We start from the raw sequence: 261,910 nt of genomic DNA on the forward strand, positions 1-261,910 counted from the left end.
AGAAATCAAAATAGAGCTTAATGTTTTGCATAGAAATGTGTGTGTTTCTTCTTCCATAACTGGGATTAATTTAGGGAGCGACGGAACAATTTATAGTTCGAGAAATTAGGGTTTCGTAATTAGTTGTTTCCTGGAACCTAATAATTCAAACAATAATTAAACAGCCTATAAAAACGAGAAAGAGAGAGTCTTAACAAACAACTTACAGTTACAATCGTCTGATTTCACTGACTATCGCCCGATTTGGTTTAGGGATGTTTGCAGGGCTCAAAGTGAATAACAATGATAAGAAACGATTTTGATAAAAAAAAAAAAAAAAAAAAAAAACCTTTTTTGTTTTTGTTTTCTTTTTTCCTTTTTTCAGTTTTATTATATTAAAAAAGATAACAAGTTGTGGGTATTCAACGGAGCCACAAACGGAAGAATACCTCGCCTGCACACACCACAACAGTCACGCTTTAGCGTTCGTCCCAAACGGATGAATTCAACCGGCCAGCCCAAGCGAATAGAGAAAAAAATGAGGGTTTGGCTTGCGCAAATGGATAGCGGACCACAACTGTGTGAAGCGAACGACAAGGGGTGAAGAGTTAGGTCCAGTCAACGCCATGTGGCGCAATACGATACGATGAAACAATTTGTTCATGGCTCTTTTGAATGCCCACAACACACAGCCTTAGTGTATCACCCTCAGGCTATATGTCGTGGCATAATTAGTTATCGTGTCACGTCACTGACACATAGGATGAAGAGTTTTAGCTTAACTAGTGTGATGTGTGCTAACTTGGTTTGAACTAATATTTAAAATAAAGTAAAACAAGTAAAACATAAATAAATGTTTGTGTGTTTGAATATGATTGGTGTGTTTAATAACAAGACAAGGTTACGAATTGCGGTGAATGGCCAAACACGTCTTCGTGGACCTGTTCTGGAACTTGATAGGGGACTGGACGACTTAGTCTCGTGCAATTGAGTTGGGGTTCTACTTCATCATGATGAGAGGAATGTGCAGATGAGTTTAATTGAATTTACACTAATCCTAAATGGTATAATACCAAATTAGTAAAGACGGTTCGTTAATAATGTAAACCCGTATCAATTTGATTATGTTTTCCAAAATAATTGTGTCGGCGTAGGTCGTTATATGATAATCCGACGATTTGCATAGATCAGTTGTAATTATAATACGAATATTATGGTCCAAGAAATCAACTGGGTTACGGAATACGGGTAGTGGACATGGGTAAGGGTTTGGGTTAATGATTATAATATAATCTTTAGACATATTTGCAATATGGTCCATGAATTTCATGAGTGGATACAAAAGAGGTTAAAACTTAAGTGTAGGGTGGAAGTTGAATAAAATTCAAAGATATAATAATAAATAATAAAAAGAAAAATATAATGTATATAATTTTTATATTATTTGTTTCTAATGTTTATTTATTTTTTGAATTTTTATGTTTTTATTGTATAAAAGTTAATAATATACTTATGGTTTGATGATAAATTGTTTCACAAATAAATGAGATGCTATAAACCGGTTTAAAAGCTATATGGGTTTGATGAGACTCAAGACTCATTTAATTTTTTTACTATAAAATTGGTTTTTTAATTATAAATTATATATATCTTTTTTTAAATAAATCATATATTAATTTTCATCATATACCTACTTTATAGGATTTTTATATCAAATCTTTGATGAGATTAATTTTTAATTTAATGAGATGTTATAACCCATTTAAGAAATATATAGGTTTGATAAGACCCATACCCGTGAATTCGGGTCAAATGCATGAGAAGCCTCCATTTAAAAATTAAGCAAATCTGGTGACTCCAAAAAAAGGGGGAGCGACTATATCGTGACACGTAGGATTTTTATGTTTTCGTTTATATATATTATAGATTACCCGAAAAAGAAAACATGTCGGTAAGGGATATTAATATAATATGTAACATCCTAAATTTTATAATATTAAATAAAGAAAATTTATGTTTGTTAATCGTGTGTTCATATTTAATTAAGATTAAATATAATAAGGACTATGGACTTGGAATAAAAGATGGACTAAAGGGATGGGTATGGGCCTTAGGTCCATGGGCTTAAGAGAGTACAAATACTCCCTAAAACCCTAATTTCTCTCCATCTTATTCTCTGCACACTCAAAAGACACACACCAACACCATCATATACGACCGTGAGTGGGAAGAAGATCAAAGACTAAAATCCGATCCTAGATTCTTGTAAAGCTTGGATAAACAGGTAAGATACAAGATTGTAGTTCATAACCAAGCTAAACCGTAACCTAAAAACGAGTAAAGGTACGTTCTTTATCTTTAAAGGTTATGTTTTTATGAACGGTTTTCTATGAAACTTAACCCTAGAGAGATCGGGTCTAGATAAGTCATAAAGTTGCAAACCATATGATTAAAATGGACTTAACGAACTTATGGTTATGAACGGTTCATAAAAGAAACCCTAGATCTAGCCTTGAACGTTTTTAGCCATAAAGGTCCAAGATTTATGGTTACCCGGGTTACGTTTTGGCCGAAAACGGTTAAGGAAACATTTATGGGTCAATACCGATCCATAATAAGGTGTTAAGGTTAAAACGAGTAAAGATAATGATAATAAAGGAACAAACTGTGACCAATTATTTGAATAAGCTTCAGCTCGTTCGATTACAATGCTTATGTTCGAATACATGAACATGACTCGATTACAAAGCTTATGGTCAATTACAATGTGAGACTCGATTACAAAGCTTATGGTCAATTACAATGTGAGACTCGATTACAAAGCTTAGGGTCGATTACAATGTGAGACTCGATTACAAAGCTTAGGGTCGATTACAATGTGAGACTCGATTACAAAGAGAGACTTGATTACAATGTGAGACTCGATTACAATGTGAGACTTGATTACCATATGTGACTCGATTACAAGTATCATTCGCTTACAATGCTAAGCTCGAACACAACAGTATGTTCGATTACGATGATAACTCGCATACAAAGGCCTTATTCGATTACTATGGAAATTTCGATTACACTATCTAGATTCGCATACATAGTGGCATTCGATTGCAAGGGCCTCAATTGAATAAATATGCCTAAGCCTAATACAAACATACACCCGAATACATACATGAAATTCAATTACTTATGGAGCATTCGAATACAATATATGGCTTGCATGCAAAGGTGGTAATCGATTCATAGGCATACTCGCATACAATATACTTATCTGGATACATAAGTATAACCCGATCGATTACCTTGATGAACTTGAATGCACTATAAGCTAGATTTCCTATGCCTATTCGAATGCAACAAGAATCGAATACATGTATGCACACTCGAATACACCAATGTATTCGAGTGTAGAGTATGTTGGGTGCTATGAATTGTATACAGATTCTAGATAAAATGTAATCTAATACAACCATGCTTGTAAATACAAAAGGAAAGAACACTAAAGTAATTGTATACCCAGCATTTGAATAAATTAGTGTCTAAGGATAGAATAATACTCTAAGTGAATTGTATCCTACAATAAGACCATTAGATTAGACCAGACTTAGCCATTTTGGCTTAAATATGAATAAAATGAATAGGACATATATTGATACGTATAATTAATGTACAGTCAGCCGAGCTCAGTTAAGGAAGAGAATAACAATAAAAGGAGAACGTAACAGGATCAGGTGAGTTTCTAGCCCCATTTCTTGTTATGTTTTCGGGGCTGTGTGCATATTCGATGTGATTAGTTAATACACTTACCTTCACTTACCTTAAGTGGTAAGTGCATGTCTTATATGATTTATGTATGAATGAATGTTTGACGATGCATGAACGATCTTGGATATTGCATGTACCATCAAAAGATAGTTAAAGATATGATTGATATATACATGATGTATAAATGATGTATGTACGTATGGAAGTTATAATTATGAATGTATAGAAAGGTAAGGAAGGTATGGTTAGATAGGGAACGGACGCTAATAATATCCGCGAATGTAGGGAGCGAACCCTAATAATATCTGCGAATGTAGGGAATGGACCATATTAATATCCGTGAATGTTGGGAACGGACCCTATTAATATCCGCGAATGTAGGGAACATACCCTAATAATATCCACGAATGTAGGGAACGGACCCTAATAATATCCGCGAATGTAGGGAACAGACCCTAATAATATCTGCGAAGGTTATAGGACGAGATGTAAGTAGAACTCACTCAGGGTATAGGAAGAGATGTATCTGCGAACGGACCCTATTATATGTATGTATTAAAAGAAAGAGTGAAAATATGATTGTATGAATTTATGAAAGAAGGTAAAAATCTATGTATGGATATGTACCTTCGGGTGCATGTATAAGTATGTGTATGGATATATTGTACGTTATATGATTAACTAGAACTCACTCAGCGTAGCTGACTTTTAGTATGCACGAAGGTGAGTAGGATGAGGCAGCTCGCTTGATAAGGACACATGGCATGGAATTGAAGATATTGGCATCTCAAGGAAATGTTATGATGTTTTAAAGACTACGTTTTATGTTTAAATGACTATGAATGTCTGTTAAGACAAGATTTGAAAGTTATGTAATATATTATGGCTGAAGTTTTATATTCCGCGTAAAATTTTAATTAACTCTGATATTTAGAACTGTGTTTATGAGTAAATCCAACGTCCAACGTGAAGCACTGGTAACGGGTTCTTACAGGTTGGTATCAGAGCAGAGTTTGAGAGAATTAAGCATCCTACATGCTTAGACTCGAACAAACAATGGGATTAAAGTAAGAAAAGAAAGAAGATGCCAGTCCAAGATAGCCATGTGTCAATCTAGTAAGCTCAGTAAAGGTAAGGTGTATGGTTAAAGTATAATGATGATGAATGCTAGCTTAATTGCTAGGGATATGAGTATATGGTGATATGAATTGTTTGTTTGACTAACTGTTAAAAGTAGAACTTAGCACAAATGGACTCATAAAGGGAAGTGTATAGGACACAAAAAGTAACGTGATCAGCTAATCACAGCTGGACACTGTTATTACCTGTTAGCCTTACTATCCTTGTCCTAAATAGTTCCTTGAGTGATGATGTTTGTGTTCCATTATAGAATACGAATGGCTGGAGCAAGGATGACCGTTGAGCGAGGAGGTCGTACGGGACGTCGTGGCAGGCCACACATTGTCCGAGAACCTTATGTGAGAACAACCACTAACACGAAGGAAGAAGGAAGTGCAGCTGGTCGAAACCCGAGTAACAATGAAGGGTATCAACTTGACCCTGTTGTTCAAGCTGCCATTGCTCAAGCTGTAGCAGCTGCTGTGAAGAACTTAAATCCTGAAAAGTCTGCTGAAAGTCATGTAAGAACTGCCGAGAAGTCTGGGGAAAAGAGTAAGAAAGATGATGAAGGAGAAAAGGGTGACTCGAGCGAAGTTCGATATGTGAAGGTGGATGGCAGAAAGAGAGGCCGAGTTGGGTGTAACTACAAGTCATTCAAAGGTTGCGACCCACCGAAGCTTACTGATTTAGGAGACGCAATCGCTACTCTTCAATGGATAACCGTGATGGACAAGGTTATCCGAATTAGCAAGTTCTGTCCCGACCAAGCAGTGGGTTATTCCACTCAGTCATTTGGTGAGGAAGCTATGTATTGGTGGGAAAGTGTGGAGCAGAGGAAGAGTCGGGATGAGATTAAGGCGATGCTGTGGGATGACTTGAAAGAATTGGTAATGAAGAGGTCCTGTGCTGATGCCGAAGTTGAAAGGGCAGAGATGAAATTCCTAAACTTGAAGGCGGGAAAGATTACACACCATGAGTATACCACTGAGTTCAACCGAATGTCTAGGTTGGTGCCTGATATGGTTAACACTGAAGCCAAGAGGATCAAGTGCTATGTGAGAGGACTGCCACCAAACGTCCGCATACTAGTCAGGGCGAATAAACCTGCTACGTTTGATTCAACAGTAGACCTCGCTGAAATGGTTTAAGAGGACCTGACTGTAGATGATGTTGTGGTGGGAGAGGAGAGAAAGAATAAGAAGTGGGTCAATCATGCTAAACGGCTTGGTTTCAGTTATGGAACTCCAAGGATAAGAAACAGAAGGTGTGGGAAAAGAAGTCATGCAAGACTTGCGGTAAGATGCACGGTGGCGAGTGCAAGTGGGGCACTGGTTCAGATGTGTGCCATAAGTGTGGAAAATCCCATGGGGGGAATGCAGGTTAGGGTCAAATGCATGTTACAAATGTGGGAAGGTGAGACATTTTACAAATGTGAGGACTGCCACAGAACGTCCGCACACTAGTCAGGGCGAATAAACCTGCTACGTTTGATTCAGCAGTAGACCTCGCTGAAATGGTTTATGAGGACCTGACTGTAGATGATGTTGTGGTGGTGGAGGAGAGAAAGGATAAGAAGTGGGCCAATCATGCTAAACGGACTGGTACTCAGTTATGGAACTCCAAGGATAAGAAACAGAAGGTATGGGAAAAGAAGTCATTCAAGACTTGCGATAAGATGCACGGTGGCGAGTGCAAGTGGGGCACTGGTTCTGATGTGTTCCATAAGTGTGGAAAATTCCATGGTGGGGAATGTAGGTTAGGGTTAAATGCATGTTACAAATGTGGGAAGGTGGGACATTTTTCTCAGGATTGCCATGCAAAGCCCGCATGTTACAAGTGCGGTAAGACGGGTCATTTTGCTAGGGAATGCACTGAAGGAGGAGCTAGAGGAAGTGGAAAGAAAGATGCTGAGCAAGCAAGGCCAAAGACCAGAGCCTACATGCTGACCCAAGAACAAGCCAAGCAGATTCCAGACGTTGTCACAGGTACGTTTATAGTAAACGGTGTTTCCGCTTCTGTGTTGTTTGATTCAGGTGCGAACAAGAGTTTTGTAGCTACAACATTTAGTGAATTAGCTGAAATGAAATGTTGCTGAGTGTCTGAAACCTTTATAGTAGAGACCACTAGGGACACTTCGGTTAAAATAATGAAAATGGTTAAGAACTGTAAGATAGAGTTAGAGGGACATGAGTTCCCTGTTACTTTGTATGTTATGACCTTAGGAGGATTCGATGTGGTTATGGGGATGGATTGGTTATCTGATTTTGAAGCTCAAATGTAAGAGTAGGATAATAAGGTTAAAGTCCTTGGATGGTAGCACGATGACGGTTTATGGTGATAAGGAAAGTTCTGGGCTTAATGTCATTTCGATGATAAAAGCCGAAGGTTTGTTATAACGAGGGTGCGGTGCCTACTTGGCGTATGATGTCAATGCTACGGCCGAGACGAAAGAAATGAAAGATTCTCCTATCGTGTGCAACTACCCATAAGTATTCCTTGAGGATCTTTCGGGGTTGCCACTGGAGCGAGAGATAAAATTCCAGATAGATTTAGTACCAGGAGCCCAACTCGTCGCGAAAGCATCTTACCATCTAGCGCGGTCCGAGATGAAAGAATTGATGTCCCAACTAAAAGAACTCCTCAACAAAGGTTTTATAAAACCAAGTGTCCCCCCCTTGTGACGCACCAGTGTTATTTGTTAAGAAGAAGGATGGAAGTATGAGAATGTTCATTGACTATCATGAGTTGAACAAGCTTACGGTAAAGAATAGATATCCGTTGCCACGGATTGATGATTTGTTTGACCAACTACAAGGTTCGAGTTGGTTCTTCCGAATAGATCTCAGATTAGGCTATCATCAGCTAAAAGTGAAGGAGGCAGACATCCCTAAGACAGCGTCTCGGACGCGGTATGGACACTACAAGTTCCTCGTGATGTCATTCGGTCTAACAAATGCTCCTGCAGCATTTATGGACATGATGAATAGGGTGTGTCGGCCGATGTTGGATAAGTCAGTTATCGTTTTCATTGATGATATACTAATTTATTCAAAGAGTGAGTCCGATCATGCCGAGCATCTGAGAGAAGTGTTGGAGGTTCTGAAGGAAGAAAAGTTGTATGCTAATTTTTTGAAATGCGCATTCTGGTTGTGAGAAGTGCAGTTTCTATGTCACGTGATCAATCCTGAAGGGATTTGATGTGTAGTGAAACACACTTACTTTTCGTATCATTTTTATCATGTTTTAATTACTTTTTAGTTTAATTATTAAGTTTTATGGTTTGTTTATGCTTGATATTAAAAAGATGATTGTTTTCTTGTAGGTGATGAAGTTTGGTGGAAAAAAGAGTTAAATTGAAGAGTTTAGGGGCTTAATTGTGCAACTTTCAAACTTACAAGTCAAGGCCCGACCCAAGCCCACATCTTAAAGGCCTTATATAATATTATATTAAGTTGATTAAAGAGTAACCAGCCATTATTCCATCATAATCCCGAAAATACAACAAACCCTAAACCCTAACTAAGGGTTGCGATCGGAAGTCAGCTGGCAGAAAAAGAAGAAGAAAAAAAAGAAGAAAGAGGCGGCTGTTGAGGCTGTTGGCGGCTGGAAATCAAAGAGAGACATTGGGGCAGCTGCTAGGAGCTTCAAACAAGCATAAATCTCAGCCATAATACTTAGTAAAACATTCATAAACTTTACTTTTTGTTCAAGAACCCTAACTTTGTTGATTTGATCTTTTGTTTTGAATTGTTTTGCAATTGTTTGATAGTTTGTCTTGTTATTGATTGAGTTTGGATCTTGAATGAGTTTTATAATGTTTATGATGATGTTTATGGTATTTTTCTTGAGTATGCATGGCTGTCCAAAATTAATGAGTAGCTAAACTTGTTTGTTCTACCTAGGATAGATGATTGTTGAGTAGTTTTGACTTGTTTAATGGATTGTTAATATTCAAGACTTAAATTATTGATGTAAAGTTTAACTAAACCATGAATTAGATTGTGTATGATGGCTGTGTTTTATTTGTTATTACTTATAATCCTCTTGCATTAGTTAATTGAATTGGTTTTGATTAATTGATTGCTTGTTAAACTCTTTACTTGGTGTTTGGGGTTTATTTGCGGGAAGTACAACCGTAGGGATAAGTGGGTAATATATCATCCAAAATCAGTTAAAATACACCTTCTTTGAGACCGAGAGGTGATAAGAAGTAATATTGTCTCGTTGCTTTTACTTGTTAGAATTAAGACCGCGCGAGAGCGGGTTTTTGTCTTATCAAGTTTGAGTGTTTATGTGCAATTAGTTGGTTTAATTTGGGTTAAGTTAAATTGTTCCTCTATCCTTGGGTGCGTAGTATTCGTTTTCATTAGGATAGTGTGTCGATGAGACCGAGAGGTAATTCAACATTTGAACACGTTAATAATTGTTTTTCCGGTTTATTCTTTAACGTCAACTAAAATAAGTTAGAGATTGTTAGAGAGACTGAGAGGTAATTTGACTTTCTTAAAACAAGTTTTGGTTGTGTCATCTTTTATAACCGGTGTCGTGAATATTTTCAATCCATTGTCTTGTTATTTCTGTCAACATGATTCATTCCTAGGTAGACGTTTTTACATATTGAATTTAAGTCAAAGTTTTCTAAAAGTATTTTGTCATAACGTTTTCGTTTAGTTAAATTAATTCAAGTAGTTAAATAAAATCTTAAAAATTAAATAAATATTATTTTGGTAAGTCTTGGTTAGAGTTTTCTTAATCATAAACGTTTTCACGTGTCTTTGAGTTCGACATCCGGACTTCCTTGATGCTATACTATTTATGATCGGTACACTTGCCGGTTTTGTGTGGTTTCTATAGGATTTTCGTTTTTATAAATTTAAAGCTTAATTGCGACTTGTGTTTTATATATATATAAATATATTTTCGCACATCAAGTTTTTGGCGCCGCTGCCGGGGACACGGTTTGAGGCGTATTAAGAACGACTCGAGTTAAGACTTGCCTTGTTTACTACTTGTCTTTCTTATTTGTTTTGTTTGTTAGTTTAAAATAGTTTAGCTAATTATAATTTCTTTTATTTACTACTTGTCATACAAAACCGTCTTCCAGTTCATCTACATCCGTCGGTAATACGTTCTCTTCTCCTACTTTTTCTGAACCCGTCATTAGGGATAGGATTATGGGCGACGCGAATCCACTACCGAGGAGGACAGTTGCAGACCGGGCCCGTCCGGTCGATGCTGGCGCGAGATCCAGCATTGCTTCACCAGCTATAGGAGTTCAAACGACTTGGCAGATTCCATCTAACGTTCTGAACACGATTGCTCATTCTTCTCAGTTTCACGGGTTGCTTCACGAGAACCCGCACTCTCATCTCACTCGTATTGCACGTATCTGCGACACGTTTCATCTTGCCGGCGTATCCGAAGACGCCATAAAACTCCGCATCTTTCTGTTCTCACTCGTTGATCAGGCGAGTCTGTGGCTTGAGTCCCTCCCACAGGGATCCATTTCTACTTGGGCCGCCATGCAAACCCAGTTCCTGGAAAAATACGATCCTCCGGCTAAGGCCGCTCGTTTGCGTAACCAGATTCATTCTTTCCAGATGGAGGACACTGAGAGTTTCTACGAGGCGTGGGAGAGATTCAAAAACCTACTTGCTTTATGTCCGAACCACGGCTTGCAGGACTGGGCGGTTGTTGAAAAGTTCTATAACGGAGTGACGTACGCGACTCAGAATATGCTTGACACTGCAGCAGGAGGCAACTTATTGACGACAAAGGATACCGATGAGTGCATTGCCTTATTTAACGGTTTAGCCATGAGTGGATACCAGCGACCACCTTCTAAGAGCACCAAAACCGTCAACGCTTTATCACGCGGTATACATTCAGTCGACACGAGCACCGCCCTCGCAGCACAGGTTGAGGCGTTAACGAAGATTGTGAAGGACCTGCAGGTGAAGAGTAAGTTGTGCGAGATCTGTAGAGGAGGGCATGAAACCATTCAGTGCCCTGTAGGTTTCCAAGAGGAGGTTGTAGACTATGTTAACAATCCGAACCAAAATCCTAATTCTTATAATTCGGGTTGGAGAGGTAACCAAAATCCTAACTGGAGGAACGGAAATCATTCCGGCTTCCAGCCGCGTCAGAGTCTTTTCCAGGATTCCGGTGAAGGAGCGAGTGGTGGGGAGAAAAAGCCCACGCTGAAGGAGATGATGGCACAGCAGACTCAGATGCTGTCGCAGCTTATGACTCGAGAGGATTCCCGTCACAAAGAGACTCAAGAGAAATTTCGGGAACATGAGTCATTCATGAGAAATCAGGGGGCGTCAATTCAAAATCTTGAGAGGCAGATGGGAGAGATAGCGAATCGTCTGAATGAGAGGCCGCCAGGTACACTTCCGAGTAACACTGAGCAGAATCCGAAGGCCTTCGCGAAGACGGTGACGACGAGGAGCGGTGCAGGGGCACGTAGCAAGCCAGTGAATCAAGGGCCTGCGGTAGATGTAGAGGAGCAAGTAGACGAGGAGATTCAGTTGTAGTCTCCACCGGCCGAGGTGCATCAAAGGGACAGACCCGGAAGTTCAGCACAGGCCGAGAACCAACCATCACCCAGCACACCACCGAGAGTCTACAAACCTAGACTCCCATTTCCCGGGAGAGTCCGTAGGGATAGAGACGAGGAGCATAACTCCAAATTTCTTGACCTTCTGAAGCAACTTCATCTTAATATTCCTTTCCTTGAGGCACTTACGCAAATGCCCAAATACGAAAAGTTTCTTAAGGATATTCTTTCGAATAAAGAGAAGTTAGCCGAAGTCTCTTCCATTCCTCTGAGTGCTGGTTGCTCTGCAGTCTTGCAGAGAAAGTTACCGAAAAAGATGTCCGATCCTGGGAGTTTCACAATTCCCTGCATCTTGAGTGATAATACGGTCGTCCATGCGCTGGCAGATCTTGGTGCCAGTATTAATCTCATGCCGTATTCCGTGTATCGCAAGTTGGGTCTAGGCGATCCGAGGCCTACCCGTATGAGTATCCAGCTTGCTGATCGTTCTGTGAAATACCCCCGAGGGGTGGTCGAGAACATGCTTGTTCGTGTCGACAAGTTCATCTTCCCGATGGACTTTGTCATCCTGGACATGAACGATGACGATAGTGTCCCACTCATCTTAGGCCGACCATTCCTTGCCACTGCACAGGCATTGATCGATGTCTGCGAGGGTAAATTAATCTTAAGAGTTGGGGATGAGAACGTCACCTTTGACGTTCGACAGTCACTGAAACACCTCAAGGCTGCTGATGACTCCTTATACTTCATTGATACCATCATGGAGCATGTTGGGGAGTTTCTCAGCGAAATCTGTGGAGGATCTGCCTCCGACACCCAGATTCTCGACAGGGAGATTCCAGAGATTGAGATGGTTGCCGTAACCAATCAGTCCTTAAATAACGACACCGAGTCGCATACCCCTGAATCTGGCGTGTCTGCTGAGATCGTACGAGACGATCCGATGGACCAACCTTCGGTCGAGAGTCCTCCTCTTTCCTTAGAGCTTAAGGATTTACCTTCCCACCTTGAGTATGCTTTTCTAGATGAAGAGAGGAAGCTTCCGGTTATCATTGCATCTGCGTTGACCGAGGTCGAGAAGGAGAAGTTGTTGAGGGTGCTACGAGAGCACAAGGAGGCTATTGCTTGGAAGATTATCGACATCAAGGGTATCAACCCTTCGTTCTGCACTCATAAAATCCTCATGGAGGAAAATTTCAAAACTGTCGTCCAGCCGCAACGGCGGCTTAATCCGAAAATGCAAGAGGTCGTAAAGAAGGAGATCATTAAACTCCTTGATGCGGGGATCATTTTCCCCATTTCCGATAGTTCTTGGGTGAGTCCAGTCCAAGTGGTTCCTAAAAAGGGTGGCATGACTGTCGTCACCAACGAGAGGAACGAGCTTATTCCCACGAGGACTGTGACGGGATGGCGAGTCTGCATTGACTATCGCCGATTAAATGATGCCACCAGGAAAGGCCACTTTCTCTCCCATTCATTGATCAGATGTTAGAGCGTTTAGCAGGTCAGCAGTACTACTGCTTCCTAGATGGTTTCTCCGGGTACTTCCAGGTTCCGATAGCTCCCGACGACCAGGAGAAAACCACTTTCACCTGCCCTTACGGAACGTTTGCTTACAAACGTATGCCGTTCGGACTTTGTAACGCTCCGGACACATTTCCGAGGTGTATGGTGGCCATTTTCCATGATATGATCGAGGACTCCATGGAGGTGTTCATGGACGATTTTTCCGTATTTGGGAGTTCCTTCGATCATTGTTTATCAAATCTCGAGAAGATGATGTCCCGCTGCGTTGACACCAACCTAGTCCTTAGCTGGGAAAATTGTCATTTCATGGTTCGCGAGGGCATTGTTCTGGGTCATCGAATCTCAAGTGCGGGGATAGAGGTTGACCGGGCAAAGGTCGAGACCATTTCTAATCTTCCCCCGCCTACGTCCGTGAGATCAATTCGTAGCTTTTTAGGTCATGCTGGGTTTTACCGCCGGTTCATCAAAGATTTTTCTAAAATCGCGAGACCCATGACCAAACTTTTGGAGAAGGATGCTCCATTTATTTTTTCTGAGCAGTGTATCGAGGCGTTTGATCTTCTAAAAGACAAACTAGTTAACGCCCCGATCATGGTTGCTCCCGACTGGTCGTTACCATTCGAGTTGATGTGTGATGCGAGCGACTTCGCATTCGGAGCGGTTCTTGGACAACGGAAGGATAAACATTTCCATCCGATCTATTATGCGAGCCGGACTTTAAATAGCGCACAGGAAAGCTATACCACCACCGAAAAAGAGCTTTTAGCTGTGGTGTTCGCTTTCGACAAATTTATGTCCTATCTGGTTTTGTCCAAAACGATTGTTTATACGGATCATGCCGCTATTAGATATCTTTTCAGCAAGCAGGATGCTAAGCCTCGTCTTATCCGATGGATCCTGTTGCTGCAAGAGTTCGATATAGAGATCCGTGATAAAAAGGGGGCCGAGAATGTGGCGGCTGATCATCTTTCACGACTAGAGGGAGTTGATTCAGGGGATTCAGGAGTTAGGATCGATGATCGTTTTCCAACGGAGAGTCTGATGTTCGTTACTGCACAAGAGGAAGGTTTTCCATGGTTTGCTGATTTCGCGAACTATCTCGCTGACGGATACCTCCCAAAGATGCCTTACCAGCAAAAGAAGAAATTCTTTGTTGACATCAAATTTTACCTTTGGGACGTCAATATCTTTTCCGCATTGTTGCTGATCAGCTTATTAGAAGGTGTGTGGATGTCAAGGAAGGATGGCAAATTTTAAGCCATTGTCATGTGGGACCGACTGGAGGTCACCACGGTGTGAATTCTACGACAAAGAAAGTCTTTGATTCTGGTTTTTACTGCCCGTCTATCTTTAAGGATGCTCACCTGTTCATTAAGAGTTGCGATCATTGCCAGCGTGTCGGCAACATTTCTTCACGAAACGAAATGCCCCAGAATGCCATTCAAGTTTGTGAGGTTTTTGATATCTGGGGTATTGATTTCATGGGACCGTTTCCATCTTCCCGTGGAAACAAATACATACTCGTGGCCGTCGATTACGTGTCTAACTGGGTTGAGGCCAAAGCTCTACCCACCAATGATGCCCGAGTGGTAGTCCGTTTTCTGAAAAGTCTATTTGCTCGTTTTGGAGTCCCGAAAACCTTGATCAGTGATCGAGGTACTCACTTTTGCAACTCGCAGATGGATAAGGCGTTGAAGCGTTATGGGGTTACCCATCGGCTTGCGACCGCCTACCACCCACAGACTAGTGGGCAAGTAGAAGTGAGTAATCGGGGAATCAAACGTATTCTCGAGAAAACGATTGGTTCAAATCGTCGGGATTGGTCCGACAAATTAGATGACGCTCTGTGGGCCTTCCGTACAGCCTACAACACTCCGACTGGTTCCACACCATTTCGGATGATTTATGGGAAGGCCTGTCATCTTCCTGTTGAATTGGAACACCGCGCTTCGGGGGCCCTTCAAAGGGTTAATCTTGATTTACCCGCCGCAGAGGGTAATCGTTTCCATCAATTACATGAATTAGAGGAGCTCCGGGATCACGCTTATGCACAATCATTTCGGTATAAGGAGCATACGAAGGAACTGCATGACAGGAAATTAAAGGGTAATAAGCAGTTCAAGTGTGGGGATAAGGTTTTACTGTATAACTCACGATTGAGGTTATTCCCGGGAAAGTTGAAATCCCGATGGTCGGGACCGTTCACGGTTACTGAGGTTTTCCCGTATGGCACGATTGAGATACAAGACCAAAGCGGGAAGTTTAAGGTGAACGGCCATAGATTGAAGCACTATATTGGAGAGCCGATAACTGATCAGACAGTCGAGGTGTTCTACCTTGACTCATTCACCGAGGAATAGTCGTGATGGATGCACCACTCGGGAGACAGCCCCAGTTGTAGAGTTTGTATTATGATTCTCTTTATTATTTGTTTTTATTTGTTTTATTTTTATTTATATTTATAAAAACATAAAAATACAAAAAAAATAAATATTTAATAAAAATCAAAAAAATTAAAAAAATCAAAAACACAAAAATATGTTTATTTTTTATGTTTCTATTTTCTGTTTTGTACGCCGCTACATGCGAGCGAGTTTGAGTTGTTACAGGTATTATTATGCGCATGGTAGCTCTGATGGCGTTTTGGAACTGGTTCACCCGTGGTTGCGGCCGCGAATGAAATGCTATAGGTCGTTCAAGTCATACACAGCCGATGAAGAATCTGCATCTAAACCAGGGGAGTAACCCGTTCTCTATTTTAATTTCTGTTCTTTCAAGTTTTAACTTTATGCTTTACGTTTTATTTTTATTTTATTTCTTTTCCTTATTCTCATCGAGGACGATTTCGTTCTAAGTATGGGGATGGGAATTTATTTTACTTAGTTGTAAAAAAAAAAACAAAAAAAAAAATTCTTAAAAAAATAAAAATTTCTCACTCGTTTTTCGTTTTCGTACGTTGTTTTTAAATGAAAAGAAAAAAAAATGTCCATTGTTTTTAGTTTCTTTTGCGTTAAAGTCGGAGATGATGATTTTATTCGGAAATCGGTTTTTCAAACTACTAATAATATGAGATAAATAAAAGAAAACGCACTTAACTTGGGATGTGTCGGTAGGCTCAGCCTTGAAAATGAAAGGGCAAATTTGATAAAACGGTTAAACGGAAATCTTTTGTGGGTAAAGCGTTTTGTCCGTGGAAAATAAGCAATGAAAGGTCGGGCCATACTCAACCCTCAAATTTTGGTATGAAAAAGTGGAAATATCATGAGTTTTTAAAAATCTGAATACCTTATCATATGATGCTTGGGTAGGTTTAACGTTAGAGTATGCCGTGTAGCCTGTGATATAAATCTTAGAATGTTAGTTAGTGTTTTACACCTCATCGGCGTATGGTTTTATAACCTTAAATCCTGTATTGATGGGATGCTTCGGGTCCGGAGACCATGGGTCTGTATGCAATCCATTTAGCTGGGTATTCACAATTCCTAAGTGGAGTTGTGGATATTTAAAATAAAGCCAAAGATCAAACCCCTATAAGTTTACAAACATGATCACAAAAAGTGCGAAAGTACAAATACACTACAGACTTGATCATCCACGCTGTTAGTCATGTGGGGTCCCCTTGCTCGCGTCTCATTACCATTAAGAAACGGACCACAAGGGACACGCTACATGTAAGCCCTACAGATAAAATTTTGCATACTCACCTATGGTTATGGATTTGGGGTATTGCTTGATAACGGGGGTATGTCATGTTGTGGGGAGCACTAGCTATAAATAATTGAACCTTAATCATATCTAATGGCTGCTTGGTAGACTTTGATGCTTAAGCTTAGGTGGATAAAAAATACCCTTGATCGTCTTAACTATTCATAAATATTGAGCAACAAAGTTTTAATTCTGCTAACTTTGAGGTTTAAGTCAAGTTGGGGTGGTCTGGTCCGGTAAAAGCAGAAAATAAGCGGGTCTTAATTTTGTAAACCACTAAGTAATATTATTGTCGGATCTTATTTGTCCAGGTAAAGATTAAGGCATGGGTTTAGGTGGACAACAATATCGATGATCGCGGTTTTTGCGTTTTTCTGAGCTTTAAAATATAACCTATATGTTTGATTTAACTTTGATTTTCCGATTTTGATCCAACTGCATTAGACTTTTTCAGGGACGAAAAAGGTTTAAGTGTGGGGATGTTTGATGTGTAGTGAAACACACTTACTTTCCGTATCATTTTTATCATGTTTTAATTACTTTTTAGTTTAATTATTAAGTTTTATGGTTTGTTTATGCTTGATATTACAAAGATGATTGTTTTCTTGTAGGTGATGAAGTTTGGTGGAAAAAAGAGTTAAATTGAAGAGTTTAGGGGCTTAATTGTGCAACTTTCAAACTTACAAGTCAAGGCCCGACCCAAGTCCACATCTTAAAGGCCTTATATAATATTATATTAAGTTGATTAAAGAGTAACCAACCATTATTCCATCATAATCCCGAAAATGCAACAAACCCTAAACCCTAACTAAGGGTTGCGATCGGAAGTCAGCCGGCAGAAAAAGAAGAAGAAAAAAAAGAAGAAAGAGGCAGCTGTTGAGGCTGTTGGCGGCTGGAAATCAAAGAGGGACATTGGGGCAGCTGCTAGGGGCTTCAAACAAGCATAAATCTCAGCCATAATACTTAGTAAAACATTCATAAACTTTACTTTTTGTTCAAGAACCCTAACTTTGTTGATTTGATCTTTTGTTTTGAATTGTTTTGCAATTGTTTGATAGTTTGTCTTGTTATTGATTGAGTTTGGATCTTGAATGAGTTTTATAATGTTTATGATGATGTTTATGGTATTTTTCTTGAGTATGCATGGCTGTCCAAAATTAATGAGTAGCTAAACTTGTTTGTTCTACCTAGGATAGATGATTGTTGAGTAGTTTTGACTTGTTTAATGGATTGTTAATGTTCAAGACTTAAATTATTGATGTAAAGTTTAACTAAACCATGAATTAGATTGTGTATGATGGCTGTGTTTTATTTGTTATTACTTATAATCCTCTTGCATTAGTTAATTGAATTGGTTTTGATTAATTGATTGCTTGTTAAACTCTTTACTTGGTGTTTGGGGTTTATTTGTGGGAAGTACAACCGTAGGGATAAGTGGGTAATATATCATCCAAAATCAGTTAAAATACACCTTCTTTGAGACCGAGAGGTGATAAGAAGTAATATTGTCTCGTTGCTTTTACTTGTTAGAATTAAGACCGCGCGAGAGCGGGTTTTTGTCTTGTCAAGTTTGAGTGTTTATGTGCAATTAGTTGGTTTAATTTGGGTTAAGTTAAATTGTTCCTCTATCCTTGGGTACGTAGTATTCGTTTTCATTAGGATAGCGTGTCGATGAGACCGAGAGGTAATTCAACATTTGAACACGTTAATAATTGTTTTTCCGGTTTATTCTTTAACGTCAACTAAAATAAGTTAGAGATTGTTAGAGAGACTGAGAGGTAATTTGACTTTCTTAAAACAAGTTTTGGTTGTGTCATCTTTTATAACCGGTGTCGTGAATATTTTCAATCCATTGTCTTGTTATTTCTGTCAACATGATTCATTCCTAGGTAGACGTTTTTACATATTGAATTTAAGTCAAAGTTTTCTAAAAGTATTTTGTCAAAACGTTTTCGTTTAGTTAAATTAATTTAAGTAGTTAAATAAAATCTTAAAAATTAAATAAATATTATTTTGGTAAGTCTTGTTTAGAGTTTTCTTAATCATAAACGTTTTCACGTGTCTTTGAGTTCGACATCCGGACTTCCTTGATGCTATACTATTTATGATCGGTACACTTGCCGGTTTTGTGTGGTTTTTATAGGATTTTCGTTTTTATAAATTTAAAGCTTAATTGTGATTCGTTCTTTATTTATATTATACATTTTCACACATCAGGATTACCGTGGACCCAGCTAAGATTGAGGCGATAATGAATTGGAAGACTCTGCAGAACCCGACTGACATATGAAGCTTCTTAGGGTGAGCTAGCTACTATAGGAGATTCATCGAAGGCTTCTCCAAGATAGCCGCACTGTTGACCTGTATGACCCGAAAGTCGGTAGTATTCAGTTGGGGAAACTTTCAAGAAGAAGTTTTTGAGGAATTAAAGAAAATACTCACGCAAGCTCCATTCCTTGCTCTACTCGATGGTGACGAGGATTTGGTTGTGTGTACTGATGCTTCGCATCGTGGGTTAGGTTTCGTGTTGATTCAACGAGGAAAGGTTATAGCTTATGCGTCTAGACAGTTGAAAGTCCATGAGAGTACTTATCCGACACATGATTTAGAGCTAGCAGCAACAGTGCATGCCTTAAAGATATGGAGACATTACATGTATGGTACTAAGTATAGTGTTTACACAGATCATAATAGTTTAAAGTACTTCTTCGAGTAGAAAGAGTTAAACATGAGGCAAAGAAGGTGGTTAGAATTGATAAAAGATTACGACTGCGATATCAAGTACTATACTGGAAAGGCTAATGTGGTCGCTGACGCGCTAAGCCATAAAAATGAGGAAGTCATTGCAACAGTTGACTCATATAAGTTGATTGTTAGCTCGGATCTCTTTGAAGAAATCATCAAAGTACAGTCTGAGGTGCTCGCAAATGATAAACTAATGAAGAAGGAAAGAATTGTAGGCTAACAAGACGAACTGATGGAAAACCTTCATGGTGTTAAGATTAGGTTTGACCGTATGTGGATTCCACGCCATGGGAATCTCAGAGGTCAAATCTTAGACGAAGCTCACAAGTCAAGATACTCGATTCATCCAGGATCCACCAAGATGTACCAGGATTTGAAAAGTGACTACTGGTGGCCAGGAATGAAGAATGATGTAGTAGATTATGTCAGTAAGTGCTTAACTTGTTTACAAGTCAAAGCTGAGCATCAGAAGCCTTATGGGAAGATGCAGCCTCTGGAGATACCAGAATGGAAATGAGAATACATCACCATGGATTTCATAACTAAGCTACCTCGTACAGCTAAGCATCATGATACCATCTGGGTGATTGTGGACCGTTTGACCAAAAGTGCTCACTTTCTGCCTATACGAGAGGCTATCTCGTCAGAAACGTTAGCAAGCTTGTTCATAAAAGAGGTTGTGACTAAGCACGGAGTGCCATTGTCGATTGTGTCTGATAGAGATACTCGTTTAACTTCGAGATTCTGGAAGAAGTTCCATGAAGCTATGGGAACAAGATTGAACATCGGTACGGTGTATCATCCTCAAACAGATGGACAGTCTGAAAGAACGATCAAAACCCTTGAGGATATGCTACGTGTTTGTGTTTTAGACTCTGGAGGAAGTTGGGATGATCACCTGCATCTGGCAGAGTTCTCTTAAAAAAACAGCTACCATTCGAGTATTGGTATGCCACCATTTGAGATGCTTTACGGTAGGCGATGTAGAACCCCGGTATGTTGGGGAGACATTGGTCAGAAAGAGATGGGAAGTTTAGAAGTTGTTTAAGAAACCTCGACAAGGTTTGATCAGATCAAGGCGAGAATGAAAGCTGCTCAAGACAGACATAAGTCATATGCTGATAAGCGGTGACAACCAATCGAATATAACGTTGGTGACAATGTGATGCTCAAGGTCTCGCCTTGGAAAGGAATTATTCATTTTAGGAAGAGAGGGAAGTTGCGTCCAAGGTATATTGGACCGTTTAATATTATGGATCGTGTGGGTGAAGTGGCTTACAAGCTAGATCTACCCGAGGAGTTAGAAGGAATTCATTCAACCTTCCATGTTTCTCATATGAGAAAATGTCTAGCTGATGACACGTCTCACGTGCCATTAGTAGATATTGAGATTGATGAACGATTGAACTACATTGAAAAACCTGTAGAGATTGTTGATCGTAAGGAAAAGCAACTTCGTCATAAGGTTATACCCCTAGTGAAAGTGATATGGAAGCATCGCAAAGGATCAGACGCCACATGGGAAGTTGAGGAAGAGATGCGTAAGTTCTACCCGAATTTGTTTTAGTAACAGTTAGGTTTCGGGGATGAAACCTCTTTAAGGAGGGAATACTTGTAACATCCTAAATTTTATAATAATAAATAAAGAAAATTATGTTTGTTAAGCGTGTGTTCATATTTAATTAAGATTAAAATATAATAAGGAGTATGGACTTGGAATAAAAGATGGATTAAAGGAATGGGTATGAGACTTAGGTCAAGAGAGTATAAATACTCCCTTAAACCTCCCTAACACCCTAAAACCCTTATTTCTCTCCATCTTATTCTCTACTGACGTGTGTCTAATGATGCTCTTTCTAAATAACTCACAACTAAGCTTTAAATTTATAAAACGATAATCCTAACGAATCCACACACAACCGGCAAGTGTACCGATCACTAATAGTATAGACCTAAGGAAGTCCGAGTATCGAACACAAGGACACGTGAAAACGTACTTAATACTTAACCCTAACCAAGACTCACCTAAGAATAATATTTTTTAAATGATTTTTAATTATTAACTACTTAACCTAACTTACTTTAATTAACTTAAAAGACTTAACTTAAGAAAACTAGACGAAACTTTGAGAATAAGATTTTTCAATGGAGAAAATGTATACCTAGGTAAGAATTCTATTGAAGGTATAATAAGCTAATGGGTTGTAGAATCTCACGACACCGATATCTAAGGATAACACAACTAAGATTCAATCAAGAAAGCTAGATCACCTCTCGGTCTCACTAACAACCCCTAATCTACAATTAGTTGATTTTAAGAACTAACCGGGTGACAAATTGCTAAAGTGCTCTAATGTCGACTCTCCTCTCGGTCTCACCGACACACTACCCTAATGGAGACGAATACTACGCAACCAAGGATAGAGGAACAATTTAGTTTAACTTAAACTAGGTCAACTAATTGCTCACAAACCCAAACCCGACAAGAACCAACCCGCTCTCGCGCGATCCTAATCCTAACAAGTAAAAGCTATGAGACGACCCTACTTCCTATCACCTCTCGGTCTCTAAGAATGTGCCTACCCGCTGAATCTAATCAATTAACTTACCCACTTAAACCCTACGGTTGTACACCCACAATCAATCTCTAAACACAAAGTAAAGAGTTCAAACAAGCTAAAATCAACCAAAACTAATTCAATCAATCAAAGCAAGAGGTATATGAGTATAACTAATAAAAACACAGCCACTAAACACAACCTAATTCAATATTAACCAAACTTTTCATTAACAAATCAAGTCATGATGATCAACAATCCATATTACTCACTAAAACCTAACAATAAACATCTAACCTAGGTAGAACTAACGAGTTTAGCCTAACATGATTTTTGGACAGCAGCAAACAATTGATTTAAACATCATAAAGCTCAACATAAACATAAGTAAACTCATTCAAGAATCAATCTCAATCAAACACAAGTCAATCTTCAAGTTACTTGCAAAACAATCTAACATAAAAGATCAAATCAACTAGTTAGGGTTCTTGAACAAAAACACAAAGTTTATGGATGTATTACTCAATATTATGTAAGGCCCTGTTACCGGTGCCTCACATTTGGACGTTGGATTTTCTCATTCGAATAGTTCTAGTCATCAGAGTTATTGAAAACATTCACGGAATATAAAAACTTCCATAAAGTATTACATAGTGATCCATAACATGTCTTAAACACCCATCTTATCTTTATAAAACTAAGTAATTAAACATAAACTGATAAACGTCTTGAGTCTTCCGATGCCAGCCTCTTATTCAGTGCCACGTGTTCCCCTGAAGCGAGCTGCCTCATCCTACTCACTTGCGTTCATACTAAAAGTCAGCTACGCTAAGTGAGTTCTAGTTAACCATACAACATACAATCGGTTTACATACTTACACACATGCCCGAAGGAGTGTACATTATTCATACTTACTTTTCATACATGACTATCCATCCTATTTAAAGAGCCTTCCGCCCTATAACCTCACAGATATTATAAGGGTCTGGTCTTTAACATCACATATATTATGAGGGTCTGGTCCCTAACATCACATATATTATAAAGGGTCTGGTCCCCACCATCACATAAATTATGAGGGTCAGGTCCCTATCCTCACATATATTATTAGGGTCTGGTCCCTTTGTTTCGTGCAACTGCACCATACCTGTCTTTACATACTTTCCATGACAACACGTGCAATATCTGAAGATCGTTCATGTGCCATCAACATATCATACATACATCAAATATATTCATACATTCATCATTCATACATCATATATGTTCATACATACATCACCTATACATCTTATATATTTATCATATCTTTAACTTCCACCTGACGGTACGTGCAATATCCGAAGATCGTTCACGCACCATCAAGAAATCATCATACATAAATCATGCAAGGCATACACTTACCACTTAAGGTAAGTGTATTAACTATCACATCGAGTATGCACACAGCCCAAAAACATAACAAGGAAGTGGGGCTAGAAACTCACCTGAATGCGGTTACGTTCACCGTTTATGGTTATCCCTTTCTTGAGCTGTGCGTGACTAACTGTATAACAATTACACGTATCAATTTAACCATCACTGTCCGTATCGCGTTTCTAGTTTAATTATTGCCCTCAACGAACGGGGGTCCGGGGGCAGCGCCCCTGGCAGCGGGGTTCTAGGGGCGGCAGCCCCTACTAGGGTCCAAGGGGCAGAGCCCCTGGCTGGGGTCGAGCTGCCAGGTTAACTTGGAAAAATTTTATTTTCATTAACTGTCTTAACACATTTTTCATTAGAGTTTTAAATTATTATCTTATTCTCTAAGTTTGGCTTAGCATCTTATGGGCTTAATTAAGTCAGTCCAACTGTTTATCTGGGCCCAACTGGGTCCAGGCCCAAACCAAATAGAACTCTGGGCAGAGAACCCAAGTTCTCACCGAGAACCCATGTTTGACCGAGAACGCTTGCGTTGACCGAAAACCCTTGTCACCGAGAACTCAGTGGCCGAAGACTAAGTGGCCGAGAACTCTCGTTGACCGAGATCTCCTGTTGACCGGGTTCTCGTGTTGACCGAGAACCCTTGTCTGATGCTTTTAGCTCAGATTTTCTTAACCATACACCCAGTCCAGGCTCAAGTAACGGTTAATCAGTTTAAAAATCACATTTTTAACTTCCTATTTCCAGTTTCCTTAACCATTTTACATCCGTTAACATTCCATTATCAAGATCTAGTCCATTTATAGCATAAAGCTTGGATCTTTAACTATAGATCGTTATTTAAGCTAGATCTAGGGTTTTCTTGATGAACCGTATATATCCATCAGTCCATTATGCCCATCTAAGCATCAAGTTTGCTACTTTTTGAAACATCTAGACCCGATCTACTCTATGTTTAAGTTTCATGATTAAGGGTCCATAAAAAAAAGTAACCTTTAAGATTAAAGCACGTACATTTAAGCGTTTTTAGGTCACGGTTTCACTTGGTTATGAACTTGCAGCTTGTATATAGCTTGAACACCAAAGATCTATCTATAAAAGGCTTGATTTGATTTCGGTTCTTCTTCCTCTTCTCAATAAAAGGAAACATTTATGGGTTAATACCGATCCATAATAAGGTGTTAAGGTTAAAACGAGTAAAGATAATGATAATAAAGGAACAAACTGTGACCAATTATTTAAATAAGCTTCAGCTCGTTCGATTACAATGCTTATGTTCGAATACATGAACATGACTCGATTACAAAGCTTATGGTCGATTACTATGTGAGACTCGATTACAAAGCTTATGGTCGATTAGAATGTGAGACTCGATTACAAAGCTTAGGGCCGATTACAATGCGAGACTCGATTACAATGTGAAATTAGATTACAATGTGAGACTCGATTACAATGTGAGACTTGATTACCATATGAGACTCGATTACAAGTATCATTCGCTTACAATGCTAAGCGCGAACACAACAGTATGTTCGATTACGATGATCACTCGCATACAAAGGCCTTATTCGATTACTATGGGAATTTCGATTACACTATGTAGATTCGCATACTTAGTGGCATTCGATTACAAGGTCCTCAATCGAATACATATGCCTAAGCCGAATACAAACATACACCCGAATACATACATGAAATTCAATTACTTATGGAGCGTTCGAATACAATATATGGCTTGCATGCAAAGGTGGTAATCAATTACATAGGCATACTTGCATACAATATACTTATCCGGATACGTAAGTATAACCCGATTACCTTGATGAACTTGAATGCACTATAAGCTAGATTTCCTATGCCTATTTGAATGCAACAAGAATCGAATACATGTATGCACACTCGAATACACCAATGTATTCGAGTGTAGAGTATGTTGGGTCTATGAATTGAATACAGATTCTAGATAAAATGTAATCTAATACAACCATGCTTGTAAATACAAAAGGAAAGAACACTAAAGTAATTGTATACCCAGCATTTGAATACATTAGTGTCTAAGGATAGAATAATATTCTAAGTGAATTGTATCCTACAATAAGACCATTAGATTAGACTAGACTTAGCCATTTTGGCTTAAATATGAATAAAATGAATAGGACATATATTGATACGTATAATTAATGTACAGTCATCCGAGCTCAGTTAAGGAAAAGAATAACAATAAACGGAGAACGTAACAGGATCCAGGTGCGTTTCTAGCCCCATTCCTTGTTATGTTTTCGGGGCTGTGTGCATACTCGATGTGATTAGTTAATACACTTACCTTAAGTGGTAAGTGCATGTCTTATATGATTTATGTATGAATGAATGTTTGACGATGCATGAACGATCTTCGGATATTGCATGTACCGTCAAGTGATAGTTAAAGATATGATTGATATATACATGATGTATAAATGATGTATGTACGTATGGAAGTTATAATTATGAATGTGTAGAAAGGTATGGAAGGTAAAGTTATATTGGGAACGGACCCTAATAATATCCGCGAATGCAGGGAACAAACGCTAATAATATCCGCGAATGTAGGGAACGAACCCTAATAATATCCGCGAATGTAGGGAACAGACCCTAATAATATCTATGAAGGTTATAGGACGAGATGTAAGTATATATATGTATGTATTAAAAGAAAGATTGAAAGTATGATTGTTTAAATGTAAGAAGGAAGGTAAAAATCTATGTATGTATATGTACCTTCGGGTGCGTGTATAAGTATGTGTATGGATATATTGTACGTTATATGATTAACTAGAACTCACTCAGCGTAGTTGACTTTTAGTATGCACGCATGTGAGTAGGATGAGGCAGCTCGCTTGATGAGGACACATGACATGGAATTGAAGATACTGGCATCTCAAGGAATTGTTATGATGTTTTAAAGACTATGTTTTATGTTTAAATGAATATGAATGTCTGTTAAGACAATATTTGAAAGTTATGTAATATATTATGGCTGAAGTTTTATATTCCGCGTAAAGTTTTTATTAACTATGATATTTAGAACTGTGTTTATGAGTAAATCCAACGTCCAACGTGAAGCACCAGTAACGGGGCCTTACATAATAAACGAAAAATACGAGTTGTTACAGTATCCCCTACTTTTGAGAATTTTGTCCCGAAATTAGAGAAAACTAAAACAAATTTAATATTAAATAATTTTTTTATTTTTTTTATTTTTCTTTTGAGGATGGAAAAATTTCAAATAGAATTTTTAATTTATTATAACATGGAACTTTGAGTAGTCGGCACAACGCTACACATGATAATCCGATAAAGGAACTTATATATAGGTTGTATCAGCGGCGTATCCACCATGTCCTTAACATCTTAAATTTCTAACGTTATTTCAAAACTACTTTTGACTCTAGATTATGACACATGATTGTTCGTACTATGATTTTCATGCGAGGATTTGGATAATTATGTATGAATCCATAATTACTTATGTCGTCGGATGGTTTACATAATTCGTCCCATCGTGTGGGTTACAAAATATTTGAAAGATATAACATTGTGAAAGAAAGTTTTAATATAATTTGATTGTAAACTAGTAGATCATAGTTATATAAAATATTACTAAAAATTAATTGAACTCTCGAGTTGTTTTAATATAATATTAAAGTTTCTTAATCATCTGTTGATAAATGGAATATAAATCTTGAATATTGAGAAGGAAAGGATTTCTTATAGTTGAGATTGAAACAGATTGTGACGAATAAAAATAAACAAATGAAACGAGAAGTACGGTATCGTAAACGATTGTCTTTGGAAAAGTAAGATTAAATTTATTGTATGAGATAAAAACACTTAATATTGATAGATTATTCAATATGTAACTGTTCCAAAATCAAAATCAAAATCAAAAAAGGTTGTAACATCCCGAAATTTCTAAGAATATTATAATTAAATAAATTAATATCAGTGGGAAAGTTTACTCGGGTTAGTCGGAAAAAAATTAATAGAGTAGAAGCTAGTATGGGTCGGGCTAGTATTGGGTAATGGATATGGGTTATGGAGTTGGGAAGGAAGGAAGAGGCCATGAGCTTAAGCCCATGATCCATAATTATATAAACCTTAATCCCCATTTTCCATTCATTTCACACATAATCCATACACCACCAAAACACACACTTAGCTCTCTCTCATCCTACTCTCTCTCTCTCTAGCCAAAATCAAGAGGAAGAAGAAGGATAATCGATTTCCGACCCGAGATAATGATAGTTTAATATTGTACGAGCCTAAAACGTTAGTTATAGTCGCGTAACGACGAGCCGACACCGTTAAACCGTTTAAACACAAGATCCGGGTGGAATCGGGTATAAACCGGACCTAAGATGAGTTTAGGGATCACCCTAGCTCAAATCTGGATCAAACGGGACGAAAAACGATGAAAACTGTGGAAGAACGAGCGAGATCTCGTTTTTAAGGCGATGACGGCGCCGGAAAGGCAGCGCCGGAAAAGATAAAGGTGTCAGGGAATGTTCCCTGACCTAACCCTAGTTCGCTAAGGAAACTTAGCGAATCAGAGGGTGATTCTTTAGCTAGTTCGCTAAGAAAACTTAGAGAACCAGAGGGTGATTCGCTAGCTAGTTCGCTAAGGAAACTTAGAGAACTAGAGGGTGATTCGCAAGCTAGTTCGCTAGGGAAACTTAGAGAACTAGAGGGTGATTCGTTAGCTAGTTCGCTAAGGAAACTTAGAGAACTAGAGGGTGATTCTTTAGCTAGTTCGCTAAGGAAACTTAGAGAACTAGAGGGTGATTCGTTAGCTAGTTCGTTATGGGAGCTTAGCGAATCAGAGGGTGATTCGTTAGCTAGTTCGTTATGGGAGCTTAGCGAATCAGAGGGTGATTCGTTAGCTAGTTCGTTATGGGAGCTTAGCGAATCAGAGGATGATTCTTTACCCAATTCGTTAAGGGCAAAGTAAAGAACTAGGAGTTTAATATAAAGATAGAATGGTCCCTGGACTTAGAAAGGAATGAGATAATTACATAGTAGCCCTTGGACTTTGATAAGTTATGAAAGATGCCCTTAAAGGATTAACGAGTAACGATTAACTAACCGGGTAATGATTCAATGAAGTAAAATCGGCTTAGACACGTAAGACTAATTAAGTAGTAATGAGGATGGCTAGAGTAGTATTTGATATTCAATTATTAAACAGTTAGACGTGCACAGCTCGAGATGGAATAATCAGTAGCCGAAGAAGTAACCAAGTTAAGGTGAGTTTCTAGCCCCATTCCTTGTGATGTTTTCGGGGCTGTGTGCATACTCGATGTGTTGTTAATACATTTATCCTAAGTGATATGTGTATGCCATTTTTGATATATGTGATAGATATGAATGATTGCTTGTCGGTACACGAACGATCTTCGGATATTGCGCGTACTGTCAGGTTATAAATAAAGGTACGAATATTATATATGGAAGATGTATGAACATTACAAATGAACACTTGTCGGGGCGTGAACGATCTTCGGATATTGCACGTATCGACAAGGGGTATGGTTGTTAAATGAATGATGTAAAGAACGCCTAGAGTGTTCTTATGCTGTAATGTAATTATTGTATATGTGAAGTATGTGTATACAGGTACACTAATGGTATGTGAGTCCTACGTTCGACATAGTAAGTTAGGATGGCGAATCCCTCTAACTTCTGTTGGACGTAGACTTGGCAGGTGATGGCGTAGTTAAGGATTGCGGGCCTTATACGTGATGTAGATGATAGATGTAAACGTAGATAGGGACGGTGGGCCTTATACGTGTTATAGGAGATAGACGCCAACGTAGATAAGGACTGCGGACCTTATGCGTATTGTAGATAGGCGTCAGCACAGGAAAGGATTGTGGACCTTATACGTGCTATATTTGTGTTGTGGTAGCATAGGGGAGGACTGCGGACTTCGTACGTGCTATGGTTTAGGTTGCAACATAGGGAAGGACTGAGGACCTTGTACATGTTGTCAATATAGGATGGTATAGGGAAGGACTGCGGACCTTGCACGTACCATAACTGGTGAACATAGGTAAGGACTGCGGACCTTTTACGTGTTCACGATCTTGAGTACAGGTATAGACAGCGGACTATGAACGTACTCTCGGTAGACTGAGGTTAGTGATTGTAGATATGTATGTATGTATGGTAGTAGGGTAACGGATTAAGTATGGATATGTATCTTCGGATATGTATGTATGTGTATGTATTGTATGGCGTCTGATTAACTAGAACTCACTCAGCGTAGCTGACTTTTAGTATGCACGCAGGTGAGCTGATTATAGAGTTATCATGAGGACGGCACATGGCATGGATTGAACGGCTGGCATCTGAAGATGGAAGAAACGATGTTTTAAATATGATATTTTATGTTATGGTTTTAAAGAAAAGATTAATTGTTTTGTAATAAACGGTTAAAGTTTTATATTCCGCGAAAGTTTAATAAACTCTGATTTGTAGAACTGTGTTTATGAGTAAATCCGACGCTAAAGTAGGGCTACCGGGTTCGGGGCCTTACAAGTTGGTATCAGAGTATAAGTTCGAGAGATTTAAGCATCCTAAATTCTTGTACTCGAACAGAGAATGGGATTTAAAGTAAGAAAGGAAAGAAGATGCCAGTTCAAGATAGCCATGTGTCACTCAAGCAAGCTCAGTAACGGTAAAGTATTTTAAATATTGTATAAGGATGTTAACTTAATTATTAAAGAAAGGATATATGCAGGTTAGGGATAGGATTTCTCGAGTGTTTGATTGATTAACTGATTATCAGTAGAAACTAGCACAAGTGAAATCATAAAGGGAAGCATGTAGAACCTGAGGAGTAATGCAAATAGTTAATTACACTTGATCAATGTCATTAGCTACTTACCTTACAAATCATGTGCTAAATAATTCCTAGAGTAATGACGTTTGTGTTTTCCCTTTTAGAATACTAATGGCTGAAGCTGGAGAAATTGCTGGAACTGGAGGACGCACTGGACGTCGTGGCAGGCCTCGTCTTGTCCGGCAACCTTCAGTAGAGGCAGCTTCCAACACCGGAGACGAAGGAAGCGCTGGAGGAAACCCGAGCAACAACGAAGGGGTTCAACTTGACCCTGCGGTTCATGCAGCCATTGTTCAAGCTGTAGTAGCTGCTGTGAAGAACATGACTCTGGGAGGGTCTGCTGGATGTCGTGAAAGAACTGCTGAAGGATCAGGAGAGAATGGTGGGAAAGGTGGCGAGGGAGTGAAGGGTGACTCGAGTGAAGCTGGATCTGTCAAGGTTGGTGATGGAAGGGTAGGTCGAGGTGGGTGTAACTACAAGTCCTTCAAAGGATGCGACCCGCCGAAGCTGACTGGTTTGGGAGACGCAATCGCTACTCTCCAATGGATAACCACTATGGACAAGAATATCCGAATTAGCGAGTGCCGTCCCGACCAAGCAGTGGGTTATGCCACTCAATCATTTGAAGATGAGGCTATGTACTGGTGGGAAACGGTGGAACAAAGGAAGACCCGAGAGGAGATTGAGGCAGTGAGGTGGAAGGACCTGAAAGAGTTGGTGATGAAAAGGTTCTGTGCTGATGCTGAGGTTGAGAGGACCGAGATGAAATTTCTGAATCTAAAGGCGGGAAAGATGACACACCGCGAGTATACTACTGAATTCAACTGACTTTCTAGGTTGGTGCCTGACATGGTCGACACTGAGGCTAAGAGAATCAAATGTTATGTGAGGGGATTGCCACAAAAAGTCCGCATGTTAGTCAGGGCAAATAAACCTGCTACTTTTGACTCTACTGTTGAGCTTGTAGAAGTGGTTTATGCTGACCTGGCTGAGGACGATGTGGTGGTGGAGGAAAAGAAGGAGAAGAAATGGGCTACCTCTGCTAAGCGGTCTGGCGAGATGGTGACAACAACTGATGAGAGGAAGGCCAAGGTTGGGAACAAGGATGCATGTAAGACGTGTGGGCAAGTGCACCAGGGAGAATGCAAGACTGGGACAGACAGGTGCTATCGGTGTGGAAAGAGTGGGCATTACTCTCGAGAATGCCCTGATCGTCTAAAGTGCTTCAAATGCGGAAAAACTGACCACATGGCTAGGGATTGCAAGGAAGCAGGGGCGGGAGGTGCGAAAGGATAAAGACTTGGGGATCAGTGACGTGTAATATATTGAGTTTGGTTATGAATGATTATTATGTTATGATAAAATGTCGTTTTAGACAATAGTGTTAAAAGTACTAAACGAAGCCCTTGGAAGGATGAGATGAGTCTTGGTACATCGAGGGTCTCATGGACAAGCTACCTTAACAGCTAAAACACATGATCACCGCTCGATGACTGCAAGTCGGGAGTAAGAAGGATAACCCATAAAGCGGGGGGCGAATCAATAAAGTGTGCGAATATAAGAAGTGTTCCTTTCACGAGGAATAAGTTAGGTTTCGGGGACGAAACCTCTTTAAGGGGGGAAGACTTGTAACATCCCGAAATTTCTAAGAATATTATAATTAAATAAATTAATATCAGTGGGAAAGTTTACTCGGGTTAGTCGGAAAAAAATTAATAGAGTAGAAGCTAGTATGGTTCGGGCTAGTGTTGGGTAATGGATATGGGTTATGGAGTTGGGAAGGAAGGAAGAGGCCATGGGCTTAAGCCCATGTCCATAATTATATAAACCTTAATCCCCATTTTCCATTCATTTCACACATAATCCATACACCACCAAAACACACACTTAGCTCTCTCTCATCCTACTCTCTCTCTCTCTCTAGCCGAAATCAAGAGGAAGAAGAAGGATAATCGATTTCCGACCCGAGATAATGATAGTTTAATATTGTACGAGCCTAAAACGTTAGTTATAGTCGCGTAACGACGAGCCGACACCGTTAAACCGTTTAAACACAAGATCCGGGTGGAATCGGGTATAAACCGGACCTAAGATGAATTTAGGGATCACCCTAGCTCAAATCTGGATCAAACGGGACGAAAAACGATGAAAATTGTGGAAGAACGAGTGAGATCTCGTTTTTCCGGCGATGACGGCGCCGGAAAGGCAGCGCCGGAAAAGATAAAGGTGTCAGGGAATGTTCCCTGACCTAACCCTAGTTCGCTAAGGAAACTTAGCGAATCAGAGGGTGATTCTTTAGCTAGTTCGCAAAGAAAACTTAGAGAACCAGAGGGTGATTCGCTAGCTAGTTCGCTAAGGAAACTTAGAGAACTAGAGGGTGATTCGCTAGCTAGTTCGCTAAGGAAACTTAGAGAACTAGAGGGTGATTCGTTAGCTAGTTCGCTAAGGAAACTTAGAGAACTAGAGGGTGATTCTTTAGCTAGTTCGCTAAGGAAACTTAGAGGATTCGTTAGCTAGTTCGTTATGGGAGCTTAGCGAATCAGATGGTGATTCGTTAGCTAGTTCGTTATGGGAGCTTAGCGAATCAGAGGGTGATTCGTTAGCTAGTTCGTTATGGGAGCTTAGCGAATCAGAAGGTGATTCGCTAGCTAGTTCGTTATGGGAGCTTAGCGAATCAGAGGATGATTCTTTACCCAATTCGTTAAGGGCAAAGTAAAGAACTAGGAGTTTAATATAAAGACAGAATGGTCCCTGGACTTAGAAAGGAATGAGATAATTACATAGTAGCCCTTGGACTTTGATAAGTTATGAAAGATGCCCTTAAAGGATTAACGAGTAACGATTAACTAACCGGGTAATGATTCAATGAAGTAAAATCGGCTTAGACACGTAAGACTAATTAAGTAGTAATGAGGATGGCTAGAGTAGTATTTGATATTCAATTATTAAACAGTTAGACGCGCACAGCTCGAGAAGGAATAATCAGTAGCCGAAGAAGTAACCAAGTTCAGGTGAGTTTCTAGCCCCATTCCTTGTGATGTTTTCGGGGCTGTGTACATACTCGATGTGTTGTTAATACATTTATCCTAAGTGATAAGTGTATGCCATATGTGATATATGTGATAGATATGAATGATTGCTTGTCGGTACACGAACGATCTTCGGATATTGCGCGTACTGTCAGGTTATAAATAAAGGTACGAATATTATATATGGAAGATGTATGAACATTACAAATGAACACTTGTCGGGGCGTGAACGATCTTCGGATATTGCACGTATCGACAAGGGGTATGGTTGTTAAACGAATGATGTAAAGAACGCCTAGAGTGTTCTTATGCTGTAATGTAATTATTGTATATGTGAAGTATGTGTATACATGTACACTAATGGTATGTGAGTCCTACGTTCGACATAGTAAGTTAGGATGGCGAATCCCTCTAACTTCTGTTGGACGTAGACTTGGCAGGTGACGGCGTAGTTAAGGACTGCGGGCCTTATACGTGATGTAGATGATAGATGTAAACGTAGATAGGGACGGTGGGCCTTATACGTGTTATAGGAGATAGACGCCAACGTAAATAAGGACTGCGGACCTTATACGTAATGTAGATAGGCGTCAGCACAGGAAAGGACTGTGGACCTTATACGTGCTATATTTGTGTTGTGGTAGCATAGGGGAGGACTGCGGACTTCGTACGTGCTATGGTTTAGGTTGCAACATAGGGAAGGACTGAGGACCTTGTACATGTTGTCAATATAGGATGGTATAGGGAAGGACTGCGGACCTTGCACGTACCATAACTGGTGAACATAGGTAAGGACTGCGGACCTTTTACGTGTTCACGATCTTGAGTACAGGTATAGACAGCGGACTATGAACGTACTCTCGGTAGACTGAGGTTAGTGATTGTAGATATGTATGTATGTATGGTAGTAGGGTAACGGATTAAGTATGGATATGTATCTTCGGATATGTATGTATGTGTATGTATTGTATGGCGCCTGATTAACTAGAACTCACTCAGCGTAGCTGACTTTTAGTATGCACGCAGGTGAGCTGATTATAGAGTTATCATGAGGACGGCACATGGCATGGATTGAACGGCTGGCATCTGAAGATGGAAGAAACGATGTTTTAAATATGATATTTTATGTTATGGTTTTAAAGAAAAGATTAATTGTTTTGTAATAAACGGTTAAAGTTTTATATTCCGCGAAAGTTTAATAAACTTTGATTTGTAGAACTGTGTTTATGAGTAAATCCGACGCTAAAGTAGGGCTACCGGGTTCGGGGCCTTACAAAAGTGTTGGTATAATGTATGATTGAAAAGACAAAATATGTTTAGATAAAAATGACGAAAACAATAAAAATATTCTTTGAGAAACTTAATTACATTTGACTTGGTTCATCTTATTTAAAGCACCTTTACTAACCGAATTTATAAAAACCTAATTAATTGAGGTTAATTGATTTGAGATTGCTTGACTAGGTTGAACTTGAACGGGTTGCAAAAAAAAGTCTAGTTGGGGGTAGGTTTGGTAAACTTGAACTTGTTGTTTTTATGAGGATCAATAGGGGTAAATGGATTGAAATAACCATCAAAGAGGTTACTGAACAAGATTTAATTGATTGCATTAATGTTTTGGAATTGAGTTTATATTCCAGAGATTGCATGAGTTATCTCTTTGACTATACGAGTGGTCATACGACGGTTAAAGAAAAACTGATGTTAATTTTTTATTACGACGATGATGTCTTAAGAAAACATTCTATGACTAAATAAGTTGAGATTTCATGAGAGGATTGATAAGTTGTGTGAATTTCATATGAGTTATTGAGGAAAAAGTGAAATATAGATAAGTTATGATAGTGTTTGTTCATAACTTAAGGATACGTTAGAATTTAAATGATATAATCAATGAGATAATTCGATATGTGCAAGGGTTTTATCAAATCATGACAAATTAAGATGTTAACAATCAAAATTTTGAGGATGATAACTTGAAATATGTTTGATAGTTATGAAGGTGATGAGTTATTTGAGATATGTTTGATAGTTGAAAATGTGATACCATGAGCATGAGAATACTATTTGAATAGTAAAACGTATAATAATGATTTTTTAATTTATTTGATAGATTCATAAAATGATGAGATGTGTATGAGAAAACCAAAATAAAATATTAGTTGTTCTTGTTAACTTGTGAATGTAATGAGGTGAATACGAGAAAACCAATTCAATAACTAATCTAGAAAATAAAAGTAAAACTATTCTGGACCGTAATAAACCATGTAAACCATAGAGCTTTTATATACAATTATATGTCAAGCAGCTGAAGAGTTACATGAGCAGCATCCAGAACATTTTTAACAATTCTCAATCTGACGAGGATAAGGTAATTTTTAAAATATATATTTGTTGAAACATATACATCTGTTTAAATAAATTCAAATATTGTAGGCTCAACATATAACATATCATCATCTTTATATCATCTTTACGTGTGGAAGACTCACCAATGATTTCGGGTGGTGGCGTCGCGGTGATTGTTGTTCTATCGTCTTGGAAAGCGAATAAATTTGAACTTGCAAACAAAATGTTTGAAAAATTATGAAAAATAAATAATTAAAGTGTTGTCACAATATAAGCACATTAAAGGATTAAAATACGACTCAAATGAACCGTTGAAACTTACTAGCCCGTGTCATCACTCAACCTCAGAGAGGATATGAAATGATAAATTAACATCCTAAACCATCAATAATATAAAAAAACTAAAAGTAAAAAACGATAAAAAATTAAAAACCCAGATAAACCCCCGTAGCACCGGGGGGGGGGGGGGGGGGCTTTAAACTAGTATGTATATGTGTGTGTGCGCGCGGGCGCTTAAGTTTCGGCGAGAAATGATATTAACGCAAAAGATGCGAGAAATGAATAAGGGACACTAATTTTATTTTAGGTTTTAAATATTTAAAAATAGATGAAAAAGATGTAAATGGAACATTAAATGCGCTCTCTTTTCAATTAATACAACTAACATAGCCATAATAAATCTCTCTCTAATTAATATACCTAATTAATTTAACTATAATAATTAAAAAATTAAAAACACTAATTTAGTTTTATAAACCCGGTTTTACCGGCTCCTCGCTGTCGTGCCATTTGCGGGCGTAGGGGTCGGGTTTTATCCGGTGAATCCCTCAATAAGTGGACCTCTAGGGGCTCCGTCCGTCCGGACTAGTGGCCGGCTCGGGCTACCTTTAGCCAATGGGCGCCGCGTACGGAGTACCCGACGTTACTTAGTTGGCCGTTTAAAAAAAAAGTTTTATAATTTATTTACCCCCTCTTCATTTTATCCAACAAAAATACAATTTATTCATATAATATTATTTCTTTTTATTAAAAAAATTATTTCCACTCAATTTATTAGCATACATCAACCCGTAATTTTTAACAATAAATGTCAAAACATAATATTTTTTATCAATTGAGATACCTAGAAAAATTACTATGATAAATAATATTAAAAAACAATCTCAGACAAATGTGTCCATTGAATATAATCAATAAATATACAACATACACAAAATTATATAACCTACACATGTTTTGAGCAATAAAAACGTATAACATACAAAAAAACATAAACTTACATATGTAATTCGACATCAACAATTAATTAAACTACATAAAAATACACATATCCTATACGTGTGTAGGTTATATGTTTTCTTATTCTTAGAACAACTGTAGGTTATATGTTTTTGTGTAGGTTGTATAATTTTTATTGACATTTAACGCAAACATGTGTAAGATAGTTTTTTTTTATATTATTCATCACAACGTAACTACTTATTGATGGATATTGATATATTGAGTTGTAAGATATTGGTTTTAGATAGAAAAAAATTTAATGTATGAATAAATTGTATTTGTATAGGATAAAATTTTCGTGTATAGGTTATACGTTTTTTTGTGCGTGTGCATGGTATTGATGCTAAATTTCGTGTGTAGGTTTTATATTATTCGTGTGTACGTTATATATTTTCTTATTCTTAGAACAAATGTAGGTTATATGTTTTTGTGTAGGTTGTATAATTTTTATTGACATTTAACGCAAACATGTGTAAGATAGTTTTTTTATATTATTCATCACAACGTAACTACTTATTGATGGATATTGATATATTGAGTTGGAAGATATTGGTTTTAGATAGAAAAATTTTAATGTATGAATAAATTGTATTTGTGTAGGATAAAATTTTCGTGTGTAGGTTATACGTTTTTTTGTGCGTGTGCATGGTATTGATCAATGTTGTAAAAGTAGGATTACAAGGCCGAGTACTCGCTACAAGGTATGTCGCCGATGCGAGTTTCTGTAAATCCGCCTAGTTACTAAGAATCGGTAAAATGTGGTCAACCTCAGCCAGAACCACATCTTATCGGTGAACTTGGACCGATTTTCACTCAAAAAATAAAACAAAATTCGTATTTCAATAATATTAACGAACAAATATCATTTTTAATTAATGATTAGTAATTTTAAATTATTTTATTATTTAAAAATGTATTTATGTTATTTATATTGATATTCACCTATTTTGTTATAAATATTAGTAAACTTATTATATTTGACATACATAATATCCAAAAATTAATTTTCTCTAGATTTACCATGTCCGAGTACTCCCCGAGTACTCCGAGTACACCCAACTCCCCAGTCGGCCACCTAGGGTCCACCTAGCGACTTTTGCAACCTTGGTATTGATGCTAAATTTTGTGTGTAGGTTTTATATTATTCGTGTGTACGTTATATGTTTTCTTATTCTTAGAACAAGTTTAGGTTATATGTTTTTGTGTAGGTTGTATATTTTTTTGTTAATATTTAATGCAAACACGTGTAAGATAGTTTTATACTATTCATCACAATGTAACTAAGTATTGATGGATATTAGTATATTTAGTTGAAAGAAATTGGTTTTAGATAGAAAGAAATTTTAATTTATGAATAAATTGTAATTGTGTATGATAAAAGTTCAAGAGAGAAAAAATAATTACAAAAATAAATGAGTTCTTATTTTTTTTCCAGTTATAATAATTTGGTAGTTATATTAATTGAATAGATAACTATTATGATTTAGAGCCGGTGTGGTTAGAAAACCGGACCAACCGCCACGTAAAGCAGTAAACGTGGCGTATACGGGCCAATATTGGTCAACGACAACCTGCGACAATCAAATCATCGACGACGTAGACGTCGTCGGTCAAATCAGTCACGTAAAGAACTAAACCGTCACGGTAAGAGCTTTAAGTGGCGGTTTGGTGTTTTTCTTTAAATATTTTTGTCTTTTAATTGTATCTTTTACTTTTAATTTGTTATGTCTTTTAATTAAAAATTTTACTTATAGGATTTTTGATTTTTATGTTTGTCTTAATTATTATAAGATTTTTTTTATTTTTAGCTAAAAAACATATGTCTTTTAATTATTTAATTTTTTAAGAAATAATGTAATTTTCACTTTGGTAGAGGTCCTAAGGTGGTTTGGTGTAGAATACCAGGTATTGGCTATTCGTTTAAAAAAATATAAAATGAAATCTACATCTACATTTTGGTTTGATTTTTTGTGTTTTAGTTACACGCAAAACCGAATCCAAGCTTGCGGCTTTTATTTTGGTTTGGAATATACATCTTCTTTGAACTCAATTTTCATAATCGGTGAAAATTTTTATTCCATTAGTTAATTATATTGTTAAAACTAATGATATGATCATGTTTATCTTTATTTGTTAGTTAGATTTTAATCATTATCACCTTACAATATTAAAAACATAATACCATGTTACAAAATACCAAAGTTCTTAGCATATAAAATAGTAATGTTTCATAGAAAATAACAAAGTAATGTAAATAAATATTTATACTACTGTGTCGCCCTCTTCGTCCCCGTCGGTGGCTGCGCCGGCGCCGGCCCTTGATGTGCTAGCCTCGTGGTCAAAACGTGGGGGAGGTAATGTTTAATCCTCACCACGCTGTCGACTGGCCTCCCACTCCATCATCCAATCGATATGACGTTGCATCCGTAGCACCGCGTCCTCTACTCTCCGTAAGCGGCCATCAGTGGCGTGGCTTAAACGCACAGCGCGATAGGTGCGCGGGACGTGTTGCGGCACCCGTGGCAGACATTAAAATAGTAATTAAACGTTAATATTTAGACGAAACAAATAAATGTAAACGAGTTATAAAAGTTACCCGAACCTGCTTTGCTGCATCCGCCGCCTCATCCTACCCTCCGTCATGCTCCCCCGCTGGCTCTACGTGGTTTTCCTCGACGTGCACCCCCGGTGTACCCAATGGCGGGGTCTCGACTAGTGGCACCGATATGTAAAGTTGAGAGTTCAAATCCGTAACGAGACAATATATATCCCTCCCGTCGGCGTCCTTAAACCGCCGAACAATATGCATACCCTGGGCACTAGAACAGTTGAGCTCGCGGGGGGGTGGGGGTGGGGGGGGGACTGTCGGGATTATAAGAGTAGCTAGCTGCGCTTGCAGTCCCAAACTGATCGCGATGTGCGTCACGTATGGGCCACCAAGCAACGATCCTGGTGATTGCCAGTGAGGGTATGTGGAGATGTAGTCGACGAAGGCGCGGGCGAGGTTGCATTGGATCCCCGTTAGAAGGAACTGCAAATAAGGCAAGTATCGGAGGCTGCATGGTCAGCACCCTGAATCCGACCCTGTACTAACGAGGCTATCAGCCTGTGTAGGTATCTGCACATCGAAATATAATATAACGTAATATAATATAATGTAACGTAATATAATACCATGTAACGTTATGTAATATAAAATAATGTAATATAATTGTAACGTGACATAATATAATGTAACGTAATGTAAAGTAACGTAGCTTAACCTACCTGTACAACGGGTCAATGATGCCGGAGGCTTTTTCTTGGGTACCGGGACCGAAAGCCTCACTCCTAATCGCGCGCCACCAAATGCGCAAATAATCATCTGGGCCCTTGTGGATGCTCGCGGTGTAGATCGGCTGCCAGACCTCCTGCTCGGTGTAAAAGCCGATCGCCACGACGAACTCCTTCAATGAAAAGTACTGGTCGATCCCAAACATCTTGAAGGTAACCTCCCACCTACGACCCTCTGGGCCCGGAACTCTCATCCGCACTCTGGCCTCCCCGCCTCCCGTGGCCTGAAATAAAATAAACAATTTATTAATATATTAAAGTAATCTGTAGTCGGTAAACAAAAAAATAGGTAAAAAGTAAACACCTGAAACGGAATGTAGAGTAAACCTCTAGCGTAAGCTCCCGGTGTGCGGAGTGGTTCATTGTAAACATCCTCATCCACGGCGTGTCCTCCCCGACATACTATAACATCCTATCGGTCTCTCCAACTTTGTCAAGAAAAGTGTGGCTTAAGATGATATTCGCCCAAGGCGTCATCATCCCGAACCGCTGGTACTGGTCTTGCTCGAGTTCCCCGACAACAAACTGCGTGTGTTGGAAACCCACCAACACTTCATCCCCGACAATAGGTTTTGGCGGCCGTTGTGTCTGCCTCCTCCGTCGTGGCCGCTGCTCCTCCTGGTGTTCAATCTCTTCCTCTAGGATGTCCAGCTGTTTATATTAATTAAATGTCATTTTATTTAATTGACTAAGAAAAAAAATTAATCAATCCACCATGTATAGATGTCAACGTGGCGTATTGAGTCTTCTCCTACACATCGCCGGAACCTTGCCGGAATTTGGCTGGCCAAGTACCGGCGTTCTTTCCAATCTCCTACCACTGTAACTAAACATTAAAATAACCCAACTATATAACCGATTGACGTTTACGTTTTCCCAAACCCTAACCCGATTAACTAAACCTAAAATAACCTGATTAACTAACTAAACGACTACGTACATGATGAGACTGTGTCGGGGTCTGGTCGTTGTTTATTGCGGTGGTCGTTGATGCCCGGGATCGTTCTATCGTATCGATCTCGATTGTAGGTGTGGTGGTTTATGTTTTTGGAAATGAATAATGTAAAGAACGTAACGACATAAATAAGGGGTGGCCAATACGCCACTGTATGGCCTTACCATCGCGGTGGTGTTTACTTATTTATGAGGATTTTTTATATGCAATATTGTTATATTTTCACGTGAAGGTTCTTATGTGACGGTAAATGATGTTATACGTCATGGTAAGGTCTAAACGCCGTGTTTTTTTAACAATTTTATGAGCCTTTATTTAATATATGATATTATTGTATTACACGGTAAGGTCCCTACTATTATTATATACGACACTGTTTGTTAATAATGTCACAATAAGCATGTAATAAGTATGGTACAAAATTGTTAACACAAATGACAATAGTTTCATTTTGAGTATATATAATAGAGAAATAGTATATCACGTGTAGACGACAAAGCCTACAAAGGAAGATAGAATGCGGAAAGTTAATGAACTAGGTCGAATACGAAAGGTCGATAACTTTAATTATTATTAAGTTAATATTAATAATTTTATATAAACATATAATATGACAAATTATTAGTTGTTAAATTATATATGAAGTATATTATAATATGTTATTATTTAAAAGTAAAGTATATCCTTTAAAAAATTATTGTTAGTTTGTTAAATTATAATTATATTTATAAAGTTTACTTGTTACACACACATATATAAATATATATATATATATATATATATATATATTAAATCATAAATATTAGTTTTTGTGACATTATATAAACATATGTGTACATATAGTACATACACAGACGAAGATGCGAAAAACACAAGTGTTAGGGGGGACGGGTGGTCTGTGATTGGGCTCGCCTCACGAGTGATGGAGGGTGGAATACCGCCGCCACCCCTTTCATCACGAGTGATGGATGATTCACCTTGATGGTGATCACGGAATATATCAAAAACGTGATGGGGGCTCATCACTCTTTCACTATCTCTCTCTCTCTCTCTCTATATATATATATATATATATATACTCTAAATATAATTATTTCATTCACACAAAAACCTATTTATATATATATATAAATATATGTGTGTGTGTATGTGTATGTGTATATAAAAACCCATCACACTACCACCACCCCCACCACATTCCATCACTAGTGATGGAATGTGGTGGGGTGAGGTGGCACACCACCATTGGGTGTGGTGAGTGATGGAAATTGGAACAAAGACGCCCCCTTATAGTCGGTTTTTAATAAAATAATTTAATTTAATCAGTATTATAATAAATGATTTTTAGAAACAAAATATCAAAATAATTTAATTTAATCAGTACTATTAATAAATGATTTTTAGAAACAAAATATCCAAAATATCTAAAAGAAATCGGGGTGGCAGGGGTCGAACCCGCGACCTGCCCCCATAAACTAGTGACTTAACCAGCTGGACTAACTAGCGATGTGCAACAGATACCAGAACCCATCTTTTATAAATAGAAACATATTTCCACCCAGATTGATTTGAAGCCTAACAAATTAAATTAACTAAATCTGTTATTGTTAATCAATCAAGCCTTATGTCTTTTGATTATTAGCTGATCATGATCAATATACACTAAACAATGATCTCAGTTGATGACTGGATTTTGGTTAATTGGATGCTACATCCGACGGGTAAGAGACATCACGGATGATCAAGTAAACGTTGATTAAAACGCAATTATATATAGGGGTTATGACAGTTAGGTTTAGGAGATGGTATCTTGGTAATTAATTGAAATATTAACAACGATTTCATGTTCTACAAGATCAACAAGTGTCTGTCACGTATTTAGGGTTAAATCACATAATTTTTAATTTTATTAACAAGTTTATATCGTCTATTAGACCGAATTTACTCTAACTATGAGATACAAAAAATCAATTAGAACAAGTAAACGAACACTATGGTCCAAGAAATCAATTATTGAATCAGGTATTAAAAAACGAAATGTTGATTCGGGGTTGGTAAATGGATATCCAATTGTATAATATGGGTTATAACGTAATTTACATATGTGAACCCAATCGTTGTTAATCCTAATTTTTTAATAGGTTCGTCGCTATAAGACGTTTTTCGCATAGGTGAAAGAAAAACAAACAGGTTAAGGGTTTGGGTCAAAGACGGGTTATGGATATTTAAGCAGATTTTCAAGATGGTCTATGAAGTTTATTGCACAATGGGTTAAAAGTTAAGTTTAGGTGGTGTAATATGAATATAATTCAAAGATATAACAAATTGCAAAGATATAATAATAAATAAACACAACGGAAATATGAAGTTAGAGTTCAATGTGTGGTTCGTCCCTCAATTAAGAGTTGTTACATTTTTTAACGTGCTAGTTAATAGATATTAATATAATAAATGTAAAATAGTAGTTGCTACATTTTTATTTCATCAAAGCTAGTTAGTTACTCAATTAGTAATCTGCACAAAATGTATCCTCTGATGGTAGCATTCCTTGTGAAATCACTTCATACTTGTATTTTTTAGGTGGCACCAAATTCATTAAGAGCCTCAGTCCATCTTCTTTAAGTACTAGGTATTTTGAGTTGGTCCGTGCGTGGTGTTCCCCGCTCCAGGGTTGAATGGAGTTTACTATGCTTGTAATCGACATTGATGGGATTTATGATGGTGGACTAATTAAGAGTTCCACCTAGCCACGGCTACCCCTACAACTGCATGTCACCACAAAATAGCGTCTACACAACCAACATATGGTTTTAATAATAATGGCTTACATGATTTAAACAGTATTGTGGTTTTTTGAATAATTTGTAGATCGAGGGGGAAATGTCGTTGATAGGAAACATGTTTGAGGGGGATATGATAGACTAATATGTTTGTGTAAATGGTTATTGGTTTTAGGATGTCAAAGCCACGTTTATTGATTAACGTGGCGGTTAGAGTAACTGACGTTATCCGTAAACGTCACGTATAATACTTATTACTTAACGAGGCATTTAATAACGAAAATTAAACTTTTCTTGTGCGGTTTAACCATTTACAACATGAACATTATCAACACCATCATCATCAAACGTCATCAAACATCATCAACACCACCACCACCACCACCATCATCATCATTTTGACCATTATCATCATCATCATGACCATTATCATCCAACAACTATCGGTGTCATCATCATCATCATCATCATCATCCTCGTTACCATTATCATCCAACAACTATCGTTGTCATCATCATCATCATCATCGTCGTCGTTACCATTATCATCCAAAAACTATCGGTGTCGTCATTATCATCATTATCATCCAACAACTATCGATTATCTATATATTAAGTTAATACATATTACAAGTTGATTTGTTTGTTTTTTCGTTGCGTTATCGTGCAAAATTTTAACCAATACCCTAATAAAGTTGTGTTGACTTGCTACATAGACATCCAACATTTTTAATTAGGTTAATTTTTTTAAAATAGGTTAGGTAGCGTGACGTAACTACCGTTTGGGTTTAGTTTTGGTATTATAACGAGCGTAGTCAATAACCATGGTATTATAATAAACGTAGAGTTCTTATAGACAAAATTTTATTATGAGAAAAAAAAACTCCAGACTATCCGCCACTTAGAAGTCTCAAGGTTGCGGTTTTAGACGTTCTTCCATTCAGGTTTTATTGAATTACAAGTTACCAATATATGCCACAAAAGCGCTTGCCATGGCGGTTAACACGCTCCTTCTGCAGGCTTTATCAGACTTTCTAGATCTTCGCGTTACCCTTATACGCCACTTCAAGAGCTTACCGTGGCGGTTAGGATATATAAGCCATGTTAAGGTCTCAACGTGGCAGTTAACACGCTCCTGCTGCAGGCTTTTACAGGCTTTTTGTATTTTCGAGTTACCCTTATACGCCACTTTAAAGCCTTTCTGTGGCCGATAGGGGACCCAAAAAACCAACTATATAACAAGCGATAATCTATAGGCTCCATACAACAACAAACTCGTTAATCCCCCACACCACTCCACCCATACAACACGATTTAAGTCATTCTCTTCAACATAATACCCTGCAAAATAATAACGATGGAGCTCGAAAATAGCATCTACACAGCCACAAAAAAGTCGGTCAGAAATAAAAAAGATAATTATGGCTGTGTAAATGCTATTTTGGAGTCCATTATTATTAATATAGAATACGGTTTCGTCGGTCAATCTAACGCGGTTGGTCCAGCGGATATTGGTGGCTGTGTAGATGCTATTTTGAAGTTTTTATTAGAAGAAATATAAAACGAGGGGGATGAACTTGTCTCCCCCCCCCCCTTTCATATATGACAACAGTGAATTAAAAGGGGATGATTAACATGCTTGTTGGGCACTAATAGTTCCCAAGAGTGAACTAAAAGGCATGTTGATAACATCCTCGGTCAGCAAGGAGTAATAACTGGTGTGTGCTATTACTATTAATGATGGAACAAAAGGTGGCAGACGGATTTCGAAATTGAAGCAATGGCCGTTGTCTCCGTCCTATGTTGATGCTATTTTGGAATTGTTACTGCAATGTCTATGTCATGTTAAATTTGTTTTAAACATGTTAGGACTATTTTTTTGTGTGAGTTTAGTTTGTTAGTACTCGTTCATTCTCATGTAATCTTATATTATAACACTATTATTATATTTCATATTTTAAAGATTACATTATCATTATATATTACGTAAAGGACGTAACTTGAACCAAGGTCATATTCATCGTCATTTTATATTACTTTTATTTCTATTACTATGATATAATTTAATATTAGTATACAATGTATATATGTATTTTATTGACATTGAACGATATCGAAAATGAGAGATATTATAGAAGATTAACTTTGGAATTTATTAATATAAATATTACATTGCAAAATAGCATATACACAACAACTATTTGGCACATTAATTTTATCTCATAAAATACAATTAGGCCATAACATTGTAATCCGTCGCTGATAGCATTTCTGTACGGTCACGACTCCGCACCCAAATGATTGAACATCTCAACAATGGGTGTTTTATAATTATAATCACCCAACATATATCCCACTTGTAACATCCTATTTTCTGATTTCAGTTAATAAACGAAATATGAGTTGTTATGAGTCGGGCTAGTGTTGGGTAAATGGATATGGGTGATGGATTTGGGTTATGGAAGAAATAAGGAAAGACCATGGGCTTAAGCCCATGATCAATAATTATATAAACCATTAATTACCCATTTAATCCTTCATTTACACATATCCCTTACACCACCAAAACACACACTTAAGTTCTCTCTCTAGTTTCTCCCTCACTCTAGCCGAAATATAGAAGAAGAAACGGATCCCGACCGAAGGTATGATAGTATTTTGTTGTATGAGCTTAAATCCGTTAGTTATGGTCAAGAAACGACGAGCCGACACCGTTAAACTGTTTAAGTCAAGAGATCTGGGTGGAATCGGGTATAAACCGAACCTATGATGAGCTTAGGGGTCACCCTAGCTCAGATCTGGATCGAACGGGACGAAAAATGGTGAAAAACGAGTTAAAACTCGTTTTTCCGACGTGTTCGCAGTATTCCGGCGGCTTTCCGGCAAAGGCGGCGCCGGAATAGTAGTACGATGATAAGGAATGTCAGGGATTGTTCTGACATTCCCTGACCTAACCCTAGTTCGCTATGGGGACTTAACGAACTGAAGGTGATTCGTTAGTTGATTCGCATAAGGGGGCACAGTGAACTAGCTCTAGTTCGCCTATGATTCGTTAAGGGAAAAGGGTAACGAATTACCCTTGATTCGTTATGATTAGTTCGTTAAAAGAAATAACGAATTAGAAGGTCCGATTCGCTACTTGGACTGGTTCGCTATATGGACTGATTCGTTAAGGAGTCCAGTTCGTTAAGGGTTCAATTCGTTATAGGAACCGGTTCGCTAGGATAATCCAATTCGCTATGAACCAGTAACGAATTAGAAGTTTATCAGAATGACAGAATGGTCCCCAGACTTAGAAAAGAATTATTTAATTACAAATAAGCCCTTGAACTTTTAAGTAGCAAATTATTCTATGATTCAAAATGCTAATGGAAAATGTGTTAAGACAGTTAATGAAAATAAAATTTTCCCAAGCTGACCGGTTCGTTATGAGGTCCAATTCATTATAAAGTAACGAATGGCTCATTCGTTAAGAACCCAATTCGTTAAGAACCATGTAACGAACTAGGAGTTTAATAAAATGACAGAACAGTCCCTGGACTTAGAGAAGAATGAGATAATTAAAAAACATCCTTGAACCTTATTAATTTATAGAAGATACCTTAAAGGATTCAGCGGTTAACAATAAAATATTATCATGAAATCCTAATGGAAAATCTGTTAAGACAGTTAATGAAAATAAAAATTTTCCAAGCTGACCTGACAACTTAACCCCAACCAGGGGCTCTGCCCCTTGGACCCCTCTAGGGGATGCCGCCCCTAGAACCCCGCTGCCAGGGGCGCTGCCCCCCGAACCCCCGTTCTTTTGGGTTATATAAATATAGATTTACGATATGAGTAGCAATAGTTAATTGATGCACGTAAATTATTATACAGTTAGCCGTGCCCAACTGAAGAAAGGAATAACTATTAACGGTGAACGTAACCGACTTCAGGTGAGTTTCTAGCCCTACTTCCTTGTTATGTTTTCGGGGTTGTGTGCATACTCGATGTGATAGTTAATACACTTACCTTAAGTGGTAAGTGTATGCCTTGTATGATTTATGTATGATGATTGCTTGACGGTGCGTGAACGATCTTCGGATATTTCATGTACCATCAGGTGGATGCTAAAGATGTGATTGCCATGTATGATGTAAGATAAGATGTATGTATGACTATATATGATGTATGCATATGTACGTTTGATATGTTAATGGTACGTGAACGCTCTTCGGAGATTGCACGTATTGTCAGGAAAAGTATTTAAGAACAGGTATAGTATGAAGCTATGGAAGAAAGGGTACCAGACCTTAATAATATCCGAGGATGTAGGGTACCGGACCCTAATAATATCCGAGGATGAAGGGTACCGGACCCTAATAATATCCGAGGGTTAAGGGTGACCGGACCCTATTAATATTCGAGGATGAAGGGTGACCGGACCCTAATAATATCCGAGTTTGAAGGGTACCGGACCCTACTAATATTCGAGCATGAAGGGTGACCGGACCCTAATAATATCCGAGGATGAAGGGTGACCGGACCCTAATAATATCCGAGGTATGTAGGGTGAAACGCCCTTTATAATGTATGGTTAGATATGAATGTGTATGGACGAATGCTAGTCATGATATGTATGTAATGCATACCTTCGGGCACGTATATGTGTATGAAAAGTAAGTTATGTGATTAACTAGAACTCACTCAGCGTAGCTGACTTTTAGTATGCACGCAGGCAAATAGGTTGAGGCAGCTCGCGTGACTGAAGACACATGGCGTGGAATCGAAGATACTGGCATCTCGAAGAAATGTTGTGATGTTTGAAAGACTATGTTTTGTTTTAATTGTCTACGAATGTTTTATAAGACATGATTTGATGGTTATATAAAACGTTATGGTTGAAGTTTTATTATTCCGCGAAAGTTTTTATTAACTCTGATATTTAGAACTGCGTTTATGAGTAAATCAAACACCAAAGTAGGGCCACCGGTAACGGGGCCTTACAAGTTGGTATCAGAGCAAAGTTCGAGAGACTTAAGCATTCTACATGCTTAGACTCGAACAGAGAATGGGATTAAAGTAAGAAAAGAAAGAAGATGCCAGTACGAGAATGTCATGTGTCACTCAAGCAAGCTAAGTAAAGGTAAAGTACGTGATTAAATTCACATGTAAAGTAGAATAATGAATGAATGTATGTGTAATTTCTAAATAAAGAATGTGTGAATGCTAGCTTAATTGCTAGGGATAGGGGTATAAGATGATATGAACTGCTTGATTGTCTAACTGTTAGAAGTAGAACCAGCACAAATAGACTCATAAAGGGAAGTGTATAGGACACGGAAAGTAACGTGATCAGCTAATCACAGCTGACCACTGTTATTACCTGTTAGCCTTACTATCCTTGTACTAAATGGTGCCTTAAATGATGACGTTTGTGTTTCCTTATAGAATACGAATGGCTAGAGCTAAGAAAGCTGCTGGAAAAGGAGGGCGTACAGGACGTCGTGGTAGGCCACGTGTTGCCCGAGAGCCGTCAGTAGAGGCCGCTACTAACAATGAAGGCGAAGGAAGTGCAGCTGGTGGAAATCCGAGTAACAACGAAGGGTATCAACTTGACCCTGTTGTTCAAGCTGCCATTGCTCAAGCGGTAGCAGCTACTGCGAAGAACTGGAATGCTGAAGGGTCTGCTGGAGGCCGCAAAAGAATCGCTGGGAGGGCGGAAGGAGATGGTAAGAAGAATGATGAAGGGGAGGGGGAAGAATCAAGCGTGGTTAAGTCAGTGAAGGTTGATGACAAGAAAAGGGGCCGAGGTGGGTGCAACTATAAGTCTTTCAAAGGCTGTGATCCACCGGAGCTAACCGGCTTGGGAGACGCAATCGCTACTCTCCAATGGATAACCGCGATGGACAAAATTATCCGAATTAGCGAATGTCGTCCCAACCAAGCTGTGGGGTATGCTACCCAATCATTCGGTGAGGAGGCGATAACTGGTGGGAGACAGTTGAGCAAAGGAAGAGTCGAGAAGAGATCAAGGCCTTGAGATGGGACGATCTGAAGGAGTTAGTGATGAAACGATTCCGTGCTGATGCAGAGATAGAAAAGGTTGAGATGAAGTTCTTGAGTCTTAAAGCGGGTAAGATGACGCACCGAGAATACCTCACTGAATTCAACTGTCTGTCAAGGTTGGTGCCAGACATTGTGAACACAGAGGCCAAGCGAATCAAATGCTACCTCAGGGGACTTCCATAGAATGTCCGTGTCTTGGTTAAGGCTGGTAGAGCAGGAACTTTTAATTCTGCTGTGGGGCTCGTGGAAACGGTTTATGAGGATGTGACAGATGAGATGGCTGTGGATGAGAAAAAGGAGAAGAAGTGGGTCGCGCCTGCCAAACGACCTGTTACTCAGATGTGGAATCCCAAGAACAAGCAACCGAGAGTGTGGGAGAAAAGGTCATGTAGGACGTGCGGAAAGATGCACGCTGGAGAGTGCAAGTGGGTCACTGGGTCTGAGGTGTGCCGCAAGTGTGGGAAGTCCCATGGTGGGAAGTGTAGATCAAGGTCAATTCCTGCTACAAATGTGGTAAGATGGGGCACTTTGCCGAAGATTACTATGCAAAGCCTGCGTGTTATAAGGGCGGACAGACATGTCACTTGGCGAGGGCTTGTACGAGTGGTGAAGTAGGAGGGAGTGAGAAGAAAGATGCTGATCAAGCAAGGCCGAGAACAAGAGCCTACATGCTGACCCAGGAACAAGCTAGGCAGATTCCTGATATTGTGACGGGTACGTTCTTAGTAAACGGTATTTCGGCTTCAGTATTATTTGATTCGGGTGCGAATAGAAGTTTTGTAGCTACGACATTTAGTAAGCTAGCTAAAAAGAAATGTTGCCGAGTGTCTGAAACCTTCATAGTAGAGACCGCTAGTGACACCTCGGTGAAAATAATGAAAATGGTTAAAAATGGTAAGATAGAATTAGAAGGACATGAGTTCCCTGTTACTTTGATGTTATGACCTTAGGAGGGTTCGATGTAGTTTTGGGGATGGATTGGTTGTCTTAATACGAAGCTCAGATAGTATGTAAGAGTAGGATAATAAAGTTAAAGTCTTTAGATGGTAGCGCGGTGACGGTTTATGGCGATAAGGAAAGTTCAGGGTTTAACGTCATTTCAATGATACAAGCCGAAGGGTTACTAAGGCGAGGGTGCGGTGCCTACCTGGCGTATGTTATCAACGCTATGGCCGAGACGAAAGAAATGAAAAATGTTCCTATCGTGTGCGACTACCCAGAAGTATTCCCTGAGGATCTCCGGGGTTGCCACTGGAACGTGAGATAGAATTCCAGATAGACTTAGTACCAGGAGCCCAGCCCGTCGCGAAAGCGCCTTACCGTCTAGCGCCGTCTGAGATGAAAGAGTTGATGTCCCAACTGCAGGAACTCCTCGATAAAGGTTTCATAAGGCCAAGAGTTTCCCCGTGGGGCGCGCCAGTGTTGTTCGTGAAGAAGAAGGATGGAAGTATGAGAATGTGCATAGACTATCGCGAGTTGAACAAGCTTACGGTAAAGAATAGATATCCTTTGCCAAGGATTGATGATCTATTTGACCAACTGCAAGGTTCAAGTTGGTTCTCACGAATAGATCTCAGATCAGGCTATCATCAGTTGAAAGTGAAGGAGGCAGACATCCCTAAAACAGCGTTTCGGACGCGGTATGGACACTACGAGTTCCTCGTATTGTCATTCAGTCTAACGAATGCTCCCGCAGCATTTATGGACATGATGAATAGGGTGTGTCGGCCAATGTTGGATAATTCGGTTAATGTCTTCATCGACGATATATTGATTTACTCCAAAAGCGAGTCTGATCATGCTGAGCATCTGCGAGAAGTATTGGAGACTCTGAAGAAAGAGAAGTTGTATGCTAAGTTTTCGAAATGCGCGTTCTGGTTGCGAGAAGTGCAATTTCTAGGTCACGTGATCAATCCTGAAGGGATTACCGTGGACCCAGCTAAGATTGAGGCGATAACCAATTGGAAGACTCCGCAGAACCCGACTGATATACGGAGCTTCTTAGGGTTAGCTGGCTACTATAGGAGATTCATCGAAGGTTTCTTCAAGATAGCCGCACCGTTGACCGGTATGACCCAAAAGTCGATAGTATTCAGTTGGGGTAAGTTTCAGGAAGAGGCTTTCCAGGAGTTAAAGAAGAGACTCACACAAGCTCCAATCCTTGCTTTACCCGATGGTGACGAGGATTTGGTTGTTTGTACTGATGCTTCGCATCGTTCGTTAGTTTGTGTATTGATGCAACGAGGAAAGGTGGTAGCTTACGCGTCTAGACAGTTGAAAGTCCATGAGAGTACTTATCCGACGCATGATTTGGAGCTAGCAGCAGTAGTGCATGCTCTAAAGATATGGAGATACTATCTGTACGGTACTAAGTGTACCATTTACACAGATCGTAAGAGTTTAAAGTACTTCTTCGAGTAGAAGGAATTGAACATAAGGCAGAGAAGATGGTTAGAATTGATAAATGATTACGACTACGATATTAAGTACTACCCTGGTAAAGCTAACGTGGTCACTGATGCGCTAAGACGTAAGAATGAGGAAGTCATTGCAACAGTAAAGTCATATCAGCTAATTATGAACTCAAGCTTATTTGAAGAAATCATCAAGGTGCAGACTGAAGTGCTGGTAGATGAAGGGCTATAAAGAAAGAAAGGATTTTTGGTCAGCAAGGCAAGTTGATGGAAAACATGCATGGTGTTAAGACTAGGTTTGACCGTATGTGGATTCCACGCCACGGAGGTCTCAGAGGTCGAATCTTAGATGAAGATCATAAGTCAAGATATTCGATTCATCCAGGAGCTACGAAGATGTACCAAGATTTGAAAAGAGACTACTGGTGGCCAAGAATGAAGAATAATGTGGTAGATTATGTCAGTAGGTGCTTAACTTGTTTACAAGTCAAGGCAGAGCATCAGAAGCCTTATGGGAAGATGCAACCTTTAGAGATACCAGAATGGAAATGGGAACACATCACCATGGATTTCATAACTAAGCTACCTCGTACAGCTAAGCATCATGATACCATCTGGGTGGTTGTGGACCGTTTGACCAAGAGTGCTCACTTTCTGCCTATACGAGAGGCCATCTCGTCAGAGACATTAGCAAGCTTGTTCATTAAAGAGGTTGTATCTAAGCATGGATTGCCGTTATCGATCGTGTCTGATAGAGATACTCATTTTACTTCGAGGTTTTGGAAGAAGTTCCATGAAGCTATGGGAACGAGGTTGAACATCAGTACGGCGTATCATCCTCAAACAGTTGGACAGTCTGAAAGGACGATCCAAACCATTGAGGATATGCTACGTGCTTGTGTTCTAGACTTTGGAGGAAGTTGGGATGATCATCTGCATCTTGCAGAGTTCTCTTACAACAACAGCTTCCATTCAAGTATTGGGATGTCACCATTCAAGATGTTGTATGGAAGACGCTGTAGAACCACAGTATGCTGGGGAGAGATTGGTCAGAAGGAGATGGGAAGCCTAGAAGTTGTGCAAGAAACCTCCTCAAGGTTCGATCAGATCAAATCAAGAATGAAAGCTGCTCAAGACAGACAGAAGTCGTATGCCGATAAGCGGCGACGACCGATTGAGTTTAAAGTTGGTGACAATGTGATGCTCAAGGTCTCGCCTTGGAAGGGAATTATACGTTTTAGGAAGAGGGGAAAGTTGATTCCGAGGTACATTGGTCCGTTTAAGGTTTTAGATCGTGTGGGTGAAGTAGCTTATAAGCTGGATTTACCTGGTGAGTTAGAGGGAATTCATTCAACCTTCCATGTTTCTCATCTAAGGAAGTGTCTAGCTGATGACATGTCTCACGTGCCATTGATGGACATTGAGGTTGATGAACAATTGAATTACATTGAGCAACCAATCAAGATAGTTGATCGCAAGGAAAAGAAACTCCGACACAAGGTTATACCCCTAGTGAAAGTGATATGGAAGCATCGCAAGGGATCGGACGCTACATGGGAAGCTGAGGAAGAGATGCGCAAGTTTTATCCAGAATTGTTTATGTAATAGTTAGGTTTCGGGGACGAAACCTCTTTAAGGAGGGAAGACTTGTAACATCCTGTTTTCTGATTTCAGTTAATAAACGAAATATGAGTTGTTATGAGTCGGGCTAGTGTTGGGTAAATGGATATGGGTGATGGATTTGGGTTATGGAAGAAATAAGGAAAGACCATGGGCTTAAGCCCATGATCAATAATTATATAAACCATTAATTACCCATTTAATCCTTCATTTACACATATCCCTTACACCACCAAAAAACACACTTAAGCTATCTCTCTCTAGTTTCTCCCTCACTCTAGCCGAAATATAGAAGAAGAAACGGATCCCGACCCAAGGTATGATAGTATTTTGTTGTATGAGCTTAAATCCGTTAGTTATGGTCACGAAACGACGAGCTGACACTGTTAAACTGTTTAAGTCACGAGATCCGGGTGGAATCGGGTATAAACCGATCCTATGATGAGCTTAGGGGTCACCCTAGCTCAGATCTGGATCGAACGGGACGAAAAACGGTGAAAAATGAGTTAAAAATCGTTTTTCCGACGTGTTCGCAGTATTCCGGCGGCTTTCCGGCAAAGGCGGCGCCGGAATAGTAGTACGAAGATAAGGAATGTCAGGGATTGTTCTGTCATTCCCTGACCTAACCCTAGTTCGCTTTGGGGACTTAACGAACTGAAGGTGATTCGTTAGTTGATTCGCATAAGGGGGCACAGCGAACTAGCTCTAGTTCGCCTATGATTCGTTAAGGGAAAAGGGTAACGAATTACCCTTGATTCGTTATGATTAGTTCGTTAAAAGAAATAACGAATTAGAAGGTCCGATTCGCTACTTGGACTGGTTCGCTATATGGACTGATTCGTTAAGGAGTCCAGTTCGTTAAGGGTTCAACTCGTTATAGGAACCGGTTCGCTAGGATAATACAATTCGCTATGAACCAGTAACGAATTAGAAGTTTAACAGAATGACAGAATGGTCCCTGGATTTAGAAAAGAATTATTTAATTACAAATAAGCCCTTGAACTTTTAAGTAGCAAATTATTCTATGATTCAAAATGCTAATGGAAAATGTGTTAAGACAGTTAATGAAAATAAGATTTTCCCAAGCTGACCGGTTCGTTATAAGGTCTAATTCATTATAAAGTAACGAATGGGTCATTCGTTAAGAACCCAATTCTTTAAGAACCAAGTAACGAACTAGGAGTTTAATAAAATGACAGAACAGTCCCTGGACTTAGAGAAGAATGAGATAATTAAAAAACATCCTTGAACCTTATTAATTTCTAGAAGATACCTTAAAGGATTCAGCGGTTAACAATAAAATATTATCATGAAATCCTAATGGAAAATGTGTTAAAACAGTTAATGAAAATAAAAATTTTCCAAGATGACCTGGCAACTTAACCCCAGCCAGGGGCTCTGCCCCTTGGACCCCGCTAGGGGATGCCGCCCCTAGAACCCCGCTGCCAGGGGCGCTGCCCCCCGGACCCCCGTTCTTTGTGGGTTATATAAATATAGATGTACGATATGAGTAGCAATAGTTAATTGATGCACGTAAATTATTATACAGTTAGCCGTGCCCAACTTAAGAAAGGAATAACTATTAACGGTGAACGTAACCGACTTCAGGTGAGTTTCTAGCCCCACTTCCTTGTTATGTTTTCGGGGTTGTGTGCATACTCGATGTGATAGTTAATACACTTACCTTAAGTGGTTAGTGTATGCCTTGTATGATTTATGTATGATGATTGCTTGACGGTACGTGAACGATGTTTGGATATTTCATGTACCATCAGGTGGCAGCTAAAGATGTGATTGCCATGTATGATGTAAGATAAGATGTATGTATGACTATATATGATGTATGCATATGTACGTATGATATGTTAATGGTACGTGAAAGCTCTTCGGAGATTGCACGTATTGTCAGGAAAAGTATTTAAGAACAGGTATAGTATGAAGCTATGGAAGAAAGGGTATCAGACCCTAATAATATCCGAGGATGTAGGGTACCGGACCCTAATAATATCCGAGGATGAAGGGTACCGGACCCTAATAATATCCGAGGATGAAGGGTGACCGGACCCTAATAATATTCGAGGATGAAGGGTGACCGGACCCTAATAATATCCGAGGATGAAGGGTATCGGACCCTACTAATATCCGAGGATGAAGGGTGACCGGACCCTAATAATATCCGAGGTATGTAGGGTGAAACGCCCTTTATAATGTATGGTTAGATATGAATGTGTATGGACGAATGCTGGTCATGATATGTATGTAATGCATACCTTCGGGCATGTATATGTGTATGAAAAGTAAGTTATGTGATTAACTAGAACTCACTCAGCGTAGCTGACTTTTAGTATGCACGCAGGCAAATAGGTTGAGGCAGCTCGCGTGACTGAAGACACATGGCGTGGAATCGAAGATACTGACATCTCGAAGAAATGTTGTGATGTTTGAAAGACTATGTTTTGTTTTAATTGTCTACGAATGTTTTATAAGACATGATTTGATGGTTATGTAAAACGTTATGGTTGAAGTTTTATTATTCCGCGAAAGTTTTTATTAACTCTGATATTTAGAACTGCGTTTATGAGTAAATCAAACACCAAAGTAGGGCCACCGGTAACGGGGCCTTACACCACTTGAAATAGGATGTTTGATGTACATAAATTTATACATCTTTTTAGCATCAAATAATCTCTAAAAACTGTAATTTCTATCAAATAAAATAGCACAGAAGACTACTTATCATAATAAAATACAGTATTAGGTGAAACCAAGTCCCAAACGAAGAAACAAGCGAAAAGACGAAGAAAAACGGAAGAAAACACAAGAAAAGCAAGAAACATGCCCCCATGCCTTAAGAAACACGCCCCGGTGCTAATGAAAACCAGAAAAGACAAAATTCTACAATAAAAGAAAAAAAACTGGGAACAAAAGCACGAGGCCGGGCCCCTTGCCCACGGGGCCGTCGTCATACATAAGAAACGACAAAACAAATCTGGCACATGTCATAATAAAACATGGGGGCGTGCCTACGTAAGCACGAGGCCGTGCTTCTCACTCCAGATTGCTTATAAATAGTGGCTCATGTTGCACTCATTTGGTGTGCCTTGAAGAGAGTTCTATCCGGTTTTCCCCTTTAAGAACACCCACTAACACTCATATTGAAGATCTAGTGAAGAGTTTGAAGGCTTGGAGGTCATCACCATCAATCATTGATGTGCAAAACGGTCTATTAAAAATATAACCTAGCCTAGACACTCTAGTTTTAAATTTATAAACCTAGACTCTCCTAATGATAGACCACTAGACAGGCAAGTGTACCTATCGACTATAGTAAAGCCTAATGAAGTTCGGATATCGAACCCAAAGGATACTACCGACACCTAAACTAGACTTTGACTAATAACTTAAATAAATAGATTTAATTGATTTTTGTCTTTTTTAATTATTAACTATAAATTAAATAATATTTAAACTAAAACTGACACGAACAAATCGAACTAGAATTCAAATAGGGGAAACAACTACCTAGGCAAGGAATCCTACTAGTCAACTCGTAAACTCTCGGAATTGGATATATGATTGGTAACCGTATTCGAAAAATATGAAATTTAAGGAAAAACTAAACTATGCTAGATCTCCTCCCAGTCTCACCAACAATACCTAAGAACCCTAAATATCATGTAAGCTCACGGTTTAATGGTTCGGATCACCTCCCGGTCTCACCTTACCTAACTATGCTAAGGTACCCAGAGATTAAATTACATCCCGGTCTCTCTAATCACAAAACACCCTAAGGCGTAATGAGGTATTCTTATTTAATTCGGTTATAATTCAGATCTGTAAGAATCTAAGGGAATCTAGGGTAACTCACTCCCGTGCAATCATTACCTAAACCCGCAAAAGACCAAAACAGGCGACACTTAATTACCTCCCAGTCTCTCAAGTGACAGAATAAAAGGTATCTCTAAACTCTCAATTACCGTTCCTATGGAATACGTTAACTATAAACCATAAACTAGTTGTAAACACACAGTAAACAACCTAATATGCATTCATACATGAAAGACATTCACAAAGACGCATATGGAACAAAAATTGATAATAAATTAATATCAAATACGCATATGCATCACAACCAAACAAAATAAAAACTTTACCAAAGCATAAACCAATCAATAAATAATCCAAAACTGAAAATAATACGAGTCTAAAAAGTATTCATCCAAACCCAGGCAGTATAAAAGTTTAGTCAATCATAGTTACGAACGAAACAAATATAAAATATATATTATGGTTTATCGTAAAAAGAAATAAAATTAATTGAGCTACTAGCCTGTGAGCTTAAATTATTGAGCTGTGTGCCTGGTAGCTTAAATTAATTCACCTGCCAGCTTGGTTGCTTCTTTAATATTCTGATTTTTTTAAACTGCCGTGGACTTTTGACGTGCTAGGGTGCGAGCTTGCTTTTCATTTTTATCTCTGTCCGTGAATTATTTTGACGTATGTGGTTGGCTGTGTGCTTCCAAATAGTAGCCTTAACAAAGGGGTGGACCCCCTTTGGTGAACAGGGGCGCCCCCACCGGTGACTTGCCTCCTCTTTTTGCAGCAGTGTTCTTCGTTTCTTCTAACTCCATATATATATATATATATATATATATATATATATATATATATATATCTTTAAATTGTCGACATCCCATGCTTTCTTCCCAAGATTTAATAATAATCCTTTAACGAGCCCTCCAATTTTTAGTTGTTAACTTGTGGGCCTGCACCAAATAATATTAGTGGTCACGATTACATTTAGTTTTTTTGTGGGCCTAAAAAACTAATGTGTATGCTAAATATGAATGAATGAGTTATGTAATTCTTCATACAATTATTTATAATCACATGGAACTATTACTTATTAATACTATTGTTTTTAAAAACATGTGTCATATCAATGTTAACCAAAGAAAATACCATGAACGTTAATATATAACCCAATTTGGTAAAACGCTTTATGTAAACTCGTTAATTCATAAAACCTTAAAAACCCACGTATGAACCACTTTAGAATAAAATTCAATAAAACCTGGCTCAAAATTACTTAAAAGTGTAAGAAACATTTATATAATAATATGTATATATTAGACCATATCAATCATCATCATCAACCATCATCATCATCATTAAGAAGGAAGATTTATCCACATTTGGTTAGATTGTTCTAAGTTTAATCATGTGTTTGTTTTCATAATTATGCTCATTATGAGCTAAACTCCATTTACCATCTAAAATCAATGAAGAAGCTTTGTTTTACTTGATAAGTATATAAAACATGTGGTTTAGTCTAGTAAAGTACATGGTTATCTTGCAATTATCTTTTGATGAAAATGTTTCACCATCTTAAATCAACAATTCAAAGTTGGTGATTGTCAATTCTATTGACAATCATTCATGATCGATTCATGGTCTTGAAAGATAGAAATACTTTGATAATTATCGAAACATGGATCCTTATATTGTATTTAGAAATGATGAGATATAAGTTATGATCTATTTCAATAAATTTTGGTAATCCGAAAATGGCATTGCTTAGGATATCATGCTAGTTAAAGAAATCATATGTTAACGGAATGTGTAATTATAACCTACTTAAATCAACCAAGGGGAGGTTGTGTGACTAAACTACAACCACTCTAAGTTGTTAGAATTGGTATTTGAGAAATCGAAGTCAATCCTAATCTTTCTACTTTACGAAACTACTTGCCAGCTTAAATTGACATTCTCGAGGTAGCATGACATTAGGAAAGGGCCAACTTTAAAATGAGCATGCTACTCCTTTTTTTTCATAGATGCTCGCTTAGAAATGAGGAGCTATCTATCATATATTATTACGGCAAGTTTTACCACATGTTTTTATATTAATTATCAATGATAAAATGGAGTGGATTCTTGATCTTAGATGGTAACCTTCGTATAATTGAACTACTCGTTTAGAATCTCTCGTCTTGGTCACCTATATATTATATATAAGTATTTATATTTTATAAAAGTTCAAAAATTAACCCCAAAATGATTAAAACCTCCTATTAAAGTAAAACAACGATTCATTATTAGAAACATTTGTGTCCACGGATCGATACTTGGTTCTTATCAATATTATTCTATATATACGATAGGTACACTTGCCTATTTTTTGTGTGTTTAGTCTTCGTAGAAATCACGTTTATAAATTTAAAACACGATCTTGTGCAAAAGCTAAATATCCAATCTATTATATTTTACAGGCCACACTCGCACACGCATCAAGTTTTTGGTTCCGTTGCCGGTGATAGGGTACGTTTCTAAGAACGATCCAAGTTTTAATTTAATCATTGTTTATAATTGTACAAATTTTTAACTTTCATTTATTTTATTATTAGTAATTACTAACTATATAATTTTACGGCTAGCCTAATTCACCTAACCTCTAATTTAGCTTAACTAATTTAGACCTTAGTTTTGTTTAAAATAGCTTAGCCTAACTCGTAGTTTAACTTAGACTAAACTTTAGCGTAACTTTGACTAACTTTTACTCTAGTTTTAATTTTGATTTAGTCCCATGTATGTCCTCTACTTTTGAGCCTGAGCTTGTTTCTCCAATTTCTGAACCGGAACGACTCTTTCGTCGACGAGCGCGTAAACGGATTGCAGAAACAGCCGTAACAATCAAAGACGAATCAGTAGACGCTACCATATCAGGAGAAAATCAAACAGGATAAATGATGGCGGCCCAGAACAATGAGCCGAACATAAGCCAGTATGCCAAGCCAACTCTCGAAGGCTATGGCAACGGAGTGGCTCCATTCGAAATCACCGAAAATTCAAAATCAAATCAAGCACCATCATATGGTGGAAAATTCAGTTTAATTTCATGGTCTCCTCGACGAAGACCCTCTTTCTCATATATTTCGATTCTTACGAATCTGCAGAACATTTAAAATTCAAAATTGTTCAGACGATCAAATCAAACTCAAACTCTTTCATTTCTCTCTAAGGGGTCAAGCCCTGGAATTGATAGAATCTATTACCTCTGGTTCAATCACCACTTGGGATCAGATGGTTGAACAGTTTCTCCTCAAATACTTCCCGCCAGATAAAACTGCCAAATACTGAGCCAGCATTACCGGATTCCGGACCGATGGTGGTGAATCGTTACACGCAGCATGGGAGAGATACAAAAGTCTTCTGAGAAGATGCCCACATCATGGACTGAGCATATGGTTACAAGTACAAACTTTCTTTGACTCACAATCCAGTCAAAACAAACAGGCCATCGACCAAATCGCCGGTGGAGACCTGGGATCCAAATCACCTAACGAAGCATTTGAAGTCCTTGAGAAAGCTGAAAAGAAGAGTTTCGCCTATAACCCACCAAGATCTACACCAAATTATAAAGTAATACACCACGTTGATTCCAACACTCTTGTCACAGCACAGCTTGAAGCCCTTTCTAAAAAATTCGAACAACTTCAAGCCGAGTTATCAAAAACCAGACTCACCTGTGACACTTGTGGAGGAAGACATAAAGCAAGTGACTGTAAACAAGTCATTATGGCCATGGAAGAAGTCAATTTCATCGCTCATCAGAACAACGCTTTCAGCAACAACTACAATCCAGAATGGAGAAACCACCCGAATTTCAGTTGGAAAGACGGAGGTAACACTCAACCTTTACCCGGATTCGAGAAAAGACCAATGAATCAAACCTTCCAACCAAAACCCCAATTTCAAGATCAAAGTTCCAGTAGCCATGAAAATCCGAGCTACTCATAAGTCGAAGAAATGTTGATCCAAATTATGACCAAGACAAATGAAGTAGAAAAGAAGGCCGACTCAAGAGCTGTTGATATCAGCGGAGTATTATTAAAACACGAAGCCGACCTCAAAAGTCAAGAAGCATCATTACAGAATCTAGAATCTCAAATCGGACAAATTGCCAGACAATTATCCAAAAGACCTCCCGGCGCTCTTCCAAGCAACACAATCACCAACCCGAATGCGAAAGCTAACGTTGTTACACTCAGAAGCGGTACAACCACTGTTGCCTCACCCACTTCAGAACCAGTTACGAAAAAGGAATCCCATGATAAAACGCAGGAAAGACTGATCCCAACGGGCACCGTACAACCCAAGGAGCCAGTCCGAACTTATATTCCATCTATTCCATACAATGGACGGCTGAAACAGGAGAGATTGGAAGCTCAGTACGGGAAATCTATAGAACTCTTCAAGCAACTCCATATCAACATCCCTTTTATCGAAGCCATCGCTCAAATGCCAAAATATAACAAGTTTCTCAAAGAAGTACTGACAAACAAGAGGAAGCTGGAGGAACTCTCGCATGTCACTCTGTGTGAAGAATGTTCAGCAGTCCTCCAAAGCAAGCTACCAACAAAAATGACCGATCAAGGGAGTTTTACTATCCCTTGTCTTATAGGTAATTTATCTTTAAGCAATGCCCTAGCTGACTTAGGAGCTAGTATTAATTTAATGCTTTATGAAGTCTTTGCAAAACTAGGGATAGGAGAACCAAAGCCCACCCGAATGAGCATTCAGTTAGCTGCCGAACTGTTAAATATCCTCGGGGCATTGTTGAAACCATGCTTGTCAAGATTGACAAGTTTGTTTTCCCAATAGATTTAGTAATTCTAGACATGGAGGAAGACAAAAGTGTAACTCTGATTTTGAGAAGACCCTTCTTAGCCACTGCAAAGGCTATTATTGACATTTGCACCGGCAAACTCACTCTCAGGGTCAATGATGAGGCAATAACTTTTGACATAGGAAAATCTATGTTATATCCGCAACATCATGATGACACATTATATTTTGTCGACATCATAGATTCCATCGTGAGTTGCTATATGCGAGATTTCTCCATCGATAAACCGCTAGAAACACAAGTCTTAGACAAAACACTCAATATACCAATTTTAGAAAACGAAAATATCAATGATGACTGTCAGGAAGCATCAGAAGTAATATATGAAATCACTAAATGTAATGAAAAATCAAAACCATCAATCGAAGAACCACCAGCCATAGATTTAAAAGAACTTCCAAGCCATCTCGAATACGCCTTTCTAGAAAAGGACTCTCAACTCCCAGTAATTATTTCATCTCACCTTTCTAAAAAAGAGAAAGACGAACTTCTTAAGGTTCTTAAGAGCCATAGGAAGGCCATCGCATGGAAGATCATGGATATCAAGGGCATCAGTCCTTCATTTTGTACTCACAAAATTCTCATGGAAGAAGAATACAAACCCATGGTCCAACATCAAAGACGTCTCAATCCGAACATGCAAGATTTGGTGAAAAAAGAAGTAATCAAACTCCTTGATGCCAGATTAATCTACCTAATTTCATATTCACCTTGGGTTAGTCCCGTTCAAGTAGTACCCAAGAAGGGAGGAATGACGGTCGCAATGAACGAAAGGATGAGCTAATACCAATGAGAACCATCACAGGCTGGAAAGTTTGCATTGACTACCGGAAACATAATGACGCCACAAGAAAAGATCATTTTCCACGCCCTTTCATCGATCAAATGCTTGATGATTATCTGGAAAAATGTTCTACTGTTTTCTTGACGGATTTTCTGGATATTTCCAAATTCCCATTTCTCGTGAAGATCAGGAGAAAACCACTTTTACTTGTCCTTACGGAACCTTCGCCTACCGAAGAATACCATTTGAACTATGTAATGCTCCAGCCACCTTCCAGCGATGCATGGTGGCCATCTTTTACGAAATGATCGAACACTCTATGGAAGTTTTCATGGACGACTTCTCAGTCTTTGGAGACTCTTTCGATCACTGTTTGAAAAACCTCGACAAAATGTTAGCCAGTTGTGAGGAAGTAAATCTAGTGCTCAACTGGGAGAAATTCCATATGGTCAAAGAAGGCATCGTTCTCGGCCACAAGATTTCTCAAAAGGGATTTGAGGTCGATAAAGCAAAAATAGAAACTATCTCTAAACTTTCGCACCCAAGCTCAGTAAAAGCTATTAGAAGTTTTCTAGGTCACGCAAGATTCTACCGACGTTTCATAAAAGACTTTTCCAAAAACGCTAGACCTATGACCAAACTTCTGGAGAAAGACGCACCCTTCGTCTTTTCTGAAGAATGTGTTGAATCATTCAACATATTGAAAGAAAAACTTGTCAACACACCAATCATGACTACACCCGATTAGACCCTTCCATTCGAAATCATGTGCGATACAGGTGACTTTGTAGTTGGAGCCGTACTCGTACAATGCAAAGAAAAACATTTTCACCCAATTTACTATGCTAGTAAAACTCTTAACGATGCACAAGAAAATTACACCACAACAGAAAAAGAGTTACAAGCAGTAGTTTTTGCCTTTGAAAACTTTAGATCATACCTCGTTCTTTCCAAAACCATAGTTTACACTGACCATGCCGCCATACGTTACCTCTTCAAAAAGCAAGATGCCAAACCCCGACCTATTCGATGGATTCTACTACTCCAAGAATTTGACATTAAAGTTAAAGACAAGAGAGGAGCAGAGAATGTAGCCGCATACCATCTCTCACGCTTAGAATGCCCAGCTTCAGAGAAACATCAAGAGGAAATCATCAATGATAATTTTCCACATGAAGTTCTCATGCATATCCAAGCAGTCATACAGGAGAAAGACTAAAGTCCTTGGTTTGCCGACTTCGCAAACTATCTAGCTTGTAGAATCCTAAGAAAAGGACCTACTCATCAATAACGGAAGAAATTCTTTTCCGACCTTAAGTTCTACTTCTGGGAAGATCCGTACTTGTTTAGAATAGGTGCCGATCAGGTTATTCGTAGGTGTATAGCAGGAAAGGAAACCTTAGATATTCTAAAACACTGCCATGAAGGACCTACTGGGGGACACCACAGTACCGCCACTACGGTCAGAAAAGTGTTTGATGCAGGATTTTTCAGGCCCACCATATACAAATATACACATTCTTTGATCCAAGCATGCGATGCATCTCAGCCAAGAATGATATGGCTCAGAAAGACATTCAAATTTGCGAAGTCTTTGATGTATGGGGAATAGATTTCATGGGCCCATTTCCTAACTCGTTCGGAAATAAATACATCCTTGTAGCAGTCGACTACGTACCTAAAAGGGTAGAAGCACAAGCTCTTCCCACTAACGATGCTCGAGTAGTTGTACGATTTCTGAAAAAGTTATTTTCACGATTCGGTACTCCAAAAGCCCTAATCAGTGACACAGGTACCCACTACTGTAATGCTTTAACGGACAAAGTCTTAGCGCGATATGGAGTTCACCACCGACTAGCAACACCATACCACCCTCATACCAGTGGGCAGGTAGAGGTCTCAAATCGAGGAATTAATAGGATCTTAGAAAGAACCATAGGGATGAATCGCAAAAAATTGGGCAGAAAAGTTAGATGACGCTTTATGGGCCCTTAGGACAGCCTACAAAACCCCATAGGAACAACACCCTTCAAAGTAGTTTATGGGAAAACATGTCATCTCACAAAGCCTACTGGGCTCTCAGAGAAATGAACTTCGATCTAATGTCCTCCGGCATAAACCGGGAAGATCAAATTCACGAACTGGAAGAACTAAGAACATTGGCCTATGAAAATTCCTGGTCTTACAAAGAAAAGACTAAAAGTCTGCACGGCGCCCCTTTAAAAGGAAACAAGAAATTCCAAGTTGGAGATCATGTGCTGTTATACAACACACGTTTACGTCTTTTCCCAGGAAAATTGAAATCACGATGGACAGGCCCATACTTTGTTGAGTCAGTCTTTGACTATGGGACGGTCGAGATTTCAAATTCAAATGGCCAAAAGTTTAAAGTCAATGGACATCGATTAAAACCATATATCGATGGACCATTTGAAGAAGTCTCGGATGTAGTAACCCTCCAACTCCCTAAATAGAAAATTAAGAAAACAAGGTCTGGCCAAGACCTTCGCAAATTAGTCCTTGTAAATATTTAGTCTAAAAAAAACTAAAACACGGGGGCGTGCTTTAGAAAGCACGGTGCCGTGCCAAAAATTGCGGACCGGAATCTTTGCTGCAAAAATCTCAGTTAGATTGGTTTGTAACAGAATTGTTAGAGTAAAAACACGGGCCGTGCTTCCAAAAGCATGGGGCCGTGCATAGGTATCTGGTTGGCTATAAAAGGCACCTCTTTCCAATGCATTCCTTGCACCAACCAAAACCAAAACACTCCTCTATGAAATTCAACATGCCTACTGAAATGAGTGAAACAATTCCTATTCCTCGATAACGAGAAACGATGCCCGCCATGTTTCCAAAACCGAGCTTCTCTTGAAACTTCAAGAACTCGTCAAGAAACTCACCGAAATGAATCTTCTTGCTGAGATGCGTCTCGTTCAACTCACCGAATCAGTGGAGATCATGAAAATGGACTTCGAGACATTAAGGAACAACTCCAGTTTCAACTTCTCGGTTTCACGTACTTTCCGCCACCCGGGGCATTCGGCGGAGGAGAGCATTTTGGGGAAATCTAGGAAACTTAACTTTCTGTTTTCATGTGTAAACAAGTGCATTACGCACATTGTGTTAGAAATTTCGGGCTTAACCCGAATATTCTCGTATCTTTAGGAAAACCGAGCTTATCACGTATTTGTTTTAGGACCTTTAACTTTAATGAAAAGTAATTTTAGAATGACCAAACTCTTAAAATTACATGCTAAACATCATATTAAAAATTCCGACTCTCGCGTTTTGCTGAAAAATAAAAGAAAATCTCAATAACAAAAAGCACGGGCCGTGCTTCTAAAAGCACAAGGCCGTGGTCACTCCGGAATCTTCAGCATGATACGCGCTGACTCCGTACAATTCTCTGACTCATAAACATTTATTCTCCTAGCAGCACGGGGCCGTGCTTTCAAGAGCACGGGGCCATGTTCGACTTTCCAATCTCTATATAATGCATGCAAAAACTCACTATTCCATTCACACCAAACACAAATTTACTGAAATGGAAAGCAAGAAAGTTGAATGGAGGCCAGTGAGAAAATCTAAGCAACATGAATCTCCCTTAAATCTTGAGGAAGAGGTCATGAGGCTACAATGCATCATACGAGACCAAGTCGAGAGCAACATCCAAACTGAAGCTCGCGTAATTGAGCTGATCTACAAAGTCAAACTACTTCGGTTTGAAAACTTCCATGTTGTGGATGGCCACCACAAAGATGTGGCCTCCAAGCTCAACTTTCTCAACTGGTAAATCGAAAAGCTCGACAAAAAGCTTTCCGAGCTCTTGGAAGTTAAACGAGCCCCACCACACATTCAAGACCTGTTCGGGAATGGTGGTCGTTAAAGTCTCGACTTTGTTTTGTGTAGTTGCTCCCGCTAGTGTTATGTGCTAAGGTCTAGGATTGTTGTTGTACTTTTCATTTTACTATGTTTAACCATGTTTTATGTTTTAATGATATTTAGGACTTTTAATTACTGTCTTAATATAACCCACAAAGAAAATCAGTTAAAAAAACGAACCAGCTCGGAAAAAAAAACAACATAAAATAAAAATCTGTCTACAATATGTAGCACGTTACCGTGCCTCTGAGCAGCACGGGCCGTGCTTTTATGTTCAGTACACTTTCAAAATTTTAATTATTAAAACAACTTTTCTAACCATTCTACCCTAATACCAACTTCGTCCCTAAACAAGAACCGCTGACCACTCACCTATTTCACTAATTTCTGCATCGATTCTCCAATTTCAAATCAAAGGTATGTTATTTTAACGATTATATCATTCAAATTCATCTTTCTAGGTTTAGTTTAACCCTAAAATCTATCAAATTGATTAAATCGGGTCTAAACCCAAGCATTATATGGGTTATTCTATTAGTTTAGGATGATGGATTGTTGAATAGTTGTTTGTTAAAGATTAATAAAAAAGAACCATTCGGGTTTGGATCTTGATTTGAATATCCAACACACTAATAAACCCAAATGTTATAACCGGATAGAAACAAGGGTTCGAATCTAGATAAAGTCGAAATTAGAATTAAAAACACGAACCGTGCTTTGGACAACACGACTCGTGGTCACCCTTTGGTCACAAAAAGTAAAAATTGGTATAAACTGACGAACAGTAACAGCACGGGTTGTGCTTCTAAAAGCACGGTACCGTGCCCTGCTCTCTATTCCATTAACTAAATATTTTTTTACAAATTTTGACTAACTCGAATACAAATTACAGATGGCCGAGTATGATGATGATGTTCATGCATTTTTGGTTTTTCCCGGACGTGATTCAAGGAATAGATGAGCTAACACAATATTAACATACCTCAACCGTCGATATCCAGATGCAAACTTCTATGCATACAAAGCCACATTGAAACAAGTCAACCAATGGAACCGGTACAAGGCCATTTTAAAAGGACCGTGGAGACGGGTCCTTGGTCAAACAGGAGAGGCTATAACTGAACTTACAAAAGAGTTTTTGGCTTCTTTCCAAATAAAGACCAAGAACCCGGATACGTGGGATGAAGACGCCATTGATTTCAGATGCGGGGGTATATGGCACACAACTTCTTTTACTCAGCTCGGTATCGATCTGGGAATATACACGGAAGAGGAAACAGACCAAGAAATCTGGTTCAGGGCAGGAGCAACATTCCCAGACGAAGACGGTGGTGATGATGCTGAAGCTGGAAACACACGTTTAGAGGCATGGGAACAACTGAGTTACGAAACTGAGAATGATTTAATGCAAGCGTTTCAAAGAGCACTGCACTACATGACCAACTTATGAGATACATCCACCACCTGCTTAGTCACACTGTCACTGCTAGAGGTCAAAGTTAAGGGGTCGTTAATCTAAAGGATCTTTGGGCACTTTATTGCATGAAGAACAACGTCCCATGCAACATCACATATTTATTCTGCAAGCTGTTCACGACGAATGCAAATGCCAGAGGAAACACACCAATCTTTGGCGGGCCACGGATTTATAACATCTATGATGCCTATGGTGTAGACATGGAAGGTACCAGAAGCCCAGATTCAATTGCTCTAACCATTGATTATTGTATTAGCATGCAGATGGTTTAGCGAATCGGTTAGAACCTGGATGTGTGGAGGTTTTGTGATAAGTATAACCAGGTTTGGGACCCCGAAGACCCTGCAGAGATGATGCTTCAGGATGTGCCCGAGAGGAGAGGATCACCGCCCAGACAGTACCGACGCCGCACCTACCATCAAATAGGAGGCCCATATTCATCAGGGGTCGGCCCCAGTTCGTCACATGATAGCCGATACTCATTCGAGGGCCTGTACGGCCTAATTGATCAGTTATCAGAAAGAACTACCGCCTCATTTGAAAGAATCACAGAACACATGGCTACCTCAGATGCACAACGAGCAGCCGAATATGCAGAGACGAGGCGAGAGATTGATCGTTTGGGCTATCGCATGGAAAGGCAATGGGGGCCATTTGACCCGGACACAGGTAACTGATGAGTCGCGACACTGGTAGGTTGGGTATGGGCATGCATGGGGTGGTAGTAGTTTAATGAAACTTTTATTGTTATGTCTGTTTGAACAATTTACAGTTCGTCTTTTACCTGTTTGTTTGTTTGGACACTTTTTATGTCCGTGGGTGCCATATCATTATTAGTAGGTAATTTTTAGCCCATTATGGAAAGGGATGGATGATTCCATACCCAATTTTCAGCAAATTATGCTTGGTTGTTTGTGGTTGTTTGCAGGTTTATATTCTACAGGTACAAAACAGGAAAACGTACGATAAACAGGGGACTCTCTGTCGAAATTCCATTAGCCCGTAGGAAAGTACCTCTCCATTTTAACTCACCATACTTAATTATAATTTTTATCTTTCAATGAATCTTTGCACATTGAGGATAATGTGAGATTCAAGTGTGAGGAGGGGAAATTACTTGACCAATTGCTTGTTCAAATAATTATAAAAAATTCTCTAATCTACAAAAAATTTTGCAGCAAACAAAGACTATTTTTACAACAAAACCTAAAGAAAAATCCAAGAAAAGTTGTTGCAAATAACCAATTATTAATTTACTATAACTAAAAATGAGAAAAAGTAAAAAGAAGTTTTGTAATATTGAGAAGAAATTTCTACAAAATATGGCGTTTATACCCAATTCCTCTGTTACTGTGAGATAAAACCTCATGCCATATATATTTTTTCGGAAGATTTGAGTGAGTCACATGTTTCGTATGATTTAGAACTTGTCGCAAGTACGCATTTCAAGACCACACGAAGCGTTGTATAAGAAAGAAGGTAATATTATCACAATTCACTCAAACCATTCCCCAAAAACCTTAACCAAAACATTACCACTTTATCCATCTCACCGGTAAAATACAACACTGGTCTTTTACCGGCAGACCCTAAAGAACTGGAAATGCATTCTTTCGATTTCAATTTCTTTTCCTGCATACATTTCGCAAAACCTATGTTGCGTCCAGAACTTAGGGAGAGAATCTTTCTCTTTAGCAATGATTTGAGGAAAAAGTGGCGTCAAAACGAACAAATTCCACCATTTTGTGGAGTTTCCAAAAACACAATGAAAAGAAGAGCAAAAAGATACGAGCAATGTTTAGGTTGCGAAAACTGGTCCCACGAAGGAAGATGTAGAAAAGGTCAAACTCAGTCTCAGCATGAATATACCGAACTAATGAGGGTGGGGGCTATTAGGCTCAAAGCCGAACGATCCACTAGAGTTGGAAGTTATGTTCAGAACAGGATTGAGGAAGAACTAATTCACATCCTCGGCAAAACTAGTCTTGACGATCTGACCTTAAAAGAGTCACTAGGTATGTAAAAAAAAATCTGGGAGAAAGAGTTAACCACTGAAAACATCTTAAAGACTCCCGACAATCAACAAAAAGTTGTATTTACCATCCTCACCATCATTAACCTTAACCCTTGCACCACCACAAAATTCCAAAATCCCTTCACACCAAAAACCAACCATTATTACCTTCTGATTTATGCAACCCTTCAAAAAGGTGGAGATTTGAACTTGTTACAAGCTTATCTATCACGGGTTACGTATTGACTAAGAGTGTTCACATACATACATCACAAGTATGATCAAATATAAAACCAAGTGTGAGTGAACATTATGAGAACGTGACGTTCTGCATAAATGGAAGCTTATAAAAACAAAATTGCCTTTTTATTTATCACTACATATATTCCTATGAATTAAGGTTGGTTATTTAGTTTCCATTTTCTTGGAACTCTTTTAGGGGATGTTTAGGCTATAATCCAAGCTTGTTGTTTTTAGAGAATATTTATAAATAGATTGCTTGAGGGCAAGCAATGTTCAAGTGTGGGGATGTTTGATGTACATAAAATTATACATCTTTTTAGCATCAAATAATCTCTAAAAACTGCATTTCTATCAAATAACATAGCATAGAAGGCTACTTATCATAATGAAATACAATTTCAGATGAAACCAAGTCCCAAACGAAGAAACAAGCGAAAAGACGAAGAAAAGCGGAAGAAAACACAAGAAAAGCAAGAAGCACGCCCCCATGCCTCAAGAAACACGCCCCCGTGCTTATGAACACTAGAAAAGACAAAAATCTACAGGAAAAGACAAAAACTGGGAACAAAAGCACGAGGCCGTGCCCCTTGCCCACGGGCCATGGTCATACATAAGAAACGACAAAACAAATCTGGCACATGTCATAATAAAACACGGGGGCGTGCTTACGTAAGCACGAGGTTGTGTTTCTCACTCCAGATTGCCTATAAATAGTAGCTTATGTTGCACTCATTTGGTGTGCCTTGAAGAGAGTTTTACCGGTTTTCACTTATAAAAACACCCACTAACACTCATATTGAAGATCTAGTGAAGAGTTTGAAGGCTTGGAGGTCATCACCATCAATCATCATCATCAACCATCATCATCGTCATCATTAATAATGAAGATTTATCCACATTTGGTTAGATTGTTCTAATTTTAATCACGTGTTTGTGTTTGTTATCATCATCTATTCTAATGTTCATAATTATGCTCATTATGAGCTAAACTCCATTTACCATCTAAAATCTATGAAGAAGCTTTTCTTTACTTGATAATTATATAAAAAATGTGGTTTAGTCTAGTAAAGTACATAGTTATCTTGCAATTATCTTTTGATGAGAAATGTTTCACCATCTTAAATCAACAATTCAAAGTTGGTGATTGTCAATTCTATTGGAAATCATTCATGATCGATTCATGTTCTTGAAAGAAAGAATACTTTGATGATTTATCAAAACATGGATCCTTATATTGTACTTAGAAATGATGAGATATAAGCTATGATCTATTTCTCTAGTTTTGATAATTCTGAAATAACATCGTTAACACGATTGCTTAGTTTGTCATGCTAGTTAAAGAAATCATATGTCAACGAAATGTGTAATTATAACCTACTTAAATCAACCAAGGGGAGTTTGTGTGACAAAACTACAATCACCGGAAGTTGTTAGAATTGGTATTTGAGAAATTGAAGTCAATCCTAATCTTTCTACTTTACGAAACTACTTGCCAACTTAACTTGACATTCTCGAGGTAGCATGACATTAGGAAAGGGTCGACTTTAAAATGAGCATGCTACTCCTTTTTTGTCATAGATGCTCGCTTAGAAATGAGGAGCTATCTATCATATATTATCACGGAAAGTTTTACCACATGTTTGCATATTAATTATCAATGATAAAATGGATTGGATTCTTGATCTTAGATGGTAACCTTCATAAAATTGAACTACTCGTTTAGAATCTCTCGTCTTGGTCACCTATATATTATATATAAGTATTTATATATTATAAAAGTTCAAAAATTAACCCCAAAATAATTAAAACCTCCGATTAAAGTAAAACAAAGATTCATTATTAGAAACATTTGTGTCCACGGATCGACACTTGGTTCTTACCAATACTATTCTACATATACGATAGGTACACTTGCCTATTTTTTGTGTGTTTAGTCTTCGTAGAAATCACTTTTATAAATTCAAAACACGATCTTGTGCAAAAGCTAAATATCCAATCTATCATATTTTACAAGCCACACTCGCACACGCATCAATGTTGTCGTACATATTTTGAAAGAGAGCTCACGAAAACCGCCCTCGTCGTCACTGTCATCAAATCTGAAGTACAAAGGTAGAGGGTTATCTACATTTTATACATCTTCATTGATAACAGTGAACCTATAAATAGTATCTACACACCCACCACAATTTAGATTGACCGATGATGATAAATAGATTGGTGAGATAATTTTGGTGAAACATTCATCTTTATTTCGATAGTTTCTTTGCTTGAGAGTAAAATATTATGAATATAAAACATGTTAGAAGTGTTTGGTTAAGATGGTGAATTTAGGGGTACGGGGTTTTATACACGAGATTTTTGGATCTCATTATACGCGACAGATAGTGTTTAACGTGGCGGTTCTCGGCGACATTATTTTTGCAGTCTTTGCAGAGTGAATAATGTGTTTGAATTATCCTTATACTCCACTTAGAGGTCTCTACGTGACGATTATCGCCGGCATTATTTTTGCAGCCTTCGCAGAGTGAATAGGCGGTTTACAGGCTTTACAGACTTTGTAGATTACCACGTTTCCTTTATAGGCCACGGAAATGACTTTACGTGGCGGTTAACACGCTCCTGCTGCAGGCTTTTACATACTTTTTGTATTTTCGAGTTACCTACATACACCCCTTTGATGTCTTACCGTGACTGATAAATCACCCAAGAAAACAGCTATTAACATGTAATAAACTACAAGCTCGGTGCAACAAAAACAAACTCGTTAATCCCTCACCCCACTCCACCCATACAACACGATTTAAGTCCTCCTCAACATAATACCCTGCAAAATAATAACGATGGAGCCCGAAAATAGCATCTACACAGCCACAAAAAATTCGGTCAGAAATAAAGAAGATAACTGTGGCTGTGTGAATGCTATTTTGGAGTCCATTATTATTAATATAGAATACGTTCTCGTCGGTCAATCTAACCCGGTTGGTCCAGCGGATATTGGTGGCTGCGTAGATGCTATTTTGAAGTCTTTATTAAAAGACGGGGATGATTAACATGCTTGTTGGGCACTGATAGTTGCCAAGAGTGAACTAAAAGGCATGTTGATAACATCCTCGGTCAGCGAGGAGCAACGATTGGTGTGTACCACATTATTATTAAAGGAAAAGATGTGGCAGGCCGATTTCAAAATTGGAGCAGTGGCCGTTGTCTCCGTCCTATGTAGATGCTATTTTGAAGTTGTTACCGCAACGTCTATGTCATGTTTAATTTGTTTTAAAAATGTTAGGACTATTATTATCATTTATTCTAGTTTGTAAGTACTCGTTCATTCTCATATAATTATTTATTATAACACTATTATTATATTTTATATTTTAAAGATTACATTATCATTATAATACATTACACAAGAACACATGATGATCGGTTTTGAATGCATAACGGTGATAGGTTTGAAATTTGAAATTATTTAGAACACCCTAACAATATTACATTCAAAAAGTAGCATTTACATAGCATATATTACATTTAAAAGTGTTGTTGACATCTACAAAATGTTGTTCTTAAGGAATTCATCTTTATGACGCTTCTCGGGTGGTTCTTTCGGATGTCGTTTGGAACCCGTCTGTTGAAAGACAAGCTATTAGCCGGGCTTATCAGCTTCGTAAGAAGAAAGTGGTGTAATTTGCACCAGTGCCTCCTCCGTTGGTAGCATTTCAGGTTCCCAGTTTTTCATCAAAAATCACGATGTAATTTTATGAACCCCATGTTGGTCCATCATTCTTGATTTTAATTTTTTTGATGTGGTTAGTAGCCTCAACTCTTCCCTCCATCATTCAATGGAGTTTACAGTGCCTGTAATCGGCACTGTTGAGTTTTACGACGATGAATAATTTGGTTGTTACATCGGGCCACGCCAACCCCCACTCCTGCATGTCACTCCAAATTAGTGTCTACAGAGCCAACATTATGTTTTAATAGTAGCAGACTCAATGAGTAAACCAGGAAGGTGTTTTGACCAATTCAGCGGTCGTGAGAGAAATGTCATCAAGAGGAAACATGGTGGAGGGGTTTATGATAAACATGGAGGATGGGTGTGTTTTATGATGAAGTATTGTGTTAGAAAAACTAGTGAACCGGAGTGGGTTTTGTAGACAAAATTTGGGTGACTTCATATGCCACGTTTACTGTTTAACATGACAGTTCTAGGCACAGTATATTTGCACACTTGGCAGATTTTAGTGTGATTGCATTATCGTTATACGCCACTTAGAGATCTATACATGACTGTTATGCTCAACCAAAAGTCCATTATAAATGACCTCCGCAACCATAAGAACCCATTATCCATCCATATTTTCATCACCACAGCTCTATTTTTCATTCTGTGAGTATTAACGAAGGAATAACGACATCTTGATTTATCATATTATGGTTATGAGGGAAAAAAATGTCCAGCTAAAGAGATTACGTTGGCTGTGTAGATGTTATTTTGGAGTTCACATTGAAAATAATGGGGATAAACCGCTATCATAACGATTATAGAGTGGTGGCATAAACTGGGTAGAAGAACAACAAGAAAATAAGCATGAAGAGAGTGCGATGTCACCACCAATACTTGACGTGCCACTTTATTATCAAGGGAAAAAATTGGTGGCAACCGGTTGTGTATATGTTATTTTAACTACAATATTTTTTTAAATACGGATGTTGATGTGTGAAAAACATATATAATATTAAAAACCAAGTTTTACCGAATTCACCTAAAAAATCACACTATCGGCAAGTGTACCGGTCGCAATGTAGTTAACAAGTAAGAACGGATATCGAACCTAGGACACTATGGGTAAACTCTAATTATTAAACCTAAAAGATTACTAACCTCGACTTTCTTTTGATTTTTTAGAATTTTTTTTATATTAATTAAACTAATAAAACTTAACTAATTAAAATTTAAACTAAAAACAAAACTTTATAAAATTTGGGTTTAAAAACAAATATGACAAACGACTACCTAGGTAATGGAATCCTACTAGTTAAATTAATAGTTAATGAACTTGACTTGGTTGAAAAACAATATCTTAAAAATATGACACTAAAAACCACTAAAGTACGCTAAATCGCCTCCCGGCCTCACCTTTCCTAATAAAACTATGGTACCCCAAAACCCAAATCATCTCCCGGTCTTTTTGAATAAAATATATATTAAAATAAAGAGGGTATTATTAATTAACTTGAACATAACTTGTATCACAATAATCAAAGGGACCTAGAATAACTCACTCCCGTGCAATTATTACCCAAACCCGCAAAAGACAAAGATGACACAACACTAAATCACCTCCCGGTCTCACTAGTGATAGAACAATAAAATCTAATAAACTTTTATAAATTATTCCTACGGTTATTTCGACCATAAACCGCAAATAAGTTGAAAACACAAAGTAAACAACCTAATCATGTTTCTAACAATGACCAAAAAACTATTAAACACAAGTGGAATAAATATTAAAGTAATAAACTAAATTCAATTACTCAACCATATCATGAACAAAACCAATTAAAAACTTTACCATAATACCAAATCAATCAAAAATCAATAATAGTTTGTCAAACCATTAATATAAACTAGTAATCAACCAAAACCTAGGTTGTATAAAGTATTTAGCTACTAATAAAAAGTTATAATACAAAAATAAATGAGTTCATTATAAGATATATAAAGGAGTTTGAATAAATACTTCACTAATTAAATAATGACCTCTAGAACTCAATAATATCAAAAGAAAAACTTTTTAGACTTTTTTTTTTCTCTTCATGCTTTCTGTCTTGTGTATTATTTTTATTATTTTGATTCCTTGACCTTTAATCTTGAGGACGTGATCAGCCAATCAACTCCACTGTCACACAAACTCATCTTATTGACTTCACGTACCACAGCCGCTACCCAAAATCCCAATAGCCTTGGCAAAAGCTAATTATGAGATAGGGTTTTCTTTCCCTTTTATTCACTGTGTCCACCGACATATCTCTTCCACTTGGATGGGCCCTACAATGACATATTTACTAATTAATATTACGGGCTTCCAGTCTTCTTATGTAAATTTAGAACAAAGTTGTAAATAATAAGAATCAAGTAATATTTAGATGTTCAGCATGTCGTCAACTTTGACTCTTTTAATTATTTGTTATTATTTTTTTTTTCAAATCAGTTGAACTCACTAGCATGTCATGTGTTATTATTAGTTTCTTAATGTGACACTTTTAAAATTAAGTTCATATATATAATTAATGAGTGAACTTTTAATTAGTTAAATATAATTAAGTTTAGATAACACATGTTAACTCGTTAATCAAAACATTAGTATACACACTCTATTTTAGCTCGTTGTCTCTTATAACCCATAAAATGTATATATGAACCAATTTGGGGAATTATTTTATAAACACACCTCAAAAGCTACTCAAAGTGTAGGAAATATTAATATAAAAATATGTATAATTAAACCATATCAAATATCACCACACTTAAATCTTTTTCGTCCCTGAAAAATATATATATTGCATTCGAATCATAATTTAAGACTAGTTTTCAAAACATATAGGTTATCTTTTAAGCACAGATAAACGCAAAAACCGCGATTGCCGATATTATTGTTCACTTAAACCCAGCCACCAGCCTATCAAGCCCCCCTTTGCATTAAGCGTTTTAAGTTCAAAAACCACGGCTACACCCCCCCCCCCCCTATCTCAGACAAAGAGAGCTAGAAAAACTAGAGTCAAAGCAAACTGATTCGACAAATCACCATAAGCCAAGGACTCGGTGATGGTACTAATTAGATGCACTAGGTGAAATTTGATGGATGAATGGTCCTGTGGAGGTCGTGCGAGCTATTCCTAAATATTATTAGACTTTGTCCTATAATTCCTTATTTGATATTTATTGACTAAGAACCTTCGAGCCCCAATAGTGTATCCTCAGAGTCACTATCCCCTTGGTAACACGTAAACTCTAACTCCCGTCTAGTATGTGCAACTTTGGCCTCTTTTACTAACTTTGAGAATGCTTCTTTGGCATTTATCATTACATAACTTTCTCATGGTCATTTGATTTTCGAACCAACTTTTCAGAATACACTTTCAAATCATACTTTTCTTTTTCTTTTTTTTTTCTCTTTTTTTCTCTTTTTTTTTCTTTTTTTTTTTTTCCTTTTTTTTATATCACCCTAAAGTATATAACTATTTCTAAGCTCGTAAAGAGATTGACATGTGGTGGTGTGCTAGTTTGAGTGCATCTAAGTCTTACCATCTCGAAGTTTTTAGATTATGGTAATCCTCCCTAAGCATCGAAATTCGGTTTCACCGTTTTTCAAATTACTAGATATATAAAATCTGCTAAAGAGGACTATCAAAGCTAATTGAGCCTACCGACACATCCCAAGTTTAGTGCGTTATCTTTTATTTAATCTCATCTCATATATAATAGTAGTTTTAAAAACCAATCTCAAATTTTTCTATCATTTTCCATTATTTGCAAAAATCTTCATTAAAATTTCGGGACATTTATTTTGATTATTATTTTTTATTTTTTTGGATTTTATATTTTATATATATATTTTTCTTTTTTTTTAAGAAAACGTCAGTTCCCATCCTCATACTTAAAATCTACATTGTCCCCAATGTGAAAATAGAAAAAGACAAAAAATAAAGCAGAATAAAAAAAAATTAAGCAAATAAAACAATAAAGTGGAACAGACTCCCCTGGTAATAATGTTGTTATCTTCATAAATCTCGTTCCAAGGCGACCGTATAACATTTCATTCGCGGCCGCGGCTTCTGGGTATCCTCTACAATATGATAGGCTCAAAAAAATTCCTCGTCCGAATGGAGATTGAGTACGAACGAGAAAATCCAATCCTGCAAAATAAAACTCAAAACAACCCAAAGCAGACATCAAACAAACTCTAAGGACTAAAAAGACTCAAAGAAAAATAAAATAAAGTTGAGTAAAAATAAAAGAAAATAACGCAACTAAGTTTGATACAAACTCTGCAACTCGGGCAAAATCCCGAGTGTGCTCTCCTCCTCTACTCTCCATGCGGATCAAAGTAGATCGCATCCTCCTCGCGATCACCATGTGGACCTCCAACACAAACCTTTAGTCTATGCCCATTCACTTTCCAAGAATGTCCATCATCAACCTCTATCTCAACCGCTCCATAAGGAAATGCCTCCTTCACAACGAACGGACCAGCCCATCGGGGATTTCAATTTACCCGGAAACAACTTCAACCGGGAATTATACAGAAGCACCTGATCCCCACACTTAAACTCTTTGGGACCCTTAATATTATTATCATGACGTTTCTTTTTCCGCTCCTTATACCCCCAACTTCTTTCATACGCCGCATTCCGCAGTTCCTCAACCTCGTGAATCTGAAGAAAACGACTCTTTCCCGCCGCTGATAAATCAAGATTTACGGCTCTTAAAGCCCAATACGCACGATGTTCTAACTCTACTGAAAGATGACACGCCTTTCCATAAACTAGCCGAAAGGGAGTGGTCCCGATAGGCGTTTTGAATGTATTACGAAAGGCCCAGAGTGCATCATCCAACTTTTCAGCCCAGTCCCCGCGACTGTTCCCTACTGTTTTCTCTAAGATCCTATTAATGCCACGATTGGTGTTTTCCACTTGACCGCTAGGCTGAGGATGGTAGGCCGTAGAAAGTCGATGGGTGACCCCATAACTTTTCAAAACCTTATCCATCAGAGCGTTACAAAAGTGGGTACCCCGATCACTTATCAGGGCCTTAGGAGTACCAAATCGAGGAAAGAGTTTTCAGAGGAATCCCACTACAGCTCGCGCGTCATTTCAAGGTAGGCTTGAGCCTCCACCCATTTGGAAACGTAGTCGACAGCAACGAGTATGTATCTGTTCCCTCTAGACATAGGAAATGGACCCATAAAATCGATGCCCCGTATATCAAAGATCTCAACCACCTGGGTGGGGTTTTGGGGCATCTCATTTCGGGAAGAGATGTTACCAGCTCTCTGACACGCGTCACACGAACGAACAAACTGATGCGCATCACAAAAATAGTCGGCCCACAGAATTCCGCTTCAAACACGCGTTTGGCAGTATTAGTTGCGCCAAAATGGCCACTAGTCGGGCCCTCATGACAATGTCGAAGAATACTACGAGATTCATCACCAAATATACAACTTCGAATCACCTGATCTGCACCAATACGGAATAAGTACGGATCCTCCCAAATGTAGAACTTGATATCTGCAAAAATTTCTTCTTTTGTTGATATGTCAGTCCAGGCACTAACTCATCTGAGGATAGATAATTAGCAAGATCAGCACACCATGGAAACCCCTCATCACTCACCTTTACATACAGTAGAGTCTCACCCAGGAAATCATCACCAATTCCCTGTTCCCGGGTCTTGTCCATGTCGGAATTTTCTAGCCGTGACAAATGGTCGGCGGCGACATTTTCGGCTCCTCTTTTATCTTTAATTTCAATATCGAACTCCTGAAGCAAAAAGATCCAACGAAGGATTTGGGGCTTTGCATATTTCTTAGAGAACAAATACCGCAGAGCCGCATGATCGGAAAAAATGATAGTCTTAGAAAGCACGAGATAGGAACAGAATTTATCGCACGCGAAAACAACTGCAAGAAGCTCCTTCTCTGTCGTGGTGTAATTCTCCTGAGCGTCGTTAAGGGTCTTGCTAGCATAATAGATGGGATGAAAATGTTTCTCTGGACGCTGCCCTAGTACGGCTCCAACAGCAAAATCGCTTGCATCACACATGATCTCAAACGGAAGAGTCCAATCGGGAGCAACAAGAATAGGAGCACTCTGTAACCTCTCCTTAATCAAATCAAAGGCCCTCAAACACTCCTCACTAAGATCGAATGGCCTATATTTCTATATAAGCTGGGTCATCGAATGGGAGATTTTTGAGAAATATTTAATAAATCGGCGATAGATTCCCGCATGACCTAAAAAACTACGAATAGACTTCACGGAAGAGGGCGATGGAAGCTTGGAAATGGTGTCTACCTTAGCTCTATCTACCTCAATCCCCGCACTAGAAATCTTATGACCTAAAACAATACCCTCACGGACCATAAAATGACATTTCTCCCAATTAAGCATAAGGTTCATCTCTTCACATCTAGCGAGCACTCGATTTAAGTTACGCAAACAGTCATCGAAGGAATTCCCAAAGACAGAAAAATCATCCATAAATACTTCCATGGAATCCTCGATTAACTCATGAAAAATGGCCACCATGCACCGCTGAAATGTGGCTGGAGCGTTACATAATCCGAATGGCATGCGCCGGTACGCGAATGTGCCAAAAGGCATGTAAATGATGTCTTCTCCTGATCACCCGGGGCGATGTGGATCTGAAAATAACCATAAAAGCCATCAAGAAAACAGTAGAACTGCTGTCCTGACAAACGTTCAAGCATCTGATCGATGAATGGAAGCGGGGAGTGGTCCTTTTGTGTGGCCTCGTTAAGTCTGCGGTAGTCGATGCAAACTCGCCACCCTGTTACAGGCCGTGTCGGTATGAGCTCATTCTTTTCATTCGTCATAACTGTCATACCACCCTTTTTAGGGACCACCTAGACTAGACTAACCCATGCAGAGTCGGAGATCGGAAAAATCAAACCAACATAGAGCAACTTAATAACCTCATTCTTAACAACCTCCTGCATGTTCGGGTTAAGCCTCCTCTGTGGCTGAACCACAGATTTAAACTCATCTTCCATAAAGATTTTATGTGTGCAAAATGACAGGTTTATACCTTTGATATCCATAAGCTTCCAGGCGATGGCATGCTTATGAGATTTCAGAACAACCATCAGCTTATCCTTCTCCTCCGTTTCCAAACTCAAAGAGATGATGACCGGAAGTTGAGACCCTCCCCTAAAAACGCATACTCGAGGTGAGATGGTAAATCTTTTAGCTCTAAAGATGGGGGGTTCTCAGCAGATGGTTTTCAGTCGGAAACTCTCGCTCTTCAACCGCAAGGACATTAGAAAATATTTGGGAAGTCATGATTGGTTCGTGTCCTCCTGTCTCAAGTAACTGCTGCTACTCCTTCTCCTGCAACTCAAAATCAAATTTATGTCATCTCGAATGACTGATTCTCCACATCGATGATTTGGGTGTCGGACGTGTCTCTCTGGCAGACCTTCGTAAGATAGTGGCCTACATGCATCATGAAACTGTCGATGAAGTAGAGAGTGTCATCATGCTGCTGAGTATGCCTCATGGATTTCTGCACGTCGAATGTGACCGTGTCATCACGAACTCGAAGAGTCGATTTGCCTTCGGCAACATTGATGAGAGTGCGTGCGGTGGCTGAGAGTGGACAACCGAGGATGAGCGGGACATTCAAGTCCTCATCCAAATCGAGGATGAGAAAGTCGACCGGAAAAATGAACTTATCCACCTGCACCAACATGTTCTCCACAATGCCCCTTGGGAACTTCACGGATCGGTCTGCCAGCTGGATACTCATTCGGGTGGGAAGCAGCTCTCCCACATTAAGTTTGGCAAACACTGAATAGGGCATGAGGTTAATTCTGGCACCTAGGTCGGCCAAAGCATTGCTAATATGAAGATTACCAATCAAGCAAGGAATGGTAAAGCAGCCCGGATCTGTCATCTTCCTAGGAAGCTTGTTCTGTACGGTGGCAGAACACTCCTCACTAAGAGTAACTGTCGAAAGCTCCTCAAGTTTCTTTTTATTAGTGAGTAAATCTTTCAGAAACTTGGTGTGTTTTAGCATGTTCGCGAGAGCTTCGATAAATGGAATGTTCACATGGAGCTTCTTAAGCATGTCGAGAAACGTAGAATACTGCTCTGAATCATTCTTCTTCACCAGACGACCGGGATATGGCGATTTTGGCTTATAGATGCGCACCGGTTCCTATTCAGCCTGCTTCTCCTTCTCAACTGACTCACCATCTGACCGTGAGGTACTTGTTGGGCCTCGCCTCTGGTTCACCTTATCAGGCGGTGTCTCCATCTCCAACTCCTTGTCAATTTCCTTTTCACTAGGTGTATCTCTGACAACACCTCTCCCACTTCGGGTGGTCACTGCCTTGGCCTGAGTATTTTTGAAATGGTTTAGAATAGATGGGGTCGGGATTAAGGACGGTGTTACTTGGAAGACTCCCTGAGGGTCGTTGATCAATCTTTGCAGACAACTCACCAAACTTGGCCTCAAGATTCTGAAATGCGACATGTTGTCCCTTCATAAACGTCTCATGCTGCAAAAGAGTGGATTTGGTGTTGGCATCATTTTCTAAGAGTTGATTTAACAATTGAGATTGGTTAGCCAACATCTCCTCGATCTTTGAAGTACTATTTGGTACTGGAGCAGGTTCAGGGGCGGGTTCTTGGAACAGATTTTGGCGTTGCTGATAACCGGAGTTACCTGCCCGCCAATTAGAGTTAGAATTATTGTTTCACCACCCTGAATTGAAGGTACGATTTTGATTAGCAAGAAAATCTACCTCCTCCTGAGAATCAACGGGACAATCGGCTGTCTCGTGATTTCCACGACATATCTCGCACCTACGAGCTTGCAACTTAAGCTCTTTTATCTCCCTCTTTAGTACCTCCACATCTGCCGACACACTCGTATTCTGATCAACATGATGCAATCCACGTGATGCTGAGATGGCTGCGGCCTTGGAAGCCGATACGGACCTTCTACTCAGTGTATGCTGATCCCCTAATGCAATGCTCTCGAACATTTCTTCAGCCTCCTCTATGGTGAGTTTATCGAGCATGTTTCCTCCTACGGCGGTATTGAACCGCTGTTGGGTTTCCGGAGTAAGACCGTTATAGAATTTTTCAACCACAACCCAATAGTTTAGGCCATGCTGAGGAAAACGACTAATAAGAGTTTGGAAACGTTCCCACGCGGAATAATAGGACTCGTCGGGGTCCATATGAAAAGAACGGATTTTCTCGCGTAGACGCCCGGCCTTTGATGGAGGGAAATACTTCCTAAGGAACTTGGATTGCAAGTCGGCCCATGTGGCGATTGAGGCATTTGGAAGAGAGTCAAACCATGTAGCAGCACGACCGGAAAGTGAGAAAGGGATTAACTTAAGATGAATGACGTCATACGAGATATGATTAATATTAAAAGTTTCACAGATCCGCACGAATCGGAACAGGTGTCCCGGAGCATCTTCGTCATCCAAGCCGTGGAACTGAGCAGAATTGGTGATAGAATTCATGACCTGAGAGAGAATTTTCCAGTTTTGGGTGTTAGTCGCAGCAGGTCGGACAATTGCAGATCGGGCTCCTACGATGCCAACATTGGCTCTAGCATGAACGGTTTGTCTCAGCGGTGGAATGGCATCACCCATATCTATTCTAGGAGTAGAGACGCTAACCTGGATGTCGGGTGAATCGCTGTCGCTATCTGTAGTCTCCTTAAGTCGCTCTTGAAACTCTCTCTCAGGCTCTTTTGATGCAGTGATTAAAGATGGGCCTTGAGAACGGGTATTCTGCATAAACTAAAACAAAAAATTATTTAATTAATTAATTTTTTTAAGGAAAACTAAACCTAAAGGCATAAATAGCAAGTAAATGCACCTAAAGGAAAAATAATAACTAAATAAAAAAAATAAACAAAAGATAATCAACTCGGTTTAAACAAAGAATTTGCCAGTGTCCCCGGCAACTGCGCCAAAAACTTGATGTGTGAAAAAGGTATATAATATTAAAAACCAAGTTTTACCGAATTCACCTAAAAAAACACACAATCGGCAAGTGTACCGGTCGCAATGTAGTTAGCAAGTAAGAACGGATATCGAACCTACGACACTATGGGTTAACTCTTATTATTAAACCAAAAAGATTACTAACCTAGAATTTCTTTGGATTTTTTAGAATTTTTTCTATATTAATTAAACTAATAAAACTTAACTATTTAAAATTTAAACTAAAAATAAAACTGTATAAAAATTGGGTTTAAAAACAAATATGAGAAATGACTACCTAGGTAACGGAATCCTACTAGTTAAATTAATAGTTAACGAACTTGACTTGGTTGAAAAACAATATCTTAAAAATATGACACTAAAACCACTAAAGTACGCTAGATCGCCTCCCGGCCTCACCTTACCTAATAATACTATGGTACCCCAAAACCCAAATCACCTCCCGGTCTCTTTGAATACAGTATATATTAAAATAAAGGGGTATTATTAATTAACTTGAACACAACTTGAATCACAATAATCTAAGGGACATAGGATAACTCACTCACGTGCAATTATTACCCAAACCCGCAAAAGGCAAAGATGACACAAAACTAAATCACCTCCCGGTCTCTCTAGTGATAGAGCAATAAAATCGAATAAACTTTTATAAATTATTCCTACGGTTATTTCGACCATAAACCGGAAACAAGTTGAAAACACAAAGTAAACAACCTAATCATGTGTCTAACAATCACAAAAAAACTATTAAACACAAGTGGAATAAAAATTAAAGTAATAAACTAGATTCAATTACTCAACCATATCATGAACAAACCAATTAAAAAATTTATCATAATACCAAATCAACCAAAATTCAATAATAGTTTGTCAAACCATTAATATAAACTAGTAATCAACCAAAACTTAGGTAATATAAAATATTTAGCTACTCATACAAAGGTATGAAACAAAAATAAATGGTTCATAATAAGATATATAAAGGAGTTTGAATAAATACTTCACCAATTTAATAATGACCTCTTGAACTCAATAATATCCAAAGAAAACCTTTGCTGACTTTTTTTTATCTCTTCGTGCTTTCTGTCTTGTTTATTATTTTTATTATTTTGATTCCTTGACCTTTAATCTTGAGGACTTGATCAGCCAATCAACTCCACTGCCACACGAACTCGTCTTATTGACTTCACATACCACAGCTGCCACCAAAAATCCCAATAGCCTTGGCAAAAACTAATTATGTGATAGGGTTTTCTTTCCCTTTTATTCATTGTGTCCACCGACATATCTCTTCCACTAGAATGGGCCCTATAGTGACATATTTAATAATTAATATTATGGGCTTCCATTCGTCTTATGTAAATTTAAAACAAAATTGTAAATAAATAGAATCAAGTAACATTTAGATGTTCAGCATGTCGTCAACTTTGACTCTTTTAATTATTTATTATTATTTATTTTTTTTTCAAATCAGTTGAACTCACTAGCATATCATGTATTATTATTATTTTCTTAATGTGACACTTTTAAATTAAGTTCATATATATAATTAATGAGTGAACTTTTAATCAGTTATATATAATTAAGTTTAGATAACACATGTTAACTCGTTAATCAAAACATTAGTATACACACTCTATTTTAGCTCGTTCTCTTATAACCCATAAAATGTATATATTAACCAATTTAGAGAATTATTTTATAAACACACCTCAAAAGCTACTCAAAATGTAGGAAATATTAATATAAAAATATGTATAATTAAACCATATCAGATGTACTAGTTTTATCTAATGTAATTGTTTATAAATTTTAAAAAATAATTGTTTTATTTTAAACAAACGATAATTGTGTTAGAATAAAATGCAAAATTTGGAGAACGTTATACGCCATGTTAAGTGTTTAGAGTGACGGTTGTCGACGACAGTATACATGCAGCGTTGGCATATTTTAGTGTGATTGAGTTAACGTTGTACGCCATGTTAAGTGTTTAGAGTGACGGTTGTCGACGACAGTATACATGCAGCGTTGGCATATTTTAGTGTGATTGAGTTAACGTTATACGCCACTTAAAGATCTATACGTGACGGTTATGCTCAACCAAAAATCCTTTATAAATGACATCCGCATCCACAAGAACCCCCTATCCATCCATATTTTCATCACCACAACTCTATTTTTCATTCTGTGACTATCGTACAAAATTTAAATAACAATTGTCTTAGTTTAAACATATGATAACTTGATTATGATTTTTTTGTCCTGTCGGTATCGTACAAAATGTAACTGACACCCAAATAAACTTTTCTTGACTTGCTACATCCATTATTTTTATTTTCTTTTTAATTTCTTATAAATATGTTAGCCATACAAATATAAGCAATCAATACCCTCCCACCTCGTTTGTTAAGCAAAATATTGACCATCTATACATCTATACGACACTTAAAGTCCTTTATGTGGCTTTTAGTTTATGTAAGCCACGTAAAGGTCTTAACGTGGTTGTTAACACGCTCCTTCTGCAAGCTTTTGCGGACTTTATAGATCTTCGCGTTACCATTATACGCCACGTTAAGGCCTTACCGTGGAGGTTAACACGCTCCTTCTACAGGCTTTTTGCAAACTTTATAGATCTTCGTGTTACCCTTATACGCCACCGTAAGGCCTTTTCGTGGCCGATAGGGGACCCCAGAAACCAACTATATAACAAGCGATAATCTACAAGCTCCATACAACAAGAAACTCGTTAATCCCCCATACCACTCCACCCACACAACACGATTTAAGGCCTTCTCCTCAACATTATACCCTACAAAATAATGATGGAACCCGAAAATAGCATCTACACAGCCACAAAAAATTTGGTCAGAAATAAAGAAGATAACTGTGGCTGTGTGAATGCTATTTTGGAGTTCATTATTATTAATATAAAATACGGTCTCGTCGGTCAATCTAACGCGGTTGGTCCAGCGGATATTGGTGGCTGTGTAGATCCTATTTTGGAGTCTTTATTAAAGCAATATGAAACGAGGGGGATGAACGTGCCTGGCCCCCTTCATAAATCCCAACAGTACCAAAAATACCCAAAACGTAGTTGTTTGTGTTAATATGTGAATTTTTAGATTTTATTACAGAGGTCGTGTAGATACTATTTTGTATTGGATTGGAATCTCCCGTGTAGATTCTATTTTGGACTTTACTATTTTTAAATGCTCATGCAATCGTTTATTATGACACTATTATTATATTTTATATTTAAAGCTTACCTAATTATTTTATATTATGTTAAGAACATCACAACAAACTTAAAAATAACTCAATAAAATGTTAACATAATACTACAGTCACATACAATGCCATCTATACAGTTGGTCTGCCATGTGACGATGGTATCTAACACAGGCCGCTTCAACGTCACCTTCTATCAACAGAGCTTTGTTTCTAACAAGGTTTTCCATCATCATGCAAACAAGAACCCCGACATTTCAAACATTACCGTTATCCTGAGGAACATCTACCTCAACCAAACCAACAAACATATCATACTTAATGTGATGACTGGACCTGCTCCAATAGTGAATAGCATCAAGAAACCAGCCGAAAAACAAACTTATCATCTCAATGTAGTACGCAACATAACGTCGTTTTTCATTCCTCCATCTCATGCCGGTTCAATATTGGGTAATTACCATGGTCAGCATATCAATACGGACCAGGAGCCAGTCAGATTCTTGAATCCATAAGGGGAGATAAACGTAATTAACCTCCTAAAATGGAGGGTATGGTTCTTTTTCACCATCCATCTCCCTAGCAGCTAACGAATTCACATCTTTCATATGATCGTAGAAATCAGGAGGCAACACCGTCCAACGTTGTTTTTCGCTTGGATATTTTAATAGCCTTGACTGTCTAACACACATCATTCTTACTGTCCACGCTTCAACGTGCTGTACAATTTCGTGATATAAAAATATTATGTATCAGTAATACATGGTGTACATAATTTGTTGTAATATAATTTAAATAAAAGTAATCACTCACAATAGATGACAAACACCTGTTGGACTCGAAACCCAACAGCGCACCCCAAAAGTTACGATCTAATGGTTTAGTGATGAAACAAGTATGGCAAAACGGTGCATCCCCATTGTAATCAAAATCAACGGCGTCCTTCGACCAACTTCTAGACTCTTCGACTTCAACCGCAAATTTCTTTGTTTGTTGGAGGTTTTCGACAGGATCTACTTCTTCTAGACCTCCCGAATGAGTATTTGACGATGTGCCAGAAACGTCTAACATTGACGGCCTCCTTACACGCCTTCAAAGTTTGTCCGTCATTCTTGCAGATTTTGGAGCCGGTTGAGAAGAGAAAAACCAGTCGTTATTCTTCTCCATATTTCGGGATTTTTTTGGTGTGTTGGAGGTACTGGTCATGTTGGTTTATATGTTACCAAAGTCGAGGTGCTGAAATTATGGGAATATACTATACGCCATGTAGAACACTTAGCGTGACACTTTTGGTACACCGACAGGCTTTGGGTACTGCAAGATTCCTGATATGTGGGAGAATAATGGAACATAACCATCACGTATAGGTATTAACGTGGCGGTTAAAGATATTTGGGCCAGCCACAACCACTCAATATAAATCATCATCTCAATCCCCCAAACCCCCAACACCGTATGTCACCTCTCCCAAACGCATACACCATATTTCACCAAAACAACTACCATACGTTTCAAACAAACTTTGTGTATATATTATTTAGAAGAAGATAAACCCGTAGAACAATATAAGTCGGTGGGAAAAGAGCTAATGATGGTTGTGTATATGCTATTTTGGACAACTCTGTGATCCTCTTCCTTTGTTCTTCAGATTTAATGGTCATCAGGGCGGGACAGGGTTCATATTTGTCACAGTAATTGGGTTCGTTTATATTTACCTATATAATCCCTCTCAACGATACTTGTATATTTTTTTATATCATTCTCAACACGGTGCAAATATCTGAATGTAATAGCTTCAGGATAGGTGTTACATTAATACAAAATAATTACAGATTGTTTTTTAATTTAAACGCGACGTGCATAATTATATGTCTGTGAAACATCGATATATGCATACAATCAATCTATTAAATCAACAGTAGCACATTCAACTCGCCAACTTGACATGATTCTAACGTACTAGTTTATATGATGTTCTGACAACAGCACACGTAGAAAACTTACCGTCGCGTATTTACGTATTGCAATTTGCAAGATTCCTGGCATATTGAAAAATAAGGGACATATGAGTTCGACGTGGTGTTAATTTATCTATACGCCACGTAGAACACTTATCCTGGCTCTTTTGGTACACCGACAGGCTTTGGGTACTACAATATTCCTGACATGTGGGAAAATAATGGAACATAACCGTCACGTATAGGTATTAACGTGGCGGTTAAAGATATTTTTCCAAGCCACAACCACTCATTTTAAATCACCATCTCAACCCCACCCCCCCGAACTCATACACCATATTTCACCAAAACAACTACCATACATTTCAAAAAAAACTCTATGTGGATGTTATTTAGAAGAAGATTAAACCCGTCGAACAATCTAAGATGGGTGGGAAAAGAGCTAATGGTGGTTGTGTAGATGCTATTTTGGATAGCTATGTGATCGTCTTCCATTGTTCTTCAAATTCAATGATGGCCAAGGCGTGACAGAGTTCATATTTGTCACAGTAGTTGGGCTCATTTATATAATAATGTATATAATCACTCTCAACGATACTTGTAGACCCAACAGTTTTTTTTATATCATTCTCAACACGATGCAAATATCTGAATGTAATAGCTCCAGGATAGGTGTTACATTAATAAAAAAATAATTACATATTGATTTTTAATTTAAACGCAACGTGCATAAATTATATGTCTGTGAAACATCGATATAACTATACAATCAATCGGTTAAATCAACAGTAGCACATTCGACTCGCCAACTTGACATGATTCTAACGTACTCGTTTATAAGATTTTCATACAAGGACCTCCATCCATAAGCTTCTTCTTTTGCAAATCTCGCCCAAGTATATACCAGAAACGGCACCGGGAAATCCCCTTCAAGTTTTATATATATCCAATGAGTATCTATAACATTAGCAATGGCCAGGACCATATGGTCGCGAAACCGCTCTGGACCCTCTCTCTCATTGGGAAAAAGGTCCAGCTGCTATGTGGCTCGAGAAGTATTTGAACACAATTAAATGCTTGAGTGGTTACATATCCGTGGGCGGGTAACTGAAACCAACGGTTGCTAGGAGCATCTTGAACTGTTTCATAAAACTCTAAATGGTTACGGGTCCTCTCAAAAAACTCCGGCTACTCCGTATTTAATCTTGCCCTCCACCAATCTGGGTTCTTATCCATCTCATTCTTCATGGAAACCCTAACCTCCCTCCAACTCTTTTGACCCATTCCTAAGCCCTCAGCAATTTCCTGAAAACCATATGTACCGTCAGGCTTTACATCTATGATCCTTGAGATGTACGGGTAACTCCAGATGGGAATAACGCCCTTATACCTTTTTACCGCTGCAACGTCTTTCGAATCAACCACTAAAGGAAAACCTATGGCAGCTCCCGTCTCATTTTTCTTAGAAGACTGTTTTAATGGTTTAGGAGGGGGCCATCTTAAGCTGTGAATGGGACTGCGACCGCGAACGCTCCAAGAATGAGTGGGTTTGCTTAATGTTCAGTGAGGACGAATGGGTGTATGAGGAAGGGATATAAGAGTTGTGCCTTGCGGCCTCGATCTTTTTTGATTGTTGATTTATGTTTGGACGCCCCGAGGGTCCTCACGTTTCTCTGGCTCTTTTTTATTTGAGTTGCCGAGAAAAACAGACCAAATCTTCGATAAAAGACTTCTTTTCGATTTTGGATCTTTTCGTATCAAAACTGTCTTTTTAAGCTCTTTCATTTCTGCCTCGAAGTCTTGTTCTTCTTCTTGTGCGACCACTGGATCAAAGTCAAGTTTCCTCCAGAACGGGTCTATCGATTTTAGTGGAACAGGTACGCATGTATTAAGGTGTTTCTCCAGCTCACACGCACACAGAAACCCCATAGACGTTCGCAACTGGTGTCGGCACATATGTCCGGACTTGGTCATCTTCTCAACCTTTCCATACTCCTTTTCAAGTAGCGTAAGAGCCTTAATTGACACTTTATAATGTAGCCTGTAAAAAATCTGAAGGTTATGGTCTTTCTTCAACTTAATACGGGAGTATTCAAATGTTGCTCCGATTTGAACCTTCTTGGCTTGTATAACCTCAAGGGCATAAGCCGAAAGTGCGTGGAGGGTGTTGTTGTCCCCGTTAAGCTACCATTTCAGATTCGCGTGCTGACTCTCAACTCGGTTTGTTGTAGCCTAGCCAAAGTTTAACCGATCGGCCATCCAGCAAGATACAAACTTTCCATTGTCTCGCACCAGCCAGCTATCATGGATATAGTCCTATACCTCTGAAAAGGAAACAAATATAAACTTATGAAATGTACTAGTAGATTAACACTAACTGTATATTTATAATCCAAAAGACTTACGTTCTTTCCCAATTTGGCATAACATTTCTTGCAACTTTACGCAGTTATATTCGTAATCATCGAATGTGGGAGACTCACACAAGACCGTCCACAATAGAGCAAAATCTTCTCTTACCTCTCTATCATAGATACCCTTCCACTTTTTCTTTATATTCTCACGTATGTGCCACCTGCATAGGTTTATGGTAGCATTTGGGAATACGTGTTTACAAGAATTCATCAGGGCGGAGTCTCTGTCCGTGACTATGACGCGCGGCTCAATAAAATCCTCGAGCATACCTTTGAGGAGCTTGAGGGCCCATGTGAAATCCGTCTGGCGTTCCCTAAGTAGAACCGCGTGCGCGATACAGAACGACTTCGACGTCGACGTCACACCAATATACTGAACAAATGGCCACTTGTACATGTTGGTGTTGTACGTCGTGTCAATCAACAACAAATGGGGGAACGCACGCCACATTCTAAACAACATGTCATGAAATAAATCCTCTACGCGGTTTGTGGAATGGTTCTCCCGTGTGTAATAAACGAACTCGTTGTCATTCCAAGAAGTTTTCAAATACCTGCAACCGGTTTTATATGACTTTAATAAATATTTTTAAACATCCGTTGCAAGAAGTCAAATTAAAAAACGTGAACCTGCATTGGGGTATCGCCAACTCTATTTTATTTTTTCAACTTCTCTATAAGACTGTGTATGTCCTTGTCAATAACGCAGGTTCCGGGAAAACATTTGCGTAAGAGTGAAAAAAATTTTTGCGTCTTCAAGCCATCCACATGTAACCTCGCAACCATATCAACCTCCTCTTCGGACATTCTCCTTAGATACGCGTGACCCTCCTTAAACACGAACGGCTTGTGGTTGTGCGTCTCGTTTATGACCTAAAGCATCCAAAAATTACCTACCCGATCGCACCTTCCTTTTAACTTAAACGGACATCCCTTATTTATCCTGTCGGTACGCCTGATTGTGGCCGTGAGTTTTGGTTCGCCTCCGCGATTGCTTCCAATATCCACGCCGTTTATCCTAGACCGTTGGATAACAACAACACACCCATGCTCCCGATCTTTTTTCTTCGCCCATTCCTCCAACTCCTCACGGGAAGAAAATAACTGAAATGGCTAAAATGCCAAATTTAAAACACGTTCAAAATACTAATTACCAAATCTTTTAATTTAATGAAACGTATGGTTTCGTAAGTTAACCGTTTTATACGACACCCTCGGCTCGTGAATGCAATTATCACCATCGTCGTCGTCATCATCTTTGTTACCAGAAATATGTCTGGTGTAGTCTTCGTCACCAGTCTCTTGAGCGGTTTCAAGAATATGGTTTGGTTCTGGTTGTGACCGATACAAGTCCTCTACTGGTAATGGGTACGAACGTTGACTATCGGAATACGGCTCTTCGGTAATAAACTGGTACGAAGGCTGGGCAACGTAATACGAGTTTTCTGATAAATGGTATGACGGCTGACCATAATCATGATTAGGCTGTGACACATACGAACTGCTGCTCCACGCCACATCTCAAGGAGGATGGTCATGCACAAAATATTCCTAACAAAAATATTTGTTAACAAATCTAATTTCAAAAATGACTGACGGCGGGTAAACGAAATAAACATGTGACGATACCTGGTTCAAATTTGGTAACGCTTCCTCCCTGTCATAATCTACAAACCCCGGCGGCGCCTGATACAAATCCAGAATATTTGACTCATCGTTTGTCCTCGGCGGGCCCGGAAAATAACCGTCGAACAACCACGACATTTTCTTGGGTAGGGATTTCGGACACTTTGTATATGCATATTTGCATGTTTGTATGCTAATATATACTACAAGCTGGGAACAAATTTCTAGCTGAATAATTGAAATGACCATATACGCCACGTAAAGATCTAACCGTGGCGTATACGGGCCAATAATGGTCAACGACAACCTGCGATAATTAAATCATCCAACGACGTCAACGTCGTCGATCAAATCAATCGCGTCAAATAATCCACCACGGTAAGAGCTTTACGTGGCGGTTTGTGCGGTGTGGGGTGTGGTTAGCAAGACTCATGATTTATTAGTTATATTAATTGAAGAGAAAGATTGCATTTATACTTTCTACATTTATCTTTAAGCATTTAAATAAAACTAATGGCTCATATTTATTTCTCGCCTGAACCATCCTTCTCTCTCTCTCTCTCTCTCTATATATATATATATATATATATATATGATTTGTGAGAACCATTTTAGAATAAAAAAAAAGTCTTTTTAAGATAAATAAAAACAAAAAAAAAACACGAAAATAAAAAAGTAAAAAAACCCAAAATTTTTAATTTTTCATCCCGATTTCATAAAAATAATTATAAAAAATATTGGTTTAGCAAAATTATAAATATATGTATAATACGCATTTTTTAATTTTATACAAGTTGTTTTATATACACATATGTACAATAAAGATAAATGGTAATGTACATATGTGTACAATTAAGATAAATGGTAATGTACATTATGTGAATCGAGATTAAATAAAAATATACATATGTGTATATTTAGGTTTTGTTTTTTTTTAAACCGGAATGAAAAATAAAACTATTTGATTTTTTTTTATTTTTTTAAATTTTTTGTTATTTTATTGTATAATTTTTTAAGGGGGGTTTTATGTGACCCAAAATGGCTCTCAGAATCCCCAATTTCAAATATTTCTCTTATGATTCTCACCGTATATATATATATAATATCGCATGCATGATTTTTTAGCATTGTGATATTGTAGCTTTCATCCATTAAACTAGAGTAATAAGTGAGCGAAAAAAAAAATAAGTGCATATCTTCGGGATTTGATCGCAGCACTTGAAGTTTCACAAACAAGCGTCTTTTCAATTGTACCAAAGTCTCATTTTGAAAGGTGTCATTCTTAAAAGGAAAATTGGTTTTTATTGATCTCAATTATTTAATTTTTACCAGCGCTATTCCAAACTATCATTATGGCTGGCAACGGTCCCAACTTTCATATTCGTTGATTTCACCAGTCCGCGACTAACGGAGTACTAACTCCATTAGGTAAAAGCTGATGTGTCGTCATAGTTGTCAAAATCAGATGACATGAGCATCCTACGTGGATCACAGTCTTGCCATCACAATCACAGTCTTGCCATCATGTTGACCATGAAGCATTACTTGACTTCAAACATCAAATCACCTTTGACCCATCAAACCTCTTACAATCATGGACACCTCAAACCGACTGCTGCAAATCATGGGCCGGCGTTACCTGAAACTCCGCCGGCAAAGTCGTCAACCTCTCCCGCACCGGCCTCATCTTCGGCGACGATTTCATCCTCGACACGTCACTCTCCGGTACTCTCTCTCCTTCTCTCTCTAACCTCACCTTTCAACAACTTGATATCAGCAACCTTAAATATTTATCGAGTCGGATCCCACCAGAGTTCGGCCAACTTTCACGCTCACCCACTTGTTTCTTGACTCCAATAAACTCTCCGGTGAACTTCCGGCGACGTTTGTATTACTATTCAATCTCGAAAAGCTTTATATTAATAATAATCGGATTAGTGGGAAAATCCCGCCGGAGATTTTTACATTTTTTAAATCGTATGTGAAAGTTGGGACCTTTTCCAGCCAAAATGATAGTTGGGACCAGCGCCGGCAAAAATAAAATAGTTGGACCAAAAAAAACAATTTTCCTTCTTAAAATTATTTTATATATAAAACATATAAAGAATATTTTAATAATTTCGGGCCTCCGACCTTTTCCCCCTTTTGGCCCGCCCTACGTGTGGGTATAAGATTCCGATTAAAAAGCCACTCAGATTTTGGCTAACATCTTACGTATTTTGATCCGCTAGCCTGTTTATGACTTGTTTAAGTTAACTATTACCATCCAACAACTCAATTAACACATTTATAACTTGTTGGTTATTACTTGTCAACCCATCAACACGCTTGACATGATTAAATAACTGAGTTAAACAAGTTGCTTTCCGGTTACACAATCTACCTATATAATAAAAGAGTGGAGTTTCCACAAAATCCTCAATTTAGTTTTCACAAAAATTCTTCAAATTGCCACATGGCGTTATCTAACTTTTTTTCATTAATATTTAAAAAAAATCATATTTTCATAAAAAAAACATCAATTCTCTTCAACAAGCATTCTTAGAAAACCTAAAGGGCATTTTGGGTAAGTTTTGCTTACAAAACAAAAGATTGTTTTGGGAACTTAAAGATGATTATTAGACCACTCTCATCGGTGGCTTTTGATGGGAAGTCGGTCAACTCTTTTCTGAAAAAAAAAGGAAATTCAATGGCCCAACCAACTAAAGCCAATCTAAGTCGTTCCACCAACCTTGATTGGTCAATTTTTTATTATTTGCTTTAGTTGTTTTGTCACAAGGTACTATATTAGGTTCATTATATATTATTTTTAAATAATACTTATGAAATTGAAATTTTCATAATATCTTATTCAAACTTAAAAAAATAGCTATTTTATTGTAGTTTTTGAATTCATAAGTTTTCCCAAATAAAAAAGAGCATATAATATTTACGTAGCTTGATATTTATTATTAATTATTTTTATTAATAATTTTTTTAATATGTTTGAAATATACAATAAAGATATATGAACACTCAGGATGATAGGTCTTCAAATAAATATTAGTTTTTAAATAAAACAATTAATGCTACTTTTATAGAATAGAGTACACATTATTATTTTTTAGTTTTCCATTATATTTTCAATACAACAAAACTTATCAATATATATATATATATATATATATATATATATATATTATTGAATTTAAAGTTAGGTTGTGAATGAGAGTGAAAAATTATGTTTAGTTGGGTTGTGTAGGTGGAGGAGAGAGATATTAGTTTTTTAATGAAAAGTTCGGTTGGATTTGGTTGCAAATGGGAATAGCCTGAATATTTTTTTGTTATATCCCATGGTATTATAATTACTTAACGAGTAAAGTGCCATTTTCGTCTTTATGGTTTGGCAAATAATGCGAATTTAGTCCAAAAAGTTTATTATTTGCATATGGACCCTCCACATTTCTCAGTTTTTGCCAATTACATCCAAATCACTAACTCCGTTAAATTTAATCGTTTAGTCAGGGGAAGACATGTATTTTCACTCTTTCTTTATTATAATACTTATTTTAATGAACTGCGGTTTTCGTACTTGTGGTTTGTCCAAATCTATGGTTCTAGTCCAATAGTTTCAATTTTGCAATTTTCGTACTTATAGTTTCATTTAACTTGCAATCAAACCCGAATTTATTAAACTCGTTATTTTTGGTCGTTAATCCATTTGTGTGCCCCTCTCGTGACGACCAGTTTTGTCGTGTCTCTCCTTAAATAAACTCCAGTCCTATTCGCAAGCCCCCTCACGTGAGGGGCTGGGGTGTATTTGGGGAAAAGGGAAAAAAACAAGGTACAAAACTGCCCCTCACGTGAAGGGCACACTGGTGGGTTTAACGACCAGACTTAACGGTATTAGGGAATTCGGGTTTAATTGCAAGTGAAATGAAACCATAGGAAAGAAAATTGCAAACTTGAAATTATTGGACTAAAACCGCAGATTTGGACAAACTACAAGGATGAAAACCGCAGTTACTAAAATAAGTATTATAATAAAGAAATAGTGAAAAGACATGTCTACCCCTGACATAACGATTAAATTTAACGGAATTAGTGATTTGAATGTAATTGGCAAGAACTGGGAAACGTGGAGGGTCCATATGCATAAATAAACTTTTTGGACTAAATTCGCATTATTTGCCAAACCACAAGGACGAAAATGACACTTTACTCTTACTTAACACTAAACATAACATAACGTACATAATTCCCCGATATATGTAACATATTGAGATTTATGGTGTCTTATATATTCAAACATAACTAATGTCATGTGTATTGATTATACCCATATTACTGTTATTTTAAAATTAAGTCTCTCTAATATTTATTTACTATAACATAGTTACAACAGGTAAGGATTTAAAATTCGGTTCCCATTTTTAAAATCCTTTCTATGATATTTGAATATGAATTTATAGCTACATAAATTAAAATTTAAGCTTTCTTGCATACGTATTGTATATTATGTTGTCATTATTTTTTGTTGTTTATTGTGTGCAAACATTCTTCTTGGATTGTTGCAAGGGCAACAGAAAATGTAAAAACGTATACGTCTTCTGGCATCTTTATGATAGTCGATGAGTTATAATTTGGCATGTGCATTGTATTTTGGTTGTGTCTTATTAATTTTGGTTGCATCATGAGTGGTGATATGGGCTACAGCCTTTATTTTGCTTAATCATATTGAGGTGTAAAGTGGTAGTATGTTTGCTTCTCATTTCATAATTCTTTGTTCATGTTTTTTTAGATTTCTTGATGTTTGAATGCTGAATATGAGCTGATAATCATGTCTTTCATTAACAAATGGTACCATTTAAGAGTTTTATGCAATTTTGATCACTACAAGAATTGTTTTATGATTGTTAAATATTTTGTTTCTAACTATTTCAACTGGCAATTAGCATTTAGACGATTTTTTAGAATGTGTACATTTTGGTAATTAACTTAAAATATGACGCTTTTTATATGATCTTTTATTGATTTCAGTTTTTTATTATATGATTTTGTTGAAATGGGTCTTTTTTACATGGTTTTTATTGGTGTTTTCAGATTATTTTTTTTTTTGTAAAAACGTTTGTTAACTATTACAAAATACTAATGTTTAATTTTATAAAATTAATACTAACGTTGAAGTTTATTAAGACACATGGTTGATTGGTTAAAAATCAAAATTTAGAACTTGGCAAGTTGTTAACAAAGAAATTTCCTAATTTGGATGATAAAAGAGTCTATGTCTCAATTTAGAATGGTTAAATCAATGGTTAAAATGCATTCAAAATTTCAATTGCAACAAAAAAGATTAAAAAAAGCAAGAAGAATTCTTTTCAAATTTTGATAATAAAAGTCTTTGTCACAGTTTAAAATGGTTAAATTAAGGGTTAAAATGCATCCAAAGTTTCAATTGCAACAAATAAGAAGAATAAAAAAAGTTAAGTAACTTATGAATAGTATTTTCTTTCATGTTTCACTAATTATTTATAAAATTTATTTTTGCTATTTTATTTTATTACAAATCTGTTTATTACTAGGTATATAACAATATAGAGACGCTTAAAACACAATGACTTACCCCACATGAAGTATATACATATTTTCTTTAATCTTTACTATGTGTGCTGCGGTGTGCAACTAATTTCAAAACCCACCAAACCCTTCCCAACAAATCAAACTCCCAAACACTCCGATGCAAACTCTACAAGAGACCCATGTAAAGCTTCTGGCTTTCGACTTCTTATCCTTAACCCCATCACCCTCACACCCAAACACCCTCTGCCGTAAAGGCACCCTCCTTATTTCCCGTGCCGAAACCCTCGGTGTCGTCACTTACCGGGAACACAAACCCGACCGCTTCCTCAAATTCACAGTCGACGATGGCACCGGATGCATCCCCTGTGTTCTCTGGCTCAACCAGCTCACTTCCCCCTATTTCTCTCGCCGTAGCCCACCAGATGTTCGACGAATTGCCGAAGCGGCTCGCGGGTTCGCAACGCTGGTTCAGATTGGGGACTCGGTTAGAGTGCGCGGGAAGGTGGGTGTTTATAGAGGGAATGTGCAACTTACTGTTGCTGATGTTGGTGTTGAACGAGACCCGAATGCGGAGATTGTTCATTGGCTGGAGTGTCTTAGATTGGCTACAAAGTGTTATGATTGTGTGTAATGTGAATGGTGATGCTAGTGGATTTGATTGTGTTAGTGGAATATGCAAATTCATGATCAAATTATAGATCATGGTTGGAAAATCCGTCTAGACGCCGATTAACCACTAGTCCTCACCTCCACTTTTAAGTATATTTGAAAAATTACATCTAAATTTCAACCCGATTTATCCTGATTAAACGTTAGTTCCTACCCTATTGTCCGACTATCGATTGACAACTTCTACAACACTGAACACTAGAACATCTTATGGGTTATATGATGTGACATACTTACATGTCATATAGGCCATATAATATTATATGGGCTATATAAGTTTAAAAAAGCCGACATTGTATAAGTTTGTAAAAAGTGACATTAATGTTGCGCGAGCCTTATGATTTCATAAGGCTCGTATAGTGTTATGTCCAACAAATGATCAGTGTACATTGTTTAGGAATTGACGCTATCCGTTTTTACAAACTACAACATTACCACACTTCGCAGTTACACCCAACATTATCACGTCAGGAAGTAAAAAAGAAAAAAAAAAGCAGTTTTCATAAACCCACTTTTGAAAATGTATTATCAGAAAGACAGAAAGTATTATATCACTGTTAGGTCCATACAAGATTACAAGTAGAAACTGGTATATTTAGGTATTTTTGATATAGTCAAAAAAGTATTTAAATGTTAAGTATTAAATTTTTTTAATTATAATTCTGAAAATGAGAATGCATTGTAAATTAGACTAATTAGTCAAATGCCAATTGATGTTGTTTTAAGTTTGTTGTTCATAAGACCGTCCACTGCTAATTGATAAAACAGCATGCATAGTTATAGAACAATTATTCATCAACACTTTGTTACAACGTTAACAGTCAAACCACCACAGCCAACAGCTGCCGCTGTCACCACCGACCCGTTTAAGCAAAAGCACGGCCGCTCCTCACCGGAGCTTTAAAGAAAAGCTTCTTATGCTGCTTTTTTATCACCCTCTGCACCTCTTGCGCTGGAAAACCAAAAGTCAGCTCCAACGCTGTATCTTCCCACTGACTCATCACATTATCCCGCCCCGCCAGAGGGAACCACTCATTTTCATCCGAATTCAACCCAAAACCGACCACTTCGAGATTCTGCTCGCCAAATGCTTTAATTACAACAGGGTGACCCGCTGGAATTACAACCTCCATCCCACATCTCAGTTCTGAGCTCACTTTCTTGTAACGCGGGTGAATTTCACCGCGACTGGAGGCTTGTTCTGACAAGTGAGGACACGCCATTTCAAACCGACCGACACCATTCGTCACCATCAGAACCAGAGTCGCCTTGGTGTTGTAAAAGGGTCCAGCCATTGATCCCTACAAAAGTAATTTTAAGATTTTAGCCATTTTGTATTCAATTTAATCGGATCTGCCCATGAATTTAACCAGACTCAACTGAAATAATCAGAAGAAAATAGTATCTAAATAAATCTCACTCATAATGAAGTGTTGTTACTTGAAAGTATCTATACTATACAATCCAACTAGAAAGCTAGATCAACAGAAACAGTGAAAGCGAACCTGAGTTATGTTTAAGAACGAAAATGCAACGTTGATATCTTTAAGACCGGAGAAATCCTTGGAGTCAAACTCGTGGAGGATACCGTTCTCGTTTGCCACTGATGGTTCTTTCTCGTAGATACTTGTATGTAGGTACTTCTCCTTTCGTTCACCGAAGGGCCATAGTGTACCTTTATCTTCTCCTGCTAATGATCTAATTTGCTCCGGTGTAGCTTTCTTAAACGCTGCCTCTTCTACTTTCTGTTGCCCGAAAATTCTCCCTATCGATTCTCGTTCAACCTAGAAGAATTTCAAGACATTAAAACACTCGTAATCAATTATTATATGAATAAACAAATAAACGTGTCCAGTAATATCTCAGTCATATAGTATGACGCTCGTGTGAACGAAACTTATCTTTTATCACAAGAGATAGAGAGACTGCTCACAATGAAACTCTATACTTACTTCAAACGCAGCTTCAAGAACATCGTGACTAAAAGCACTAAAGAAACCGTGTCCCGCGCTGAAAAACTGAAACCGAACATTTAATTAGCTTTAAAACCTCTTAATTGGTGATTTTAGTAGTTGTGTTCCCCACCTCCAATTCACCAGGAACGGAGACGGAACGTAGAACATTGGTCGAAACAAACCGTTCATTGTCGTCGGTGTTGGTTAGATACATGGTGATTCCAGCGGGTATTAAGAAAAGATCACCTCGCTTAATGTTATAGCTTCGTCTTTTATTTCCTTCTATCAGAGTAATCTTTGCCCGACCTAAAAATCCGTTACAATAAATGTGTCAAATGTGGTGTACCGTAGAAGGTAAATCAAATTTCAAGTCTAAATCTCAATAGCATCAAACAAGGCTTACTATGTATAATATTTTAAACCTTAACCCATATAATTCTACTATCTCAATAAACCAATCCTTAGGTTTGCAAGTACAACATTTAACCCATATGATTGCTTACACAAGATTTACACCATCATACAGTTGCAAACGAAATTTAGAGCATCCGCATCCCAATGACTTGGTTGCACGAACACCTGAGGCTCGAGTTCAAGAAACGAAGAACGGTACTTCTCGACACCCTGAAAAAGATCAGCGAATTTCTGATGAAACCTACCTTTAGCGTGCTCGGTTTCTAGTCGAGCTGCGATGTAAAAAGCACATCTTCATTTAGCCTACAATGTAAAAGTCTGTTCTTCTCTTGTTTTATTATAAAAAAAACAATGCATACATATAGAACAAAAGGAAAAAAGAAACTCTTACTAGGCTATCAAACTATAATGGGCTGTGATGGTGTGTTGATTGATTGAAGAAAGCGCATCATCCTTTATTTCCCTTCAAGTTGGCATGTGAAGGTTTTGAACACCCAACTTGTCAAGTAAAAACTTCAATTGTTGGGAGCCCAAACCTTTAGTGAACAAACTTGCAATTTAGTTTTTGGTTTTATTTTATAGACTCTACTCGTTTTCTAACAAAATAACAATCCATCACAACGTGTTTGGTTCGTTCATGATATAATGGGTGGTTATTGGTTAATATGCCTTGCCACTTGATTAATACTAGCGTGGGACTATTTTATGTCGGGCCCAACTCACTTAGCAACTAGCGAACTCATAGGATCTCACTCACCATGGTCACCATTGCTCAGTATCTGCTTCGGCCGATAATCGAGACACCGCTGATTGTTGCATTGACTTCCACGGTATTTGCGCTCCTCCAGAAATAAGTGCATGACCTGCTCTTGACAGTGTGTGGACATCCCAACCAATCATGGTCATAGTCATATTAGGTTCAAGCCTCTTTTTTTGGTAGCAGGATGCCTTGATCTGGTGTCATCTTGAGGTACCTTAGAACCCGATTAGCAACATCCAAATGGCTTTCACGCGGATTAGTCACATATTGACTTAGTATATTAACATAGTAGGTAACATCAGGTCGAGTTGCATGTAGGTACCCGAAGTCGTCCAACTAGGCTCCTATACTTGTTTGCATCAGCACGTGACCCTTCATCATCCTTTCCTAACTTCAACTTGTGTTCTATTGGGAAGGCACTTGATCGATATCTTTCAACACGACAGTTTTTGAGAATGTCCAACGTGTAACATGTTTTTTGTTTGTGCTACTTCAATTCCCAAGACGAATTGAAAGACTAAGGAATGAATGATTGAATCATTTATTAAATATAAATGAGTTTATGACGGCTAGATTTTAATTATTAAATCATTCAATAAATACAAAATGATTTATAATTAAATGATCATTATGAATTATTGAAACACATTGAATATGTTACAAATAAATAGTTAGGACGTAACAAATTTAACTACCCAATAAATAATTATTAGGGCATGAATAATATATAATTGGAGCATCTGTTTTAACTTACAAAATAATTAACATGTTTACCAATTAATAAGAAAATATTGATAAATTAATTTTATTTAAAAAATATTATCTAAATGAAACGAGTTATAAATTTAAAACGGACTAAATTGTAAAACTTCTATTTAAAAGAATATTTAATTAGAAAATATTCTATTAACAATTTTATAACATTTAAAACGAAAAATTTTATAACATTCAAAACGAAGAGGTGTATATCATTTAATGGTCAAGTTATTCTACAAATAGAAATAAAAATGAGAAGAATGAAAAATGGAAAGAGGAATGGAATAAATGTTTGAATCATTTAATAAATATAAATGAGTTTGTGACGGCTAGATTTTAATTATCAAATCGTTTAATAAATACAAAATAATATATAATTAAATGATTGAAACACATTGAATAGGTTACAAATAAATAGTTACGGCTTAACAAATTTCACGACCCAATAAATAATTATATAGGGCGTGAATTATATATAGAACGCCCGCGTTGCGGGGGCGGGACATGGTAAGAGCATATTGTGATCAAAAAACCCAGCAAACATGAGTAATCATTGGTTTAAACTCCAGCAACCGTAAGAGGGAGACTCGGTTTTGTTGAGTAGTCAAAAGCCAAGCAAATTTCAAGTAGTTGTGGTAGATCCTGACACGTAATGAAACATGACGCATTAGGTTGATATTTGTCAAGCATTTGATTTTCAATCAGTTTAAGGTTTCCTACTTAAGCTCAAAAGTAAATTAGAACTAATAATCAAACACCGTATTTTAGTATATGTATTTATGTATAATATGTGCATATTGGTCCAGCATTATGTATCGGTCTTAAAATCTAACATACTGAAAGTTTTGAAACTTTTGTAGCTAATATGGTTTTCAAGTTGAAACTTACTATCAAAATAAATAATTTGTTGGATTTACCTTCCATGGTCTAAAGTACTTCAAGAATATGCTTATACCATATGTATAAATATATAATTTTTAAACCAGTTTGGGCGCGTTGACCGATTTGTACACCTTTATATATCAACTATGGCAACTCAAAAGGCTTCCTAAACACAAAACTCACAACTCATTTGTTAACCGACTTGTACGCCTATACCATCATAACTAAACTAACAATCAACTCAAGACAGCAAAGAGAAAATAAAGTGACCTCCACATCCGAAGGTGCTACCATTGCCACCTATTGCTTTCCTCAACACCAGATACCTTCTTAGCCAAATAATACCGTAAAGTGCATTATAAGCCATTAATAAGTTGACCCATTTGACACATTTGAAAGATTTATAACAAACATTGACTGACCCATTTGACACATTTGAAAGATTTATAACAAACATTGACTGTCCCATTTTGAATTAAAACACTTCAGTTTTATACTTTCAAAATGGAGTAACGTAAATTACTAAATCATACCTCGTGTATGAATCCATCATACAGAACGGCTTCAATTTCAATCGAATAAAAGTTTAACTGCCGTGTCTTCAACTTTTAGGTAAAAAGTTAAAAAAGATTTTTGTTTGCCCAATATATCTCCACACACTATAAAATATGTAAAAATGGCATATGTTTAACAATCAGTGATTAAAAAAAATCATCAGTAACTATTTGGTTACTTACAGATTTGCCATAGTTTAGTAATTCATCAAATGTGGAGTTAAATGTTTGTATATGTCCATCTCCAATAGGTCTCATGAATCTCATATACCCTGCAAAATAAGTGAAAATAATGAATTACTTATAATTGATAATCATGTAAAATAACCAAGAAAAATTACCTGCTTGTAAACAACATAATCAGAATCGCTTTGTAGATGGTTCCTACAATATCATACAAAATTAAGAAAATATAGAATATTAAGCAAGCCTTACTAAACATTAAAACATAAAGTGAACTTAAATAATAGGAAATTGTCAGCAATAAGAGGCATACCTGATATGAAAATATAGCTATGTTCAAACAATCAATATTAACTCATATGAAGCCATATGATCAACTATCCCAGATTGAGACTCAAAATTGTCTTGTCACCATAAAAAGACTACACCATCACGGCTGCAGCAGAGGTTGCGAGTGAAGACGTAAATATATGTCACACACTCACCGTCCTCCAATCTTTTCTGTAGCTTACATTCATTATCATAGATATAGATGTGTAGCCCACCACAAATTTGTATTCACCTAAACTTTTATTATTTATATTTCTTCAACTCGTACGTCCTCCTCAACTCTTCTATTATTCTCAGTGGACATGGTAGCCGCATTAGCATTAACATTTATGGCATTTGGTCATGGTAGCATTGATTTGAAACCTATCCGAAATGATATCCATCAGAATTGTAAATGCATGCGAATGATGATTGATTCAACAAACCACTAAGAAAGACTGGTACACGACAGCGGTGAGAAACTACTACCGATACCGTCAAACAACAGCAAATAACCCCACCGGACGGGTACACGGTAGTGGTGAGACAACACCACTGCCACATAAGCCCACCGTTGCCGAGGGTAAAAAAAATGGAACCAGGCAACAGCAAATAACACCACCGGACCACCACACGGCGATGGTGAGGAACCACAAAAGAGGCTACAATCGATGGTGGCCAAGCGATCCACCGTCGCTGCCATAATCGGTGGAAAACAAAGAAGAAAAAAATCCATATCCATATCAAACTCTTAGCAGACCACCGCCACCAGCACACCACCGCCACGTAGGTTTCCGAAATCGAACCCGGCAACAGTAAGCGGCGACAACGATGATCGATCAGTGGAAGAAATAAAGAGATTGAAACAGAGGTACATGACAACTACATCATCGGTTACAAAAGTCAGAAACCCAGACAGTTGTTTCAAAAGTCTTGTGACGCGTGTGTATTGGGGTGTACCAATGAATTTCATTTGACATGGTACAAACACATATGCATGACGTACAATAGCCGAAGCAGACATTCACTCGTAATTGTAATATTACAAATTCGAGCAGCTGAAAGTAAATGTTTTAATTTACAAAATAATTTAGATGTTTACCAATTAATAATAAGAAATTATTGATAAATTATTTTTATTTATAAAAATTTATCTAAATGAAACGAGTTATAAATTTAAAATAGACTAAATTGTAAAACTTCCATTTAAAAGAATATTTAATTAAAAAAAAGCTCTATTAACAATTTTATAACATTCAAAACGAAGAGGTGTATATCATTTAAAGGTCAAGTATTTTACAAAGGAGAATACAAATGAGAAGAATGAGAAAAGGATTTCTAGCCACACAAATAAACATCTAAAAAAACAAAAAATTATAACTTAAAATCTAATAAAAAAACGAAAAATGTAAAAACACAAAAATATTTCCACCGTTCATCTCGTTCTCATAAAAAAAACACAATGGTAAGTGAAAAAAAGTCGTGTCTTTCTGTTTATCATTGTGTTTTGTGTTTATTTTCGTCATTGATTTTGTCATTTTTCTTTGACATTGTGTCTTTTTTTTATATTGTATTATATACTCAACATTGTGTTCTATTTTGTTCGGCATTGTGTTATATTTTGAGATCTATTGTGTCTTTTTTTAGTTATAATTGTGTATTTTGTTCATTTTCGTCATTGTGTCTTTGATCTCGCCATTGTGTCTTTTCGTCATTTTTTTTTTATTTTTTAGTATTTTTTTTAACGAGAATGATGGCGGAAACATTTTTAGTTTTTTAATTTTTTTTATTTTTTTTTATATTTTGAGTTATGATTTTTTTATTGTAATTTTTGAATTTATTTTTAAGAGGTTTTTTGTGTGGTCACAAATCCTTCTCACACTTTTCATTTTTGTCTACCTTTGTATTTTAACTTTATCTTATCATTTAAATGAAATAAATAAATGGTTTTGAGTTTATAAATGTTTGTCAATATTGTTTGGGCATGGAAATTTGACACTATGGATACGTTATTCTGGCATATGATATGGATCAGTTATCCTTAGCATGTGTTTCAGATCCCGTCAGGATCAAGGATCCTCAGTACTTATTATTTACTAACGATTGTTTCCTGTGTATAACATTATATTTGACAGATGTAACGGCAAAGAGACCAAGTCCAACGAAGCATGAAACGTTTATATTGAATACAATGGCGGATTTTTAGGAAACTTAATTAATACCTTTATTATTCATAAAGTCATTAAGTTATTATCTTTTATGTATATATAATGAGGCTATGATCAGCTAGGAAACACACACTATTCACTACGAATTCAGCAGCATACACACACATAGCTTTCGTTGTAATACTGATCATATTCTCCAAACCTTGTATCCTCATTTTTTATATTAATAAACTGGTGATAGACAATTGTCATCACCCGGGGTTTTTGTGCCGACGATCCGAACCAGATCAAGGGCCTTTCCCCGTAACAAATCTGTGTGTTTGTGTTTGCAATCGATACATACTTGTTTTCATCATCATAGCACTAATCCTCACTAAATGAATTTGGATACATTATCCTTGGTAGATTTTTGTCCAAAACAATTTGGCGCCCACCGTGGGACAATTGGTGCTATAATCCATATAATTCCTATCAATTCTCAATTTTTCATACCCATATCACTATCAATGGCCTCTCAATCAACCTCTGCTTCATTAACCATACCGTCTTCGGTTCCTCTCTCATCAAGAACTTTGCCGCCGATGCCACCTCCAATCACGGGAGCACCACGGGCTGCTGCTGCTGGAAACAAGACGCAACTACCAGTCTTCCAGAGCTCGAAAACCGCTGCTGCCACTTCGGTGGTTAATACTAACAATGACGTTTCCTCTATGTTTTCGCATGTTAAGGCTTACATGGAGCAGCAGAAAAAGCCTAGCCAGAGGATCCTTCGGGAGATTGAAGATCTCAAGAAAACTAAGAGGCCAGCGGAGGATCAGACTCCCTTGGTGCCTAGGATGTTGGATTTCACCACACCAGGATCCTTGGCTCAGTTCGCGCAAGGATCATCTATCATCCAGCAAGGATCCATGGGTCAACAAACTCAAGGATCCTCGATCTTTCACTCAGGATCATCCATCCTAGATCCGAGGTCCATGGGTCAGCAGATTCAAGGATCCTCGATGTTTCATCAAGGATCCTCAATCCTTAATCTAGGATCGATGGGTCAGCATGTCCAAGGATCCTCCTTGTTCTAGAGAGGATCATCAATTCTTCAACAAGGGTCCTCTGGGGTGTATCACCAAGGATCCTACAACTCCCAGCCTCAAGGATCCTTAGGAGTTCAACATCAACAATCTTCCGAAGTCCATGAAGTTAATATAATCCCCATGCAGACCATCGCTTCCGGCGGACCAACTCTTGTAGCAGACGCTTCTTATCTCAGCCATTCTTCTGGAATGCCAACCTTTGCACAACAAAGAGGTAACATGCATGATCCTATATCCTTAAATGCTAATCGTGGTTCCATGCAGGATGCAGGTATCAACCTAGCCATGGCTAAGGAACTACAGAAACTTAAGGATATGATATCTAGCGTACCCGGGGTGATACGTCCAATCCCCGAGATACCGGAGGGAAGCCACAAATTGTCTAGATTTTTCTCCACCAATTTGTGACGCGGAAATCCCGAAACGCTTTCAAACCCCCAACATGAAAGTATATGATGGGACCACTGATCTTGAAGAGCACGTAGCTCAATACAGATAAAGGATGGAAATCAACTCGATTCCTGAGAGGTTCAAGGAGGCTTGTCTATGCAAAGGCTTTGGAGCCACACTATCAGGATCTGCTTTAAAATGGCTGCTAAGTCTTCCTCCCTTTTCTGTTACTTCTTTCTCATACTTAGTTAACTTGTTCAACAGTCAATTTTCCTGTAGTAGGAAATTTGAGAAGTTAACTAGTGATCTATACCGAGTTATCCAACCTAGTGATGAATCCCTTAGGGATTTTGTTACAAGGTTTGGCAGGGAAGCCCTAGAAATCCCCAATCTTAACATGGCTACTATTGTTGAAGCATTCAAGATGGGACTTCAGAGGGTCTCCCCCTTTTATGATGATCTTGTGATGACTCAGTGCAGGTCTTTAGATGAAGTAAGGAACAGAGAACTAAAGTTCATACGGCTGGAAGACGACAAAAGGATCCAAGAACGATTGGGGGCTCATGCGAAGCAAGAATCCCCTGACAAGAATAAAGGATCCTCATACAGAAACAACAACTCGAAGCCGTACTCCAAATTCAACAATCAAAATGTTCGAGCAGTTGAAGAAGGAGATGATGATGAAGATTACCCCAGCCTCTCAGAATATTGCTTCTCCGTAAATACCCATGGCTTGATTTGTGCCATTAAGGATCTAGGGGAGAAGGAAAGGTGGCCTTGAAAGAATGAGAAGTCAACCACCTTCAGAGACAAATCCAAATGGTGTGCTTTCCATGAGGATTTTAGCCACATGACGGATGATTGCATCGGTTTAAGGAGGGAAAATGGATACCTCGTGAGTAAGGGCCATTTTAAGTAACTGTTAGGAAGAAAAGAGTCCAGGATTCAGGATCCTGAAGAGGTTCCTCAAAAAGCAACTCCGCCCCCAGCAGATGCTCAAGTAATCAACTTCATCTCCGGAGGCTCGGACATATGAGACACTTATTTCTCCGCAGCTAAGAAGCTTGCTAAGGAAACCAAGTTGGATAATGGGGAATGACCGGTTATATCCACCACTTTAACAACTGACAAAAGGATCTTCTTTGATGAAGAAGATAAATCAAACATCCAGGATCCCCATCATGACAGCTTGATTGTTACTTTGTTTATTGCTAACCATTATGTACGCAGGATCTTAGTAGATGGTGGGAGCTCGGTCAATATCATCCAACACGATGTGCTTCAGAAGATGAACATACCAGACTCGGAGATCATTTCGAGGACATCGGTGTTAGTTGGTTTCAGTGGAGAAACCAAGAAAACATTGGGGGACATTAACCTCCTAATATACATCGAAGGGTTAAATTCTTATCAAAGATTTTGTGTTATTGATAACCTATCTTGTTGCAATGTTATTTTGGGCAGGCCTTGGCTACACGGAATAAAGGCAGTGGCTTCTACTTACCATCAATGCATTAAACTTCTGACTCCTTGGGGAGTAGTAAGGATAGATGGTGACCAAGTGGAAGCCAAGAATTATTATTCTTCATCCATGAAGCCGACAGCTAAACAGACGATAGCATAGCAATTACAACAAAATCCTAGGCTTGTACTGGTAGCTCGAGAGCAGGACCTAAAAGAAGTATCCTTGGATCCCGAGGATCCAGATGTGAAAGTTTTCCTATGATCCAGTATCCCAAATAAGATCGAGGAGGATATAGTATCCTTCCTAAAGCAACGAAAATCTACATTTTCTTTCAGACATTCACACATGACAGGTATTTCTAAGGAGGTAATTACTCATAATTTGGGCCTTGATTATTCTATTAAACCCGTCCATCAGAAGCGAATGAAATTCTCTCTTGAGAGGAACGTGATCATACAAGAAGAAGTAAAACAACTTCTTAAGGCCGGTATGATCAGAGAGGTTAAGTATCCTCGATGGTTGGCTAATGTGGTTGTTGTTTCAAAAAAGAATGGAAAGTGGAGGGTGTGTGCCGATTTCACCGATTTAAACAAGGCAGCCCGAAGGATCCTTTCCCTTTACCGCATATAGACTCCATGGTGGATTCAACGGCAGGACATGAAATGCTTACCTTTATGGATACTTCCTCTGTATTTCAACAAATTCAGATGGAACCATCTGATCAAGAGGATACAACATTCATGACTCCTACCGGCATATATTGTTATATTGCTATGCCGTTCGGACTAAGAAATGCAGGGGCTACATATCAAAGATTGGTCAACATGATGTTCAAGGATCAGTTAGGCAAAACCATGGAAGTCTACATAGATGACATGGTAGTGAAGTCGAAGAGGGCTGAGGATCACCTTAGAGATCTTGAAGAAGCATTCGATATCCTGGATCAGTACAATATGAAGCTGAACACGACAAAATGCCATTTTGACGTTAAGGCTGGAAAGTTTCTAGGATACACGGTGACTAAAAAAGGGATAGAAGCAAGCCTCGAGCTGATAGAAGCCATCATCAATCTAAAATCCCCTATGAATGCTAAAGATGTCCAAAGGCTGACAGGAAGAATAGTTGCCCTCAACAGATTCATTTCCAGATCCTCCGAAAAGTGCAAAGATTTCTACGACATCCTTAGGAAAAATAAAAAGTTCGAGTGGATGGAGAAGCATGAGGCTGCACTTAAAGCCTTAAAGGATTACTTATCCTCAGCACTAGCTCTGATGAAGCCTGTGGATGGAGAATCATTATATCTGTACCTAGCTGTTTCAGGAAATGCTGTAAGTGCTGTCCTTGTGAAGGACCGCGAAGGTGAACAACATCCCATTTATTATATAAGTAAAAGTCTTTTAGATGCGGAGGCCAGGTATTCTCATTTAGAAAAGTTAATTCTTGCACTTATTATGGCTTCTACTAAATTGAGACATTACTTTGAGACGCATCCTATTATTTTGAGAACTAACTATCCTGTTAAGAATGTGCTTAGAAAACCAATTGTCAGGAAGGATGGACAAATGGGCTTTGAAACTAAGTGCATATGATATTCAGTATGAGCCAAGAACAGTAGTGACATGCAAAAGGAATCTGACTTAGAAGTTCAACAATTAGAAGAAACCAAGGATCCTTGGATCCTCTTCACTGATGGAGCTTCGAACATAAGAGGAACGGGATTGGGTATCCTACTAAAATCGCTACAGGGGGACATAATACCCCAGTCAATTGCATGTGCATTCCAAGCCACCAACAATGAGGCAGAATACGAAGCACTTATCGCAGGTTTGCTTTTAGCTTAACAGATGAGGATCAGGTATCTTCAAGTTTATATAGACTCTTTACTTATAAATAACCACTATAACGGCTCTTATACAGTAAAAGGTGAGAATATGGTCAAATATTTAGAAATTGTGAAGGAATTAGCGAAATCCTTCGATTTGTATAGTATCATGCAGGTACCTAGAGACGAAAATGCTGGGGCAGATGCCTTAGTAAACCTGGAATCATCGTTGAAGATTCCAAATGATGTAAAGATACCCATCATTCATATATTGTCTCCGGCAATTGGAGAACAAGAAGCCGTGAAGATGGCAGTGGATTGCACAGGAGAACCTAAGGGTCCTCCATTCTCTTCAAAAGTAGGATCTTGTATCCTTCCAATCAAAAAATTCCTCCAAGATGGAGAGATACCTACTGGGGAAAATCCTAAAGCTTTCAAATTAAAGGTATCACAATTCATAATTTTACAATATGTCGTGTATAGAAAATCTCTTGCAGGTCCCTATTTGAGATGCATCGAGGATCCTGAAATACAAGAGGTACTTCAAGACTTCCACGAAGGCGATTTCGGCAACCACACTGGAGGCAGAGCCCTATTTTCTAGAATTCTGAGAACAGGTTACTACTGGCCAACTATGAAGAGATATGCAATGGAGTACTCAAAGAAGTGTGATGCTTGCCAAAGGCATGGAAACATCCTACATCAACCAGCAGAACCTATGTATCCTATATCCTCATCATGGCCTTTCATGAAGTGGGGCATGGATATTGTGGGTAAACTACCTAAGGAACCAGGAGGAAAAGTATTCATGCTTGCAATGACTGATTACTTTTCAAAGTGGATAGAAGCAGAAACTTTTGTTCATGTACACGAAAAAAAGGTGATATCTTTCATTAAAAGAAATATTATTACTAGATTTGGTATCCCTTCACGAATTATTTGTGACAATGGTTCCCAGTTTATCGGGAAAATAACAACTAACTTTTGTGACAGTTGGGGCATCAATATGATTACTTCCACATCGGTACATCCTCAAGCTAATCGTTAAGCGGAGTCCAGCAATAAGATAATCATCAACAACTTGAAGAAGAAACTAGGATCCAAGAAAGGAAAGTGGGCTGAAGAGCTACCTTATGTTCTTTGGGCTGACAGGACAACACCCAAGAATGCAACAGGACAAACACCCTTCTCATTGGTGTTTGGATTAGAAGCAGTTGTTAGGGCATGAATTTTGTGCTAAGAGTCCATTATTCTTGACCATCTTGTGGATTGATTATCCTTAAGATATGTTTCAAGTTATGAAGGATCAAAGATCCTCGGTATTATTTATTTAATAATGCATTTGAATGGTGATGTGTTAGCCAGGTATAACGACTTTATGAATCAGTCTACCTTAAAGTTCGCTATTGGAAGCTCTTAAGCACGTGGTCAATGAACGTTGGAAGAGTGATGGACGAGTGGCGGATTATTAGGAAATGCTGTTAGTTGATATTTACTTTATAAACATTGAGATAACGTTCCTTTAGAAACACTTGTGTACACACACACTCAGAGCAGAACTCATTTTTCTCTCTACACACTAGCATTCGTTGTAACATCGATCGTAATCTCCAAAACACTTGTAACCTTTTTTGTGATTAATAAATTGGTGATCGACGAGTTGTCATCACCCGGGGTTTTTTCTTTTGATCTGAACAAGATCAAAAGGTTTTTCCTTGCATCAAATCGTTGTGTTCATCTCAATTTCATTCTTATATTCATTGTTATCAATTTAACACTAAACCTCACATAACAGATTTGGATACATTATCCTTAGCTGATTTTTATCCAAAATAATTTGGCGCCCACCGTGGGGCAATTGGTGCTATAATCCAGAAAATACCCTATCATTTTCAACCTTTTCATACCCATATCACTTCCAATGGCCTTTTAATCAACCTCTGCTTCATTAACCATGCCGTCTTCGGTTTCTCTCTCATCAAGGACTTTGCCGCCGATGCCTCCGCCAATCACGGGAGCACCAAGGGCTGCTGCTGTTGGAAGCAAGACACAACTACCAGTCTTCCAGAGCTCGAAAACCATTGTTGCTGCGCCGGTGGTTAATACTAACAGTGATGTTTCATCTATGTTTTCGCAGGTTAAAGCATACTTGGAGAAGCAGAACAAGACCAACCTGAGGATCCTTCGTGAGATAGAAGATCTCAAGAAGACTAAGAAGCCAGCGGAGGATCACACTCCCTTGATGCCTAGGATGATGGATTTCACCATTCTAGGATCCATGGCTCTGTTCACGCAAGGATCATCTATCCTTCAACAGGGGAACATGGGTCAACAGACTCAAGGATCCTCTTTGTTTCAGCCATGATCATCTATCCTTCAATAAAGGTCCATGGGTCGGCAAACTCAAGGATCCTCATACTTCCAACAAAGATCATCCATCCTTCCACCAGGATCCTCTGGGTTATATTACCAAGGATCCTATAGCTCCCAACCTCAAGGATCCTTCTTTCAGAATCAAGGATTCTCAGGGGTTCAACACCAGCGGTCCTCTGAAGTCCATGAAGGGGATATAATTCCCATGCAGACCATAGCCTCTGGAGGACCAACTCCTGTAGCAGACGCTTCTTATCACAGCTACTCATCTGGGATGCCAACCTTCACCCAACAAAGAGGTAACTTGTATGATCCTATATCCTTAGATGCTAACCGTGGTTCCATGCAGGATGCAGGTATCAACCAAGCTATGGCCAAGGAACTACAAAAGCTCAAGGATATGATATCCAGTGTTCCCAAGGTGATACGTCCTATCCAAGAGATACCAGAGGGGAGCCACAAGTTATCCAGATTTGCTCCACCTATCTGTGATGCTGAAATCCTGAAGCGATTCCAGACCCCCAACATGAAGACTTATGATGGGACCACTGATCCTGAGGAGCACATTGCTCAATATAGGGAGAGGATGGAGATCAATCCAATACCTGAGAGACTCAAGGAGGCTTGTCTGTGCAAAGGCTTCGGATCCACATTGACAGGATAAGCATTAAAATGGCTGCTAAGTCTTCCTCCCTTTTCAGTTACTTCTTTCTCACACTTAGTTAACTTGTTCAACAGTCAATTTTACTGTAGTAGGAAATTTGAGAAGTTAACTAGTGATTTATACCGAGTTATCCAACCTAGTTTTGAATCCCTTAGGGATTTTGTTACTAGGTTCGGCAGGGAAGCTCCGGAAATCCCTAATCCTTACATGGCTACTGCTGTTGAAGCATTCAAGATGGGACTTCAGAGGGGCTCCCCCTTTTATGATGATCTTGTGATGACTCCTTGCAGGTCTCTAGATGAAGTAAGGAACAGAGCACTAAGGTTTATACGGCTGGAAGACGACAAAAGGATCCAAGAACGATTGGGGGCTCAGGCAAAACCAGAATCCTCTGACAAGAATAAAGGATCCTCATACAGGAACAACAACTCGAAGCCGTACACCAAGTTCAACAATCAAAACTTACAATCAGTCGAAGAAGGAGATGATGATGAAGACTATCCCTGCATTTCTGAGTATTGCTTCTCCATAGATATCCATGGCTTGATTTGTGCCATGAAGGATCTAGGAGAGAAAGCAAGGTGGCCCCAAAAGAACGAGAAGACAACCACCTTCAGAGACAAGCCTAGGTGGTATGCCTTCCACGAAGATTTTTTCCAAATGACGGACGATTGCATTGGCTCAATGAGGGAAATTGGATACCTCCTAAGCAAGGGCCATTTTAAAGAGCTCTTGGGAAGGAAAAAAAAATCCAAGATCCAGGATCCTGAAGATCTTCCACAAAAAGCAACACCACCACCATTAGACGCGCACGTGGTCAACTTCGTCTCCAAAGACTATGACATATTTCGAACTTCCTGTTCTACAATGAGGAAGCTCACCGAAGAGGCTGAGTTGGATGATGGAAGAAGACCGCTTATTTCCACTACCTGAATAACTGACAGGAGAATCTTCTTTGAACAAGAAGAGAATATAAGTATCTGAAATCCTCATCGGGACGCGCGCATGGTCAATTTCATCTCTGGAGGATCGGACATATGCGACACTTCTTTCTCTGCAGCGAAAAGGCTCGCAAAGGAGTTCAAAATGGATAACGCGGATCGACCGGTTATATCTACCACCTTCACCACTGACAAAAAGATCTTCTTCAACGAAGAAGATAAATCGAGCATTCAGGATCCTCACTATGACGGTTTGATCATTACCTTATTTATTGCTAATCATTAAGTACGCAGGATCCTGGTCGACGGCGGAAGCTCGGTCAATGTCATCCAACATGATGTTCTCTAGAAGATGAACATACCAGATTCAGAGATCTTCCCAAGAACATCGGTGCTAGTTGGTTTTAGTGGAGAAACCAAGAAGACATTGGTGGACATTAACCTCCCAATATACATCAAAGGGTTAAATTCTTATCAAAGATTTTGTGTTATTGATAACCTTTCTTGTTGCAATGTTATTTTAGGCAGGCTTTGGTTACATGGGATGAAGGCGGTGGCTTCTACTTACCATAAATGCATTAAACTCCCTACCCCTTGGTGATTAGTAAGGATAGACGGTGATCAGGTGGAGGCCAAGTACTACTATTCTTCATCAATGAAGCCGACAGCCAAGCAAACTGTAGCATAGTAACCATAGCAACATCCTAGGGACGTTCTGGAAGCTTGGGAGAAAGATATTAAAGAAGTACCCTTGGATCCCGAGAATCCAGATATAAAGGTGTTCCTAGGATCCAGTATCCCCAGCAAGATCGAAGTGGATATAGTATCCTTCTTAGGGCGAGGAAAATCTACCTTTGCCTTTAAACATTCAGACATTATAGGTATTTATAAGGAGGTAATTACTCATAAGTTAGGCCTTGATTTATCTGTTAAACCCGTCCATCAGAAGCGAAGAAAATTCGCTCCTGAGAGGAACAAGATCATACAAGAAGAAGTTGAAAAACTTCTTAAGGCCGGTATGATCAGAGAGGTTAAATATCCTCGATGGTTGGCTAATGTGGTTGTTGTTTCAAAAAAGAATGGAAAGTGGAGGGTGTGTGTCGATTTTATAGATTTAAACAAGGCATTCCCCAAGGATCCTTTCCCGTTACCACATATAGACTCCATGGTGGATGCAACGGCAGGGCATGATATGCTCACCTTTATGGATGCTTCTTCTGGATTTCAACAAATTCAGATGGAACCATTCGATCAAGAGGATACAGCATTCATGACCCCTACCGGCATATACTGTTATATTGCTATGGGTTTTGGACTAAGAAATGCAGGGGCAACATATCAAAGGCTGGTGAACATGATGTTCAAGGATCAGTTAGGTAAGACTATGGAGGTCTACATAGATGACATGGTGGTGAAGTCAAAGAGAGTTGAGGATCACCTCAGAGATCTTGAAGACGCTGTAACAACGTGAAAATTTCGAGTTCAAAGTATCAACTTTCCAAAGTCTAGGGAATAAAATTGCCAAATTCTAAAGTTGAGGGTTTAAATTAAAAATTCTGATTTCCTGACCCATCGTGCTACGCGATGAGTCAGAGGAGATCTCCATCGCGTATCGCGATGGGGTACCTGACACAACGTGACACGTGTGCCAAGTGGCACACGGTGACACTGGTTATCGCCACGTGTCACCACGTGGCAACACTGCTGCCACGTGTCAACACGTGGCAGGTCTACACTTTGAGTTAGCAGACATATATCGCGATACGCGATAGGTCTGCTGAGGAACCTATCGCGTATCGCGATAGGGACCAATATTTTGCCTATAAATAGCGGCCAAGGGCTGCTCATTTTCATCATCCCAAACTCAGCTTTCACTCTCTCACTAGCTTCTCTCTAAAACCCGACAATCATATAAACAATTACCTCGTTAAGCGTGCCTCAAATCTCGTTTGTGTACCATCATTTCCTCGAAGTTTGTGCCACCCTCCACCCTCATTCATACCAAGATGGTGTTGTTAATGGCAAGGAGTCTCGAAAGTCGTGTCAACGAGTGTTGAAGATTTGGCATTCCTCGATTTGCGTGTCGAGAAGATTAAAGCGGCGTTGGAGTGTTGCTAGTGTCCCTAGGGTTTCTATACGCCATTAAGGTTAGGCGTAATGATGAATTCAATATAATTTAATATTATATTCAAGGCTTAAGCCTTAAGTCGAGGATATACTCGATACATCGATAAAAGAAAAGAAAAGAAAACATAACAAAGAAATGAATAAAAGATTATTGAATATTGAGATAACATATATATGTGTGTAAGTATATATGTATATATTCTTTGTTATGAAATTATTGTTTAATGAATAAGAGTATTCTTAAATAATAAAAGAAAAAGAATACGTTTCTTGGAGAAGAAGAAACGTCGGGTTTTTAATATAAACTAAAGGTTTATAATTTACTTTTAAACTAAAGGTTTTTAAGTAAATAAGAATTGAACTAAAGGTTCAATCGAGGATTGAGATATAAGACTAAAGGTCTTAAGCCGGATCGTGTATCCGACTAACAAAAAGTTATACTCGTACTATAGGTGCGAGATAACAAAGAAGAGGGAAAGACCCTCGGACAGTGTATTGAAGCTGATCCAAAAGAGAAGGCTATACTCGTACTATAGGTGCGAGATAGCAAGGGAAAGACCCTTGGACGGTGAGTGAAGCCGATCCTAAAGAGACAAGGTGAATACGCCCCCAAACTTTTACTTATTTTAAAATGAGTCAAACATGTTATTTGAAATTGTTTACAAGGAACTATGTGTTCCTAAAACCGTTATAAATAAAGGGTATAAACCTAGCCCTTAGGCTGTGGTATACGTATGTCTGGATCCTTACATAGGTGGTACTATGCGATGTATGGGCATGATCGCACCACCCTTGGTCGTAGGATGCTCTCCTGCAGGGAGTACGACCGTTGTGTATATTTACGGGTACTTAACTAAGTCGAACGCTGCGGTGTTTGCTGAGGTGACCTAGCGTAGAGGCTCATATTTATAATGTGTTATTTGACTTTGTTATTCCTAAGCCACGTTGGGCGGAGGCAGGCGTAGTCTCTAGGGGTAATAAAGTAAAAGAAATATTTTTGCGTCAGCATGTTCACCAGCATTCGTTGCTGACGTATTTTCTTACATTTTGCAGGTGAACAAAGCTAGAGCTTGGAAATGACGAAGTACTAATATCCGATGGCTCGGATTTCTTTTGTATAAATTTCATATGGTGGTTTGTATAACATAAACAATTAATCTTTTGTACTTAAGTTTGGGAATCTTTTAAATCCCAACTTTTGTTTAATGTAAATATTTACAAATTAAACCCACAAGTTTTATAAGACTTCCGCTAAATTAACGTAATTCTGATTTATTTACACTTGTGGTACCAACTATTGATCATACTCCTAGGCCTAAGATAGGGGTGTGACAGAAGCATTTAATATCCTCGACCAATATAACATGAAACTGAATCCGTCAAAATGCCATTTTGGTGTTAAGGCTGGAAAGTTTCTAGGATATATGGTGACCATAAGAGGGATAGAGGCAAGCCCAGAACAAATAGAAGCCATCATCAACTTAAAGTCTCCTGCAAATGCTAAAGATGTCCAGAGGTTGACAGGAAGAATAGCCGCACTCAATAGGTTCATTTCCAGATCCTCCGAGAAATGCAAGGATTTCTACGACATTCTTAGAAAGAATAAGAAGTTCGAATGGACGGACAGGCACGAAGCTGCTCTAAGAGCCTTAAAGGATTACTTATCCTCAGCACCGGCTCTGATGAAGCCTGTGGATGGAGAATCCTTATATCTATGCCTAGATGTGTCAGGTAATGCTGTAAGTGATGTCCTTGTGAAGGATCATGAAGGTGAACAGCACCCCGTTTATTATGTAAGTAAGAGTCCTTTAGATGCAGAAGCCAGGTACTCTCATTTAGAAAAATTAATTCTTGCACTTATTATGGCTTCTACTAAATTAAGAAATTATTTTGAGACTTATACTATTATTTTAAGAATTAATTATCATGTTAAGAATGTGCTTAGAAAACCAAAATTGTCAGGAAGGATGGTCAAATGGGCTGTGAAATTGAGTGCATATGATATTCAATATGAGCCCAGGACAACTATCAAGTCACAAGCACTAGCAGACTTTGTGGCTGATTTCAGCAGTGATATGCAAAAGGAAGCTGATCTAGAAGTTCAACAACTAGAAGAGACCAAGGATCCTTGGATACTCTTCACTGATGGAGCTTCCAATATAAGAGGAATAGGATTGGGCGTACTACTGAAATCGCCACAGGGTGACATAATACCCCAGTCCATTGCATGTGCATTCCAAGCCACCAACAATGAGGCAGAATACGAAGCACTTATCGCAGGTTTGCTATTAGCCAAACAAATGAGGATCAGGTATCTTCAAGTTTATATGAATTCTTTACTTATAACTAACCACTTTAATGGCTCATATGCTGTTAAAGGAGAAAAACTAATCAAATATTAAGATAATGTGAAGGAATTAGCAAAATCCTTCGAATTGTTTAGTATTATACAAGTACCAAGGGAAGAAAACGCTGGGACAGATGCCTTGGCAAATTTAGCCTCATCTTTGAAGATTCCAGAAGACATGAAGATCCCAATCATTCATATTCTCTCGCCAGTATCGTCATCATTATTTTCATTACCATCATTATCAATATTATTATTAATAAAATTTATTAATACTATTTATTATTATTAGTAATATTATTATTATTAGTATTATCGTCACCACTAATAACAATATAATTATTTATTCAAACCATATTTAAAGTAAACTTTTTGTTCCAAACAAGTCTTAAGCCCTTTAAGGTTATTTTTCATTCAACAAGTCGGATACCTTAACAATCACTTCTTTCCTTTCTACCTAGGCCGTATACCAAAAGAAAATATTTGTTTTTATGTGAATGTTTCATAAAATTTGCAAGTCTTTGCGATAGCTAAAAACTTTTTGTCTAAATAAATGTTATTTCACCATTAGATTTAAAAGCATCACGATTTACAACCGATGTGATATATCCCTTCCCTTCTTTCCCCTTCGTTAACGCCAATGAGTTTCGGCTATGAAATCATGGCACCACCTTCCACGGCAACCTTCATGCCACAAACAAACCGATATTCGAGAAGACAAGCGTCGCAAGCTTCATTTACTTTTCTTTATTTTTATCTTTCACGTATGTTTCGAACTTACCCAAAGTGACTTTTACATCCACTTCTTTAGAATATTGTTTATGTAGTTTATTTTGATTGTCCATTGATTTTGGATCCATATTCGTTTGTATTTTTACGAAACGTAAATTCGTACATCATACTTATTCGCTTTGCTAAATTGGGTTACGTTGTTATTTCAAATCTCGTGGTCTATGACCAATTTTTTTCTTAAAAATACCCGTTAAGTGAAAATTGAGACTATGAACATTTATGTGTACATAGCTACCTAATAGAAACCGTGTTTTCATGATATTTTTACAGTTGAATATTTGTGACCGACTCTCTCTTAATAAATTCGTTTACTTTGAACCGGAATTGTATCCCATGTACATGCTGAGTTTATGTTATGTTATTTATTACACAAATTGTTTTGGATTATTCGTTTACTTCTCTTCCACGCAATGTTTTATTTGAACCAATTGTTTGTTCATGATTTCATCCATCTGAGACAAATTCGTTATTTTGCTTTCAAAAAAAAAAATCAATTGTTTACTTTGATAAACTCAAGGTTATTATTGGAAATTTTCTTTTTATAGACATATGTGATTTTGATAATAAAATTTCGTTCACCCATTTCACTTTATTATAAATTTACATGTTCGTAAGATGTAATTTTTTATTCATCTCAATGTTGCCGCTAATTACGTTGAATATTATTCAGAGATTTACATTCGTTAAACCTTTTGATATTTTGATATATAACAGTTTCGTTTATCTAATCTATTCTCGAACCCAATGCGTTATCAAATTTACATGTTCATATTTCGTTGGTTAAATGTTACGTTTACCTACCACGTTATTCTCAATCCCGGTATTTCATTTACATGTTACGATGGTTATAATTCTAATTGTTTCGTTCTTTAATTTCATTACCTCGTTTATTTCGTTTTCAACGTCGTCCACTTGGTTTAGACACAATGATTCTATTTACTTGACTTAGTGTTTTAACGTTGTTCTTGGCATAAACGGTCTATTAATGTGTTTTGTAATGTTTTTACCCTTTTTAATTCATTATTTTTTTAAGTTCTATATGAGAATATTTTTTTTTCTTTATTTAATGTCTATGTCTTAAAACCACACAATAAATCAAGTTATATGGACCATCCGACGATAGAGGTAATTACGGGTCGACACGTAATTATCAAAGTCCTTGCATGGAAAATATAATATGTACGGTTGTGTGAAATAGCTCGGAACTTGGAATGATTTTTGGAGAACGGGGCAAATACAATATGATAAGGGCATGGTGGATACGCCGCTGGTACATCCTATATATAAGTATCATTGTCATATTTCCTATTTGTGGCGTTCTTTCGGGTCATTCAAATACCTACGTTATTTTATTTTAATTGTGCATGTATAAAATTGCTAAAATTTCCAACAACTACGTTTATTAATTGTTCTCTTTTATTTTTTTTTTCTATTTTTATTTTAATTTCGGGACGAAATTTCTAAAAGTTGTAAGTCCTGTAACATTCGTTACTTTTCAAACCCGAAAACTCGACCCATTTTAAATTTTCGGTTTTGTTTCTATTTAAATTTATATATTTTTATAATATTATTAATTAATCTCAATTTTCAATGATGTATTTTATGTGACCATTTCTATGCAATTATACATTTCACCACCTTTGTAGTATTACGTACTCATTTAAAACATTCATAATCAAGATCAAAATTCAAGTAAATGTCCCATGAAATTTACTATAATTATTATATAACTACAACTACTACTTTTATTTTATTATTATTATTATTATTATTATTATTATTATTATTATTATCATCATCTTTTCATATGTTACTTAACTAATAAAAACTAATAAATATTTTAATTCAATAAAATTTATTAAAATAGTAAAACCTTTTGAATACCCTATTAAACAATTTTTAATTTATGTTTTAATTATATTAAATATGATTAATTTTCATAATTTCCTTAATACATAACAACTCTATATTTTTAATATAAAAGGAGGACAAATCCTCCATTATTTTCACACCTCAATCCATTCTTTTCTTAAGTTTAAGAGCACTAACAAGTAAGTTGTTACCATTTCAAGCATTTTATAGCTTTTGTTGTGATTTTATCTTGAATGTTCATACTTGTTCATAAGTTTTTCTTCATGATCATGTTACTTTTATCATAAAAATATTATATTTTGGTTTTAAGAATCATTATAATCATGGAATCCAAGATGAACACTTTGATTTTTCTAAATCTTGGATCAAGCCTAGTTATTTTGCAAGAACAAACATGAATATATATTTATCTAAATCTTATGATTCGTTAATCATCGTAACTTATAAACTTTCTTTAAATAAGATAATTTATAAAATTTCTTTTATTTAAAATATTTTACAATAGATATAACATACTTCATATCTTTGAATTAATAATTGAGTAAATTAATTATTGTTTATTTTATTTCAACATAACTACTATTTATGAGAATTAATTAATTAATTATGTTACTTGGAAACAAATGTTTAATCATAAATTGTTATTAATATTATTATTTAATCTTATATTAATAAGTTATAATTATTTGTCTACAAATCATTCTTCAACTAATAAACATCAAATGATTTATATAAACTTTATTCATTTTTGTTAAACTCATTAAAAATCCCCAAGTCCCCATTTACCATAAGTTAATTAACTTTATAATTCCGGTTACTAGTCCTTGAGTTTTTTGTATCTTCGTTATTATTTATAGTTTCGTTAGATTCAATTGCTTTGTTTGTTAACTCGCTTTGGGTTATTTATTTCAAGTTGTCTCCAATATCAAATGTGAGTTTCTCACACCCCTTTTTACGCTTTTACTCTTGGGGGTAGCATATATATCCTATCCAAATTACAATTTCGTTTATTCATTATTTACAAACTACAATTCGTTACATGGACTTGTGTGTTTATTTGCTTACTTTCTCAAAGATTACGTGCTCATGGTTTCCTCATTAAGTATGATCATACGCCCCCCTATGCACTCAGGACCTCGATGTTATGAGTGGAATAGGGACCCCCGATCCGAGTACGTTGGTTGTTACCAACGGAAAAGACACTTACTTCTGCTATTATCCGAGTACGTTGGTGCACAATCCCAATTAGAAAGGACCTTACTTGCTCATTTACACTTGTTCATGGAATTGTATGGTTTTTATGTACTTATATCAAAACTTGTGTGAACTCACCAAATATTCAATTAGTTGACTTTATTTTATATATAGCTACAGGTACTTTCATTAGAGGATGAAATGACGAAGATAATAGAAGTTAGGTTATTTAAATAATAAACAAGAAGATGTTTGTTTTTTTCATTTTCCATTGTGTTTGTTCATTTGAAATAACTCGTGTACTTGATGCTTTGGAATGAATTAATGATAATATTGTCACTTAATAGTGTCACATGTGTTTTGAGCTGTACGTCACACTCAGGCGTTTCCGCTTTAGCCGGGGTGTTACAATAGGAGAACAAGAAGTTAGGGAGATAACGAATGACAAGAAGATTGTACTTTGGGATCCATTATCCTCGAATAATCAAGAATCATGGATCCATCCAATCAAGAAATACATTCAAACTGGAGATTCCAGCCACGGAGAATCTCAAATCTTTCAAACTCAAGGTATCACAATATATTTTGTTAGATGATATGCTATACAAGAAATCACTTGCAGGTCCATACTTGAGGTGCATCGAGGATCCTGAAATCCAAAAGGTGCTCAAAGACTTTCACGAAGGGGATTGTGGAAATCACACTGGAGGTAGAGCCATGTTTTCCAGGATTCTGAGAACTGGATACTTCTGGTCGACAATGAAGAAGGATGCAATGGAATATTCAAAGAAATGTGATGTTTGCTAAAGACATGCAAACATCCTTCATCAGCCAGCAGAACCTATGTATCCTATATCCTCTTCATGGCCTTTCATGAAATGGGGTATGGATATTGTAGGCAAGCTACCAAAGGCACCAGGTGGAAAGGTCTTTATGCTTGCTATGACTGATTACTTCTCCAAATGGATTGAAGCAGAAGCATTTGTGCAAGTTTGAGAAAGGGAAGTTATATCCTTTATTAAACGAAATATTATAACTAGATTTGGTATCCCTTCTGAAATTGTTTGTGACAATGGTTCCCAGTTTATCGGGAAAAGAACCACTAACTTTTGTGACAGCTGGGGAATCAAAATGATTACTTCTACTCCAGTGCATCCTCAAGCTAATGGTCAAGCGGAGTCTTGCAACAAAATCATCATCAACAATTTGAAGAAGAAGCTAGGATCCAATAAAGGCAAGTGGGCCGAAGAACTACCTTATGTTCTTTGGGCTGACAGGACAACACCTAAGAATGCAACAGGCCAAACACCCTTCTCACTGGTGTTTGGATCAGAAGCAGTCATCCCTACAGAAATGGTGGTTCCTACAGCTAGAACAAGCATCCGTTATCCTGAGGCCAACGAAGAAATCCTTCTTGAAGACTTGGATACTGTTGAAGAACTCAGAGACCTGGCCAAGATCAGAATGGTAGATTATCAACAAAGGGTAGCTGGGGCATATAACAAGAATATAAGGATTAGAATATTTCAAGAAGGAGATTTAGTTTTGTGGAAAGCCTTCCAAAATACAACCAATCCGGCTGATGGGAAGTTAGCACCCAAATGGGAAGGTCCATATATGATTGAGTCGAAGGCAGGAAAAGGGGCGTATCATTTTTTCACTATGGAAGGCAACAGACTACCAAGAGCATGGAATGCTATCCACCTTAAGAAGTATTTCTTCTGATCGGGATCAAATATCCTTTGAGGCCTCATTATCCTTAGAGGATCAAGGATCCCAAAAATTGGTAATATCTATCTGATTACTTATTCTTTTTAATTTCTTATTATTAATTTAAGGATAACATATTCTTAACGATTTGTCTTTTCCAAGTTTTAAGTATTAATGCAGGGTTATAATAATATATTTGATGATCTAGAGGTTGGCCACCTCTTCTTTACATTTAAGGTACTTTACTATTTCCTTTAGCCTAGCCCACGATTGGGTATGACCCCCGATGGTCATATCCCCTAAGGTTTAAAGGTTTTCACCTTTCTTACGAATTAGAGTTTCTACACTCTCGCCTGTAGCGCACGCTATCCAACGTATAGTCTGGGGCAGCGGGACCAGTACACGCTTAGTGGCTGACAATTTCGTCGTCTTCGGCTATATGGAGAATCCTACGATTTATGGTAGACGTACCATACCACCGGTTTACAACATTTTCATGTTGTCTCACGTTTGGGCTAAATCCTGGTTTGGGCGAGTCCCCAGTTGACATCCGTATCTTTGGGCTTGTCCTCAGTTCTGGGCTTGTCCCCAGTATTTAGGCTTGTCCCCAGTTTAACATCATCTTGGGCTTGTCCCCAGTTCACGGGCTTGTCACCAGTTCATGGGCTTGTCCCCACTTGCACTGGCTTGTCCCCGGTTTTTTATTTGGGCTTGTCCCCAGCTTGTTGGATTTAATCCCAGCTAATATCATAAGTTATTTACGACAGGTATCCTAAGTTCAATTATAAAGATAGCAAAAGTATCAAAACTTATGGATTCAAGATCCTTATTTCTCCAAGGATCACAGAAGGCTCATTACTTATGGTAACCTAGATCTAACTAGATCTTATGGTATACTTCTACTTATTGGTTTACATTTACTTGATTTAGATCTTTATAAGTTCTTTTACGAAAGGATCCAAGCTCCTTAATTTGTTTTAACAAGGATATTCTATCCTAAAAGCTTTTTATACAAGATATTTCTTAGAACTTTCAACAAGATTAAAAATATATCAAACATATTTTCAGAATAACCAACAATATGCAAATTGACAAAAGCTAAGTTGTTATTATCATTAAGTCACCTTGATTTAACAAAAGTTTTAACCCAGATTTCACCATTCGAAAAGATGGACCATCCACCCGGGTTAAGTTGGTGGTACTAATTGTTCATAAGTGTAGGAAAATAAAAACAAGGGCATCAAAGGCTTCATCCCCACAAACAGAGGATCCATCCACCTTTGCTACCCCCGCAAATTGTCTTAAGGATCACAGATCCTTTACCCTAGTTACTACTGTCTATTACAAACCATAACCATTGTCCATAAAAACAACATTAAACAAAATAAAGAAAACGGGCTCGGGCCTTGTATTCTGTATCCTTCATTGCCCGTTTACGCGACTGCTTCACCCTCCGCGGTTGCTTCTTTTCCTTCTTCAGCCTCCTCCGTATCCTTCACTCCACTTGCACCTGCTCCACCCGCATCGGTCATCTCACATTCTTCTTCGTCCTCACCTCCACCCAAGTCAGACAAGGCTTGCTTCTACTGCTTAATGTCCCATGAGGATTTGTCAAAGGATGGCTCATTTGCCTCAGTCACCAGCTTGATCCTAGCTTGAAGAACCGATTTAGCCGCCCAAATCTTTGCCTCGTTAGTAGCCTGGTTGATCTCATCCTGTATTTGGACCGCGAGTGTGGATGCATGATCCTCGACCTGTTTCTTCTCCTTGGTCATTTTGGAGAGATCCTTATCTTTAGCAGCAGTCATGGACCTCAACGCAGCAAGGGTCTCCTCGTACTCTCCAACAATCTTCTCATGATGGCTTCGAGCAGAATTGATGGCCTATAAAAAACCAGGACATAATTAGAAGAATACTTGAACAGTAAAGATTGAAAGGATAAAGGATCCTTACGGTAGAAAGCATCTCAAAATCTCTGGTTCGGAGCTCTTTTTCCTCTTCACTCCTGACTTGGCTCGGGTTGTGACTGGACGAGATTCAGATATCGGAGTGGACTTGGAGGTCTCCTTCTTTGTGAACATACAGTCGATATCTTCGAGTGAGAACTTGGATGCGGATTTTCCTGACTTCTGAACACCTTTAAACAGTAATTCGCAGATAAGTTATTTTTTCTTTTATTGGTATTAAAATTTATTATCCTTACTTGACATGTTTGACTCCTGAAAAGCTTCGATAAACTTGGCTTGAAAGGTTCTGATTGTAGGATACAGTGATAACAATTTTTCAACTCTCTCTTCGACTCCAGGAAACTCAGACAGCAAAGCAAAGTTTTCAACTACACAAGCAATGAAAAGTATTAGTAAAATAATCGAATATCCTACCTTGGTTACCTAAGGATCCTAGATCCTACCCTTTCGGATCCACTTTTTGGAAAGGTCGGGTCCACCCGGAATGGAATCCCTTTTTACAAAGAAAAATTGATTCCTCCAGAGGGTACCATTCAGAGTAACCTCAGAGATGGGAATCACTTGGCGATGTTTCGATTTAAAGACAAAGCGTATGGAACCGTGGGTAACCAGGTTGTACAGGTAGGATAACTCCGCCAAGACGAACTTGACACCCTCCTCTTCGATTATCCTCTCTATGGTATGAAGGACTCTCCATAACATCGGCATGGTTTGGACGTAACTGATTCCCGTCAAGGTGAAGAATATTTGGGTGAAATCAGGAAAGGGATACTTGAAACCTATTAGAAATGGTTGGGCCGGAAAACAAACCCAGTTTGTTGATATGCAATCGTTGCGGGCTGTGGAATCGAAGGGTCGAAAAACGGTGTTGGCCAAGAAAAGTGACGGATATTATCAATCTTCGGATCCACAAACTTACAGATCTCGAAGGAGGGGGCTTTAAGGATACCTTGCGAGTAGAGTTCATCAGGGTCGGTATGCTCAGAAGAGGAAGAGGATACAGAAATAGAAGACATGATCGAAAGAAAATGTAAAGAAGAGAAAGAAGGATACCTGAATGACGGCTGGATGTGTGGTTATAAGATGGTTATAATCATCGAATATATAGGCGACGTATAATTATGGTTTATTGATAATAACTCCCTGACACACGTCTAGTCATCTTCTTTTTTGCAAGGATTTGAAATTCAAAATGACAGTTGTGTTACACAATCACCCGCCATTTTGGGGGCAATTGTTAGGGCATGAATTTTATGCTGAGGATCCATTATTCTTGATTGTCTTGTGGATTGATTATCCTTAAGATATGTTTCAAGTTATGAAGGATCAAGGATCCTCGATATTATTTATTGACTAATGATTGCATTTGAATGGTGATGTGTTAGCCAGGTATAACGACTTTATGACTTAGTCTACCTTAAAGTTCGGTACCGGAAGCTCTTAAGCACGCGATCAATGAACGTTGGAAGAGTGATGGACGAGTGGTGGATTATTAGGAAATGTTGTTAGTTGATATTTACTTTATAAACATTGAGATAACGATCGTTTAGAAACACTTGTATACACACACACTCAGAGCAGAACTCGTTTTTCTCTCTACACACTAGCATTCGTTGTAACATCGATCGTTATCTCCAAAACACTTGTAACCTTTTTTGTGATTAATAAATTGGTGATCGACGAGTTGTCATCACCCGGGGTTTTTTTCTTTTGATCTGAACAAGATCAAAGGGTTTTTCCTCGCATCAAATCGTTGTGTTCATCTCAATTTCGTTCTTATATTCATTGTTATCAATTTAGCACTAAACCTTACATAACATATTTAGATACATTATCCTTAGCTGATTTTTACCCTACAGAAATGGTGGTTCCTACAGCCAGAACAAGCATCTGTGATCTTGTGGTCAATCAAGAAATCCTTCTTGAAGACTTGGATACTGTTGAAGAACTCAGAGACCTACCCAAGATCAGAATGGCAGCATATCAACAAAGGGTAGCTGGGGCATACAATAAAAATATAAGGATCCGAAAATTTTAAGAATGAGATCTATTTTACAAGAAAGCCTTCCAAAACACAACTAATCCAGCAGATGTAAAGCTAGCGCCCAAATGGTAAGGCCCCTACTTGATCGAGTCAGAAGCTGGAAAGGGGGCATATCACTTGCTAACTATGGAAGGCATCATGTTACCCATAGCATGGAATGCTATCCATCTCAAGAAGTATTTTTTCTAGCCAAGATCCAGTATCCTTCGAAAATCAAGCATCCATTTAGGATCAAGGATCCTAAAATTGGTAATATCTATCTGATCACTTATTTATTTCAGATTCTTGTTATTTTAAGGATAATATATTCTTAATATTTATTTTTTTCCAAGTTTTAAGTAACAATGCAGGGTACTAGTAATATATTCGAAGATCAAGAGGTTGGCCACCTCTCCTTCACGTTCAAGGTACTATACTATATCCCTTGGCCTAGCCCACGATTGGGTATGACCCCCGATGGTCATATCCTCCAAGGTTTAAAGGTTTTCACCTTTATTATAAATTAGAGTTTCTACACTCTCTCCTGGAGCGCACGCTATCCAAGTATAGTCCGGGGCAGCGAGACCAGTACACGCTTAATGGCTGAAAATTTCGTTGTTTTCGGCTATATGGATGATCCTACGATTTATGGTAGACGTACCATACCACCGGTTTATAACGTTTTCACGTTATCTCAAGACAAAGGTTTCTAACATTTTCATGTTAGCTAAGGTTTTGGCGTTTTCACGTCATTCACGTGTGGGCTAAATCCCGGTTTGGGCGAGTCCCCAGTTAACATTCGTATTCTTGGGCCAGTCCCCAGTTTGGGCTTGTCCCCGGTTTTTGGGCTTGTCCCCAGTTTAACACCAGTTTGGGCTTGCCCCCAGTTGCACGGGCTTGTCCCCAGTTACACAGGCTTGTCCCCAGTTGCACGAGCTTGTCCCCAGTTTATTTTGGGCTTGTCCCCAATTTGTTGGGTTTAATCCCAGTTAATATCATAAGTTATTTGTATCAGTTATCCTAAGTTCAATTACAAGGATCAACACTTATGGTAACTTAGGATAATCAGACCTTATGGTATAATTTCAGTTTATAAATTTATGCTTAATTTATATCTTTATGGATATAAGGATCCAGTATCCTCAGTCTATTTTTATAAGGATAATGTATCCTTGAAACTTTATTTCAAAACTTTTAATAAAACCAAGACTATAACAGATATGCTTTCGGAATAATAAACAGCAAGAAAACAGCCAAAAATTTTTAACTTATTATTATTATTATTAAGCCACCTAAAATTACCAAAAATCTTAACTCGGATTTCACAATTCAAAAAATGGACCATCCACCCAGGTTAAACAAATGCTACTAACTGTTCATGATTTGCAGGGAGAATAAGAGGTGTTGGATATACGACCAGAGGGGAAGTTCCTAAGGAAATTCTATATGATAATTATATCTAGCTTGTCAAATCTCATATGTTTTTTGCATGAAGTTTGAATTCAAAGGCAAAATGACAGCTGTGAACTTATCGCAACCGCCATTTTGGGGGCAATTGTTTGGGCATGAAAATTTGACACTATGGATATGTTATTCTGGCATATGATATGGATCAGTTATCCTTAGCATGTGTTCTAGATCCTGTCAGGATCAAGGATCCTCAGTGCTTATTATTTACTAACGATTGTATCCTGTGTATAATATTATATTTAACAGATGTAACGGTTAAGAGACCAAGTCCAACGTATAACTTCGCAGTTAAAGCCATTAAACCATGTGATCAAAGCATGAAACGTTTATATTGAAGACAATGGCGGATTTTTAGGAAATTTAATTAATACCTTTATTATTCATAAAGTCATTAAGTTATTATCTTTTATGTATATATATATATATATATATATATATATATATATTGAGGCTATGATCAGCTAGGAAACACACACTATTCACTACGAATTCAGCAGCATACACACACACATAGCGTTAGTTGTGATACTGATCATATTCTCCAAACCTTGTATCCTGATTTTTTATATTAATAAAGTTGTGATAGACAATTGTCATCACCCGGGGTTTTTGTGCCGGTGATCCGAACCTGATCAAGGGCTTTTCCCCGTAACAAATCTGTGTGTTTGTGTTTGCAATCGATACATACTTGTTTTCATCATCATAGCACTAATCCTCACTAAACGAATTTGGATACATTATCCTTGGTAGATTTTTGTCCAAAACAAATAAAAAACGGAATCTTAAATATATGTAAACAAAACATTTTTTTATTCACTCAAGGCACAAGATTGCTTTATTTGTAAATGAAGAGTTCTCATGCATTTGACCCGAATTTACGGGTATGTGTCTCACCAAAACCATATTGCCCTTAAACGGGTTATAACATCTCACTAAATTAAAATTAATCTCACAAAATATTTGATATAAAAATCCTACAAAATAGATATATACTAAAAATTATTATTCAATTAAAATAAAGATATTATTTATAATTAAAAAACAATTTTATTGTAAAAAAAATAAGCGGGTCATTGATCTCACCAAACCCATAACTTTTAAACTGGGTGATAACATCTCATTTATTTGTGAAACACTTTCATAAAAAAATCCTAAATATATTATTAACTTATAATAAATAAAATTAAAAATCCAAAAACATATATAATATTAGATCGAATAATGTAAAACAACCCCCATAATATGGTGGATAAAAACTAGTAATATATATAAACAAACCCTCTAAAAACCTAGGTGACGCGTTGTGGTCGCTCCCCCACCCCCCTCTCAAGCCACCAGATTGCCTTAATTGTAAATGAAGGTTTTTTATGCATTTGACCCGCTTTGATGGGTATGGGGATTCTAACGAAACCTGGATAACCCTCGGGTCATAAGAACTTCTCTTAACATTTTCCCCTTTCCTCTGTCTACGAGACCTTCCTCAAAACTCACCTTATCACTGGTGTGGATTGTAATAGAGAGAAGATGGATTGGAAGTCTTTCTCTATTTTCACAATTGCAAAACCTTACCTTTCAATCAATGATCGATTTTATAGCTTCAACATCACATTAATTGCATCCTAATTTTGAATGCCTTTTCCCTTTTTTTTGCACTACTAACTTTTTTATTATGTTGATTTCAAATAAAATTCAATAGGTAAGTTGTATCCTTGCCGGTAATCTATGTAATCCTAAAATTGATTGGTTGTTGCTATATTGATGATCGACCTTTGTTAACTATTAAATATCGATAGTTCTTTGTTCAATTAGGTTTATTTTTGTGAATTTTTAATGGTTTTAAGATATATATTATATTTAGTGTTGCATATTCATTCAATTTCAAAAGGTTTTGTCTATTAGTGTTCTGATTAAGGTTGTTTCTGTTATGCCTATGTTAGCTATTAAAGATCGATTGAGGATTATGATCCTGATAACAAAATCATGACTTGATAAGTTGATGGAAATTTATGCCCTTATAAATCATGTACATTTATTATTATTATTATTATTATTATTATTATTATTATTATTATTATTATTATTATTATTATTATTATTATTATTATTATTTTATATGATTCGAGCGGTTTGTTACAAAGAAACTCTAATCTATCTAGAAGAAAACTATCGCTACTATTCATCGATGTTCAAAAGGTCTAATTGTTACATGTACTATGTTTTACAACTATTAATCTTTTTTTTCTGTAGGGTTGACCACATCTTGATTCGTCTTGATTTTAAGTTAGATGCTTTACCGATCAACTCCAAAATTATAATCTACAAATTTATGTTTAAATTTAATCAGACGCTTCAAGCTGAAGTGAATTAGGTTCTGTTTATTTTCAAAGTTTAAGTATCATATTATTAAATGTGGTAGCTTTAATGTTTGGGCTAAGCACTTCAGTATGTTATTCTGGTGGAGATGGACTTTGGTGATCAAACACGTTATTTTTAAAATCCATTTCATGTTGATTGCTTTTAATGTATTTTAGTACTTCAATAGGGTACTCCAGTGAATTTCACCTTGTGGTCAAATAGTTTAATTGATGCTGATTGGATATAACTTATTTTAAGGATTTACGAAATTGTTCTATCTCCTAGGTTTATTTGCATATCATAACTTGCTTTAATTTATATGCTTATTTTGCAACGTCTTTGTTCTTTTGACATCCATTTGTTTGACTTTTGGATTTACATGGTTTTGTTTGATAATAATTTTCTTAGATAATGATACCATTGGTGTTTGAAACTTCACTTTTAATCCAGCATTACTACATGTTTTACTTATTTATAAGTTTAAGTATCTAAACTGACCGGGGATGTGATTTGCAGTTCTACAAATATATGAAGAGATAATATAATTTTGCATATTACAAATGAAAAATTGTTCTTGCAACTTGCATTGCGTGATATTTCTTTGAAGTAGCAATCTTTTGAGAGTTTCTTGGTACTACACTCAAGGTCAACTGTTTCTACTCTATATGTATTACGTTTTTATGATGTGCTCTTGGGTATGCGGGTGCCTTTGTATGCTGATAATATGTAGTTTAAAACCTTTGTTTACATTAGTCTTTTGATAATTGTAGTGTCAAACGTGTGTTTTGTCTTCGGCGAAGATCGCCAAAAATAAACAACGAATACATTTTTGTGAGAAAAGACATATTTTATGAAACGTGAATAAAGTCTCTATAATTAGGTAAAAAGAAAAGGCATGCAACTTTGTTTTAGGTTTGAATAATTATTTTGTTGCAACAATAGTATGATCACAACCATAATTAGTTTATCAAAAAAAATAAAAAGAAAATAATCACTTGCAAGTAATACCAACTTTCTATCGCAAAAGGATCCCAAACACTGAAGAACATTGTTGATGTTGTTTTTGGTAGCGAGCAACAACTTAGTATCGTATACTAATGGCATTTTATCATCAAATATCAGGAATGTTTTAAAACACGGTCAATTTTGGAATAAATATCTTCGTTCATCAAATACAACAAGTTTGGAAAGTTAAACATTAAGGTGTTGGTTCTCACTTAACTGACGTGGGTCATAAATTATAAACGATCCAGTTTCAACAAAAAGCGTATTGGTTGTTGATTGAGATTCAGTCACAGTGCAGGTTCCGGATTTTGTTTAAATTTAGACCAAAATATTTAGCTCCATCTTTCAGAATTGGGGAACACAAGGTGGCATAATGGGGTTCTTGGTATTTCAAGGTATCTTCACGTTACTTTGTTCATGTTTATGAAGCGTATATGTGTATGTAACGTATATGTTTGAATGTCGTATATGTGTATCTTATACGCCAGATGTACTTATGCGATGGGACCAACTTATACACCAGGGACGACTTATACGAGCTTAAATGATTTTCTAAAATAAACGAAAGATAAACTGCATATACGTACATAAACGATAGACATGGACTTATATAATATCTGAGCTAAATATAGTAATTAGTTAATAATGAAAGGGGACGTTTAAAACGGGAAATGACTTAGAAATATGATATGATTAGGAATAGTTAAGTGATGCTTGTTAATTGATACACAGTTAGCGTGCACAGCTCAAGAAGGGTATAACCGTAAATTCAGAAAGGAATCGCTTACATGTGAGTTTCTAGCCCCATTTCCATGTTATGTTTCTGGGGCTTTGTGCATACTTGATGTGATAGTTAATACACTTACCTTAAGTGGTAAGTGTATTCCATATATGATTGATGTGGTAGTTATTATATTGATGTTATGAATGAATGCTTGTCGGTGCGTGAACGATCTTCGGATATTGCACGTATCGCTGGTAAAGGTAGTGTGTAGTATGCCTAGTATGATATAATGTATGAATGATATACGAATGTATGAGCATGTATGAAATTATGTAAATATGAAAGTAAAGTATGATGGTATGTTTGCATGGAATGAAGGGCACCGAACCCTAATAATATTCGAGGATGAAGGGAACCGGACCTTAATAATATCCGAGGATGAAGGGTGCCGAACCCTAATAATATTCGAGGATGACGAGAACCAGACCCTAATAATATCCGAGGATGAAGGGTTCCAGACCCTAATAATATCCGAGGTATGTAGGGAGAAATGCTCTTTAAATGTAAGGATAGTTACGAACGTAATGTGTAGGTAAGAATGAATGTATGTATGAAAGAACGATAATCAAGTTAAGGAAGTAATATGTATCTTCGGATACGTATAAGTAAGTATGCATTGTATATTACCTGCTTTAACTAGAACTCACTCAGCATAGCTGACTTATAGTATGCACGCAGGTAAATAGATTGAAGCAGCTGGATTGAGAGAGAGAGAGAGAGACACATGGCATGATTTGAAGGAACTGGCATCCAAAGAAGATTTGTCATGATGTTTTAATAAGCTACTCTATGTTATGTTTAAAAAAAACAAGTATTGAATGTTTGTAATGAATGGTTGACTTTTATTATTTCCGTGAAAGTTTAAATTAACTATGATAATTAGAACTGTGTTTATGAGTAAATCCAACATCAATGTAGGGCACCGGGACCGGGGCCTTATAATATTAAAATGTAGTACATCCTCCTCAAATTCTATAGACGTAGTGCCATTATAAACATCGATTTTAGTTTTGGAAGTTTTTAAAAATGGCCTTCCTAGTAAAATCGAAATGGAATTTGGTTTATCATCATATATGTCTAACCATAAAAATCAGCTAGAAATACTAATTCATTCACTTGGACCAGCACATCCTCTAATAAACCTTTTAGGTATACTATGGATCGATCAACCAACTGAATGGTCACCCCAGTCCTCTTTAACGGTCCCACATTAAGTGTTTTGAATATTCAGTATGGTGGGACGTTAATAGAGGCTCCAAGGTCTAGCATAGCTCGAGGCAAAGTAATATGCCCCAATTTATAAGGAACAGTGAAAACACCAGGATCCTTGCACTTTGGGGGTAGTTTCTTTTGTAATACTGCTGAAATATTTTCACTTAACCTGATCGTTTCAGTACCTTTAAGCTTTTTCTTTGATGCACAAAGTTGTTTTAGGAACTTCGCATACCGTGGAACTTGTTTTATGGCACCAAGGAGTGGAATGTTTACCTCTACCTTTCGAAACGTCTCCATGATTGCTTGTTCTTCCCATTCTTTCCTTGTGCCTCAACGCCTTTCAGGGAATGGAGGCTATGGATAAAATCTTACTTCATTTTTAACCGGCTTTGATGCTTCATCCTTTTTTACCATCCTCTTTTTAAACAACTTCTTCCTCCCCGTTTTTCAAGGAATGCATTGTGTTTAGGGTTTTTTCTCGGTTAGTGGGGTAATTTTCCTTGAGATTCTATCTTACTGTAACATCCTAAAATTTATAATGTTGAATAAAGAAAGTGGTGTTAGTGATTTCGCGTTTTTAATTATTAATGTCGAGTAAGGAACGGGTCTTGGGCTTAGTTATTTTATGAACTCGGCCTGCCTCGACCCGTAGGAAGCCAACCCGAGCCTAACCAAACCCGTAGTATATAAACGAAAGTTCTTGACACTTCCACCATTTTTCACCATCTTCCTTCACTTACACCCACCCAAACACTCTCATTTCTAGAGAGAGAAGCTAGAGAGAGAAAGTTCTCAAATCACAAATCCGAGTCCACAATCTTGTTCCTAATCGTTTTTGGTAAGTCCCTCTCGAAAATCATCCGTTTTCATAACCATTTCGGCCTCAAAGCGAGCAAAAAACGTAACTTGAGTTTTCGGGTCAGAAACCGCCTTGTTTTGGTGTCAAAATGCAAGCTTTTGTGTTTAAAAGTACTAGGAATCGATAGCCCTTTCAATCCCGAGCATTTCCATGTCAAAAACTTCGATTTTGGGTCAAAAATCTGGAAAATCTGGAAAACCCGTGGGTTTCTCCGTCGCCCAGCTTGAAGGAGTCGAATCAGACTCATTCGATCGAACCAGTCGATCGAATCAGTCCATTCGATCGAATGCGTAGATCGAACAAGTCCAGTCGACCGAATAGGGAAGCAACCGAATGGTCTCCAACTCATTCGATCGAATGAGTTTTGTATTCGAATCGAACGTGTTGTATTCGATCGAAACGTGTTCCTATTCGATCGAACGTGTTCCTGTTTGATCGAACGTGTTCCTATTCGATCGAACGTGTTGTATTCGATCGAACGTGTTCCTATTCGATCGAATCAAGCCAGAACCAAGTTGTTTCCAAGATTCGCTTGAAGTGAAGTTCGTTTATGAAATAAATTAAAAACCTAATGGAAAATGTGTTAAGGCGGTTATCGAAAATGAGTAGTAGTAATAGTAGTAGCAGTAATTGATACGTGTAAATATTATACAGTTAGCCGTGCGCAGCTCAAGAGGAGAATAACTATTAACGGAGAGCGTAACAGTATTCAGGTGAGTTTCTATCCCCATTCCTTGTTATGTTTTCGGGGCTGTGTGCATACTCGATGTGTTGTTAATACATTTATCCTAAGTGATAAGTGTATGCCATATGTGATATATGTGATGGATATGAATGATTGCCTGTCGGTACGCGAACGATCTTCGGATATTGCGCGTACTGTCAGGTCAAAAATAAAGGTACGGATATTATATATCGAAGATTTATGAACATTACAAATGAATACTTGTCGGGGCGTGAACGATCTTCGGATATTGCACGTATCGACAAGAGGTATGGTTGTTAAATGAATGATGTAAAGAACGCCTAGGGTGTTCTTATGCTATGATGTAATTATTGTATATGTGAAGTAGGTGTATGCAGGTACACGAATGGTATGTGAGTTCTATGATCGACATAGTAAGTTAGGATGGCAAATCCCTCTAGCTTTTGTCGGACATAGACTCGGCTGGTGATGGCGTAGTTGAGGACTGCGGGCCTTATACGTAAGGTAGATGATAGATGTAAACGTAGTTAAGGACTGCGGGCCTTATACGTAAAGTAGATGATAGATGTAAACGTAGTTAAGGACTGCGGGCCTTATACGTAAAGTAGATGATAGACGTAAACGTAGATAGGGACGGTGGGCCTTATACGCGTTACAGATAATAGACGACAACGTAGTTAAGGACTGCGGACCTTATACGTATTATAGATAGGCATCAGCATAGGAAAGGACTGTGGACCTTATACGTGCTGTAGTTGTATTGTGGTAGCATAGGGGAGGACTGCGGACCTCGTACGTGCCATGGTTTAGGTTGCAACATAGGGGAGGACTGTGGACCTCGTACGTGTTGTGGATGTAGGATGGTATAGGGAAGGACTGCGGACCTTGCACGTACCATAAAGGGTGAACATAGGTAAGGACCGCGGACCTTTTACGTGTTCACGACCTTGAGTACGGGTATAGACGGCGGACTATGAACGTACTCTCGGTAGACTGAGGTTAGTGGTTATAAATATGTGTGTATGTATGGTAGTAAGTGTGTATGTAGAACAGAAGGGTAACTAGTGAAGTATGGATATGTATCTACGGATATGTATGTATGTGTATGTATTGTATGGCGTTCGATTAACTAGAACTCACTCAGCGTAGCTGACTTTTAGTATGCACGCAGGTGAGCTGATTACAGAGTTAGCATGAGGACGACACACGGCATGGATTGAACGGCTGGCATCTGAAGAAAGAAGTAAAGATGTTTTAAATATAAAGTTTTGTGTTATGGTATCAAAGAAAAAGTTTAACGTTTTGTAACAAATGATTGATGTTTTATATTCCGCGAAAAGTTTTAATAAACTCTGATTGAAGAACTGTGTTTATGAGTAACTCCGACGCTAAAGTAGGGCTACCGGGTTCGGGGCCTTACAAGTTGGTATCAGAGCATAAGTTCGAGAGATTTAAGCATCCTACATGCTTAGACTCGAACAGAAAATGGGATTTAAGTAAGAAAGGAAAGAAGATGCCAGTTCAAGAATGCCATGTGTCGCTCAAGCAAGATCAGTAAAGGTAAGGTATATGATTAAATGATATATGTTAATGAGAAAGGAAAGATATGTGAACGTCAGGGATAGGAATAATTGATTGTTTGATTTGACAAACTGCTTAAGTAGAACCAGCACAAATAGACTCATAAAGGGAAGTGTATAGGACACGGAAGGTAACGTGATCAGCTAATCACAACTGGCCACTGTTATTACCTGTTAAGCCTTACTATCCTTGTACTAAATAGTTCCTTGAGTGATGATGTTTGTGTTTTTCCCTTTTAGAATACGGATGGCTGGAGCTGGAGAATTTGTGGAACTGGGGTCGCACAGGACGTCGTGGCAGGCCTCGTCTTGTCCGGCAACCCTCGGTAGAAGAAGCTTCCCACACCGAAGATGAAGGAAGCGCAGCTGGAGGAGACCAGAACAACAATGAAGAAGTTCAACTTAGCCCTGCAGTTCAAGCAGCCATTGTTCAAGCTGTAGTTGCTGCTGTGAAGAACCTGAATCCCGAAGGATCTGCTGGAAGCCGTGAGCGAACTGCTGAAGGGGCAGGGGGTGATGGTAAGGAGGTTGGGGAAGGAGAAAGAGGGGCCCTCGAGCGAGGATAAGTCTGTGAAAGTCGATGATAGGAGAAGAGGACAAGGTGGGTGCAGCTATAAGTCCTTCAAAGGATGCGACCCGCCGAAGCTGACTGGGTTGGGAGACGCAATCGCTACTCTCCAATGGATAACCACTATGGACAAGGTTATCCGCATTAGCGAATGCCGTCCCGACCAAGCTGTGGGTTATGCTACTCAGTCATTTGTGGAAGAAGCTATGTATTGGTGGGAAAGTGTGGAGCAGAGAAAGACTAGGGATGAGATCAAGGCGTTGAGATGGGACGATCTGAAAGAGTTGGTGATGAAGAAGTTCTGTGCAGATGCAGAGGTTGAAAGGACGGAGATGAAGTTCCTGAATTTGAAGGCCGGTATGATGACGCATCGTGAGTATACTACTGAATTCAGCCGACTATCTAGATTGGTGCCTGATATGGTTGACACTGAGGTCAAAAGAATCAAATGTTATGTGAGGGGATTGCCACAAAAAGTCCGCATGTTGGTCAGGGCAAATAAACCTGCTACTTTTGACTCTGCTGTTGAACTCGCAGAAGTGGTTTATGCTGACCTGGCTGAGGACGATGTGGTGGTGGGGGAAAAGAAGGAGAAGAAATGGGCTACCTCTGCTAAGCGGTCTGGCGAGATGGTGACAACAACTGATGAGAGGAAGGCCAAGGTTGGGAACAAGGATGCATGTAAGACGTGTGGGCAAGTGCACCTGGGAGAATGCAAGACTGGGACAGACAGGTGCTATCGGTGTGGAAAGAGTGGGCATTATTCTCGAGAATGCCCTGATCGTCCAAAGTGCTTCAAATGCGGAAAAGCTGACCACATGGCTAGGGATTGCAAGGAATCAGGGGCGGTAGGTGCGAAAGGATGAAGACTTTGGGAAACTGCAGAGAGGAACACCTGATGAAGGAATAATTGCTCATGCAATGGTTTTATTAAATTACATTTGCTTAAGAACTTGTTTTGTGTTAAGGTCTAAAACTTATGTTTATCTGTGGCGTGTAATTATTTTGAGTTTGGTTAAGAATGATTATTATGTTATGGTGAAATGTTGTTTTAGACAATAGTGTTAAAAGTACTAATCGAAACCCTTAGAAGGATGAGATGAGTCTTGGTGCATCGAGGGTCTCATGGACAAGCTACCTTAAATAGCTAAAACACATGACCACCATTCGATGGCTGTAAAGTCGGAAGTAGGAAGGGTAACTCAGAAAGCGAAGGCATTTCTATAAAACGTGTAAATGTAAGAAGTTTTCCTGTTATAGGGAATAAGTTAGGTTTCGGGGACGAAACCTCTTTAAGGAGGGAAGACTTGTAACATCCTAAAATTTATAATGTTGAATAAAGAAAGTGGTGTTAGTGATTTCGCGTTTTTAATTATTAATGTCGAGTAAGGAACGGGTCTTGGGCTTAGTTATTTTATGAACTCGGCCTGCCTCGACCCGTAGGAAGCCAACCCGAGCCTAACCAAACCCGTAGTATATAAACGAAAGTTCTTGACACTTCCACCATTTTTCACCATCTTCCTTCACTTACACCCACCCAAACACTCTCATTTCTAGAGAGAGAAGCTAGAGAGAGAAAGTTCTCAAATCACAAATCCGAGTCCACAATCTTGTTCCTAATCGTTTTTGGTAAGTCCTCTCGAAAATCATCCGTTTTCATAACCATTTCGGCCTCAAAGCGAGCAAAAACGTAACTTGAGTTTTCGGGTCAGAAACCGCCTTGTTTTGGTGTCAAAATGCAAGCTTTTGTGTTTAAAAGTACTAGGAATCGATAGCCCTTTCAATCCCGAGCATTTCCATGTCAAAAACTTCGATTTTGGGTCAAAAATCTGGAAAATCTGGAAAACCCGTGGGTTTCTCCGTCGCCCAGCTTGAAGGAGTCGAATCAGACTCATTCGATCGAACCAGTCGATCGAATCAGTCCATTCGATCGAATGCGTAGATCGAACAAGTCCAGTCGACCGAATAGGGAAGCAACCGAATGGTCTCCAACTCATTCGATCGAATGAGTTTTGTATTCGATCGAACGTGTTGTATTCGATCGAACGTGTTCCTATTCGATCGAACGTGTTCCTGTTTGATCGAACGTGTTCCTATTCGATCGAACGTGTTGTATTCGATCGAACGTGTTCCTATTCGATCGAATCAAGCCAGAACCAAGTTGTTTCCAAGATTCGCTTGAAGTGAAGTTCGTTTATGAAATAAATTAAAAACCTAATGGAAAATGTGTTAAGGCGGTTATCGAAAATGAGTAGTAGTAATAGTAGTAGCAGTAATTGATACGTGTAAATATTATACAGTTAGCCGTGCGCAGCTCAAGAGGAGAATAACTATTAACGGAGAGCGTAACAGTATTCAGGTGAGTTTCTATCCCCATTCCTTGTTATGTTTTCGGGGCTGTGTGCATACTCGATGTGTTGTTAATACATTTATCCTAAGTGATAAGTGTATGCCATATGTGATATATGTGATGGATATGAATGATTGCCTGTCGGTACGCGAACGATCTTCGGATATTGCGCGTACTGTCAGGTCAAAAATAAAGGTACGGATATTATATATCGAAGATTTATGAACATTACAAATGAATACTTGTCGGGGCGTGAACGATCTTCGGATATTGCACGTATCGACAAGAGGTATGGTTGTTAAATGAATGATGTAAAGAACGCCTAGGGTGTTCTTATGCTATGATGTAATTATTGTATATGTGAAGTAGGTGTATGCAGGTACACGAATGGTATGTGAGTTCTATGATCGACATAGTAAGTTAGGATGGCAAATCCCTCTAGCTTTTGTCGGACATAGACTCGGCTGGTGATGGCGTAGTTGAGGACTGCGGGCCTTATACGTAAGGTAGATGATAGATGTAAACGTAGTTAAGGACTGCGGGCCTTATACGTAAAGTAGATGATAGATGTAAACGTAGTTAAGGACTGCGGGCCTTATACGTAAAGTAGATGATAGACGTAAACGTAGATAGGGACGGTGGGCCTTATACGCGTTACAGATAATAGACGACAACGTAGTTAAGGACTGCGGACCTTATACGTATTATAGATAGGCATCAGCATAGGAAAGGACTGTGGACCTTATACGTGCTGTAGTTGTATTGTGGTAGCATAGGGGAGGACTGCGGACCTCGTACGTGCCATGGTTTAGGTTGCAACATAGGGGAGGACTGTGGACCTCGTACGTGTTGTGGATGTAGGATGGTATAGGGAAGGACTGCGGACCTTGCACGTACCATAAAGGGTGAACATAGGTAAGGACCGCGGACCTTTTACGTGTTCACGACCTTGAGTACGGGTATAGACGGCGGACTATGAACGTACTCTCGGTAGACTGAGGTTAGTGGTTATAAATATGTGTGTATGTATGGTAGTAAGTGTGTATGTAGAACAGAAGGGTAACTAGTGAAGTATGGATATGTATCTACGGATATGTATGTATGTGTATGTATTGTATGGCGTTCGATTAACTAGAACTCACTCAGCGTAGCTGACTTTTAGTATGCACGCAGGTGAGCTGATTACAGAGTTAGCATGAGGACGACACACGGCATGGATTGAACGGCTGGCATCTGAAGAAAGAAGTAAAGATGTTTTAAATATAAAGTTTTGTGTTATGGTATCAAAGAAAAAGTTTAACGTTTTGTAACAAATGATTGATGTTTTATATTCCGCGAAAAGTTTTAATAAACTCTGATTGAAGAACTGTGTTTATGAGTAACTCCGACGCTAAAGTAGGGCTACCGGGTTCGGGGCCTTACAAGTTGGTATCAGAGCATAAGTTCGAGAGATTTAAGCATCCTACATGCTTAGACTCGAACAGAAAATGGGATTTAAGTAAGAAAGGAAAGAAGATGCCAGTTCAAGAATGCCATGTGTCGCTCAAGCAAGATCAGTAAAGGTAAGGTATATGATTAAATGATATATGTTAATGAGAAAGGAAAGATATGTGAACGTCAGGGATAGGAATAATTGATTGTTTGATTTGACAAACTGCTTAAGTAGAACCAGCACAAATAGACTCATAAAGGGAAGTGTATAGGACACGGAAGGTAACGTGATCAGCTAATCACAACTGGCCACTGTTATTACCTGTTAGCCTTACTATCCTTGTACTAAATAGTTCCTTGAGTGATGATGTTTGTGTTTTTCCCTTTTAGAATACGGATGGCTGGAGCTGGAGAATTTGTGGGAACTGGGGGTCGCACAGGACGTCGTGGCAGGCCTCGTCTTGTCCGGCAACCCTCGGTAGAAGAAGCTTCCCACACCGAAGATGAAGGAAGCGCAGCTGGAGGAGACCAGAACAACAATGAAGAAGTTCAACTTAGCCCTGCAGTTCAAGCAGCCATTGTTCAAGCTGTAGTTGCTGCTGTGAAGAACCTGAATCCCGAAGGATCTGCTGGAAGCCGTGAGCGAACTGCTGAAGGGGCAGGGGGTGATGGTAAGGAGGTTGGGGAAGGAGAAAGAGGGGCCTCGAGCGAGGATAAGTCTGTGAAAGTCGATGATAGGAGAAGAGGACAAGGTGGGTGCAGCTATAAGTCCTTCAAAGGATGCGACCCGCCGAAGCTGACTGGGTTGGGAGACGCAATCGCTACTCTCCAATGGATAACCACTATGGACAAGGTTATCCGCATTAGCGAATGCCGTCCCGACCAAGCTGTGGGTTATGCTACTCAGTCATTTGTGGAAGAAGCTATGTATTGGTGGGAAAGTGTGGAGCAGAGAAAGACTAGGGATGAGATCAAGGCGTTGAGATGGGACGATCTGAAAGAGTTGGTGATGAAGAAGTTCTGTGCAGATGCAGAGGTTGAAAGGACGGAGATGAAGTTCCTGAATTTGAAGGCCGGTATGATGACGCATCGTGAGTATACTACTGAATTCAGCCGACTATCTAGATTGGTGCCTGATATGGTTGACACTGAGGTCAAAAGAATCAAATGTTATGTGAGGGGATTGCCACAAAAAGTCCGCATGTTGGTCAGGGCAAATAAACCTGCTACTTTTGACTCTGCTGTTGAACTCGCAGAAGTGGTTTATGCTGACCTGGCTGAGGACGATGTGGTGGTGGGGGAAAAGAAGGAGAAGAAATGGGCTACCTCTGCTAAGCGGTCTGGCGAGATGGTGACAACAACTGATGAGAGGAAGGCCAAGGTTGGGAACAAGGATGCATGTAAGACGTGTGGGCAAGTGCACCTGGGAGAATGCAAGACTGGGACAGACAGGTGCTATCGGTGTGGAAAGAGTGGGCATTATTCTCGAGAATGCCCTGATCGTCCAAAGTGCTTCAAATGCGGAAAAGCTGACCACATGGCTAGGGATTGCAAGGAATCAGGGGCGGTAGGTGCGAAAGGATGAAGACTTTGGGAAACTGCAGAGAGGAACACCTGATGAAGGAATAATTGCTCATGCAATGGTTTTATTAAATTACATTTGCTTAAGAACTTGTTTTGTGTTAAGGTCTAAAACTTATGTTTATCTGTGGCGTGTAATTATTTTGAGTTTGGTTAAGAATGATTATTATGTTATGGTGAAATGTTGTTTTAGACAATAGTGTTAAAAGTACTAATCGAAACCCTTAGAAGGATGAGATGAGTCTTGGTGCATCGAGGGTCTCATGGACAAGCTACCTTAAATAGCTAAAACACATGACCACCATTCGATGGCTGTAAAGTCGGAAGTAGGAAGGGTAACTCAGAAATCGAAGGCATTTCTATAAAACGTGTAAATGTAAGAAGTTTTCCTGTTATAGGGAATAAGTTAGGTTTCGGGGACGAAACCTCTTTAAGGAGGGAAGACTTGTAACATCCTAAAATTTATAATGTTGAATAAAGAAAGTGGTGTTAGTGATTTCGCGTTTTTAATTATTAATGTCGAGTAAGGAACGGGTCTTGGGCTTAGTTATTTTATGAACTCGGCCTGCCTCGACCCGTAGGAAGCCAACCCGAGCCTAACCAAACCCGTAGTATATAAACGAAAGTTCTTGACACTTCCACCATTTTTCACCATCTTCCTTCACTTACACCCACCCAAACACTCTCATTTCTAGAGAGAGAAGCTAGAGAGAGAAAGTTCTCAAATCACAAATCCGAGTCCACAATCTTGTTCCTAATCGTTTTTGGTAAGTCCCTCTCGAAAATCATCCGTTTTCATAACCATTTCGGCCTCAAAGCGAGCAAAAACGTAACTTGAGTTTTCGGGTCAGAAACCGCCTTGTTTTGGTGTCAAAATGCAAGCTTTTGTGTTTAAAAGTACTAGGAATCGATAGCCCTTTCAATCCCGAGCATTTCCATGTCAAAAACTTCGATTTTGGGTCAAAAATCTGGAAAATCTGGAAAACCCGTGGGTTTCTCCGTCGCCCAGCTTGAAGGAGTCGAATCAGACTCATTCGATCGAACCAGTCGATCGAATCAGTCCATTCGATCGAATGCGTAGATCGAACAAGTCCAGTCGACCGAATAGGGAAGCAACCGAATGGTCTCCAACTCATTCGATCGAATGAGTTTTGTATTCGATCGAACGTGTTGTATTCGATCGAACGTGTTCCTATTCGATCGAACGTGTTCCTGTTTGATCGAACGTGTTCCTATTCGATCGAACGTGTTGTATTCGATCGAACGTGTTCCTATTCGATCGAATCAAGCCAGAACCAAGTTGTTTCCAAGATTCGCTTGAAGTGAAGTTCGTTTATGAAATAAATTAAAAACCTAATGGAAAATGTGTTAAGGCGGTTATCGAAAATGAGTAGTAGTAATAGTAGTAGCAGTAATTGATACGTGTAAATATTATACAGTTAGCCGTGCGCAGCTCAAGAGGAGAATAACTATTAACGGAGAGCGTAACAGTATTCAGGTGAGTTTCTATCCCCATTCCTTGTTATGTTTTCGGGGCTGTGTGCATACTCGATGTGTTGTTAATACATTTATCCTAAGTGATAAGTGTATGCCATATGTGATATATGTGATGGATATGAATGATTGCCTGTCGGTACGCGAACGATCTTCGGATATTGCGCGTACTGTCAGGTCAAAAATAAAGGTACGGATATTATATATCGAAGATTTATGAACATTACAAATGAATACTTGTCGGGGCGTGAACGATCTTCGGATATTGCACGTATCGACAAGAGGTATGGTTGTTAAATGAATGATGTAAAGAACGCCTAGGGTGTTCTTATGCTATGATGTAATTATTGTATATGTGAAGTAGGTGTATGCAGGTACACGAATGGTATGTGAGTTCTATGATCGACATAGTAAGTTAGGATGGCAAATCCCTCTAGCTTTTGTCGGACATAGACTCGGCTGGTGATGGCGTAGTTGAGGACTGCGGGCCTTATACGTAAGGTAGATGATAGATGTAAACGTAGTTAAGGACTGCGGGCCTTATACGTAAAGTAGATGATAGATGTAAACGTAGTTAAGGACTGCGGGCCTTATACGTAAAGTAGATGATAGACGTAAACGTAGATAGGGACGGTGGGCCTTATACGCGTTACAGATAATAGACGACAACGTAGTTAAGGACTGCGGACCTTATACGTATTATAGATAGGCATCAGCATAGGAAAGGACTGTGGACCTTATACGTGCTGTAGTTGTATTGTGGTAGCATAGGGGAGGACTGCGGACCTCGTACGTGCCATGGTTTAGGTTGCAACATAGGGGAGGACTGTGGACCTCGTACGTGTTGTGGATGTAGGATGGTATAGGGAAGGACTGCGGACCTTGCACGTACCATAAAGGGTGAACATAGGTAAGGACCGCGGACCTTTTACGTGTTCACGACCTTGAGTACGGGTATAGACGGCGGACTATGAACGTACTCTCGGTAGACTGAGGTTAGTGGTTATAAATATGTGTGTATGTATGGTAGTAAGTGTGTATGTAGAACAGAAGGGTAACTAGTGAAGTATGGATATGTATCTACGGATATGTATGTATGTGTATGTATTGTATGGCGTTCGATTAACTAGAACTCACTCAGCGTAGCTGACTTTTAGTATGCACGCAGGTGAGCTGATTACAGAGTTAGCATGAGGACGACACACGGCATGGATTGAACGGCTGGCATCTGAAGAAAGAAGTAAAGATGTTTTAAATATAAAGTTTTGTGTTATGGTATCAAAGAAAAAGTTTAACGTTTTGTAACAAATGATTGATGTTTTATATTCCGCGAAAAGTTTTAATAAACTCTGATTGAAGAACTGTGTTTATGAGTAAATCCGACGCTAAAGTAGGGCTACCGGGTTCGGGGCCTTACACTTACTCACCGAGGTGGCGAGTTGTGCCATTTGTTGTTCCAAGTTCTTGATGCTAGCTTCAGTCTTCTGTTGGAATATGTGAGTGCTAGTGGCAAGGCTTTTAACAATGTCTGCCAAAGACATTCCCGAGCTACTCGCTTGTTGTTGTGCAGAAGGTTGTTGTTGAGGCTAGAAGTTATGTTATTGAATAGGCATTTGGAATGGAGGTTGTGATTGCTATTGTGGAGGTCTTTGCATGTAGTTCATATTAGAAGGATGCCCCCAATTTTGATTACCTCGAGGCTGCTCATATTGTCTTGAATTTTGTCCCGGGTAACCTCCCATTGCATGTGCTTGTTCAACATCTTCTTGCAATGTAGGGCAAATATTAGTAGGATGCCCAAATTGTAGACAAATACCACAAGCTCGGGCTTGTGGTCGAACACCCTTACTCTTCAGTTGCATGATGACTTTTGTTAGTTTAGCAAGTTGAGTTTCAATGCGAGGAGTGTTCACTTCATTGGCTCCTCCTGGTGTATCATCATACCATCCATCTTCTTGTGCCTAATGTTTTGTATCTTCTGCTATAGATGTGATTAAAGCTCGGATTTGAGTTGGTGTTTTATCGAGTAGACTCCTCCACTAGAGGCATTTTTCAAACGCCTCTCCGTTGGTGCCAAACCTTCACAAAAGAAGTATTTGATGCTCGGATATGCCATGTTATGGGCATCGAGCACATAACTTTTTGAACATTTCCCAATAAGTATGTAAAGCTTCCCTTTTTGCTTGTTTAATCCCGATAATTTCTATACATAGGAGGGAGGCTTTAACTTCCGGGAAGTAATTGTCCCGGAAAAGCATTGCAAGATCATTCCAAGTGGTTACCGACCCCGGTGGTAGGTAATAGAGCCACTATGTTGCTGATTGTAGAGAAAATGGGAATGCCCTTAGCTTGAATTGGTCTTGTGATGCTGTGTAGCTTCATGCCTGAACACACAACATGGAACTCCTTAAGGAACTTGTGAGGGTCCTCATTTCCTAGACCTCGAAAGGAGGGCAATATGTGAATGAGACCGGATTTCAGCTCGAAGTTCTCCATAGCATGGTAGTTAACGCAAAGTGGTTGTTGGGTGACATCATGGGTCCCCCACTGTCTAAGTGTTTGTTCAGATGCTAAGGTGGTGGCTTCAGTAGGTGAGTTTGGTTATTGGGTTGGTGATTGTGGTGGATTTATTTGTAGTGATACGGTGTTTGAGGGGCTTGGTAACTTCTTTATGAATTTTACTTGCTTTCTTAATTTCTTTGACGTTTTCTCTATCTCCAGGTCAATCTCAAGTGGTGTACCTGAACGTAAAGATCTGGATGTACCTGAATGAAAAGATCTTGGCATAAAATAGTTAAATCGTTGTATCCCCAGCAGTGGCGCAAATTTGATGGGTGTTGAATCCAACAAATAAAATAAACCAACCTACCACACTAAAAATATTATGAGCCGAAGTAAGGTTCATGTCCTCAAGGATACGATTAAATTTATTATACCAAAACGTTCATATGTGCAGATACAACTAATTTAAAATGGGGGTTTTCGATTTAAACTTAATCTAAATGAAACAACAAACTTTATTAAAATTGTGAATTCAAATATTTAAACACTAATTCCAACACTAAGGCAATCTTGATTCAATTATAGCTTATGATTATTAACAGTTATGGTGCAATAATTTTTAGTTGAACGGTTTGTAGCAATACTAGACGTCACGTCATTCGGACATCCACTCTATCTAATGTCTAACCACACGTTCTTTGGTGAGTAGAGCCAGCCCTCTACTCCAACCTCACACTTTTCGGATGTTAGTGTGCGGGTCGCGTGATAGAAGTATCGATTAAAATCAAACTCCCACGCCGTTTAGAATGTTTAATTAGATTGTATGATTCTATAACGAGTTTAAATTCATACAAACGTAAACCATTATTTGTTCCTTTTATCAAAACTTAAAATCTGATTAGGGTTTTAAATCTTAATGAACTTTATTAGAAAAGTTAATAAGTTGATCACGTTTATTAAAATTCTAATATATACCATAATGAACCGGCTTTAAATCAAGAATCACACAAACAAACCATTAAAACAAATCACACAATTGTTTCACATAAGTTTCGAATCTAATCAAACCCTAGTGTCGAAACTAAAATTAACAAAAGAAACAATTTTACTTCATTTTTAACCGGATTTGATGCTTCATCCTTTTTACCATCCTCTTTTTAAACAACTTCTTCCTCCCTGCTTTTCAAGGTAATGGCAAAAACATTATGTTTATGGTTTTTCTCGGTTTGTGGGGGTAATTTTCCTTGAGATTCTATCTTACTCACCGAGGTGGCGAGTTGTGCCATTTGTTGTTCCAAGTTCTTGATGCTAGCTTCAGTCTTCTGTTGGAATATGTGAGTGCTAGTGGCAAGGCTTTTAACAATGTCTGCCAAAGACATTCCCGAGCTACTCGCTTGTTGTTGTGCAGAAGGTTGTTGTTGACGCTAGAAGTTATGTTATTGAATAGGAATTTGGAATGGAGGTTGTGACAGCTATTGTGGAGGTCTTTGCATAGTTAATATGAGAAGGATGTCCCCAATTTTGATTACCTCGAGGCTGTTCTTATTGTCTTGAACTTTGTCTAGAGTAACCTCCCATTTCATGTGCTTGTTCAACATCTTCTTGCAATGCAGGGCACATATTAGCAGGATGCCCAAATTGTAGACATATACCACAAGCTCGAGCTTGTGGTCCCACACCCTTACTCTTTAGTTGCATGATGACTTTTGTTAGTTTAGCAAGTTGAGTTTCAATGTTAGGAGTGTTCACTTCATTGGATCCGCGTGGTGTATCATCATACCATCCATCTTCTTGTGCCTAATGTTTTGTATATTCTGCTATAGATGTGATCAAAGCTCGAAATTGAGTTGGTGTTTTATCGAGTAGAGCTCCTCCACTAGAGGCATTTATCAAACGCCTCTCCATTGGTGCCAAACCTTCACAAAAGAAGTAATTGATGCTCGGATATGCCATGTTGTGGGCATCGAGCACATAACTTTTTGAACCTTTCCCAATAAGTATGTAAAGCTTCTCTTTTTGCTTGTTTGATCCTGATAATTTCTATACGTAGGAGAGAGGCTTTAACTTCTAGGAAGTAATTGTCCCGGAAAAGTATTGCAAGATCATTCCAAGTGGTTACCGACCCCGGTGGTAGGTAATAGAGCCACTCTATTGCTGATTGGAGAGAAAATGGGAATGCCCTTAACTTGAATTAGTCTTCGGTGATGTTGTGTGGCTTCATGCCGGAACACAAAACATGGAACTCCATAAGGAACTTGTGAGGGTCCTCATTTCCTAGACCTCGAAAGGAGGGCAATATGTGAATGAGACCGGATTTCAGCTCGAGGTTCTCCATAGTATGGTAGTTAACGCAAAGTGGTTGTCGGGTGACATCATGGGTCCCCCACCGTCTAAGTGTTTGTTCAGCTGCCAAGGTGGTGGCATTACCTTGAAAAGCAGGGAGAAAGAAGTTGTTTAAAAAGAGGATGGTAAAAAGGATGAAGCATCAAAGTTCTCCATAGCATGGTAGTTAACGCAAAGTGGTTGTTGGGTGACATCATGGGTCCCCCACCGTCTAAGTGTTTGTTCAGCTGCCAAGGTGGTGGCATCAGTAGGTGAGTTTGATTCTTGGGTAGGTGATTGTGGTGGATTTATTTGTAGTGATTGGGTGTTTGAGGGACTTGGTAACTTCTTTCGGAATTTTTCTTGCTTACTTAATTTCTTTGACGTTTTCTCTATCTTCGGGTCAATCTCAAGCGGTGTACCTGAACGTAAAGATCTGGATGTACCTGAATGAAAAGATCTTGGCATAAAATAGTTAAAATCGCCATATCCCTAGCACTGGCGCCAATTTGATGGGTGTTGAATCCAACAAATAAAATAAACCAACCTACCACACTAAAAATATTATGAGCCGAAGTAAGGTTCATGTCCTCAAGGATACGATTAAATTTATTATACCAAAACGTTCATATGTGCAGATACAACTAATTTAAAATGGGGGTTTTCGATTTAAACTTAATCTAAATGAAACAACAAACTTTATTAAAATTGTGAATTCAAATATTTAAACACTAATTCCAACACTAAGGCAATTCTTGATTCAATTCTAGCTTATGATCATTAACAATAATGGTGCAATAATTTTTAGTTGAACGGTTTGTAACAATACTAGACGTCACGCCATTCAGGCATCCACTCTATCTAATGTCTAACCACACGTCCTCAGTGAATAGAGCCAACCCTCTACTCCAACCTCACGCCTTTCGGATGGTAGTGTGCGGGTCGCGTGATATAAGTATCGATTAAAATCAAACTCCCACGCCGTTCAGAATGTTCAATTAGATTTATGATTCTATAACAAGTTCAAATTCATAGACAAACGTAAATCGTTATATGTTCCTTTTATCAAAACTTAAAATCTGATTAGGGTTTTAAATCTTAATGAACTTTATTAGAAAAATTAATAAGTTGATCACATGTATTAAAATTCTAATATATAACAGAATGAACCAGCTTTAAATTAAGAATCACACAAACAAACCATTAAAACAATTCACACAATTGTTTCACATAAGTTTCGAATCAAATCAAACCCTAATTGAAATTGTGAATTCAAATACTTAAACACTAATTCCAACACTAAGGCAATTCTTGATTCAATTCTAGCTTATGATCATTAACAATAATGGTGCTATAACTTTTAGTTGACGGTTTGTAACAATACTAGACGTCACGCCATTCGAACATCCACTCTATCTAATGTCTAACCACACGTCCTTCAGTGAGTAGAGCCAACCCTCTACTCCAACCTCACGCCTTTCGGATGATAGTGTGCGGGTTGCGTGATATAAGTATCGATTAAAATCAAACTCCCACGACGTTCAGAATGTTTAATTAGATTTTATGATTCTATAACGAGTTTAAATTCATAGACAAACGTAAACCGTTATTTGTTCCTTTTATCAAAACTTAAAATCTGATTAGGGTTTAAATCTTAATGAACTTTATTAGAAAAATTAATAAGTTGATCACGTGTATTAAAATTCTGATATATAACAGAATGAACCGGCTTTAAATTAAGAATCACACAAACAAACCATTTAAACATATAACACAATTGTTTCACATGAGTTTCGTATCAAATCAAACCCTAGTGTCAAAACTAAAATTGATTTAGCCGAACATGTTGGCGAGAACAGTCAAACCAAATACAAAGAAAAACACAAAAATAAAGCTTACGAAACCAAAATAATCAAATATTGTTGTTCTTTATCTTCGAAGTTGCTGACGTCCAAGATTCTTCCACACCAGTGCCCTGATGCTTTGATTTATTTAAGTTCACCAAATGGATCAAGTCTTGGGCCTGCGAATTCAACGGCCCATCTATAAATTAAAAAACACATTTTATGCCCTTCATCACACATTCCGTAAATCCAAAACAGGTTTCTTTAATTAGAGTTGATAACTTTTTCTTTTCCAGCAATTACTGTTTTAACACCAGTTTGCATTTCGGCATCTTTCTTCTGGGTCAATCCAATTCAACACAATCCATCATTTAGCTCACTTTCTTCATATCTCAACCAAATAGTGGCATGCCCATTTTTTTGGCTCATCGTCCGTCTTTTGTCCACTATCATATTCTCGATCTCCCCGCACCTACAAAAAACAATAAAAACAATCCAAAGCAGATCCCGTTCCACAAAACATGGATTTCACAAAATAATTTGATATATGTACGATAAATGTATTATATATGGCGAAAATTGAGTGTTTAAATGTTATAAAATGCCAAGAAGTGAAACGAACATCGGTTTTCCATCACGTTCGTTACAGTGCATAATTAAAATAGCACTGAGTCGAAACGAATTCAATTGGTTTCGGTTATGTACGTTACGTTACCAAATCTAAAACAAAAGTGTCAGTAAAACCATATCGTTGGTAAAACTTGAGCATTGTTGACACCGGGCGTTGCAGCGGCAAGTTGACGCGAATAACCGTTTACAAATCAAATTAGAAACAAAAAAGAAACAAAATAATATAAACTAGTTGGTCCAATAAAACTCTGCCAAGTGGACCAATCATATACAATGTGGCACCAAACTTTTCAATTACTATATAACTAGTAATTTACTCGCGCTTTGTGCGAACCCGGGCGTTGCAGTGTCGAGTTAATGAAAATTCGGTCGGTATTGTTTACGATCATTACGGTATCGGAACTAAACCTAAAAAAATATTCGTCGAATTAACATACTTAGAATAAAATCTAAAAAAATATAGCGCCACTCTAATAGTGTAGGTAAAACAATGTTTATTCGGTCGGTAAGACCCGAGTTGCGATGGTGCGATGACAAGAATTCGGTAGGTATTAGTTACGTTGGTAACGGTACCATAAATTCGTCGAACTAATATTATAAAAGATTAGCCTATTATAACAAAATATTTAAAACAAAGTGTAATTGGTCGGTAAAACTCTGGTGTTAGTAAAACCCAAACGTTGTTAGTCCCTGACGTTGAGAAAGTGAGTCGAAATGAATTCGATCGATTTCGGTTACGTTCGTTACGATACCGGAACTAAAAAATATAAAAAAAATCGAGGTGAACAAATAGCATGGTCCAATGGCAGAGCACCATGTGGCCCAAACAGATTACTACGGCACCAACTTTGTGTTTTACTATATATATATATACATATATATATATATATATGTATATATATGATGAGTATCATTACAGAACTCTTAAATTATTTAAGAACTTGAAGGAACTCTTGAAAACTAAAGTTTTTTATAAAAATTTTTGTATGTTAGTGTGATTTGAGTGTAGTTTTATCATTATTTATATCTATATTTACGATTACAATTATGAAAATTAGTTTTTACACATATCTAAACTTTTTTTTTCATATATGTAAATTTGTTATTACATAAATTTTAAATATATGTAAACTTGTAATTTATATATGTAATCAAAAATTTATATATAAAATATGGTAAAACTAACCTCAAACAATGTTAATATATGAAAAAAATTAAAAAAAAATGTTTGGTTCTTATAAGTTTCTAGAAGTTCTTCATTTTTTTGGAGTTCTCAGATGATAATAACCATATATATATATATATATATATATATATATATAATATAATCTGAAATGTAATTAATAATAATCTGAAATGTAAACTCGAATGAAGCTGCTTTATGTCCCGGCCAGTGCTAGTTGATAGAAACAACCTGATCCGTTTTATACATTTGGAAGTGTGATAGAATTTTATTATTTCTAATAAAGTGAAGTGTAAGTTCAAATAATGTTGTCTTAAGCTTATGCCTATAAGGCTGACCGACCGGTGCAGTTGATCGAAACAGCCGGAGTTTTATTTATTTCAACTTGGCAGCGTATTCATAACAATATATTCATTTGTTACGACGTCATCACTCAGCGTCCACAGCAACACAGCCGCCAACCACAACTACAAGCTACCCAGTTTAAGCAAAAGCACGGTCTCTCCTCACCAGAGCTTTAAAGAAAAGCTTCTTGTGCTGATTTTGTATCACCCTCCGCACCTCCTTAGCCGGAAAACCAAAAGTCAGCTCCAACGCCACATCTTCCCATTGACTCATCACATTATCCTGCCCTGCCAGCGGGAACCATTCGTTTTCATCTGAATTCAACCCGAAACCTACCATTTCAAGAGTTTCCTTACTGAATGCTTCAATTACAACAGGATGGCCAGGCGGAATTACAACCACCATCCCCCGTCTCAATTTTGAGCTCACTTTTTGGTAATGCGGATGAATTTCACCACTACCGGAGGCTTGCTCGGACAAGTGAGGACACGCCATTTCAAACTGACTGACACCGTTCGACACCATCAGCACCAGAGTTGCCTTGGTGTTGTAAAAGGGTCCCGCCATTGATCCCTACAAAAGTTAATTTAAGATTATAACCAAATTATATATCTTGCGCTTGATTTTCAAGAGAAATCAAGGAAACAAACCAAAGTAGCCAGCAAAATCTCACTCACAATTTCACTCTCATAAGACCAAGACCATCTATAGTGAGGAGAAGTATAGCCAGCAAAATCTCACTCATAAAGACCACCCATAGTGAATGAGAGGAAGCATAGAGAAATTTTTTAGGAAAAATTCCTAAAATGACCCATTTATAGAATGTGTTTTCAAGTTTATCCCCACTAATTCAAGTTTCCCACTTTGTTCATTTGTTATCTCGTCGCCTACGACATTATAACGAACACCGACGATCCGTTACTGAAACAAATAGGTTAACGACACGTTGCTGGAATCTGTTGACGATGCGTTATGTTGCTAACGAAGGATAGCGGCGATGCGTTATGTTGCTAACGTAGGGTAGCGACGATGCGTTATGTTGCTAACGTAGGGTAGCGGCGATGCGTTATGTTGCTGCTACCTTGTTATGACAACACAAGGGTTCCACGATGCGTTATGTTGCTGCTACCTTGTTATGACAACACAAGGGTTCCACGATGCGTTAGTAATAACGCATCGCCGCTACCCTACGTTAGCAACATAACGCATCGTCAACCCTATGTTATAGGTAACGTAAGGTAGCATCGATGCGTTATGTTGCTAACGTAACGCAGGGTAGCAGCGATGCGTTATCTTGCTGGGTAGCAGCGATGCGTTATCCACTAACGCATCGTCGACGACCTATTCCGGCCAGACTCCCGCCACGTGTCATTATCCTATTTGTTTCAGTAACGCATCGTTAGTGTTCGCAATCATGTCGTCGGCGACGAGATAACAAAGGAACAAAGTTGGAAACTTGAATTATTGAGAATAATTTTGGAAACACATTCTTTAAATGGACTATTATGGGAATTTTTCAAATTTTTTATCGGCCAAAGCATGCGGGGCCCACTCACTTTTATCAATTTTTTATTTTTCTAATCACTAAAATTGTAACACATCTTACTATATCCTTTAAATACAATTTATCCTCTTGTTGAGAGGCGTAACATGACATTTTCCATTTCCCCCTACCACTGTGCAGGGCCTAACAATTTGTAAGATTTTGAGATTGTTTTGAGACATAAAATATAGTAACTCTAATATAATTATATGGTTTAGCTAAACCAAACAGAACACATAGCAAAAACCAAATATATAGAAATAACATTAGTAGACTATCCATAAGTGCTAAGACAAACTATACTAGTAATAATAATAACTAGCTGGTATAAAAGAGGCAGTGGAAAAACGCACCTGAGTTATGTTGTAGTATGAAAAGGCGACGTTTAAATCTCCTAGAGCAGGAAAATCTTTGGAGTTAACCTCGCAGAGGATTCCGTTCTCGTTTGCCACTGAAGGTTCTTTCTTGTAGATACTTGTATGTCTACCCTTCCCCGTTCGCTCACCGAAGGGCCATAACCCCAGCTCAGTATTTCTCGATACCCCTGAAAAGCTCGGACTGATCAGCGAATTTCTGATGAAACCTACCTTTAGCGTGCTTGGTTTCTAGTCGAGCTGCGAAGTGATCAAAGACATAAGGGTTGTTGTCGTTGCTCCGGCCTGGTTCAGGTTGGCTTGTGGTGGGGGTTTCTATCTCCCACTTGCCCTTCTTATCTATATGGTACTTTTCGCAGCTTTGTGTGCACCTAGGCTTGTCGTCTTGGTCGGTACCGATAATCTGCTCGCACTTCTTCTTGCAAATCACCATTTCCTGGTTCGGATCACTCGAACCAGAACTTGTGGAAACAAGAAAGGTGGCTACAAGTAACAAGAATGAAACACAAATCTTGCATTTGGACACCATCTTTTCCGATTTATAAGTTTGAACAGAGAACCATCATGTATAGTTATTTATACAGTCTTCGAGCAAATTAGCAGTTGAGGTGGCGGATGAAAGGATGAATATATTTGACAAGTGTTGAAGTTGCTACATACGTGTTATGGTTTCTTTTTGTTTTTTCTTTTTAATGTTTTTATCTATGATTTATTGTGTAAGAGTAAACTATGGTTAAGTCTGAACATACCGACAAGGCCAACACAATATTAACAATGGTTTGTTTGGTCTAACCATCGATGGTCAATGCCATGTCGATACTATGTACACCCATAATATGCTAAAAGATAAAATATTTATATTGTTAAGATATAATTCTTTAAAAAAAAAATAATACCATGAAATCTTATGTGTCGCTCTTAGGTTGTCTCTCCATTCACTAGAGCCACCAGATTGCTTGATTTCTAAATGAAGGTTTCTCATGCATTTGACCTGAAATCACGGGTATGGGTCTTACCAAACCCAGATAGTTTTTAAATGAATTATAACATCTCATTTATTTATGAAACTCTTTCATAATCAAACAATAATTTTCGCGGGTCATGGGTCTCGCCAAACCCGGATAACCCTTAAACGGCTTATAACATCTCATTTATTTGTGAAATAACTCATTAATCATTAAAGAATAATTTCCACGGGTTATGGGTCTTACCAAACCCTAATAGCTCTCAAATGGGTTATAAGATCTTATTTATTGGTAATACTTTCTTCCTCAAACCCTAATTTAATTTATCTTATTTACATGTTATCCATTATTGGTCTATCATCTCCATCGCCGGTTAACTTCCGTTACTGCCCGCCATCGTCAACTGCATCAACGTCCTCTTTTCATTAGACAAATATTTGTGTTCACCTTTGTTCATTTAAAAAAATAACATGTTCGTGTATTTTTGTTCCCTAAAATTCTAAAAAGCCTACACATCTCAATTGAAAATACCTAAACGCAAAAAAATATAATAACAAACTAACACACACACACACACACACACACATATATATATATATAAAATTAAAACAAACTATGTTAAAAAATAAAATAAATCATCATAAAGTAGCAAAAACAATTAAAAACAAAAACTTAAATAAACTCCCGTATCCTCCCGTGTTACGGGAGTTTATTTAAGTTTTTGTTTTTAATTGTTTTTGCTACTTTATGATGATTTATTTTATTTTTTAATATAGCTTGTTTTAATTATATATATATATATATATATATATATATATATATATATATATGTTAGTTTGTTATTATATTTTTTTGCGTTTAGGTAGCAAAAACAATTTAAAACAAAAACTTAAATAAACTCACGTAACACGGGAGGATCAAACTAGTATATATATATATATCCACTCCAGTTGTGAAAACTCTGAAAACTCATTTGTGTGGTTTATATCCAGCCACATATGCATAAATGTATTATATTCTAAAGGGTATTTGGGTAATTTGCTACACTCATTCCTTTTCTCTCTCCCTGCACGTTTTTTTATTCAACCATCACATTTCTATTTTCAAGATCCAATCTCCTAAACTCGTCCTCGAATCAACGCCGTACCGTCCTTCAATTCGTCCGTTAGAGCACTAACAGGAGTCCATACACGACCGGAAAACCTCCTTTGATTGAATATCTGCGATCGGAACATCGCCGTAGTTAGCGGCGAGTGGATCCGGACCGTCGATTGTGACGCCGACGACGGCGGATGCAGCGGCGGTGGCTGCCATGGCTTCCTGACGGCGGCGGATGTGTTCATTTGTTTGTTTCAAGATGTGTTTTAGTTTAATAGATGTGTCCGATTAAACTAAGAGGGTCATGCTATGCATACACCAGCCCTCTGGTGTGGGAATAAGGCTATACGACTCGTATAGGGCTTATACGAGTCATATAGCCCTAACTTATTGACCTGTGTACGAACATGTCAGTGTGGCAGCTTTTTGCAGTCTATACGAGCCGTATAGACCCTATACGAGTTGTATAGATTTTCTAGCTCATATAGCCTACGTAATTCGTCTGACATATACGACCCGTATAGGGTCTATACGACTCGTATATACAGCATGTTAGCATGTACTTTGACCAGAGATATTTAATTACTTTTCTGGTCTATACGACTCGTATAGAAGGTATACGACTCGTATAGACCAGGTATCAGATTTTCTTTCTCAAACCATGTAAGATTTGTGTGTTGCTTTGTAAGATAATACAAAAGGTTGTATGTCTTATTGTAACATTTGGGTATAAGCCTAAAATATGATAGATTTGTCTGATGATTTATGATTTTATATAGAAAGTTGTTTGACCAATTGTAATATTAGGATTTAATAATCTAGTGAATATAATATAAAGAGGTGTTGTAAGTTTTTCAATTTTTATCATTTTTGTTCTTTCTTAGTATCTTCTCATATTATCTAGATCATGTTTTAGTTTTTGTAAGTTTTAAACGAATGGAGTTTTTCACATCGATGTTTGACAATAATTATGAATAAAGTAATTTTAGTGGAAATTATGGAGTTGCCGGTGATTAAAATTGTGAAGCTACCGGTGGTGAAAATTATGAAGTTACTGGCGGTGAAAATTCAAGCAACATGTCCATTTTTCAACCGATAAGGTAAAATCATAAAGTATTCTTTTCTAACTATATTTTTCAATCGTATACATTATCTTTGCCAACAAATAATTTTCATTACAGATATTTATATCTCTTGATGAATTCAAGAACTAGGCTCAAAAAATAGGTCGGGAGAAAGGTGTCGTCGTAGTCACCGAACGAACGAAGAACAACGCCGCGGGGGATGTGATAAAAATATTCCTTATGTGTGATCGCGGTGGAGTATACAAGTCAACCGCGGAATTTAGACGTTCGGGTACAAGAAAAACTAATTGTCTGTTTCAATTAGTTGGAAAATATCACAATGAATACAACAGTTGGGCATTACGGGTGAGCCATGGTGACCACAACCATGAACTCGCTCAACATATGGAGGGTCATCCATACGCTATGAGGTTGACTGAAGATCAGAAAACTAAGGTGAGAAACATGGACCGAAATAAATCGGCGCCACGTGACATTTTAAGTTTTATTCAGGGAGAAGACGAGACAAATGTGTCCTCGCTCCGAACCGTGCATAACGAAACATATAAGGTACGTAAGGAGATATTCCAAGGCGAAAGTAACATGGAGGTTCTTTTCCGACTTTTCGGTGATAAAGGTTACACCCACGATTTTCACAAAAATTCATCCACCAATGCCATGGAGGATTTATTCTTTATGCATCCTACTTCCTATATGATGTTTCGTGCTTTCCCTCACGTGTTGATTATTGACACGACGTACAACACAAACGAATACAAGTTGCCGCTTGTACAAATCGTTGGTGTAACTTCGATCGGAAAGACGATTACGATTGCGTTGTCTTTTATATCGAAAGAGACGGAGGATCTACATGGGTGTTAACGAGGCTTAAGTCGATGTTACACAAGTGCATGATGCCACGTATGATATTGACATATAGGGATCTTGCGTTGATGAATGCTTGTAACGTTGTATTCCTGGATGCAGCAAAAATGCTATGCAGATGACACATATCTCAGAATTTTAAAAAGCATTGCAAGAAAAGTTTTGTCCGGGGTAATAAAAACTGGGAATATCTTGAAAAACTATGGAGCTCGTTAATTCATTCTCCAACGCTAGATGCATACGGGTACAATTTCAAGCGACTTCATGACGGATTAACCAGCAAGCATAAAAGTAACTTTTTGTTTCTCTCAACTTCGTTGTTATATGTATGTTTGATGGTATATTTGTTTATGTACTCATGTTCGTCTTTTTTTTCTTTCTTTTTTTACATATTTAGGAGTATTTGATTACGTGAACACAACCTGGCTTGTTAAGTACAAAGAGATGTTTGTGCCGGCATGGACCGATCAAGTTCTCCACTTCGGGAATAGTACAACCAACAGGGTTGAGAGCGCGCATGCTCTTCTCAAGAAACATTTACTTACTGCGAAGTCTACGCTTGAAAATTTTGTGGGTGTTATCGATCAAATCGTGAAGTTGCAGCAAAAAACCATAAAAGGAACATTTGAAGATAGTCTTAACAAAAAGATGAATGACCACGACATCCCACTATTCAAGGAGTTATGAGGTAATGTGTCAATTTTAACCCTAGAACTATTAGTTAAAGAGCTTAAACGCATGAACAGAATCATTGAGCATGGGTATGGGTGCGGATGTCATATTCGCACCAGTTGTTCATTGCCATGCGCTTGTATGCTTTCTAACTATTTGACTGCATACGAAACCATTCCATTAGATTCAATTGATATCTTTTGGAAGAAGTTGGATTTTAATCCATTATATATTGAGCAAGAGGAAGATATTAATTGTGACAGCGCTGTAGAAGCATTCAAACAAGAGTTTGAGAAACAATCTGATGGTGGTAAAAGAAGCATGTTATCAAGGTTCTTATAGAACCCTAGTTTTCAAGCCACTACGTTTCATCCCTTCCAACGCATTATAGAACCCTAGCTTCTTATCAGGTTTTCAAGCCACTACGTCACCAATTTCTCGTCAATTCCGGTAAGAATTATATTTGGATCTCATCTCGTATCAACATCTATTTACTAATTTCTTGTTTAACTCTGGATTTCATCTCGTGTTTTCGTTGATTCCGACTACATCGTTGTCAAATCTGGAATTCACACCGTTTTTTTTGTTGATTCCGGCTTCATCGTTGTTTAAATCTGGATTTCATCACGTTTTTTTGTTGACTCCGGCTTCAACATCTTTTAATCTGCAATAAGAGTAGGTTTCTATAGTTATTGACTTATTAGGGTCGGGTTATTTGGGTAAAAGGGTATTAATCGGGTTAGTCGGGTCAAATAGTATTAATCGAGTAGGGTTTGTATGTTATCGGGATCTGTTATCGTAATTGTTTGGTTGGTTGTTTGCAAGTGTTGTGGTTTTCTCGTTTCGTTTTTGACCTGTTCTCGGTTACTCTTATTATCGTCGTGTTGAATGCTTTTAGAAAGCTGGTACTTTTTAATCTAAAGAATCATGGTTCCGATAACTAAATGTCACCGTTTTATCATTTATGTGTTCGTTTTTATTAATTTAAACTTTGATCTCATGATAATAGACTAACAGTGATATGTTTTGAAGTAAGAATTGACTTTATCGGAAGATTCAAATGCTTAATTTTACATTTTGTTCCTTTTTATTTATTATCTGTCTAGTTGGTTATCACCAGAAGACTAATTCAACTTTTTAAGTGTGGTGACTGTTAAGTCGGGTATTTACGGATGTTCGGTCATGGATAATTTTGTAGAGTTTGGAAGTTTACAAAATTGGTTGTTTAGTTGTGTATTATATAGAAAATTGATAGAATTTAAGACTGACGTTAAAATATCTTAAGATAATAATTATACTTATGAAATGATTAATTGCATTATATGCCTAACATTATAATGTTTCGCTTATTTGCATATTATGCCACCCCGAAGAGAGCGTTCACCCACTCCAGACCCGGAGGATCAACCTGAGTTTCTGGATAGTCATGTATTTCTCCAGTTCCCGTGACACCGAAGAACGTGATGGGCTTTTTAGGTTTCTTCGTATGTCTTTTGTTGATCCCCATTGAGTGGCCTTTCTTGGAGGAAGTGTCTTAAAGAAACCATGTTGAGGCTATTATCGGGGTAGACACTCCTTGGAGGCGCATGTTTGATGCCGGTAACGCAATCGGGTATCGAGAAATAACACTAGAGTTCTTATCCACTTTCAATTTTAATCCAGTGCCGATCGAGTCGATTCATACCGCTGTTGTATCCTTTCGTTTTGTATGACCTTACTCTACCGCGGTTTGCGGTTGCACTTGGGTTCTACACCGAAGAGGAGACGATGACTGATTTATTCTTGGATGCTCGTACACAGGCTACCCTAGCAGAGTTGTCAGGTTGGTGGCCTCAGATTGGCGATGGAGAATATGGTTCAAAGGCTAGGGCTAGTGCTTTGAGAGACCCGGTGCACCGATATCTCTATAAAATTATTACGTATACGATTGCCGGGCGGGGGGGGGGGGCGGGGGGAAGTGAGTCAAGCAGACTAATATGTTCTTCTTGCATTCTCTTTTTGCACCTGCTAGGTGCAACCTAGCGCATTGCATTGCCTCATACTTTGCTAACAGATACCAGTTTAGGGAGGAGTCCTCGATTGCGTGCAGCGCCTATGTCACGAACCTTGCTATGGGACTCGATTGTTTTTAGAAATGAATCAGGCGTTTTATGACAGAAAAATACGTGCAGAATCTGATCGGTAAGCAGACATGTGGGTTGATGAAGATCACTAAAAAGGTTGGGAGGCAGACTCGTTTCATTGCGGTGCGAGAGCCACAGCCAGAGCCAGAGGCAGAGGCAGAACCAGAGCTCGAGCACCCGGTGCCACGCCATCATGTGATTAGACCAGTGCCGCCGATCCCAGTACATGTGGATGATATTTTACGTGAGCTTGTTGCTATCACTCGCCGTATAGATGCTAGGGTCGCATGGATGATGGAGTGGATGATTACGCGGGCGAGGGAGGAGGGTCGTACATTTCCAGCACAGTCGGGCATACTTGGTTCACCGCCGCTAGAGTCACATGAGGCCCCACCACAGTAGTCGTTATTTTATTATCGGGTGTTTAGATGTTGATGTATTTTGAACTTGTAGTCGTTATTTTATCATCAGGTGTTTAGATGTTGATGTATTTTGAACTTTATATTTTGGACCTTATGTTTGGGACCTTTTGTTTTAGATATTATGTTTTGGTCCTTATGATTACATGTTTGTTTGGTTGCTTAGTTAATTATCGCGTATGGATTATTATAATTTTGATTATTATGTTTAAAAAGTTTTTCTTTTACAAGCGCAATCAATTAGAGTAAAAAAATGAAGATAAAGTATTTAAATGCGTTAAATAATGCGTCACCCGACAACTTCTATTTCATTTGTCTTGTGTCTATAACGCATTAAACAACTATAATATTATAAATCATGAAGGCTATATTTCAAAAGCTGAGTTAACACGAGCCAAAACATCTACACCAACAAATGAAACTAAAAAGTCGTTACCCCGAAACGCTCATGTTGTACGTAGGTTGTTATGTATATTTTTATTTTGTAACCAACTCGGGTGTTATTTTTAATATTATGTAATTTTAAAATTGAAAAATAAAACTATACGAGTCAAATAGACCCTATACGAGTCATATAGCCAGCCCTATACGAGCCGTATAGGGGCTATACGATACAAAAGAATAAAACCTGACACTTCTGCTTGAAAATGACTTGACTATGCACCTATACGAGTCGTATAGAGCCTATACGACTCGTATAGGCTACCCTGGTGTATGAATAACCAACATGGTATATGTATAACCCAGGCCAACTAAAATTATGAAGATTATGGCTTCCTGCCAGCGAATGTGTCCATGGCTTCCTACCATGGCTTCCTGACACGCGACAGCGAAGACGGTTAGGGTTAGGGTTTTAGTTTAATAGATGTGTTCATTTGTTTCAAGATCAAGATCAAATCCTATATTCTTTATATGGTCTTCATAATCTTTGTGACATTCGTCAAATTTCGGATCTCGATTTGTATCCATTTTGTAAACTTTTATTATACAAACCCGACTCAACATTTTTGTTTCCTTATTTAACTATTATATAATATTATTATATACCTCGATCGTAAATAAATTGATATTTGTCATACTATACTATCGTTAAGAAAAATATAAGAGGTTCAAACGGATATTCTTAAACTCGTTATAAACTTTAGAAACCTTTAAACGTGTGTTAAACAACGATTGAAACTTGGAGGGCTTGTTTTGAAAATATGTATATACATATATAAACAACCAAACCAAACCCTAGACCAAATATTACAAACAAAAACCACTGCCGCCTCCCTTTTTCTCATTTATTTTTCTAGCGCCGAATTCCGGCGGCCGGCGCATCTCCGGCGAGTCCCAACACACCACCACCTTCGACCCCAAACACCCCCTCCGCGATATCCAGCTAAGCCACCCCGATTTACTTTTGTCTTTCCCTTCCCCCGCAATTCCGGCGAAACCCCTGTTTCGACAACCTTTTGCCGCCGCCGCTGACGTCGGAGCACCGCTGTGGCTGCCGTGCTATCTCTCTCTTGCCGTGCCCGCCGTCTCTCTCTCTCTGCATTCTCTCTCTCTCCCCGCCGTCTCTCTCCCTATTTCTCTAGCTCTCTCTACGGCTCTCTTTCTATCTCTCTCTCTGTTCGTTTTCCGGCGCGTCTCCGACGGCCGGAATTGGCTCCGTCGACCTACTGTTGCTTCGTCTCCAGCGGGTTCGGCTCGGTTCCTTCTCGGTATAGAGCCACAACTCGTGAACATGAAAAAGGTATATAATTTGGGGTTTTGGTATTATGAGTTTTTCATAAATTGATTTCCAGATTTAAATGGTTAATAGTGGGTTGTGTATCGGTTATATTCTTTGCTTCGGGTTGGATGGATATGGAGTTATTTTTGATTTGGGGAAATGGATATGTTATTTTTATTATGGGTTTAAATTAACAATTGTTATTTTGGTTCGGTCGGTTTGTACATAAGTTATTGAACTAGAGGTCTCGGGTTCGAGTCTCATCCTAGATCGGTTTTGTTTCTTTTTATACTTAATAAATTTATTATTACTATTAGTATTTAACATCAATACATAAAGATTATATATTAATATTATTACATATAACTTACTATTATATTTATTTATCATTAATATTAATATTATTATTATTAGCATTATTCTTATAAATATTTGAGTTATTATTATTTATAAAGACCATATTATTATTATTTATTAAAAATCATATTTCTATCATGTATTTATTAACAATAATATTTTTATACTTATTTTGTGAATTCGTTTAGAAATCGAACCAACATCAAGTATGGTATCATTATTTACTATCAATATTATTTATTTATTATTATTATTTTAATCAACAACACTTTAACTAATACCAAGACTTTTATTCTATAACTATTATTATTAGTATTATTAATAATAATTATTGTTATAATTATTATACTATGTTAGTATTATTAGAAATGGTTATTGTTATTATTATTATCTTATATATCTATCTATCTATACATATATATATAACATACTTTAAAATCATTATTATCATTTCTATCTTTATCATTAATAATATTATTACAAACTTTATTATCTATTCTTTTTTATAAAACCGAACTCTTAAATTAAACCCGTCTTGTTTCTATTTAATATTGGTTTAGTTATTTAAAAGCTCAATAAAATAATATTATTTTATTTTAAATTAGCAATTTTGTACGAGTCCCTAATCATTAACAAATTAACCGGTAATCCGATTTACAACCGAACCTTCTCATTCAATGTTTCCAATATAGTTTCATTATGGTTTCAAGTTCATTAATATATTTTATTTATTCGTTTTCAATTAGCTTTCAAGTCGGATTCGTTCGTTTCGTTTACAAGCTTTCTTTATGTCGATCACTTATTAGTTTCTCAGTTCATCAGTCGAGGTGGGTACTTTCATACCCCTTTTTCCATCTTCCGTTTTGGGGTGACATTTCATACTTATCAAACTAAATGCTTTATTTACTTGAATCTTAAACCCACAAACGTGATTGTATACATTATTTAAATACTTGCTTGATTGGTGTTCTATGCTATATGTCTATGTGTTTATCACTTTCAGTCATGGGGGAAGTCTATAAATCCGTGATCTATCTGGTATTCTCTTATAGCACGGTGTTGTTAACGTAATGCAATTAACGATATTCTATTAAATCCTGAACCATCTGGTATTCTCTTATGGCAGGTGTCGCTAACGTAAGTCTATTAGCGATTTTATCCAAATTATGGTTTTTATTTATTGTTTCGTATACAAGTTTTGTGGCTTTTTATTATTATATACTTATATGCTCAAACTTATGAATTGCTCACCAACCTGTGTGTTGACAAACTTTATATTATGAAATGTTACAGGTTTGACTTTTGTTGACTCGAGAACTTGACGAAAAACGTTATCAAGACTATTAGGGTATTAGTAAAACAAACAATATGATTGCTACTTGTATTCAATTTGTTTGTGTGAACGAGATGTGTTGTTTATTGATTTATGAAATAAAATGAGTTAATTAAATATTGTCACTTCAAATAGTGTCTTGTGTTTTTGGGCAATCGGTTGCACCCCGGCATGTTCCGCCGCCTTTGGTCGGAGTGTGACAGATTGGTATCAAAGCCACAAGACTATAGGATATGTGATTAGACGTAACGACCTAGTATAGTTTTTCCTTTAGGGTCCTTATACGTGTTGCCTATACGTGTTTACCCTGCTTGATTGTTCAATGCACATGTTTATTTATATACTTATTTATTTTATCAAATCATAAATATACACATACACACACTTTCATAGTACTTCAAGGTATCCTTACCTTAAAACGCAAAAACATTAGTTTTTATTGTGTTTTATGAATCACGAGCTTAACTTGGATCTCGTTGTTTCAAATCTTAAAGATTGTCTCATATGAGATGACCACTTTAAGTAGTCGAATACGAGCGTTCCGCCCGCCATCCTAATTTTCGGTGTTAAAACAAAAGAACTACGGTGATTTCGTGGACTAGTGTTTTAACATGATGTATTCTGATTTATTGTTTTTGCTATAATCATTATTTGAGTCGAAGACATGAAAAAGACGCGGTGGTACGTGCACATGTTTAGACCCTAACATGGTATTTTTGTAATAAAGGTTTTTAGTGTCGGAATATCAAGTCATGGTGGTTCATGCACGATTTTTTCCGCCTTAAAATCTTAAAATATTATTATTACGTTTCAAGAATTTAAACCATTTTCCTTTATTTTGTTATAAATTCTTATCATAAGTTTTCATTTATAAATGTTATATTTTTCTTATTGTTAATATCTCGATTTTATATGGTAAAGTTTTACACCAATTTTCCCATTTTGATTTCACAAGGATTTTTATTGCAATTTCGTTCATTAAAATCTCTTCGTTATAGAAAGGAAAATAAATAAATAAATATATGTATATATAGAGTTTGATTTATTCATAATAATTTTTAATATGCCATTTATTTTCATTAAGACGATTTACGAACAAAAAAAACCTTATTATATAAATTTCATCATATTAAGAAGGTTTTATGATAAATTTCACCTCAACTTTTCAAGTAAATTTCCTATATATAAATTTAAATTGTCTTTAAAGTCCTTGTACAAAAATCTTATAAAAATTTTATTTTTGTAACTATTCCGTTTATTTTAGACGATCACTCCAAAATTTTAATTATTTAAACTTCTCATGACATTTTTAATTATACTATATTATAAGATACAAGTGGTAAAATTTTTCACTACCCAATTTTATTTTCATAACAACTTTCATCATGCAATCTTTGGTTCATTATAAATTTTCGCAAAAAAAAAATACATCATACGATTTGTCCGCGTTTTAAAATTCTTATGATAGTTTTGCATAATTTTTCAAGAAAGTCATAAACTTATAGCTTGTAATATTCTTGAAACTCTCATGCAAAACTTCATAGAAATTTTACTTTAAAGACAAAAATCATTTGCTTGTGATTTCTCGATTTACAATGCCGGTCATTTTAACTTACCATGATATTCTTCATCACACGATATTAAATAACGAACTTGGTAAAAAAAAGGGGGATTTCATTTCGCAACTTTATATTTCCAAAACGACACTCATCATTCAATATTGAGAGCTCATAACAAATTTTAACATTCAACTTACGTATTTTAAATTCCCTCATAAGCAAAAAAAAATATATTTATATTAATCTTTATAAAAAAAATTGTGTGATTCACACGCTCGGATCTCAAAATAAATTCTATTTATATAATATATATTCATATATATATTAGCTTGAAATTTTTTTTATTATCAAAATCTTCATGGATGCTTCAAACATTAATTTCAAAATATGATATTTTCAAAATTAATACTTATTACTTGTCAAAAAAATCTCCCTATACGCAACCACGAGCTTCCAAACACCCGTATCTCATCTCATACTACCATCCTAAATCAAACCATCCTTACATTCCAAAAGTTTCCCGCGCACACAAATATTCCCTCAATATGAACGAAACCTAACACATCAACGTTATACCCTCACCTACTCAAAGCCCATGCAAAATCCAAGATGTACAACATTAACCCAACAAAAAGCCTTAAATACCAACACCTCTACGCCACGAACACCTATCAAACTCACTATCCAAATACTTCAAAGACACCGACAAACACACCCACAAAATGCCTTGAACATATACAAACCAAAGCTTACCCAAGTATGACTTAAAATCCTTCGACCCATACTATGTCGAGTCACAAACCATATCGCCACATCGTTCCCATCCAACCATAGAGTTTGATATCAAAATAGTAACCCAAACACTCCTTACCAAATACATGTATAAACTGAAACTCAACCCAAACTAGTCAAGATCAAATTATCCAACTTATCAACTTAACCCGAGCTCAAATAAGCAAAAACCTCACCTAATAGCCCAACCATTACTCATACAAATCATCCAAGCCTAAACAACTCAAACGACCTAAATTCAACAAACCTCATAAATCCAACTCAAGAAAAAAATCAACTACGCAAGCCAACTGAAACACACTCACTCTTCACCAAATTTCCAAACCATTCACCATTCGAAGCCTAAAACCCCTCCCTACACATGCAAGTTTCGTTTTTTTTCTCAATTTTTTTTATTTATATATATACAACTAGTGTATTTATAACAACCTCATGTGTTCAAATAATCACTTATAGATTATAAACTCTTTCAAGATTTACGGTTTACATGTTATCTCCATATTTTATAAATTATCTTTGTAAAATGTAATATTGTCATGACAACAAAATTTAATTATGAGGATTTGCTTTCAAAGGTTAATAAACGATTATATGTATGATTTCAAGATTTTAAATATTGTCACCTAAGGTGATAAACCTCTTAATAACTTTATAAATACGAGATTTCATTTTGAATGTTGAATGTAAGTTTTATTCAATAACAAATTACAACTTTCACCATATTGCATAAACTCAATGACCATGGCGGTGCAAATCTTTTGGGACGCGTTTATAAATATCTATTATTGTTACACAAATTTTTGCTCAATAATGATTTACGCAACTATTACCTCTTATTATCACAAGCCTCATCACTTTATATAATTTATTTTCATCACAATGACTTTATGTATACAAACTCCTTTAACAATTTGGGTTACAAGACTTACATTCAATAATGATTTAAATATTTTCCCTAGCAATGCGTTACCGCGATGCCTTGTTATTATGTACATTTCTTAGAAACAATAAAACGACCTTACTTAAGACCTCATTTTCAGTTTTAGTCTATTAAACGCTACGCGATTTACATATTTCGACATTAAATTCGAGTTTCACAATTATTGCGATTTTATTTTCATTTGATGAGATGTTTCGATGACAATATTATGCACATGAGATTTCATTTTTGTGTTTTGATTTTCGTGACCGAATGCAAGCTATTCAATAACAATTTGTGTAATACTTTCAAAACCTTAACTTCGCCAAAATCTCGTTTATCTTTTAAACGATATTATCATGACTATGTTATTTATATTTGAGCATTTATGTAAACACGATTCTATACATTATTCTTTATCATTTCATCTAATCTATTAACGGCCTATGTGTGGCTGTCTACAAGTTTTGGCGCTATTAGAAACCGCTATTATAATGACGATTATATAAATGGTTTCACAATAGTGGCCGTATCCACGTTTTATCACATTTCATTGATTGTTTTGATTGTCAATCAAATACTATTTTATTTATATTGATACACGTATGCGTCACCCCAAAGAAACTCACCTCATTATCGTGATTTCACGCAATCTTATCCTCAAATACTTATAACCTCAAGTTTGTTCACGTGTGAAACTCATCGTACGACGTTATTGCAAGTTGTATGATCGTTTATCCCAAACTTATGTGATCTTTTATTGGACTTTTCATTTCTATTTATCGAGTTCCATCTTATCAATTTTATTTTGTACCTCGATTTATAGACTTTGGTAATTATCTTGATGACTTCTTACTTCGGATCTTATTTCATATTGTTTACCCAATTTATTATTATTATTATTATTATTATTATTATTATTATTATTATTATTATTATTATTATTTATTTGATCATCCTTACTTAATTTAAGCTGAATTGTTATTTTCGCCTTGGTTTATATTCTAAGACTTTAAACTGTTTCAATTATGTACCCCATTTTTTCCTACTTATTAAAAAGTCAATTCCGAAATTTTCAACCGCTAGTACTGTTTTGTCAATATTGGTAAAATTCAATAAATTTATTTGCGCATTTAATAGTTAAAGATTTCAAATAAACATGTCTCTTAAACCACACAATGGAACGAACCATTTGGACCATACGACGATCGAAATAATTATGGGTGCACACTTAATTATCGAAATCCTCGTATGGAAGTCATGGTAAGTACGGTTGTGTGAGATAACTCAGACCCGAGGATGATGGCAGAAAAACGATAAAAATGCGAAATCATGATAAGGGCATGGTGGATACGCCGCTGGTACATCCTACATATAAGTGCCTTTATTATGTTTCTCATTTGTAACGTTTATCGGATCTTGATTTGTATCCATGTTGTAAACTTTTATAATACAAACCCGACTCAACATTTTTGTTTCCTTTCTTAACTATTATATAATATTATTATATACCTCGATCGTAAATAAATTGATATTTGTCATACTATACTATCGTTAAGAAAAATATAAGTGGTTCAAATAGATTTTCTTAAACTCGTTATAAACTTTAGAAACCTTTAAACGTGTGTTAAACAACGATTGAAACTTGGAGGACTTGTTTTGAAAATATGTATATACATATATAAACAACCAAACCAAACCCTAGACCAAATATTACAAACAAAAACCACTGCCGCCTCCCTTTTTCTCATTTATTTTTCTAGCGCCGAATTCCGGCGGCCGGCGCATCTTTGGCGAGTCCCGACACATCACCACCTTCGACCCCAAACACCCCCTCCGCGATATCCATCTAAGCCACCCCGATTTACTTTTCTCTTTCCCTTCCCCCGCAATTCCGGCGAGACCCCCTGTTTCGACAAACTTCTGCCGCCGCCGCTGACGTCGGAGCACCGATGTGGCTGCCGTGCTATCTCTCTCTCTTGCCGTGCCCGCCGTCTCTCTCTCTCCTCGCCGTCTCTCTACCTATTTCTCTAGCTCTCTTTACGGCTCTCTTTCTATCTCTCTCTCTGTTCGTTTTCCGGCGCGTCTCCGACGGCCGGAATTGGCTCCGCCGACCTACTGTTGCTTCGTCTCCAGCGGGTTCGGCTCGGTTCCTTCTCTGTATAGAGCCACGACTCGTGAACATGAAAAAGTTATATAATTTGGGGTTCTGGTATTATGAGTTTTTCATAAATTGATTTCCAGATTTAAATGGTTAATAGTGGGTTGTGTATCGGTTATAGTCTTTACTTCGGGTTGGATGGATATGGAGTTATTTTTGATTTGGGGAAATGGATGTTTTATTTATACAGCTTGTCTCTTCTCTACGGTTTGTGGATACAATCGTGATTTCAAAGGTATCATTCTTTTATTGAATTTTTTGATTTGGGGTTTTTGGTTTATTTACTACTAGGTTATTAACCCGTGTACGACACGAGTGGAAATATTTAAATTTTCGAACAAACACATGTCATTTGAAAGGACAACATAAGTTGTTATATGTTATTCGGGACGACAACATACTTTAAGTTGTAAATAATATTGGTACGAAACCAATGATTGTGAAATACAAAGATAAACCCAAATAACATTCAAATTACAATCTTTGAAAACATAATCAAAACTTAAAATGTAAAATTCATAAGCTACCATCGAGAAAAAAAATCAATTTTTTTTATTAAAATGTCTAACTTTTAACTTTAAAATGTCATATTTGTTTCGGTAAATTATACATATTCCATACATTTTCTTTTGAGCTAGTTTTTCGTCAAATATTATTCATGACTGGCTTGTATTTGAATTTTGTTAGTTTCAAGAGAAAATGAGCTATGATTATAAAATGGTTATGTAAGGCCCCGTTACCGGTAACCCTACTTTCGTGTTGGATTTACTCATAAACGCAGTTCTAAATATCAGAGTTAATTAAAACATTCGCGGAATATAAAAGCTTTCATAAAACATTTCATAACAAAACACCTCTTGTCTTAAAGCAACATCTTGTCTTTCAAAATAAACAAAACATTAAACTTAAACGTCTTGAGTCTTCCGATGCCAGCCCCTTTATTCAGTGCCACGTGTCTCCTCACGCGAGCTGCCTCATCCTACTCACCTGCGTGCATACTAAAAGTCAGCTACGCTGAGTGAGTTCTAGTTAATCACATAATCATACAATACCTTCTTACATTTCATACTTAACCTCTTAACTTTCTTACATACACACGTAAGTGCATATACTTTCATTCTTACCTTCATACTTCCTTTACATACATAATCATACGTTTTAAAGAGCCTTTCGCCCTATAACCTCACAGATATTATAAGGGTCTGGTCCCTAACATCACAGATATTATAAGGGTCTGGTCCCTAACATCACAGATATTATAAGGGTCTGGTCCCTAACATCACAGATATTATATGGGTCTGGTCCCTTTGTTTCGTGTAACTGTACCATACATGTTCATACATGCTTTCCTTGACAATACGTGCAATTTCCAAAGAGCGTTCACGTACCATCATCATAACATACATACATTATGCATACATCATATATTCATACATACATCATACTTATCAATCATATCTTAACTACCACCTGACGGTTCATGCAATATCCGAAGATCATTCACGCACCGTCAAGCAATCATCATACGTAAATCATACAAGGCATACACTTATCACTTAAGATAAGTGTATTCACTATCACATCGAGTATGCACACAGCCTCGAAAACATAACAAGGGAGTGGGGCTAGAAACTCACCTCAAGGCGGTTGCGTTCACCGTTTACGGTTATCCCCTTCTTTAGCTGTGTGCGACTAATTGTATAATTATACGTATCAATAACTATCTCTACACATAACGTCTTTCTAGTTTAATTATTACCCTCAACGAACGGGGGTCCGGGGGCAGCGCCCCTGGCAGCGGGGTTCTAGGGGCGGCAACCCCTAGCGGGGTCCAAGAGGCAGAGCCCCTGGCTGGGGTTAAGCTGTCTTATCACATTTTCAATTAGCATTTTGAATCATTGAATAATATGCTACTTAAAAGTTCAAGGGTTTATTTGTAATTAAATCATTCTTTTTCTAAGTCCAGGGACTGTTCTGTCATTTTATTAAACTTTTTAGTTCGTTATTCAATCTTTAACGAATTGACTTATCTTAGCGAACTGGTCATTTGTGACGAACTGAGCCCTCTAGCGAACTGGACCTCTGACGAATCCGTCCTTGTACGAACCAGTCCACATAGCGAATCAGTTCAAGTAACGAATTGGACCTTCTAATTCGTTATCTCCTTTAACGAATGGCTATAACGAATGGCTATAACGAAAGGGGGGGTGTTAATTCGTTACTTTTCCTTAACGAATCAGGACACGAACTAAGGCTAGTTCGTTATTTTTCCTCAGCGAATCTACTTAACGAATCACCCTTAATTCGCTAAATTCCCGTTAGCGAACTAGGGTTAGGTCAGGGAATGTCAGAACATTCCCTGACATACCCTTAACCTCGTACTACTTTTCCGGCGCCGTCATTGCCGGAAGGCCGCCGGAAAAACGCGAACTCACCGGAAAAATGATTTTTAACTCGTTTTTCACCGTTTTTCGTCACGTTCGATCCAGATCTGAGCTAGGGTGATCCCTAAGCTCATCATAGGTTCGGTTTATACCCGATTCCACCCGGATCTCGTGATTTAAACGGTTTAACGGTGTCGGCTCGTTGTTTCGCAACTTTATCTAACGGGTTAAGCTCATACAATATTAAACTATCATTACCTCGGACCGGTGCTCGGTTTCCTTCTTGATTTCGGCTAGAGATAAGGAAGAACTAGAGAGAAATCTTAAGTGTGTGTTTTGGGTGGTGTATGGAATGTGTGAGAATGAATTAAATGAGGGATTAATGGTTTATATAATTATGGATCACGGGCTTAAGCCCATGGTCCTTTCCTCTTTCTTTCATAATCCAAGTCCATAATCCATATCCATTTAACCCAACACTAGCCCAACTCGTATTCTATTTCTCTAAACCGATAACGACCCACTATAAAATAGACGATATTTATTCTATTAATAAAACCGAAATCAGGATGTTACAAGCCTTCCCTCCTTAAAGAGGTTTCGTCCCCGAAACCTAACTATTACATAAACAAATTCGGGTAAAACTTGCGCATCTCTTCCTCCGCTTCACAAGTAGCATCTGAACCCTTGCGATGCTTCCATATCACATTCACTATAGGTATAACCTTGTGACGAAGCTGCTTCTCCTTGCGGTCAACTATCTCGATAGGTTGCTCAATGTAGTTCAACTGTTCATCAACCTCAATGTCCATTAATGGCACGTGGGACGTGTCATCAGCTAGACATTTTCTCATATGAGAAACATGGAAGGTTGAATGGATTTCTTCTAACTATTTGGGTAAATCCAGTTTATAAGCTACTTCACCCACGCGATCTACAATCTTGAATGGTCCAATGTATCTCGGACTCAACTTTCCTCTTTTTCTAAAATGGATAATTCCTTTCCAAGGCGAGACCTTGAGCATCACATTGTCACCAACGTTAAACTCAATCGGTCGTCGCCGCTTATCAGCATACGACTTCTGTCTGTCTTGAGCAGCTTTCATTCTTGCCTTGATCTGATCGAACTTCGAAGAGGTTTCTTGCACAACTTCTAGGCTTCCCATCTCCTTCTGACCAATATCTCCCCAACATACGGGAGTTCTACAACGTCTCCCATACAACATCTCGAATGGTGGCATACCAATACTTGAATGGTAACTGTTGTTATAAGAGAACTCTGCCAGATGCAGATGGTCATCCCAACTTCCACCAAAGTCTAGAACACAAGCACTTAGCATATCCTCAAGGGTTTGGATCGTCCTTTCAGACTGTCCATCTGTTTGGTGATGATACGCTGTACTAATGTTCAACCTCGTTCCCATAGCTTCATGGAACTTCTTCCAAAATCTCGAAGTAAACCGTGTATCTCTATCGGACACAATTGATAACGATACTCCATGCTTAGATACAACCTCTTTAATGAACAAGCTTGCTAACGTTTCTGACGAGATAGCCTCTCGTATAGGCAAAGAGTGAGCACTCTTGGTCAAACGGTCCACAATCACCCAGATGGTATCATGGTGCTTAGCTGTACGAGGTAGCTTAGTTATGAAATCCATGGTGATGTGTTCCCATTTCCATTCTGGTATCTCCAAAGGTTGCATCTTTCCATAAGGCTTCTGGTGCTCTGCCTTGACTTGTAAACAAGTTAAGCATTTACTGACATAATCTATCACATCATTCTTCATTCTTGGCCACCAATAATCTCTTTTCAAATCCTGGTACATCTTCGTAGTTCCTGGATGAATTGAATATCTTGACTTATGAGCTTCATCAAAGATTCGACCTCTGAGATCTCCATGGCGTGGGATCCACATACGGTCAAACCTAGTCTTAACACCATGAGTGTTTTCCATTAGCTCGTATTGTTGGCCGTAAACTCTTTCTTGCTTTACCAACTTCTCGTCTACTAGCACCTCTGACTGCACCTTGATGATTTCTTCGAAAAGGTTTGAATTCATAATCAATTTGTATGACTTCACAGTTGCAAGGACTTCCTCATTCTTACGGCTTAGTGCATCGGCGACCACGTTAGCTTTGCCAGGGTAGTACTTAATATCGCAGTCGTAATCCTTTATGAACTCCAACCATCTTCTCTGTCTCATGTTCAATTCTTTTTGCTCGAAGAAGTACTTTAAACTATTATGATCTGTGTAGATGGTGCACTTAGTACCATACTGATAATGCCTCCTTATCTTTAAGGCATGCACTACTGCTGCTAGCTCCAAATCATGCGTCGGATAAGTACTCTCGTGGACTTTCAACTGTCTAGACGCATAAGCTATCACCTTCCCTCGTTGCATCAACACGCAACCTAGCCCTTGATGCGAGGCATCGGCACAAACAACTAAATCCTCGTCACCATCGGGTAGAGCAAGGATTAGAGCTTGCGTGAGTTTCTTATTTAATTCCTCAAAGGCTTCTTCTTGAAACTTTCCCCAACTGAATACTACCGACTTTCGGGTCATACTGGTCAATGGTGCGGCTATCTTGGAGAAACCCTCGATGAATCTCCTATAGTAGCCAGCTAACCCTAAGAAGCTTCGTATATCAGTCGGATTCTGTGGAGTTCTCCAATTCGTTATTGCCTCAATCTTAGCTGGGTCCACGGTAATCCCTTCAGGATTAATCACGTGACCTAGAAATTGCACTTCTCTTAACCAGAACACGCACTTCAAAAACTTGGCATACAACTTATCTTTTTTCAGAGTCTCCAATACCTCTCTCAGATGCTCAGCATGGTCAGACTCGTTCTTTGAATAAATCAATATATCATAAATGAAGACGATAACCGACTTATCCAACATCGGCCGACACACCCTATTCATCATGTCCATAAATGCTGCAGGAGCATTTGTTAGACCGAATGACATTACGAGGAACTCGTAGTGTCCATACCGCGTTCGGAACGCTGTCTTAGGGATGTCTGCCTCTTTCACCTTAAGTTGATGATAGCCTGATCTGAGATCTATCCGTGAGAACCAACTTGAACCTTGCAGTTGGTCAAACAGATCATCAATCATTGGCAAAGGATATCTATTCTTCACCGTAAGCTTATTCAACTCACGATAGTCTATGCACATTCTCATACTTCCATCCTTCTTCTTTACGAATAACACTGGTGCGCCCCATGGGGAAACACTTGGTCTAATAAAACCCTTGTCGAGGAGTTCTTGCAGTTGGGACATCAATTCTTTCATCTCGGACGGAGCTAGACGGTAAGGTGCTTTCGCGACGGGTTGGGCTCCTGGTATTAAATCTATCTGGAATTCTATCTCTCGCTCCGGTGGTAACCCCGGTAGATCCTCAGGGAACACTTCTGGGTAGTCACACACGATAGGAACATCTTTCATTTCTTTCGTCTCGGCCGTAGCATTGACAACATACACCAGGTAGGCACCACATCCTCGTCGTAATAACCCTTCGGCTTTTATCATCGAAATAACGTTAAACCCTGAACTTTCTTTATCACCGTAAACCGTCACCGCACTACCATCTAAAGACCTTAGCTTTATTATTCTACTCTTACATACTATCTGAGCTTCAAACTCAGACAACCAATCCATTCCCAAGACTACATCGAACCCTCCTAAGGTCATAACATACAAAGTAACAGGGAACTCATGTCCCTCTAACTCTATCTTACAATCCTTAACCATTTTTGCTATTTTAACCGAAGTGTCACTAGCGGTTTCTACTATAAAAGTTTCAGACACTCGGCAGCCTTTCATTTTAGCTAGTTTACTAAATGTCGTAGCTACAAAACTTCTATTCGCACCAGAATCAAATAATACGGAAGCAGAAATGCCGTTTACTAAGAACGTACCGGTCACGACATCAGGAATCTGTCTAGCTTGTTCCTGGGTCAGCATATAGGCTCTAGTCCTCGGCCTTGCTTGATCAGAATCTTTCTTCCCACTACCTCCAGCCTCACCTTCAGTGCACTCTCTTGCCATATGGCCTGTCTTGCCACATTTGTAACATGTTGGCTTCGCACCGCACTCATTGGCATAATGCCCTACCATCCCGCACTTATAACAGGCATTCGACCCCATTCTGCATTCTCCACCATGACCCTTTCCACATTTGGGACAAACATCAGAACTTCTACCCCACTTGCACTCACCACCATGCATCTTTCCGCAGGTCTTACACGATCTCTTCTCCGACACTTTCTGCTTCTTATCTTTGGAGTTCCATAACTGAGTATCGGGTCGCTTAACAGGAGCAACCCACTTCTTATCTTTCTTTTCCTCTTCCACCACTGCGTCATCCGCAGCCAGGTCAGCATAAACCACCTCTGCGAGTTCGACAGCAGAGTCAAAGGTAACTGGTTTACTCGTCCTGACTAGCATGCGGACTTTCTGTGGTAATCCCCTCACATAACACTTGATTATCTTAGCCTCAGTGTTGACCATTTCGGGCACCAACCTAGACATTCGGTTGAACTCAGTGGTGTACTCACAATGTGTCATCGTCCCAGCTTTCAAGTTCAGGAACTTCATCTCCGCCCTCTCAACCTCGGCGTCAGCACAGAACTTCCTCATCACTAACTCCTTTAGATCCTCCCACTTCATCTCTTTGATCTCTTCACGGGTCTTCCTCTGCTCCACACTCTCCCACCAATACATAGCCTCATCTTCAAATGATTGGGTGGCATAACCGACAGCTTGGTCAGGACGACACTCGCTGATTCGGATAATTTTATCCATGGCGGTTATCCACTGAAGAGTAGCGATTGCGTCTCCTAAACCAGTCAGCTTCGGTGGGTCGCATCCCTTGAAGGACTTATAGTTACACCCACCTCGGCCTCTCTTCCTGTCATCGACTTTCACAGACCTTACCTCACTTGAATCACCCTTTTCCCTCTCATCATCCTTCCTACCATCACCACCTGCCCCTTCAGCAGTTCTTTCACGGCTTCCAGCAGACCCTCCAGGAGTTATATTCTTCACAGCAGTGGCAACAGCTTGAACAATAGCTGCTTGAATTGCGGGATCCAGTTGAACCCCTTCGTTTTTGGCTGGACCTCCTCCAGCTGCACTGCCCTCATCCCCGGTGTTAGAAGCTGTCTCAACCGAAAGTTGCTGGACACGACGAGGCCTGCCGCGTCGCCCAGTGCGACCTCCAGTTCCAGCAATGTCTCCAGGTCCAGCCATCGTATTCTAAAAGGGAAAACACAAACATCATCACTCAAGGAACTATTTAGTACAAGGATAGTAAGGCTAACAGGTAATAACAGTGGCCAGCTGTGATTAGCTGATCACGTTACTTTCCGTGTCCTATACACTTCCCTTATGAGTCCATTTGTGCTGGTTCTATCCTAAACAATTAATCAATCAAGTAATTCTATCCCTAACATTCACATATCCTTTCTTTAGCAATCAAGCTAACATTAACATACATATTTAATCATACACTTTACCGTTACTGAGTTTGCTTGAGTGACACATGGCATTCTTGAACTGGCATCTTCTTTCTTTTCTTACTTTAATCCCATTCTCTGTTCGAGTCTAAGCATATAAGATGCTTAAATCTCTTGAACTTTGCTCTGATACCAACTTGTAAGGCCCCATTACCGGTAGCCCTACTTTCGTGTTGGATTTACTCATAAACGCAGTTCTAAATATCAGAGTTAATTAAAACATTCGCGGAATATAAAAGCTTTCATAAAACATTTCATAACAAAACACCTCTTGTCTTAAAGCAACATCTTGTCTTTCAAAATAAACAAAACATTAAACTTAAACGTCTTGAGTCTTCCGATGCCAGCCCCTTTATTCAGTGCCACGTGTCTCCTCACGCGAGCTGCCTCATCCTACTCACCTGCGTGCATACTAAAAGTCAGCTACGCTGAGTGAGTTCTAGTTAATCACATAATCATACAATACCTTCTTACATTTCATACTTAACCTCTTAACTTTCTTACATACACACGTAAGTGCATATACTTTCATTCTTACCTTCATACTTCCTTTACATACATAATCATACGTTTTAAAGAGCCTTTCGCCCTATAACCTCACAGATATTATAAGGGTCTGGTCCCTAACATCACAGATATTATAAGGGTCTGGTCCCTAACATCACAGATATTATAAGGGTCTGGTCCCTTTGTTTCGTGTAACTGTACCATACCTGTTCATACATGCTTTCCTTGACAATACGTGCAATCTCCGAAGAGCGTTCACGTACCATCATCATAACATACATACATTATGCATACATCATATATTCATACATACATCATATCTCTCATCATACTTATCAATCATATCTTAACTACCACCTGACGGTTCATGCAATATCCGAAGATCGTTCACGCACCGTCAAGCAATCATCATACGTAAATCATACAAGGCATACACTTATCACTTAAGATAAGTGTATTCACTATCACATCGAGTATGCACACAGCCTCGAAAACATAACAAGGGAGTGGGGCTAGAAACTCACCTCAAGGCGGTTGCGTTCACCGTTTACGGTTATCCCCTTCTTTAGCTGTGCGCGACTAACTGTATAATAATTATACGTATCAATAACTATCACTACACATATCGTCTTTCTAGTTTAATTATTACCCTCAACGAACGGGGGTCTGGGGGCAGCGCCCCTGGCAGCGGCGTTCTAGGGGCGGCAGCCCCTAGCGGGGTCCAAGGGGCAGAGCCCCTGGCTGGGGTTAAGCTGTCTTATCACATTTTCAATTAGCATTTTGAATCATTGAATAATATGCTACTTAAAAGTTCAAGGGTTTATTTGTAATTAAATCATTCTTTTTCTAAGTCCAGTGACTGTTCTGTCATTTTATTAAACTTTCTAGTTTGTTATTCAATCTTTAACGAATTGACTTATCTTAGCGAACTGGTCATTTGTGACGAACTGAGCCCTCTAGCGAACTGGGCCTCTGACGAATCCGTCCTTGTACGAACCAGTCCACATAGCGAATCAGTTCAAGTAACGAATTGGACCTTCTAATTCGTTATCTCCTTTAACGAATGGCTATAACGAAAGGGAGGTGTTAATTCGTTATCTTTTCCTTAACGAATCAGGACAAGAACTAAGGCTAGTTCGTTATTTTTCCTCAGCGAATCTACTTAACGAATCACCCTTAATTCGCTAAATTCCCGTTAGCGAACTAGGGTTAGGTCAGGGAATGTCAGAACATTCCCTGACATACCCTTAACCTCGTACTACTTTTCCGGCGCCGTCATTGCCGGAAGGCCGCTGGAAAAACGCGAACTCACCGGAAAAACGAATTTTTAACTCGTTTTTCATCGTTTTTCGCCACGTTCGATCCAGATCTGAGCTAGGGTGATCCCTAAGCTCATCATAGGTTCGGTTTATACCCGATTCCACTCGGATCTCGTGATTTAAACGGTTTAAACGGTGTCGGCTCGTTGTTTCGCGACTTTATCTAACGGGTTAAGCTCATACAATATTAAACTATCATTACCTCGGACCGGTGCTCGGTTTCCTTCTTGATTTCGGCTAGAGATAAGGAAGAACTAGAGAGAAATCTTAAGTGTGTGTTTTGGGTGGTGTATGGAATGTGTGAGAATGAATTAAATGAGGGATTAATGGTTTATATAATTATGGATCACGGGCTTAAGCCTATGGTCCTTTCCTCTTTCTTTCATAATCCAAGTCCATAATCCATATCCATTTAACCCAACACTAGCCCAACTCGTATTCTATTTCTCTAAACCGATAACGACCCACCATAAAATAGACGATATTTATTCTATTAATAAAACTGAAATCAGGATGTTACAGGTTATAGAAAATATGTGTGGTTTATTTAGGCATACATCTTGATATTTACACATAAATATAAATTGGTCAAATAAAAAAAATGAAAACTTTCATGTGGTTGGAAATCATCAAAATCTTTTAGATGTCATTGAGAATTGGTCAAATAATGTTTGTTGATATTGGGATAATACTACAATTAGATTATATTGTTAGAATTTGACAAATCATAATTATAGTATTTGTTAATAAAATTTTGAATGAAGTTAAAACATGCATGTGTGCTTTGTATATGAACAAAAACATATAATTATATAAAACTGTAATCAATAAATATATAAATTATTATAAAAGAATTTTTATTTTAACTTTTGTATAAGAGACATTCAATGACTTTATAGTTAGATCTATTAAATCAAAAGATATGGTTCCCTTTTATGAATAAAAAAAATTAATAAATTTTCAAAAAAAATTTAAAAAAAATATATAGTGCAGTTGTATTGTAATAGATAATTTCGACATATTTATAAAAATTTTAATATCAAATTGGTTAATTAGTCAACTTCCAAAAAACATGAAAAGTTTTATTATTTTTGAAATAATAAAATGGTATTTTTTATTTTAAACATTAATTTTGACATTTAGGCATAATTAAAAAAATGGTCAAATATAAGAAAATAAAAAGGTTTGTTGAGGTTGAAGAGTATAGAAAGTTTTAAAAAGTTTGTTGCTAATTGGTCAAATTCTGAATTTAATCAGGTTTAAATGTGTTATGAATATTAAGAAAAAATTAAGATACAAACGTAAAAAGTGTTAAACTAAATGTAAAAAACAAACATTTAAAATAAGATTGAAATTAAAACTCTATAATATATTAAAATTCGGTTTTTTAACAAATGATGAAATTAAAACTCTATAACATATTTTTGTAACAATATAAGATTGATTATCTTACTATAGATAATTTAATGTCTTAAAGAATAATCAACTAAATTTCATTTCCGGATTATATAATAATCAATTGAATTACATAAATTGTGAAAAATAAATAAATACATGAATAATAACATAAATATGTATCAATATTAAACAAAATAAAAAACAGCTTATCAAACAATCCTCAATCCATGAAATTAGCTATATCAAGTTGGAGATAATAACCTGAAATGATAAACTAAATATTAATATTAATATCACATAGTAAATAAGTTACAAATTATGGAAGATTTGAATAATGTGAAAAAATGTAAAATTGATGTTATAATTTACAACCGGGAAATTTGAATCGCGTTACCGGAAAAAATAAATAGTGAAGATCTCCATTGAATCTTCGATTTTGATATATAACCTAAAGAGATTATAAGAAAAAAATCATATTATTATTAATATAAATACAAACAAAAACGGAAAACAATAATAATTGTAATTGATATAAAACCTTTCCGGAATAATATGATAAGAATATCAAATAGAGTATGAAATATAATTACCATAATAACATTAAGAATAATATGATAGAGTATCAAATAAAACCTTACCGTAAAACCGTAATAACTTCAACTTATAAATTAAATCTTGGGTTTTGATATACAACCTAAAGATATTATAACAAAATGATATAACATTTAAAATAAATATAAAACCCTACCGGAAAACCGTAATAATTTCAACATATCAATTCAATCTTGGATTTTGATATAGAATCTAAAGATATAATAACCAAGTAATATAAAAATTAAAATAAATATAAAACGTTACCGGAAAATCATAATAACTTCAACATATCAATTCAATCTTGGCTTTTGATTTACAACATAAATGTATAAAAATTAATATAACAGTTAAAATAAATATAAAACATTACCGGAAAACAATATAACCTTACCAGACAAACATATAACAAAATCGGCCATTATTGGATATAGGAGACGATGGGGGAATAAACCGAAAGAGAGAGGAAACAGAGAGAGAGAGAGATAGAGAGAGAGAAAGATAGAGAGAGATTAAAATGGTTTGGCCTTTCAATCTTGAGATTTATATAATGTAAATGACCTGATTTAGTAAGTTTTTGAATTATTAGAATAATTAAAATAATTAATATCATAATTACATTAATAGGTTAATTATGATGTTTGACCAGATTTTAAAAATATTTAATAATTATTAATAATTTTGATTGTCTAGTATTTTAATTTATTTTATAATTTTTTACTCACATGAATTATTAATAATCATTGATTGTATAATATTTTAATTTATTTTATAATTTTTTTATTCACATGAAAAATAGAGAAGTGGTAGACAAAAATGGAAAGTTTAAAAATTCACCAATAGGAAGAAGCCATGTTGAATTAAAGTCTATTGTTTTAATAGTATAGTTAGATTGATTTGTCATATGATCATTCACTACCATTAGAACATATCAAACATTTTGAGAGAAACATAGATATATAGATTACCAAACAGAAGTTGTAGAACAAACCAATTTTGGCTCCAAACTCCTGCTTGATCACGGCACCATACTGAACATCTAGCTTGTTCGTTATTTCAGTAATTATAAGCCATTCAACATGGAGAAATCTTTACTGCCATAAAAAATACAAAATTGTGTCATAGCAAAAGAAAAGGATTCACAAAATTATGCGTATTGCGACATTAAGTTATTCAAAATACAAAATTAATATAATTTTTGGTAGAAAATATTATTGATGATAATACATTTTCGGTAGAAAATATTATTGCCGAATCAAGAAAAAACCCTAACGTAACAAGAACTGTAAACATCTAATAGTATGTAATACCTTAGCATCATTAACTTCAGTTGACTGAACATAACCGGCAGGCATATCACATCTGAATAAAAGATTCCGATAGGCATATCAGATCTGAATAAAATATTCCGGTAGGCATATTGATGACACATGGATGATGATGAAGATGATGATAAGACAATGTGATAAGGGATTGCCGGATCGAGAAGACATGTCGATTTTGAGTGTCGATCTTTAAGGGACCTGAATGAATTGGAAAGACGAAAGAATGATTTAGGCTTTATCTAAAAGATGAATGTTGTTATGCGGTTACTGTAGGTTCCCTGGACGGATCACACGAGATATCCCGATATACACAGGTGCGGAATCCCTGTGTAGATCGTTACGGACGTAGGACACAAACACACGAACACACAAATACGATAAGAACAAACTCACGTTATATTAATAACTCAACACGTGATATAATCACAGTTACAGACTCTCGACCTCACGTCACTTGACTCACTGAATTACACGTAACTTGAACTCTTCTAAACAGTAATCCGTAACCTATATAAATACAGGACAACTTCGCCTCAGGCGAAGTTGTCCATAACTTCGCTTGTTCAACAAGTTCGCCTAGGCGAACTTGTCAACAAATTCGCTTGGTTAACAAGTTCGCCTAAGCGAACTTGTCAACAACTTCGCTTTAAACAAACAAATACATAAACAATATTACAGACTCGACTACAGACATTAGACATATGAACTACTGACATTTATGCACCAACAGACTCCCCCTTGGCAGTAGCTTCATATCTTGATCTTTCAGCATCTGTCATGTAATCCTGTATCTTCACGCGTGCACTCCTTCTCTAACACACACCGACACAACCCGTTGATACTTTCTTGCTTCGTCCTTCCAAGCTGGAATATAAAAGATCTTTTTCTCGTTAAGCACCTTCAGATCAGCTTGCGATAAGTTAACAAGATGCATCGGATCGTAAACTCTAAGAATCTCTTGTTCATCCTCATCTTCCATCACTGCCTCCGCTGTCTCACAATCAACGAACCACCACTTTAGGTCTTTGAGCACATCCTTGGGCATAAGCTTCATCGGTACTTCTTTAAGGCACCGGATTGGTTTATACTTCATAACCATCCAAGGCTTTCCATCAGCTCTCAAACCTCTATCCTTGTCTTCAACAAGTTTCCCTTTCTGTGGTTTCAACAGCTCAAACTTCTTTTCCTTTATGCTCTCTTTCCATACGATTTTCCCGATGACTCTAGCCATATTATCATCACTTCGATTGATCAACCCCAATCTGGCTAAGTCTTTAACCTCACACTCAGGCAGTGTGTTTAACGATCTCAACATTCTTCTAAGGTACTGAATTCCATCATATCGTTTAATCACGAAGAGCCGCAACTGCTCATCATAAATCCAGCATATAATCCCTTTCTTTGCTTCAGCATAGCCCATAATATTGTAACTCTTTTTGAACATGGTAGGGACTGCCGGTTTCTTCATTTTGACGAACCATTGAGCATATCCTTCCTTCCACCTCGGCTGCTCTTCCCATTCAGTATCTTCAACTGCCGTCTGATCACCCATATCGGCCTTCTCAACCTCTGGAATGTCATGTTCGACATTTTCCTCTACTATCTCTCCTTCCTCAATCTCATTTTCCTCAATCTCAATCTGCTCACCGATCTTCTCAATCACATCACTCGGCAGCACATCTTCATCAAACAACACATCATCGCTGAACATATCATCGTCAAGTTCCTTCAACGCATCAATCACGTCATCATCAACCAACACCACATCATCACCACCAGAACCACCAGCCGCGTCGGCAGACTCCCCCTGAGCTGTGGAAGTACCAAGAGCTTGAGAAGTTCTTGGCAGCTCACCACCTGCATCTTTCGATGCATTGGGATCATCGTCTCGGTCATTTCTTCTTTTCGTCCTTAGCTCGTCGCCCTTACAGCTCATCTCCCCCTGAGATGCCAAGAACTCCTTCAAGGCATCTATAATTTTCCCATGCTCAACCAGGAGGGATGACTGTAGTTGATTTGCTTCCACTAGGCGTTGAATAGTCTTCGATTGCTCTGCCACGATCCGCTCTAGTGAAGCTATTCTCTCTGAGTCTGACATAGGCGTAGGCGAGACATCAGAAGTAGGTGTAACCGCAGGTGGTACCATACCTGATAACCCTGCAGTAGTGACGACCGTTGACTCTACAAATCGTGCAGCTACCAACGACTGAGTAAGCGTTGGAGGTGGTAGAGACACAATCTCCGGAGTCGACGTCTAGATAGTAGTGGTAGATGGAATGCTAGCAGATGATGTAGCCGCCACGGGAACATCCGCAGCGCTTATACTTGTAACCTGTACAGAAGTAGGAACGATAGACATACCAGACAGTGCAGCCGGAGCAAAAAGTACCATCCTTGAAGTCTCTCCAGCTCCCATACCAGCACCTGTCCTTTCCCTTCTTGATCGTCTTATCAGCTTATGTATATCTTCTTCCTCTTCTGACTCATCATCATCCTCCGTTCTCTTTCTCTTCCCAAAAGTTCTCTCTCGAGACACCATCAACCGTCTCCCCTCATCCATGATCTCATCCAAATCTGAGTCAGCCATCGACGTTGCTGCTCTAGTAACACTCACACCCGAACCTTGTGCAGCAGAGACCTGCACCTCTTCATGTGTAACAACTTGATCCATATCGAAATAACCTTGACCTCCAAAGACAGCATCAAGATCTATATCCTCTGCAGCCGACACAACAGGCACAGCAGGTGCAGCTTGAGTTGCTCTTGCTTGTCGCGGTTGAGGATCTCTGAACTCGTCCCCACCAGCAGGAACATACTCTGGGTTGATTAAAAACCAAAACAGTGGAGTATGCCTTGGACGACGTTCAGGGTTGCTCCTCGCACTCGAAGTGCGGCATTGAGCAAAGATACGTTTGCTCACAGATTCCACGTATCTTATTGGTCGTCTCTGAGGTAGATTCGGAGCCACATGGTTCAATATCATCTGGATGAAACGTGGATACATAATGAACCGCTCCCGAGCCATCGCCCTTCTCTGTCTGTCAATCTCGTAAAAGACCATCTGACTAAAACTATAGCGTTTATTTTAAGTCAGTGCAGTCATTGCGGCTGCATGGTCACACCCATACCGTCAGTGCCCGCCTTCCTTCCTGACATGCAAACTATCATGACGTGCATAAGGAAGCGCCACTGACCAAGTAGAAAACCCTTCCGTCTCTGTGAATCGCCTAATGGACCAGAATAGCCCATTCGGAGAAACGCTCCATCACGAAACGGAGCCACAAACTCAGTTGGGTCGTCCCTCGTCTCTTCTCCAAACCGTAACGCCACCCGAATCTGTTCAGAATTGAATTGAACCTGTTGATTGTTCACAGTCGCTCGCATGACCGGGGGCTCAACACGACAGTCGTATTCTACCGTCTGCCAAAAGTATTCGATATTTGGTAAGGATATCGGCAGAGTGTTCGTGATGGCATGAAAAATCCTCGAGCGTATGAGGAAAGTAATAATCTCGCGGTAATCCTCAACGCCGCTCGCTTCCGGGTCAAGGGTGATGTACATATTGTGACCCGGGAAAAATTGCCGTTGGTTATCACCATCGTCTCCTCCTGCACCTCCAGCACCGGCAACATCATCCATCTCTGCAACAAACGAACCAAGTTAGATAAACGTTAATGAATAACACAAGTTCACTGGTTACCATGAGCGAAGTTGTGATAAACTCTGTATAGGCGAAGTTAAAGATGAGGCGAAGTTGGGAACAACTTCGCTTCAGCATTAAGTTCGTCTAATTAATATTAAGTAAAAATGATCTAGGCGAAGTTAATCTTAACTTCGCCTCATCACAACATCGCCTCAGGCGAATTTAAGTTTCCGGCGAATTTAAGTTTCAGGCGAAGTTACGGATAACTTCGCCTAAACCCTAACTTCGCCTGAATCTGAATCGGCGACAGTTCGAATGATTCAAGCATGAAGATCTGAAGTTTTCAGGGTATTTTGACGATATAGGACTTTTAAACTCTAGCGTTTAACAATAGGTTGACGATCAGTTTGTACATGCCCACGTGAAAACGAGTTTTGAAATCGGGTTTAATGGTTGGTCGTCCGAGGTTATTACCCGGTTGTCGAAACAACCTTAGATTAATCAAAGAACATATAACATCAGATAAAAGAACCCAAACAACATTTAGATCGGTTTGAAATCGAAGAACAAGTGAACAAGTATGGATTCGTAATGACAAGTTCGCTGTGAAAAATCGGTGGATATAAGTTCGCTGAATAATGAACTGTTTGACTCTAAGAATTCCTCATATAGGGGTGAAGTTATACAGGCGAAGTTACGGATAACTTCGCCTAGGCGAAGTTATCCACAACTTCGCCTGTTCAACAACATCGCCTATATATTTACAGAATTTAACCTTATAAGTTTAACATTTTTCCAATTAAGTTATAAAACTTTCCTTTAAGAACTAAACGACACGATCAAGTCCAAGTAACCTGTTTAAAAAATACAACTACAGAAAAGGAAAACTTTTAACAATTAAAGTATAAGGGATCAAATTTCAGTCTCGATAGGGACTGCTACGTTTTAGAAAAGATCCGAACAGGAATCATACTAAGTATGTGACTGACACATAGATCCGTGTTTAGCTGTATTATGACATAAGGAAACAGGTTGTAAGCAGGTAATATACTTAAGATGGTTTTCATCGTTTCTGTGATACGAGTTAGGTTCAATTATGCCTCAAAATTTAAGTGGGCAACAACTCAGAAATATTGATGCCTCCTATCTCTCCTCAAAGCGTATTTGGCTTTCCCCAAGTCACCCCGAATTGACCTCGACCCATAGTGTCTGATTAAGTTGTAAGTATTCTTGATCTGCTTCCCGTTCTTCTCTCTTACTCAATGATTGTGAAGTCTTGATTTTGTCATCACTAATATGTTTCAATAATTCCAAATAAAATTATTTTTTTTTTTTGAATAAACATAGACTTCAAAGCAGAAATTAACTGCAAGTCCCGAATCTGGATCACTGCAGTATCTTGAGACGCTATCTTCACGGGAATCAGAACACACATGGGCTCGTGTATGACTGGGTAATCGCTTTTCTGCCTATCATTCGGAAAGATATATATGAAGACATGCAAAACTCTTAAGGAGTTTCCACGTAAAATCAAGTAGATTTAGTTTGTATCACGTCTATTTTTACGCACCATAAAAAGTTACCATAACATACAATGACTGTCCTAAAGCCTTTTAAGCCTAATAACTTCACTAGTTAAGCACACAAAGTTAGTATATCTATCATTTTCCAGGGTTGGATCAATTTTCCGTTTAACATAGCAAATGTACTTCTTACGAAGGAACAGACTTGAAAAATAATTTCATTTCCCATTTCTTTCAAAATTTTAACATTAATCGCCCCAACCAATACAAAGTCTTCAGGTAAACGGCTATCCCGAAGATCCAATGGATCAGCTGGACCGACCACATACTAGTATGTGTCCTTCTAACTAAGTATGATCGACTAATTGTAAGCGAAAGAATGAAAAACTTATCATAAACCGCCCCGGTCACGATCAGTAATCTGGTTAATGGCTATCCTCAAAATCTACAAGTAGAAAATGAGGACCAAAACATATCCGAAGACAAGTCCTTCAAACTGACGTAACCGACATATTTTTAAGCGATTAATGACGTTTTTTTTTTTTTTTTTAATATCAAGAAAAGCATGGTTACTCGGGATTGATCATCCCATTCAGTTCAATAAGGTTTTGAAATCTGGATTTGTCAAACGCTTTAGTATATAAATCAGCGAAATTATCAAGCGTATCCACCTTTTCAAGCACAATCAATTTCTTCTCAGCACAATCCCGTATAAAATGATGACGTATGTCAATATGTTTAGTTTTACTATGTTTCACGGGATTGTTAGTTACTGAGATAGCAGCTGTGTTATCAATGCAAATAGGAGTAAGTAAGAAATTCAGACCATAGTCGCGCAACTGTTGTTGAATCCAAAGAACCTGAGAACAGCAGTTGGATGCTGCCATGTATTCTGCCTCACAGGTTGAAATTGCGACTGAAGTCTGCTTCTTGAACTGCCACGACACCAATCTGCCACCAAGAAACTGACATCCTCCAGTTGTTGACTTCCGACTCTGATTGCACCCTCCATAATCAGAATCTGTGTAAGCGACTAGCTCCAAGTCTCCTCCTTTCGGGTACCACAACCCCAGCTTCGGCTTGCCCTTGAGATACCGCAGTATCCTCTTTGCACCTTTCAAATGAGATTCTTTTGGATTTTCCTGAAAACGTGCACAAAGACAAACAGCAAACATTATATCAGGCCTAGATGCAGTTAAGTACATTAAAGAACCTATTATTGCCCGATATTGAGTTGGGTCCACATCTGCATCACCGTCTACTTCAGCACCCAATTTGTGATTGACGCAGATTGGAGTATCATATGGAGAACTGTCCTCCATCTTGAAGCGCTTGAGCACATCATGAACATACTTCGTCTGATGAATGAACATCCCGTCCTTCTTCTGATCAACCTGCAATCCTAGAAAGAAAGTTAGTTCACCCATAGCACTCATTTCAAACCTTTTCTTCATGACGGCTTCAAAATCTTGACACATGGAGACTTTTGATGCAGCAAATATAATGTCATCCACGTAGACTTGTACCAGCAGGAAGTCGCTACCATCTCTTTTGAAGAACAACGTGCTATCAATTTTCCCTCTTGCAAAACCATTCTCGAGCAAGTAATCCGATAAAGTTGAATACCAGGCACGAGGTGCCTGATGTAATCCATACAACGCCTTGCTCAACCTGTACACATGATCTGGAAAGTCTGGGTCAGGAAAACCCGGAGGTTGCTCAACATACACAACCTCATCAACTTTCCCATTCAAAAACGCACTCTTCACATCTAGCTGAAACACCTTCATCTTTTCATAAGCAGCAAACGCTAAAAACAATCTTATGGCTTCCAACCTGGCGACAGGAGCGAACACTTCGTTATAATCAATCCCCTCTTGTTGATTAAAACCTTTAACGACTAGCCTCGCCTTGTTTCTTATAATAATCCCCTTATCATCTCTCTTGCACTTAAACACCCATTTTGTGCCTATCGCATGCACATTCTTTGGTTTTTCAACCAAAGTCCAAACTTCCATCTTCTCGAATTGAGCCAACTCTTCTTGCATGGCTTCGACCCACGAGCTGTCCTTTAAAGCCATTTGATAATTCTTTGGTTCAATCTGACTTATAAAGCAGGTGTACAGGCATTCATTGATTATTCCTGTCTCCTTAATGCTTGTATAAACACAGGTATGTTCATTCAAGCTACTTCTAGTTTGTACACCTGAGGACACATCACCAATCTCATTATCCAAAGGGTGATCTTTATGAATTCTCGTGGTCGGAACAGAACCAACATGCAAATTATCTTCCAAATTAGAAGAGATCTCGTCAATGGTTGTTTCTGGCTGAGAGTGAAATGGATTGAAAAATTCTTCTTCAGTCGAGGCAGCAGGGGTACCAGTAGAGTTTGATGAGGAAGGTTGACATTTATCAATCAGCTGTCTTTGCAATAGATTTTCTTCCTCATCAAGTATCATCTTCGTCGCAACTCTTTCTTCTTCTTCAGAAATTTCCAACTCCGGTATGTTAAAAGACTTAAAAAGCTTAACATAGTCGAAAAGCTCAGCAGGTCCATTGCTTGGTTTTGGCGGTTGGTAACTTGTGATGTCGGTGTTACACACCAACTCCACCTTGCAGGTCGAAGTATTGAAGACACGTCTGTTGGGAGTACCAACAACATAACCGACTAAGATTCCTTCATCGGCTACTTCGCCAAATTTAGAATTTGTCTTCAAGATCGAACAAGGGGATCCGAATAGTTCAAGACCACTCAAGTTGGGCTTCCTTCCATGCATAAGCTCGTAACACGTTTTACCAAGTCTCTTAACAGTTAACACTTTATTCAGAACATAGCAGGCTGTAGCAACTGCTTCAGCCCAGAACATCACCGGAAGCTTCGAATCTGCCAGCATAGTTCTGGCTCCTTCAATTAAAGTTCGGTTCTTCCTTTCAGCCACTCCATTCTGTTGCGGAGTATACGGAGCGCTGTATTGGTGTTCAATTCCTTTCTGAAGACAGAAGATCTCCATCTCAAAGTTCTTGAACTCCGTTCCATTGTCACTCCTGATGAACTTAACTGTTTTACCCATGACGTTCTCAACTTTGGTAATCAAATTCTTCACCATTTGAGCCGTCTCATCTTTCGATTTTAGAAAATATACCCAGGAATATCGCGAGTAGTCATCAGTGATCACCAAGCAGTAAGAAGTACCTCCTAGACTTTTTGCATTCACGGGACCGAAGAGATCCATGTGAAGCAGTTCTAGAGTACTGGCAATAGAGTTGACCTTCTTGGTGAGATGGGATTTCTTGTGTTGCTTTCCCTTCTTGCATGCTATACATTTGTCTTCAAAGTTAAAACTTTTCAAGGGAACGCCCATCACAAGTCAATTCCTGACAATGTGGTTCATCTTCCGAAGATGAATGTGCCCCATCCTCCTGTGCCACAATTCGGATTCCGATTCGCTTGCTTTCGTCATTAAACATGATTCTTCCGTGGCCATTTCAGTAGACCTCATATCCATCACATAAGTATTTGTATCACGTGGAGCTTTCATCACTATCCACTCGTCTGGTATCTGAAAACCAGGCTTCAACACGATCGCCTCATTCTTCGTGAAATGAACAATGTACTCCTTGTCACAAATCTGCTACACACTCAGCAGATTGTGCTTCAACTCTTCTACAAAGTTCACATTCTCAAGAGTCATTTTTCCATTGGACACCGTTCCTCTTCCAGTAATTCTGCCTCCACTTTCACCGGCAAAGCTAACTCTCGCTCCTTGAACAGGTTTTAAGTCGTGCAACAAGTATTTGTTACCCGTCATGTGCCGGGAACAGCCGCTATCTACAATCCAAAGACTGTGGGCAGCCCTGTTCAACTGTTCCTGCACAATAAAGCAAAGGATTAGAATCTAGGGACCCAAGACTAATTGGTCTTGGATCTATACATCCCGTACTTCTGCTTTCCAAAGTTAGCATCTGGATAATTCCTGTCAGTCCTATTAGGAAATCTCATTGGAAATTGAGTGTGAGGCCTTCCAAACCTATGTATATTGAAAGTATTATATCTTGTGGTTTGGTTATTAGTGTCACACCCGGCCCTGAGCGGCGGAAACAGCCGGGCGCGCACGAGTGGGGATTGATAATTAAGCACGGGCCATTGCAAACATTCAAAGATTTTCATTGCGCATGAAAAGTTTAATACAAATACATTACATTGATTAAAAATTTCATAAAAACATCCAAGTATAAAAACTGTTGAAGATTTCCACGCCATATCCCCTTGCGCGGCGGGAACAACCACGCGCATCGAAGGGATAGAACTAAAATCTTCCAAAAAGCTAGTTTTAGATGTTCAGCGTGAGGTGCTCTAAGTGTGACTCCATGCGCTACCTAGTTATCTCCTGAAAGACACGTAAAAACATTTGAATCAGTATAAACTGAGTGAGTTCACAAGTCTTAGTAACTTGATAAATCGTATTGCATCATAATCTTGATACAAATCATTCTGAAACATAATTCTGATAGCATCATTAAGACACATGCTTGGTAAAACATAGTTCTATCAACATATTTTGATAAAATCGTTCCGCGGGTTACGCGCGAACACTTCTAGGAACTGTGCTCGTCTATGCAAAGTGGCGCTGCCACTACGAGCTAAAATAAGTAATACCGTCCCGCGGGTTACGCGCGAACGTTTCAGGAAAAATGTGCTCGTCCATGCAAAGTGGCGCTGCCACTACGAGCAAATCAATAATTCCGTCCCGCGGGTTACGCGCGGACGTTGTGCCGGAAAACAAGGCGCTCGTCCATGCAAAGAGGCGCGACCCCTACGAGCGGGCTCAAACCCATAGTACTGCCCCATGACCGTACTAGGCACTCGTCCATGCAAAGAGGTGCGACCCCTACGAGTGGGTGGATCAAACCAGCAGTCCCTACCCTTAGAGTTCCAATGGTAAAGTGATCACTTACTCGAGTTCTAGCGCACATACATCGAAAACCTTAGATAACCGTTTGCATTGCTCATCATGAAAAATAACTTAAACACATAATCGCTTGCATAGCTTGTAAGTATACCATGATAAAACATTATTTAAGTACGTGTCCCTCGCCCCGAAAACAGTTTAAAAATAGTGAAAACAGTGAAAATAGGGGCTGTGAGACTCACCTGTGGTTCTTGTTAAGGGATTAAATCGAGATTCGGGTTTTCTTGGTGTTGGCCTCGGAATTGAAGGTCTAGTAACAGGATCGGAAATGAAAACAACGGATGCTTGGGGGAGGATTAGTGCAAGTTTGCAGTTCTTTGGAGTGTGTTTTGGGTGATAATTTGGGTTACATATTTATAGGCAAACTCAAGGGAACACAATCCCTTGCTTTAGGGGATTGTAATCTTTTCATATCTAGGGGTAATGATGATAAAGTATGGAAATTGTTATTGTTTATTATTTATTTAAAAGTGGAGGAGTGGACAAAAGATCTTGATTTGATTTGGACAGGACATGCAGGTCTGTGGTTGGTGAGAATAGGGTGGCTGACAGTTGACTTTTCGTGTTACAGTGTGCTTTTTCAGGTACTTTTGTCAGTGTACAGTAAAAAGTGGAAAATCTCTGAAACACGCTACTGTTTCCTTTTGGGCGGGAGTAATCTCCTTATGTCTGGAGAATAGACTAAGTGTTCTGTGCGCATCACTTTGTGCGCATAGCTTTCTGCGTGAAGGACATTTCTTTGCTGCGGGTAGGTGCGTAACCTTCTCGCAGTTAGGGATATTGAGTTTCATTTGCAGATTCTCCAGGTGGTCTTGGTATTTCAACATAGTGATCAGTCATGTTGAAGTCAATTCCATCTTGGAGCTTCAGGCAAACTAGCTCTCAATGTTCCCGCCATGCGGGGAGGTTAGTTCCCTTCCGCACGCGCATAAACGATTTAGGATGCACCCGCCTTAGCATCATGCGGGATGGTCAACCCATAGACAACATAACGTTAAGTTACATGAAAACATAAAGCCAAAACATTCGCGCATGGCGCATCTAACATATGCTCACGCTGGTTCTTAACATGGTGCGCTCGCGCAGGACGCACATAACAAATGCACGCGCTGACTAACATGGCGCGCTCGCGCAGGGCGTACATAACAAATGCACGCGCTGACTAACATGGCGCGCTCGCGCAGGGCGCACATAACAAATGCACGCGCTGACTAACATGGCGCGCTCGCGCAGGGCGTACATAACAAATGCACGCGCTGACTAACATGGCGCGCTCGCGCAGGGCGTACATAACAAATGCACGCGCTGACTAACATGGCGCGCTCGCGCAGGGCGCACATAACAAAATTACCTAATATTTAGGTTGATTACTTGGTTTAAGGGATTGGGAATTTACCGGGTGTCACATTCTCCCCCTGTTAAGCGAATTTCGTCCCGAAATTTAGGAGACGTTGCTGGCAGAAGCCATGTTCTGAAAGAGGTGTGGGTATTTCTGGCGCATCTGGTCTTCTCTTTCCCAAGTGAATTCAGGCCCACGCCTCGAGTTCCATTGAACCTTTACTAACTTGATTCTGCTTCTGCGTAACTTTTGTTCTTTCCAATCGATTACTGCTATAGGTTCTTCTACGAAGTGCAGCTGTTTGTCGATGTGAATCTCTTCCGACGGCAAAATCAACGTTTCGTTAGATAAGCACTTTTTGAGGTTGGACACATGAAACGTATCATGAACTCCACTGAGTTCGGCGGGTAAACGGAGTTTATAAGCAACCGGACCGATCCTTTCCAGGAACTCAAATGGTCCAATGTAGCGCGGATTCAACTTTCCTCGCTTGCCGAAACGGGGGACTCCTTTCCATGGAGAGACTTTCAAAAGTACTTTATCCCCTACTTGAAATTCCAATGGTTTCCTTCGCACATCTGCGTAGCTCTTCTGTCTGTCGCGCGCTGTCTTAAGGCGATCCCTTATCTGAAAAATCTTGTCTGTTGTTTCTTGGATCAATTCTGGACCAGTCATTTGCTTGTCACCTACTTCAGCCCAGCACAGTGGGGATCTACACTTGCGCCCATACAGAGCTTCGAACGGCGCAGCCTTAATGCTTGTGTGATAGCCGTTGTTGTAAGAAAATTCAACCAATGGGAGATGAGTATCCCAGCTACCTTCGAAATCGATTGCGCACGCGCGTAGCATATCTTCCAATGTCTGGATTGTTCGCTCGCTTTGCCCATCCGTTTGAGGATGATATGCCGTACTCATGTCAAGACGAGTACCTAAAGCCCCTTGTAACGATCTCCAAAACCTTGATGTGAACCGACTATCTCTATCCGAAATGATGGACACTGGGACTCCATGTTTTGAAACTACTTCTCGAATATACAGTCGGGCTAACTTTTCCATCTTATCGGTTTCCTTGATCGGCAGGAAGTACGCTGACTTAGTTAGCCGATCCACAATAACCCATATTGTGTCATAACCCCCAGGTGTCCTTGGCAGTTTGGTGATGAAGTCCATAGAGATTTGTTCCCACTTCCACATGGGAATTTCTGGCTGCTGAAGCAACCCTGATGGTTTCTGGTATTCAGCCTTCACCTTCGAACACGTCAGGCACTTACTGACATATGTCGCGATGGCGCCTTTAAGATTGGGCCACCAATACAGCGTTTTAACATCTTGGTACATCTTGTCTGCGCCAGGATGTACGGAATACCGCGTCTTGTGAGCTTCGTTCAATACCTGCTCGCGCAATCCTCCCTTGAGAGGGACCCATATGCGGTTAGCGAAATATAGATTGCCGTTCTCTTTAAGTTCCAAACTCTTAACCATACCCCCAAGGCATTCGTTTTTAACAAACTCTGATTTCAAGGCTTCTTGCTGAGCGTCTCGGATGCGAGTAGAGAGATCTGCGTGAATGGTCAACCTTAGAGCCTTGACTCGTAGCGTTTTTATTCGCTCCTTCCTACTTAGCGCGTCTGCTACCACATTCGCCTTTCCAGGGTGGTACCTAATTTCACAATCATAATCATTCAACAACTCCACCCATCTCCGTTGCCTCATGTTTAAATCCTTTTGATCAAATATATGTTGAAGGCTCTTGTGATCCGTAAAGATTATACACTTTGTACCATAGAGGTAATGGCGCCAAATCTTTAGCGCGAAGACAACCGCTCCAAGTTCTAAATCATGCGTTGTGTAGTTCTTTTCATTGGTCTTGAGTTGGCGTGAGGCATACGCTATGACTTTGTCTCGCTGCATAAGGACACATCCAAGTCCCTGATGTGAAGCGTCGCAGTAAACAACAATGTCATCCATCCCCTCGGGCAAAGACAAAATTGGCGCACTACATAACTTCTGTTTCAACATTTGAAATGCTGTTTCCTGATTTTCGCCCCAAACAAACTTCTTGTCTTTCTGGGTTAGCGCGGTCAGAGGTAGAGCTATTTTGGAGAAGTTCTCAATGAAGCGTCGATAGTAGCCAGCTAGTCCTAGGAATTGCCTCACCTCAGTTGGGGTTTTTGGCGCTTCCCAGTTTTCGATGGCCTTGACTTTGGAAGGATCAACGTGTATTCCTTTCTTGTTTACAACGTGACCGAGAAAGTGAACTTCTCTAAGCCAAAACTCGCACTTGGAAAACTTCGCATACAACTTTTCTTTCCTCAACAATTCCAAAATCAATCTCAGGTGTTGCTCATGCTCGGCCTCGGTCCGTGAGTAAATCAGAATATCATCTATAAACACAATCACAAACTTGTCCAAGTATGGTTTGCACACGCGGTTCATCAGATCCATGAACACAGCCGGCGCATTAGTTAGCCCGAAAGGCATCACTAAGAACTCATAATGGCCGTATCTAGTTCGGAAGGATGTTTTCGGCACAGTTTCCTCATGGACCCTAAGTTGGTGGTATCCTGACCGTAGATCTATCTTCGAATAATAACTGGATCCCTGCAACTGGTCAAATAAGTCGTCAATCCTCGGTAAGGGGTACCGATTCTTGACTGTCAGCTTGTTCAGCTCCCTGTAGTCAATACACATTCTGAACGAACCATCCTTCTTCTTAACAAACAGTACTGGAGCTCCCCAAGGTGAAAAGCTTGGGCGTATGAAACCCTTATCCAATAGTTCCTGTAACTGATTGGATAGCTCTTGCATCTCAGATGGAGCTAATCGATAAGGCGCTCGAGCTACTGGCGCAGCTCCTGGGACTAAATCAATACGAAACTCGACTTGTCGCGGCGGCGGTAATCCGGGCAAATCTTCAGGAAAAACTTCTGGAAATTCGCGCACTACTGGTAAGTCTTCAATTCTTCGCTCATCTCCTTTCTTCTCTACGACATGCGCCAGGAAGGCGTAGCACCCTTTCTTTAGGCACTTTCGCGCCTTTAGGCACGAAATCAGTTTCGTCGCAACTCCCCTTCTTTCCCCTTGAATTACCAAGGTTTCTCCGTTCAACAGTGGGATCCGAACCTGCTTCTCATGGCAAATGACTTCCGCGTGGTTCTCGACTAACCAATCCATACCTACCACCATGTCAAAACTTCCCAAGTCTATTGGCAACAAATTAATATTGAACCCGTGACCTCCCATGACTATTACACATTGATCAGTTCTTTCGTTCGCGCATAACTGCCTACCATTGGCTAGTTCTATAGTATAAGGCGTGTCTAGCCTACTGGTTGCTAGGCCTAGGGAGTCTTTAAACTCAGCGGATATAAAACTTAGGTCAGCGCCAGTATCAAATAAGACAGATGCAAAATGTCCGTTAAGCAAAAACGTACCGGTTACCACATTCGGCTCTTCTTTAGCTTCGCCTGCGCCGATCACAAAAGCTCTCCCGCGAGCTTGGTTCCCCTTTTGCGGGCAATCCCGACTAAAATGCCCTGGCTTCCCGCATGCGTAGCAGTTGTCGCTTGCTCCAGCTTCTCTGACACGGCAATTCATCGTCTTGTGCCCTGGTCTGCCACATTTGGCACATTCGATTCTTGCGCATTCACCCTCGTGGTGATACTTGCATTTGCTGCACCATGGGCGAGGCCCGCTGTATCCTTTTCGTGGTGGCTCCGCGGCCTGAATCGCGTAAACCCTTGCGCTTTCCTGCTTCTTAAACGGTGGCTGCTTGGAGTCGGACCCTCGGTGGTGGGAGTTCCATTTCCTCTTGGGATCAGAGGTTCGCTGCTCGTTTCCGCGCGTAGTCAACATACCCGCACGGATCGTATCCCTTGTAAGGGTGATGGCCCGCGCTACCGCCTCATCAAAGGTTGGAGGCGCTGCGGCGTTGAGCGGAACCCTAACAACAGGAGGTAACCCAAAAATATACCTCTCGATCTTCTTTTCCTCCGTGTTTGCCATGTCTGGCACCAACTGGCAAAGTTCGTTGAACCGGTTGTTGTAGGCGTCGATATCCGTTCCTACCATGGTGTGGTTCCAGAATTCCTGTTGTAGACTCTGGATTTCTGCGCGAGAGCAGAACTTTCTCATCATCATCTCCTTCAGTTCCTCCCAGGTCTTGTGGAGAGCAACTTCTCGCCCCAATGTTTTCGTTTGAAGCTTCCACCAAGACGAAGCTGCTTCTTGGAACATGCAGGTCGCGTAAAGGACCTTCTGGTTCTCACTACATCCGCTAATGGAGAGAACTGTCTCCATCTTGTCAATCCAGTTGTAGAGCCCAATGGCCCCTTCGGTTCCCTTGAATGGCCAAGGCTTACAGGCCATGAATGTCTTATAGGAGCATCCTTTGTCCAAGGCTCCTGATTCGGGTTCTGGGGTCTCATTCTGACGACCCTGACTTGATTCGGCCTTGCTGGCCTCATGTGTTGCGATTGCTTGCGCGATTATTTCCGCGAGTTCCTCGGGTGTCATGGTAATTCCTTTGGCTTTAGTTGGAGGCATTCTCGCTTTAAAAGAGTGAAAATATATCAGACTTAGCGCATGTATTCTGAGCGCATAATGTTATCATTATTTACTACAGTGTGACCCGTGTTCCTAAGTGTGTGTATAGTTTCCTTTTGAAAATATTTTCTTTGAAAAATATTTCATGCGATTCCCCAACGGTTATAGTCTAGGTTAAAACTTCTTTTCCTAGTTCGCTATAACCAGTGCTCTGATACCAATCTGTCACACCCGGCCCTGAGCGGCGGAAACAGCCGGGCGCGCACGAGTGGGGATTGATAATTAAGCACGGGCCATTGCAAACATTCAAAGATTTTCATTGCGCATGAAAAGTTTAATACAAATACATTACATTGATTAAAAATTTCATAAAAACATCCAAGTATAAAAACTGTTGAAGATTTCCACGCCATATCCCCTTGCGCGGCGGGAACAACCACGCGCATCGAAGGGATAGAACTAAAATCTTCCAAAAAGCTAGTTTTAGATGTTCAGCGTGAGGTGCTCTAAGTGTGACTCCATGCGCTACCTAGTTATCTCCTGAAAGACACGTAAAAACATTTGAATCAGTATAAACTGAGTGAGTTCACAAGTCTTAGTAACTTGATAAATCGTATTGCATCATAATCTTGATACAAATCATTCTGAAACATAATTCTGATAGCATCATTAAGACACATGCTTGGTAAAACATAGTTCTATCAACATATTTTGATAAAATCGTTCCGCGGGTTACGCGCGAACACTTCTAGGAACTGTGCTCGTCTATGCAAAGTGGCGCTGCCACTACGAGCTAAAATAAGTAATACCGTCCCGCGGGTTACGCGGCGAACGTTTCAGGAAAAATGTGCTCGTCCATGCAAAGTGGCGCTGCCACTACGAGCAAATCAATAATTCCGTCCCGCGGGTTACGCGCGGACGTTGTGCCGGAAAACAAGGCGCTCGTCCATGCAAAGAGGCGCGACCCCTACGAGCGGGCTCAAACCCATAGTACTGCCCCATGACCGTACTAGGCACTCGTCCATGCAAAGAGGTGCGACCCCTACGAGTGGGTGGATCAAACCAGCAGTCCCTACCCTTAGAGTTCCAATGGTAAAGTGATCACTTACTCGAGTTCTAGCGCACATACATCGAAAACCTTAGATAACCGTTTGCATTGCTCATCATGAAACATAACTTAAACACATAATCGCTTGCATAGCTTGTAAGTATACCATGATAAAACATTATTTAAGTACGTGTCCCTCGCCCCGAAAACAGTTTAAAAATAGTGAAAACAGTGAAAATAGGGGCTGTGAGACTCACCTGTGGTTCTTGTTAAGGGATTAAATCGAGATTCGGGTTTTCTTGGTGTTGGCCTCGGAATTGAAGGTCTAGTAACAGGATCGGAAATGAAAACAACGGATGCTTGGGGAGGATTAGTGCAAGTTTGCAGTTCTTTGGAGTGTGTTTTGGGTGATAATTTGGGTTACATATTTATAGGCAAACTCAAGGGAACACAATCCCTTGCTTTAGGGGATTGTAATCTTTTCATATGTAGGGGTAATGATGATAAAGTATGGAAATTGTTATTGTTTATTATTTATTTAAAAGTGGAGGAGTGGACAAAAGATCTTGATTTGATTTGGACAGGACATGCAGGTCTGTGGTTGGTGAGAATAGGGTGGCTGACAGTTGACTTTTCGTGTTACAGTGTGCTTTTTCAGGTACTTTTGTCAGTGTACAGTAAAAAGTGGAAAATCTCTGAAACACGCTACTGTTTCCTTTTGGGCGGGAGTAATCTCCTTATGTCTGGAGAATAGACTAAGTGTTCTGTGCGCATCACTTTGTGCGCATAGCTTTCTGCGTGAAGGACATTTCTTTGCTGCGGGTAGGTGCGTAACCTTCTCGCAGTTAGGGATATTGAGTTTCATTTGCAGATTCTCCAGGTGGTCTTGGTATTTCAACATAGTGATCAGTCATGTTGAAGTCAATTCCATCTTGGAGCTTCAGGCAAACTAGCTCTCAATGTTCCCGCCATGCGGGGAGGTTAGTTCCCTTTCGCACGCGCATAAACGATTTAGGATGCACCCGCCTTAGCATCATGCGGGATGGTCAACCCATAGACAACATAACGTTAAGTTACATGAAAACATAAAGCCAAAACATTCGCGCATGGCGCATCTAACATATGCTCACGCTGGTTCTTAACATGGTGCGCTCGCGCAGGACGCACATAACAAATGCACGCGCTGACTAACATGGCGCGCTCGCGCAGGGCGTACATAACAAATGCACGCGCTGACTAACATGGCGCGCTCGCGCAGGGCGCACATAACAAATGCACGCGCTGACTAACATGGCGCGCTCGCGCAGGGCGTACATAACAAATGCACGCGCTGACTAACATGGCGCGCTCGCGCAGGGCGTACATAACAAATGCACGCGCTGACTAACATGGCGCGCTCGCGCAGGGCGCACATAACAAAATTACCTAATATTTAGGTTGATTACTTGGTTTAAGGGATTGGGAATTTACCGGGTGTCACAATTAGCATTGTTAAACTGAGTTTTGTTTCTGTGAAAACCTGAATTAGTTACATTTCGGAACTTTGAATGGTTTTCATTTTTAGCAGTATTAAAATTACCATTAGGCTTATGCTCAGTTTTAATAGGCCTCACACCTCTGAATTTCGGCGTCAGAGGGCAATCTGCAACAAGATGTCCTAACTTATTACACCTAAAACAACACCTATGCTCCTTTTTCTTTTCAAAGGTTGTTTTGGATGTCGAGGCTGTGTTACCGTCCGTTCGTCTCACATAAGGTGGGACGTACGGGTTGAGTGGAGTACTCTTTTTATAGGTTTTATCTTTTTCTTCACCAGTGGGTAACACTACCTTCTCTTTTGTCTTACCCGATTCGGACAACTTATCCGAATCTGATGAGACTGGACTTGTAACAGAAATTTTCTCACTTGAAACAGGCGAACTCGTTTCGCCACTACTAACACTTGGTTCTTTACTCGTAACCTTGATTGGAACTGTCTGAGGAACATCAAAATCAACAGATTTCTGAACACTAGGGTTAAAAGTGTAATTGTGGTTATAAGGTGGTGGAACCTCGTGATAACCAATTCCTCCCCTCTTCGTAGAGGTACCTTGATCACTAACAAGGTGATCAAGAATAGCTGAGGAATTTCTGAACTGCTCAAGTTTTCGGTTCAGTTCCACCACTTTCACCTGGTGGTCAGCAATCTGCTTTTCTCGTTCAGCAATCAGTTTAGTCTTTTCTTCTAAAACCTCATAACTTAGATCAATTACTTCAATTTTTTCAGCAAGTTTTGTTTTTAAGCTTTTAACATCTTTTTCACACGCTTTTATTTTAACTTTGTAACTGTTTTCTCTTGCTTTCATAAAGTGATGATCTTCTTTAAGAGTTTTAAATTCAGCATCTAAACGAACATACTGATCAGTTATGGTAGCAAGTTGCTCAGACAAATTCTCACATTTAGTACAAATAGGTTTAGAACTTACCTCGGATAGTTGATCCTTGTTATCTGCCATGAAAGCTTTTTCCTTACCAGTAGCTTTCTCATCTCCGGTAATCTTCTCACATTCTTCATTCTCAACCTTAGCCATATTTGCCTGCTCACTAGTTTCATTCGAATGCTGGTTCCAGTTGTATTCACCTGCTTCTCTGGACATCATGGCATTGACTTCTTTATTACTCCCAGTGTGCTGTGCAGACCGGCCTAGAGTTGTCGAACCCTGGCCTGCCACCAACAAACTTTCTCCCCGTCTTTCTCATAAACTTCTTCATTCTCCTCACTATCATGGCCATCTGCCATTGTAAATCCATTTCCTCCAGATCATCAGCATCGATCTGGTCATAGTCTTCATCCAGCCTCGCTGGATCAACAACCTTTCCTTGAATATAGTTTTCATATGAAGCAATAAACGAAGCATAGAGGCCAAACTGCTCTTCAGCAGATTTGACGCTCATTGGCATCTTAGAGTAATTATTGCTTGAGGAACTTGAAGATCCACTACTCTTGCTTGCTGTCTGTTGAGTACCACTTGATCCACCCGCAACAAAGCAAACATCCCCATTTGAGTTTACTGACACATGCCCCTCCTGTGAAGACTTGGCACCCGACTCGCTCTTCGAGTAGTAGGCGGCAGAATCAGTCTTTGAACTTGAATTGGAGTTTACTTTAGCACCGTACATGCCTGGATCTTGAACCTGATCCATAGATGTTTCTTTTCTTACCATATTAAGCTCAAAAGTTCTGAGCTTGTTGACAGTGGTTTCAAGATCATAAGTAGGGAAGTCCTTGTCTTCCCTCATCAGTACAGTATACATCTCCCATTTTGGTGGGAGGGCATCGAGAAGCTTTTCCACAATCTCTTCTTCTCGGTAGGAAATGGAGTAGTTACTCAATTCAGTCATTAGATGATAATATCGAGTGATAATATCATCAAGAGATTCGTTCTTCAAGTACTTAAAGACTGAAAATTGAGTTTTGAGCAACTTTATCTTTGAAACACAAATACCTATATTCCCTTCAAATCTGTTCTCAAGAGCTTCCCAAAGCTCTCTAGCTGATGTATACTTTCTGAACGTATGGAGGATCTCCTGTGGAAGAGCCATTGTGATTGCTGCATGAGCCTTGCTTTCGGCTTCATACATCTTTTTATCCTCCTCTTCCATTTTACTGTATTTCTTGATTTGGTCTCGACCCTCATACTCCATGACTGGTGGAATATATCCATCTTGGATGCATACCCACATTTTCGCATCCTGGTACTTAACGTATTGTATGAACCGATCCTTCCACGCGACAAAATCGGTTCCCTTCAGCAACCTTGGGGCCTTTGTAGCTGACCCCGCTTCAACTTCCATCTTTACAAGCTCCGAAATGTTGATCGACGACATCCTTCTTGAAGACTAAGAAACCCGAAAAATTCTGAGTAGGCGAAGTTAAAAAATTTCCTCTGAACAGTACTGTAGGCGAAGTTAAGGATAACTTCGCTTAAGTAATAACTTCACTGGATCTTTCTTAAATTCGCGTGACTGGGCGAAGTTGAGAATAACTTCGCTTAGGGTAAGCGAACTTAGAAAGTAGGCGAACTTGATGAGAACTTCGCTGAGTTAGGCGAAGTTGAGGAGGTAGGCGAAGTTGTAAATAACTTCGCTTCTCCTTATATCTTCGCCGAAACCCTACGTATCCTGACGGCAACTTCGCCTGATGAACAGCAACTTCGCCTGACGAACTCAAACTTTCTGCAGATCTGAAAATCGGATTTTAACGAAGTTTTTAACGGTTTAAAGGCTTGAACACACTGGTAGGAAGCTAGAATGAGCAAAAACACCAAAAACTCGTCCCGCGAAAAGTCGAAACGGGACAAATTCTACACCCGCGTGAATATCCCGAACCACACAATCGAGCAAAAGCTCTGATACCAATTGTAGGTTCCCTGGACGGATCACACGAGATATCCCGATATACACAGGTGCGGAATCCCTGTATAGATCGTTACGGACGTAGGACACAAACACACGAACACACGAATACGATACGAACAAACTCACGTTATATTAATAACTCAACACGTGATATAATCACAGTTACAGACTCTCGACCTCACGTCACTTGACTCACTGAATTACACGTAACTTGAACTCTTCTAAACAGTAATCCGTAACCTATATAAATACACGACAACTTCGCCTCAGGCGAAGTTGTCCACAACTTCGCTTGTTCAACAAGTTCGCCTAGGCGAACTTGTCAACAACTTCGCTTGGTTAACAAGTTCGCCTAAGCGAACTTGTCAACAACTTCGCTTTAAACAAACAAATACATAAACAATATTACATACTCGATTACAGACATTAGACATATGAACTACTGACATTTATGCACCAACAGTTACTAGATAATAATAGGGTTGGATAAATATAATACCCAGTTCGGAAAAGGTGTGTGATGAGAGGCGGGAATTTGTAAGGCCCTGTTACCGGTGCCTCACATTTGGACGTTGGATTTACTCATAAACACAGTTCTAAATATCAGATTTAATTAAAACTTTACGTGGAATACAAAATTTTCATAATATTACATAATAATTCATAACTTATCTTGAAACATTCATCTTGTCTTTCAAAATCAAAACATAACTTATAAAACACAACAAGTCTTCTAATGCCAGACTCTTATTCTTATGCCATGTGTCCCCACTCAAGCCAGCTGTCTCATCCTACTCACCTGCGTGCATACTAAAAGTCAGCTACGCTAAGTGAGTTTTAGTTAATCAAGCAACTTACATACAACCATTACATGCAATTATATACGTGTCCGAAGACACATAGTCCATTATCTATACTGCTTACCTTACCGCTTAACCACTTACCTGTCACTTACGTCTTAGCCACTTGTTTGTTGGAGTACGTAGAGGCTTACCTTCTCACGTTCTCTCGTTATGCCACTTTAATAACGGAGGCACGTAGAGGCTTGCCCTCCCATGTTCTATCATTATGCCACTTTAATAACGGAGGCGCGTAGAGGCTTGTCCTCCCACGTTCTCTCATTATGCCACTTTAATAACGGAGGCACGTATAGGCTTACCCTATCATGCACTATCGTTATGCCACTAACACCCTTAATAGACACCTTACCACTTCTATCACACTTTCATCTACTTGTCTACAACACACTTCCTATCACTTTAACATTTACATAATAAGCAAGTCACACCATAACATTCACACACTTATAATCACTTAGAGAACATTTCCCTTGCCGACATGTGCAATATCCGAAGATCGTTCACGTACCGACAAGCTTTCTTTCATAACGTTCATACATCATCCTTACATTACATACAATATTCATATCTTTATTTATAACCTGACAGTACGTGCAATATCCGAAGATCGTTCACGTACCGACAAGAAATCATTCGTATCTATCACATATATCATACATGGCATACACTTATCAGTTAAGGTAAGTGTATTAACTATCACATAGAGTATGCACACAGCCCCGAAAACACAACAAGTAAAGGGGGCTAGAAACTCACCTGGATCCTGTTTCTTTCTCCGTTTATCGTAATTCCCTTCTTTATCTGTGCCCTGCTAACTATATATAGGGTACGCGTATTAATATTCATCCTTTTTGCACTCCAGTTGGAAATGACTAAGTCTGGTATGATCGGTTGGCCTTGTTTAGATTTCATTTACTTATTATTCTCCCTACGAACCCTAATATAAGGCTTTATAATTATTTTATTATTATTTTCTCTTTCCTAAAATATTTTATTATTATCTTAAGACTCGATTATTTAAATATTCTTTTAATATTCTTTTCGTTATCGAGTTCACTTCCCTCCTCGGTAACCGTCATGTGTTTACAAGTATGTTTGTATTTAGACGTATGTGTGTGTATGAATAGGACATGCGGGCTATCCCATACTTGTGGACCTCCAAATACAAAATAATCAAATCACTCTTTAATGTAATCTAACTATAAGTGATCGAGTGTAAGGAACGCAATAGGGCTCGGGTTGTAATCGGGCTTGGCTAAGCTTAGGACCGGGTTTTGATAAAACAAGGCCCAACTCCTCCTTAACTATACCATCAGGTCCAAATCTTTAACCCAAGTATTTGAGCCTGGTTAGAAATTGGGCCGGGTTTGATATTATACAAAGCCCAATCTCCTCATCATAACCATCTGCTCATTCTTTATATCTTCTTCATCTTCTTTTTTTTCTTTCTTTACAACAGATCCAAGGTAATCGAACCCCTTGAATAAATTATAATGAAAACGATGATGATGAATCGAGTCTACAGGCTAACTGATAGTTATATTCATTTGCTGCAGTAATCACATACATCGTATGCGATTCAATTGTGATCCAGCTCCATGTACGCGATTAAGTACAAGTAATCAGGTCAAAGTAATCGGATCCAGGATGTAATCGAATCCTATTTGTAAACAAAATCCGATTGTATTCGACTTCCAAGTAATCGAATTGACTTGTAATCGTGTCTTGGAAATCGATTACATAATGTAATCGATTACTAAGGTCTTCAAATTTGGGTGTAATCGAGTTTATTGTAAGCGAAGGTCATTTTGTTCGGTTTGGATTGTAAGCGAGTTCGTATGTATACGAGATATAAATGTAATCGATTTAATATATCTGATCTGCTGATTGTAATCGATGTGAGCAATGTTCATTGTAATCGATTTCAAGATTTGTATGCGAGTTCAATTTGTAGGGTTTATCAGAGGTAATCAGGTGTGTTAGTGGGTTTGATGTGATCGAGTCTCGTGTGTAAGCGAGTTCACTTAGTGTAAACGAAAGCCCTCTTGTAATCGATCTTAATTTGTAATCGAACATACCAGTTGTATGTGATTAACTACTGTAATCGAGTCTCCCTTGTATGCGATCAAGTCCAAAATTAGCAGCTTGGACATTGTATGCGACTTGAGGCGCACCTTGATTGATTTCATTTGTAAATGAAGCTCAGTGTGATCGATGGTCAGGGTAATCGATTACTGGGGGTCTCTTGGGTGTACAGTAGCCATGGTTGGTTTTTAGATCCACCTTTTGTTTCATATGAGTATATATTATTATTATTATTATTAATCATATAAACCTTTGACATGAAGCCATCTTTCCCCTTAAGCGCTTTCGTGACCATTTCCAAGTAAGACTTGACTCGGGAAATCATAAAGTTTGGATCTTTAAGCTTAAAATGTTCAAGACTAGATCTAGGGTTCATTTTAAACGAGCCGTTCATCTTTCGGTTTCGTTTCATTCATTTTAACGTCAAGTTTCTAACTTTAATGTTCGTTTATACCCGATCTACTCTCGTTTTACGTTTCAAGGCCAAACGCTCATTAAAACATAAACTTTAAGTTCAAGAACATACCTTTAAGAGTTCGTTTGGTCTCGGTTAGCTTGATTATAAATCTTGAATCTTGTATCTATCTATATATTGAAGATCTATCTATAGCTTGGTTTTGGTCTCGGATCTTCTTCTTTCTCTTGGCCGTTTATATATAGTAAGGAAGGTGTGTGTGTGTGTGTGTTTGTTTGTGTGTTCTTGAGTGTGTAGAGATTAGGAAATGATGGAAATTAGAGTTAGGGTTTTAGGATGATTTAAGGGGGTATTTATACCTCTTAAATCCCATGGACCTAATGCCCATTACTCTTTAACCCACCTTAATTATTCCAAGTCCATGATTCTTTCTTTCTTTAATACTAATTAATTATTTTACACACGATAACATAACGAAATATTTCTCTATTTAATATTATAATTTTTCTATTACTCCGAATAATATTTAAGCCATAAATAAATAATATATTTAGAAAATTATTCTTTGAAAATCCAGGATGTTACATAATTGGTGAGGAAAGATGTGGTAAGAAGATGCCATGTGGCATAAGGAAAGTTTTATTTATTTAGTAGTATAGATTAGCTCTAATTTAGCAATTGATTAAGGTGTGCACGTTATTCAAATTCGATTTCAGGTTGCTATGGGCTTTATTTCGGCTTTACATTGTAGGGTTTTTACTTTTATGCACGATATGTTTACCTTATTTTTTTTTTAAATAACCTTTAAGATCATTCAGAGGACTTTTAAGGCAAAGTGTTAACATAAGTTATGACATATGACTTTTAGTTTTTATTTATTTTTACTTTATCTTTTAAATTCTAATGTTACATGTTCATTACCTGTATAATGAATATGAAAGTGGCTATATTAATAGCTTCTGTCCAATGCTTAAGTTTGAAAATTTGATGTGAAACCAGTTTGTTAGCCGTTAGATAGTGATGCTTACTAATATTATATTATTCTCTATTATAATTTTAAACTTTATTTTAGAATTTGTTTGTTTGGTTTCAGCTATGGTGGTTTGGGTGCACACCTGAATGTTGGTTGGTCGACTTTTGCAACAGTAAGTGACGTTTTTTCTGGTTTTCTCTTTGTAATTGCATTGATATTCATTGTTTTGCTTATGCTCGCAATTTTTTTTGCTGAAACGCTGTAATTTTGACTTTAAAAAATTGGTGCATTCAAAACTAAATGATTGTATTAATTTTAACCCAAGTGAGTCAAATGAATTTTTATATGTTATGTTTATCTTATTTGTACGGTTATTTTAAGCTCAACATAGAAGTTTTCCTTACACATTTATAAGATCGATTGAATGTCACTTTGATTTCTACATTAGCTATAAGTTCTTTAACTTAAATTGCAAACCAGGTTCTTTGCAAGTGAATTGGAACTTGAATCTTTGCAACTGAGCCGCTACGTACAAATAACCAACGAAAAAAGCCTCATACACAGCTAACACTAAATTCTTTGTAGGTAAACTGCAACTGAATTCAATATCGGCAACAATTGTCTCCATAAATGCTCCACTATCCGACTTGGACTACATTAGTAGGTAACTTAAAAACATACCAACTCTCCCACCTGGTTCAAGGAAATAGGATAGGCACACACTTCATTTAATTTTATCGGGGCCTAAGTGATAATAATAGTTTATTATTTTATATGTTTGGTTATAGTTTATATGTTGTACAACATAAAATTAACTTACTTGCAAATTGATTTTTGAAGTATGTTCTAGCTTTCTTTTTTCTAAGCATTTTTGTTGCATACTAAAACTTATAAAGAGTTAGTAGCGGGTTGCTCCAACCGGATAACGCTTGAAATTGACTTATATCCACCTATTGTTTGTAAATTTGTTATCGTAAGTCGAACTGAGTTTTGTTTACTTAGTTGCAGTCACCAACCGGGTGTAAAGAAAAAGGAGACACACCGGTAATACTCCAGCTAGAACCACCAATAACTTTTATGCAACTCCTACAAAAGAGTCCTCACCAACCCAATGTAAGCTTCACAGAGTTAATTTGATTTATATACCAATTAACTAACTAGATAAAAATTTGCATTTGGCTTACAACATTACATAACAAACGGGCAACAAAGGAGCATGCAAAGCTATTGTAACATCCATTGAACCCGCCAAACCATGATGTTATGTAATGTGAACGAAATGCAAAAAAGAAGCACACCCAGAGGTACGAGACATCTTTTAGCTCACATGTGTAGACCATTGGACCGAATACGAAGAAAAATGCATGTAAGCAAATATACCAAAACCCTTAACACAATTACCAAAATTCTTCACCCACTACACCGTAACATCACATGAATTACTTTGTCAACATAGCTATTGTATGAACACCACAATAGCAGTTAAAAGACAACAGTCGAGCGGTCTTCTTCAATGAAGCATGACCGACATGCTAGATATAAGCTATGAAGACATGATCATGTAACGTGGCTACAAAGACAAGGGTAGTTCCAGATGAAATCTTTGCAATCCAAGGAATCAAGGATATCCATGGCAACTACATCTAACCTTAATAATATATGGAACATCAGCAGTCTGCAGTTCAACGATTAAAGAAAAAGCCAACACTCACACCTGCCACAGCAAACACTAGGACAACAATTCTTAAAAGACACCCCCATCGACCCTCGAGGTACAAAACAATCCACTCGCTCAAAACAGTTAAATACACTGTACACTAACTTCAAACTCATTATCAACAGAAACTGAAGCTGGAGAAGAATATGAAAGTGTATCAACTACAACAAACACCGCCTACACAGTTTTTTTGGACATCCACAGGCCCATAACCAAACCTAATAAAACGCAACAACGCATTGGATGTTGTAAATATTGGTGATCAAACAAATTTGATATTAATAATAAGAATTGAATAAGAACACAAGATGATGTATAAACAAATTCTTTGATTATTGTGATTTGTTTGATACAATTATAACGATCGATGGAGGGGTATATAAACCCTACCAAGAGACACAACGTTTCATCGAAAACAGTTATAACCTATTTACAATACTAACCCTAACCTATTTACAATGACACTTTTAACCTAAACATACTTTAAACTAATAACAAACAGACCGTTAATGTTTATAATATAACTAATATTTTGTTTAACTTCAATACTCCCCCTTAAAGTAAATATAGTTCAAGTGAGGTCTTCAATATTCTTCAAAGCAGAGTTGGTTGCTCGTCCTCCTCGTGGATCAGATTCGCCTCATATTTATTTTCCCATGTTGGACATTCATTCATGTAATACCCAAGCTCATGACACTTGTGATACCGTATGTGGCGCTTGTCCTGTTGTACTCGACCATTACCTCGACTTCTACCGGACCCCCGACCTTTTCCTTAGCCACGTCCAAAGCCCTCCCGATATAAGTTCCCACAACCGCAATGCTCACATTTATGGTGTTTGCCCATTTCCCTTTCATTCGTTTTAGTGAATAGAAGTTTACCTGACACGTCTTCCTCCTTAGTTTGCTTCTTAGTGGGTTCCTCGAAAGCCTTTAACCTCCCAACTGCTTCTTGGAACGACATCGTGTTAAGATTTGCAAACTGTTCGATCGCTGCTACTATCTGAATGTATTTTTCTGGTACAGACCCCAAAAGCTTTCGAACTAATCTTTTATCATCCAAAGTGTGCCCAAGACTACTTGCTTGTGATGCGATTTTGACTAATCTTTCCGGCATAAACATCGAGTGATTCGTTAACATTCATCTTTAATGATTCAAAATCTGACTCGAGTGTTTCAATGCGTGCTTTCTTAACTCTATCAACCCCCGCATGTTGAACCTTTAATGCATCCCAAATATCTTTTGCTGAAGTAAGATTTGCAATTTGCAAAACCATATTTTCTGGAAGTGCTTGATATAGTATTGCAATAGCCATATTATTTTTCTTTTCATCCACTTCCGTTTCTATTTCCGCATTTGGTTCCACTACTTCCCAAATTCCATGGACATTAAAAATTGCTCGAATCCTTACAGCCCAAATTGTGTAATTTGTGGAATTTAGAATTGGACATTGGAAAGTCATTGACCTTCCTCCTTCCTTAATCACAACCGGTTCTTTGTTAGATGATTCGTCCCCCATAGTGCTTGCCTACTTTCTATTCTAAACTAATAAACCCTTTTACTAAACTTTTCCTTATCTTCCCACTAGTAATAATCAACTATGATAATACTTGTACAAGATTTAAGAAAACAAAACTTGGTTATCCTGTTGGTTCCCTAATTCTGATCAAACCCGCTTCGTTGTTGAAAGTCAAACCTGCCTGATGTTGATGCCAATCCCGCCAATCTGCTGTTGACAATCAAACCCACCTCTCTGCCCTTGAAAATCAATCCCGCTTCTCCGCCGTTGATCACGACTCCGCTTGACCAAAATCTTAACCGTTTGTTTCCCCTCCTTTTCTTAATTCCAACGAATATGAATTCCAAATAAAAGTGCACTAACAATTTCAAGTTACAATAAGCCACTGCTTCAATTAACAATTGTCAATTCCTTTATTTGTGAATCCAATAACCACACCACTGTTTGCAAATCAAACCAGAATCTTCTAACCGAACGGAAAAAAAATTCTATATTAATAATCAAACCTTTTAATTTCAATTGACGATGACTTCTGGTTTCAGTTTCTGACTATAAACGATGCGAAACAAAATCAAGTATGGATTCAAATGCAAAATATCGTCTGCCTCTGTTCTTGATCGATTAAACAAAACAACGTCTTCTCAATTTAAACGAACCCTTCTGATTGATTGTGTTGATGTCAGCGCTTTCTAGAATGAAATTAATAACCTGCTCTGATGCCACTGTTGGAAACTTTTGTGATCAAACAAATTTGATATTAATAACAAGAATTGAATAAGAACACAAGATGATGTATAAACGAATTCTTTGATTATTGTGATTTGTCTGATACAATTATAATGATTGATGGAGGGGTATATAAACCCTACCAAGCGACACAACGTTTCATCAGAAACGGTTATAACATATTTACAATACTAACCCTAACCTATTTACAATGGCACTTTTAACCTAAACATACTTTAAACTAATAACAAACAGACCCTTAATGTTTATAATATAACTAATATTTTGTTTAACTTCAATATTGGATACATTTTCTCAACATCCATACTTCCATAGAAACAAGAATAAGGAACCTTTCGCAACCAAAACTCTGTAAAACTTAACTAGGAATTTAATGTAACTTTTCTCTATGTTAAATTATGTATGCAAATTAAGTTTCTCTGTCTCAAACCACTAACAAATGCAACAATCGATAATTTCATGCCCCCACCACGAAGCATGAATACACAAACTAGTTGTTTTTAATTCAATATATATTAACGTATACTTACATGATAAACATGCATGAAGTGTGTTATATATAACAAATTTGTTGATATTGGGAACTTTTTCCCTACGTGTATAGTGAAAGGAAGCAACAAATCTCATTGGAGATACTCCAATGCACCTTACATTACAATGAAGTTGTCATTTTCTCCAAACTTCTACCAACTTGTTACATGTAGATTAAAATCAACTTTATATTACATTTAAAAGCGAAAAATACGCCCCGATACTTTTGTTATAGTCATTCTTCCACGTATATATGTTACAACAGTTATCGTCTACTTAACTTCTTCACCAAGTTACATACTTTTAGACGTTATACAATACTTGCGAAACAATTTACAAATAGTAGTATAACTTTAAACTTTTAAATGTGTGTATCATCCTTGCGCATGGCTCATGCTAATCTTCTCTATATCATTCCAATTTTATCAGATGTCCCCGAAAGTGTTCCCGCAGCCGCAGGGTCAATCCCAAAGGGTAGTGATTGAGTTTTAGTTTATTTCAAAGTTTAGCAAAAAGTTTTTACACATGAAAAATTTTCTTGATTCAGCTACATTGATATGTGAAACTAAAAAAATATTTAAGAAGTTGAAGATATATTCAATATAAATACATTTATTTAACTGGAACGCACAACCGTACTAGATTCGCAACCACTAGGTATCCTAGTTGAATGTCCATGTAGAGGTTGATACCACTGACGTGCTCAAATAGTAATAAACAATTAATACATGCACAAATCAGTTTTAAATGTATAAGACCTAAGCATACTAAATTAAGCACGAAAACAAGAAAACGTACCTATTATGTGTATAGTATATTTAAGGTATATGTTGGATAAAAACATGTGGGTACATTTTCTAATGATACTAAATTATCAATCATTAGGCTATCCGTAGTGGGGGCGACAATGGGGCGTGAATGTCGACAATTTTGGTGAACATGGCCCCTAGGCGATATTGGGGTGATTTGTGTGTGTGTGTGATATATATATATATATATATATATATATATATATATATATATATATGAGACTACAACATCATTACACCCTTAAAACAAAAACCTGCTCTTTACTGACTGGACGCAACATGACGCAAGTCGCCCCGTTTTATAGCACCCCCCAACACCCCACTACACATAGCCTAATGAAACATAAGTAGTCTTGTTGAATAAAGTTTATTTTAATAATCACGGAAGAAGACAAGAAACTAAATACAAAAGCTAACAGTTTAGATGCAACAATGATGAAGTAATCATTTGGAATCGAATCATCGAGGATGAGCTGACCCGGATGTTGATATTTAACTATCTATATAATTGTCTACCATAAAATCTTATGTGGCGCTCTCAGGTTGTTCCCCCATTCTCTAGAGTCACCAGATTGCTTGATTTATAAATGGAGGCTTCTCATGTATTTGACCCGAATTCACGGGTATGGGTCTTACGGTGTTACCAAACCCGGATAGTCTTTAAATAGGTTAATATATATGTATTAATAGCCCCCGTAACACGGGAGGATCGTTTTATCCTCCCGTGTTACGGGGGTTTATTCAAGTTTTTGTTTTAATCGTTTTGCTATTTTATGATGATTTATTTTATTGTTTAAAATAGTTTAGTTTTAATTTAATACATATATATTAGTTTGCTATTATATTTTTTAGCGTTTGAGTTTTTTCAATTGAGATGTGTAGGTTTTTTTAGACTTTTAACGAACAAATATAAACGAACACGAGCATGCTGATTATTTTAAATGAACAAATATGAAGACAAATATTAGTCTAATGAAAAAGGGGATGTTTATGTAGTTGACAATGGTGGGTAGTATCGGAAGTTAACTGCCGATGAAGATGATTGACCAACAATAGAGAACATGTAAAGGAGATAAATTAAATTAGGGTTTAATGATAGTGTTACCAATAAATGAGATCTTATATAGCCCATTTAAGGGCTGGGTTTGGTAAGACCCATAACCCGTGTAAATTATTCTTTGATGATTAAGGGGTTATTTCACAAATAAATGAGATGTTATAACCCGTTTAGGAGTTATCCAGGTTTGGTGAGACCCATGACCCGCAAAAATTATTGTTTATGAAAGAGTTTCATAAATATATGAGATGTTATAACCCATTTAAAGATTATCCGGGTTTGGTAAGACCCATACCCGCGAATTCGGGTCAAATGCATGAGAATCATCTATTTAGAAATCAAACAATCTGGTGGCTCTAGAGAATGGGGGGAACAACCTGAGAGCGACACATAGGATTTCATGGCAGACAATTATATAGATGGTTAGATATATATATATACATATATCTAACCATCTATATAATTGTCTGCCATGAAATCCTACGTGTCGCTCTCAGGTCCCCCCCCCCCCCCTCAAATTCTCTAGAGCCAGCAAATTGCTTGATTTCTAAATAGAGGTTTCTCATGCATTTGACCCGAAATCGCGGGTATAGGTCTTACCAAACCCAAATAGTCTTTAAATGAGTTATAACATCTCATTTATTTGTGAAACTCTTTCATAATCAAACAATAATTTTCGCGGGTCATGGGTCTCACCAAACCCAGATAACTCTTAAACGGGTTATAACATTTCATTTATTTGTGAAATAACCCCTTAATCATCAAAGAATAATTTCCACGGGTTATGAGACTTACCAAACCCTAATATCTCTCAAATGGGTTATAAGATCTTATTTATTGGTATATACTTTCATCCTCAAACCATAATTTAATTTATCTTCTTTACATGTTCGCCATTGCTGGTCTATCATCTCTATCACCGGTTAACTTCCAATACTACCCGCCATCGTCAACTATATCAGTGTCCCCTTTTTCATTAGACAAATATTTGTGTTCATGTTTGTTCATTTAAAAATATCAACATGTTCATGGTCGTGTATTTTTGTTCGTTAAAAATCTAAAGAACCTACGCATCTCAATTAAAAATACCTAAACGCAAAAGAATATAATAACAAACTAATATATATATATATATATATATATATATATATACATATATATATATTAAATTAAAACAAACAACGTTAAAAAATAAAATAAATCATTATAAAATAGCAAAACGATTAAAAACAAAAACTTAAATAAACTCCCGTAACACGGGAGGATCAAACTAGTTATCTATAAAACTGTCTTAGAACTTAATCTAGCAATACTAGGTGAGATGCTAAGATGGATTAATAATCAGTCCGATTAATCTATATATATATGTGTGTGTGTGTGTGTGTGTGTGTATTAAATTAAAACAAACAACGTTTAAAAATAAAATAAATCATCATAAAATAGCAAAACGATTAAAAACAAAAACTTAAATAAACTCCCGTAACACGAGAGGATCAAACTAGTTATCTATAAAACTGTCTTAAAACTTAATCTAGCAATACTAGGTGAGATGCTAAGATGGATTAATAATCAGCCCGATTAATCCCACTAGAACAAGAATCGACGGGTACAACTACACACACCTTAAGAGCCGTTCTAGCGAAACTAAGTTTATTATGAAACACTTGTGATCTAAGGATTCTTAATTGGATTCTTCCTAGACTACGACCAATTGCTATTTATGACTCATACAAACCAGTTTAAAAGAACATAACTAGTTTGCACATCTTTTTATTCATACCTTTCTCATAGGTCACTAACATGTTTTAATGATTATTTAACAAGTTGTCTATTACTATTTAGGTTTCAAGCCCTAGGTTAAAGGACATCAATATAAACTAGAGTCTAGATATAGTCTAGATCGAATCCAGTTAACATAAATTAGTTGAAAGAACGACCTAGTCCACACAACTCAACAAATTTTTCACCTTGAATTGGTCAAAATATGGGGACTTTCTTACTTTTCGTGGAGGATTAGACCCCGTAACTGGAGGTCTATGGCTAATCGATACTATTGCAATTCTTTTTCTGATAGCGGGTCACATGTATAGGACCAACTGGGGCATTGGTCATGGTCTAAAAGATATTTTAGAAGCTCATAAAGGTCCATTTACGGGCCAGGGCCTGTATGAGATCCTAATAACGTCATGGCATGCTCAACTATCTCTTAACCTGGCTATGTTCGGCTCTTTAACCATTGTTGTAGCTCACCATATGTATGCCACACCCCCTTATTCATATCTAGCTACTGACTATTGTACACAACTGTCATTGTTCACACATCATATGTGGATTGGTGGATTTCTCATAGTTGTTGCTATTGCGCATGCAACCATTTTTATGGTAAGAGACTATGATCAAACTACTTGATACAACGATCTATTAGATCGTGTTCTTAGGCTTGCTTAGGTTTTGGTGCATTTCATGTAACAGGCTTGTATGATCCTGGCATATGGGTGTCCGATCCTTATTGGCTAACAGGAAAAGTACAATCTGTAAATCCATCGTGGGGTGTGGAGGGTTTTGATTCTTTTGTTCCGGGAGGAATAGCCTCTCATCATATTGCGGCATGGACTTTAGACAGATGGATCTTATATATATGGTATAATGAAGTACCACATGGGTGGATATATAGGAATCAAAATATGCCGAATCACTCATTTTATGATCTTCTACATCCTAGGTCTTCCCGTTCCATCATCTGGCTTATGTTCTTCATGTAGCATTCAGACCGAATGACTCTATGAAATTACGTTGATACTTCCACAATGCTTATGTAGAAAGCCTTTTTTTCAAGTATTTACTAGTGAATTTGATATTTCTTTACTTTTTTCTTTCTATAGTGGAGATAGTCGCACGTAATGACAGATCACGGCCATATTATTAAAAGCTTGTGGTAAGAATGGGTTTCGTTCGAGCGCTCGAAAATAACATTCGAAAATCAAATACATCATAAGATAATATAATTAACAAACCATTAAAATCCACATGCATATATAAATAAAACATCAAAAAATATCAAGTCAACTAAGAATCATCTCGTCTATACAATCAATAAGACGTTTAGCTTGATATGATAATCAAAAATTTTAACAGGCAATAAATATTTTTATGTTTCGTATGATACTTCTCAAAAAATATTTTAATCAACTAGTTTCCAAGAACGTCTATGGTTTTCAAAAATTTCACAAAATGTCCACGTTAAAAATGGCAGACCGGCACTTTTCATCTTCTGTCGATCTGATTTGTAATAAAAAAATTCATTCACGTGTTAACAAAAGTCAGTCACTTTTCATCTGTTATCCATACGATTTGTAATAAAAATCATGTTAACTAACTAGATTGGTTTTTGAATATTTTTAGAATTATCAATTTAGATGGCCTTGGGAAGAGCATCGACTCAAAATCTTTGATTAACTAGCAGGGAGCCTCCGTCAAGCGACCGCCTCATTGATGAACGTCGTACGAAGCTACCGCTATGTCGTACTCGTACACTTGAATTAGCAATATCCCTGACATTGACATAGCTCGTACACTCGGATAAGCAATAATATCAATGTTTTCAGACCTGGGCCGAACATTGACCCGGACGTCTTACTGGGTCAAAGGTCGGACCGACCCGGGAGGGCGGACCGGTGTTTGACCCGAATGACGTCATAAATATTATATATATATATATATATATATATATATATATACACACATATATAGGTATTGGATCATTTCAGAAGTTTTTTTATAGCGAGAAATGCGAGAAGTGAAGGTGTAACTCCATTAATCCCTAATTTCACTTCCTTTCTTATGTGTATGTGCGTTGTGTAGGTGCATATGTATGTGTGTAGGTACGTATGTTTGTATATGTGTATGTATGTTTGTATGTGTGTAGATACATAGGTTTGAATGTGGCTTGGTACATTTATATGTTTGTAGGTAGATTTGAATGTGTAATTAAGACACAAATACAACCAACCTACATATATGTATGTAACATCATATGAAAGGGTGTGAAATTAAGGATTAATGGAGTTATACCTTCACTTTTCGCACTTCTCACTGTAATATCACTTCTCGCAAGATCCATCCCCTATTATATATATATATATATATATATATATATATATATATATATATATTATTTTCCATCAAATTTTATAAGATGAAGGATGAAATCTTTAGGGTTAAATTTGATAGAAGCTTTTAACATGAAGGATGAAAACTTTTAGTAAAGTTAATAAAGTAAAAGAATTGAATGATGTTTTGTGTGCTTATTCATTCTTCTCCATCTCCAAGTTTTGAATGATGATACCCAACAGCCGTCATTCTTATCATAACAGGTGAGATCATATCAATCTCGTCTCCATCTTTATCTCAATCTTTATCTCAGACCTTCCATATTCATCTCCGTCTGTTACAACAAGATTGAATTGCTTTTTTGGAATGCCATGTGGTTGTCGGAGACGCAATTCCAAGCAAACCAGGATCATTTTTATGTCGTGAGTCGGATCGGATATACCAAAACAAAAATCTTAGCCTAGATCATAATGAAAAAAAATGCTTTTTCCGTATCATCCGCCGGGTCACCGGGTCCGGTTGGACCGCACCGGGTGGACCGCCACCCGAAAAACCCGGCTCGGGTTTTTAGAAAACGATTCAAATACCAGACCCGACCCGGTATGGGGACCAGGTCCCGGTCGAACCGGCCGGGTTTCAAAACACTGAGCAATACCCCTTCAGCAAAGGGTCAACCACCATCACAGGAAATACCACCTCCATTCCATCTTTTCCACACCATCACCGGAATTACAACCAAAATACCACCACCATTCCGACATCTTTTCCACATCATCACCGGAATTACCACCACCATTCCGGCATCTTTTCCCCCATCACAGAAATACCACCATTCCGACATCTTTTCCACACCATCATAGGAATTACAACCACCATTCCGACATCTATTCCCCAAGGAAATACCACCACCATTCCGACATCTTTTCCGCACCATCACGGGAAATACCACCACCATTCCCCATATTTGGAATATATATATATATATATATATATATATATCTTGAAAGATGTATCAGTTTTATTAGTTATATTTATTTTTTAAGTAATATGATTGGATTTTCTTTTTAAAATTACTCGGATTTTATTATAAGAGGTCGGATAATCGGATTTTAATTTTGTTTTGAAGATGGTTGGATCGACCAATAGAGTAAACATGTGGATGAATTTTACTGAATAACAGAACATGCGGATCACATATGAAAGGTGGCTGTCCGTTGGTTTTGGTTTTTGAAGTGGACAAACTAATTGGTTTTAATTTCCTGATAAGATTGTCAAGTGATTGTTACCGACAAAAACAAGCGCATTTTTATTTATCAACATAGTTAGCGTACTCATTACAACGTTAACACTAACAACCGAAACCATACATAACCTTAAGCAAAAGCACGTCCACCACCCCTCACCGGAGCTTTAAAGAAGAGCTTCTGGTTCTGCTTCTGTATCACCTCCTGCACCTCCCTCGTTGGAAACCCGAAAGTCAGCTCCAACGCCGTATCTTCCCATTGACTCATCACATTATCCCGCCCAGCTAGCGGGAACCACTCGTTTTCATCCGAATTCAACCCGAAGCCGGCCACTTCTAGGTTCTGCTCACCGAATGCTTCGATTACCACAGGATGACCTACCGGGATTACCACCACTGTTCCTTGTCTTAGTTCTGAGCTCACTTGTTGATAACGCGGGTGAATTTCACCCCCACCAAAGGCCTGTCCTTCCTTTTGCTCTGACAAATGAGGACACGCCATTTCAAACCGACCGATACCGTTGGACACCATCAGAACCAGAGTCGTCTTCGTGTTGTAAAATGGTCCTGCCATTGATCCCTACAAACCTCGTAAGAGTTAAACCCATTTTTTGCCATTAAACTTAAACCGAACGAACGAATGGTGTAAACCAACCGCACCTGAGTTATGTTGAAGAATGAAAAGGCGACGTTGATATATGCTAGATCCGGGAAATCTTTGGAGTTAATCTCATGTAGGATTCCGTTGTCATTGGCCACGGTGGGTTCTTTCTTGTAGATACTCGTATGCCTATTCTTCTCCTTTCTATCACCAAAAGGCCATGATCGACCTTTATCTTCTCCGGAGAATGATTGGATTTGCTCCGGTGTAACTCTCTTGAACATCCCTTGCTCTCCTTTTTGCTGCTGCCCGAACAAAATTCTCCCCATCGATTCTTGTTCAACCTACAAGATTCGAACACGTATAGTCTACGTTAGAAAAATTAATCACTCAAAATGAAGACTAGCTAGCAGCGCAGCTTGTTGTCCGTTTGTTTGCCTTCTCTAAAAAGAATGACTTACACCAAACGCAGCTTCAAGAATTTCGCGACTAAACACATTGAAGAATGAGTCCGCATTACCACCTCCGCTGAAGAACTGAAACCATTTAATCAGAAATTTAAATTAAAAAACCTCTTTAAAATTATATCGATTATTGGTTGTTTTTAATTTTATTATTCCCCACCTGTAATTCACCAGGAACGGAGACGGAGTGTAGAATCTTGGCCAAAACAAGCCTTTCGTTTTCATCGGTATTGATTAAATACGCGCTGATTCCGGCGGGTACTAGGAAAAGATCTCCCTGCTTGATATTATGGCTTTTTCTTGAATTTCCTTCAATCAGATCTAATATTCCACGACCTGCAAAAATAAAATCGATCAAAACCCATTACGTACTAGATTCGAATAACACGCATGCATGATACTCCCTCTGTGTCATTAATAAGTGTCCACATTTTCTTTTTTTATTTGTTTAATTATAAAATACACGCTTTTAAAATTTATTAGCTAATTTTCATAATTAGCTATAAACACACACAACTAATATTAATAAATCAATAATATTAATAAATAATATTGATGGACCCACATACCAAAAAAATTATTGTCAAATTGTTGTCATTTAGTAAAAAAAAATAATCATTTAATCCACCATAAACTTTGTGTTTATAATGGGATGGAGGGAGTATAATTATACAAAATCGATATATACCGTTTGCAACGAAAACTAGAGCATCAGCATCCCAATGATTCGGTTGTATGAACGTCAGAGGTTCGGCTTCAAGGATCGCAGCGCGGTATTTCTCGATGCCCTTGAAAAGCTCCTCCGATTGTTCGGTGAATTTTTTAAGGAACTTAACAAAGCCGTGTTCGGTTTCTAGTCGTGTGGTGAAGTCATGTTCTTCAAACACGTAAGGACTGTTGGACTGTTGTTTGCCGGTTTCGGGTCTGTAAGTGGGTTCGGGTCTGTAAGTTTCGCCGCTTTGGCTTTTCCCGGACTCCCGGAGTTGTTTCTGCATGCATGATTGAAAGCATTGTGGACGTTGTTGTTCACCTTGACTCCCCTATATATGATGAAATATGATTTGACCATATTATTAATTATCACTATAATTATTATTGATAGATATTTTGTTAATATCATAAAATGATTGGTTAGTTATTTTTTCTTTTATTTTAATTAGCAACGTTATATACAATAATAAGCTGGTAATATGGTCAAAATTTTGAGTGTGCTTTATATATATATTCGAAAAAATCATATGAATTTATATAAAATTAAACTTCTTAAAATAATCTCTTAAAATAAGGTTAATATCAACACAAGTTACTGGCCAAAAAGAAATCTTAAAACAATCAAACTATTAAGAATGTCACATCATTACCACCTTTACAATATATTCTTATTCAAGACCACCAATTGTTTTTGTTGTGAAAAAAAAAATCTATAAAAAATGTAAGCCTAAAATTACACTCATAAGGCTACGTGTAAGTCTATGTGTAGTGAAGGGACTACAAAATGTGACGTTGTCCAGTTAGTAAGAGGTGAGAATTTATTTTTTATTTGAGGTATAATGGTATTGGTGCTACAAATATATATATATATATATATATATATATATATATATATATATATATATCACACATATTAAATATTATACTATTATTTTCCTTTCTTCCAGGCAAAGAGAAGAACTCGCCCCCGCCCCTTATCGCCTGAAAATCGTCCGGGAGCGGTGTTTCTCCTCCAAATCACCTCAATTCGCCCCATATTGTCGCCCATTACGTTTAGTCTAATAGATAAAAAAATATGAGTGACGTGGACAAACACCACCCCACAAATATCTAGCATCACACAAAAACAAATTATTGTGGATGCTTTAATTTTACTAGACGTTTTTTTCAAAAACTAAACGATCGAGTATGTGTATACTAAGCTACTTAAGTCATCATCACTTCAATATTTACTTGTTTTAGAATGGATATTTCTTATAAAATAAAAAAAAATGTCTATTGATGTTTTATATATGGTTGTCACATTACCTGGCAACTTTGGTGACACTGTGACACAATCTTCCTCACGGCTTGCTCTTTCTCCGCAAAGACGATACCTTGATGATCTCCAAAACTCAAAGTAGCAGAAACAACAAACACCAAGAACACAAAGCAAATCTTCCCTTTAATCTCCATTTTTCTGATCAACTGTGACTGTTATTTGACCGGAGAACACAACCATGCATGGCTATTTATACAAACTCCGTTTAACAGATCATCATTGAGGTGTCGACTGGGAAGATGAATCGACACATGCATGTCGACAAGTGTTGAAGTGGCTTCGTACGTGTCAAACATGAAGGTGCCACCAAAGAATACAAATAAAGGCTAAATTGTAACACTTTTTACAGTCACAGATTTAACAAAAGTACAAAACATGTCATGGGCATCATTGAAAACTGGAACATGTTACATAGGATTTGTAGTTTAGTGTATTATCTGGTGGTTATCAATGGTGTCCACGTGAGAAGAAGAGGGTAATCACGTGGCAGGATGGCCAGATATTGAGGAAGAAAACAAATATATGTTGCACTGTTGCGGCTTGCAGCCGAGTGTGAGTGTGGATTCTTCTAGGTTGGTTTGTTTTGTTTTTTTAGAAACACATAAATGAATAGCTATCACTTTGTCAGTTTCTTTTATTAGAAGCACGTAAATGAATAGCTATCGCTTATCAGTGTTGTAAAGTAGTGTGCTCGTAATGAAAAAAAAATGTAGATAAAACGGACAAACTTAACTTTAATTTGAAACATATAATATATTAGTTTTTTTTTTTTTGAAATGACAAATTTCATTAACACAACAAGCAAGAAGTTAAAAACCAAACAAAACAAAACAAAATTACAACATAAAATTACATCAATCTTTCCACAACAAATTTTTGAAAGACGAACGATTTTTTATCCAAATAAATCCCAATGATTTAATGTCTTCCACAGTTTTCGCGAAACAAGCCATCTTATTTGAGAAGATGATATCGTTTCTAGTCTTCCAAATGCACCAACACGCTGTCAGAATGATCCCGTATAAAACCTTGTTTTTTTTAGTCCCCAAATTAGTAGTTTCATAATAATGAAGCAAGTCGCGCATCGAAAAAGCATAGATGGGATGGATGTGACACCAGTGGCTAACAAATTGCCAAACTAATGTGGCAAAATAACAATAAGTGAGGAGATGATCACTCGTTTCTTCGTATTCTCCACATAATCTACACATTACCGAACCCACATCAATGTTTCTTTTGGATAAAGCCACGAGGGTCGATAGTCTCTTCATTTCCGTCTTCTAAACATGAATGTTTACTTTTGTAGGCACCCAACTATAAATATAATATATTAGTTTTCTTTTATTTGGTTTCTAGCTTCTTGCTAGTTGTGTTAATGAAATTTGTCTAATATAATATATTAGTTAAATATAAAAAAACAAAGATGTTAGAAAATTATGATAAACTTTCGTACAATCAAAAAGGTGGATATAAACTTTACAACTTATTTGATGTTAGAGGGGGGTAAAGGTATAATGTTTGGTATTGGGTACGTAATAGAATGGTTGATGAAATGGAATGAGCAAATGAATGAAATAGACGAGGTAATTGAATAAATTATTACCATTACTTTGAGATGTTTGACTACCATGCGGAATTAAAATAAATTATTACTTTGTGTGTGTTTGGTATGCGAATAAAATCCAAAATAAAATAAAAATGGCGGTGGTGGACTACGAGGAGTAATGGTGGTGGTGGCGGGTGGTGGCCGTGGTGTGAAGCGGTGGCAATGGACGGGAGTTAGGAGTGATCGTTGGTGGCGATGGGTGGATAGGTGGTGGTCGGTGGTGGGTGGCGATGGGCGGCGGGTGGTGGCAAGTGGCAGTGGGCGGCGGGCAAAGTTGTTAATGACAAGGAACGATGGTTGGTGGCGGTGGTGGTAGGTGGTGGCGGGTTGATGATGGTGATGGGTGGTTGGTGGTGGTGATGGCGTGGGTGGAGGCGACAGTGGCGGGTGCGGCGATAGTGGGTGGTGGTGGTGAGAGTGAACTGGATGGTGGTGGTGGGAGGGTGTTGAAGGTGATATAGTGTGAAAGAAGAGTGGAATGAAAAAAAAACAAGGCTGATGGATGTAATGGATTTGAAATGTTTTAGGGGGAATGAAATGGACATAGTAATGAGTGATTCTATTCTATTGACCAACCAAACAATTTTTTTTCCATTCTCTCACAATGGTCCATTCCATTCCAGGATACCAAGCGTTACCTAAGTCCTATAAACATTATAAGCAGGTAATAGGTTTGAAAAGGCTTGTTTAACAACAAATCCCTTGTTTCCAAACGTTGTATAACTTATTGCATACTCCTCAATGGACGTAACTTTGTTGAGTAAAAGATCAAAAGACCCACAATATTTTTCAATAATATTGGTTTGACAAAGTTTTTTCAAGTATTCATGGTGGACTCTGAAAATCATTTAAAAATCGAGTAGGGCTAGTAAAAGGAGCCTTTAAAATACAAACTCAATCAGTCCTACATAAAAAGAAATAATACGATGATAATTGGGATAACAATAAACAATATAGTATCAAAATAATTTAATTTAATTACTTAAACGAATCGTGAAGCCGATTTGTCACAGTACTTACTTATGGGCTAACAGGTCATAGGCCAAGTATCCTACAAAGCGACTCCCGAGAGCCAGAAGTATTAAAGAAATGGCCATAGGAATGGGTGCATCATGACATCGTAGGATGTCTCGCCCGAATGAATTAGTTGGTCCTACAAATGTTAGAAAAAGTGAACCAAAAGAGTAATAAGAAGTGAAAAGGATAGAGACGCTTCCCAACCATAAAGCAAAGTTCCCACTAATGGTACACTTAGTACCGAAGTACCAAAGGTGCGCTCATCCCAGTGACTAGGAAATGGGTTTGCGCTTGAAGTTCTGTGATGAGGTTTTCCGTGGGAAGTAGGGATCTTATTGAATAAAAGTGGGTTCTTCGCTTTCCTTTAGAATGAAAGTTTCTATGAATTAGCCCCCACTACTTACGTTGTTTGATTCAAAAGGTGAACGCCCCCCCCCCCCCCCCTCCGACAAGTCGTATGGGGCTGGGTGCTTGTGATAAGCTGCCTTGGATATGAGGAACTAGAAAAAAGAAAATAAAAAGAAAGGAAAAGTTCGGTATTTGACGAAGATTAGTCAAATATATCTTGTACTTTCTTGGGCATAACTAGAAAAGAGAACAAGAGAAGAAAAGCAAAAGCAAATACGACTTTCAGCCAGGCTACTTCATTCAAGTCTATGACTCATTATTATTTAATTTCAACATTTATTTTCGATGAAGAGTTCTCTCTGTCCCTCAGTCCCCCCAATTAGCTAGTTGTTCCATCCATCGTCCAATCCTTCATTTCGTTCCTAATAGTCCATTAATAGTCCTTACTAAGCAATCTAGCTGCAACTGAGCTAACATTGAAATAGAAAGAGTAGAGTGAGTGTGTTGCGACTGCCTTCTCTCTTTTGGTTGTCGATTGCACACGGTTTTCCCAATTTATTTCGTTCTCCTTTTCGCTTTATTTGATTCTCATTCTCAGATAGAGACTATGAACTCTTAGTCAGATTGTATAATCTAATAGGAATAGACATACTAGACCTAACTAACTGGATTGCTAGCAGTGAGAATAGCCGATGATAACCTGAATTAAAATACTTAAATAAATCGTGAAGTTTTTCTTTAAATTTTGGTTTTAAATAAAAAGTCTTTCATTAAATATAAAAAAAATATAATATGACTATTAACATGGTGTCTAATAAAATTAGGCTCATGGCATAAGTTCTGTTAGTAAAAATAAAAGTTAATGAACATTTATCAACTTTACTTTGGAATTAGTATTAGACCTAAAATTTAATCGGGCAACATACCTTAAACAACTGAAAATCATAAAGTTAAAGAAAATATATGCATGATGCAAGATTTGTTGAACCTGGGCAACTGACTCTGTGGAGGTGAGTTTTACATGCTTAGCTACATTAATGTTTTTAAACTATATGTATTTATGTATATATATATATAGGTCATGATTAAAATAAAAACCTACTCCAGTTATGGAAGATCAACAAAGATTGGAATCTTCTCAACCTCCTTAGAAATATGCTAAGTATGGAACTCGAGTAAACCAGGCACTTCGAGTAAGGTATTTACTTATTCAAGCAAGATATCTTATTCGAGTAAGGTTATCTTCAATAATTCTTCTAAGTGTCAAGCTTCGAGCAAGCTACACTTCGTCGAGCAAAGTTGTTCTTCAGTCAAGCAAATTTGTGTTAGAGCATACTCTTGACTTATCATAGCTTAAGCCAAGTTAACAAGTAATTTGGTGGGTCGATTAAAGATTCAATAAGAAGATCTCAAGCATACTTGTGAGAAGTTAAAAGATTTATTTTAAAGACTTCTACGAGTAAAGTTCAATCTCGAGCAAGCTACAGTACCCGAGTATACAATGTTTGCTAAAATAAGTCTAAGGAAAAGATTGACAAGATCATGAAGAACTAGTTTGCTCGTTGGATATTTCTGTAACATCACGAAAATATCGGGTCAAAAATATCAAAGTTCAAAAAGTCCAAGGATCAAAAATGAAAAGAAAAAAAAAATTATGAATTCATGGCCGATCGCGATACGCGACGTACTTGGGCGCAACACCATCGCATATCGCGATGGCGATGTCTGAGAACCAGACACGTGTCAACACGTGGCACACCAGCTTACACGTGTCACCACGTGGCATAAAGCCATGACGGTGTGACACGTGTCACAACGTGGCATAAAGCCCGCCACGTGGCACCGCGTCTGCCACGTGGCAAACCTACATCGTGACTCACAATAGCTACGTCGCGATACGTGACGGCAATGTCTAGGCCCATCGCGTATCGCGATGGGTCTCCTGGTCAGCTTATAAATAGAGGACTTCAACCTCATATTTCACACACCATTTTCAAACACACTTTCTCTCTCTAACATCTCTCTAAAAATACCTCGATAAACGTATAACGACCACCTAGTTTTCCGTGACCATAAAACCACGACATCTTACCTCGTAATCCGTACCAATAAACCAACGATACCCCGACATACCAACATTCCGCCTCGAAGTACGTGCCAACCCGAGACGACCCGACGACCCGCCCCGAAGTGCGTGCCGACGAGATTTGAAGACCGGTGTGCCTCGATTTGCGCTCAAGGAGGTTTTGTTAAAGATTATCGATATACTTGCAAGCGTCGAAGTGCTGCCGGTGAGTTTATAAAATAATAAACCGAACAAGGTATGCATAATGCCCGAATAAAATATTAATAAAATAATAAAGGCTTAGACCCTAGTAAAGGGTATAGTCTATACCTCGAAAATATAAAAAAGAAAATAAAGGAAAGAAAGTATATAAAGAGAAAGACATAAATATTGTTATAGATTTTAAATAATAATATAAAGAGGAAGAATAAAGAAACAAATAAGATAATCTTTATTAATAAATAAAGATAAAAGTATTATATAAAAATACTTTAAATAATAATAAATAAGTGAATATATATATATATATATATATATATATATATATATATATAAGTATACGTTGTTGGAAAACGTGGAATTTAGAAAAGAAAAACATGTTGGACTATAGGTCCGAATATGAAAATAAAAAGATATATGAGTTGAACTATAGGTTCAAACATACTATAAAAAAATAAAAAAATGGAAATAGAAAAGAGTTATAGTTGATAATATTATTTAAGTTATTATTCTTAAATAATAAGAAAATAAAAAGATACGTTTCTTAATGAAGAAGAAACGTAGAAAAAGACAACAAGTTAAAACTAGAGGTTTATCTTGTGAAAGAAAAGAAAAGTAAATAAGATAAAAGAAAGAATTTTAACTTGAAAAAGAAAAGAAAGAAATAATATTTTAAACTAAAGGTTTAAAATAAAGAAAAGATGTTTTGAACTAAAGGTTCATAAAGAAATTTAAAATCGAGGTAAAGATTTTACAAAAGAGACTAGAGGTCTTAAGCCGGATTGTATATCCGACTAACAAAAAGTTATACTCGTATTATAGGTGCGAGATAACAAAGAAGAGGGAAAGTCCCTCGGAGAGTGTATTGAAGCTGATCCAAAAGAGAAGGCTATACTCGTACTATAGGTGCGAGATAGCAAGGGAAAGACCCTCGGAATGTGTTGAAGCCGATCCAAAAGCGAAAAGGTGAATACGACCCAAAACTTTTAAACTTGTTTTCAAATGAGTCAAACATGATTATATGAAAATGATTTACAAGGGACTACGTGTTCCTAAAACCATTATAAATGAGAGTATAAACTTAGCCCTCAGGTTGTGGTATATGTGTGTCTGGATCCTTACATATGTGGTAGTATGCGATTGGCACTTCGCACCACCTTGATCGTAGGACGCTTTCCTGCGGGAAGTACGATCATTGTGTATACTTACGGGTACTTAACTAGGTCGAACGCTGCGGTGTTTGCTGAGGTGACCTAGAGTAGAGACTTGAATTTATAAATGTGTTGTTTTAACTTTGTTATTCCTAAACCACGATGGGCCGAGGAAGGCGTAGTCTCGAGGGGTAATAAAGTAAAAGAAAATATTTTAGCGTCAGCTTATTCACCAGCACATCGCTGACGTATTTTCTAACATTTCAGGTGATTAAAGTATCATGAATCGGAGCCATTCATGGAGTGGATGTTCGCAAGGTAGAGATGGCTCATAGTTTCAAATAAATTAAAAATTGAAAGAAATATTTAAACGAGTTTTATAGAAATCTAAACAAAGTTTATCAATCAACCATGTGGATATTTATTATCCATGAAGTTTTCTAATAAATCTAAACATTTCATTAAGATGTACAAATTAACTAATGTTTATATATATATATATATATATATATATATTATATTTTATTATAAATAAAATGTTTATAAATAAATTAGTATTTCAAAATATATTTTTAAAGGAATTCCGCTAAACTCTGATACATTTACAAAACATGTACCAACTGTTGGTCACACGCCTAGGTCGTAAGTCGGGGTGTGACAGGTTGGTATCAGAGCCATCGACCTTAGCGAATTAGGTATTCAGTTATACCTAGGCTTTGATCAAATGATAGATAAATATTTTATTTCAAAATTTCATAAGTTTTTATACTTAAGTTAAATTAACAAATAACAAAATTTTAATATATATATAAAGAGTTAGGGATAAGATATAACAAGTACGGATAGGAAATGAACATTTTTACAACTAACCTATAATGTGGAAATAGTCGACTATTGTCCAACTATAAGAACATAGCAACTTCCGACAGAAAAGGAAGAAGAAAATACGAATTTTTCTTAAAAATTTACTATATGAATAGTAAAAGAGTGAAACCAAGCAAAAACAAAGGAAAAATGTATGAAAAATGGAAAACAAAAATACTTGAAACATGATCAAGTAAAATAAATAAATTAGTAGATATAAAGAAATAAAGATCCTCATACATGATGAATGAGTGGACATGAACTATAAATATGAAATATGAAGATACATTCGTCCAATTGGTAGCAATAAACCATTTCATAGTAGAAGATCTTGCGTAGCACAAGATATGTTTTGATTTCATATATAACTAAATATAGCTATGAATGATTGTAGAAAGAAGGAAAGAAACCTTTCCAAAGAAGTAAGAGGAATGTTAAAAATATGAAGACCCACATTTATGATAAATAAGTAAAAGGAATTATAAAAAAATATAAAACCAATTGGTTATCCAATAGGATTTTCTAAAACCAATTCGTAATAGAAAATCTTGTACAATACAAGATAGATTTTGATTTCCTTAGGTATTAAATCTATCTATGGATTTTGTAGTATTTCAAAAGAAGAATATATAAACTCTTCCAAAGAAGTTAAAAGTGAGAGAAACAAAGAAATTAATAACCAATTTAGAGACGAGGTTCGGGAGATGATTAATGAAGTTGTAGCTCCAATAATAAAGATGCTCAATGACCCTAGAAACCTAGAATAAAAAAAAATGACTCAAAGCGAGCCTGATTCTTCAAAAGAAAGTTGTAACCAATTTAGTCAAATGGACGAATTAAGAAATAAGAAGAAACTTAAACTTCAACCGGAAAATATTTTTAAGAGTTACAAAGGCTATGAGCCTAAGAAATTCCGTGGAAATGAAAATGTCATAACCACCTTGAGTTGGTTTAAAGAACAATAGTCAATCTTGAGCAATATTGATTGCACAAGCGAACAAGCCATTTGGTGTTCTTCACAAATGTTCATAGATAAAGCTTTAGAATGGTGGAGTATGTTAATTCAATTTAAAGGAAAGGAGGCAATGTACAATTTAAATTGGGAGGAATTTAAAGATCTGATTCTATAAAAATTTTGCCCAATCAACAAAATAAAACAAGATCAGATCCTGCCATGGGACCAGAAAGTCATTAATAACAATCTCAAGGAATACAACGTCAAATTCTTAGAATATTGTCAAGTAACTCCGCAATTAGATAAATTGGAAGTTCACAAAATGATGAAATACATATCTGGGCTACAAAAAGAGACAAGAAGGGTAGTAGAATTTCATGTACCACAAACAACCTCCGAAGCTATGATGGTAGCCAAATATGTAATAAAACCGGGGGAAAAAGAGAATAATAAAACAAAAGAAGTGAAGAAAAGCAAGAAAGAAAAAGGACCGCCTAAATTCACAAGACCCATTTGTGAAAATTGTGGAAAAAGGCATCTAGGAAAATGTAAGAAGCTAATCAGCATAGTCATGTGTACCTTTTGTAAGAGAAAAGGGCATTTAGAGAATGACTGTAGAAGGAAAGCGGCTACGTGTTTCACATGTGGAGAAAAAGGACATTACAAGAACGAATGTACGGAAAATAAAGCAAGTAAGAGCAAAAATAAAAAGAACATTGAAACACTCACTATGAATACATGAAGAAATGTTAAGAAAATCAAGAAAAGACATAAGTAGGTCAAAGAAGTGTTAACTCTTGTAAATAACTATTAGTCTAGTTAACTCTGGTAACCCGTTTACAAACTCGTTCTTTAAATGAGAGATTTTGTAATGATTAATGGGTATTTAAGTCCCTAATATATAAAGAAAATATTAGCATATAGATCGTGTCTTTACACAAGAATGCTATTATTTATTCAAACTTAATAATAACATCTATCATAAATAGAAAAGTGAATATAAAGAAAAGAATTGATTAAATGAAACATGACAATGTTAATCCATAAAGAAAATAGAAACTAAGAAAGAATTGAATCAAAAGGATGATGGATGGAAATATCAAAAGCATGAAGAATAGATGAAGAATTATGCAAAAGAAATTCGATAGATGGAATCCGAGAAATATCTAGTTAATATTAGTAGATATTTAGAATATTAAAGGTAAAGTAAATAACTAAACACAATTGGCCAATGTGTTTAGCAATTTACAATTACTTACGAAATTCTAAATTATAACCTTACTATATCATCCAAAGATATAGAACTACCAAAAGAGATATATTACACTCGGAAGTATTAATAAAAAGTCAAACAAGATAACTATAGAAGAAAAGCTATCTATTCCTTATCAAATCACAAAGATGTATGTACAAAGGGGATTGCATAATTACATAATGAGTTAATGTAAAACAAGATGGTGTAGCATTAGAATATCTACTTAGGATAGTAGATTCAAAGAATGCTGAAGAGAAAACCATCAAGTCTGAAGATTTTTATCACCCATAAATTAAAGAATGAGAAGACCTGAATAACTAAGAACGTTGGAGCTTTAGAAGTTTAAAACCCTAAGTAGATGTAAACAAAGCAAGACCAAGAAAACCTCAAGAGTAAGTAATCAACGAAAATCAAACTTCCGAAGGGAAAGGTTGTGGCACAATCGACTTGTTAGACAAGAAAGATGAAGAAATCCTTAGACTCGGAAATCGAAATTTGATACTGATAATGGAAAGATAAGCAAGACGATAATGAACAAAGCTCATAAGTATATGATGCACTTTGAAAGTGACAAAACATGCCACAAACCTTAAGATCAAATTAGTGATAGAAGAATATGAACAAAGCTATGACTTCGTACGTAATGAAATCTATTTACATGTTGAAACCGAGCACAAGAAATCTATGAACTACTTTAAACAACCCAAATTCCCCATGTAGAAATGGGTAATGATAACTACGAACTGTATTACGAAGCTTCCCAAGATTTCCTACCAATAGGTTGCAAGATGGGTTATTGTTGATAGACTAACAAAAGTTTACCGATCCTTCTCACAAATTAAATGATACGTACTCGATAGATAGATTGGCATTATGTGAACAACATCGTATCCCTACACCGTGTACCACTATTCATAATCTCCAATCAAGACAGTTGAATTACATTTCACTTATGAGATACTTTCCAACAAATGTTAGGAACTCGATTGAATTTTAAGCATTGCCTATCATCCACAAAAAGATGGGAAAAATAAAAAGAACAATCCAAACGTTCGAGGATATGCTCCGCACAAGTATGATAGATTTAAGTAGAAGTTGAATAATTATTCGTATAATAAATTCAAGCCGCATCATACAAAACGATATATGTACAAAAAAACCAAACATCTGTGTGTTGGTCTAAAGATAAGGGATAACCGAATGTCTAGAACCGAAATACTCCACGAAACGACAAATAAAGTATTGTAAACCCGTGAACAAATCAAGGTGGTGTGAGATCGACAAAATAATTATATGTCCATCATAAGCCATTAAAATATAATATATGTGATAGGATGTTAAATAAAATTTTGCCTTAAAAAGACATCATCCGCTTCGATAAGAAAAGAAAACTTAGTCCACGATTATTGGACCATTTAAAATATTTGAACGAATAAGTAATGTCGCACTGCCCAAGGAAAACGAAAGGGACATACAATGAAATCCACATATCTAATATGTGAAAATATCTAGCCGATAAATCTTCGTCGATACCTTTAGATGGTGTTGAAGTAAATGAAAATCTAAAAATTTATAAAATAACCCATACAAATCAAAGATTTCGAAACCAAAGAAAGTAAAAAGACGAACTCTAAAGATTGTGAAAAGTAAAGTGAGACTCACAAAGAGGCCCCGAGTATACTTAGAAACTCGAATCCGAAGTGAAAAAGAAATACCCCCACTCGTTCTAGAAAGAAGCAATCTCGAGGACGAGATTTATTTCAAGGTGGGGAGGATGTAACATCACGAAAATATCGGGTAAAAAATATCAAAGTTTAAAAAGTCCAAAGATCAAAAATGAAAAAAAAAATTCTGAAATCGCAGCCGATCGCGATACGCGACGTACTTGGGCGCAACGCCATCGCGTATCGCGATGACGATGTCTGACAACTAGACACGTGTCATGACACGTGTCACCACGTGGCATAAAGCCATGATGCTGTGACACATGTCCTGCCACGTATCACAACGTGGCATAAAGCTCGCCACGTGTCACCACGTGGCACCGCGTCCGCCACGTGGCAAACCTACATCGTGACTCACAATAGCTACGTCGCGATACGCGACGGCTATGTCTGGGCCCATCGCGTATCGCGACGGGTCTTCTGGTCAGCTTATAAATAGAGGACTCCAACCTCATATTTCACACAACATTTTCACACACACTTTCTCTCTCTAACATCTCTCTAAAAATACCTCGATAAACGTATAACGACCACCTTGTTTTCAGTGACCATAAAACCACGACATCTTACCTCGTAATCCGTACCAATAAACCAACGATACCCCGACATACCAACATTCCGCCTTGAAGTACGTGCCGACCCGAGACGACCCGAAGTTCCGCCTTGAAGTACGTGCCAACCCGAGACGACCCGACGACCCGCCCCGAAGTGCGTGCCGACGAGATTTGAAGACCGGTGTGCCTCGATTTGCGCGCCAAGGAGGTGTTGATCAAGATTCTCGGTATACTTGCAAGCGTCGAAGTGCTGCCCGTGAGTTTATAAAATATAAAACCGAACAAGGTATGCATAATGCCTGAATAAAATATTAATAAAATAATAAAGGCTTAGACCCTAGTCAAGGGTATAGTCTATACCTCGAAAATATACAAAAGAAAATAAAAGAAAGAAATTATATAAAGAGAAAGACATAAATATTGTTATAGATTTTAAATAATAATAGAAAGAGAAAGAATAAAGAAACAAATAAAATAATCTTTATTAATAAATAAAGATAAAAGTATTATTTAAAGATACTTTAAATAATAATAAATAAATGAGTATATATATATATATATATATAAGTATACGTTGTTGGAAAACGTGGAATTTAGAAAAGAAAAACATGTTGGACTATAGGTCCGAATATGAAAATAAAAAGATATATGAGTTGAACTATAGGTTCAAACATACTATAAAAAAAGGAAAAGATGGAAGTAGAAAAGAGTTATAGTTGATAATATTATTTAAGTTATTATTCTTAAATAATAAGAAAATAAAAAGATACGTTTCTTAATGAAGAAGAAACGTAGAAAAAGACAACAAGTTAAAACTAGAGGTTTATCTTGTGAAAGAAAAGAAAAGTAAATAAGTTAAAAGAAAGAATTTTAACTTGAAAAAGAAAAGAAAGAAATAATATTTTAAATTAAAGGTTTAAAATAAAGAAAAGTTGTTTTGAACTAAAGGTTCATAAAGAAATTTAAAATCGAGGTAAAGATTTTACAAAAGTGACTAGAGGTCTTAAGCCGGCTTGTATATCTGACTAACAAAAAGTTATACTCGTACTATAGGTGCGAGATAACAAAGAAGAGGGAAAGACCCTCGGACATTGTATTGAAGCTGATCAAAAAGAGAAGGCTATACTCGTACTATAGGTGCGAGATAGCAAGGGAAAGACTCTCGGACGGTGTTGAAGCCGATCCCAAAGCGAAAATGTGAATACGACCCAAACTTTTAAACTTTTTTTTCAAATGAGTCAAACATGATTATATGAAAATGATATACATGGGACTAGGTGTTCCTAAAACCATTATAAATGAGAGTATAAACCTAGCCCTCAGGCTGTGGTATACGTGTGTCTGGATCCTTACATATGTGGTAGTATGCGATGGGCACATCGCTCCACCTTAATCGTAGGACGCTTTTCTTGCGGGAAGTACGATCATTGTGTATACTTACGGGTACTTAAATAAGTCGAACGCTGCGGTGTTTGCTGAGGTGACCTAGAGTAGAGACTTGAATTTATAAATGTGTTGTTTTAACTTTGTTATTCCTAAGCCACGATTGGCCGAGGCAGGTGTAGTCTCGAGGGCTAATAAAGTAAAAGAAAATATTTTAGCGTCAGCGTATTCACCAGCACATCGCTGACGTATTTTCTAACATTTCAGGTGATTAAAGTATCAAGAATCGGAGCCATTCATGGAGTGGATGTTCGCAAGGTAGAGATGGCTCATAGTTTCAAATAAATTAAAAATTGAAAGAAATATTTAAACGAGTTTTATAGAAATCTTAACAAAGTTTATAAATCAACCATGTGGATATTTATTATCCATGAAGTTTTCTAATAAATCAAAACATTTCATTAAGATATACAAATTAACTAATGTTTATAAATAAAAAGTTTATAAATAAATTAATATTCAAAATACATTTTTAAAGGACTTTCGCTAAACTCTGATACATTTACAAAACAGGTACAACTGTTGGTCACACGCCTAGACCGTAAGTCGGGGTGTGACAATTTCCGAGCAAAGTTGGGTTATATCATGAAGATTGTAGCCTTCTTGAAATATTCGAAGTAAAATTTTACTTGAAGGAACGCTCCGAGCACCCTCGAGGATTACAAGGTCTACTCGACTGAGATAAAGTTTACTCGAGGACCTGTTTTGACACTTGTAATTATTTTGAATACATTTGAATATGTTTTTACAATGATTAGAGTTTCTAGAAGGAATGTCAGGTGCATATATACAAGAATACTAGGTTACATTAATAAGGACGGCTGATTACACACCTTTTGAGATATACTGATTATTCTCTGTACGAAAGGCAGCCGCACCTGACACTTCACCTGAAACCCTAAAGCATTTCCAGTTGTAATTTTATGAGTATTCTAATGGAAATATTTTATGTTGATTGTGTGATTGTCACTTTTAGTATTCTTAGTATATGTAACGATTCCGGCAAATCCAGGTATACCCTAGCCGGTATATACTATTTACGTGTCATTTAGTATTGATTATATGAGTTATAGTACGTGTATACAAGTATATATGATTCATAGTACGAATCATACTCGATTATATAGTGAATCGTATTGGAATTACAATTAACCAATGAACGATTATTGAAACCCGAACGAATCGGGAATGATATTATAGACGAAGTATATAATGTTTAGTGATGTTTACGAAGTATTAATGCTTCGGGATAAGTGAATTATAGCACAGAACAAGGATTTCGATTTATTAGTACGTCGATACGATAAACGAAACCTTTAAACATCAAACTAAGCAAGAGACGATCGATCAAACCGAAAAAGATGCACAAAGACCGACAATACGATGTTTTAAGTCATTTAACGTCATGGTTTAAGTTTTTAAAGTTTTTAATTCAGTTTTATGTAAATTTTATTTTAACCCGAAAAACAACCATTTTAGGCTCGTTTTAAGCCGAATTACGAGTTTAAACGAGAAACGAACTGAACCAGATTATCCACAACATTATCCGGATTGCGTAATCCGAATATGTGGCTTAGAATGGATTTGTGGGTCCCACCCCACCCCATATGGTGGACCGATCGGCCCACCCTCTTCACCATATCAATTCATTTTTCTTTTTTACAACATCAAAACTCTCTCAAATCTTTCCATACATTCAAGTGTTCATCAAATTCATCACTTTTTAACCAAGAACACAAGGTATAAGCATGTTATAATGCATAATCTTTAGTGTTGATTTCTTAGTTTTGAGTTGTTTTGCAAGAACAAGAGGTTCCAAGTGAAATATGGGTGAAAACCCGAGATGGAACCGATCCTTGCTAGATCAAGTGATGTATACAAATTATACACGGGATCTTGATCCAAGAAACGAGTTAAAAGTGTCAATAACGAATTTTTACGGTTAGAATCTTTAAAAATGAATTTCCAAGTGAAAGACGGGTGAAAACCCGAGATGAAACCGACTCTTGCATGATCAAGAGATGTATACAAGTATACAAGGGATCTTGGTCCAAGAAATGAGTAAAAAGAGTCGAGAACGGATTTTTACGGTTAAAACCTTTGTTTTTACATCAAAACCGACACTATGAAAGAAATGGTTTGATTGTTAGTGTAACTTGCTTGGTATAGTGTTATTTTGCTTGTAAGTGTTGTATCTAGTGGCTAGCAAAGGCTAGAAACCAAGATCTTTGCGATCTAACGCTAGAAAACACAAGATAGTTCGGTTTTCGTGTGATTTGGTGATTTTGGACAGATTGTAGTATGCTTAGAGTCGGGTCATAAAATTTCACAGAGATGATCTACACATGAAAATATGAGATCTGTGAATTTGTGGTAATTTTTGGATAAAAGATGAATATTTGGTGAATTTAATGCTCGGTTTTGGCCAAAAATGGTGAAAAATAGCTAAACTTGATGAAAAATTCTGAAAAATTTAGGATAATCTTTTTATAACATATAAAAGTCACACACAAAATTTGAGCTCAGTTGGAGAAGTCTAAGGGGACTTTTCGGTAAAACGAGTTCTAGGGCTTTCTAGCTCGGGTTTTGTGAAAACGGCTTGAAAAATGAGTTTTGGGTTCTGGAAAAATTCCAGGGAGTTATGAGGATGGCAGGGATCATCCCAGAAAAATTTGGGATTTTTCTAAAGTCTTTTGGCATTTTTGACATATTTAGTGTTTTAATAATGTTTAAAAATAGATAAATAAATGTAAATATAAAAAAATAAATCTGGAAAATTTTTATAAAATCTCTTACTGTCAAAATAAGTTTTGGGCAAAATTACAAGACCCGAGACTAAACGGGTAATTATTTGTGCTAAAAAGAACATAGAAACAAATTTTTAAAGCTTAAAACGTGTAAACCGGCAAAACTCGCATAAGCGAGCTGACTGGTATATAAAAACCTAAAAATTGACCATTTTCATAATACTAAGTAAATTAAATAAAAGTAAATCATCCGAAAATGATTCGGATGATTTGGATAATTTTACCCGATTTTACTGTTTCCGGCACCTAAATGACGGAAACGGGCCCCGCGGCCAAACGGGGTGTCCAAACCGAGCTCTAATTTCATCACTTTAACTAAAATAACAGTCAAACACCATTTTTGGGTTAAGTGTGAATAAACTCATTTTTGAAACTAAAAACAGATAACCGTGCTAGGCACACAAATCAAGGAAAACATAAAAATGACAATTTTGACCGTCAGACTCTAAGTAATGGCACAATCTGAGTCCTTAGGAGTGTCACGGGGTTAACATTGTCCCCGGATCGAGTACAGTACTGGGGTAACAATGTCCCCAGATGTACCGATTAACACGGATTTAATTTATGGGAATTATATAGTAACGACTAGATATCATATTACAGATCCAGGCTTATAGCAGTTCATTGTATCACATCCCGACTCACAGAAAGGTGAGTTTTCACGAGCCCCTTTTTATTGAACTGTTTTAAATATTTTCCCGGGGCGGAAAGCATGTCTTTATTAAAGTATTTAAGTACATACCGATCGTATGGAAACACTTGTATATTTTTATATATATGGTTTGATGCATAGAATATATAAATTGTTTATCGTGTGGGATTGTTCTGGGGTAACATAGTTCCCGGAGGTTATTATTGTTCTGGGGTAACATAGTTCCCAGAGGTTATTATTATTGTTCTGGGGTAACATAGTTCCCGGAGGTTATTATTGTTCTGGGGTAACATAGTTCCCAGAGGTTATTATTATTGTTCTGGGGTAACATAGTTCCCGGAGGTTATTATTGTTCTGGGGTAACATAGTTCCCAGAGGTTATTATTGTTCTGGGGTAACATAGTTCCCAGAGGTTATCATTGTTCTGGGGTAACATAGTTCCCGGAGGTTATCATTGTTCTAGGGTAACATAGTTCCCAGAGGTTATAATTGTTCTGGGGTAACATAGTTCCCAGAAGATTAATGGAAATGTTATGGGGAAAATATAGTTCCCCGCATAATTTACATTGTTAATAAATGATTATTAAAATGATCGGTCAGTGTTTATTTAAATTAGTGAAACTCACCAACTATTCGTAGTTGACCCGTTTTCTTTTCATGTTTTCTAGGTATGCCCAAGTTGGAATGATTGATATGTGCTTAATGATCTGTGCTACTTGTTGGAGGCTTGCTGATCTATAGTTTGAAATGAATATAGTAATGTCTTATCGGTAAATTTTGTGTGTAACACCTAGACAGTAACGAAACTAGCAACAATGTAATATGATATAAATTAATGTAGTGATATTTTCTTTATAAGCAATGCTGTTGATATCAGATGTGTCTATTGCATCCCGTGTACGTTTCCGCTGCGGTTACGGGGTGTTACAGAACTTGGTATCAGAGCCATTGGTTATAAAGAATTAGGATGTCTTTAAAAGATACCTAAAATATAACCAGTAGCTCATGTATTATAGGATCTGAATATCAACTAAATATATATTGTGACGAGATCGGGATGAACTTGGATGGACAAGTGGGTTATTATGGTCCGGAACATAATAACAGACTTGTCTACACGAGGGAATTCAGGGGAAGTCACGAGGAACTTTAATAGGTAAAATTGGCAACATATGTGCAAATATGTGATAATATTGTTATGTAGTCAAGTTGTATAAGTAAGTGCATATTAATTTGATTATGATTTACACTATGGAATGAACTATATGTTTGTTAACTTGTGTGCAGGTAATATGTCAAGAACCCCCAGTGTGTCGTTCGAGGAGGACCCGGAGGAGGTCAGCTCCGGGGACTCCGGGAGCCCTCTTGTAGCATCCAGCACCGAGCCTTCCGAGGCTAGCTTGAGGAATTCCGGCCAGTCCTCCTCAGCTAGGATGGCCAGATCCCCGACCCCACCCGCACCACAGGTCGCTCCTGCACCCCCTGGATTCGGACCCCGCCTCACGGCGCGGATCAGTATTCCACCGGTCCGACCTATCTCGCCCCCACCCAGACCTGCTACTCGTAGGGGCGAGTCCTCTAGCTCTCGTCCCAAACCTGCGACTCTACCGGTGTGGGGTCTCCCGAGACAGGAGCGGGATGCTGCGGCCTGGCTCCGGACGCTCACCGAACAGGTGAACGAGCACTCCGCCGCCTTGACGGTGGGAGTCCAAAGGAGAATGTACTTGGGTGATTGCATACTGGATCATCAGTATGCAATCGCCCAGCTGAAGAGGGAGTGCTCATACTCCCAATGGATGCTTGACCGGGTGGAGAGTCGGGTGAGGGTTCTGATGGCGGTGTTAGTGGTGCTGGTGGCGATGTTGGTGGGGTTGGTTTACCACCATGTTTAGTTGTTTTGGGTTTGGGGATAGACAGGGACCATCTTTTTTTTTGATACTCTGTGTAAATAGTTAGTGGTGATACTAACATGGAGTGAATCTTGTTTAGTTATGATACAACCACTGGTCCCTAGGGTGGGTCTCTTTTGGGGCATATCATTATAGATACTTTTGGGTATCATTCAAGCACTGGCCCCTTTACGGGTTATGTCGAGATGATACCGACATAGGGCCCTTGTATTAAAACTTAGTTGTGTAATGTTGACTGGAAAGTATGTAAACTGATGTTTGTGTAATATGTATCAATGTTTACTAATGAATGAAATATGTATTGTGTTTTATAATTTGAGATGGTATTGATTATATGTATTTCTTGATGTTGTGTAGAATGGCACCGAAACTGTAAGGCCCCGAACCCGGTGACCCTACTTTAGCGTCGGATTTACTCATAAACACAGTTCTTCAAATCAGAGTTTATTAAAACTTTTCGCGGAATATAAAACGTCAATCATTTGTTACAAAACATTAAATATTTTCCTTGATACCATAACACCAAAACTTTATATTTAAAACATCTTTACTTCTTTCTTCAGATGCCAGCCGTTCAATCCATGCCATGTGCCATCCTCATGCTAACTCTATAATCAGCTCACCTGCGTGCATACTAAAAGTCAGCTACGCTGAGTGAGTTCTAGTTAATCACATAATCATACAATACATTCTTGCATTTCATACATTCTTACCTTCATACTTTTATACATTCATATATTCATACTTTTATTCATTCATACTTCTATACATTCATGTATTCATACTTTTATTCTTTCATACTTCTATACATTCATGTATTCATACTTTTATTCTTTCATACTTCTATACATTCATATATTCATACGTTTTAAAGAGCCTTTCGCCCTATAACCTCACAGATATTATAAGGGTCTGGTCCCTAACATCACAGATATTATAAGGGTCTGGTCCCTAACATCACAGATATTATAAGGGTCTGGTCCCTAACATCACAGATATTATAAGGGTCTGGTCCCTAACATCACAGATATTATAAGGGTCTGGTCACTAACATCACAGATATTATAAGGGTCTGGTCCCTAACATCACAGATATTATAAGGGTCTGGTCCCTAACATCACAGATATTATAAGGGTCTGGTCCCTAACATCACAGATATTATAAGGGTCTGGTCCCTAACATCACAGATATTATAAGGGTCTGGTCCCTAACATCATAGATATTATAAGGGTCTGGTCCCTAACATCACAGATATTATAAGGGTCTGGTCCCTAACATCACAGATATTATAAGGGTCTGGTCCCTTGTTTTCGAATATTAGAAGGGTTCGATTCCCTCTTCGTCACCATACAACCATACATCATACCTCGAGTATTAGTAGGGCTCGGTACCCTTTTCGTAACCATACATTATCATTTCTTTCTTCTATTATCTCTATCATGTTCATACACATAAACATACATATCATACTTACCTTACACATAGTGTTACAACCTGACAGTACGTGCAATATCCGAAGATCGTTCACGTACCATCAAGCAATCATTCCTATATATCATATCATTCACATAAGGCATACACTTATCTCTTAGGATAAGCGTATTAACAAACATATCGAGTATGCACACAGCCCCGAAAACATAACACATAAATGGGGCTAGAAACTCACCTGAACTCTGCTTCTGTTTCTGATAGCTGTAAATCCCTTCTCTTAACTGGGCTCGGCTGACTGAACAAGTTACACGTATCAATTAACTATCACCTCTCATAACGTATTTCTATCTTTATATGACCCACAACGAACGGGGGTCCGGGGGCAGCGCCCCTGGCAGCGGGGTCTAGGGGCGGCAGCCCCTAGCAGGGTCCAAGGGGCAGAGCCCCTGGCTGGGGTCGAGCTGCCAGGTCAGCTTGGAAAAATTTTATTTCCATTAACTGTCTTAACACATTTCCCATTAGGTTTTTAATTTATTTTCTAAACGAACTTCACTTCAGGCGAAGTTAAACCTTAGGCGAACTTGGCTTCAGGCGAAGTTAACCCTCGGGCGAACTTGGCTTCAGGCGAAGTTAAACCTTAGGCGAACTTGGCTTCAGGCGAAGTTAAACCTTAGGCGAACTTGGCTTCAGGCGAAGTTAAACCTTAGGCGAACTTGGCTTCAGGCGAAGTTATCCTTAGGCGAACTTGGCTTCAGGCGAAGTTAAACCTTAGGCGAACTTGGCTTCAGGCGAAGTTATCCTTAGGCGAACTTACGCTTGAAGGCGAAGTTACGCTTGAAGGCGAAGTTCATCAGGCGAACTTAATCTTGCAGGCGAAGTTATCGCGCTGCAGATCTGTTTGCCCATAACTCCTTCGTTTCTTAGCCAAATAACTCGATTTTGGTACCCACGGAATCGTATGATCAGCGCCTACAAACCCCAACCATCAAATCGGCCTAAAATCGACGTTTTAGGGGTCCGATTTGGGCAGTAAGGTTTCGGGTCCGGTTAACCCGTCAAATCCTAACCATTTTCAGTAATATTAGCTTTGCGGGATTAGTTCTTACCTTACCAACTCAGATCTATCAACAAATCTCGGGTCTCGGCTTCGAATCTTGATCGGTTAGAATGTGTGTGTTTTGAGTGTGTATGGAGTGTGTGTTGGGGAGTTGGTGAGAAATGAGATATTTTGGATTTTGGGGGTATTTATATCCCTAAAATCCCATTCTCATTTAACCCATCTCAATTAACCCAGGTCCACAACCCACATCCATTACCCAACACTAGCCCGACCCATACCAACTCCTATTATATTATTTATTTCCTGATAACCCGAGTAAACTTTCCATCTATTAATAAGTAATATAACTAATATTACCTTAGAAATTTCGGGATGTTACAAGTCTTTCCTCCTTAAAGAGGTTTCGTCCCCGAAACCTAACTTATTCCCTATAAAAGGAAAACTTCTTACATTTATACGTTTTAAAGAATTGCTTTCGCTTTCTGAGTTACCCTTCCTACTTCCGACTTTACAGCCATCGAATGGTGGTCATGTGTTTTAGCTATTTAAGGTAGCTTGTCCATGAAGCCCTCGATGTGCCAAGTCTCATTTCAATCTTCAAGAGGCTTTGTCTTATATCATATTAATGCTAAAGCCTAAGTCGACACTCTATCACAACACAACAATTTATCATGACTAATTTGCATTCAAACAATTCGTATCATAATTAATAAACACCAGTCTAAACTTCAGCATAAAATAACACGCATAGTCATTAATAAGTCAAACATAACATAAAATAAAGTCATGGCTAGTAGCTAGCCTTCTTGAATGATCTTTTCCAAGCATGCGGAGGAATCTGTTAAACCTCAGGCACTCTTTCCTCCTTCCTGTTCTCCCTTTGGCGTCTTGCAATCCCTTGCTAGGTGCCCACGTCCTCCACAGTTGTGACACCTATGGTAATCATTACATTCCCAAGAGGAATGTCCTGCTCTTCCACACCTGTAACAAACACCTAATCCCTTTCTGCACTCTCCCGCCCCTGATTCCTTGCAATCCCTAGCCATGTGGTCAGCTTCCCCGCATTTGAAGCACTTTGGACGATCAGGGCATTCTCGAGAATAATGCCCACTCTTTCCACACCGATAGCACCTGTCTGTCCCAGTCTTGCATTCTCCCTGGTGCACTCGCCCACATGTCTCACATGTATCCTTGTTCCCACCCTTGGCCTTCCTCTCATCAGTTGTTGTCACCATCACGCCAGACCGCTTAGTAGAGGTAGCCCATTTCTTTTCCTTCTCTCCCCCCACCGTTCTTGTTTCCCCACAATCCCTAGCAAAGTGACCCGACTTACCACACTTATAACATTTCTGGTCCTCGGTGCAATCACGAGTTATGTGTCCCTTCTTCCCACATCGGTAGCACTGATTTGGACCAGCCTTGCATTCACCTAGGTGCATCTTCCCGCACACTTTGCACGTTTCCCTTCCCGCGACCCTTGGTATCTTTTTCCCAGCATACTCCACGACATCTACAGATCTTTTGGTTCCTTTCGCTCCTCCCTTTTCATCATCACCACTCTCACTGTCCTTTCCTGCCTTCAAAGTGGCCCTTGCATGGTTTTCAGCAGACCTGTCAGTACGAAATTTCTTCTCTGTAGCAGCTACAGCGTAGGAAATGGCAAATCGAACAGCAGGATCCAGCTGATATCCTTCATCGCTGCTTGGTCCTTGCAAAGTTTCACTTTTCTCCTTTCTCGAGGTAGTAACTAGTTCTTCAGAAGGTTTTCGGACAACGCGTAATCCAAGAGGACGTCCAGTGTGACCTCCCTTTCCAACAAACCTTCTTGCTCCAGCCATTAGTATTCTTAAATGGAAAACACAAACATCATCACTCAAGGAACTATTTAGTACAAGGATAGCAAGGCTAACAGGTAATAACAGTGGCCAGTTGTGACTAGCTGATCACGTTGCTTTCCGTGTCCTATACACTTCCCTTTATGAGTCTATTTGTGCTGGTTCTACTTAAGCAATTAGTCAAATCAAACAAGCAATTATTCCTATCCCTATCGTTCACATATCTTTTCATTCTCATTAACATATATCATTTAATCGTACACTTTACCTTTACTGATCTTGCTTGAGCGACACATGGCATTCTTGAACTGGCATCTTCTTTCCTTTCTTACTTAAATCCCATTTTCTGTTCGAGTCTAAGCATGTAGGATGCTTAAATCTCTCGAACTTATGCTCTGATACCAACTTGTAAGGCCCCGAACCCGGTGACCCTACTTTAGCGTCGGATTTACTCATAAACACAGTTCTTCAAATCAGAGTTTATTAAAACTTTTCGCGGAATATAAAACGTCAATCATTTGTTACAAAACATTAAATCTTTTCCTTGATACCATAACACCAAAACTTTATATTTAAAACATCTTTACTTCTTTCTTCAGATGCCAGCCGTTCAATCCATGCCATGTGCCATCCTCATGCTAACTCTATAATCAGCTCACCTGCGTGCATACTAAAAGTCAGCTACGCTGAGTGAGTTCTAGTTAATCACATAATCATACAATACATTCTTGCATTTCATACATTCTTACCTTCATACTTTTATACATTCATATATTCATACTTTTATTCATTCATACTTCTATACATTCATGTATTCATACTTTTATTCTTTCATACTTCTATACATTCATGTATTCATACTTTTATTCTTTCATACTTCTATACATTCATATATTCATACGTTTTAAAGAGCCTTTCGCCCTATAACCTCACAGATATTATAAGGGTCTGGTCCCTAACATCACAGATATTATAAGGGTCTGGTCCCTAACATCACAGATATTATAAGGGTCTGGTCCCTAACATCACAGATATTATAAGGGTCTGGTCCCTAACATCACAGATATTATAAGGGTCTGGTCACTAACATCACAGATATTATAAGGGTCTGGTCCCTAACATCACAGATATTATAAGGGTCTGGTCCCTAACATCACAGATATTATAAGGGTCTGGTCCCTAACATCACAGATATTATAAGGGTCTGGTCCCTAACATCACAGATATTATAAGGGTCTGGTCCCTAACATCACAGATATTATAAGGGTCTGGTCCCTAACATCACAGATATTATAAGGGTCTGGTCCCTAACATCACAGATATTATAAGGGTCTGGTCCCTTGTTTTCGAATATTAGAAGGGTTCGATTCCCTCTTCGTCACCATACAACCATACATCATACCTCGAGTATTAGTAGGGCTCGGTACCCTTTTCGTAACCATACATTATCATTTCTTTCTTCTATTATCTCTATCATGTTCATACACATAAACATACATATCATACTTACCTTACACATAGTGTTACAACCTGACAGTACGTGCAATATCCGAAGATCGTTCACGTACCATCAAGCAATCATTCCTATATATCATATCATTCACATAAGGCATACACTTATCTCTTAGGATAAGCGTATTAACAAACATATCGAGTATGCACACAGCCCCGAAAACATAACACATAAATGGGGCTAGAAACTCACCTGAACTCTGCTTCTGTTTCTGATAGCTGTAAATCCCTTCTCTTAACTGGGCTCGGCTGACTGAACAAGTTACACGTATCAATTAACTATCACCTCTCATAACGTATTTCTATCTTTATATGACCCACAACGAACGGGGGTCCGGGGGCAGCGCCCCTGGCAGCGGGGTCTAGGGGCGGCAGCCCCTAGCAGGGTCCAAGGGGCAGAGCCCCTGGCTGGGGTCGAGCTGCCAGGTCAGCTTGGAAAAATTTTATTTCCATTAACTGTCTTAACACATTTCCCATTAGGTTTTTAATTTATTTTCTAAACGAACTTCACTTCAGGCGAAGTTAAACCTTAGGCGAACTTGGCTTCAGGCGAAGTTAACCCTCGGGCGAACTTGGCTTCAGGCGAAGTTAAACCTTAGGCGAACTTGGCTTCAGGCGAAGTTAAACCTTAGGCGAACTTGGCTTCAGGCGAAGTTAAACCTTAGGCGAACTTGGCTTCAGGCGAAGTTATCCTTAGGCGAACTTGGCTTCAGGCGAAGTTAAACCTTAGGCGAACTTGGCTTCAGGCGAAGTTATCCTTAGGCGAACTTACGCTTGAAGGCGAAGTTACGCTTGAAGGCGAAGTTCATCAGGCGAACTTAATCTTGCAGGCGAAGTTATCGCGCTGCAGATCTGTTTGCCCATAACTCCTTCGTTTCTTAGCCAAATAACTCGATTTTGGTACCCACGGAATCGTATGATCAGCGCCTACAAACCCCAACCATCAAATCGGCCTAAAATCGACGTTTTAGGGGTCCGATTTGGGCAGTAAGGTTTCGGGTCCGGTTAACCCGTCAAATCCTAACCATTTTCAGTAATATTAGCTTTGCGGGATTAGTTCTTACCTTACCAACTCAGATCTATCAACAAATCTCGGGTCTCGGCTTCGAATCTTGATCGGTTAGAATGTGTGTGTTTTGAGTGTGTATGGAGTGTGTGTTGGGGAGTTGGTGAGAAATGAGATATTTTGGATTTTGGGGGTATTTATATCCCTAAAATCCCATTCTCATTTAACCCATCTCAATTAACCCAGGTCCACAACCCACATCCATTACCCAACACTAGCCCGACCCATACCAACTCCTATTATATTATTTATTTCCTGATAACCCGAGTAAACTTTCCATCTATTAATAAGTAATATAACTAATATTACCTTAGAAATTTCGGGATGTTACAGAAACGATCAACAAAAATATCGGAAGTAGATGTGAGCCATTTGATTGCTCAACAGTTGGAGGCGGCGATACCGGATATAGTATCGCGCATCGCCGCCAGTATTAACAACTCGACCAATCCAACCCCTCCGAACAATCAAACGCCCATAAATAATGACGGGGAACAAAATGCTAATCCTCCAAGGAATGATAACACGATTCCGAGTAATGACGCACCGCCTAGGGTGGTCGTTACTGACAGCAATGGCCCTATACCTACGGTAGAGACAAACCGTACTGAACCAATTCGTGCATCCAGGGGATGTTCGATCAAGGATTTTATGTTGTGCAAGCCATTAGAGTTTAGCGGGTCTGAAGGACCGAATGGGTTAGTTAAATGGATAGAGAAAATAGAATCAGTGGTAAATATCAGCAACTGTCCCGAGGATTGTGTCGTTAAGTACGCCACCTGTACATTCACCGACCATGCCTTGACATGGTGGAACACCATAGTACAGACTCGAGGTCAGGCGGCGACAAACCACATGACCTGGACAGAGCTTAAGGCTCTTGTGTTGGAACATTTCTGCCCCAAAGAATGAATTACAGAAACTGGAAAATGAGTTGTGGAATCTGGAGATGAGGGGGGCGGACCCTTTGGGTTATACCAACCGGTTTAATGAACTGTCACGATTAGTACCGTGGTTGGTCACCCCAGAGACGAAGAGGGTGGAACGTTATATTTGGGGACTTACTCCAGTAGTGAGGAGTATAGTTAACGCGGGGGGACACCAGACGTATGAAAGTGCAGTGACACAGGCTGGCATTGTCACGTATGATTTCTTACGGAGCGGATCACTAAAGGTGACAGGAGAATCCGCTGGGGGAAAACGGGGTACACATGACCATAGGATCCAGGAAAAGCAGCAAAGCAAACGAGCTAGACCCGCTGCCCAGAGCTATGCCATGACGAGTTCGGGCGGAAGGCAAGAACCGCAGAAGGGAACGTTTCCTAAGTGCGGGAAATGTGGTTACCACCATGGTGGCGCGTGCAAAGAGGTGGTGTGCCACCGGTGTGGCAGGATTGGACACTACGCACCAAATTGTAAGATAAATCTGAACAACCTGAACCGACAACCGCAACCTATCCGTGCGCAGCCATTTAGGACCCAACCGGCCCGACAGCAAAACCCGCAAGGAAACCAAATGGTGACCACTAGCCGTGCTTGCTACGAATGCGGCAACACGGATCACTTCAAAAGGAACTGCCCGAAACTGAACCAGGGAGGAAACAGGAGACAACTCACGGGTCAGGCATCGTCGTCCCATCCGGCGCGAGGCCGAGCATTCGTGATGGGGGCAAACGAGGCACGCCAGGACCCCAGCGTAGTGACAGGTACCTTCCTCGTCTCTGATCATTACGCTTCTGTATTATTTGATATAGGCGCCGATAGAAGTTTTGTCTCCGTTAGATTCCTTTCGATAGCAAACCTTCCTATTGGTGAAACCATAGAACCTTACACCGTAGAAGTCGCTAACGGTAAAACCATGATAGTTAATCGGATAGTTCGGAATTGCCCTTTTATTCTGAACGAACAATCCTTTCTGATTGACTTGTTACCGGTAGAATTGGGTAGTTTTGACGTAATAGTGGGAATGGATTGATTGGCACGTAACAGGGTAGAAATAAACTGTGAAAAGAAAACCGTCAAGATCCGGGTGTCGGATGACGAGGAGGTATTAGTGCATGGAGAAAAATCCGGCACCATGATACCATTTATATCCCACCTCAAGGTATTAAAATATATACGTCAGGGATGTGTGGCGTATCTAGCGAGCCTGACGGCCACTGATTCTGAGGAAAAACGGGTGGACGATATTTCAGTGGTACGCGAATTTCCACAAGTTTTCCCAGAGGAGCTTCCTGGATTACCGCCAACCCGACAGGTCGAATTTAGAATCGATCTGTTACCTCAAGCTGGCCCTGTTGCTAAGGCACCTTACCGACTTGCACCATCTGAGATGCAAGAATTATCCAACCAGTTGCAAGAACTGTTAGATAAAGGATTCATTCGTCCTAGTTATTCCCCGTGGGGTGCACCGGTACTATTCGTGAAAAAGAAGGACGGGAGCCTTAGAATGTGCATTGATTACAGAGAATTGAACAAGCTGACAATCAAAAATAGGTATCCTCTTCCCCGAATCGATGATCTGTTCGACCAACTGCAAGGTGCGAGCTACTTTTCAAAAATAGATCTTAGATCGGGATACCATCTGGTTAGAATTCAGGAGGAGGATATCCCAAAAACCGCATTCCGGACTCGCTACGGCCATTACGAGTTCTTAGTTATGCCTTTTGGGCTAACAAATGCGCCAGCAGTATTCATGGATCTCATGAATCGAGTCTGTAAACCCTATCTCGACAAATTCGTCATTGTATTTATTGACGATATTTTGATATACTCGAAGAGTAAAGAAGAGCACGAGCAACACTTAAAGTTAGTTTTAGAGCTCCTGGATCAGGAAAAGTTATTTGCAAAATTCTCCAAGTGTAACTTCTGGTTACAAGAGGTGCAATTCCTCGGCCACGTTATAAACCACCAAGGAATACACGTTGATCCGAGTAAGGTTGAAGCAATTAAGAATTGGCAAGCGCCTAAATCTCCAAAGGAAATCCGCCAATTCTTAGGCTTAGCTGGATACTATCGTCGATTTATAGAGAACTTTTCCAGCATCGCCCAACCTTTAACCCTCCTGACTCAAAAGGATCGGAAGTATGAATGGGGTGAAGAACAGGAAACGGCGTTTCAAACGCTAAAACAAAGATTGTGCCAAGCGCCAATCTTAAGTCTCCCCGACGGAGACGATGGTTTTGTCGTGTATTGTGACGCATCCCGGAGAGGGTTAGGATGCGTATTGATGCAAAATAGTAAGGTTATAGCCTATGCTTCCCGACAATTAAAAGTTCACGAGAAAAATTACACTACTCATGACCTGGAACTGGGAGCAGTCATCTTCGCACTTAAAATCTGGAGGCACTATCTCTACGGTACAAAGTGCACCATCTTCACTGATCATAAAAGTTTGCAACACATATTCGATCAGAAAGAACTGAATATGAGACAACGAAGGTGGGTCGAGTTACTGAGTGACTATGACTGTGACATCCGATATCACCCCGGCAAGGCTAACGTTGTAGCCGACGCCTTGAGTAGGAAAGATCGAGTTAAGCCACTACGCGTGCGAGCGTTGGGAATGATAGTCCAGTCGAACCTTTCGGATTTGATTCGAGTCGCTCAACGCGAGGCGTTGAAAGGGGACCAATTGGAAAAAGAGGGACTTTTCTGTAACGAGAAGAATTTCGAACAGCGTGTGGACGAAATTCTCTATTTCAAAAATCGGATTTAGATTCCGACCCTCCATGACCTTCGTGAATTAATCATGGACGAAGCACATAAATCAAAATATTCCATACATCCGGGATCAGATAAAATGTACAAGGATGTGAAAGAATTTTACTGGTGGCCAGGTATGAAAAAGGATATAGCCACGTACGTCGGCAAGTGTACGACGTGTGCGAGAGTTAAGGCGGAGCACCAGAAACCCTCGGGAATGTTACAACAACCGGAAATTCCCGAATGGAAATGGGAGCAAATCACGATGGATTTCATGACACATCTCCCTAAGACATCCCAGGGACATGATGCAATTTGGGTAATCGTGGATCGATTAACTAAATCGGCACATTTTATTCCGATTAGGAATAATTATAACACTGAGAGACTTGCGCAAATTTATATAAATGAAATAGTGTCTCGTCATGGCATCCCCATCTCGATCATCTCCGATAGGGATAGCCATTTCACCTCCAAACTTTGGCAAGCTGTCCAAGAAGCATTGGGAACACGTATTGACCTAAGCACAGCTTACCACCCTCAGACCGATGGTCAGTCTGAGAGGACCATTCAAACTTTGGAGGATTTGCTTCGTGCCTGCGTACTGGACTTTAAGGGAAACTGGGATCAACATCTCCTACTCGTTGAATTTTCCTATAATAACAGTTACCATAGCAGTATAAAGGCAGCACCTTATGAAGCATTGTATGGACGGATGTGCCGATCACCACTTTGCTGGTCTGAAGTGGGTGACTCGCAGGTCATTAGATCGGATCTGGTCCAGGAGACTACCAGCAAGATTCTTGAAATCAAGAACAACCTGAAAGCCGCGCGAGATCGGCAGAAGAGTTATGCCGATACCCGTCGAAAACCGTTGTCATTTGAGAAGGGGGAAAAGGTATATTTGAAAGTATCACCCTGGAAAGGAGTGGTCTGATTTGGAAAGGCGAAGAAGTTGGCCCCTAGATACATTGGACCATTCAGCATCACTGCAAAAATCGGTCCGGTAGCTTACCGATTAGAACTGCCTGAGGAACTAAGTGCAGTTCATAACGTGTTTCATGTGTCAAATTTGAAAAGATGTCTGGCGGATGAGACATCGGTGTTACCCTTAGAGGGTGTTCAAATAAATGATAAGCTCAACTTCGTAGAGGAGCCCATTGAAATAGTGGACGGTAAGATCAAGCAACTTAGACACAATAAAATCTCGTTGGTCAAAGTTAGGTGGAATTCGCAACGAGGCCCAGAATTTACTTGGGAACAAAAGGATGAATTTCGGAAGAAATACCCCCACCTATTTCCTCAAAAGGAAGTAGTTGACGTGTAAAATTTCAAGGACGAAATTTTTATAACGGGGGGAGAATGTAACAATTCCGGCAAATCCAGGTATACCCTAGCCGGTATATACTATTTACGTGTCATTTAGTACTGATTATATGAGTTATAGTACGTGTATACGAGTATATATGATTCATAGTACGAATCATACTCGATTATATAGTGAATCGTATTGGAATTACAATTAACCAATGAACGATTATTGAAACCCGAACGAATCGGGAATGATATTATAGACGAAGTATATAATGTTTAGTGATGTTTACGAAGTATTAATGCTTCGGGATAAGTGAATTATAGCACAGAACAAGGATTTCGATTTATTAGTACGTCGATACGATAAACGAAACCTTTAAACATTAAACCAAGCAAGAGACGATCGATCAAACCGAAAAAGATGCACAAAGACCGACAATACGATGTTTTAAGTCATTTAACGTCATGGTTTAAGTTTTTAAAGTTTTTAATTCAGTTTTATGTAAATTTTATTTTAACCCGAAAAACAACCATTTTAGGCTCGTTTTAAGCCGAATTACGAGTTTAAACGAGAAACGAACTGAACCAGATTATCCACAACATTATCCGGATTGCGTAATCTGAATATGTGGCTTAGAATGGATTTGAGGGTCCCACCACACCCCATATGGTGGACCGATTGGCCCACCCTCTTCACCATATCAATTCATTTTTCTTTTTTACAACATCAAAACTCTCTCAAATCTTTCCATACATTCAAGTGTTCATCAAATTCATCACTTTTTAACCAAGAACACAAGGTATAAGCATGTTATAATGCATAATCTTTAGTGTTGATTTCTTAGTTTTGAGTTGTTTTGCAAGAACAAGAGGTTCCAAGTGAAATATGGGTGAAAACCCGAGATGGAACCGATCCTTGCTAGATCAAGTGATGTATACAAATTATACACGGGATCTTGATCCAAGAAACGAGTTAAAAGTGTCAATAACGAATTTTTACGGTTAGAATCTTTAAAAATGAATTTCCAAGTGAAAGACGGGTGAAAACCCGAGATGAAACCGACTCTTGCATGATCAAGAGATGTATACAAGTATACAAGGGATCTTGGTCCAAGAAATGAGTAAAAAGAGTCGAGAACGGATTTTTACGGTTAAAACCTTTGTTTTTACATCAAAACCGACACTATGAAAGAAATGGTTTGATTGTTAGTGTAACTTGCTTGGTATAGTGTTATTTTGCTTGTAAGTGTTGTATCTAGTGGCTAGCAAATGCTAGAAACCAAGATCTTTGCGATCTAACGCTAGAAAACACAAGATAGTTCGGTTTTCGTGTGATTTGGTGATTTTGGACAGATTGTAGTATGCTTAGAGTCGGGTCATGAAATTTCACAGAGATGATCTACACATGAAAATATGAGATCTGTGAATTTGTGGTAATTTTTGGATAAAAGATGAATATTTGGTGAATTTAATGCTCGGTTTTGGCCAAAAATGGTGAAAAATAGCTAAACTTGATGAAAAATTCTGAAAAATTTAGGATAAGCTTTTTATAACATATAAAAGTGACACACAAAATTTGAGCTCAGTTATAGAAGTCTAAGGGGACTTTTCGGTAAAACGAGTTCTGGGGCTTTCTAGCTCGGGTTTTGTGAAAACGGCTTGAAAAATGAGTTTTGGTTCTGGAAAAATTCTAGGGAGATATGAGGATGGCAGGGATCATCCCAGAAAAATTTGGGATTTTTCTAAAGTCTGTTGGTATTTTTGACATATTTAGTGTTTTAATAATGTTTAAAAATAGATAAATAAATGTAAATATAAAAAAATAAATCTGAAAAATTTTTATAAAATCTCTTACTGTCAAAATAAGTTTTGTGCAAAATTACAAGACCCGAGACTAAACGGGTAATTATTTGTGCTAAAAAGAACATAGAAACAAATTTTTAAAGCTTAAAACGTGTAAACCGGCAAAACTCGCATAAGCGAGCTGACTGGTATATAAAAACCTAAAAATTGACCATTTTCATAATACTAAGTAAATTAAATAAAAGTAAATCATCCGAAAATGATTCGGATGATTTGGATAATTTTACCCGATTTTACTGTTTCCGGCACCTAAATGACGGAAACGGGCCCCGCGGCCAAACGGGGTGTCCAAACCGAGCTCTAATTTCATCACTTTAACTAAAATAACAGTCAAACACCATTTTTGGGTTAAGTGTGAATAAACTCATTTTTGAAACTAAAAACAGATAACCGTGCTAGGCACGCAAATCAAGGAAAACATAAAAATGACAATTTTGACCGTCAGACTCTAAGTAATGGCACAATCTGAGTCCTTAGGAGTGTCACGGGGTTAACATTTTCCCCGGATCGAGTACAGT

At 38.1% G+C, this 261,910-nt stretch overlaps 3 protein-coding genes, 1 long non-coding RNA gene and 1 other non-coding gene across 7 annotated transcripts in view; 2 read left to right on the forward strand and 3 right to left on the reverse strand.

Annotated features, from left to right (window-relative positions):
- LOC143634743 (uncharacterized) overlaps window positions 1–271 on the reverse strand; it is a 1,823-nt gene extending 1,552 nt beyond the window's left edge. Inside the window, exon 1 of one of the 2 annotated variants that reach the window (XM_077102747.1) lies at window positions 207–271. The gene's annotated coding sequence lies outside the window, so the exon portion shown is untranslated. Of the gene's footprint in view, window positions 1–199 lie in introns of both variants that reach the window. The other variant, XM_077102748.1, reaches the window with a different exon arrangement.
- Window positions 272–29,075: 28,804 nt separating this feature from the next.
- On the forward strand, window positions 29,076–34,064 carry LOC143634744 (uncharacterized). Its single transcript, XR_013153922.1, has 2 exons — window positions 29,076–29,317; window positions 33,877–34,064. It is a non-coding gene; the product is annotated as an uncharacterized LOC143634744 (long non-coding RNA).
- Window positions 34,065–99,863: 65,799 nt separating this feature from the next.
- Window positions 99,864–100,408, forward strand: LOC143634745 (CST complex subunit STN1). The gene has a single exon (XM_077102750.1). The coding sequence runs from the start codon at window positions 99,875–99,877 to the stop codon at window positions 100,346–100,348; it is 474 nt and encodes a 157-aa protein (XP_076958865.1). The 5' UTR covers window positions 99,864–99,874; the 3' UTR covers window positions 100,349–100,408.
- Window positions 100,409–101,237: 829 nt separating this feature from the next.
- On the reverse strand, window positions 101,238–229,206 carry LOC143634752 (vicilin Cor a 11.0101-like). 2 transcript variants are annotated; one of them, XM_077102757.1, is made up of 6 exons: window positions 229,021–229,206; window positions 227,690–228,041; window positions 227,162–227,337; window positions 226,999–227,073; window positions 101,892–102,170; window positions 101,238–101,687 (listed from the first exon to the last, which is right to left on the reverse strand). In XM_077102757.1, exons 1-6 carry the CDS (start codon window positions 229,165–229,167, stop codon window positions 101,253–101,255), a joined length of 1,464 nt encoding a protein of 487 aa, XP_076958872.1. In that variant the 5' UTR covers window positions 229,168–229,206; the 3' UTR covers window positions 101,238–101,252. The 2 variants fall into 2 exon arrangements, with proteins under 2 accessions (XP_076958872.1, XP_076958871.1); XM_077102756.1 differs by lacking the exons at window positions 101,238–101,687; window positions 101,892–102,170 and adding exons at window positions 226,011–226,516; window positions 226,597–226,881 and having other exon boundaries at window positions 229,021–229,199.
- LOC143634753 (U6 spliceosomal RNA) lies at window positions 219,061–219,163 on the reverse strand. Its single transcript, XR_013153923.1, has one exon. It is a non-coding gene; the product is annotated as a U6 spliceosomal RNA (small nuclear RNA).
- Window positions 229,207–261,910: the final 32,704 nt, after the last annotated feature.

Source organism: Bidens hawaiensis, unplaced genomic scaffold (assembly GCF_021521415.1).
Source record: "Bidens hawaiensis isolate Kalapana, Puna unplaced genomic scaffold, B.hawaiensis_p1.1 tig00007232_1, whole genome shotgun sequence".
Classification (NCBI taxonomy): domain Eukaryota; kingdom Viridiplantae; phylum Streptophyta; class Magnoliopsida; order Asterales; family Asteraceae; genus Bidens; species Bidens hawaiensis.

Excerpts from the sequence above, each read along its gene's own strand:
- LOC143634745 (XM_077102750.1), top strand. The coding sequence starts at position 99,875 with ATGCAAACTCTACAAGAGACCCATGTAAAGCTTCTGGCTTTCGACTTC.
- LOC143634752 (XM_077102756.1), bottom strand. The coding sequence starts at position 229,167 with ATGGAGATTAAAGGGAAGATTTGCTTTGTGTTCTTGGTGTTTGTTGTT. Across the intron at positions 227,074-227,161 it reads CCGTTCCTGGTGAATTACAG|TTCTTCAGCGGAGGTGGTAA; the intron begins GTGGGGAATAAT and ends AAATGGTTTCAG. Across the intron at positions 226,882-226,998 it reads TTCTTGAAGCTGCGTTTGGT|GTTGAACAAGAATCGATGGG; the intron begins GTAAGTCATTCT and ends CGAATCTTGTAG.